General features: G+C 34.6%; 34 protein-coding genes, 2 long non-coding RNA genes and 1 other non-coding gene across 69 annotated transcripts; 16 read left to right on the top strand and 21 right to left on the bottom strand.

Moving 5' to 3' along the window:
• Positions 1 to 6994: 6994 nt before the first annotated feature.
• Positions 6995 to 46935, bottom strand: LOC145726289 (uncharacterized). The gene is made up of 3 exons (XR_014177557.1): positions 46786 to 46935; positions 29872 to 29933; positions 6995 to 7405 (listed from the first exon to the last, which is right to left on the bottom strand). It is a non-coding gene; the product is annotated as an uncharacterized LOC145726289 (long non-coding RNA).
• Positions 31436 to 31518, bottom strand: TRNAL-CAG (transfer RNA leucine (anticodon CAG)). Its single transcript has one exon. It is a non-coding gene; the product is annotated as a tRNA-Leu (tRNA).
• A 31741-nt stretch (positions 46936 to 78676) lies between the features above and the next one.
• LOC145727023 (uncharacterized) lies at positions 78677 to 84970 on the top strand. Of its 4 annotated transcripts, none has more exons than XM_081976403.1 (5): positions 78677 to 78904; positions 79005 to 79177; positions 84037 to 84174; positions 84518 to 84701; positions 84737 to 84970. In XM_081976403.1, the coding sequence occupies exons 1-5, from the start codon at positions 78763 to 78765 to the stop codon at positions 84832 to 84834; spliced, it is 735 nt and encodes a 244-aa protein (XP_081832529.1). In that variant the 5' UTR covers positions 78677 to 78762; the 3' UTR covers positions 84835 to 84970. The 4 variants fall into 4 exon arrangements, with proteins under 4 accessions (XP_081832529.1, XP_081832528.1, XP_081832527.1 ...); XM_081976402.1 differs by having other exon boundaries at positions 78981 to 79177; positions 84755 to 84970; XM_081976401.1 differs by having other exon boundaries at positions 78981 to 79177; positions 84743 to 84970.
• Positions 84971 to 92127: 7157 nt separating this feature from the next.
• LOC145726212 (prostatic acid phosphatase-like) lies at positions 92128 to 94724 on the bottom strand. 2 transcript variants are annotated; one of them, XM_081975201.1, is made up of 4 exons: positions 94456 to 94724; positions 94305 to 94406; positions 93899 to 94099; positions 92128 to 93006 (listed from the first exon to the last, which is right to left on the bottom strand). In XM_081975201.1, the coding sequence occupies exons 1-4, from the start codon at positions 94546 to 94548 to the stop codon at positions 92248 to 92250; spliced, it is 1155 nt and encodes a 384-aa protein (XP_081831327.1). In that variant the 5' UTR covers positions 94549 to 94724; the 3' UTR covers positions 92128 to 92247. The 2 variants fall into 2 exon arrangements, with proteins under 2 accessions (XP_081831327.1, XP_081831328.1); XM_081975202.1 differs by lacking the exon at positions 92128 to 93006 and adding an exon at positions 93047 to 93847 and having other exon boundaries at positions 94456 to 94668.
• Positions 94725 to 111567: 16843 nt separating this feature from the next.
• Positions 111568 to 112765, top strand: LOC145727021 (uncharacterized). Its single transcript, XM_081976398.1, has 3 exons — positions 111568 to 111840; positions 111904 to 112162; positions 112423 to 112765. The coding sequence occupies exons 1-3, from the start codon at positions 111611 to 111613 to the stop codon at positions 112714 to 112716; spliced, it is 783 nt and encodes a 260-aa protein (XP_081832524.1). The 5' UTR covers positions 111568 to 111610; the 3' UTR covers positions 112717 to 112765.
• A 76-nt stretch (positions 112766 to 112841) lies between these two features.
• LOC145727002 (polypeptide N-acetylgalactosaminyltransferase 1-like) lies at positions 112842 to 117111 on the bottom strand. The gene is made up of 8 exons (XM_081976377.1): positions 116665 to 117111; positions 116465 to 116609; positions 116247 to 116410; positions 116043 to 116192; positions 115662 to 115790; positions 115362 to 115609; positions 113225 to 113659; positions 112842 to 113175 (listed from the first exon to the last, which is right to left on the bottom strand). The coding sequence occupies exons 1-8, from the start codon at positions 116858 to 116860 to the stop codon at positions 112930 to 112932; spliced, it is 1713 nt and encodes a 570-aa protein (XP_081832503.1). The 5' UTR covers positions 116861 to 117111; the 3' UTR covers positions 112842 to 112929.
• A 341-nt stretch (positions 117112 to 117452) lies between these two features.
• LOC145727008 (uncharacterized) lies at positions 117453 to 119417 on the top strand. The gene is made up of 7 exons (XM_081976383.1): positions 117453 to 117634; positions 117691 to 117903; positions 117981 to 118195; positions 118247 to 118761; positions 118817 to 118938; positions 118990 to 119258; positions 119314 to 119417. Exons 1-7 carry the CDS (start codon positions 117582 to 117584, stop codon positions 119394 to 119396), a joined length of 1470 nt encoding a protein of 489 aa, XP_081832509.1. The 5' UTR covers positions 117453 to 117581; the 3' UTR covers positions 119397 to 119417.
• Positions 119418 to 119545: 128 nt separating this feature from the next.
• On the top strand, positions 119546 to 121221 carry pasi2 (Protein). Its single transcript, XM_081976399.1, has 5 exons — positions 119546 to 119876; positions 119934 to 120063; positions 120123 to 120217; positions 120277 to 120513; positions 120874 to 121221. The coding sequence occupies exons 1-5, from the start codon at positions 119667 to 119669 to the stop codon at positions 120973 to 120975; spliced, it is 774 nt and encodes a 257-aa protein (XP_081832525.1). The 5' UTR covers positions 119546 to 119666; the 3' UTR covers positions 120976 to 121221.
• A 2253-nt stretch (positions 121222 to 123474) lies between these two features.
• On the bottom strand, positions 123475 to 137464 carry nau (myogenic-determination protein nautilus). The gene is made up of 6 exons (XM_081976406.1): positions 136682 to 137464; positions 136528 to 136625; positions 135494 to 135615; positions 134722 to 134901; positions 125346 to 125418; positions 123475 to 123685 (listed from the first exon to the last, which is right to left on the bottom strand). Exons 1-6 carry the CDS (start codon positions 136816 to 136818, stop codon positions 123579 to 123581), a joined length of 717 nt encoding a protein of 238 aa, XP_081832532.1. The 5' UTR covers positions 136819 to 137464; the 3' UTR covers positions 123475 to 123578.
• A 3344-nt stretch (positions 137465 to 140808) lies between these two features.
• On the top strand, positions 140809 to 154299 carry LOC145727004 (43 kDa receptor-associated protein of the synapse homolog). 2 transcript variants are annotated; one of them, XM_081976380.1, is made up of 12 exons: positions 140809 to 141424; positions 142879 to 143134; positions 143600 to 143751; positions 144849 to 144971; positions 147500 to 147683; positions 147735 to 147862; positions 147930 to 148002; positions 148054 to 148152; positions 148208 to 148399; positions 151229 to 151428; positions 151481 to 151555; positions 151615 to 154299. In XM_081976380.1, exons 1-12 carry the CDS (start codon positions 141390 to 141392, stop codon positions 151628 to 151630), a joined length of 1533 nt encoding a protein of 510 aa, XP_081832506.1. In that variant the 5' UTR covers positions 140809 to 141389; the 3' UTR covers positions 151631 to 154299. The 2 variants fall into 2 exon arrangements, with proteins under 2 accessions (XP_081832506.1, XP_081832505.1); XM_081976379.1 differs by having other exon boundaries at positions 140811 to 141424; positions 151481 to 154299.
• Positions 144907 to 190261, bottom strand: Rev1 (Rev1 DNA directed polymerase). 3 transcript variants are annotated; one of them, XM_081976363.1, is made up of 16 exons: positions 190015 to 190261; positions 189729 to 189959; positions 189286 to 189676; positions 186409 to 186624; positions 186182 to 186354; positions 184409 to 184601; positions 184157 to 184353; positions 183968 to 184106; positions 183779 to 183921; positions 183520 to 183717; positions 183178 to 183364; positions 183029 to 183117; positions 182824 to 182971; positions 181592 to 181808; positions 181467 to 181539; positions 144907 to 144954 (listed from the first exon to the last, which is right to left on the bottom strand). In XM_081976363.1, the coding sequence occupies exons 1-16, from the start codon at positions 190084 to 190086 to the stop codon at positions 144922 to 144924; spliced, it is 2700 nt and encodes an 899-aa protein (XP_081832489.1). In that variant the 5' UTR covers positions 190087 to 190261; the 3' UTR covers positions 144907 to 144921. The 3 variants fall into 3 exon arrangements, with proteins under 3 accessions (XP_081832489.1, XP_081832490.1, XP_081832488.1); XM_081976364.1 differs by lacking the exon at positions 144907 to 144954 and adding an exon at positions 171711 to 172373 and having other exon boundaries at positions 190015 to 190260; XM_081976362.1 differs by lacking the exon at positions 144907 to 144954 and having other exon boundaries at positions 181280 to 181539; positions 190015 to 190260.
• Ahcy (adenosylhomocysteinase) lies at positions 156324 to 158436 on the bottom strand. Its single transcript, XM_081976390.1, has 2 exons — positions 158297 to 158436; positions 156324 to 158232 (listed from the first exon to the last, which is right to left on the bottom strand). Exon 2 carries the CDS (start codon positions 157754 to 157756, stop codon positions 156458 to 156460), a length of 1299 nt encoding a protein of 432 aa, XP_081832516.1. The 5' UTR covers positions 157757 to 158232; positions 158297 to 158436; the 3' UTR covers positions 156324 to 156457.
• On the top strand, positions 158437 to 164098 carry Ets97D (DNA-binding protein Ets97D). 3 transcript variants are annotated; one of them, XR_014177764.1, is made up of 10 exons: positions 158437 to 158655; positions 158762 to 158892; positions 158948 to 159159; positions 159324 to 159462; positions 159515 to 159695; positions 159745 to 159944; positions 160002 to 160060; positions 162215 to 162380; positions 162439 to 163165; positions 163735 to 164098. XR_014177764.1 is itself a non-coding variant. In XM_081976387.1 (9 exons), the coding sequence occupies exons 1-9, from the start codon at positions 158573 to 158575 to the stop codon at positions 162699 to 162701; spliced, it is 1434 nt and encodes a 477-aa protein (XP_081832513.1). In that variant the 5' UTR covers positions 158437 to 158572; the 3' UTR covers positions 162702 to 164098. The 3 variants fall into 3 exon arrangements, 1 of the variants encoding a protein (XP_081832513.1); XR_014177763.1 differs by having other exon boundaries at positions 162439 to 163271; positions 163443 to 164098; XM_081976387.1 differs by having other exon boundaries at positions 162439 to 164098.
• Positions 166712 to 181338, top strand: LOC145726991 (uncharacterized). Of its 8 annotated transcripts, none has more exons than XM_081976349.1 (26): positions 166712 to 166853; positions 166910 to 167334; positions 167390 to 167560; positions 167620 to 168096; positions 168163 to 168326; positions 168376 to 168565; positions 168615 to 169001; positions 169056 to 169823; positions 169869 to 170180; positions 170232 to 170342; positions 172638 to 172964; positions 173024 to 173152; positions 173205 to 173390; positions 173442 to 173825; positions 173878 to 174147; positions 174337 to 174660; positions 174746 to 176320; positions 177987 to 178204; positions 178258 to 178417; positions 178530 to 179189; positions 179245 to 179385; positions 179839 to 179988; positions 180089 to 180500; positions 180556 to 180830; positions 180887 to 181082; positions 181133 to 181338. In XM_081976349.1, the coding sequence occupies exons 2-26, from the start codon at positions 166923 to 166925 to the stop codon at positions 181278 to 181280; spliced, it is 8547 nt and encodes a 2848-aa protein (XP_081832475.1). In that variant the 5' UTR covers positions 166712 to 166853; positions 166910 to 166922; the 3' UTR covers positions 181281 to 181338. The 8 variants fall into 8 exon arrangements, with proteins under 8 accessions (XP_081832475.1, XP_081832474.1, XP_081832476.1 ...); XM_081976348.1 differs by having other exon boundaries at positions 168151 to 168326; positions 170238 to 170342; XM_081976350.1 differs by having other exon boundaries at positions 168151 to 168326; positions 178258 to 178330.
• LOC145727035 (uncharacterized) lies at positions 181844 to 182800 on the top strand. The gene is made up of 3 exons (XM_081976419.1): positions 181844 to 182235; positions 182310 to 182387; positions 182446 to 182800. Exons 1-3 carry the CDS (start codon positions 182205 to 182207, stop codon positions 182685 to 182687), a joined length of 351 nt encoding a protein of 116 aa, XP_081832545.1. The 5' UTR covers positions 181844 to 182204; the 3' UTR covers positions 182688 to 182800.
• On the top strand, positions 187633 to 189297 carry LOC145727015 (aspartate aminotransferase, cytoplasmic-like). Its single transcript, XM_081976391.1, has 7 exons — positions 187633 to 187793; positions 187848 to 188006; positions 188061 to 188231; positions 188288 to 188515; positions 188569 to 188800; positions 188852 to 189030; positions 189095 to 189297. The coding sequence occupies exons 1-7, from the start codon at positions 187676 to 187678 to the stop codon at positions 189265 to 189267; spliced, it is 1260 nt and encodes a 419-aa protein (XP_081832517.1). The 5' UTR covers positions 187633 to 187675; the 3' UTR covers positions 189268 to 189297.
• A 118-nt stretch (positions 190262 to 190379) lies between the features above and the next one.
• Tango5 (Transport and Golgi organization 5) lies at positions 190380 to 196072 on the top strand. 3 transcript variants are annotated; one of them, XM_081976384.1, is made up of 8 exons: positions 190393 to 190537; positions 191241 to 191496; positions 194000 to 194247; positions 194306 to 194451; positions 194507 to 194642; positions 194700 to 194855; positions 195000 to 195162; positions 195219 to 196072. In XM_081976384.1, the coding sequence occupies exons 2-8, from the start codon at positions 191311 to 191313 to the stop codon at positions 195642 to 195644; spliced, it is 1461 nt and encodes a 486-aa protein (XP_081832510.1). In that variant the 5' UTR covers positions 190393 to 190537; positions 191241 to 191310; the 3' UTR covers positions 195645 to 196072. The 3 variants fall into 3 exon arrangements, with proteins under 3 accessions (XP_081832512.1, XP_081832510.1, XP_081832511.1); XM_081976386.1 differs by lacking the exon at positions 191241 to 191496 and having other exon boundaries at positions 190380 to 190537; XM_081976385.1 differs by lacking the exons at positions 190393 to 190537; positions 191241 to 191496 and adding an exon at positions 193416 to 193624.
• A 93-nt stretch (positions 196073 to 196165) lies between these two features.
• Positions 196166 to 213174, bottom strand: LOC145726994 (polyamine-transporting ATPase 13A3-like). The gene is made up of 16 exons (XM_081976360.1): positions 212290 to 213174; positions 208142 to 208505; positions 206113 to 206336; positions 205866 to 206050; positions 205662 to 205808; positions 205401 to 205605; positions 202447 to 202684; positions 202218 to 202394; positions 202033 to 202160; positions 201775 to 201975; positions 201198 to 201528; positions 200898 to 201133; positions 200700 to 200841; positions 199331 to 199708; positions 199157 to 199234; positions 196166 to 198792 (listed from the first exon to the last, which is right to left on the bottom strand). Exons 2-16 carry the CDS (start codon positions 208230 to 208232, stop codon positions 197336 to 197338), a joined length of 4218 nt encoding a protein of 1405 aa, XP_081832486.1. The 5' UTR covers positions 208233 to 208505; positions 212290 to 213174; the 3' UTR covers positions 196166 to 197335.
• A 1330-nt stretch (positions 213175 to 214504) lies between these two features.
• Positions 214505 to 216899, top strand: LOC145727006 (vanin-like protein 3). The gene is made up of 8 exons (XM_081976381.1): positions 214505 to 214924; positions 214983 to 215114; positions 215161 to 215456; positions 215505 to 215716; positions 215770 to 215874; positions 215924 to 216106; positions 216167 to 216428; positions 216480 to 216899. Exons 1-8 carry the CDS (start codon positions 214865 to 214867, stop codon positions 216847 to 216849), a joined length of 1620 nt encoding a protein of 539 aa, XP_081832507.1. The 5' UTR covers positions 214505 to 214864; the 3' UTR covers positions 216850 to 216899.
• Positions 216900 to 217150: 251 nt separating this feature from the next.
• Positions 217151 to 222054, bottom strand: LOC145727024 (protein takeout-like). Its single transcript, XM_081976404.1, has 6 exons — positions 221997 to 222054; positions 218106 to 218175; positions 217960 to 218055; positions 217758 to 217902; positions 217573 to 217706; positions 217151 to 217521 (listed from the first exon to the last, which is right to left on the bottom strand). Exons 2-6 carry the CDS (start codon positions 218158 to 218160, stop codon positions 217220 to 217222), a joined length of 732 nt encoding a protein of 243 aa, XP_081832530.1. The 5' UTR covers positions 218161 to 218175; positions 221997 to 222054; the 3' UTR covers positions 217151 to 217219.
• Positions 219293 to 220451, top strand: LOC145727025 (protein takeout-like). The gene is made up of 5 exons (XM_081976405.1): positions 219293 to 219505; positions 219562 to 219645; positions 219699 to 219846; positions 219902 to 220035; positions 220094 to 220451. Exons 1-5 carry the CDS (start codon positions 219454 to 219456, stop codon positions 220393 to 220395), a joined length of 720 nt encoding a protein of 239 aa, XP_081832531.1. The 5' UTR covers positions 219293 to 219453; the 3' UTR covers positions 220396 to 220451.
• LOC145727016 (zinc finger Y-chromosomal protein-like) lies at positions 221736 to 223780 on the bottom strand. Of its 2 annotated transcripts, XM_081976392.1 has the most exons (8): positions 223625 to 223780; positions 223437 to 223567; positions 223147 to 223357; positions 222908 to 223093; positions 222660 to 222848; positions 222468 to 222604; positions 222228 to 222414; positions 221736 to 222174 (listed from the first exon to the last, which is right to left on the bottom strand). In XM_081976392.1, exons 1-8 carry the CDS (start codon positions 223663 to 223665, stop codon positions 222057 to 222059), a joined length of 1200 nt encoding a protein of 399 aa, XP_081832518.1. In that variant the 5' UTR covers positions 223666 to 223780; the 3' UTR covers positions 221736 to 222056. The 2 variants fall into 2 exon arrangements, with proteins under 2 accessions (XP_081832518.1, XP_081832519.1); XM_081976393.1 differs by lacking the exon at positions 223625 to 223780 and having other exon boundaries at positions 223147 to 223374.
• A 227-nt stretch (positions 223781 to 224007) lies between these two features.
• Positions 224008 to 232543, top strand: P5CDh1 (delta-1-Pyrroline-5-carboxylate dehydrogenase 1). The gene is made up of 11 exons (XM_081976378.1): positions 224008 to 224190; positions 226370 to 226577; positions 226719 to 226846; positions 226902 to 227042; positions 227098 to 227269; positions 227368 to 227555; positions 228884 to 229106; positions 229160 to 229338; positions 229391 to 229579; positions 229628 to 229746; positions 231847 to 232543. The coding sequence occupies exons 1-11, from the start codon at positions 224147 to 224149 to the stop codon at positions 231960 to 231962; spliced, it is 1707 nt and encodes a 568-aa protein (XP_081832504.1). The 5' UTR covers positions 224008 to 224146; the 3' UTR covers positions 231963 to 232543.
• Positions 230250 to 230605, bottom strand: LOC145727037 (uncharacterized). Its single transcript, XR_014177768.1, has 2 exons — positions 230469 to 230605; positions 230250 to 230415 (listed from the first exon to the last, which is right to left on the bottom strand). It is a non-coding gene; the product is annotated as an uncharacterized LOC145727037 (long non-coding RNA).
• A 61-nt stretch (positions 232544 to 232604) lies between the features above and the next one.
• On the bottom strand, positions 232605 to 234100 carry LOC145727032 (protein LSM12 homolog B-like). The gene is made up of 5 exons (XM_081976415.1): positions 233881 to 234100; positions 233544 to 233680; positions 233328 to 233489; positions 233187 to 233267; positions 232605 to 233127 (listed from the first exon to the last, which is right to left on the bottom strand). The coding sequence occupies exons 1-5, from the start codon at positions 233999 to 234001 to the stop codon at positions 233056 to 233058; spliced, it is 573 nt and encodes a 190-aa protein (XP_081832541.1). The 5' UTR covers positions 234002 to 234100; the 3' UTR covers positions 232605 to 233055.
• A 197-nt stretch (positions 234101 to 234297) lies between these two features.
• Positions 234298 to 235029, bottom strand: mRpL34 (mitochondrial ribosomal protein L34). Of its 2 annotated transcripts, XM_081976421.1 has the most exons (3): positions 234868 to 235029; positions 234545 to 234807; positions 234298 to 234468 (listed from the first exon to the last, which is right to left on the bottom strand). In XM_081976421.1, exons 1-2 carry the CDS (start codon positions 234918 to 234920, stop codon positions 234549 to 234551), a joined length of 312 nt encoding a protein of 103 aa, XP_081832547.1. In that variant the 5' UTR covers positions 234921 to 235029; the 3' UTR covers positions 234298 to 234468; positions 234545 to 234548. The 2 variants fall into 2 exon arrangements, with proteins under 2 accessions (XP_081832547.1, XP_081832546.1); XM_081976420.1 differs by lacking the exon at positions 234298 to 234468 and having other exon boundaries at positions 234507 to 234807.
• A 120-nt stretch (positions 235030 to 235149) lies between these two features.
• Rab35 (RAS oncogene family member Rab35) lies at positions 235150 to 236984 on the bottom strand. The gene is made up of 5 exons (XM_081976411.1): positions 236759 to 236984; positions 236397 to 236571; positions 236222 to 236346; positions 236013 to 236169; positions 235150 to 235961 (listed from the first exon to the last, which is right to left on the bottom strand). The coding sequence occupies exons 1-5, from the start codon at positions 236808 to 236810 to the stop codon at positions 235868 to 235870; spliced, it is 603 nt and encodes a 200-aa protein (XP_081832537.1). The 5' UTR covers positions 236811 to 236984; the 3' UTR covers positions 235150 to 235867.
• Positions 236985 to 237998: 1014 nt separating this feature from the next.
• Tes (testin LIM domain protein) lies at positions 237999 to 242904 on the bottom strand. Its single transcript, XM_081976365.1, has 5 exons — positions 242745 to 242904; positions 240791 to 241076; positions 240627 to 240737; positions 240381 to 240566; positions 237999 to 240330 (listed from the first exon to the last, which is right to left on the bottom strand). Exons 2-5 carry the CDS (start codon positions 241074 to 241076, stop codon positions 238235 to 238237), a joined length of 2679 nt encoding a protein of 892 aa, XP_081832491.1. The 5' UTR covers positions 242745 to 242904; the 3' UTR covers positions 237999 to 238234.
• Positions 241174 to 242665, bottom strand: AlkB (alpha-ketoglutarate-dependent dioxygenase AlkB). Of its 2 annotated transcripts, XM_081976397.1 has the most exons (3): positions 242531 to 242665; positions 242353 to 242473; positions 241174 to 242299 (listed from the first exon to the last, which is right to left on the bottom strand). In XM_081976397.1, exon 3 carries the CDS (start codon positions 242281 to 242283, stop codon positions 241330 to 241332), a length of 954 nt encoding a protein of 317 aa, XP_081832523.1. In that variant the 5' UTR covers positions 242284 to 242299; positions 242353 to 242473; positions 242531 to 242665; the 3' UTR covers positions 241174 to 241329. The 2 variants fall into 2 exon arrangements, with proteins under 2 accessions (XP_081832523.1, XP_081832522.1); XM_081976396.1 differs by having other exon boundaries at positions 242353 to 242640.
• Positions 242905 to 243074: 170 nt separating the features above from the next.
• Mybbp1A (MYB binding protein 1a) lies at positions 243075 to 249006 on the top strand. Its single transcript, XM_081976361.1, has 4 exons — positions 243075 to 243412; positions 243469 to 244056; positions 244117 to 244831; positions 246804 to 249006. The coding sequence occupies exons 1-4, from the start codon at positions 243227 to 243229 to the stop codon at positions 248966 to 248968; spliced, it is 3654 nt and encodes a 1217-aa protein (XP_081832487.1). The 5' UTR covers positions 243075 to 243226; the 3' UTR covers positions 248969 to 249006.
• Positions 248807 to 250056, bottom strand: LOC145727028 (transcription initiation factor TFIID subunit 7-like). Of its 3 annotated transcripts, none has more exons than XM_081976409.1 (6): positions 249884 to 250055; positions 249625 to 249828; positions 249367 to 249570; positions 249249 to 249309; positions 249139 to 249194; positions 248807 to 249072 (listed from the first exon to the last, which is right to left on the bottom strand). In XM_081976409.1, exons 1-6 carry the CDS (start codon positions 249944 to 249946, stop codon positions 249061 to 249063), a joined length of 600 nt encoding a protein of 199 aa, XP_081832535.1. In that variant the 5' UTR covers positions 249947 to 250055; the 3' UTR covers positions 248807 to 249060. The 3 variants fall into 3 exon arrangements, with proteins under 3 accessions (XP_081832535.1, XP_081832534.1, XP_081832533.1); XM_081976408.1 differs by having other exon boundaries at positions 248949 to 249084; positions 249884 to 250053; XM_081976407.1 differs by having other exon boundaries at positions 249027 to 249194; positions 249884 to 250056.
• A 236-nt stretch (positions 250057 to 250292) lies between these two features.
• LOC145727012 (uncharacterized) lies at positions 250293 to 252455 on the top strand. The gene is made up of 4 exons (XM_081976388.1): positions 250293 to 250543; positions 250963 to 251450; positions 251505 to 251970; positions 252027 to 252455. Exons 1-4 carry the CDS (start codon positions 250400 to 250402, stop codon positions 252348 to 252350), a joined length of 1422 nt encoding a protein of 473 aa, XP_081832514.1. The 5' UTR covers positions 250293 to 250399; the 3' UTR covers positions 252351 to 252455.
• Positions 252456 to 255502: 3047 nt separating this feature from the next.
• Eaf (ELL-associated factor) lies at positions 255503 to 257972 on the bottom strand. The gene is made up of 7 exons (XM_081976395.1): positions 257626 to 257972; positions 257432 to 257566; positions 257212 to 257304; positions 256508 to 256678; positions 256188 to 256455; positions 255945 to 256130; positions 255503 to 255890 (listed from the first exon to the last, which is right to left on the bottom strand). The coding sequence occupies exons 2-7, from the start codon at positions 257526 to 257528 to the stop codon at positions 255716 to 255718; spliced, it is 990 nt and encodes a 329-aa protein (XP_081832521.1). The 5' UTR covers positions 257529 to 257566; positions 257626 to 257972; the 3' UTR covers positions 255503 to 255715.
• A 101-nt stretch (positions 257973 to 258073) lies between these two features.
• Positions 258074 to 270766, top strand: dsh (Segment polarity protein dishevelled). 8 transcript variants are annotated; one of them, XM_081976375.1, is made up of 13 exons: positions 258075 to 258502; positions 259815 to 259884; positions 260341 to 260534; positions 260605 to 260767; positions 260821 to 260990; positions 261049 to 261177; positions 261233 to 261327; positions 261386 to 261517; positions 261627 to 261892; positions 264982 to 265189; positions 266932 to 267141; positions 269556 to 269614; positions 269786 to 270766. In XM_081976375.1, exons 1-12 carry the CDS (start codon positions 258342 to 258344, stop codon positions 269570 to 269572), a joined length of 1815 nt encoding a protein of 604 aa, XP_081832501.1. In that variant the 5' UTR covers positions 258075 to 258341; the 3' UTR covers positions 269573 to 269614; positions 269786 to 270766. The 8 variants fall into 8 exon arrangements, 7 of the variants coding, with proteins under 7 accessions (XP_081832498.1, XP_081832501.1, XP_081832497.1 ...); XM_081976374.1 differs by having other exon boundaries at positions 258076 to 258502; positions 269781 to 270766; XR_014177760.1 differs by lacking the exons at positions 269556 to 269614; positions 269786 to 270766 and adding an exon at positions 267611 to 269379 and having other exon boundaries at positions 266932 to 267548.
• On the bottom strand, positions 262668 to 264507 carry LOC145725881 (protein FAM200B-like). Its single transcript, XM_081974797.1, has 4 exons — positions 264372 to 264507; positions 264007 to 264207; positions 263638 to 263871; positions 262668 to 262912 (listed from the first exon to the last, which is right to left on the bottom strand). Exons 1-4 carry the CDS (start codon positions 264397 to 264399, stop codon positions 262668 to 262670), a joined length of 708 nt encoding a protein of 235 aa, XP_081830923.1. The 5' UTR covers positions 264400 to 264507.
• LOC145727033 (uncharacterized) lies at positions 270700 to 271491 on the bottom strand. 3 transcript variants are annotated; one of them, XM_081976417.1, is made up of 3 exons: positions 271247 to 271491; positions 271024 to 271199; positions 270700 to 270969 (listed from the first exon to the last, which is right to left on the bottom strand). In XM_081976417.1, exons 1-3 carry the CDS (start codon positions 271396 to 271398, stop codon positions 270794 to 270796), a joined length of 504 nt encoding a protein of 167 aa, XP_081832543.1. In that variant the 5' UTR covers positions 271399 to 271491; the 3' UTR covers positions 270700 to 270793. The 3 variants fall into 3 exon arrangements, with proteins under 3 accessions (XP_081832543.1, XP_081832544.1, XP_081832542.1); XM_081976418.1 differs by having other exon boundaries at positions 271018 to 271199; positions 271271 to 271489; XM_081976416.1 differs by having other exon boundaries at positions 271018 to 271199; positions 271247 to 271484.
• Positions 271492 to 271658: 167 nt separating this feature from the next.
• On the bottom strand, positions 271659 to 276215 carry LOC145727007 (putative sulfoacetate transporter SauU). The gene is made up of 9 exons (XM_081976382.1): positions 276040 to 276215; positions 274280 to 274432; positions 273991 to 274228; positions 273093 to 273313; positions 272744 to 272942; positions 272558 to 272685; positions 272292 to 272504; positions 272036 to 272233; positions 271659 to 271983 (listed from the first exon to the last, which is right to left on the bottom strand). The coding sequence occupies exons 2-9, from the start codon at positions 274422 to 274424 to the stop codon at positions 271796 to 271798; spliced, it is 1530 nt and encodes a 509-aa protein (XP_081832508.1). The 5' UTR covers positions 274425 to 274432; positions 276040 to 276215; the 3' UTR covers positions 271659 to 271795.
• Between the last annotated feature and the right edge of the window lie 2109 nt (positions 276216 to 278324).

The following is a 278324-nucleotide window of genomic DNA, read 5'->3' as shown; positions in this document are numbered from 1 at the left end:
AATAGTTTTAAATACAGGACATTGACATTAGATTCATAAAAATTGTCTTGAAAACTAACTTTTCGTATTTTTTACTTTGCTTTTCATTTTCTTAGAATTCTGGACTATTTTTAGTGCTTCAAAACTGCTTTCAGCTTGGAAAATCGAAGTTATTGACATAGCAAACTTAAAAAAACAATTTTTACATTCTCTATAGACTTAAAATATCATTCTAAGCTTTCTTACTATTAAATCGACTTCTAGACACCTCAGTGCTAAAAATTCAAGTATTTCTTAAAAATCTAGACTGTTTTTAGTGCTTTAAGATGCTTCAATACTATCTTTTGACTTATCAGGCCTAAAAGCCAGTTTGGACACTGTCCATAGTCTTGAAAATGTCATTTCAAGCTTAGCTTCTTTACTATTAAATTTCTACATTCATAGGTGCAATAAATTGTAGTATCTCTAAGAAATTCAGACTGTTTTTGGTGCTTTTTAAGACTGAAAAATCGAGTTTAAGACTATTTCCACAAAGAAGTTTCTTCCGTAATAAAAGTAAAAAAATTTTGGTACCAAATGCTACGATATTAGTCTTGAGAAGAAACATAGTCCGAAAATTTAATTTACTTCGAGTCTTGTTTCAGAAAATTGAGTTGTACACCAATTAAAGTCCTGAAAATAGACTTTTGGACTCTCTTTAGTCCTAGTAAAGTTAGTTCTAGCCTTAAAAATCAACTTTTAGATTATTTTTAGTAGCAAAAAATGAGTTTCATGTACAATACAATCTTTGTCATGATTTCCGGACTGTTTTTAGTTTTTACCAGGAAGGCAGTCTGAGAAAACGAATTATCAGACTATTCCTAGTAGTTAATAGCAAGTTTTTTGACTATTTAGTACAAATTTGGACTCTCACAAGGGTTGAATGTTCAGTTTTACACTATAAAACGATTTTTTAAATTGATATTTGGTGGGCTGTATCTTAGGAAACGTTTCTCAGGCCAAGTAGATAAAACAAAAACAAACATCATTTTAGTAAAATTAAATCAAACCAATTTTTAAACAGTAGAAAGTCTGATTTTCACTAAAATTTCTTCTTTTATGTTACAAATGGACGAGCACATGACAGACACAAAATACACATCTCCACAGTCGGTTTTTCTTCTTGATAAGCCAGGCATGAACCATGGTTCTGAACCCAACAGAGTGGAAACCTGTGGCACTCTTGTCAAGTAATTACTATACGGAAGATTAATTAAAAGGAATCACGCGTATTTTCCTTGTCGTTTTAAGTTGTTTGCGTCTTCACTTATAACCAGTGGGTTGACTAGATGCAAAGCTCTTCTTTGACACACCTGAAACTTTGCTCACCCAATATCGTAATCAAGGAAGGGCAAAATTTCAAGCTGGCCAAAAATTCGCTCAAACTGGTGAGCTGAAATTGAAAATACTTACGTTCTTGTCGTCCCTAGTCGGAATAAATCTGCAAAAGAAACTCCATCTGTTTAAGATGTTCATTTTTTTTGCGACTGTCGTCGAATGAAGTTAAAAGTCGAGGCAACTATGAAAAGAGGCGGAACTTCTTCCCGAAACTTTTCTGAACTTCTTCCGCATCGTCTGACGATAAGCAGTCCGTTATCAAGCACCCCTCGAAACGTTGCTTTATAAAAAGCGATATTTTTCCTCCTCATATTCGTATTCATGGTATCTCGAAGTGAGTGCATAAAAAAGCCATTTAAGGCACATATGCGACCGCCTTCGAGCGCCCGGTTATCAATCATCCGCGATGTAACCTTTTTTAAAAGCCGTTATAAAAGTGTGCTCAAGACTTAAATTTCCTTCTTTTGTAAGACAAATTGTGTTTCATACATCTTTTCTGGGGTTTTGAGACGTCTAATTTCCAGACATCTCAAATATCACGGATATCCTTTATGCGGGCATCTGCTTTACCGAAAGTAGGTACACACTTACCAAGAGAAAAAAGCCAAGCAGGAAGTCCATCTTTGCATAATTACCGCTCAACATCTAACCGTGTCGAATTACCAGTCCGAAACAAAAAAATCACCAGGACAAGTTGTCGTTTTTATATAGTAGCGACTAATCGCGTAACGACAAAATAATGAGCGTTAATTTGCGTTTTGTTTGCCGGACGAACTGCGAACATCAGTTTTTTTTTCTAAAAAGCGCGTTTTAGTTGTCCAAGCCCGGAAAATCACAGCTGAATCAAAACCTGCGGTACTGCACCAGACCTCGATGCGTCTAAATCCCACAAGTTGGTGCGCTTGGTACTAAACCATGAAACTCCATTTTAGTCGTTAAAACAGTGTGGGTGGTACCGAATCGACGTGATCTATCGTTCTCGCTCGTTCATCGACCCACAATAAACCATCTGCAATTTAGCACCAAACTATATCCATCAGCATAAACACAACAAGAAGAATTTCTCATACTCAATTTAGGCGGAAATTTATATCATTATTGTTTACTTTGTAGTAGTTTGAGGATGTATCCGATTAATGGTGTAATTCATCATTTTACTCGAGAATTGTAATTCGTGTTTAGTTGTGAGGAATAACTTGCCAATACGGATAATCATTCATTTCTAGTGAAAGTAACCAAAAACTGTATAAGCATCATCATATTTGGTAGCAAAGCAGATGAATTGGTTTGTTCTCATATAACATGTTAGATTCAAGTGACTAAAATTAATGGTAAATTTGATCATTGAAAGTGGTTACATCATAGTATGAGCGACCACTTTAATCAAAATTTGCTGAATTGATGTGTCTTCTCTTTTTGTTAAAAATTATAAAAATATTTTTTATTTTTCTGATTTGTACAGGGTGCTGCATTTTCGATGGTTTTACGGGGTACAGAGAAAACGGTAATAGATAGAAAAAAAGTAGCATACGTGTTCTGATCTCTTTTTCTGAGCTGAGATGACTGGCGAAAAATGGGCGGCGCAAACTTTTTTTGTTTCAAAGATACGGGGGGCTTTTGAAAATTGGTCATTTTGGAACCCTCTCTGTATTTCATTTGTTATTAAAGTTATCAAAAAAGGAAAAACGGTTTACGGTAGAAGTTTTGACGTAGAATCCAATGGCGTAGTCAGTTTTTTTCTATTACGTTTAATTTCTGACATAATTCTGATGATTTTTACTTTTTCAACGGTGTATTAAAACATATGTTTGTAAACGTTAATCTTGGTAATTAGAAAAAAAGCGTTTCCTTAATAAAAAAGTGCTAAATAATATGTATAAAAATGCCCACAGTCGAAGCAAAATTTGGCTATGTTCATATTAACATGTTACATGTCGTTTATAAACAGTTTTTTCAACTTTTACCTTAAAAATAGTAGAAAATAGAAATGGCCACTTTTCTTATTAAAGTGACGGTAGAACTGTTTGTAACTTATATTTTTAATAAGATTTATTAAAAATATTTAATTTTCTGATGTGTTTATTTTATTTCCGATTTTGTTTGGTATTTTAGATATTGGCCTTTTTTAGCTTAGCAAAGGTCTTTTTTTAAAATAACAGGATTAACCTCTACAAACTTAAATGTTGTAATACACCGTTGAAAAGGTAAAAATCAACAGAATTAAATGACGTAAAAATATATAGGATGTTCCATTAAAAAAAATGTAACTTAATGTCATATGTCAGAAACTAAACGGAATAGAAAAAACTGACTACGCCATTGGATTCTACATTAAAACTACTACCGGAAACCGTTCTTCCTTTTTTGATAACTTTAAGAGCAACTGAAATACAGAAGAGGTTCAAAAATGACCAATTTTCGAAAATCCCCCGTATCTTTGAAACAAAAGAAGTTTGCGCCGCCCACTTTTCGCCAGTCATCTCAGCTCAGAAAAAGAGATCAGAACACGTATGCTACTTTTTTTCTATCTATTACCGTTTTCTCTGTACCCCGTAAAACCATCGAAAATGCAGCACCCTGTACACTAAATAACAATGTCAGTCCTACACAGGATTTAAAATACAATTTAGTTTAAATAATATTGAAACAGACAAAACTCCCAGATAAACGTAACCGCCATTTGTCCTGATTTAAACTTTACTAGGAATATGGTATTATAATTTTAGTCATCCATTTCTATAGCTGAAACTCTTTTGACTATTCAATAGTACAAATGAAATTAAATTATGACAATATTTTAATTTATTATTAGGCAGTAATTAAAATTTTTCAGATTTGGGTTTTGTGAAATTCTAAGAGAGACAAAATTTCATTTTGCCAAGCTAAAACAATGGTAATGTTCTACTAATTCAATTCGAAGAACAATGAGAAAATTCGTTATTCATCGTTTTTTCTTAAGTACATAGAAGCTGGAATGGGAAAGTATTAATAAATTTAAATACTTAAAAAAGAAAATGCTTTTTAATTATTAGACCGGTTAGAATGTATCTAACACATACAATATTTCTTATACAAATTCGACAGTTTATTCATTCATTGACTTAAACAAGCCAAGCTCACATGACCAAAAAACGATTTTTCTGTTAAAGTTGCGAAATTTGAGCTGAATTTGGTTACAAGTTGGTCACGTGACCTGGACCAAATCGTGGCACTGGAAAGAACGAAAACTATGGAAAAGGATCACATGACATTAAGGATTTTCGTTTCGACTAAATAAACTATTAACCTCGAATTTTAAACTGAACATGCAAAACTCGGTGTGAGAACAAATAATTTTACTTGGACTACAATGGAGTTGGTCATGTGACTTTGACAAGAAGGGCTAGTGTTTGGTTTATTGTCGCAAAGTTTGTTTTTTTTCTAGATAATCCATTAGTATACAGGGTGTCCCACATTTGAGCAGCAAACCAAACTTATAATATCTTAAATGGGATGACCCATGTTTTATTTGATTTTTGGAAGCTACGTCAAATTCTCTCTACATCAAGTAGGCGATGTAAAATGTCTGTATCGATACTCAACTGTTTTTGCTCTAGCAGCCTTGATTGGCTGCTCCTCAGGAAATTCCTAATTTGAGCAAAATTTTCCTGCACTTTTCCAGAAAATTGTGAATAATTCGCTTATTTGAACCATCCTGTATATACGAGCCATATAAGAAAAGCTAATGAATGGTGCTCTCACGTGACGTTGAGCAAACAGGGCAAAGTTTCCCGGTTCGGCCGCTAAATGGCGTCAAATTTGATCTTGGTTTTTTGTAGTTTTTGAGAAATATTTCAGGAACTTTTCAAGTTAGAGGTCTGAAATTTAGTACCACAAACGCAGCTCTAGGGGATGCAACTTTTACCTTCTATGCGATTTTTTGGTACCAGGCACCGGTTGTTGTTACCTTGAAAAATTAAAAACAAAAATTGTCAAACCTTTGAATTTATTTAGAAAAAAAACACTGCCTAAATTCCATCAGGTTAATGATACAAAAATGACACATACAACCGTGACAGTTAGGGAAAAATGGATGTCAAGATGATACAAGGTGTCTCAAATAAGCGGCTGAGTACAGGGTGTCTCAACAAAGTGAAAAACAGGAATATTCTCAAAAACTGTGTTAAAAGCAAAATTGTCAAAAAACTTGAATTTGACGCCCTCTAGCGGTCAAACTATCACACCAATGACCTTTTTTGGATACACCGTTGAAAAGCCTTTGGCCTGGACTATATTTTACATTCAGTGACATTTTTGTCGTAACTATTAAAATAATTGAGTAATTTTAGGTTAAAGTAAAAGTGGTTAAATCACTTTAAAGGTTTGTGAAGCTTGACTTTGCCCTCTAGCGGCCAAACGGTGCCACCGATTATTTTAAATGAGCATATTTTTGGAAAGCTTACGGTCTGAGTTATTTTTAAATTTCAATCACTTTTGGTCGTCAACTGTCAAATAAGCTAGTTAAGGATAATTTTTGGAAAAGGTGCACAAAAATTTCGCTCAAATTAGGAATTTAATTTAATAATAAAATGAAAAATACCCACAACATTACGTAAAATCCATAAATGCAAGAAAAAATGGGGGTTCTCATTTGAAAATCTCAACACGAAGGTCATATCTCAATTTTGGGACACCCTGTACATAAAATTTTTTTCTAAAAAAATGCGCCTTTAAGAATAATAACATACGTGTCATGGATATTTACTAAAAACGACTCTTCAAGCACAAAATCTCCATTCAATTAATCATATTTCTGAAATTTGGAAAGATATCAAAAAACTCGATAAAAAGAAAGTTGTAGGAAATTTTATCCTCTACAACACTGCTTTAGTGCACTTTTTCCCAAGTAAGTAATGCCTGAGGGAGATATTTGTTAAAAACAACCCTTCAAGCCCAAAACTTGCATTCAACCAATCATATTTCTGATATTTGGACAGATATCATATCGTTCCGTGAATTTTAATCGAATTTATTCCATACTTTATGGACAAAAACAATTGTTCAATTGAACTAAACAGATACAACAGCAACTGATCTACGGTTTGTAGTCCTGCTACTTAGTTCACGTGATGTTTGCTTTGAAATGTCGACTATGTGAACCATGCATGAACAGTCCTTTTGGACTGAGCAAGCAATGAAATTTCACGGGTCAGAGACTCCCAGACTGTTAACATTGTTGTTTTTGGAAGCCGCGACCGATTTATCTTCGATAAATATCAACAATGTTGATAGAAACGCCACAACATCGATCTTTGCATATCGCTTCCAGCCTCCCCATTGACACTTACGTAAATTCGTCTTTGTAACACGACGCCCATATTGAAACTTATGGGAGTGTGAATAATTGCATTGTGCTGTTTATTGTTCGGGTCGGGTTGGCGGCAATGCACTTTCATTCACGTTTCGATGGCCCAAGATGAAAACTAATATTGGAGTCAATTCCGTTGGGTGCGAAACGAAAATTGCCTGATGGCGCTTTTCGTTCCTGCGGCGAATTAATTTCGAGAGCAAATGCCACTTTTAGCTTTATTCCGTTAACGATTTTTGTCGAGTATCAATACTCGAATGAAAAACAATCAATCAGCCTTTTCTTCTTTTGGGATTATTTGAAGACACATGGCCACAAAGTGGTCGTACAAGCACTATGAAGAAACAACTTAAAATTGTCTGGAAAATTATGAAAAAGAAACTCATACACATTTCTGAGTAAAAGAGATTGACAAATCTCTAAAATAGAGATTGAGCTTATCACGTGATGTTTCTTTAATAAAACCCAGCCATGATCATGTGCTAAACTATGCTTGTCAAATTAAATTTTTGTAGAAAATACTACAGTAGCAGCAAAATATACTTATTTTGGATATTAACGTTTCTAAAAATTGTATGTAGGTTGAAAAATAATTACGTATTTTAATACAAACTGTTAATTGAATTTACTTACCCAAATAAGCAACAGATGTTTTGCTTCTTAGAAGTTCTTTATCTAGATCGGACGTTCTTAGACGGTGCCCTGTAATTGAAAGAAAGTTGTGGGTGCAGACTCAAATTGCAACATAAACCAATACGAAGGTAGTCGCTTATTTGCCTTTTAATAATAAACGCCTTATGACGTATTTGGTCATATGTAATCACGGTAATAATACGTTAAGTGAATATTACTCCTAATAAAACAAATCGGTTCTTACAAGATTAAACACGCCGAGCCGCTTACACTTAAGTATAAAAATCGGTTGCACAATATTGACACTCCTTTTGTGCATCGCGTGTTGGTTAATTGATTGCCTTACGGAATTTATGTACTAAAACTGCACTGATCTACAAGACATTTCGGTATGAGAACAAGTTTTGTACAGATGTGAATTTATACAGATTACCACGAAACTACATATGATTGATTGATGACTTCGGAACCCCAATAGATAAATGGTTATCGATAACCACCTTTCAGGTTCACAAAATATTTGGATATGCAACTAGGACAAAATTATAACGGACGTGGATTTTTTGTATGGAAGGATATTGCGTTAACTGTTTTTATTACTTCCCTTCTCAGGCGTGTTGCCCAACACTTCCCAAGCTTTGAAATGCCACACATACATTAGCAAAATTTCGTAATAATACTGTAAAATAGTAATTACTCATAATGGTAAAAAAACAAGACGTTACCTCCTAGTAAAATCAGTCGTAAATCTATCGAATCATTCAGTTTTCCCGATCGTTCCGTTTCGGTAAAAATGAACAAAACGCGCGGGACCGACATCGAATTAAATTTATAGCCAGACCGGAAGTACTTTATTTTAAATCGGATTTGTCTATTATGGGCTTTTTATTGGGCGGATAGAAAGACATTACACCCGTTTTTCGATTTGTTCGAGGTTTAACCGTCATTATGCTTGAATGAAAGCGGATTAGTTCATTTAAATCGAGGTTTTCCAATGGGTCATAATCGAACGATAGTCGGAATGACAAAAACGCGAATGATTAAATAATGGAAAGAAATAATGTTAAAATTGATCAAAATCCAATAAGGTGACTTAATACAATTTGAAAACTGTTCCTATGTTATGATATTGCAGAAAGTTGGTAATTTGTGATTGGTCAAGAAAAAATCACAAACTACACACTGTGCTGAAATTTACGCAAATATGGCACATGCAATCATAGCATAAATATTTAGTTAGATTAAGTTAGGTTAGGCAATACAGCTTGATTTTAGTGAGTTTGGTTTAGTTTGTTCAAGTTCGTTATTCTTGTTTTAAAATAACAATTTTCTTCTTTAAGTTTGAGCTTAACTTTAGTATTTACATTTATTCAGTGTTGTTACCTAAGTATCCTAGTGCACCAATACCAATAGAATAGCTCTAGACCAAAAACAGTAAAGATGAGGTTTAATTTGAATTTAATATGGATGGCTTGACTTGCCCAGTTTTTTCCAAAAAACTTGCAAATGGGATTTAATCAGGTTTTAAACAATATTTCAACACTTTTGACTGTTTTATCCAGTTTCGTTACCCCCCACACAGTTTTCCATAAAACTTGTTTGTTTACCAGTATTCAAATGCTATATTTACATTACTCTGTATAATGAACAGCGTTTTTTAATTCCAGTCTAATATTAATTACTAATACTAATACTCTCAACATGGTCAGTTTTTCTCTTTCAGAATAATTTTTGTCACAAACTTGTCCTAATTTAAACTTGGAACTTTACCAGACAAAGCAAAATAAAAGAGAGACCGACTAGATAAAATCAAGCTGACTCTGTAAGTCCCTAAAAATAATATAAAACTGCCTGAGAACTCTTGGAGATGACACAAAGCTTTCCCATGGCCCTATCGCGATTAGAGGCCAAGACAGAACGAACGTTCGGCAGTATTTTTTTTAACGAATACGTATCATAATTCAGGGCACGTTCTCGTTTATTTTTTTATTATTATTAGTAAACACATTTTTTTTTATTTCACGGTTATGGTCTTACAGAAGCTGATTACAACAGAATCAGATCTGGCTGCTGCTTTGATCTTACCGAACCCGACAACTAGCGCCGTATAATTAATTAATAGCTCACGATTATCTGCTATTCAGTAGTTGTCGGCAACAGGGCAATATAACATGCTATGTTAAATACCATCAATCTTTTTGTTTTCGAGCCTGTTTAGTTTATAACCGCCTGTTGTCAGATTTTACTCGATTATCGTTATGTTTAACAGCGTTTTTAACTTATACACTCATAGGACGACAAAGTGTTCAATTAAAAGCGAACTAGAAATATGAGCAGCATTGAAAGCAGCAAGCTGAAAGCTGCTTTTTTTTACCAATCTCAAACTACCCACTGTCTAAATTGACGCAAATATTGCACATGTAAACTTAGAATTACTGAGGTAATTTACAAAAGTCAGCAGTCAAAATGACAGCAATTTTCCTCTTGTGTCTGTCATTCCGGGGACTCTAAATATAGTCTGTTAAAGTTTTTTCGTCTTTTGCACAATGTTGCCAGGTCTACCGTTAAAACGGTATATTTCCCTTCTCCTGTTTTTGTATAGAATCTACCGTTTTTAATTATGTTATCGCCATTATGTTGGTTGTGAAACTTTTTATATACTTTTTCAATTTATTGAATAGGAAATTTAATAAGAATTCTAAAAATGCGCTTAAAACAGTCATTTTCTTACTCCAAATTATTCTCTAAAACCACGTGATGTCTGTCACTATTGTTACAATTGTCAAAATTGTACTAGAATTTGCAAGAATTACATTTTAACACAGTTTTCGAAGCAAGACGATTTTCTGAGATTTAACAGTTATTTTGACAATTGTCACTTCATAGTGTAGCTAAATAGTCTTCTGAAATCACGTTACAACTGTCACTAACGTTAAAACTGTCAAATCATGCTCAAAAGTTGCAAAAATCGGGATTTAGACACGTTTTATTACAGTATTTGATATAAAAAGTGTTTTTGAAAATTATTTTGCCAATTTTCACGTGACCGTCTAGTTAAATAGTGTTCTACAATCACGTGACAACTGTCACTCACAAAACTGTCAAACTATGCTCTAAAGTTGCAAAAATCAGGATTTAGAAACGTTTTCTTGCAGTATTTGACATAAAACGTGTGTTTCTGAGAATTATGACAGTTACTTTAACAATTGTCAGTTCATAGTCTAGCTAAATAGTCTTCTTAAATCACGTTACAACAATTATGACAGTTATTTTGACAATTATCACGTGACGTCTAGCTAAATAGTGTTCTACAATCACGTGACAACTGTCACTAACGTCAAAACTGTTAAACCATGCTCAAAAGTTGCAAAAATCAGGGTTTAGAAACGTTTTCTTAAAACGTGTTTCTGAGATTTATGACAGTTATTTTGACAATTGTCACGTAATAGTCTAGCTAAATAGTCTTCTGAAACCACGTGACATCTGTCACTAACGTCAGAGCTGTCAAACCATGCTCAAAAGTTGCAAAAATCAGGATTTAGACACGTTTTCTTGGAGTATTCGATATAAAGAGTGTTTTTGAGATCATGATTTTTGACAATGGTCACGTGACTGTCGTGAATCAATGATTAAAATGTTTGACAACTATTAAAAGACACCCTGTATAATAATGTAAAATTAATGAATTTGTTTTGATCTACCGTTATCTACCGTTTTTTGACTGATTATTCTACCGCCATTAAATATTTTGACTTGGCAACACTGCTTTTGCATCCTGTCATTCTACAAACTGTATCTCAAATGTGTTTTTAAGAAATATTTTAAAGCAAAATTAACCTAATTTTAGGCCCATAGACCAACAAGAACCGTAAACGATGAGAACAAAGAGCCCCGTTCGAACTTGGTTGACCTAGTGACTTCTACTCGTCAGACCAATTGTATCGACCATCTCGATCTCGGTAACAATTGTCAGTTGTTATTCTAACTGTACCGTTTTTCCTTTGTTACCAAAATTCGAACAAAAAACACTATTTTGCTATTGAGGTTATTTCTTGCAGATGGCGCTTTCGTGTTTACGCGTTTTCGCACTCTGTCCCTTGGATTGTTCTATGGTATATGGTTTTCAGCTACAAATAAATGTACACTTAAAATCCTAAATTATATGTCGACCTTATTTTGTTTTAATTTTAGAGTACTAAATGTTAATTTTCTAATTTACTGTCTATATCACATATTAAAATGTAACGAAAATAAAACCAGAACAAGAGAAGACTTTTACGATCAGCTCAGTTGCCATATAATTTTCAAGAAAAAGTTATTTTTAAAGACCGTTTAATGACTAATGATTGTTGTCCAGTCATTCGTCAGTGTCACAGTGTTTAGTAGCGCATTGTTGCCAAATTTTAGAATAACTAAAATACAGAACACTAGACATAGAAAACATTAACCGTCATTATTACGTAATTAATGACCCACCCAAATCTTTAAAAAGATTTCTTATCCCTCGTTAAGCAGACCAAAAGTCACGTGACGCTACATTCTATATAATTAACCCAGTCACGTGACAACTGTCAATTTTTTTGCATCGTGAAAAAACTACAACTAATGAGGTTGATGACGTTGTGTGCACGGTGAGGAACTGTGTTCTTTGTACAACCTAAATTAGATCATTCTCGTGGACCACCAATCCCGAAAGTTATTGGTTACAATTTATAGTTCTTAATATACAGCCTTTAAATAATTGATTTGTAATTATTGTACACATTGATATGATTCAAACCAAAGCAAATGGCAGTTACGTCCTCACCTGAGTTTCTAGTTTTAGGGCATCAATGTTTAAATTAATTATGCAACCAGGCATACAGGACTGGTTTGATGTCCTTGTGAACAAGTTTATGTACTACTGTAATGCAACGAAATAACATTATTTTCTGGTCTAGCCTAGAAAGTAGGCCTGCTTTCGTTCTTTATAACAACTTATTGCATACAGGGTGTCTCTAAAAGGACTGTACAACATGCTATGACATATTCCTACCATCAAAATAAGCCGATTTAAAGCAACTTATCAGTACAAAATTCTTCCGTTTTCGTGATACTGGGTGGCAAAGTTAAAAAATTAAAACAGATTTTTTTTTTAAATTGTTGTACATTTGTAGCGGTTCTTAGCAGGAGTACCTTTTTTGCTTTAAAATATTTAGAACATCATTTTCTTAAAAAATAAATAAGAAAAGTACACCGAGAAAAAAGTTACAGACCTTTTAGAGACACCTTGAATTTTGACATAATAGTTAGGTTAGGACAGTTCAAGCGCTTCAAGAAAACCGATGACTTATTTACGAAGGACAACTCCCCTTTTATACTGCATTTTGCCACTAAAACAATCAACTACAACACAGAAAAAAGGCTTTGTGATTAATATTCTCACTTAAATTACACGTAATAATTATTTTTGTAATCAGAAAGCTTTAAAAATGAGCAAACAAGCCGCGATCCTAACCTAATTTTGTTATATTACCCAATTAAACAGCTAATGATGACTGATTTTTCAGTTCCTTCTTTATAACTTCTGCAGTTTTCGAGATATTTACCATGTCGTAGATTAATTACCTTCTCATGTTACGTAAACTTGTCGTAATGCAATCCGGTAACAAACCCAAGCTGATACAAAACGAGCAGTACATGAAATCAAAACTAATATGATTGCATATCGCTTCTATACGAACGACAGGCCTTTTGAACATGGACCGTTTTACACTCGGAAGGCAAACAGAAAGGGCAAATTAACTGGTGGAAGTTTGTGTGTGTCAAAAGGGCCCCCGATACGGAACTTCTTGTTATTATCCTATAACCGGGCTCCGGACGGAAAGATGAAATTAGAATCTTGTCAGGGATGAAATTTCCAAAGGGAAACTATACAAGCGACAGGCTTCAGACTTGCGAATTTGATTTAGTGCATATTATTACTACTTGAGTTTGTTCGTCTTAGTTTGATAAAACTGTGAGTCCTACAATGTAAAAAAATTGTAAAATAATAATAAATCTCGTCACAAATCCTGGGTTTTGTCAGCGAAACCCGCAAACATCTGTTCATTCTCAACCACCTATCTGACCTAAAAGATTTATAATGAAACTGGAGCTCTCGCAAATAACAGAGGATATTTTTAATTTTGAAACATTCCAATATTAATGGAACATCAGAAAATAAATTTGTTATTGTGACAAGTCGTGTTAAAAATGAAGGAAACCCTTCTAAAAGGTGGTAGCGTAGTGAAAATATGTCTTTTTAATGCTCAAGCATGTCTGCAGGACAATTCCTGCTAATCTCTTCTTTCAACTCGAACCGAGAAGGATTAGAAAGGAAGAGATAAATAAATGCGAAGAGATTAGGAGACAAAACGGGAATGGATTAATTTTATGCGGCAGTAAAGCTTTGCTGCAGTCAGCAACTCGGAAAAATGGAAACATGAATATTAATACGGTACGCTTGGTTATTTTTGCGTTTTCGTTTCGGTTCGCGTTCATTGTTGCACACTTTCTTGTAAACTTCCTACACGGAAACTTCATAAATAAATAAATAAACAACAAACTTCACCGATGGCGAAACACGAACGTTCTTAAAAAGGATCCCGAGCTGCGACATGCTCCCTCGGGATATCCGGATTACTCGATGTCAGAAGCTGATGTAGGATCATGTAGATTTTCTGGCTGTCCGGAGTCGACGGGGCCAGGAGATTAACGTTCCGAATTGATACAAAATACCCCGGACTGGGAGTCGGCAGTTTTACATTATGGAGTCTCCTAACTTTGTGATACAAAACTTTTGCCGCAGCTTTGTTTTTAGTCCGTCCGGTTTTATGTTCACAAAGAGAAAACCAAAAAAGTTGGTTTTAGTTGCGATTTTTGATGGTAATTTTGCCGTAGCAACTATCCGTACAGTATATTCCAATTAAAATGAGCCACATTACATTCAATTTCCTGTTTTTTTTTAAGTTAATTAAATCGTTTTATTTACAGTCTTTCTCCTTGTTTTAACCTGTTTTTCTAGTTTAGTTTTGTTTTCTTTATTTTGTCTTTCTTTTTTCCTAGAAATCTTTGTCATCTATCAACATTTATCCTGTTTTGCAGTCTCCAGTTTTCCCTTCTCCTTTTTGTCAATTTAGTGCAATATCATATTTCTATTTTATTTGCAGTTTTAAAAAGTCTTCATTTTTCAAGTTATTTTTTTATCTAACTACAATGGTTCCTTTCATTTATTTTGTCTCTTTTTTCATTATTTTGTTAATACGGTTTTAACTTTCTTTACCTGAGGTTTTCGGTCTTTGTGAGTTGAATCTGAACTGGAAATAAAACTTCACAGTTTTGCCGACGTTTCGCAAAATTTATTTTTCCATTCTCAGGGTAGGTTGTTATTTTGATGCCGTGTTTTTTCTATGAATGTTACTTCAACTAAATTTGGCTCAAACTGTGCTTGCAATTGATATGTATCAAACTTAAGTACAGGGCAAGCCACTGTAATTGGCATTTACATCATCGTGTGAGCCGCCATATTGAAATTTATTCATGTCGAGGACTACTTTATATTATTTTTTCTTATTGCCAAGTTAATATACTTTTGAGGTTAGGTAACGCTCTTTAGTTTGTATATTTTTTGTAGCCTCATGATCAGTAAAGTATAGAATTTTCCAACAAGACCTTAACCATTTGTGAGCACTTTGGCTGTCAAATTACGTCACATCCAGTTCGTCAGACTAGCATACAGGGTGTTTCAAATTCGAGGCATTAGCATTGCTATCTCAGAAACTATAGTTGATAGAGTTAAATGGAGGCAAAGTTGCGCATTTTATTTCTTAGTAATTTGGTAAAAAAAAAATTTATTACATCCGGAGATATCCGACAAAAACCGAAAAAATCTAATTTCTATTTTATTTTTTTACCGCTTTTTTATTTAATATTTAGGAAAATCAATTGCACCTTCTGAAGGCACTTTTTTATGCTCTTCAAGAAAATAGTTTTAGTTTTCAGATCCGACGTTTCGTTTTTAAATATCATCATTAACTTCAATTTTTCGAATACGGACCTAAACTTTTTATTTTATTTTTTAGTAGCTACCTCCTGAAACTAATGATGTGCCACACTTGTCAAAAAATTATACCTAGTGTAATTAGGTACTTGTTTTTTTTTTAAATATGCATTTGGAATTCATATGTGATCATAATGAGTAGATATGATTTAAGAATTAGGTTTTGCTCTTTTTAACACTAAAAATAAAGTTTAAGATGTTTCATCTAAACTCAACTTATATCTGAAAAATAATTAATTAACAAAAACATACTTTTTTAAATAAATGAAAAGTACTCTCTCTTTTTTTCGAAGGAGCCATGAACCTAATTATTAAATTATATCAAACTAAATTATCTACCCATTATGACAACATATCAGTTTCAATTGGTAAATTTATTTAAAAAACTTAAACTACCAAGTACGTAATACACTAGGTATATTTTTTTGACAAGTGTGACACATAATTAGTTTTGTAAGGTTTGTAGCTACTCAAAAACGAAATAAAAAGTTTAGGTCCGTATTTGAAAAATTGAAGTTGATGATGGTATCTAAAAAACAAAACGTCGGACCTGAAAACTAAAACTATTTTCTTGAAGAGCATAAAAAAGTGCCTCCAGAAGGTGCCATTGATTTTCCAAAATAATCACTAATGAAGTGGTAAAAAAATAAAATAGAAATTTGACTTTTTCGGTTTTGGTCGGATATCTCCGAATGTAATGAAAGTTTTTTGAATTTTTTTAAACCAATTTATTAAGCAATTAAATCCGCAACTTTGCGTCCATTTAACTAAAGCCTTATCAACTATAGTTTCTGAGATAGCAATGCTAATGCTTCGAATTTGTAACACCCTGTATATCACTTATGTATGGTTCTTTGTCAGCGTGATTAAGTGAAGTAACCAAATTTATGACTTCTTAAATTGGATCAATCTGTATTATTACTAAAATACGGATTATAATTTAAAAATAAATAAAATAACTCAGCAATGTGCCATTTTGACTATATTATGTATAACTGTACAGAGTGGTCCAATAATAGATTTAAGAGCCACCAATTAATACACTCTGCTAATTCGTTATTTTATACAAAGAAATAAAGGAGTCCATAGAGAAGAAGACAGGCAATTTAGCAGGAAACACTCGTTATAAAATTTCTTTCTTTCCTTCAACGATAATATCCTGTCATTAAAGTAGAAATTAAGATAGAGAAGGGTACAAACTTAATAGTTGTTGGTCACGCTTTGCCACAAAATATAAAAAATCTTTCTGTCACTGTAATCGAAACAGGCAGCTGTGCACCGAAAAATGTGGTAGTGACATTCCCATGGCCGAAAAAAATCTTAACCGAAGGCGGGCTATCTTTCCGTAATCTCGGCATCACGTCGACTTTTTTTTTAGCCAAAGTTATTACACATATTTACATTCCTATCCCGTGCCTCATCCCGTCATAAACAATTTCTTTGTTTCGGGCTCATTTATTAAAACTACACGCCCAAAAGATTCCGGGCGCACTCTACACAAAGACCCGTAACTTTTTCCGGCTCTGATTTATCGTCGTCCTTATTAAAAGCCTTTAATGCGCACATGTGCCTCGTTTTCGGCTTAAATTACACGTTACGTCACGTCACTTCATCAACTTGTCAATGGGCCCGTCGAAAAACCGCCGCCGTCCCTGTTTTCTCAGCCGGAAAATTGCCGCATCGCGCTTTCTTTGATCCGCGGCCTCTTCGTCAGTTTCTCGAGGAAATTAAAAATCTTTTGGCACCGATTTCGTGTTTGTTTATACGGCATTTTTAATAGAAAAATTCTCGCTTTGTACCTAGAAAAAATTTCCACATTAAATTTAAATTACATCCAGACCGGAAAGCGTTAAATTCGATCATGATGACTGCCAAAATCGTTCGCACCAAACCAAATGTTGCAAGTTGCGTAAGTGGAAACACCGACAGAGAAAGCCCGCCATCTTATTTTTGTTCTGTTGTTTTACTCATGGAACAAGCTTCTTCTGCTATGTTCACCGATTTTCATCAAGGACACTTACTCCCAAGCAAACTCTAAAACTCTGCAACTTTGTAGATTCCGAGCAAGTGCCATCGCAGTTTTTCAGGCTTTTATTAAAAGTTACGTCGAATAAACAGATTAAAAGTTGTGTCTAATTTAAAATTTCCTCGACGATGGCTTCATAACCTGGAGAAAATTATTTTTCTGGAAGACTGTACTATAGATAAGGTGCCTTAATGGTACACAAGGATGAGCGTGTATAAAAGTTAGCAGACTAAGCGGCTATTAATAATAAATTATTATGAATTTTTTACGTAACCGATCAATAAAACCACACCGATTTTCGTCGAGATTTCACCAATCCCACACGTACCGATATTTCTATTCTATCGCATTAATGATCTTACAAAGTATCGTAGATGGAATCTATAATATTACAACAAGTCACCCACTAGTTCCTGTATGAGATATGTATTATTATCATTCGAGCACAATGTTTGCTGTGGCGTGGGCATTTATTTCGTTTAGAGGTGTTAATTGTGGAAGCTCACACCCTGTAGTAATTTGACACTCTATAGAAAGCAAATAATGGTTGAGTAAGTTTCGAATGTGTTTTCCTATCAGTAGGTTAATAGGATATTGTCGTTACTTGTTACAGAATAAACCAATTGTTTTACATTCATTCATATTATTGGATATATTCAAGTTATGGAAAAAAGTATTAGTTACTCAACTTTATGACAACAAAACGAAAAGGGATTCAGGACTATAATGGGAAAACAAGAATACACCGAATTAGGAACACTGTCATTAGGGAACAATGTGGGGTGCAAGACATCGTAAGATGGGGGAGACAAAGAAAAAGATATAAAAAGAAGTACGTGAGAAGAATGGAAGACTGCCACGCATTGCACTTGAAGGGAAACCAATAGGGAAAAGAGCACCCGGAAGACCACCTAAGAGATGGAAGGACAGCTGGCAGTCCACCTCCCAGGAAGTGATCCAGAGGAACCTGCAAAACTAACAGATCGCGAGATCTTAAATATGAATAAGAAGAAGAAGAAGAACTTTATAACGTTATTTATCACTTATTTCTACTAAAATCCTTCTTTATAAACAAATACAAAAAATGCTTATAAACGAATGTATCTACTTCAATTCACGTGTCATCTCAAGATTGCTAATATTGACATTCGATTATCTTAACTTAGTGATGGAAAAGTCCAAAGAATCGTGTTTTCGTAAATACTTCAAACCTTGATTCCTATAATATTGTTCCTCGTGTTCAGTTGAAATGGAAATAAACAAGACAAAATTTATTGAGGTTTTTCTTGTTCTAGAAAGTTTTTCTAGCGTTATTCTCACAGATTTTTGTGCTTAAATATTGCCAAAAATAAAACACAAAACACTGCTTTGCACCCACAAATTACATAGACCTTTCTCTGATTTATATTTAAAAATAATTTCTACAACTTAGATAATTAATTTACCTTCATGGACATTCTTGGTAATGTTGCAACCTTGCAATACCTCTTTGCCAGAAGCTTCTAAAACTCATATGATGAGGCCTTCAAATACCTTGTACACCAAGCCAGAATTTAGTATAATTGCGAGATGCAAATAGAATCACATTAGAAATGTCATTTAAAATCATTAAATTGCCACACAAACTTATTTTCAAAATGGCCAATTTCTCTAGAACTTTAAAAACTTAGAAAGGCTATTATTAGTATTGAAAATTATAAAACCGCCATTCAGGGCATTAGCCAGCTCAACAGAATCTTTCGGTCTTCCTTTCTGATTCTGATGAATTTAATTCTTCCTTAAATTATGTTGGCTTTTGACATCGTTTAGTCTGTTTTCTGTCAACATTTCTGGATAATTAGACAGCTCAATCATTTGAATACATTATCCCCCTCCTATTTGCTGTCAATGATAGAGTTTAGTTCTTCTTTAAAATATTTTGGATTTTGACGTGCATCAACAAGAATCACCTCAACAAATTCTTCCGCTCTTTTTTGAAAACAAAAATTTGAGTTTTGCACGTAAATTTTTCCGCATTCCACACCTTGGATGGACAGGATTCTGATATAAATAACCGTTAAGCGATACAACTTTGACGACAAGCTATTAATTGCGCTATGAATGTTGACAATAGCTAGTATGTAATTAGCGTGATGCTCTTCCTAACACGTTCTTGTACCAAGTCGTTAAAATCTCGGTGGCCCGTATATCAATACCTGATGCACGTCGGTGTCAACACCTAAAAATATAAACGCACCCACTGACGACATGTTACACTCGCTAATTAACATCAATTATTGTTATTAACCCGGGGAATTTGTTAACAAGTTCTCGTCTGTCAACTGACGGTGAGAAGCCTGCTGCCAACATACTGAAAATAACTTTTTAAACCAAAATATACTTGTGTTTTTCCAGAAAATTGTGCTGACCTCTCTTACCTAATTACCGGCTAGTGTAAGAGAAACAATCAACGCGAATTAAACCGTAAATACAAATAATCAATACTGAAGGACGTTTGTATGTAAAATTAAACCAATGATCGAAAATAGGTTTGAGTCAATGATCGGAATCGTCTTAACCTGTTTGTGCGTACGCTCGATTTTCAGTTGCACCAGAGTTTTGCAAATCTAAACAATAAAATGACATTAAGTGATGATTCTATTCTTATTTTCTTAAAATTAATTACTTCTTTTATTCACTGCTTTCAAGTGACATAAATGGCATTATTGACAATTGTCACGTGATACTAGACCTTCATTCACTTAAACGGTCACGTGACAAATGTAAAAAATAACAACAAACGTATAAAACAAGCTCCAAATGAAATGGAACTAGTTTCAATTGATTTACTTCCACTTTACAGTTCTATGGTGCCTTTTTTAACATTCTTGACCGACAAAAAGCTTCTAATCTTGTCTTTAAAGTGTCAACTGTCAGAATTCACTACCATGAACCTATAAAACACTTAATTTCCAAAAAAATTGTTTAAAACCACTTGAAAACGACCGTTTGCTAGAATTTGTGTAGGACTAGTCCAATTTACTGCTTCCAAGCGATATAAATGACAGTTTTGACATTATTAACAGTGGTCACGTGATATTAGACCTTCATTCACTTAAACGGTCACGTGACAAATGAAAAAAATGACAACAAACGTATAAAACAAGCTCCAAATGGAATGGAACGAGTTTCAAATGATTTACTTCCACTTTACAGTTTTATGGTCGCTTTTTTAACATTCTCGACCGACAGAAAGGTTCTAATTTCGTCTTTAAAGTGTCAACTGTCAGAATTCAGTACCATGGACCTATAAAAACACTTAATTTCCAAAAAACAACTTGAAAAGGATCGTTTTTTAGAATTTGTGTAGAACTAGTCCAATTTACTGCTTTCAAGTGACATAAATGGCATTATTGACAGTTGTCACGTGATACTAGACCTTCATTCACTTAAACGGTCACGTGACAAATGTAAAAAAATTACAACAAACGTATAAAACAAGCTCGAAATGGAATGGCACGAGTTTCAAATGATTTACTTCCACTTTACAGTTTTATAGTCGCTTTTTTAACATTCTCGACCGACAAAAAGGTTTTAATTTTGTCTTTAAAGTGTCAACTGTAAGAATTCACTACCATAGACCTTAATTTCCAAAAAACCACTTGAAAAGGATCGTTTGTTAGAATTTGTGTAGAACTAGTCCAATTTACTGCTTTCAAGTGACATAAATGGCATTATTGACAGTTGTCACGTGATACTAGACCTTCATTCACTTAAACGGTCACGTGACAAATGTAAAAAAATTACAACAAACGTATAAAACAAGCTCGAAATGGAATGGCACGAGTTTCAAATGATTTACTTCCACTTTACAGTTTTATAGTCGCTTTTTTAACATTCTCGACCGACAAAAAGGTTTTAATTTTGTCTTTAAAGTGTCAACTGTAAGAATTCACTACCATAGACCTTAATTTCCAAAAAACCACTTGAAAAGGATCGTTTGTTAGAATTTGTGTAGAACTAGTCCAATTTACTGCTTTCAAGTGACATAAATGGCAGTTTTGACATTATTGACAGTGGTCACGTGATATTAGACCTTCATTTACTTAAACGGTCACGTGACAAATGTAAAAAAATGACAACAAACGTATAAAACAAGCTCGGAATGGAATGGCACGAGTGTCAAATGATTTACTTCCACTTTACAGTTTCATGGTCGCTTTTTTAACATTCTTGACCGACGAAAAGGTTCTAATTTCGTCTTTAAAGTGTCAACTGTCAGAATCTACTACCATGGACCTATAAAAACACTTAATTTCCAAAAAAAAACATTAAAAACCACTCGAAAATGACCGTTTTCTAGAATTTGTGTAGGACTAGTCCAATTTACTGCTTCCAAGCGACATAAATGACAGTTTTGACATTATTGACAGTGGTCACGTGATACTAGATTTTCATTCACTTAAACGGTCACGTGACAAATGTAAAAATGACAACAAACGTATAAAACAAGCTCAAATGTATGTAAAATTAAACCAATGATCGAAAATAGGTTTGAGTCAATGATCGGGATCGTCTTAACCTGTTTGTGCGTACGCTCGATTTTCAGTTACACCAGAGTTTTGCAAATCTAAACAATAAAATAACATTAAGTGATGATTCTATTTTTATTTTCTTAAAATTAATTAAATCAAGACAGTTTTTAGTGATTTTAAGAAACACATTTCTTGACAACAGTTTTACCCGCTGAAATCTCTCCTGTTCCTTGAACATTCACTCTTTTTGTTTCTGCCTACATTTCAGTTGGACTTTTTGTGATCAACTTCAATAGAACAATGGAAAAGTAGGATTTTTCAAATCTAGATTTTACAAAATATTAGAAACAGTGTACGCATAATTGCAACATTACCAGGATAGTTAATAATTTTTTCCAAACAAACAGTATATTAAGCAATTTCGCTTTTGAGTTAAAACTCAAATGGCAACACTGCATTGGCTACTGAATAATCTCATAAAACTCATCAACTAACTTTATTAAAAAAGTGTTGACAAAATATTTCGTGATGTGTTCATAGATTAACATCAGTGCCGGCCCGGACTAAATTGGAATCTATCGGACCCCCATTTTTGTATTTTAATTAGTTATACTGTATTTGTTCGCCAACATGCAACACATTATTTTGGCGTAGCCGACTATTATACTGTAATTTGTTCGATTTAGTTTCCGGGACGTTAATCCCGTACCAGTGCAATATTTATGCATGAGTATTCCAGATTTCAGGAGTTTTGTTATCTCTTGTTTGCCCTGTAGCGAGTTTAACGTAATTATTTATTGTCGGGTTTGTTTTCGTGTTGGTTTTGCCGCCAAAAATTGATTGGCATAATATTGTAGTCGAAAATTTTGACAATATGACAAGCATATTTTACTAAAATAAACGAGCAAACATTTGATTTTAAATGAAACTGATTTCATTAAATTGTCTGTATTTAGAGTAGTAAGAATTTAAAAATTGACGAAAAACAAGTTTTTGAGGGAATCATAACAAAAGATGGAGCAGACATTGCTGACAGTTGTTCTATTTTATATCTCATTTTTCACTAGTACTCATAAGTCTTGCTTCAACCTGTTTAGACGCTTATTCAACATGAATTCTTAACGCTTTGGCTAACAAAAATACAAATATTTTTCAGACAAAAGTGATGGAAATCACACTTTTTTTGTGGTAAAATAAACTAAGTAAGTGTTCTCTTAGCTTTAGGACAATATAAATAGTCTCCTTTTGGGACGTGGGCATTATAACATAAAACGGCTGTGAGAACGGTCACCTGCTGGTTTTTTTGTTGTTTTTTCACTTGTTCTGATATTTCTATATAATTGGAATAGTATATAAACTTAGAAAAAGGTATATGCTTGGCTTTATATATGATTGAAAAGTAGTATATGAACTTAACAAAGTATATACATATTCTTTGCTTGTATGTAGGAAAAACGAGTGCATTCGTTTGCACCGAATTACAATGCAGTTTGAGGTATTACAAGGTATTACGAGGCATTTTGAAGTATTTATAACACATTTCGTAGGATTTTGAGGCATTTACTATATATTTCAAAATGTTTTGCAATATTTTCATTAGAATTTTGAACGAAATAAAGCCTAAATAAAAAAAATTTTGCGATATTTTAAGGAATACATTGTAGTAGACCAAGCAGTAGACAGTATAGCGTATTAATACAAGAAAATTGACCGCACATGTAATTATTATGGTAAAATCTTTGTTACATGATATTAAGTTGAAACAATATTCATTACAAATTATTAAAATAATTTACCAAATTTTCAACATTTAAACTAAATTTTTAAGGTCACGTGACTGTTTTTAACAGGCGTCAACTGAACTTTACAGTGTTGCAAGCTCTAAAATTGCATAATTAAGGTCACGTGATGTGTATCTTACAATTTCAACTTTTAGAACTGTCTAAAATAGTCTAAATTTAATTTACAAAGTTTTTAAAGTTTAAACCATATTTTAACGGTCACGTGATTCATTTTGACAGATATCAACTGGCCTTTACAGTGTTGCAAGCTCAAAAATTGAATTATCCAAGTCACGTGACGTGTATTTTGCAATTTAAGTTTTTACAACTGTCCAAATTTTATTTAGCAATTTTCCAAAGTTGAAACTGCGTTTTGAAGGTCACGTGACCGTTTTTGACAATTTCAACTGGTCTTTACAGTGTTGCAAGCTCAAAAATTGAATTATCCAAGTCACGTGACATGTATTTTGCAATTTAAGTTTTTAGAACTGTCCAAATTTTATTTAGCAATTTTTCAAAGTTTAAACTGCGTTTTGAAGGTCACGTCACTGTTTTTGACAATTTCAACTGGTCTTTACAGTGTTGCAAGCTCAAAAATTGAATTATCCAAGTCACGTGACATGTATTTTGCAATTTAAGTTTTTAGAACTGTCCAAATTTTATTTAGCAATTTTCCAAAGTTGGAACTGCGTTTTGAAGGTCACGTGACCGTTTTTGACAATGTGAACTAGTCTTTACAGTGTTGCAAACTCAAAAATTGAATTATCAAAGTCACGTGACGTAGTTCTTACAATTTTACCACGGTCTAAATTTAAAATACTATATATTTAATTCTTCAACAGTTTCTTTTAAATGATAGATGTCTTAATTTGACACGTGCTAACTTGGTTACTATGACAGTTAGAAGATTCGTTTAAACGTCAAAATATAACCCGTAATTTCAGACAATCGTACAAAAAATATTTTTGTTGGTTAGAATTTGAAAAAACAGTCACCTGACCTTAGAAAATCAATTTTAAGCTTTCGGCACAAGGTCAAATCAAGTGTCAAAAATTTGGAAAAACCTTTACGTTCTCACCTAACCTAACCTAAAAACAGTCACGTGACTTTTAAAAAAATGAATTTAAAGCTTTTGAGTCTTCAAAATTTAGAAAAGCATCAGGTAACCTGAATAAGTCATTTTTTTTTGAATCATTAATCTTTATGACATTTTGACAAGGGTTAAAATGTCATGTACAAATTGTAAAAGCAGACATGCTACTTAATTAATCTGACATAAAAACGGCCACGTGACCAAAAAAAAAATTTCATCAAGGTTTATCATTGTCCCAATATCAGGGGCCTTATAACTAAATTTAAGAACGCCACAAATGTTTAGGTAAACATTTGAAGGCATTCTGAGGCAGTTTAAATAATTTAGAGGCATTTCGAGGTATTTCAAGGTAATATGAGGCATTTTGAGCAATAATGGAGCATTGTGTGGTATTTTAAAGGCATTTTGGCGTACAAAAAATTATTGGCGGTCTACCCCTCGGCTTTAGAGCACCAAACTATAAAACAAACTACAATGATAAACATTAGCTGAATTCTCAGAATTTTTTTATATTTTTAACTTCATGAATGTCTTATCTCTAATAGTAGGGTTTTCCAAGAAATTTATGAATATAAAAATAACATTATAGGAATAACACTTGGCTTCCAATTTTTGCCGTTAAATTTATTGCTAATGGAATTCTTTATCCTTGCGGTGTTTGAAAGATGGCGAAAAAAAAAAACCTAATTGCTCACAAAATGACTAACCGTCGTACATAATAATCAACGGTCTGTTATAAATATTTATGCGGCTGTTTTGTGTTTGTTAAATGAAAACATCTGTTTAAATATAACCTGAGTAATAAACCCGTACATTCTCGATACGTGAGTTAGATCATGAATTTTGAAGTATCCAGTACGTTATATACACTCGGAACTAAGCATTTAAATAACAATACGATTTCTTTTTAAATACAATATGTTGCGGCATTGTTGCGTTAACTTTTCATAGTAACAAAAAAAAAAACACACAAACAAGGCGTAAAAAATGAAAAACTACGTGTGTGTGAAAAGAGATGGTTCGCTCCGATAAACGTCACACACTGTTACCGAAATTTCGTTGATGACACGAGGCGATACCATTTACCGACATGTTTTTCATCAAGTTTGGTTATGTTTTGCCTAATTTCAACACAACGACAAAACCGAAAAAAAAATGGGGCCAAAATCGTGATGATCGGTTTCAACAACAAGAAATGCCGAGCGGCGCCCCTGGTCCATGGGAAACGAGGAAGTGAGCGGTGAATAGAGACAACGTAATTAATGATAGACGCAACTACATCAAGTGAAATTAAAGAAAATTGAGATAATTAACGACGCTCACTCGATGTAAATTGGTTCTGAAACGTTCTCTCCGACATCGGGGGATTTATTTTCGACGCAAATTGCCCTTGTAATAGACCCATACACCCTCAAACGCACCGGATTGATTTCTGATGTCAGTCCATTAAACTGTCGGGGGCTAAAGACGAATCGACGCATTATATTTGCCAACTAATCTTAATGTTTACTTGGTAAAACTACTCCAATAGTAGACAACTCTTATTTCTGGAAAAAAGTTTTATGAATAAGTCAGCAGTCAACAGGACAGGAACAAAACATTTTGTTGAAGTCACAGGGAATTTGGTTGGAAGATATTGTTTTATGACTGTACTTCAGGAATGGACAAAATAACATGAAGGCGTGATTAATATTAATTAATTACGTAATAGGTATCTTCAAAATCTTCTCTCAAATTTACGAAAAAGTCCAATGAGGCCTTTCTCTAGACGGAAATTTAGAATTTGCCATTTGTACCGAAGGGTAAACCGCTGAGTACATTTTTGTACACTAATTCCTTATAATGCCCAGTAATTCCTATAATATTTTCCAATAACTAATCTAAGAATACTCACTAATTTTCTGAATGACAACGACTGGAGAGTCTAAAAAACCCCTTTTTTAATTAAAAATAGTAAAATAAGAAAATATGCGTGCAACGATTTAGCCGGAAGTAGATATCAACTGCTGCATAGTTTAAATGGGACACATTGTATATTGCATTTTTGAACTCTACGTCAAATTGTAGACATAATTCGTGTATTAATGTCATACACTTATCTGTATCCGTTTCTGAGATATTTATTTTATGGCCGTTTGTGTTGTTAGGCTGCTTCGTTTTTCCGCCAGAGGGCTCCAAAGCTAACTAAACGTTTTCCTTGATTGTAACCACTCTATAATTTCTTTAAATCGGCCAGGTACGGCCCTGGTACAAACCGAGCACAATGAGAGTCAAATTTAAAGCCGTAGCAAAACTGTAGAAATAAAATTATTAAGGTCGATTTTCGCTCGCACTACGTGGCCAACTTAACGCAAAACCCATTAGGATAGTGGTAGTGTTTCAGGCAAATTTGACCCTTACAAAAATTGTCATTTCTAAAATCGGGTTTTCAAAAAATTTCCATGTTATTGAAAAATGTCCCGTGTTTTCCTAATTTTCTAGGGTCAAATTAGCCCTAACCAGTCAAAAAGTGTTTCTGGGCCATCCTGTCTGTAAACCGTAAATAACACGCGTATTTGCAACACTTTGTATAATATACTTTTATATGTCGATGGACAGCAAATTCCATTGACGTACAAAAGTCGGTTGGTTAATGGTACCGTTTAGCCACTAGAGGGCGTCAACTTTCACCAATTTTTTTGGTGTATTCTTTTGTTTAATATTCAAAAACCCGCTTAATTGCACTATTCTTGCTAGAGTTTTATACGTCAATGGATAGCCAATGAAATAAGCTTTTTAACAGTAGCCCAATTTGAATGGATAGGTTAGACGGTTTGGCCACTAGAGGGCGTCAAATTTGACTAATTTTTTCATGACTTTTTTTGTGCATTCTTTCGTTCAATCGTCAATAACTAGCTTATTTGCAACACTTTGTATAAACTTTTATATGCCAATGGATAGCCAGTGAAATAAGCTTTCTATTGACGTATAAAAGTTGATGGGTTAGTGATACCATTTTGCCGCTAGAGAGCTTCAAAATTTTTAAAAGTAAAATTAGATAAATCCAAATTTTTCATTGTTTTCCAACGGAATTCATTGAAATTACCCAACTTTATTTATGTTTAAATTTGAATGGTAGATGTATAGAAAAAAATATTTTATGACAAGTTTGTACACCATAATGCTCTAGCGGTTTACCCCTCGAGTTATACTTGATTCTAAATTTAATTTGCCCCCGGAAAATATAATTGGTTAGGTATTTAATGGCCTAGATAGTTTAGAAGCGCAATTTAAAATGTAAATTTGTTACTATTCTGATACTATAACTACCATGCTAACAAATTGTTGTAAAATTAGGTGTACCTACTGATAAAAGCGCTGCAGTGGGTATGGTCCTAACTATTATAACATTTTTCAGGGTGAATGAAAGTATAGTTTCTGTAGAGAAAATTGGCATTTTTCTATCTTTTTACAGATATTTGTACAACTTAAAATTATATAATCTCTAACTGTACAGAAATATTTATTTTTGTTGACTGCTTGCTACTAAATGTATGCTTTTAAAAAAGTAGAAACTTTGGGACACTCTATAATTACGTACTTCTTAACTCATATTTCTTATCACTCAACTGTTAAACTAATTATCTTAAAGGCTTTAGAAATTATCCGAAAAATGGACAAATTTAACAATAAAAACATTTTAAAGCGGTATTCCACGAATTAATACGTTTAATAGGAAAAAAACAGTGAATATTTAAATTTAACTTGACACTTGCAGTGGGTATGATCCTAACTAACCGGTTTGTTATATAGGAGTTTCACATACAATATTATAAGTGATCTGAAGTCAAAGTTAAAATTCAGTAAAACACCTAAAAAAATTTAATTTGAAACTGTCAAAGTGCAAATGTCAATAAAATTTAAAAACATTTTTTGTTTAAAAAATAGTCAAAACAGTTAAAACAATTGAAGGGTGCACGGGAAAAACAAGCTAAGTCAAATTTTGAAGTTTTTGAGTACAGCAGTTTTATCTCTAAAATCATTGTTAACTGGTCACCTATAGGCATTAGAAACATAAATATTTTTTTATATATAAAGCAGCATGCTTTTTTATTTAATATAATAATTACAGCCTGTTTTTCACCAGATTTATATTATAAATATTAAATTCGTCAAACTTAAGTAGCAAACAAGGTAATTCATAAATTAAAATGTATATCAAAAAATAATTAGTTAAAACCTTGTTTTTTTTTTTGTTGATAAAAAATTATTAAACTAATTAGTTACTAAAAAGGATGAAAGGTAAGTAGGTCATTCCCGTGTACGCCTTTCCTAAAATATCTTCTATTAGACGACGTAGCTCGTTTTTCTTCTGACTAAGTTTGGACCCTGTATAGCATCGCTATTGTCTATCGGGTGAAGCGGTTTTCTCAATTTGGCCAAAAATTGACTTAGCTTGTTTTTCCCGTGCACCCTTCAATTGGTGTTAAAAAATAGTTAAAATAGTAGTAACTGACACAAGCTGTAAACAAATAATATTTAAAAATCTCCTCATTTGACCGTTGACAATTGACATATGACTTCACCAGGTAAAAAAAACACCCAACGTTTTCACGACATACCTAACCATGAAATTAATTTGTTTTTTATGACGTTTCAAGATGAGATGTCTAGGACCTCTGGTGGAGAATTTTAGATTTCGTACAATTAACAACGTTTTTAATTTACTTGGTTAGATTGAAATGTGTACAACACATTTTTATTTCATTTTCCGATTGTTGCCATTAAAACAAACTCAAATTCTTTCAGTGATGAAATTTCGCTGAAGGATTAGCACGGCTTTTCCCCGAATACATTTCAATTTTTATTGCGCGTTTCTCTGGGATTTTATCAGTTAATTTAATTCTCGAACCGGCTAAAATGTTTTCCGAGTAAAAGGGAAAACCTTGTCAAATTTCCGTTTAAGCTTGGAAAGTTTTTCCACGTAACATAGACAATACAGACAAATTTTATTGGACGATTTGTTATCATTGAATGACTCAATAATGTTTAATTTACTTACCAAGAATAAATTTGGCAATGCTGGACATAGTGAAACAGCTTCAGTTTTGGTTTCAGTATTCACTGTAACAAAAATTACCATTAAGAATATGATTTACGTACTAAGGAAGAGTAATTGTACTTTTTATTTCAACAATGAGTATTTAGAGCTTTTGATTGAGAGTTCACATAAATTGGGTTTTCTAATTTTTCCACTGGCGTACAAATCAGGCAAATGGTTATATTTTTATATCCGTTCTTCTTTTCATCTTTATTTTGGTAATCCTACCAGTATATTGTATGCAAAGTGAATTTTGTTGTTTTTGAGTTGAGATTGTGTTTACATTCACATAACAGAAGCAATGTAGGGGTAATTTATTTGCTGTCTGAAAGTCCCTAAGAGCTAAAATGTCACACATCATACCAAGCATTTTGATTTTGTTTTGTCTTCAAACAACCCTAATTAATGGTATCAGACCCTGAAACGAAACAACTTATTCCTGAGCAAAGCAAAAACGTATATACTTTCTGCTATTGCTCCACTTTTTAAAATACAAATAGGTTTAGTAAACTCGTAATAACTATGTTCCTAGTTTATCGGTAAATACCTCAAAGTGGGAACCTAGCTAAATATTATTGCTTTTTTCCTTTCTTTTTTGTTTCCACCACAATGATAGTGCTATTATTCCGGTTAGTACAAATTTGGCCCCCCCTCAATGCAAATCGGATTGAAATCAGCGTATAAATTAAACCGTGAGCAGGACTCGGTTACGGAAATCAAAAATTCAATTAACCGCCCAGTACGGAGGCGATATTCAAACTATAAAGCTTTGGTTTTGCGCTATTTAATAGGCACTATTATGGCATATTTGCCAGCTAGTTTAACGCTTTATTCCAGGCTTTATTGGCTTTGCGATAGCATTATTGCAAACCAAGGCGGATCGATTAGTCACGAATTCGGAAACGCGTCAAAGAAACCCGGATTTACCTGAAAAACGGCGAAATTTTAAGTCAATGTTTGCCTAAATGACACTTTTTGCACCAATCGTTTATGTAGACTAAAATATGACAGAAACTAACGTACGAAATGAAAGAAAAATAATTTTGATTCTATTTCTACCTCTACTTACTAAAGTTTTAATTGAGAAATAAAAGTATTTTAAGGTCGTACTTTACACACCCTGTTTATACTGGCAGGGGGCCAATCGTTTCCCAGTAACGCCATGAATAAAGTAAATAAACCAAAAAATAAACACTTTCTTACCAGAAACAAATGATGTTTTAAAATTTCTATATTCATACACGTTTGTATATTGCTTCACATGAAGAAGTTTAACAATACACGCATTCCAATAACTGTGTTTTGTGTGTGATAAATAAAAAAAGTTTATAAATAATACTTAAATGTAATTTAGTGAAGACACTTTAATACAGCACAAAATATAACAATTTTTGTGATTTTACATTAAGTTAAGTTAATGCTTGTAAATTAATTCATTTCAAATTAGTGGACATTCATAAAACTTTAACAAATATATAAGCAAAAAAAAAAAATTGTAAATGAAAAAAAAAAATAAAAAAGCTTGTGTCAGAAGTGGGATTCGAACCCACGCCCACAGAGTGGACTGCGACCTGAACGCAGCGCCTTAGACCACTCGGCCATCCTGACTACGTTTAAACTTTGGATGAAGCTGGTATATAAACAAGGGTCTTCGTTTTAATATGGAAATAGTTATTTTTACATTTGTTTTGATATTAATCTACTGAATTTTGCCGTGAAATTGTAATATGTATGAAGAAAAGTTGCATTAAATAATACAATAAGCAAAATATCCTAAAAATTAGTTCGCAATTCCATTGTTGCCAAATCAGTATTATTTGTCGCACAAAGTTTATACTGTTTTTTAAGCTATTTTTGTACACGTTTCATTAGCTTAGGCAATTTTTGAATGTGATTAGTGGTTTTCGAGAAAATGACAGTTAAACATTGACATTTTGACAGTAGGCGTTTTAGGAAACTTATCTTAAATATAATTTTTTTTCAGGCGGTCTAAAATAAGCTTATTATTGATCTGTACTGCAGGCGTAGAAAAGCTACATTATGTTACTAGTACAAAAATGGATTTTCATTGTCCTAGGAGGTAAAAAAATGTCCAGAACTTGATTCAGACTAAACCGTTACATTTAGGAAAAAGCAGAATTAATGAACTTACACTTACTTTGCTTTGATTCTTTCTCATTCTCAGTTATTATTCTGAAATACAGTTTTTCTGAAGGTTCCAGAGCTAAATTTGTGATCAAAATTAACGTAAACAAACGGACATACAATGACAGACATGGCTAACACGATAACAGTTAACAGGAAGCCATTTCCAAAGTTGTCCAACAGAGGGCGCATCATGGTTGTCTAGCGTCATCTATCGCTTTCAATCGTAACTACGGTTATGCGTTCGGAATTTACTGTTTTTTTACTAATGATGTAAACATCTCATTTTTAAATATTTTTTAAAAAACATGAAAGATAACCACCATGAATCCTGGTATGTAGGCTTGTTTTTTACCGAAAAAGTTCCTTAAGAATGTTTGTGTTTCCCTTCAATATTTTCAAAAACAAAAAAGTTCTGATGAGTTTTTAAAATGGCCGAAGTTTGAAAAATGCCTTCTAGCTCCGCGGATTGACAAAATCTCAAGACAAGAGTTTTACCATTAAAATAATTTCCCAAAAATCGAGCTCTATATGTATGCTAGTTTTACCCTAACTGGTCGAGAAATAGGATTTTCTGGTCAAAACACACCTTGTATACATGCCGCTTGAAAAAAAAATAGTATATGCTACACGGACGTAGAATGCGATTATTGTGCTGAAAACAGCTAGTAACATAATATACTATTCAATACTTATTATTAAATAAAAAATCAATAATATGTTGTATAACTATTGCTTAATAATGTTGTCACTTGATTGATTATATTGGACTGAAAATGACCCTATTAAACTTTTCCCAATTTAGTTTCTATCGAGTTCGCATGTTCGGTTCGGTTCCTGAACGGTTATTTTTAACATCTAACTAACGGAATTTAATTAAAATTACTCCGCAAGCCGCGATTTTCGAAACACCTCGTAAATTTCAATTCGTTCAAATATCGAACTGTGACGCGTTTTTTGGCAAAGCCCCGATCCGTCTCAATAATTCATCGGAAATAATATTTTGTACAATAAATATACCAGGCGCGCATTAATAACAACGAATCGGCGAGGCATAGCGCAAACCTGTATTCAATGAGAAAAAATGGGTTATTTGATTTGCTTTGCATCATTTGGCAATAAATATTAACGTCGAATAAAACTGGAAAATTATTGTAAAAAAAATCTGTTAATTTCCCGCAATAAAATTCCCTGATCTGGCCGGAAGCTGAAAATGTTTAATTGAACATAAATGGAAATTAAACGTCATTTGGTGTACGAGAAACACGTTCGATATTTATCATTAGAGAGGGAAACGTGACTTTAGAGGGTAACGTAGTTACTCTACTAAACCAGGGCGAATATAAAGTCACGGAGCCCGTATTTTAACACCATGGGTCATTATTAATACAAATCAGTGGCCTAAACGTGGTAACGAATTTACGTTCCCTCAAAACTAATGGTGCACTTGGATGGAAAATTCAGTTTTACGACATCAGAGAACATTGGCACCACGAGACTGGATCGTGAAGCTATTTCGGGATTTAATACTTATTGAAGGTTTATGATTCATGACCCGTTTGCCACTTGCCAGGTCGTTTCGGCAGCTCGGATATTATCGCCACTATAATGCTTAAATTCAGTTGGTGCACAGAAGTTTCATCCGGGAATTTCGTATCAATCATAGAAGAAACCTCACAATATGATTGTTAGTTTAGTCATTTCACTCGTCAGGAATTTTAAAGCACTTGGCAACATTTTTTACTTATGTCAATGCGTACTAACTTTTGACCAGTTTGTTTGTATGGGAGATCAAATGTCACGTGTTTGCTTTCCACTGAAAATTTAAATAGTTATTTGTGCAACTAGGGAGGAAAGTGCAACTTTTGCTCTCGCGAACAATTTGAGAACCGACGCGAAGCGGAGGGTTACAAAACTCAAAGGTGCAAAAAGCAGTTTACTCCAGAATTGCGCATCTAATTTTTTTTAAGACCAATGCTATGTTTTATGAAAAAAAGCAGCATACAACTTAAATACCTGGCTGAAAAAGGTGTTGTTTTGTTATTAAAAATATGTTTGTCAATTTGTCAAGAAAGGCAAACTGTCTTTAGAAAGTGTGACTTTTAGATCGCCGAAGTATTTTGGTGTTCACACTCCAGGTATTATGAGGCACTTTGCCAGTATTACGAGTCATTTTGAGGTATTTTTAAGGTATTTATAAGGCATTTCATAGAATTTTGGCATTGACTGTATATTTCAAAATGTTTTGCGATATTTTCATTGGGATTTTGAGCGAAATAAAGGAAATTTTGCGATATTTTAAGAAATACATTGTAGTAGACCAAACACTGAAGCAGTAGACAATATAGTGTATCAATATACCAAAATTGACCGCACATGTAATTATTATGGTAAAATCTTTGTTACATGATATTAAGTTGAAACAATATTCATTACAAATTATTATAATAATTTACCAATTTTTCAACATTTGAACTACATTTTTAAGGTCACGTGACTGTTTTTGACAGGAGTCAACTGGACTTTACAGTGCTGCAAGCTCTAAAATTGCATAATCAAAGTCACGTGATGTGTCTCTTCCAATTTCAGCTTTTACAACTGTCTAAAATAGTCTAAATTTAATTTACCAAGTTTTTAAAGTTTAAACCACATTTTAACGGTCACGTGATTAATTTTGACAGATATCAACTAGCCTTTACAGTGGTGCAAGCCAGAATTGCATTATCAACGTCACGTGACGTGTACTTTGCAATTTAAGTTTTTACAACTGTCCAAATTTTATTTATCAATTTTCCAAAGTTAAACTGCGTTTTGGAGGTCACGTGACTGTTTTTGACAATGTCAACTGGTCTTTGCAGTGTTGCAAGCTCAAAAATTGAATTATCCAAGTCACGTGAGGTGTATTTTGCAATTTAAGTTTTTACAACTGTCCAAATTTTATTTATCAATTTTCCAAAGTTAAACTGCGTTTTGGAGGTCACGTGACTGTTTTTGACAATGTCAACTAATCTTTGCAGTGTTGCAAGCTCATAAATTGAATTATTAAAGTCACGTGACGTAGTTCTTACAATTTTACCACCGTCTAAATTTAAAATACTATATATTTAATTTTTCAACTGTTTCTTTTAAATGATAAGCGCTTTTGTTTGACACGTGCTAACTTGGTTACTATGACAGTTAGAAGATTCGTTTAAACGTCAAAATATCACCCGTAATTTCAGACAACCATACAAATAATATTTTTGTTTGTAAGAATTTGAAAAAACCGTCACCTGACCTTAGAAAATCAATTTTAAGCTTTCGGCACAAGGTTGAATCAAGTGTCAAAAATTTGGAAAAACGTTTACGTTGTCACCTAACCTAACCTAAAAACTGTCACGTGATTTAAAAAAAATGAATTTTAAGCTTTTGGGTCTTCAAAATTTGGAAAAACAATCAGGTAACCTGAGGAAGTCATTTTTTTATGAAATTTTGACAAGGGTCAAAATGTCATGTACAAATTGTAAAAGCAGACATGCTACCTAATTAATCAGACTTAAAAACTGCCACGTGACCAAAAAAAAATTTCAAGGGTGTATTTCAGCAAGGTTTATCAATGTCTCAATACCAGGGGCCTTATAACTAAATTTAAGAATGCCACAAATGTGTAGGTGTAAACATTTGAAGGCATTCTGAGGCAGTTTAAATAATTTAAAGGCATTTCGAGGTATTACAAGGTAATATGAGGCATTTTAGGCAGTTTTAAGGCATTATTACTATGAGAAATTTTGAGCAATAATGAAGCATTGTGAGCGACTTTAAAGGCATTTCAAGGTATTTTGTAAGCAAAAAGGCATTTTGGTGTACAAAAAATTATCGGCGGCCACCCCTCGCTTTTACTGGTGGCACTTTTCCTCCCATGGGGGGAAAATACTTTCAGTCCCTCCTGGTGGCACTTTCACTCCCTAGGTGGTGAAAGTGATACTTTCATCTCTTAAATTAGGGAGGAAAATGTTATTTTCCATAGGAGTCATAGAAAAAATAATGATAGGTTCACATGTGCAGCATTTGCGTAAATCCGTTAAAATGAAATCCGTGAAATTTTGTAAATTCCATTTTCAGTAACTAAAACTCGTTCGACTTTTCAAGCAATCAAGGTGGAATGATCGCAAAATATGAAAAATTCCATAAAATTAAGTATAGTATGTTTAGGTTTTGGTAAGGTTTTTATTTCTTCTGTTCAGAGAGTTGTTCAACAACCCTAGTCTTGCAACAATCTCTTACGATTTCGAAATCAATTTTAAATATGTTTCTCTTCAATATTATCACAGCTCCGCTGGTTCGATATCTATGCAGATATTCGATTTATAGGCATGTGAGTGTATTAGTGCGGTGCAGGCATCCATAATGATAAGCAAAAATAAAAGAAATTTGAGTGCGGGCAAACTGGTTTGACGGGAATCCCAGCACGAGCAGTACCGATACTGAATAAGTTGGAAACATACGGCACCGAGCTGAAAAGGGCAGTCTCGAATGTATATTTCGAGAGCGAATCCTCATCCACAACGAAAACTGTGGCAAACATATGGGAATATGGAATGTTTACGACTTGCTTTCAGGAAAATATTTGGTAAATTACGAGTTGGCATTTCCTTCACAGTCACACCAATTAAATTTGCTGCAAGCGGTAATCTCTCTTAAAAATACACGCTACATAGCCAACAATATCCTCTGTTTAGCTAATATTTGAACCTACTTTATGCCGTCGTAAAAATTAATTACGAAACACGCTTTATTCGTCCGCTGACTGGTACCTAGCGTAGTAAATATAACATTCCCGTCATAATTATTATTATTATTATTATTATTGTTTGGTGTCGCTAGAGCGTTACACACATACTTGGTCATGATTCCTATTTTTAGCATTATGTAATAAGTGCGTATGCTAGATCGCTATCAATTTATTATTTATTAACCATTGTACAGTCACAATAAGAATTAGTTCCAATGAACTGTGTGGTTAACTAGCCGATAACCTCTGACACCGCACTTAACCTCTTAATTACTACCGATATGTTTAATAAAATTCTAGACCTGTTACTCTCCTGCGTGTTTTAGTATTGAAAGCTAAGCTTTTCCGTTCTAGTTGCGAAAAAGCTGTCCTTAGCTGTCCGCTAGCATAGATTTAGAAGAAAGTCCATTAAAACAGTACTCTGCAGTTTGCAGTGTTTTGAACCTTCACAAACAACAGATTAAGGAATAAAGTATTTTCTAGTACCATCTAGCAAATATCCCAAAACCGTGTTGTATATGACCGGTTTTAAAACAAAATAAAAACTATGCTTACTGTCTTTACTCACTCTCCTTCTATTACTGTAGTTGTGTCAAGTTTTAGTGTTTTGATCTTTCCTGGAAGAAGTGATATTGGTTGAATCATTAAATGAGGAGGAATTGTATTCTAAAGCTTGATTTATACAGGGTGGTCCAGTTTTAAGTGTCAATAATTCGCCATTTGATAGCTAATCAAAAAATAAGTTGACTTGCATTATGTCATTTTTCTGAAAAACGTTTCCTAAGGAAGATACAGTCCTCCAAATTTCAATTTAAAAAATCGTTTTATAGTTTAAAACTGAACATCCAAGACTTGTGAAAGTCCAAATTTGTACTGAATAGTCTAAAAACTTTTTTACTACTAGGAATGGTCTTATGATTCGCTTTCTCAGACTGCCATCCTGGTTGAGTGTGAAACTGGCATTCAAGAACTAAAAAAGTCCGGAAATCAAGACAAAGATTGTATTGTGCATGAAACTCATTTTTTACTACTAAAAATAATATAAAAGTTGACTTTTAATGCTAGAACTGACTTTACTAGGACTAAAGAGAGTCCAAAAGTATATTTTCAAGACTTTAATTGGTGTACAACTCAATTTTCTGAACTGGACAACAAGTCTAGAAGTAAATTAAATTTTCGGACTATTTTATTTCTAAAAATTAGTTCCCAAGACTATTATTGTAGCATTTGGTACCAAAATTGTTTACTTTTATTACCTACTGAAGAAACTTGACTTTTGGAAATAGTCTTAAACTCGATTTTTCAGTCTTAAAAAGCACTAAATACAGTCTGAATTTCTTAGAGGTGCTACAATTTATTGCACCTATGAGTGTAGAAGTCAATTTAATAGTGAAGAAGCTTGAAATAACATTTTCAAGACTATGGTCAGTGGACAAACTGGCTTTTAGGCCTGATAAGTCAAAAACTTTGTAAAGATAGTCTTGAAACTCGATTTGAGGCACTGAAAATAGCCTTAAAACACTAAAAACAGTCTAGTTTATTAAGAAATACCTGAATTTTTAGCACTGAGGTGTCTAGAAGTCGATTTAATAGTGACAAAGCTTCAAATACCATTTTAAGTCTATGAAGAATGTAAAAATTGTTTTTTAAGTTTGCTATGTCAATAACTTGGTGAAGATAGTCTTGAAACTCGATTTTCCAAGCTGAAAGCATAATGGCAAAATAGTCCAGAATTCGAAGAAAATGAAAAGCAAAGTAAAAAGCACAAAAAGTTAGTTTTCAAGACAATTTTCATGAATCTAATGTCAATGTCCTGCCTCTAAGACTATTTTCAAGTCTAAAATATTGAAATTTGTCTTCAAATTATGAAAACTTACTTCAAATGCAAATTTTAAGCTTCTGATGTCACTTTTCATTAGTTCAGTCACATTTTGGGGTTCAAGTCAATTTTTAAGGTTTAAATGTATGAATTTGTAGTAACAAATTTTTGAAAAAGTAGTTTTTATGTCTACAAGTCAATTTTTAGTATTAAAGTCTCTCGATTTGCATGAAAACTGGTTACAAACACAATTTTTAAGCTTCCGAAATTTTTATCTTTTCTAATTCAATTTTCAAAACTAAAGTCTTTTAGTTTGTTTGGAAACTATGAAAACTGGCTAAAATAATATTTTTTAAACTTCTTAAGTGAATTTTCCGTTTCCAAGACAATTTTTAAGTTGGGTTGGGTTAGTTTTGGGTCTTTGACCGTAATAACGTGTAATAAAGTGCTTGTTCCAAATTTGATCAATATTGCTCCAACGGTCTGACAGTTATGATAAAAAAAACGATTTTTTAAACAGAAATTTGAAGGACTGTATTTTCCTTAGGAAGCACTTTTCAGGAAAATGACATAATGAATGTAAACTTATTTTTTAATTGGCTATGGATTGGTGAATTATTGACATTTAAAACTGGACCACCCTGTAGATTGACACAACACAACACTATAACAGCATAAGCATAGCGTTTTAAAACGTTAATTTATAGATTTTTTTGGTATAAAGCATATTCTTGTGTAGAAATTCTTCCGGTTAGAGTTATTCTCAATACAATGGTTGGAGTGGAGTAGAGTGGTAGAAGATTAAATTAGAAGACCTCCACAAATCAAAAATCACAAGTCAACAAAGGATCTGAAATCTGTGAAGTAAATTAATCAATAATTTATGTTGAATGACATTTGAATATAGTCAACAAAAAAGGATTTTTCTTTACCATACAAATAACTCTTTTTGATTGGTTAGACACAAGTAGGCATAGCATAAGCACAACACAAAAGTTGAAACTTTGAAACTTAAACGCTCATTTGTGCAATTTCAGTCAACATGCGATAAAGCAGCATTTTCTACACTTGTTGGTAGTATAACTAACGATTTTATTAAACAAGACAAAAGTTTTGATCAAAAAGTCACTAGAAAGATTTGCGGTCAAGGATAACATAAATCTGGCAAAGAAAACCCCCTTGTGGATTATAAAGGCCTACGCCTTTCCTCGTAAAAATGAAACACATTTCCCGGATAAAAAGCAACACGAACTAAATCACAAAGTGTCGGAGACTGAAAAGAGGCCCTCCGAGGAATATTCGAAGCCCGGATTCCGCTGATTTATTCATACGCAGTAAGAGAAAAATCTGGAAAAAATTAAATTCAGTCCTAGCTTTTCGACTGAAGTGGCTTAGAACTGTAAAGAAGGGTCAAGTTCTAAGGGCCAACTTTCGATACGGCTTCGGAGATTGAAACGTCGTAATTGAGTTGGTTTGCTTCTTATACCATCCCTAGGGAAATAATGATGTTTTTTACCACAACGAGTTTTATCTTAATAATAAGCAACATCAGTTTGGTGCTTTCCGAGCTTCAATAGCCCTTTGTCGATATTGCAGTATGTTAAACTTTGTTACTCTATCACTTTTGGCAAAGAGTTCTTTGATCATTCGGCAAACTTCCAGATATTCATAACGATTTTGCTTTTAGTAGTGGCCCCATTCTGTCTGAAGTTTTTTTTCCTAGTCTTGAATATACAATTGAAACAAGCCTAATCTGTCTCTAACTGAACGTTTTACTAATAAAACAGTAACATTTTACAGTTGTCATAATAATAAGTTTACGAAGGCGTAGAAGGGCCACAGACGTTATTTTTACTTCAAACTCAGAAATTAACTAAATTCCGACTTCAAACTCGGAATTTAGTTGCAATGTGGTCAAACTGACAAATTCTACTATTTTAGATCTACTAATTAAGATCAAAGAGTGTTTGCAATGTTGCCAAACTGACTAATTTTACTAATTTGGTTTGAAGAGTATATGCAATGTTATCAAACTGACAAATTCTACAATTTTGGTTTGAAGAGTGTTTCCAATCTGTCCAAACTGACAAGTTCAACTAATTTCTTTGAAGTGTGTTTGCTTGCAATGTTGCCAAATTAACAAACTCTCCTAATTTAGATCGAAGACTGTTTGAAATGTTGCCTAACTGACAAATTTCGGTAATTTGGTTCAAAAGTATCCTTGCAATGTTTTCAAACTAACAAATTCTACAATTTTGGTTCGAAGAGTGTTTGTAATGTAACCAAACTGACAAGTCCGACTAATTTCTTTGAAGTATGTTAGCAATGTTGCCAAAGTTAACAAATCTTACTAATTTGCTTCGAAGAATGTTTGCAATGTTGCCAAACTGAAAAATTTTGTCTAAATTGGTTTGAAGAGCTTTTGCAATATGACAATGTAAATTCCGAGTTTGAAGTCGAAATTTAAGAAAAATAACGTCTGTGGCCTTTCTACGCCTTCGTATAAGTTCAGTATTTTATTAAATATAATGTAGTTTGTGATAGGCCAAGAAAACAAACTACACAGAGTGCTGGGATTTACCCAACCACTGCATTGCAGTAGTTAATAGATGTCAAAACAGGAACTTTTTATAATAAATGGAAAAACATCAATAGATTTTCCTTAAAATGCATTTTCTCAGAAATCAGTATCGTATAATAAAACGATCTCACTTAGTTGAGGAAATACCAAACAATTAGAAGGAAACAGCCTGTTCAGAAAACCAAAACCCAGCGTAAACAGTTTATATTCTGTCGTCAGAGTATTTTTTTTTGCTCCGCATCAGTCGAACAAAGCGACACATCTTTGAATAATAAATTGCTCAGCTGTTTTACATAACACAAAAACCATTATAAGCCGTCAACCATTAAGATTAGCTTATCTCTGTTAAATGTACACCATAAATTACTGCCGCTATTGTCGTATACGAGTATTCTGTCGTTTTTAAATACATTGATACGCTTTAAAAGTACACCGATACTTATTGAACGACATCAGAATAGTCCCTGTCACTATTTGTGGTGTAATCGCCGATCACATGTGTAATAGCCACTGTTAACCACATTTCAAATGGTTTGCAACATAATGACTCTCTAGGAAACAGTCAAATGTGATTGACAGAGATAAAGATGATTTAAAAGGTCTAAAGTGACAGAATGAATTCAAGTCGACTTATATTTAATTTGTCATACTCAAAATATTTTTTTTTTACTTTTTTATTACCTTTTTACGTCATCCCATTTTATTTTGGTTGTTGCTATATTTTACGTCTGCGATGATTGATGAAGAAACAGTGTAAAAGTTTTTCCATTTAATTACAATCTAGAGTTCTCCTACCAGACTTTTACTGTAAGAAAAAACAAAGTAGATTAGTGCAACGTCTCAAATTTAAAAACTTTACGAACATTAATTTCCTTATTTGAGCAGTTCAAAATTTTTTCTAGTGCGCCACTGCAGTGTAATATTATCAAGTTTAAAGTTCAATTCTCTTTAAGTGAATTCATTTTAGAAACACCATATACAGTGTGTTTTACTTCTCATACAATAAAGCAGAATACAATCAGTCTGAAAATAGTCCTGTCACAGCCAAAAATCAACATAATTTACTTTGATCGCGTGTTATTTTTTTTTACAAAAAGGAAACAGTTTCATTATAAAATAGGATGCGATCATTACACTAATGTCAACTTACGTTACTTGAAATCTGGTAAAAACTGAAGAGAAGTTCGTAGTTCAAGATGTGTTTTATACGAAATATATTCTTGTTGTCACTCTGCCATAAATCATTTTTCGGAATTTATCGGTATCGGAATTTTTTTTATTTGATTTTGTGTTTAACTTAAAATCCGTACAAAAATTGTCCGGACGTTTATTTAACGAAATTACAACACAAATTTGTTTTCGCACCCATTTCCTTCCGATTACTAGAACCGTTATGCCATGTCGCTTATTGTGTGTAAACAACGGCTATGTCAATCCGCGTGTCTATTAGTTTACACGAATGACGGCAAAACTAACAATGGTCCGTCATTAACGCGGACAGAAACTGTCAATACGATGGATATCCGTACGTAAATCTAGGTTTCGCAAAAAACTGATACGAATCGATGAATCGGTGGAAAAATCGGGGGACTTTCTCCCATTTTCCCGACACCTGTCAATTATTTTCTAAGAGCCTCCGTGTTAGACAAGTGATTTGGGATTTATTTGGTAATGTGAAAGGGGGGAAGTAAAGAAACGAGGAATAACTTGAATATCGACTCTTTTTTGCTGTATAACTGGTAAACATCAATTTATTTGTATTGGTGTGGGTGCGAAAAAAGCGAGAAGGCTAAAAGAATTGGAAAAACAACAGCAAAACAAAACGGGTAACAATTATTATTCTTTTATAAGTATTCAACTTTGTGGGTGTATGCAACTGTATTTTCATTTATTTGGATTTTATTCATTACTCATGACTTTGAAGTGAAGAGGTTTCCTTTTAAAGAACAACATTAAGTGTGAAAATTAATTTAAAACACACAATCACAAGTTACTCTCACTCTTATAAATGAACTGAATTCTTTGCTGACGTTTTCAACAATTACGTTTGTGCCACGTCATCGCAATTTAACTTGATTTTTCGTATACAAAACTACTACCACTGACTGCCACTGACTTGAACTCCTTTTATTATAATCCTTTGAATATGTCACCGAAGTGACTCTCAAAGTAGTGGCTCAATATGATTTGCTGACGTGGAGAAAACGCCATATTAGTACAAGTCAGTGACACCTTGTCAAAATGTCATAAGGACTAATGATTCAATAAAACTGACATCCTCAGGTTACCTGATTGTTTTTCCAAATATTGAAGACCCAAAAGCTTAAAATTGATTTTTTTTTTAAATCACGTGACAGTTTTTAGATTAGGTTAGGTGACAACGTAAAGTTTTTTCCAAATTTTTGACACTTGATTTGACCTCGTGCCGAAAGCTTAAAATTGATTTTATAAGGTCAGGTGACTGTTTTTCCAATTTCTAACATAAAAAAACATTTTTTGTAGGGTTGTCTGAAATTACGGGTTATATTTTGACGTTTTAACGAATCTTCTAACTGTCATAGTAACCAAGTTAGCACGTGTCAAATAAAGACACCTATCATTTAAAAGAAACAGTTGAAAAATTAAATATATAAGTATTTTAAATTTAGATAGTGGTAAAATTGTAAGAACTAAGTCACGTGACTTTGATAATTCAATTTTTCATCTTGCAACACTGTAAAGACTAGTTGACATTGTCAAAAACAGTCACGTGACCTTCAAAACGCAGTTTCAACTTTGGAAAATTGATAAATAAAATTGAGACAGTTCTAAAAGCTTAAATTGCAAAGTACACGTCACGTGACGTTGATAAGCCAGTTCTGAGCTTGCACCACTGTAAAGGCCAGTTGACATCTGTCAAAATGAATCACGTGACCGTTAAAATGTGGTTTAAACTGTAAAAACTTGGTAAATTAAATTTAGACTGTTTTAGACAGTTGTAAAAGCTGAAATTGTAAGAGACACACATCACGTGACTTTGAATATGCAATTTTGGACGTCAGACTACACCTGTCAAAAAAAGTCACGTGACCTTAAAAATGTAATTTAAGTGTTGAAAAATTGGTAAATTATTATAATAATTTGTAATGAATTTTGTTTCAACTCAATATCATCTTACAAAGATTTTACCATAATAATTACATGTGCCTATACTGTTCTGTTCAATTTTCTTGTCTTGTCTTTTGCTAAATCGCAAAATTTCCTTTATTTAGGCTTTATTTCACTCAAAATTCCAATGAAAATATCTCAAAACATTTTGAAATATACGGACAATGTCTCAAGAAATAAAAATATTGTAATACCTCGAAATGCTTTGTAATAGTGGCAAACCAAAATACCTCGGCGATCTACTCTTCGGCTTTTTATTAGAAATAAATTGGAAAAAATGGTCTTACTCAAAATGTATGGAAGTCAAAAACAAAATGGAAACTCCTTAACACGTTAGTTTTTAAAATTTTTGTATTACGTGCCATATCACGTTTTAATTCTTTTTTTTCACTATTTTCACATACATAATTTTTCTTTTTCTATCACTAACCAGTAACAGAAGAACCGAAATCAGTTCTTTACAAATTGCACGCTGAGAGTGTAAAGTCACGTGCGTTGCCGCGTGTCCATTAAGAGTTGGTCACGTGACAGTTCTGTCTATCGGGTTTGATTCTGATTTTGTAACTTTTTTCTGTTTCTAAGGACTGATAATTTTGCAACCTCAAAATTGCAATTTGTTTTCAAACCGGGACTGAATTTTCGGTTGAGCACAAAACTTTGGCCAGAACGAGGCAAAGTTTCTCTTTGAGTTGCATAGCACATCAGACCCTTCGCAAACCAAGTTAGAAAGGTCAGTTAACATTTTCTTGAAAAAACAATCATTTGGAAGATAAATTTATATTATTCTTGTACTTCCAGTTAATTCATATACATAATTTTGACACATTCTCAAGTCTGGATGTTTTTTTGCTGCTTTTTGTCAGTCAGGACCCTTTCTGTAGTCTGTGACCATGGAACATCCACCTTCTGCATAAGCCAAATTCCACTTAATCAAATTTACGTTTAGAATTGATAGTTTGGATAGATTTCGTTATATTGAAACCCTTAATTTACCTTTTCTGAACTAGTTAACTCTTATTACTTTAATCGATTGACCAGCATTGTGGTAATTGTGGCTGATCAAGCCAATTTAATTAGTTTAATATATTATGTTGAATTTTACATTTAGCTGTTTTAGGTTACAGAATCCTAAATAAGTTAATTATCCCCATATAATTTACTCAATTTAATTTCTTAGCTGCATAAAGTGTAAAAATCAAGTTTTTGTGGATGATTACCTTTTTTCGTTATACTTTGCGTCAGAAAGGACTAAACCAAAGTTTTGCCTGTTAATTTGATTTACTATTTACTTTACACTTTCTTTTTTGAATATAATCTTAACTTTTACGTGTAACAAATTACACCCTTGTGTAATACTGATTAAATCATTCAGTCTTAAGTAAGTTAAAACAGTCAAAATTACTAAAGAACATGCTCTCTTTGATTATTTAGCTATTTGAGCAAAAGTGAGTGATGAATATCTTCAAGTTGACAGCCACCGCTCATTAAAATCCTTGAAATATTTGTCAAAATCAATGACCTGTGTGTTCAAAGTTGACCTAAATCCTATTCACGCATGCTTGCTAAACTGGCTATACGCAATGAATAAGTTATCCAAATATAGGTTCCTATAGAATATTTGATTATCAGGAACGCTTCTAATAAAGTCAATATTTGCAGACAGTGGTAAACGCAGCTTAAAGGTTTGAAAACTCACGGCACCGTGATAACTCCGGGTAAATTTACGGAACTATAGAGGATTAATTTGTTCGTCGACTGTGTTTGTCAAATAATAGGGAATATTTCGAGGGGAACTATTAAAGTCTGCTTAACAAGTTTAGCGGTCGTGAATGGTGAAACTTGTTGCGCCGCGTCTGTTTCCAAGTGATACTTCATTGTTTGACAAATACAAGTTGTTTGTGAATTGTTTCTTGTTTTATGCTGGATACACCGCAGCAAAAGTTAGATTAATTCCGTCTTTAGAAGTGAAAATGAAAATTATGTTGAAACTAATGGAGATACGCAACGTAAAGGAAGTGTCCTACAGGAAAATCGGAAAATGCTTAGAGGACTTTTCAAGGACGCAGCTTGTTGCTTGAGCGTCAGTTTTGCGCCGAATCTGTCCCTTTATAACTTGATTAAATCCCCCGAAAAAAAAAGACATTTAAAACAGGAAAAAACAATGAAACGTTGTTTTACGGTTGCCCGCTTTTTTCACTTCCCCTCGATCAGTCCAACTGAACAAGGTCCTTTGTTCTTGCAGGCCATATGTGCGTGGCCAAACATGAAAGAGTTCACAGCTTTTTCTAGTACGCTGACTTCATTTCCGTCTTGACTATTAAGCAACCAAAAAAAATGAAAGAGACTCATTGTTGTACTGTACAAACTGTTTGGTAATTTAATAATTTTTTTAAAAATATTTTTTTGTTTTACCTGCAATTATTTGGGAAGACATCAACAAAAATCCAACGAAAAAAAATCACAAAATTCGAACAAAAAAAAAATAAAAAAAAAAAACACTAAGAGCGTCATGTTGTAGTTGCGGACTCACGAACCGAAACACTGTTCCGACTATTCCGAACCGTTCACCGTTCAGCCAAAGACTAACCCCGACTCTCGATCAGATCCTCGCAATATAACTTGCCTCGTGAGTTCGTGCGCACTCGCTCTCTTCCGCTGTTACGTCAATAATAGTTCCGTCTCTGTCTTGCCGATTACCGAATCCACCCCCGCAATCGCGGAAGGCTTTTTCTGCACGTCGGCGACGCCGCGCCGTTGCCGGATCGTAAATGTCGCGGTGACATTCTTTTGTCTTTAATCGGGGTAGGTTTGATTTATGACGTGGCTATTTTTTTTTTTCGAGGGTGCAAGGGTGTTTCTTTCAGACTTTTATTAGTCATATGTCCTGTATGCTGAGGGTTATTTTAGGGTTTTTTACCTCCCAAAAATAATTTGACACAATTATGACTAAATTACGTTTTACTTACAAAATTATATCATTTTTTTTTATTGAATAAGAAAAATTAGTAGACAAAAATTAACTTATTATTCCAAAAAAAAAAAGTTTACATAACCCAACTTCTAACCTAAATGACAGTTGACAGACTAACTGGCAGTGACGTTTGACATTGAACTCGCACTGTTGCCTAAATATAATACGTTTCCAGCCAACTAAAACAAAATGAATGAAAAAATAAATAAATAAAAAAGCACAAATAACACAAAACTACTTTTATGCGTGTTTTTATATAAATAATTTTATCTTCTGTTACATTATGTGATTAAAATTGTACATTTTTAGTCAATAAATCATAAGAACTTTATTGCAATTTTTTCCCAAAAACTTTATTATTTCTATTAGTTGATATTAAATTTTATGGGCTTTTAAAGGCAACTGTCCAAAACACATTAAAATCTCTATTTCCGCATTTTATTAGTTGATTTATTAAGGTTTTTACTACAATTTATAAATAAATCTTGCCGGTTTCAAAATAGTATAAATCACTAAGATATCACATATCTATAAAATAAGTAGTATTATGTATTGAAAGTACCTTATGTATTATATGATTTTAACTGAATGTGATATCTCTGGATCGAGGTTTCATAACAATAATCGTAAATCAGTAGAATGAACAATTCAAAAAGCAAAGCGTCCAAAGTAAGAAATTTATTGTTTTATTATATTCATTGAATTAAAAACTTTAGTCCCTTTTGTACCAAATCTAAGATTAATTTTGTGGTAAAATTAAAATGTCAGATAAAATAATCAAACAAACGAAAAGGATAAGTTAAAAGAGCAAAAAACAAAAATGATATAAGAAGGTAACCTAACCTAACCTAACCTAAATAATTTAAAAATCTGGAAAATTTGTGGGCAGTTTGTGATTGGGCAAGAAAAGCAACTTTCAGTTTGCTGCTTTTTCTTGACCAATCATAAACTACGAACAGTGGACAACTTATCATAACAGCTCATTGGTTCAATGCCCACTCTTTATACAATTAAATATTTTTTGGTAGATTTTCAGTTTGACGTTTAACTGTAATGTATAAAAGTGGTCATTAAACCGTTTTTGTAGGAACCGAAAATGTAGGAATTTTTCTTTGAGCAAAATGTAGTCTGAGTCTGTCAGAAAAATGTTAAAAGTGGCAGTTTAAAACGTTTTTTTAAATAAATTGTCATAATATGTACTAATGTACTAAACTATATTTTTAGGTTATTTTGACAGTTCCAGGATGATTCCAACATATCAACTTTTAAGTCTTAAAAATCTATTTTTGGCCATTCTACAATCACCATTTACATCATGGAAATGGCATTCGTATTTTTTTGGCAACTCTGTAAACTGTGTGAAAATATCAACTGAGCTGTCAAATAAAGACAGTTTGTACTGACTTGAAGTCTCAATTCGATAGATTCCACTTTGACAGTCCATGTTTCGTTTGTTTTGACAGGGTGATTCGATATATCCATTTGTAACCTTTAAAATCATATTTTGACCATCCTTATTAATTCAGTATCAGATTTTATTTTTTAGTTTTAAATCAAGCTAGATATGAAGAAATCACAAGATACTAAAATGTTGTATTTTTGGCTGATTAATCTAAAAAAAAAAGGTTAGTGCCTTACAATTTTTCTCATTAATAACTAACTGTATTTTGATTGAATTTCAATCTAATTAGGACTAATTATTAACTACCATAAATGTTAAATGATATTTAACATAGAGGGTGGTCCAGTTTTAAGTGTCAATAACTCACCATTCTATAGCCAATCAAAAAATAAGGTCCGATAACGGTAAACAGTCCGAAGATGAAGACAAAGATTGTATTGTGCATGAAACTCATTTTTTACTTCTAAAAATAATCTAAAAGTTGACTTTTAAGGCTAGAACTGACTTTACTAGGACTAAAGAGAGTCCAAAAGTCTATTTTCAGGACTTTAATTGATGTACAACTCGAATTTCATTTCTAAAAATTAGTTCTCAAGACTAATATCTTATTTTGGGACCAACATTTTTTACTTTTATTACTGAAGAAACTTGACTTTTGGAAATAGCCTTAAACTCGATTTTGATGCTATAATTTATTGCATCTATGAGTGTAGAAGTCAATGTAATAGTGAAGAAGCTTGAAATAACATTTTCAAGACTATGGACAGTGTACAAACTGGCTTTTAGGCCTGATAAGTCAAAAACTTTGTAAAGATAGTCTTGAAACTCGATTTGAGGCACTGAAAACAGCCTTAAAGCACTAAAAACAGTCTAGATTTTTAAGAAATACTCGAGTTTTTAGAACTGAGGTGTCTAGAAGTTGATTTAATAGTGACAAAACTTGGAATGCCATTTTAAGTCTATGGAGAATGTAAAATTTATTTTTTAATTTTGCTATGTCAATAACTTAGTGAAGATAGTCTTGAACCTCGATTTTCCAAGCTGAAAGCAGTTTTGAAGCACACAAAGTAGGCCAGAATTCAAAGAAAAAGAAAAGCAAAGTAAAAATCACGAAAAGGTAGTTTTCAAGACAATTTTCATGAATCTACTGTCAATGTCCTGTATCTAAGACTATTTTCAAGACTAAAATATTGAAATTTGTCTTCAAATTATGAAAATTTACTTCAAATGCTTCTGATGTCACTTTTCATTAGTTCAGAGTCACTTCTTGGTGTTCAAGTCAATTTTTAAGGTTTAAATGTATGAATTTGTAGAAAAAAATTCTAGAAAAAGTAGTTTTTTATGTCTACAATTCCATTTTCAATATTAAAGTCTTTCGATAGGCATGAAAACTGGTTACAAACACAAGTTTTAAGCTTCTGAAATCAATTTTTATTTTTTCTAAGTAAATTTTCAAAACTAAAGTCTTTCAGTTTGTCTGGAAACTATGAAAACTGGCTACAATGAAATTTTTTAAGCTTCTTAAGTGAATTTTTCGTTTCCAAGACAATTTTTAAGTTGGGTTGGGTTAGTATTGGGTTTTTGAACGTATCAACTGAATTATCTCGTAAACGAAGTTTCAAATCAGAATTTTATAAGAGAATGAAGATGAAATTAAAAGAAACTGTAATTTTTGAAAGATATCTAGAGACGTAGAAAATAAGGCAAAAACATGAAAACCATCTTGCTGTATCTACGCTGCTGGAGAATTTTGGCAAACGTCATTCATAATGAGTATTAATTTCATAAGTGCTTGTTCCAAATTTGATCAAAATTGGTCCAACGGTCTGACAGTTATGACAAAAAACCGATTTTTTAAACAGAAATTTGAAGGACTCTATTTTCGTTAGCATTTTTCAGGAAAATGACATAATACATGTCAACTTATTTTTTAATTGGCTATGGATTGGTGAATTATTGACATTTAAAACTGGACCACCCCGTATATGGGGTGCGTCAGAATATTAAAAACTCTTCTCAAATATCTAATCAGGAGGAAATCCTCCATCTACCTATTTTAAACAATAGGCAACGCTGGTTTATACAACTCAATCTAAAACTGAGTGTGTGTGTAAAGTGTTGTCACTCTCGATTTACATGTAACAAACAAAGCAGATCAATGACGTGTACTGACCAATGCTCACGTGATGTAATTTTACATGCCAAGTGCAAAATGTATAGAAATTTCGACAGTTTGACATTTTTGTTTGTATGTAGTTTGGATAGGATTTTAGTAAAATGTTTCTGATGTTCCGTAGACAAAAATCGCGGCAACATCGCCGTGGTACAAGATGAAAGATATAATGTTACCGTAATGGTACCGCAGCAAATAACCGCGGTCGTTGCAGACCTGAAGAACCTGAGAAAGCCGGTGATAGGAACACGACCACGGCTGAATAACGCTGCCAACATAATTTCGTAATACGGCACCGGGCAGATGTTAACCAGAGTGGCTTGTGGTCTAATCCGGTTCTGGAACTTTTTTTTGGTTCCAATTTCTGTACAAATTACTCTATCGTACACGAAGCAAACAAAGGAAAATCGACACTTTAGCGTTTCCGATCGAGAAAACTAATCAAAGCTAATTTTCGGGACTCCGACCCTACGGAAAAGCATAAAACTCGATCAGCACACCATTAAGGCACCGTGAAATCAATTTAATTAAACTATATCGCCTCGACTCGTAAAAGACCGTACTCGCTCTTTTAATTGGTCGGTTTTATGAGGTACACGCCATAGAAATTGTGTCACTAATATTGCGGCTGACTCACAGTCATAAAGTTCCTTTATACTAAAATTCGGGTTTTCTTATGTCGGATCTTCGGACTGAGTCCACTTTCCTAGCAATTAGTTGTTCTTGCTAATTTAATTGAGTTAATACAAACTAATCCGAGGTAAATGGCGATAAAAGTCTCAATTAAGCCATAAACTTGTATACACTCTTTCGATAAAACAACCCTATACCTGGAATTCAGGTTACGACTAACAAACAATAGGAAATTGCTTGAGAAACTAATTTAATCGAATAAGGTGATTAAAGTTGTTTAGATGAACACTAAAACTAGGAAAAACTGTAAATATTGTGACTGCATAGACAAGAGTTTCAGGGAAAATCATAAAAAACAAAGATAAAAAACAAAATTAGTAGTAGCACTATGACGTTTAAGTTGAAATGTAAATTACATAAGAAATGTAGGTGTAGCGAGAATCAAACAAAATCAGGATAACGTCATTGCTGAAAAAATTTACATTATTGCCAATATAGAAATTTTCAAGTTTGTCTCTAAGACCTCAAAAAATATTGCATATCTTGTAGGATTATATCAAAATTAGCAGCATTTTCGAAAAATACTCGTTTACTGTTCACTTTTCAGTGCTGGATTTAACTGAAAAAAGTCTCACGTGACCTTTAAGGATTGTTTTAAACAATCTCTGTCAAATTCAAATAATATATGCCCAAAATTTTGATTTATTCTACTTTTCTTCGTCTCTAAAGCCAGAAGTACTTACGTATGCACATTTTTAGTAAGTGTAGTAAAATGCTTACTTTTGATTGCATATTTAATCCTTAATTAAGTGGTTAACCAAAATGGGCTTAAACTAGAATATATTTACGGAAACCAAAATAAACCATCCGATTAATATTGTCTAGATTCTCATTCAAACTAACAACTTATGCTCAATCGTTTTATATTACCTTTGAAAGGCACTCATAAATTTAATACTTTACGATATATTGCGCTTCACCTATTTAAAACATGAGTGGAATTTCCAAATATGTAAAGCAAGCATATTAATTTCCATATTTGTAATAAAAGGGTATATGGGCGGTTCAAGCTTTGGCCTAGATCAATAAATTATTATGGGATGGATTATTAATTTATCTTTTAAATGTAGCTGAGGTAGTCACGTTTTATTAGATATAATTATTATTTAAAATGATGAAATTTTTTTAGAAATAGTGATTACAACTCGATATAGGAAGTATCTTTTGTAATTGTCGAATCATGTTAATCCACAGAAATGAAATATTTAGGCCGTTCCTAATTAACATCTAATTAATGACATTGTACCTAATTTTTAGTTTTACTATTCTTTAATCTTTAAATGTCAATAATTCACCATTCGATAGCCCATCAAAAAATAAGTTGACATGCATTATGTCATTTTTGTAAAAAATGCTTCCTAAGAAAGATACAGTCCAAAATTTCAGTTCAAAAAAATCGGTTCTTTGTCATAACTGTCAGACCGTTGAAGCAATTTTGCCCAAATTTGGAACAAGTCTTAAATATAATTAATACTCATTACGTGATGTTATTGAAAAAAAAAATTGATCGGTTTTCACTTTCAATGGTCTGAGATTATAACAAAAAACAACGATTTTTCCGAATTTTAGAGGGCTGTATGTCTCTTAGTATGAGGTCTTTTATAAAATGACGAAAAAACATGTCAACTTATTTTTTGAAGGAGAATCCACTTCTGGCAGATTTATTTTTATAAAATGATATTTTGCTGCCCGGATATCCCTCTTTTCTTGGGTTTTAAAACGTAATAACTCAGTTATCTCGTAAAAAGAATTTTGAATCAAAATTTGACAGCAGATACATCTTTCTTTAAATTGAAGACGGAAATTAAAAAAACTGTAATTTTTGTGAAATATCCAGTCAGCGTAGAAAATAGAGTGGGAAAATGAACACCATCTCCCTGTATCTACGCCACTGAACAAATTTGACAAAACGTCATTCACATCACATAATGAGCATTTATTTCATAAGTACTTGATGAAAATTTAATCAAAATTGCTCCAACGATCTGACAGTTATAGCAAAAAAACGAATTTTTAAACTAAATTTTGGAGGACTGTATCTTCCTTAGGAAGCGTTTTTCAGCAAAATGTCATAATGTATGTCAACTTATTTTTTGATAGTGGATTATTGACATTTAAAACTGGACCACCCTGTATAAATCAGGAAAGAACACATCGATTAGCAATTTTCTTATGAATGCACTGAAATAAATCTATTAATAATCGAAAAAGCATTACTCATTTTGTCCATCGCATTTTAAATCCGATTTTTCGATTGCTAATCGATATGAACAAGTTACTGTCATTTTTGTTGCTGAAAGGACACTAATAACCTTAACACCTAAAGGAGAGTAATATTTTCAAATTTTTTAAACCAAAAATATTAATGAGGAGATACTGACAACCATAGATCCACAGACGGTAGAGGAAGCTAAGATGGATAACGCATGGGAAGAAATGGAGGCTGCCATGACCAATTTTGCGGAAGCAGAATTGGGACATAAACGAAAAGCACAAAAACACGATTGGATGACAGATGAGATACTGTTGTTGTTTGAGAAGAGAATGGTGATGACTACAAAAAAAATCCAGAAAGTCATTAGAACGAAGATAAGAACCGCTAAAAATGAGTGGCTGAAACAAAAGTGAAGAACTAGAACAACTACAAAGAATCCACGATGACTTTTACACAGAAAGATAAAAGAGACGGCAGGAGTATATAGAAAGAGTACATTCTCTAATGTAGAAAACGATCAGGGAGAATTAGCGCAAGATGATCAACAGCGTAAAATCATATGGGAAAACTATATTAGCAACCTTTTTGCCGATGAAAGACGTGCTGTTGAAAATGTAGACGACAAAGACCTCTCGGGACCACCCATCACAAAAGAGGAAATTATAAGAGCGATCAATACAGACTAATCAGCCTTATGAGTCACACACTGAAGATATTCCTTAAGATTATTCACTACAGAATATCAATAAAGTGTGAAAGAAACATCGGATCCACACAATTTGGATTCAGACAAGGTTTAGGCACGAGAGAAACATTAGTTGCGACTCAAGTACTGATTCAGAACTGCAACGATCAGAGAAAGGACATAATGCTGTGTTTCATCGATTATGAAAAGGCGTTCGACAGAGTCCAACATCATAAACTGATCCAAATTCTAAATAGATTGGACATAGACCAAAATACATCCGCTGCATTCAAAGCCTATACTGGAATCAAATGATGTAACGATCTCACAGAAGCAACACCAATTTGTAGAGGGGTCAGAAAGGGTGTGTTTTCTCCCCACTTCTCTTCAACTTATGGTTCTGAACCAATCTTTCAGGAAGCCCTAGAAGAACGCAATGTGGGCGTTAAGGTGAATGGTGTATGGGTCAACAAAATTCGTTATGCGGACGACACAGTTCTAATTGCAGATAACATGGAGGATTTGCGGGATATGCTTAGGACTGTCGGGGAATGCAGTAAGAACATGGTCCTCAATATCAACACCAAGAAAAGACTAAATTCATGATAATTACTCGAAAGTCACAAAAATTTCAAAACTCAAGCCTAACATATGAGAATCAACCAATAGAGCTAGTAAATAAATTTAAATATCTAGGAACGTGGCTGTGTGAAAACAATCAGACACAGAACAACATCAGACAATCAGAAATGCCGGATTGAAAATGTGTTCGGGAAATTCAAAAAAGTGCTCACCAATACTGATTTCGATCTTGGCTTGAGAATTAGATTTGTCATATGCTATTTCTGGACAGTGTTGCTTTATGGCATTTAGGGGTGTACACTGAAGGTGAGCTCTATGAACAAGCTGGAAGCATTCGAGATGTGGGTCTATAGGCGTGTACTGAGGATTCCATGGACTGCAAGAAGAACCAACGATGAGTTCTTGAGAATAATCAATAAAGACCGCGAACTGTTAGACACTATTAAACGTCGAAAAACAGCATAACCTAATGCCACGTAATACCCAACGAGAGATACCAATTCTTGCAATTGATAATTGAGGGGAAGATTGAGGGAAAGAGAGGAATCGACAGGAAAAATATGTCAAGGCTCCGCAACGTTAGGCAGTGGACAGCACTGAGGACAATGCAAGACCTAATGCATACCGTACGTAATAGGGAAGAGTGGACAAATGTGATCGCAAACATCCATTAATGGACACGCAACAGAAGAAGAAGACGTTTGTCATCTTCAAACAAAATTTAATATTGTTTCTGTTTTGCATTTTTCCTGTCATTTCAAGTTCCTCGTTTCGTTACGCACTTATATTTTATTTTTATGAGGTTCATTATCATATTTTCATCCCATAGAGCTAAATTGAATTGTTTTGTCAGATGCAGATTGTTTAGGATATTTGAAGTATGTTTCCTCCATATGCCATAGTGGTATACCATTTGAGAGTGTTTTTTTCCCCAGATAGTAAGTGATGAATTCACTTTGGTCCACTTTTTTTATATCCTTAACTTAGTAAAAAAAAACTTCCTCTCAGAGTTATACTTCCTGATGATAAGTCTGTTCGCAGAGGCAATCCCTGACTGGTTTCCAACTCAGAAACAGTAAATGTCAAGTTTCATTGGTTGAATGCTCACGTGATTATGACGTTTTCTGACTTGTGGCCAATGTATGTATCTATTTCTCTGATTACTAGTTGGAGATTCTCTCTGCGAACAGACCTGATATCACCTTTAGGTCTTTATGTCAAATTGTTGGTCATAAAGAAATTCTATTTCATTTTCAATTAAAATTACGTAGTAGCGAATTGAAATAAATGAACATGTCATAATATTATATGATGATCAACCCAAAGTCTTCACACCCACTTAAGTGATTGCTTATTCATCAGCAGGTGTATTTGAATAAATTAATTTCGAATTTCCAATTCACGAGAAACTTACAATATTAGATTATTGTCAACTGAATTTTTGGCCGAAACACGAAATATTCCAAACGCAATTTCGTGAATCGTAACAACATTATAACCAGCCAGACGTAAGTCACGGGCCAGCAATAAACTTAATAATAAAATGCATTTTTAACGAAGGTTTTTTTAATCGGGTTATGCAATCCAGTGCGGGAGCGTTGTCGTCCGTTTCTTCTAATTCCCCTCTTTGTGCTTTAAAACGCAATTAACTGTTTAGGTAATCTGTTAAGCTTCTTGTATTGTTTCGGTTTAGGCTGTCTGACGGAGGATTAAAACGCCACCGGTCGGAAAATCCTGCCCTGATTTTTAGAAAACCACATATATTCTCTGTTTTGTAATATGGTTAGAAAAAAACGTTTTACTACCCCAATTGAATAATAAGTGTGATCAAAATCACATAATATGGTTACAAGTTTGAACTTTTTATTTATAAAAAAAAACTGCTTCGCTGGTGGAATGTCGTTTTACTTTTCCGTTAATGCAAGGAATAATAAGTAGGTATGACTTATAGTACAGAACATTACACAAGGTGACTAACGTTTGTGAAAAAACTGGTCGCGGTGATCTCATTGGATGCACAAATGACAAGTAAATTATTATTTTTGTGTGTGGTTGGAAAAATTGTAGTTTTTTGTCATTATCATCGCATTAATAATAAAACTGCAGTAAAATAATAGCTATTTACGTAACAAGTAGGATATGAATGTTATTAACGCACGCATGTGAAAATTTTACACAGTGCGTTAATAACATATCCTACGTGTTACGTACAACATTTTATCTACAACGATTATTATTTTAATAATTAATTGAAAAAATAAAAATAAAAATATTTCTAGCAACTTGTTAGGCATGTCAACATCTGGCATTACTTTATCCAATTTCAAAGAGTTTACCATTAATATTTATCCTAATAATAATTGAGTTTTCATGTAATTGTATGGCATGTTTTTTAATTAAAAAATATCTAACTAAAAGTTACTTTTAATATTAATATTAACAAGAAGCAAGATAGTGGAGGCAACAGAACTCCAGATGTACAAACAAATTGTTCACCGATTATTAACGCACTAGTGCGGTAATAAAGGTCATTATGACACTGAAAATAGTGCGAAATTACGATATTATGTAACTGTTGTAGATAAAGAAGATTATGTGTAATAAAACAATACATTTTCAAAAGTACTAACTTTAATAGATACTATTTGTTAAAATTAAAGTAGTAGTACTATACCTTATAAAAATGAGCATTAGAACAACTAATAGTCACTGGAATAGTGGGTTCTCAGATACATAATTAATATTAGGGAGATGACAATATCCCAATATGTATTGTTAAATCAAGTATAATACAACTTCTGGATATATTCAGGTATCTTATTAACAACTCATTGTGTGCTGGCATCTTCCCTGACGAGCTGAAAATTGCCAACATAAAGCCTTTATTCAAAAATAAGGGACAAACAGAAGACCCTAACAACTACAGGCCGATATTTATACTTCCCAGTTTCTCCAAAATATTCGAAAAAGTAATGAGTACTAGGATTCTAAATTTCTTGAATTGCAATAGCTTGTTGGCAAACAATCAGCTTGGATATTTGACTGGCAGATCTACAAACACGGCTATCTTTCAATTTATCAAAACTGTTATGGACCACTTAGAGCACGGGGATATTGCTTTGGGTATTTTTCTGGATCTGAGCAAGGCATACGATTGTGTTAATCACGAGAATCTGCTAGTCAAATTATCAAAATATGGGATAAGGGGAAAAGCAAGTGAATGGATCAAATCATATTTGTCAAATAGGCCGCAAAGAGTGGTAATAAATTCGGCAAAATCCGAAATAGGTATAAGCAATACGGGGGTTGCTCAAGAAAGCATTTTGGGTCCAGTTCTTTTTGTTATTTATATTAATGACATGTACAATATGGGAGAAGAATTTATGTTAACGAGCTATGCAGATGACATCAACATTCTACTATCTGGCTCAGACGTGCCTGGCCTTGTGGTCAAGGCTCAGGATGCCTTACACCAAACCTCTAATTGGCTCAAACAGAATCAGCTAATACTGAACACCGAAAAAACAAAGTTAGCAATTTTTAAAACCAAAAATAAACCTCTAACTGTTAATACATGTAAATAATGAAACTTACAGACTAAACAGTAACGTGCAGTTTCTTGGAATTACACTTGATGAGTTTTTGTCATGGGAGAGACATGTTGAGCACTTGACCGTAAGGTTAGCCAGAATAGGTTACAGAATAAAGACAATCTCGCAATATGTAAGCTTGGACTGTGCAAAAATTATATATCATGCAAACTTCGAATCTGTATTGCGATACGGAATAATTTTTTGGGGAAGTGATTTTAGAATACAGAAGGTTTTTGTAATACAAAAAAGGGTTATTCGAATAATACGGAAAATGAGTCCAATAACTAACTGTAGAGGTGTTTTTAAAGAACTAAATGTGTTAACAACAATTGGTGTGTACATTTTTGAATGTTTAATGTTTGTATATAAGCATAAAGATAAGTTCAACATGACCCAAGTACGTCAATATAATACCAGATCTAATAGTGTGCCTCTACCAACTCACCGCCTGAAAAAAACTGAAAACGGTCCATATTATTCTTGTATTAAGTTATATAATAGTTTGCCAATGTCACTTAATAATCAAACCAACGTAATATTTTTTAAGAAAGAGCTAAAATCATTGTTAATTAAAATGGAGCCATATTGTACACAGGAATATTATAACAAACTACAAGGTAGAAATTTGATCTAAGTAAGTAATGAGTAACCCTTTCTTTTGGTTTATATTGGCATTGCGGATATTACAGTAAGATAGGTAAAACCAGCATCCACCTATTGATTTATTGACGCTATTTCATTTTATGTACTATAAATATGTAATTTGAAATACAGAAACATTATTATTATTATTAGAAGTTGCTGTCAACAATGACATTTGACTCACTTTTAATGCAACTATTGCTTGATTTTCACTATTACACTTTTACTAATTGGTTCCATACGTAGTTGTTATACATTTTGGCTTTTCGGTCTGTTTTTCTAGTAAAAATCGGATAAAACGTGACCCTAAACAAAACGACATTCAGTTTCTACTTAGTACAAAACGAGGGAGGACCGGGTGGTTTTGCCCCCTTTCGGGTGGCGCATTCCGGTAGAGCAACAGCGGCGTCCCACCTGTTGCCCTCCCCGTATGTATGGTAATCGTGTGCTCGGCCACGTGACCTCGTGCCCCTTTTGGATCGATGCGTCCCTGTTGCCGGGGCCTCACAAACTGTTCTGGCTCAATCGGCTCCGTTGTTACGTAAGAGCCGACCGAAGCCTCAGGCAGACCTTGCGGGCTCCAAACGTTGTTCAACACGAACGGATAATGAGAAATTACCACCTTGAGTTCGATATGTGTCGTCCCATTATTAACGCAAATAGGTTGGATGACTACTGAATTTCGGACGGCTTAAAAGCCTCCGAAAATCATTTCCGATACGGCCGATCGGTGTCACTTTTGACGGAGACGATAAGCGTTCCCCCGTTTGTTCCCGAAAATCGGGTGTCAATTTCCGCCGATTTCCACGCACAAAGAGACTTAATGGAGGGTTTGTGCCCCCTCCAATAGAAGGTGTGGGTTAACGTTAAAATTTAGCATACAATTCACGATATTTTTTTTCATTTGGTTGTGATGAAATTGTTAGTAAATTAAAAATAAATGAATGAAGATACATGTTCATTAGTTACTGGAATAGTGGGCACACATCAAAAAGTGTGTTTTTTTCATAGAAGTCGGCTCTCTGGAATTTCTGGAGTTATCTAAGATTAATTATTATAAAAAGAGTAGTCTCAGATTAACCTGCAATTTTTAAATTTCCGATTTTACTCTTTTTTTCCATTTTCAAAATTTTTCAAAATAATTAAAATTTTTAAAAAGTGTTTTTCATGGAAATCGATTTTCCGGAATTTCTAGAGTAATCTCAGATTAATCTGCAATTTTTAAATTTCAGATTTTACTCTTTATTTCCATTTTTAAAATTTTTCAAAATAATCAAAATTTTGAAAAAGCTAATTTTTTTTATGGAAATTCATTTTCTAGAATTTCTAGAGTAATCTCAGATTAATCTGCAATTTTTAAATTGTCATTTTTATTCTTTTTTCCATTTTTAAAATTTTTCAAAATAATCAAAATTTTCAAAAAGTTAATTTTTTTATGGAAATCTGTTTTCTGGAATTTCTAGAGTAATCTCAGATTTATTTGCAATTTTTACTCTTTTTTCCATTTTTAAAATCTTTTCAAAATAATTAACATTTTTAGAAGTGTATTTTTTCATGGAAATCGATTCTCTGGAATTTCTAGAGTAGTCTCAGATTAATCTGCAATTTTAAAATTTTCGATTTTACTCTTTTTTCCATTTTTAAAATTTTTCAAAAAACTCAAAATTTTGAAAAAGTTAATTTTTCCATGGAAATCCGTTTTCTGGAGTTTCTACAGTAATCTCAGATTTATCTGCAATTTTTACTCTTTTTTTCCATTTTTAAAATCTTTTCAAAATAATTAAAATTTTTAAAAATTGTATTTTTTCATGGAAATCGATTCTATAGAATTTCTAGAGTAGTCTCAGATTAATCTGGAATTTTTAAATTATCGATTTTACTCTTTTTTTCCATTTTTAAAATTTTTCAAAATAATCAAAATTTTGAATGAAAAAGTTAATTTTTTTCATGGAAATCCGTTTTCTGCAATTTCTAGAAAATCTCAGATTAATCTGCAATTTTTAAATTGTCATTTTTATTAGTTTTTCCATTTTTAAAATTTTCAAAAATAATCAAGATTTTGAAAAAGGGTATTTTTTTAATGGAAATCCGTTTTCTGGAATTTCTAGAGTAATCTCAGATTAATCTGCAATTTTTAAATTGTCATTTTTATTCTTTTTTCCATTTTTAAACTTTTTAAAAATAATCAAAATTTTGAAAAAGTTAATTATTTTCATGGAAATCCGTTTTCTGGAATTTCTAGAGTAATCTCAGATTAATCTGCAATTTTTAAATTGTAATTTTTATTCTTTTTTCCATTTTTAAAATTTTTAAAAATAATCAAGATTTTGAAAAAGGGTACTTTTTTCATGGAAATCCGTTTTCTCGAATTTCTACAGTAATCTCAGATTAATCTGCAATTTTTAAATTGTCATTTTTAGTCTTTTTTTCCATTTTTAAAATGAGCGAAATTGAGTATAAGATGTGTCATCTCTAGCATCTTCAATTATGTCAACCGTTTTTGTTTTAACTTACTCTGTTAAAACAAAAATGATAAGAAACAACTTTCTGCCGTCATTAAAACTGTCAACTAATTTAATGGATTGAGCATTGAGGGCATTTTCAACACCATTTTCTTGTATCTTTCTCTGTTAGCTTCTTTAGAAATTGTTCTTTGACTTCTTTAGCTTCAAGGTTTCATCTTCTCGTCTGTTCGTTAACTTCTTTCATCTTCTCACTTTTGAGATTTTAACAAATGTTGGATAACATTCTTTAGACTAAATATTAATGAGTTAATAGAAATATTACCGAAACTATTTAATTAGGTACAGACATGCTATAGAATACAGGGTAAACCTCCGGGAATTGCAAGAAAAAATTTTAAATTTAGAATGCCACCGATGGGGCTCGTTCATCTAAAACTTTTTCAAGATGGATGCACTTCCGGTTATCCCAAAAGTAGTCTAAAGAAGATAATAATGTACATCTACAAATAAAAGCGTATCGACTTACAGGATTTGAAGATGGTTTATTTGATATTGGAATGATAAAGATGTTCTAGCAAGCTGCTGTAATAATATAGACTTTTAAATTAAAAATGGTTTGTATGTCTAGCACAAACATTTAACTTAAACTTGTAAAAAATGCAATTTTAATGACACTTTAATAGTTTAATGGTGGAATTGTCAATGTGTCTGTCAACGGACAAAGTCAAAAATAATCCAGCCAAAAAAATGACGGTATTTATACAGACGCTTCTAGCCGCAACCGAACAAGCTCCACTTATATAAAAGTTTTATATGGATTGTTACCAAAGTCAATATTTAGATTATCTATTTTCGAAGCCCGACCAAAGTTCGTGGAACACTCCTCGATCTTGTTTAGCTTTTAGGAAAAAATAGCGAACGATAATTAAAACTCATTACGACCGCAACAATTCTTTTCGTACCAATCGTAAAAAGCTCTAGTTTGTTAGGCTCTAGTAACTTTGGTTTGACGGCAAACTCGTCTTGGTTTTTTTCTAAATGTAACCAGATTGTTTCCAATGCTTTTTGTCAAGCGCAACTTTCTCTGAAGGTTGAATTATGTTTGTGGTATTTTTTACTAATAATGACAAAATTTTATTGTACGTGTAATAAGGCACTCCAATAAAATGTCAAAAACAGCTGATGACTGAAACTTTTGGAAGGGCAAACACTGTCATTAAATACTGATAGAGTTTTAGCTTAAATTTACCGATTTTTTAAAGACTTTCAGTTGATATTTCATAAAATGCCGGCCAAATTCATAAGAAAGTGTGTTTTAATGACCGTGTTTGCCCTTCCAAAAGTATCAATCAGCTGTTTTTGACATTTTATTGGAGTGCCTAATAGTCGTTTGATCTTGGTGTGTTTGTGTTCAATAGCTTTGTGTAAACAAATTTCTAGTGATACACTAAAAATCAAACAAATTTAGTATAACGTCACAGATTTCAAACGTTTGTTCTAATTCTAACGTAATTAACAAGAAAAACTATTATTTCTATGAAAAAATGCGGACTTCTGCTTGATCTTCCTCTCTGTCTTCTTTCTGCTGCAGTTCACGTCATAATTATTTGCTTTGTCAGTAGCTTAAATGTCATTCTCTGGACATGGTACGGCCAACGAAATCAACTCAAATAAAAATTGATACACAAAAAGAGCAGCTATGAAGAAAACAAACAAAATTAGCACTATCGCCATTGAAATGATAAAACAAAGACGAGAGTTGAACGTAAGAAAAGTATTCCTTAACGTCAGAAATGTCAAATTTGTATTCATAGAGCTGTAAACACAACTTAAAGTGCAATTCTTCAAATAAACACATCTATTTGGCAGTTTATACTTTTAGGTCACTGGTGAGTGAGTTTTGACAGCTGTCATGTGGCGCAAGCAAAGTATTAAAGTGTTTCCTAACATAACAACTTTCAAATATGGCTCCATAGAGTTGTAAAGAAAACTTACAGTGTAATTCCTCAAAAAAACACACCTATTTGGCATTTCATACTTTCAGGTCACTGGTGAGTGAGTTTTGACAGTTATGACAGCTGTCACGTAACGCAAGCAAACTGTTAAAGTGTTATTTAACGTCTGAACCGTCAAATTAGGCTTCATGGAGTTTTAAACACAACTGCCAGTGTAACTCCGCAAATTAGCAACTATGGTTCTAATTTTACTGTTTCAGGTCACTGGTGAACGGGTTTCGACAGTTATGACAGTTGTCACGTGACGTAAGAAAAGTATTCCTTAACGTCAGAAATATCAAATTTCGATTCATAGTGCTGTAAACACATCTTAAAGTGCAATTCTTCAAATAAACACATCTATTTGGCAGTTTATACTCTTAGGTTACTGGTGAGTGAGTTTTGACAGTTATGACAGCTGTCATGTGGCGCAAGCAAACTATTAAAGTGTTTCCTAACGTAACAACTGTCAAATATGGCTCCATAGAGTTGTAAAGAAAACTTACAGTGTAATTCCTCAAAAAAACACACCTATTTGGCATTTCATACTTTCAAGTCACAGGTGAGTGACTTTTGACAGTTATGACAGCTGTCACGTAACGCAAGCAAACTGTTAAAGTGTTATTTAACGTCTGAACCGTCAAATTAGGCTTCATGGAGTTTTAAACACGACTTCCAGTGTAACTCTGCAAATTAGCAACTGTATTTCCAATTTTACTGTTTCAGGTCACTGGTGAACGGGTTTTGACAGTTATGACAGTTGTCACGTGACGTAAGAAAAGTATTCCTTAACGTCCGAAATATCAAATTTCGATTCATAGTGCTGTAAACACATCTTAAAGTGCAATTCTTCAAATAAACACATCTATTTGGCAGTTTATACTTTTAGGTCACTGGTGAGTGAGTTTTGACAGTTATGATAGCTGTCATGTGGCGCAAGCAAAGTATTAAAGTGTTTCCTAACGTAACAACTGTCAAATATGGCTCCATAGAGTTGTAAACAAAACTTACAGTGTAATTCCTCAAAAAAACACACCTATTTGGTATTTTATACTTTCAGGTCACTGGTGAGTGAGTTTTGACAGTTGTGACAGCTGTCACGTGACGCAATCAAACTATTAAAGTGTTATTTAACGTCTCAACCGTCAAATTAGGCTTAATGGAGTTTTAAACACAACTGCCAGTGTAACTCCGCAAATTAGCAACTATATTTCTAATTTTACTGTTTCAGGTCACTGGTGAACGGGTTTTGACAGTTATGACAGTTGTCACGTGACGTAAGAAAAGTATAAAAGTATTCCTTAATGTCAAAAATGTCAAATTTGGATTCATAGAGCTGTAAACACATCTTAAAGTGCAATTCTTCAAATAAACTCATCTATTTGGCAGCTTACACTTTTAGGTTACTGGTGAGTGAGTTTTGACAGATATGACATCTGTCACGTGACGCAAGCAAACTGTTAAATTGTTATTTAATGTCTCAACCATCAAATTAGGCTTCATGGAGTTTTAAACACAACTGCCAGTGTAACTCCGCAAATTAGCAACTATATTTCTAATTTAAGAGTGTCAGGTAGCTGGTGAACGGGTTTCGACAGTTATGACAGTTGTCACGTGACGTGAGAACAGTATAAAAGTATTCCTTAACGTCAGAAATGTCAAATTTGGATTCATACAGCTGTAAACACAATTCCAGAGTCCACGTCATTATTTGCTTTATCAGTCGCTCAAATGTCATTCTCTGCACATGGTACGGCCTTTGGTTGAGTTGGCCATTTGCGTAATTTTACAATTTGGCAATCCTGGCTGGTATAACTGCCTTTTACTAAAGTGACAAGTGTCACATGTGTTCTATTGTTTCGCCCACTTGTCACGTGAAGTTAAATATCTTTGTTACAGTGACAGGGATCTTTTGTGAGTGCTATCAAAATTCAAATAACATTTTTGGAAACAATTTTTATTCTACTAATTTAAGATAATTTTCAAAAATATTACTTAACTTTGTAAAACGGTGCCAGATTTGAAATGTTTGAGTTGTTTAAAGTTGCAACATTGTCACCTGTCAAACTGACGTATGTCAGTAGCGTGGCACCACATACTTCTAAAGTCTGTTACAGATAACGTTTTGGTTACGTCACCTTAAGAACACCAAACATACTAGATCAAATTTTCAGGTAAAGCATTATTTAGCCTAAAAGACGTTATTCACTACAAAGATGCATTTTCCTGACATTATGAAAATGACATTTAAAAGTCAATTACTAATAACCGGAATAAACGCGGATCTCCCCCTGATTCTTTTGTCGAAATAGGCTCTCCTCAAGCCGGGATTTTTTTATTAAGCAGGATAAAAGCCAGACAGAGCCGAAGCTAAATCGATTTCGTAAACACTTTCGATGTAAAAAGAGATTTGCATAGGACGATCGATACAGTTAACGTCTTAGTTCTTTTGTACCGTGTATAAGCCGGGTGCCAAAGGAAAAACGCCTGTCGAACGGGGAATTTTAAGCGGTTTTTTTTTTTGGAAAGGGAAAGGTGCAACTACAAACCGATCGGGCTATTCGTTTTACATTTTAATTTGTCGAAATGGAACCCATCATTAAGCTTAAATTGAAAATCGAGTCTTGAACAAAACAGCGGGATGCGTCCAGGATAAAGAAGCCAACCAAAATCTCCCCTTTGTTGAAATTGATCCGCGGAGCAATTATTTATTCTTTCCATCCGAGTCATCGAGAATATAATATGGCAATTATCGAAAATATCTACCCAGATAAGAAAGAACGTTTTCTTGAGAATAAGAAGACGAATTTTAGAAATATTGTGTATCATATTAAGTTTTGTTCAGTCTCTTAATAGTCTTTGCTCTCTGTGTGTCTTCTTTTTTAATGAAAACAATTACAAAGAGTAATACAAAATTTGAATAGTATTTTAATGAGAATGAATATTGCTAACCCATACCAATATGTAGGTTTGTATAGTATTTGACAGGAACTAATCAATCCACTCTTCAGACAAGACTCTATCCAGAAGCAGTTATAGTAAAATTGAATAAAGTGTCGTCATTATTAGTTTGACAGCTGTTACACGTCTATGTAATGTTGATAGGTTTGGTCTGATTAGTCACGTGACCTTTTATTAAATCAGTCTGCTCTTTTCAGCTTTACAGTGACAAAACGATTTGAACCTTTTTGACAGTTGCGAATATTTAAGCCCAATTCAGAGTTCCGTAACCGTATGAGGTAAGAGGTAACAATAAGGAAATTATTAAACAGTCGATATTGTATTGAAAATAAGGAATTTTTTTCAAGAAAATAATTTTTCTAATTTTGGCATATAAAGTGACACTTTTCAAAACTGATTAGAGTGACAAAACGTTTTACTTTTAGTAACTAGTTACATAAAGTGATACTTTATGAAAAGTTCATTTCATCACTCCCTGTTTTTATACATTTCCGTAGAAACATATGGGCGACATCCATCATAACATGTCGTTGTCACTGTTTATACAAGGTGCTATGAAAGTGAATATTTGTGTTAAATCACTTTAAAAGATGGTTTTTACCGCTTTTTGGTCAAAATTAGAAAAAATTATGTATGCAACACGTTTCGAAAATGTCTTATTGTGTAACATTCAAATTGTAGGACCTCGCTGCGCTCGCCCGACAAACATTCATTCGTTACACAAAATCGATCTTTTCGTAACTGGTTACATAAATAGCTATTATACACACCTACTACATAATTTCATAACTAGTTACATAAAGTGATACTTTATGTAACTAGTTACATAAAGTAAAACGTTTTGTCACTCTAATCAGTTTTGAAAAGTGTCACTTTATATGCCCAAATTGGAAAAATAGCTATTATTTAATTTATAGAAAAGGTACATTTTTGTAGGGATGTCAAGTGTTTACCATTATAGTTAGTTTTAGTAGGATTGTATGTAGTTATTAAGAAAGTTAACAGTATTACTTGATGAACTTCAAAGAAGGTGAAACAGGTGGTACGTGGAGGTAGAAGGTGGGAAAACGTTTTTTTTTTTTGTTTTTATGGTGGTGGATTGTCAGAGAAACTTTGAGAGAGCTAAAAAAAGTCAATTTTAAAAAAAAGAGAAATTCGAGCAAAAATCAGACTATTGAAGATCAGGGGATCTTAGAAAGCTTTTTCCTTCCGGAACGAAAGTTACTGGGTGTAATACCGAGTGCTACCAGCAATGGTACCGTCTAGTCCACGTTATGACATGGAGCAGATTGTGATAGAGGACCTATTCCAGAAGTGGTTAAATCGATAACCGAGGAGGCCTCCCGGCTGTTACCGAGGTACAGCCTTTGCAGTTAAAAATCCACCTCAACGGAAAAGAAGAAGATTGGTCAACTGACGGTTTATTTTGGACAATTTGGACTCTTTGACGAAGAGTATTAGTTGTAAGTAGTTTGTAATTTTTTGTATTAAAGACATTTGTAGTTTCAATGATATATTTAGAAGCAGGATTTTTAGGTAGAAAGTAAGTTAGATAGGTTTAGTTATTTACCTTAAAAATAACTTGGCATCCCTATTATAGAATTTGTATTCAAGCTTATTTATTTAAATTTTCTTTATTTACTAGATTATTAGAATGAATGGTCAGGGAGAATCTGATACCAGTTATGATGATATTATCATGCAACTAGGAGGTGAGGGAGATTTGAGTAAATCTCATCTTCAGGATGATAATAATCGTGACAATATGTCACACATCCATTTATAGTTTTCTGAAACTAAAACTATGAATGGATGTATGACATAACAAATGTTTAATTTTTTGCGGAACTCTGAATCGGCCTTAAAACTCGTACAGCTTTATCAGCTGTCATATGTCAGTTTATAGAAATCTTAAGGATGTGTACGCAAATTTCTACACTATATGGCAACTATGCAAATTAAACTAAAAATATAAAATCCCTTCTTTCAAAAATTGCGTGTTTTTACAGTGTTGTAGGTTTTAATAAGGATTTATTGTTGTTTTAGTGTTTGGTCGGTTTTTCCTTCTATTTATCGCTGCTATTAAAACAATCACGAGTCCGGCTACAAGATTGCTTTTAGTCAAATTAAAAGGGGGGTCCGATTAAATTAACTGGATTGAAGCAGACTGACTCTACCGAGGTGTGGATGCATTTCATTCTCCCCCTTTTGTCTGCCTACGTCATTGTTTTAAGTCGGTTCCGAAAAGAAATTAGGAAAGAGGGTAGTTTGGGTCAGGTAAACGAACCTACTTTACCACTAAAGTTGTATTATAGGCATAATAATCTGGTTATAGATAAATTGTGAAATCAAAGAAAGGACACAGCTGATTGGCGGCCTCGAAAAAACGAACAGACGATCGCGGGGGCCGGAAACGTGAACAGCTGAGTCGGGGCAGATGTGCACCAGGTCCTTACCAAGAGCACCTGCAGAACCGCGGCCCGTGCCGTCGCCGATGAGGCTTAACGAAGCCGCATGTTCTCGGGTATTTTCAAAGGACTTACGTCCCGAATTAAGTGCAGATAACGACAAAAAGACGATATTGCCCCTAAGTGACATAACTAATAGGATAGAATCTCCCACCCCAATCTCTCTACCATCCAAATGGCGACAATAAATCTCCATGGGGGGCGAGCTTGCAACTTTTAATGCGGCCAGCAAGCGACGTCGTGCTTGCACGAAATTTAATAACCAACCAGGATGCCGGCTGGCAATTGTTTTGGGAATAAGCTGGCTAGATAATTTCGGCGGCCGGTTAAACCGATTACCAACCCCGGAATTTACCCAATCTGATTCCCTAATGAACCGAAGCCAATGAAATTCTATCGTTTTTCTCCGAGGGATAGTTTTACATCTTGTAGTTTTAAGTCGGCAGTACAGCTAAGGAATCCTCAATAGAAATTGATTCTCATTCTTTTAGAAGCTAAGCTACCGGTAAAACAGTATTATTTGTCCTCCAGAGAGTTCTGGAAGGACAAACAACACAGTCTGTTTATCCTCCAGAAGCTTCTTCGAGAACAAACAACATTGAATGCTTGTTAATTTTAGTAGTATTAATAATTACGTTAATACTAATTCTAAAGAAGTGTGAAAAATTCATATATCGTTAATTATTTCTGACATTTTGAGACTCTCAAACGAAACTTAACTTCCAAAGAAACGCTCGCAAACAAAACAGCTTTGAACTGTAATTACCCACCTCGAGTGTGACTGTCATAAGCTTGGAGATTTCTCTTACAAATGTAGTGGATTACCACAGAGTGTTTATTTTTAAATAGAAATAAAGCGGGTAAAACGAAGAGGTAGATCGTCAAATTTGTGGCGCATACACCGTAGGCTATATCGGCGCAACGGAATCTTTTAATCCATTTAACAAGGCCATAAATTCGCGGAAATTATGGGCCCCGCTTCCGTACGCCATTATTCTTGTCAATTTATTTAAAGTTTTTAAAAGCCGAATTAGGAAAAGGCCTTTTCTTTACGGTGGGCGAAACGGAGAAACGAACAGAGACAGAAAGAATAAGTAGTGTGGTAGTCGGTGGTAGCGTGAGTCGATTTTTCATGGCTGCTTTAAAGTTAGTTTTCCTTGAAGTCGGTTAATTGTTTCGGTAGCTCATTTTTACGACCTCAAACACGTAAATTTGTCTTGAAACCTGCCCGAGTTTGTTCTAATCAGTTTACAGATTATGTACCATAAATATGGCGGTTCTGTGCTATTTTCTTTTCTATTTATAATGAACCGATCAGTTAGATTAAGGTTGAATAGAGTCGAATAGCAGTCTGGCGCCGTGTTGTTTGATTAAAACAAAAACGATGATCGGCGTTACACCCACCATTCTGCCAACCTATCACGATCAAGTAAATTGAATTAAGTCGCCGGTTATTAATTGGAACCAATCGGTTTTAGATTGCCACATAAAGCGCGGATTATGGCCAATGCCACCAATTAACTTTAATTAAGACCAGAAACTTGTTAGGACAGACGAGCATGACTAACGTGAATTACAGGCACAACGGAAGTTGCACCGTGGTGCCATTCTATCAAAATAATAACTACAATAGAACATCATGTTTCCATTGAAATTAAATGGATGTCGCAATCAATAATAACCTTTGCCAATCCGGTTTTGTTTCTATTTTACCCAGAGTAAAGATGGTGGTAAGTCACGTCACTGATATGTGTCCTCCAGCCGCCATTTTAACCAGTTCTAACCCCTATGCAACCAACTGTCAATTTTAATAATTAAAATCTCTTGGAGGACAGACAAACTGGATTGATTTTATTTTTATTTTGCCATACTTTGCTATGGCTGTAATTTTACCATAAATTTTACCAATATACAAGTAATGCCTAGGATGGGAATCTATGTTACTTGACTGGAGCCCCCCCGATTTCCTTCGTTTACCTCGAGAGCCACACCGCGAAAGAAAACGTGACAATTTTCGAGGTTGGGCTGTCCGGTCGCCTTTTATTGTTTTCTTAACGAATGCTCCCGTTTTCCATTAATTTCAAAGTTGCGTCCATCGCGTGTCCCGGAACCGCGCCCCTTGTCACCCCCGACATCCCGGGGGCCACACCCAGCGGCGCTCCCACGGCTTCCGCGGCCGCTCCTTCCATTAACTAATAATAATGCTCCGGGTGGGGCCCTCGAGGCTACGCGATGGGGCCCAGTGCCGTTCGCCAATAAATGGGTAAACAATAGCCAAGTAGACTCGATACGACTGCAAGGTTAATTGCTAAAATAGCAAAAATAGTTAAGAGAGACAGAATTTTTGGTTAAACTTAGCATCAGCACTTATATGCATTTTCGAAACTTGTAACGTCAAAATTCGAAAAAAAGTCGTCATCACTTTTGATTTGCCGTATAGATCCTCAGCATTGTACTTGCTGCTAGAAAAACTACTGCTAAAGAACTAATGTTTTTTTTTATGCTTAATTTATGAATTTAGTTTTACTTTTAAGTTTGTTAGACAAACATAATTTTGAAAAGTGTTTTGAATTCTAACTATTCCTTACTGTGACTATATCAACAATCAATAAGTGTTATTCTCAACTAATTCAAAGGAAGACAGTTCCAGATAGAGTCGGTTTTCATTAAAAGGGGAAACCGAGAGCCGCGATAGATTAGCTCGGTATAATGATCGAGCGAAACGGGAAGGAGCAACAGGACGAGGAAGATTCCCTTATTTGCATTCAGTCCGGAGATTGTCGAATTGCGGTTTATTGCCTGCCCCACAACCAAAAGCCAATCGTGGATATTCTTGAGTCTTGGAGGACAAACACCAAGCATTAATTTAATGTACAAATGCTTTCGCATCAGGCCACCAGTTCCATTTAAGGGACGCTTAATAAAAATTAAGAGCAACGTTTTTTTTTTAGGAAAAATACGCACGATTCACTTTTTGAACCGTTGTTTTGCGCCTTAATTACGCTTATAAAATTTTTCTCTCATCTGTCTTCCAATTTAGTAAAATTTTGAAGGGCAATCACTTATAGTAGCTCCCACGATGTTTATAGGCGATTAGCAAACTTAGTAGGGGTTAGAGCATATTATTCTATATTATTGTTGAGACCAAGGCGAGAAACTATCAGCTGAAAAAATTGAAAATAATTATTAAAGCGCAACAAAAACGTAAAGGAACTACAAATGAGTTTGGAACAAAAATAGTTTGATGTTAGTAACTGTTTACCTAAAGTTAGCTATAATTGTGTGCTATCAACCATTTGTGGTGGTTCTATGTTTTTGTGGCAAAATATTAACTAAAAAGTCCGTTTTGAAATCAAACTTGTCACGTGACAGTCTAAGTAAATAGTGTTGTAGTTATATGTGACATTTTGCCAAAAACGTCAAAACTATGAAACTTTGCACAGTCTGGGCATTAATCTGTAAAAATCACAATTTAAAACAGTTTTCTGGCAGTACTCGGAAAAAGACGTGATTTTAACCGTTGTCACGTGACAGTCTAAGTGAATAGTGTTCTAGTTCTATGTGACAGTTGCCAGAGACGTCAAAACTGTCAACCAACACAGTCTGGCCATGAATCTGCAAAAATCACAATTTAAAACAGTTTTCTGGTAGTATTCGTAAAAAGGCGTGATTTTCAGCTTCGTGGTCACTATTTTGACAGTTGTCACGTGACAGTCTAAGTAAATGGTGTCTTAGTTCTATGAGACAGATGTCAGAAACGTCAAACTATACCCAGTCTGGGCATTAATCTGCAAAAAATACAATATAAAACAGTTTTCTTGCAGTATTCGACCAGACGTGGTTTTCAGCCTTCTGGCCATTATTTTAACAGTTGTCACGTGACAGTCTAAGTAAATAGTGTCCTAGTTTACGTGACAATTGTCATAAATGTCAAACTTTACCTAGTCTGGACATGAATCTGCAAAATCACAATTTAAAACAGTTTTCTGGTAGTATTCGTAAAAAGGCGTGATTTTCAGCTTCGTGGCCACTTGACAGTTGTCACGTGACAGTCTAAGTAAATAGTGTTAGAGTTCTATGTGACAGTTGCCAGAAACGTCAAAACTGCCAACCTTTACACAGCATGGGCATGAATTCCATGTCTGCAAAAATCACAATACAAACAGTTTTCTTGCAGTATTCGACACCAGACGTGGTTTTCAGCCTTCTGTCCACTATTTTGACAGTTGTCTCGTGACAGACTAAGTAAATAGTGTCTTAGTTTACGTGACAATTGTCGTAAATATCAAACTTTATCTAGTCTGGACATGAATCTGCAAAATCACAATTTAAAACAGTTTTCTGGCAGTATTCGTAAAAAGGCGTGATTTTCAGCTTCGTGGCCACTATTTTGACAGTTGTCACGTGACAGTCTAAGTAAATAGTGTTCTAGTTCTATGTGACAGTTGCCAGAAATGTCAAAACTATCAAAATTGGCACAGTCTGGGAATGAATCTTCCAAAATCACAATTTAAAACAGTTTTCTGGCAGTATTCGTAAAAAGGCGTGATTTTCAGCTTCGTGGCCACTATTTTGACAGTTGTCACATGACAGTCTAAGTAAATAGTGTTCTAGTTCTATGTGACAGTTGCCAGAAATGTCAAAACTATCAAAATTGGCACAGTCTGGGAATGAATCTGCCAAAATCATAATGTAAAACAGTTTCTTGCAGTATTCGACACAAGAAGTGATTTTCGCCATTATTTTAATAGTAATCACGTGACAGTCTAAGTAAATCGTGTCTTAGTTCTATGTGACGGATATCAGAAACGTCAAAACTGTCACACTATACCCAGCCTGGGCATAAATCTGTAAAAATCACAATGTAAATGTCAAACAGTTTTCTTGCTCTTGCAATATTCGAGACAAGACGTGAGCTTTGTTGGGGTTTATGATTCGAAACAGTTCCCGCACTGATTTGCTCCATCTGCATCGATGGGATAGGTATTCTGAGTACTGACTTACGAGACTATATACCAAATATTGTATAAATGGTCTAAACCCATATTCAAAAAAAAAAAACAATTCAGAATCAAAAACCTAAACAAAGCTGTGGTTTTCAGTCCTTAATTTTCACAGTAGTCACGTGACTATATTTATTAATTATCAATAAGTAATTCTAAATTATTAATAAAATCAGTGTCAAATCATCCAGCTTCTAAACAAAGTTTGCTCTCTCTCTCTCTCCCTCTCTTCCAATTGAGAAATACACAGTGACAAGGCAAATCCCCAATTTTTTGAAATAGCTCTGAGTATAGTGACCTCATATTTTAAAACCCACTCTGTTCATTAAGATTTCCTTTATATAGTTGATCTAAATGAACACTAAACAAACATGAGCGAAACGGGAAGGAGCAACAGGACGAGAGATTGTCGAATTGCGGTTTATTGCCTGCCCCACAACCAAAAGCCAATCGTGGATATTAGTCTTGGAGGACAAACACCAAGCATTAATTTAATGTACAAATGCCTCAAAAATGACCTGAATAACTATAAAGTTTTTGTGGAACGCTCTAGCACTTGGCAATAAGTTCCAGGCGAATAAAATTGAATTAAAACCTCATTTTACGTGCACTAAACTCGCAGTTTAGACTTGAGGCCGAATATCAGATTCACACAAAATGACGCTAATGAAACGGTTATTTACATTCATTTAGTCGTAGCGGAAAAATAATTTTCTCTTAGGTTACGCTGGCTGTTGAGGTTAAACAATTTAAAGTTTAAACGTGTGCTTTGCCAAAAGTTCATTAAAATCAAAGCCTGTTCCGGGAGGCAAGAACTCATTTCGAAGCGATTACGTAATGCCTGAGCTGGATGAAACTAATTTGGTTTGCGAAGGGCCGAACTGAGTAAACTCTGTCCTTTACGGTGCATCGTAAATATTAAAATTATCTTGATGTACGGATTTTTTGGAAATTACTTCAAAACTATGCTCAAAAATGGAATTAGAAATACTCTATTAAAATGTGCCAAAGTTTAACAATTTCAGGGAGAAAAGTCTCAAAAGGTTATTATTACACCTCGACCGTATCTAAATGCAAATTACCTTATTCGCTCTGCTAATTTGGTGTAAAAAAGTAATTTTCATACCATTATTTGATAGCTAGTTTGAAATGAACTAGAACAGCCTGAACTGGGTTCTACAAACTGAGCTATATTAATATGGGATGGCTTCTCGGGGTTCGTTAGCTACTATTTACTTAAAATGAGCGTTAATAGTCTGGACCATAAATGTAATTAACTTTATCGTTTTTGAAATTTAAACGGACAAAGCAAATTACCAACTAAAAAAATTTAAATAAGATGCGGTCTGAAACTTTTGGGGAAAAACTCATGTATCATATACTGGCAAAAACAAAGATAAAATGCCCATATACAACCTTATACAAAAACTATAGCAGCTAAACTGCATGGGGATTAGTTGAAGTGCCATGTAGAGATGAGCAATATTTTATTGGAGATATGTTCTATATGTTTGTTGAGACGAGTTACTCATTTTTTCTTTGTTTATTGGGTCTTCTGTCTCACGCAAAAAAACGAGCAAAAAAGGTTTGTTGGGAAAATGGAATTTCGCACTATTTTCAACTAAGTTGAAAATAACATTAACCTAGTCGTCCCAACACAAGACTACTGACTTAGGCTCGGTTTTGATACCTAAAAACGCTGACGTTTCGGTGGAAAATCTACCACCGTCTTCAGAGAATCTAAAAAGGAACACAACTGCAGAACACAGAAAACAACAACTTAATAAATATTAAACTTGATATTGTTCAATTTGGAACTCCGAGAAGGGTTTTGTCAATGAAAATTGACAAAAATTTTGACTTTTTGTCATTCCAATAGGATAGGTTATTTATTGTTGTAGTGAAAGGTGGGTTTTATAATGAAAACAAAATTACAAGAAATTTCAGTTTCGTTTGATACGACCAAGTGTTATCTCCTTCTCTAGAATATTTAACCAAGTTTGGTCAATATTAATAGAGGATCTCGCAACACAGGAGTCATGGTTTAATCTAATATATACACTTTCTTTTATTTTACGTCTTTTTGAAAAAGTTTCTTTGTCTATGATACTACATTCATTCCATTTGACTCTATGATCATTATCAAACGCGTGTTGGCATACCTATATTAGAATTTTATATATCACGTTTCTTGTAGATTCATTTTCATTGTGAGGTTTTGTTTTAGTTAAGTGTGATCTTAATGTGTTTTGAGTTCTAAATATTGTCCTGAGGTTATATTTTTAGCTATTCGTTTGATTTTGTCAGAAATACCTGGAGTGTAAGGAATAAAAAGGTTAGTAAAAGGTAAAATTTGATTTTGATTTCCAGATTGTTTTGGATGTTCTAAGTCCCTAAAACATTTATTAATAAATGTTTCAGAACATTCTTTTAGAACATTTTTAATAAACAATTTTTCTTTATTAAATTGTTCATTATTGCAAATAATTTTGGCTCTTTCAAATAAACTTTTTACAATACGTTTTTTTACCAATATTGGATGATTGGATTTGTAGTTTAAATATCTATTTGTGTGGGTTGGTTTTCTGTATACTTTTGTTTCAAATTTGTTTATGTCTTTTTTGATTAGAATGTCTAAGAATGGAAGTTCGTTATTTTGTTCAGTTTCTTTTGTAAATTTGATTGTGGGTTCTATTGAGTTTATGTGAGTTAGAAATTGGTTGAGATGATCATTACCGAATGGATATATTGAGAAAACATCATCAATATATCTCCACCAGATTGTTGGTTTATAATTAAAATTATTAATGTTATTTTCTTCGAAATGTTCCATAAAAATATTACTTAATATTGGAGACAATGGAGAACCCATTGCCATTCCTGAATTTTGTTGGTAATAATCATCTCCATATTGGAAGAATGTTATTTTAACACAAATTGTTAAAAGTTCTAAAATTGTGTTTACGCTTAAGCTTGTACGTTCCCCAAGACTTGAATCATTTTGCAATTTAGATCTAACAAAGAGTTTTGTCAACTGGGACGTTCGTGAATAAACTTACAACATCAAAACTTACCAGAATATGATTTGGATTAATGTCGATATGTTTAAGTTTTCAAGAAAGTGAGGAGAGAGAGTTTTTTATGTAAGAATCTGTGTTACCTACTAAAGGATTTAAAATGTTTAGCAAGAAGCGAGCTAATGAGTGAGTAGGCGAATTTATACTACTCACAATTGGCCTTAATGGCATGTTATTTTTATGAATTTTGGGAACACCATAAAAATGTGGTGTTTTGCTATTATGTGGCGTAAGATTACGCCTCTCAAGATCAGAAAATTGATCTCGATGTTTTTTTAAAGTAGTGTAAATTTGCCTTTCAATTTTTTCTGTCGGGTTTTTATTTAGTTTTGTGTAATTGTTTTCATTTAAAAGAGTCATGACTTTGTTGTGGTATGTAATAGAGTCCATTATGACTGTTACGTTACCTTTGTCTGCTGGAAGTATTTTTATGTTGTTGTCTTTTTTGAGAGAGTATAATGCTTGTTGTTCAGGTTTGGATAGGTTTTGTGTTGTTTTTCTAAGATAAGTTTTGATCTTATTTTAAATTCTTGTTGATGTTCTTCTGGTAAATTTTGAGTTGTCTCTTCAATTGCAGAAATAATATCAAGTTTGGGAATGTGTTGTGGTGTAATGGCAAAGTTTAAACCTTTTGAAAGAACAAGTTTTTCGCTATCAGATAAATTTTAATATTTTATTGTTGACTTAAAGCAACATTTTGAGAGAAAATTCTTATTTTGGCGCAACACAACACAAATCTGTGGTTTAACCCATTAGAATGAGGGACAAATGTTATTCCAAGGAAATAAACCATTTTGATTGATTGGTTAGACTCATAGATCATGCTTGTGCAGTATTCATTGCATGCAATAGCAGTAGCAAATAGCAGTATGATTGAAAAATAATTGCAGTATTGCTCTTCCTTAGCAGCCTGCCAATTCAGATCAAAAAAGAGGTTCAAATAATTATTTTTTTTAACACGCCTAAAGTAACATAAATTGACAGTTGTTCACGAGTAGTGTATTAGATGTTCGGGTAAAGTGGTCATATGACTAATCGTATTCGCAACCAACCCCAACCGAAGAGATATTTTTGTTATGCAGCCCTCGTCTTAAAGAGTCTTAAAAACCTATTCCATTAATAAGAAAAGATCAAAACTGATCGTTGTTAAATGACTCCTTTGTTTTCAACTAATTATTACAAATAGTTTGTCGTAAATATGAAAAAATTGTCGGTTACTGTCAATTATTCAGATGAGTTTCCTTTTACGTTCCGACAGCGACCTCGAACGTTAAATTGATAAACTACCTAGGTAGCTCTAACAAGCTAATAATAAAATATGATACAATATAAGTAATCACATAATTACCCATCGTTTTAGTAGACAATAAACTATAGAACTGAAATTAGCGATAAATTATCGAAAATTGATTGGCGTAGGCTGATTTTAGTTGGGCGCGGATCACATCTCCTATAAAAGCATCAAATGGACCTGGTAGTTTCGCAGTCTTGTAAACTATGCAATTTTCCGGGGTGTATTATGTCGATTATGCTGTCTGATATCATGGGGGGTGAAAACGACGACGATAACAGTGATCTTAGCGAACACACCAGGTTTTTATGCAAAGGTAAGTCGAGTTTCTACTTTAAGCTCTTAAATGTAAATTTTATAGAACAGGGTGAAAACTGCCCCGCTGTTAACAGCTAACAGTTATATACCCGTTTTAGGGGCTTTTCTGCTCACACCCTCGCACGATCTAAGCTTAGACAAAGCTGCCAACATTTGCGACAAGCTGAACTTCAGGGGAAGCTTCAGCCTCACTAAAACTGCCACCGGGATATTGTTCAAGTTTTCGGACACGGACGACTATCAGCAGGTCTTCCGTAAAGGATTTCATAAGGTGATTATTTGTTTTTTATTCCGTTATCTGTTAAGTTCTACCAAACAATAAATCCAAACCTGACGTACGATGAACTTGAGGTCTTAAATAAATCACGAGACTTGAAAACCGACCAATCTCTGGCACCGAATCCAATATCTCTCGTGACAATAGTCGAAACTTCCCGGAAGCGCGCATTCAGAAAACTTGGAAGCAATATCGAACTTTCGGTAATTTTCCGCGTCTAAAACACGGAAAACCACCTTCGGAAACTTCGCCGCGAAGTCTCCAAGTTGAAAGTTTAAACAATATCTCGATGCAATTTCTTGCAAATCGCCCCCGGGCCGGATGAATTTGATTTGTAGTAGTTCGGGGAGTTGGGCTTAAGGGGGGGCAGTGCAGATAGGGTTTATCTTTTTTTGGAGAGGAAAGTTTCTCGAAGTGTAGTTCCGTTTAGATTGTTTTCACAGATTTAATTAATCCCCGAATCCTTTCTGGTTTAAACGTCTAATCAGCTCTCTATTGATGGTTTTTGGTTTTTTTCTATTATTGGCTAAAGGATTTCACAATTTGCTTTTTTTATTATAACTTCAATTCAATGGGCCTATCCCACATATCATAAATTTTTGTTTTAATGACTGGAATCGAAAGAATAGGATCAAAAAACTAATTTTTCATATTCTTGAAGAAAAAATTATGGTCGTAAATGTTCCTACATTAGTTTGAATTTGTCCATTGAATTTAAAAGATCTGTTTTGGCGCGCATGTGACGTACGTAATTCTGGGCGATTTTATTGGCTGTTGCACGCCATCTGTTTCACTTCTTGTCGCTGATTGGTTGATAGTGTAGTACGTCACCGGCGGCGGGCGTTTTAAACATGAGATTAATGTAGTTTTTATCATCATTTTTTTTCTATTTATACTTAATATTTTTGAAAACACAAAAATACGGGTATAATATTTTCAATCCGTCTTTGTAGTTATGATATAAAAAAAAATTGTTGGACAGGCCCATTGATGCTCTTCATTTCCATTTTACCAGAATACCAGAAAGAATTAAACAAAAAATAAACATAAGTCTCGTCAAAGTTTTGTTTTTTCTCAAATTTTTGTTTAGTATCAAATTAACATTTAACATGTTATCACAAGTATTAGATTTTCTAAATATCTTTGATACTGAAAAGATTATCAACAATTGTCACATTTGTTTTATCCAACTTATTTTTGCTTTCTTTACAAACTTGTGTTAACGGTTTACTCAGAAATTACAGGGTGTTATATTGCTTCTTTGTTGTTCATTTTCAAACATTACTTAGATTTTTTACTTCAGTGCTCCCAATCTCACGATTATTTTTCCTATATTTTTTGTTAATGATTTTTATGAAGAAACATACATACAAAAAACCGTTTTTCGGTTTTAAAAATGTCAACATTTCCAATCGAACTATCTTAATCTGAATTCGGTAATTCAATCAATCTCACCGAGTATGTTTCTGTCTTGTTTTAAGTTTACAAAAACACGTTAAACTAAAGTAGTATGAGAAAATAAAACAATGCACTTGATTGTGACCAACAAATAAGAAAAGGTCACGTTCAAAACATTTTTTTATTACATTGTGGTGTACAATATCTACGAATTGCAAAATAAAATTAGAAATAATTTTTCGAGGTTGTCGATGTCAATTTCTTGTTGCCTTTAAAATGTCAAAGTGATCAATAGTTTTCCTACTATCTTAGAATGGGAAAACGATGTTAGAAACAGCCTTCCTATGTTACAGTCTTGCCAAATAGAGAGACTGGGAACAGATTGACTAAATAAGTGAAGAGGGGAAGTGATAGAAATAGGAGACGTCGAAAGAACATGTCTGCTAAAATACAATTACTTTTGTTCATTGTAAAATAAATAGAAAAAGTGTGAAAAAGAGAACACAAGCGAATGGAGAAAAAAAGAGTAAAATACCTTCAGAAGAGAGAAAATTGGGTTAGACAAAAATTACTAAAAACTGTCACTGATCTCGACATAATCTGAAAATTGGTCACATGATCACCGTCAGAACAACTGATTGATATTTTGTGACCAACTGTCAAAATATCTCACATCCGCTCCGGCTGACACATGTCACATACAAAGTTTTTTGCCATCTTTATTTAACCCATTTGTTTGGCAACGGTTCTCTTTTCTTACCGTTGATTTCCTATAGATACTTTTCATAGTTGTAGAGAAATGACAAGTACAAATAGAAAGTAGAGTTAAAAAATAAGAGAGAAGATGAAGGAAAGCTAAAGTTGATTTTATGTTTATCGAAATATTAAACAATTTTTCAGAAAGTAGTTTTATACGCAAATGCCGTGGGGTGGAAAGAGTAAGTAATAATGCACAAAATTTCTCATTTACCAAAAAAATACGGTTTTTTTCGTTACATTTTGAAACTTCTTAGTAACCAGTTTTCGAAGACCAAAATAGTACGAATTAAAGATTTTATTGTAAGAAATTACGTAAGCCAGAATGAGAAAAGTAGGAAGATAAAATATACAGAGAAAAGAAGTGAAGAATTAAAGTAAAATGAAAGACATAAAAAAGAATTGATGACAACGTAAAGGATTATAATATACAGGGTGATTCCAAAGTTGGGGCTTTTCATTCACCTGCGAATAGGACTTCAAAAAATAAGGTTCAAGGTTAAATACAATTTTTTCGAAATGTGAACAATAACGAAGATACAGGGTGTCAAAGTTTTACTGAAAAAACGAAAGTAAAAAAATAAGTTTAACTTAATTTTAACTAACTGACAGGTTATTTCCTATCAACACACATTAACAAATTTTTTTTTTTTTCTAACTTTTTCAGTTTTTGAGAAATTTCAATTCGAAAATTGTGTCACTTTTTGTGAGTTTGCAGCGTTGTTGCTAGGTTTGAAGCCTTGTGAAGCTGTAATTTGCACTCCAATCTAGATTTTTTAAATATCATTAGAAAGAGGATAAAAAATGTTACAAAATGTCGGTTGAGCGAATTTTCTAACTTTTTCAGTTTTTGAGAAATTTCAATTCGAAAATTGTATCACTTTTTGTGAGTTTGCAGCGTTGTTGCTAGGTTTGAAGCCTTGTGAAGCTGTAATTTGCACTTCAATCTAGATTTTTAAATATCATTAGAAAGAGGATAAAAAATGTTACAAAATGTCGGTTGAGCGAATTTTCTAACTTTTTCAGTTTTTGAGAAATTTCAATTCGAAAATTGTGTCACTTTTTGTGAGTTTGCAGCGTTGTTGCTAAGTTTGACGCCTTGTGAAGCTGTAATTTGCACTCAAATCTAGATTTTTTAAATATCATTAGAAAGAGGATAAAAAATTTTACAAAATGTCGGTTGAGCGAATTTTTTAACTTTTTCAGTTTTTGAGAAATTTCAATTCGAAAGTTGTGTCACTTTTTGTGAGTTTGCAGCGTTGTTGCTAAGTTTGAAGCCTTGTGAAGCTGTAATTTGCACTCGAATCTAGATTTTTTAAATATCATTAGAAAGGGGATAAAAAATGTTACAAAATGTCGGTTGAGCGAATTTTCTAACTTTTTCAGTTTTTGAGAAATTTCAATTCGAAAATTGTGTCACTTTTTGTGAGTTTGCAGCGTTGTTGCTAAGTTTGAAGCCTTGTGAAGCTGTAATTTGCACTCCAATCTACATTTTCTATATGTCATTGGGAAGAAGATAGAAAATGTCAAAATATGGCGTTTGAACAAACTGTCTAACTTTTTCAGTTTTTGAGATATTTTAATTTAAAAATTGTGTCACTTCTTGTGAGTTGAAAGTGGCGTTGCCAGGATTAAACCTTTGTGACGCTGTAATTTGCACTGTGTCACTTTTTGTTTGAGTTTGCAGCGATGTTGCCAGGTTTAAAGCCTTGTGACCCTGTAATTTGAAGGGTGCACGGGAAAAACAAGCTAAGTCAATTTTTGGCCAAATTGAGAAAACAGCTTCACCTGATAGACAATAGCGATGCTATACAGGGTCCAAACTTAGTCAGAAGAAAATCGAGCTACGTCGTCTAATAGAACATATTTTAGGATAGGCGTACACGGGAATGACCTACTTACCTTTCAATCTTTTTAGTAACTAATTAGTTTAATAATTTTTTATCAATAAAAAACAAACAAGTTTTCAACTAATTATTTTTTGACATACATTTTAATTTATGAATTACCTTGTTTGCTACTTAAGCTTGATGAATTTAATATTTATAATATAAATCTGGTGAAAAACAGGCTAAGTCAAGACCTATTTTTGTATCTTCTTCAACAAAAACCTTGTAATTATTATATTAAATAAAAAAGCATGCTGCTTTATATATAAAAAAATATTTATGTTTCTAATGCCTATAGGTGACCAGTTAACAACGATTTTAGAGATAAAACTGCTGTACTCAAAAACTTCAAAATTTGACTTAGCTTGTTTTTCCCGTGCACCCTTTATTTGTTCTCCAATCTGGAATTTCTATATATCGTTGAAAAGATGATTAAAAATGCTATAAAATGTCGATAGTATACACCCTGTATCTTCGTTATTGTTCATATTTCAAAAAAGCGTCAAACGAAAAAAACCCTATTTTTTGAAGCCCTATTTGCAGGTGAAAGGAAAGCCCCAACTTTGGAATCACCCTGCAGATGATAAAGAAAGAGTTAAAGAGTGTTTTTATTTTAAAAGGTAAATAATTTAACTACATTTTGTAACATTTTTCAAAAACCAGTTTCATGATCAAGTAAGCTCTTAGTGATGTCTTATAACAAAAACGACCCAACAAAGTTTAAAAAAGTTCAGTTTGAATACTGTATTCATCAAAAATGCTTAAATTCAAAATGTGCTGGACCACTTTTGATATCCCCACATTTTTCAGGTGACTGGAGGTAGATTGTACAGAAAAGTGGCTATTCCGTGTCGTCCGCAGAAAACCTACTCTCTATTAGTGCACGAGGTACCCTTGGATCTTCCCGAAGATGACATAAGGGCCAGCCTGTATCGGTTTTCCTCGGTGGTGAGTGTTCCCTTGTAAGCACCCTCACATTGATTGAATCAAACGCACCACGCTATATTTTATTGAAGAGGAAATCGAATCAGAATAACAGTGAAAACGTGGTTAAGTCGAATGGCACGTGCCAGCGATATGGATTTTTACATATCGAATCCGATTTACCGTTCCAACTCTCTTAAGAACCTAAACGTAGACTCGTAAGTGTGTTTCGTATTTGGCGCGTGTTTCGATTATTAAACAGTGCCTTTTGTGTACGAAACGTCTTGATTACATTCAAATGATGTTTTTAATGTGACACACCTGCGAGTAACGTGGTCTTTGAGCAAAAAGTGCACGATTTATGCAGGTGGAGGTGTCCAGACTGCAATCCCGCATCGATCAACCACCAGGTGCTCCTAATCCTATTAGGGTAACGGTGGCGTCCTTGGACGAGTACAACACTCTTTTGCAACAAGGCCTGGACTTTTATGGGGCGACCTATTTTCCTACCGAACCGTTTAAGAAAGATTTGCTGAAAGGCAGCAGAGAAGGTATCTGGTTGGGAAATTGCAATTTTATTGTGTAGTTTTAGAGTTTTCGGTAGGTTTGTTGCCAGTATTCGATGCCGCCGGATTTTCTAGAATTCCTCCACCACCTAGCCGTACTTTGAAGCCCAGAACTTAAAAAGTTGTTATTCACTTCACATCCAGAAACAGTTCATTATGGAATGGCAGAGCATATTGAAAACTTATTATTATTGTTACACTCAATTTGAAGCACTTTTTTAAAAAACAATTCACAAATCATGTTATTATTGCAAGCATTGTTTTTTTTTAATAACACCTGAAACCTACACACCACTGGATTTGGTTGTCATTTCCTTTATGTTCTACCATGCGGTAGAATAATCAGTCAAAAAACGGTAGATCAAAACAAATTCATTCATTAAACATTATTATACAGGGTGTCTTTTAATAGTTGTCAAGATCAAGTTGCCTTGCTATAAAAACCGTACTTCAAAAATACAGATTTTTAATTTTTTTTGATAATTGTTTTTTAAGTTTTGACATTAGTGACAGATATCACGTGGTTTTAAAAGATAATTTAGCTAGGCAGTCACGTGACCATTGTCAAAAATCATAAATTTTAAAAACTTTATATCGAATACTGCAAGAAAACGTTTCTAAAGCTAAAGTCCCATGCGGCCGTGATCCGATGACACGAATGCACGAAACTCTTGTAATTGGTTAAAAATGCTACATTCTTATTGGTTCAAATAAAATATAATTTTTGATTCCCATGTGACCGATATACGACGAAACGAATGCCCAAAACGTATTTTATTGGTCAAAATTTATTGTCCGTTTATTTTCGTTTGCGTTCACCATTTTAGACCACTTTATCAAAAATTTATTGTTAACTGAAAGCATAAAAAGGTCCATAAACAAAACAACAGAATACAGAATTGTTTTTGCTACTCAGAGTCGTAGAGTGAGGTTAAAAACGACACAATATCGGACAAAAAAAACAAAATTCTACTTCATCCGATGTCGTACGAAATTTAAAAATCATCGGATAAAGTATCCCGCCAAAACATTATGACCAATCAGGAAATTGTCTGATCATCGTGTCGTCGGATAACGAACTTTTGAGCATGGTTTGACAGTTTTGACGTTAGTGACAGTTGTCACGTGATTGTAGAACACTATTTAGCTAAACGGTCACGTGACAATTGGCAAAATAACTGTCATACTTCTCAGAAACACGTTTTATATCAAATACTGCAAGAAAACATTTTTAAATCCTGTTTTTTGCAACTTTTCAGCATGGTTTGACAGTTTTGACAGTGACAGTTGTCACGTGATTGTAGAACACTATTTGGTTAGACGGTCACGTGACAATTGGCAAAATGACTGTCATAAATCTCAGAAACACGTTTTATATCAAATACTGCAAGAAAACGTTTCTAAACCCTGATTATTGAAACTTTTGAGCATGGTTTGACAGTTTTGACGTTAGTGACAGTTGTCACGTGATTGTAGAACACTATTTAGCTAAACGGTCACGTGACTATTGGCAAAATAACTGTCATACTTCTCAGAAACACGTTTTATATCAAATACTGCAAGAAAATGTTCCTAAACCCTGATTATTGCAAGTTTAGAGCATGGTTTGACAGTTTTGACGTTATTGACAGTGGTCACGTGATTTCAGAAGACTATTTAGCTACACTATGAAGTGACAATTGTCAAAATAACTATTAAATCTCAGAAAATCGTCTTGTTTCGAAAACTGTGCTAAAATGTAATTCTTGCAAATTCTAGTAAAATTTTGACAACTCTGACAATAGTGACAGCCATCACGTGGTTGTAGAGAATAATTTGGAGTAAGAAAATGACTGTTTTAAGCGCATTTTTCAATCAATAAACTGAAAAAGTATATGATTTTCACTGGTTCGTGATTGATCAAGCAAGCTGAAATTTTTGACCAATTACAAACAGATTTATACAAATGCTGCAAATGTGAACTTACCATATTAGTTACGTTGAATATAATATTACAAAAAATTTGGTTTGTGGCACTGTTAAATCTTACAAGTTTTACAATGATTGAAATCGAACGTTATTTGCGATTATTGTTCGTTAACAACTACTGTATAAAGCAAAAGAAGGCGTTTAATTTCCTTCTAATTTGTTCGCGCTTCGGGCCCCAGAATACGCTACGTGTAACAGCTCGGTAGCAGCAATAAATAATATCGTTCTCAACACTTTTCCCTCCTTAACTCGGTAATTTTTTTCTTTGGCGCAAAGCTGAAAATTAAAAATAACGAGGTCGTAACTAATGAGAATTTTCCAAGAAATAAACTCCTGAGGGCCTGAATGCCAGTAGCGCCCCTCTATTCATCAAGGTATCAAACACTATTTAAATCAAACTGGACTTAAGCAATGTTTGAGTTATTATTAATTAACATTAAAAAATAACAAAACTAAAACAAAGAAGAAATTGAAAAGTGTAGCACTCTGTATGTAAGAAAGCTTTGACATGTTGATTGTTTGACGCTTTGAGAAATGATTGAGCAATTGCCAAAAATCGTATAAAATAGACATAAAAAAGAAAGTAAGTAAGTGATAACGTACAAAACTTCACATTTACTAATAATTTGAATAAACTTTGAAATGTCCTGATAAGTAAAGTGAAATGTGAAAAAGAGTCTAAACATAGGACAAAACCAAACAAAAAAGTAGAAAAGTTGAATTGATGAAAACGACTAAAAAGTAGAAAAACAATAATAATTCTATAAAGGAATAAGCAAAAAAAAAGTAAAAAATGGGACAAAATAATGAAGAAAGTTAATTTTTCAAAAACCAGTTTAATGATTATTGGTAAATTGATTGAGCTAACTGGATCCAAAATGTTCAAAAATAGAATAAAATTTTCAAGAAAAGATTTGTAGATTGGAGCGCTTTGGTGCTGACAATTAGCCAATTTACAGTGGTCGCCTATCGTTAAGATGACATTTAAGTGTCACGTGGTAAATGTCAAAAGTATGAGCGCGTATATGCTGACAGTCCATCTTTGTCGATTCCGTAAAGTTGTCTTGCTTCGACCTTCTTATCCTACACTTCCTTTTTATCAATATTTTTCACTCTGATGAGGATCTGGTTTGTATGTGGCTACCCCATTTGATATTTTCCTTATTAAAATGTTTTTTTTACGTAGGTAAATAAATTGCTTGTCGAGTATTGATAGAATGGCAACAATATCTAACAAAGCAGAATATCCTAACAATATACTCGTAGATAATGGATCACAACTTGTTTTGTCCCATTTATATTTGCTCAAATGGCGAACAAACTCAGGCATAATATTTCTAGAATGATAAATCAACTTTGACTAGTGAATAAGTTGTTTTTCTGCAGTGGCATGAGGTGTCGTATGGTCGTTAGCTCGTTAACGCCGTTCGTTGTAACGCATAACAAGACAGCAATGGAAAGTAAACAATAAGATATTAAATGTGGTTGTATTTGTGCCATCCGCGATGGATATTCGAGTGGGTCGGTTTCCTTTCCAGGTTTGGCCATCCATCAAAAAAAAAATGAAGAAAAAATTAAGGCTTTGTTAGCAGGGACGCGGAACCGGAGAACAAACGATATAATATGTCTCTGTCGGGTCGTGTTTTTCCAAGAACAAATATTAAAGCCGAGCTTATTAGCCTTAGGAGGAAAAACTTGTAGGAAAACCGACTCCACTGGGTGTGTACACTTTTCGAAACTTGCGTAATAAGTAGGCTTCATCTTGGGCATGCTACAGTAAACAGTAAAGGAAACTAGTTTAATGTAGAGACCTTTTAAATTTCAATATGTGTAGTAATTATTACTTGCGGAAATTCATATACAGAGTGGTCCAGTTTTAAATGTCAATAATTCACCAATCGATAGCCAATCAAAAAATAAGTTGACGTTATGTCATTTTCCTGAAGAACGCTTCCTAAGGAAGACACAAACCTTCAAAATGGTTTAAATGCGTCGATATAGGGGGATAGTCTTTATTTTCTACTCTCACTGGATATTATTCAAAATTGACAAAAATGTCTACTTGGGTTGTTGTATTTTTTACTTTAAAATGGTTCAAAAGGATTCAAATTTGGTCATCTGTGAGGTTTACGAGTTAACTTTTGACACTGAAAATAGTCAAAAATCAAGATTTTTTTTATTCAATTAAACACTGGTAACAGTCCGAATTTTTGGACTAATTTAATTCTAAAAATTAGTGTTTAAGACTAATAACGTAGCATTTAATGCCAAAATTGTTTACTTTCATCAATGAAGAGTCTGAAACATAACTTTTACTAGAAAAAATTGTTTAAAATTCGATTTTTCAGTCTTAAAGCAAAGTGAAGCGTCTAGAAGTCAATTTAATACTGACAAAGTGTGAAATGGCATGTTTAAACCTATGGAAAATGAAAAATAGTTTTTTAAGGCTCCTATGTCAAAAACTTGGTGAAGGTAACCCTAAAACTCGATTTTCCTAGCTGAAAGCAGTTTCAAAGCCCTAAAAATAGTCCAGAGTTCTAAGAAAATAAAAAGGAAAGGAAACAAACCTGAAAAGTTAGTCTTCAAGTAAATTTTTATCAATCTAATGTCAATATCCTGTATTTAAGACTATTTTCAAGACTAAAATATTGAAATGTATTTTCAAATTATGAAAACTTACTTCAAATGGAAATTTTAAGCTTTTGATGTCACTTTTCATTGGTTTAGAGTTACTTTTTGGTGACCAAGTCCATTTTCAAGGTTGAAATGTGTGAATTTGTAGTAAAAAATTGTAGATAAAGTAGTTTTTCATGACTACAACCTAATTTTCACTACTAAAGTTTTTCAACTTATCTGAAAACTATAACGACTGACTACAAAGACAGTTTTTAAGCCTTTCAAGACAATTTTCACAGTTTCCAAGTCAATTGCCAAGGCTAAAATCTTTCAATTTGTAAAAACTGGTCAAAAGACAATTTTTAAGCCTCTCAAGTCAATTTTCACCGTTTCAAAGTAAATTTACTGGGTTTCTGTCAATTTTCAAAACTAAAGTCTTTCAATTTGTCTGGAAACTGTGAAAATTGGCTACAAAGACATTTTTTAAGCTTCTTAAGTAAATTTTCACCGTTTTCAAGACCATTTTTAAGTTAAGTTGGGTTGATTTTGGGTCTCTGAACGTAATAACTCAATTATCTCGTAAACGAAGCTTCAAATCAGAATTTTATAAGAGGTACTTATTTTGTCAAATTGGACAAGTAAAGTAAAAAAAATTAAATTTTTTAAAAATATCCAGTGACGTAAAGAATCAGGCAGAAAAATGAAATCCATCTTCCTGTATCTACGCTACTGGAGAATTTTGGCAAACATCATTCATAATAAGTAATAATTTCTTAAGTGCTTGTTCCAAATTTGATCAAAATGACTACAACGGTCTGACAGTTATGACAAAAAACCGATTTTTTAAATTGAAATTTGAAGGACTGTATTTTTCTTAGGAAGCATTTTTCAGGAAAATGACATAATGCATGTCAACTTACTTTTTACTGGGCTATGGAATGGTGAATTATTGACATTTAAAACTGGACCACCCTGTATAAACCAAGCACCGAAAACAGACCCTTCGGCAACTCCCTTTCTACCTCCGTATCAGGTGAAATGTTAATGGTAACACCCGTTATTATACCTTAGTGTAATAGCTACAGTGGCGTCCTCAGACACATATTACTAACCAGAAATATTACACCCTCTGTAACCCTACAATTATTTAGGAATTGTCACGTAAATTTCTCTGCTTAATTAGAGAGTTAATATCAGGACGATTACTGGAATAAAACAGTTTTTAGTAATAAAATAGCTTTAATGGACGCTCCTGCAACAATTACTCAATAGCGTAAATACACGCGCACCATAAACGAACTACAAATCGAACCCGAATGGTACCGGAGAGCCTGTTTGTTGGCAATTACGGTGAGAATTCTCACACATTAATCGAACTGAAAATATGTTCTATTCCGTTTGACGGCAAGGTGGATACGTGATGAAAAAACCCCCAAGGGGGCCAACACGACTCACTTGAACGGGCCCCCTCTGGCTGACTTCGAATGTGATGTGCTTGCACGAAAGTTTTCTACTGAAATGTTGCTCATACAAATTCAGTTTCAGCATAAATTTATTTGCGGGTAAATGTACTATAATTACATGTACTGAACACGAGTACCATTTGCTTTATGGGTATAATATCGAGGGGGAGCAGGTAGGGGCAGCTGCCCCCCTCTACCATAGAAATTTAAATGTATCGTTGTGTTACTTTTTTCAGCTTAATTCCTTACTTGGCAACACTGTACAGGCAAGGTGACACTGACCAAAAATACGTCACGTAATCCTCAAAGTTTTGATTTTTGAAATGTCTACATCGTTCAAATTAAAACGGTTGCAAACGCTGAAAGTTTAAAATACGTGGAAAACTTTGAGAATTAAATGTGAAAGCTGGCAACAGTGTAAAGGTAAGGTAACAACAGTGAAAAACCGTCACATGACCATAAATAAGAGACGAATTTTTGTGTTAGCGTTTACTAGAGGGGTAGTTCGAACCTCATTAAAATTAAAATCAGAATTAGACACTAGTGGTAAATACATGTCTCCTGACATTGATAATTACATTTTGGCAGCACTATACACTCACTAAAAATAGTCACGTGACCCTCAAAATGTAGTTATGACTTTTTAAAAATCGACACTAGTCAAAAACGATCACGTGGTTATCAAAAGGAAGCTCGAATTAAGAAAATTTGCTAAATGAAATTTAGAGACTGGTAAATGCTAAAATTGTAAAATACACGTCACGTGACTTTAAGAATGCAATCTTTGAGCTGGCAACGCTGTACTGGCAAGATAACACCAAAAACAGTCACTCGACTCTATAAACTAGGCAGTTTGAATTATGACACTTCGCTCAATCGAATTTATAAATTGGTAAAAGCTAAAATTGCAAAATATACATACGTCACGTGGCCATAAAACGTTAATTTGAACGAGGAAAATTTGCTGTATCAAATTTAGAGAGTGGCTAAAGCTGAAATTGGAAAATATACATCACGTGACTTTGACAATGCCAGTTTTGGGCTGGCAACACCGTAAGGCAAGGTAACGCGAAAAACAGTCATGTAACCATAAAAAGGTAGTTTGAATTATAAAAAGTCGCAAAATCAAATTTAGAGACTGGTAAAAGCTAAAATTGCAAAATATACATACGTCACGTGACTTTGAGATTACAATCTTTGAGCTGGCAACACTGTACAGTCAACAAAAACAGTCACGTGGCCATAAAACGTTAATTTGAACGAGGAAAATTTGCAGGATCAAATTCAGAGAGTGGCTAAAGCTGAAATTGGAAAATATACGTCATTTGACACGGAAGCTATTTTTAAGCTGGCAACACTGTAAAGGCAAGGTGACACTAGTCAAAAGAACGGTCACGTGATTTAATTCAAACAGTGATAAAAGCAAGTAGAGACTTTCATATTCAATTACTTATTTTATTTTCATGCATTCTTTGGAGCTCAGCTCACTCATTACACTCAGTGGCCCAGTCAACACCATTCAAAGTGATTGGTTCCAAAAGATTTTGGTAATCCTCCAGCAAACAATTAAAATCGCATTCCGGTAAAGACACTTCATTAAAATCGGTACTATTTTTATGGTACATATTAATGTAGTACCCGCTGCTGCCCTCTTTCAACTCCCATATAAATGTTGATCCAAATTCTGGCACGGCACCTGGATAAACTCCCATGGCGTTGGTTCGGTCAGCTAATGTGCTGTCATGTGCGCTCAACATTAAAAATTTGGGAGCTGGATTTTTCGGAATGTTGGTCAAGTTAGCACTCAGAAAACGAGGTCCTTTCAGGTGGGTGTGTTCGAGTAGTGTTTGGGATTTAATGGAATTGAAATATTCGAATAGATAGTCAAAGAATGGCCCCGTTCTTAGTCTGGCCATTTGTTCAGTGTAGGTGGACCATTGAAACTTTCTGGCCGCCCATGACTTGATTAATGGCCAGTAGGATTCGGTCCATTCGGGAAGATTGAGATTCAAACCTCTGTAGATTGTTATCGTACTGAAGAGACCAGAAAAAGTGCTTACATCCATGGTGGTGTATCCGGCTAATTCGCGTATCTCCTGAAAGACCTCTTGGAGATCCTCATTCCAGCTCTGGTATAGTTCTGACTCCTTAAATTCTTGCACTAATTGTGTGTATTTGGGACATGGAACCTCACCAGTCAGAACGTAGTCTTCATCTTCAGGGCTAGTATGGATCGGAACTGGCTGAAAGAGAGAAGGATTCACACTAAATAATAACCTAGAATAAATGCTTATAAATTTATTAGTATGGATTAGAACAATAAAGGGGTGTGTTTTAGACTATGCATTCTTCAGTCCAGGTACTTAAAGGTGCAGTAATGGGTTCTAGGATAGTAACAAAGTCGTCAAAAGCGCAGTTAAAACTGCATCCAGGGAGGGTCAACTCTTCAAAATGGGTGCTATTCTTGAAGTAAAGATTGACGTAATGCCCTGATTCACCTTCTCTCACTTCCCAAATCACTGTTGAACTGAATTCAGGAGCAGCATCGTTGTACAATCCCATTGCATTCAAACGGTCCGCCACAGTGCTATCGTGGGCACTTAACATTAAAAACTTCTCAGCTGCAGCAGATTGAAGAGCAGTGGTTTGATAACGAGGACCTCTAATATTTTTAGCAGCGAGCAGCTCATTGGTTTTGATAGATTTCAAATGACTGATGAGATAATCGAAAAATGGACCGACTTTCAACCTCGCTAATTCCGCGGTGTAAGTGTAAAGCTGGAAATCCAACGCGGCTAATCTGGTTATTTCTTCAAAGTAAGTATCAGTCCATTCAGGCAGCGACCAATTAAATCCCCTGTATATGACTATAGAGGAATGCAACTCAGCAAAAGTACCGATTTCCACAGAGGAATATCCAGCCAATTCGGCAATCGTGCTGAAAAACTCTGACAGTTCAGCTCTCAACTGCTGCAACTCTTCCGAATTTTCCAGTTCACTGATAAGTTGCGAATGTTTGGCACAAGGCACGGTAGTGGCCAAAATGGCATCGTTGCTTTCAGGGATAGTGTGAATGGAAACCGGCTGAAAGGGAACGATGTACGAAGAAGGAAAGGAGGAGAAAATTCCACTCACCTGCCACAGAAGGTTTTCGTTCCAAATTTGGTCTTCAATTGGAGGATAAAGTCCGGCCAAATTTGCGGCTGCAGATTGTAGAGTCCTGTCAACGTCTGTAGATTGGACGTAGATGTCGTTGCGGTTATAACGACTAGGCAGAAAATTGCCGTAACGTTCGCGGAACCATTGACCAAGCTTGTAATGACGTTCTTTACCCAGCTAAAAAATTTTAATGTAATGGTGTTGACGGCAACAGTGATAGTATCTGATATCATTTACGTATCCGGAAAGCATTGATAATTAATTTTTGAGTGTTTTAATGGTTCTTCTGCTAACAAAGGATGCCATCAATCACTTGTTAGAAATTGATACAGAGTGATTCTGCATAATATGTTGCCACATTTCTTAACTAAGCTACACTTACATTATTAAGTTGTCCATAACCATCAGGCCATAAACTAGAATTTCCAAAGTACACATCATTAGGCCAGGAACTTAAAGGTGATCTATCCCCATGTCTAAACAGCTAACAGCTCAATTAATAAATGCTGACTTGTAAGCACTTGAAAACTTACCACAACTACAGCCTTAAGCTCGTCACTATCATCTGCGGCAGCACAATGCACCAAACCTACAGCCAGAACGAGCAAAAGCTTTAAAACCACCATGGTTGCACTGCGGTAACACTACAGAAATGTGTGCAAATGCGGTTTGATAGCTGCTTTATAAAATACACTTAAAAAGCCTAACATGATAAGATAAATCGGAATAAATTAAGTGTATTGTGTTTTTTCAAGTGGATTTAGAAATAAGCTATAGATAGTGAAGGATTTTTGCAAATCCATTATGTGCTGTGAATGTTGCCATTGGTGGCAAATATGACGTGATATGTCACTTGAAAACCCTCAAGTGTCACGTTTTTTTCTTTGTGATAACGTGTCTATAACGTGATGATGATTAGTTTACGTAAAATCTTAACAATAAATTGTAAACACAAATCTACTAGTCAAGTAGATTTGATAAAAAAAAAGTTGAAAAGGAGTAACATTAGTTGTTTGAACTCATGGGTACATAAAGTCTAGGAATAAACGAAATTAACTAATGACTGGTTGCATAATTGTGAGTGACAACTTTCAGTAGTTATAGCGTTTTCAATGTAACTGCTCTAAATTGTGTTGGTTTTGATAGAAATATCACAATATGTCAGAAAAGGACGGAAGGTTTAAAGCAGCAATTTTTCACTCTCATTTCGGTTAAAACAGCTTAAGTGAAAACGTAAGTAGACGAGGCAAAATGCTTTTTTCTACTCCTACAGGGATATTGGTCCATTCCTTAACAGTTTAGAGAACGGATAAGTAGGCAATTGCCAACGGTTGAACGAATACAGAATCCTAGACTTTCCGCAACTGTGCGATATGAAATAGACCAATCGGAGGCAATATGGACAATTCGCCCGAGTTTTACAAGCTATTTTTTCTACGACTAATTGGAATTACCTACCAAAACTTACCAAACCAAAACAGCTGATTAACTTCGTCTTTTAAGTTGAGGTGTTGAATGGATTTGATTCATTGTCAATTGTAAGTTTGTATCATTTGCTTTATCATATAATAGAGTAGATATTCTCTAATTGAACACTAACTGAAACTTGAACGGCTTTTTTATTGCTTCAAAACATACAGTGAGGATGACAATCAGAAGAATTATTTTGTTTACGTTCAAGATTAGCTGTTAGACTATTTCATATCGCACGCTGAAGATTGTCTGTGATTGGCCTATTTAATATCGCACGCTGAAAATTGCCTGTGATTGGTCCATTTCATATCGCACAGTTGTGGGAAATCTAGGATTCTGTATTCGATCAACCGTTGGCAAATTGCCTACTTATCCGTTCTCTAAACTGTTAAGGAATGAACCAATATCTCGAAAATATACTATGACAGTTGTGTAACATCTGTACTCCACTCAATGAGTTAGAAAATACAAATGGTTTCCCCAATATGAGGAAGATGGTGATTAAGGCCACTTTGATAAACTGAATTGATGTACACACTGTATAACATTACATGTGGTTTACAAAATACGCAGTTGAGGTGATACTTCCTAAAATTGACGAAAGATATGGAAGACTAAAAATAAAACCAATTAACCATAAACCTTTTTATTGTTGTCTGTGCAAGTTTAGTGTCAAATTTACCGTTTTGAGGGTAGTAAAACCGTAATGACACGGTGAAGACAATGTCGTTTACGGTCTTCAATATGCGGTTTTTGGGTGGAAATTTGGTCCGCTCTGCTATTTCGACGTTATTAGTTAACATTTTAGTCAACAAACGACAATTATCATTATCGGAACGTTGGAGTTTATGAAATACGAGTTTTAAATGCGTATTAAAGCTCAAATTTGTCGAAAATTATGTCGGGTAAAGTGTTCAAAAACGCGCGAAAATTAATTAACAAAAACAGCAGTCAACGTTGTACATAATGAAGCGACCGAACTGTGTGTTAAAATATCAGACAAAATGGACAAAAGTGCTTCTTTCTATATATTCAGATGAAATAGTATTGTGTTCGTTATTTACAGAGAAGTCTGAGAAAAAAATTGCATTAGAAAATCTATTTTCATTTTCTCCATAATTTTACAAAAATTGCCAACTGCTTATAATCTACGCAGGGGTCAGGTGGATCAATCTGTATATTTATGATTTATAATGATTTAAAAAATTATGTATTTTTACTTGACAGCTTAATAATAAGCGTAAACAGAATACAGCTTTTGGCTGTTTTGTTGGCAAATTTAGCTCACTATAGACGTTCATTTGAAAGGGGAATACGGGCGTAAAAACATAAAAAAAGACCAAAATTGAAAATTTACAGTTTGCCCTATTAAAACTCATTAAGCGACGAAACAGCAACATAAAACGTAGTATATGATTAAAACGCGTTTTATCTGCGGCTTTATTTTTGGAAGCTTTGTGTTTATACGGTTTTTTACCAAAAGCACCGAAAATACGACGCTGTTTTTTTGACATCCATCGTTGTCGTTAAAGGGAATTAATCCCCGCCGATAAAATGGAGAAAGAGGAACGTCAGATGCAACGCGATATAGCCGATGACACCCCATCAATTCGCCAGACCTATATTATATCGATTGGTAGTAATAAAATGCCGGACCCGGCCCTAATCAGCCCTTTTGGGTGTGACGTAACACGATCTGAACAGAATACAATTACTCACTGAAACATTTTCTGTCATACATGTAATCCACATTTATTAAATTTCACAAGGGAATTTGGAAAAGATTTCTGCTCGTCCATACGGTCCCAGTTATCAATGAGGAATAATTGACACAATTTCCTGCCGATTAATATTGGCAATGTTTGTTTTATATCGCATTTTATTAACCAGGGGACGACACGCGCTGAATCGATAATTTTTCGAATGCGGTTTTCGAATGATAATTGTCGCATTACGGCACATGAAATGTCCGCCGTTTTGTTTTCGCGCCTCCCATAAGGTCAATAATGCACTATTCGTTTGTTGGCAGCGTGTTAATCACCGCATTTGTAAAGTCACAATTTAGAATTAAAAAATAAAATTATTGAATCTAAAATGATGTGCCATGCCTTTGAGCAAGCAACCAAAACACGTGACCTATTTCTTTTCTATGGAGTAGGTCCCAAAGATGATATTCTCTACTTTACACCGTTGGGTAGGGATGTCGATTTTTAGTATCGATTCAAATCGTACTTTTAAATATCGATTTCCCAAAAAAAATTCCTCAAATCAACCTGTTATTTTGATTTTTTAGCCAGCTCTATTAAGCAACTTTTAAAAGCCCACTTTCGGAGTCTTCAGTCGGAACTTAACTAATCAATTCTCGATTCGATTTAGCCTTCAATAGATCGATATTTGAATCGATACCACATGTGAAATATCGACGGATGAGATCGATTTTTTCCGGAAAATAATCGATTTTCGGAAAGTTTGATCTGGCATCGACATCCCTACATATGTTGATGATATGTTTGCTTCATGATCGTTTATCCCGCAAGCCCGAATCGTCTAGCCCTTCTTAATAAATTGTTTATGCAACAAGCAATTTGCCTAACACTAAATTAAATATCGAATGAAGATATACCCCTACAACTACTTGGAGATGCAATACGATATAGAAGAATTTGGGTGAAACAAAGAAATTAAGACCATCGGGATAGAATTGTTATGGAAGCATGTGCACTGGATTGAAGATTTCAGAATGTCAAAAACCACTTTCTGGCGCTGCCATCTTAACTTGAAACACCAAATATCTTCCATTATTAATATAGTAGTTTTCCTATTCAGTGTGCAAAGTTATGTTTTCCCACACGCGAAAGCAGTTAGACGAACGACGCGATAAGCGGATAAGCTTCAAGTGCGGGAAAACTACTTTGCACACGTGTTAGGAACAATATTTTTTCTACGAATGAAATATCTATACATTTAGTTTTTAATTTTTATTGATATTAAAAACAACAACTTATAACTATTTATTGTTATTAACAACATTAATGTTAAATGTACAGTTGGTGGCGTTTTTTAAATTGATCGCAGATTGAGCAACTGAAGGTAAAATACTGGTACTTGGAACTGCTTCACTTTCTTTAGGATTGAAGGTCAGAATTTTGTTACTTAATCCTTTTTTATAACTTGTGGATTCATCAATGTATTCTTCAGCTACCGTAGTCGATTTCCAACCCCCCAAGCGTTTTATGTCAGTGATTCCTTCTCCAGAATCGGCCAGGAACGTTGCCGATGATCGACGATAACTGTGCCCTGTGTAGAGTTCTGGATTTGGCAACTTCAAAAAAATAGCTATTTCAGAAGGCATTTTTCCAAAACTGTTTACTCCAACACTTTGCGAAAAACATTTACCCTTTCTGTAAACTAGGAAAAAACGATTGTTTGACTTTTTTGGACGTAGGCCGGTGTATCTTCTGTACAGTTGCAGGTAGGTTCCGTTATGAACTTCCTCTGATATTATAAAGTTTCTTGCTGTATGATTTTTGGAATCCCTAATTTTAACAATTATGAGGTTTCCTTTGTCTTCAATATCTGTAGTGGTTAAATTGGCTAGCTCTTCCCTTCGACATGCAACAGCAAGTCCGAATATAGTGGCAACTTTAATTAACAGGTAAATTTCATCTGGTGCGGAGTTCATAAAACTGAATTTTTCTTCTTTTGTAAAAATTTTCGCCTTTTTAGGTTTAAAACCAACATTCTGCTTTTTCAGAAATGCAGTGAGCCTATAAAATTCACCGATATCGATGTCTCTTTTTATTTTTATTACATTTTTGAGCATTGAATACTTTGACCACATTGTGTTAGGTTTGAATTCTTTGCTTAAAGTAACAAAATACGCTAAAAGTACCTCTTCCTTTAAGGTTTTTATCCTCTTTTGTTCGCACCATTGGGTAAACAACTCGTACTGTTTCTCGTATTTTTCTCGCGATTTGAGAGGCAGCAATTGCAAACTGGCCATGTTGGCGGCTTTTAGAACATCTTCCGGAAGTTCATCTTCAGTGATATCCATTATTAAAATAGTTTGTTTAACTTAAATAAGTAAGAATAAACACTGTTGTAGACTTTAAATTGCATATAAATGCGTTGTTTGACAATGAACTTTGGTTTCTAAGGAAACAAGCGTCATTTTCAAAGACAGAGACAAGGTGGTTTATTTACCTAAACTGTACGGAAGAATAATGTGAAAAAAGTCGTGTTTTTTATATGAAACCCCTGAATATTATTACATTTTTGAATTCTACGCAAAATTCTAAGCAGATTTTATGTATAATAGTCTATATAAAACCACTGTTGCAAGGTATAATCAACATTTTAAAAAGTGTGCGGGAAAAAATTTTTCCCGCATAGTGTGCGGGAAAGTGCCACTTTACACACACTTTTACGTATGCAAAGTAGCTTATTTGCAAACATTCGTAGAAAAAACAATTTTCAAATTTGTGGTATGATTTTCATTTTTTGTTGGAAAGCCATGGGTGGGTTTCACAAACTGGTTTGACGTCTATACCCTAGTTTTTGACATAAGTACCTTACAGTATGGATTGTGTAAAGCAAAGTCCTGTTCAGAGCTTATGATTGGTCAAAAAATCTGCTTTTAACTTGCTGCGTTTTCTTGACCAATCACAAACCATGAACAGTGCTGCCACACGCAGAAATGCTGCACTTGTAGACTTACCAAGGATGAGATTTTGAAAATACCAACTGCATATTATTGTACAATGTATTATTTTACTATATTATTGTATGTATGTGAAAGGTCAGGTTAGCCTAGAAAAAAAATCATATTTTTGGCTATTCCAATTCTCAAACAGAACCGAACTTCCTTGATGGTATGCCAACACTGGTAGCCAGCTCCTTAATATTTTGACAGTTTTGACATTTTGTATAAGAAATTTTGTCTACGAATAGAGCTAGAAATTTCCCATCCTTGGTATGGTCTTGTGGTTTTACCGTATACTTTAGGCGTATTTTGGCGTCAGTAGTGTTTACAGTTAACCTGAGACGTTAACACTTTCGCCAAAATACACCTTTTGATAATGCTCTAACTATAGCCAATTGATAGAGTAAACAAGACATCCACTTTTCAGATGTTAACTAAACTTATACTGTTTTTCTGATGAATGACTAAAAATTGATAGACGATCATAGAAGAATCAGAATTTCTTAAATTATTTCCATCGTAATTATTCCTTAAAGTAACATTTCAGCACTTTATTACTCAAGCCTAACTGAAAATCAATTACACGGTTATTTCCAAGTACAATCAAGAACGAATCTGCACTAGAGGGGTGACCCTTTTAGATAATATTCAAAACCCTTCGCGTGCAGACGTCCCGCGTGGTTTATCCATTAGCTAATAAGGTCGAACGGTACAGAACACGCCGTCTTGTATTTTTCTGTCCCCCTGTGTCTATTACGTCTATTTGAAAGGTGGCTCAGTCTTAATTTATCCACGACCTGGAAGTCGTTTTAATAAAATTGCAACGTTATCAGCTCCGCTGACCTGGATGTGGTCGGTTGAACTTTACGACCCTTTTTTTTGCAGGTGGACAAATGTCAGCGATTCCGCTCCTGATTCCGTTGAACATTAGGAAATTTACGAACCGTATATGACAGGATGGCATTTACCCCTGATGGCAATCGTGAACTTTTAAGTTTTATACACTTGCATCGATCATTATTCACCGCTCGCCTCCCCAGGGTATTCCATATTCGCGCGTCTAAATTTAATCAAGAAACGCCGGGCTGACCTTAAGGGCGTCTAATAAATTTCTCGGCCTTTTAGACAAAAACAAAGAGGGCCACTGTCCCTTTGTATTCGTCCGGGTCGACTTACTAAATTAATATAAAAGTTTTGGCCGCTCGGGTCCGATACACCCGCCGTTTTCACGGGGCCCTAACTTACGAGGAGTTTCTCCAAGAAGCGGCCGCCGTTTGTTTTCTCGCCTGTTTTATGGAACGTCGACTTTCAGTTTTTGGGGGCTGGAATAAAGATCGGCTTGACTTTGGGGGATTTCCAAAACTACAAGATACACAACAATTTATTTTCGATTTTAAAAACAGCCTATCTCTTATATATTAATTGGCATGACAAATTGCATAAGAAAATTTATTGAAAAAGTGTATAACATGAGAGGAAATGGCAAGGAAAACTTACCTTTAAAATTGAACTTACAATCCTTCAAATTTCAATTTAAAAAATCGTTTTATAGTGTAAAACTGATCATTCAAGACTTGTGAGAGTCCAAATTTGCACCGAATAGTCTAAAAACTTGCTATTTACTACTAGAAATAGTCTTATAATTTGTTTTCTCAAACTGCCATCCTGGTCGAGTGTCTGAAACTGGATTTCAAGAACTAAAAACAGTCCGGAAATCAAGACAAAGATTGTATTGTGCATGAAACTCATTTTTTACTTCTAAAGATAATCTAAAAGTTAACTTTTAAAGCTAGAACTGACTTTACTAGGACTAAAGAGAGTCCAAAAGTCTATTTTCAGGACTTCAATTGGTGTACAACTCAATTTTCTGGACTGGAACAAGTCTATAAGTAAATTAAATTTTCGAACTATTTCATTTCTAAAAATTAGTTCTCAAGACTAATATCGTAGCATTTGATACCAAAATTGTTTACTTTTATTACTGAAGAAACTTGACTTTTCGAAATAGTCTTAAACTCGATTTTTCAGTCTTTAAAAGCACTAAAAACAGTCTGAATTTCTTAAAGATGCTACAATTTATTGCACCTATGATGAGTGTAGAAGTCAATTTAATACTGAAGAAGCTTGAAATAACATTTTCAAGACTGTGGACAGTGTACAAATTGGCTTTTAGACCTGATAAGTGAAAAACTTTGTAAAGATAGTCTTGAAACTCGATTTGAGGTACTGAAAACAATTTAGTTTTTTAAGAAATACTCGAATTTTTAGCACTGAGGTGTCTAGAAGTCGATTGAATAGTGACAAAGCTTGGAATGCCATTTTAAGTTTATGAAGAATGTGAAAATTGTTTTTAAGTTTGCTGTGTCAATAACTTGGTAAAGATAGTCTTAAAACTCGATTTTCCAAGCTGAAAGCAGTTTTGAAACACTAAAAATAGTCCAGAATTCTGACAAAATTAAAAGCAAAGTTAAAAGCAAGAAAAGTTAGTTTTCAAGACAATTTTCATGAATCTAATGTCAATGTCCTCTATCTAAGACTATTCTCAAAACTAAAATATTGAAATTTGTCTTAAAATTATGAAAACTTACTTCAAATGCAAATTTTAAGCTTTTGATGTTACTTTTCATTAGTTCATAGTCACTTTTTGGTTGAAGTCAATTTTTAAGGTTTAAAAGTATGAATTTGTAGTAAAAAATTCTAGAAAAAGTAGTTATTTATGTCTACAAGTACAAATCAATTTTCAATATTAAAGTCTCTCAATTTGCATGAAAACTAGTTACAAACACAATTTTTAAGTTTCTGAAATCAATTTTTATCTTTTCTCAGTCAATTTTCAAAACTAAAGTCTTTCAGTTTTTCTGGAAACTATGAAAACTAGCTACAATTAAATTTTTTAAGCTTCTTAAGTAAATTTTCTGTTTCCAAGACAATTTTTAAGTTGGGTTGAGTTAGTTTTGGGTCTTTGAACTTCTCGTACAGGAAGTTTCAAATCAGAATTTTATAAGAGATAATTTCTTTTTCATCGTAAACAATGAAATTTAAAAAAAACACGTAATTTTTTAAAAATATCTAGAGACGTAGAAGATAAGGCAAAAACATTAAAACCATCTTCCTGTATCTAGGCTACTAGAGAATTTTGGCAAAGGTCATTCATAATGAGTATTAATTTCATAATGCGTGTTCCAAATTTGATCAAAATTGTTCCAACAGTTTGACAGTTATGACAAAAAAACGATTTTTTAAACAGAAATTTGAAGGACTGCATTTTCCTTATTTTTCAGGAAAATTACATAATGCATGTCAACTTATTTTTTAATTGGCTATGGATTGGTGAATTAATGACATTTAAAACTGGACCATCCTGTATACAAGGTGTATTTCGTATACAGATATATTTCGTATAAGTTTACGAGCCACCATGGGGATCTCGGTTATTTGAAGAGATACAAGAAAGTTTAAACTGGGGCAAAATTGAGCAATTAGGAGTCGTTTGAAAATGTCAATGATGTCACGTGAAGAAGTGTCAAGTGACTTAACAGGGAATTGTTGAGCTGTTATTTTCAATAATCAGAGGAATATGATATGATGATAGCCCATTTCAAAAATGTAAAAATCAATTATGAATAACCGAAACGTCGGAACTGAAATTTGATATTGTCTAGTTTTTTTAAGTTATTTAGACCAACCCACTCCCACCTTGAAAACGGTGTGTGTGAAAACTATTCGTTTTAGATGAACAATCTAGACAATTTATTCATTTTACGTACCGCGCTCACAAATTATTATACTCTCAGCCCCCGACTGCAATAACCGGATTTACATTAGAAATCAGAGGTATGAAACCGCATTTCTATATCCTAGGGCCGTGCAAAATGACCAATTCGTTGCCGAACCGCAACACCCTAAACATAATTCCTAATCCGATCGTGGACCAGAAACCACACAAGCGCCATTTCATGTCCGGTCCTCTGCTTCGGTCCCCATGTATTTCACATTCTGTGCCAATACTAAATACGTCAACGTTTTATCAGCCCAAGAGGATTATTAAGTTTGAAGTGTAGCAGTTTTGTCCTTTACCGGGACACCTCACCTTTTGCCAGGTTCACCCTAATGCCGGCCTTATAATGAAAGGATGATAGAAAGGCTGCGAACTTTACTGGCTGGCTTTTAACATTTCGTCGGCAACCTGACCTTTTAATCGGATTGACCCTTTAAGGGCAGTCAACGTCTTTAGTAAGTAATAAGATGTTTTGGGTTGGGTTTTTGGGGTCAATAGTTTGCAGAAATGATCACTAGATTTCGTTTGTGTGGGTAGGAATAATTTAACAAATAAGTATACAGTGTGACAAAATGAAGAAAAAGTAACAAAAATATAAGGTCACATGTGCAGTAGTTGCGTAAATTACAGCACTGTTCGTAGTTTGTGATTGGTCAAGAAAAAGCAGCATGCTGAAATCTGCTTTCTCGACCAATCACAAACTACGAACAGTCCTGTGATTTACGCAACTACACGCACATGTGGATTATCAAATACCAAAGAATGTTAGTGCAGAAGTTATGAAGAACAAGATGATTTTTGCAATAATATGATTAACAATAATTGTGACCAGAAATCAGTTTGGAAGAATTCAGGAGCGCACTTTGACAGAACTTTTGGGGTCTTCTTTTATCGGTTTGTCTTTTGAATTGTGTTGTTTGACTTTTTTTGAATTTATCAACCATTTTAACACATTTTTTTGCTCTTCTTTTATCAGTTAGCTCTCGTTTGAAATGTGTGAGCAATTAGCCAATTCAATCATCTTATTTCTTCTCTTATTCCTCTACTCTTCTTTTGAAAATTTTGGGCAATTAACAAACAAAATCATTTTCTCACATTCTTCTACTTTTCTCTTTACTTTCTTTTTTTTACTTTTTAAAAGAAATATCTTGAAAACGTAAAGAGCTAGAAAAATCAGTCAACCAGCTTTTAAAGGTCAGTTCAAATGCTGAACAGATGAAAAAGTAAAAATAAGGACGATACATTTAAAAATTGAAAAATTGAGATTTTGTCAAATTTGCCATTTTTCAATTTTTTAAAGATCTTAAAAACATGAAAATTATCAAGAGTGTTTTTGAAGCAGAAATTGTAAAAACACGACACGTGATCGTGACAATTTAAATTTGCAGGTGCCAACAGCAGTCATGTGACCAGGAAGATGTCATTTTTAACATTGAAAAGTCTGTAAATTACATTTAAATAGTTGGAAAATCCAAAACTGTAAAAACACATCAGGTGATTGTGACAATAAAAATTTGCAGCTGCCAACATTGTTATGTCAACAGCAGTCATGTGACCAGGAAGATGTCATCTTTAAGCTTGAAAAGTCTGTAAATTACATTTAAATCGTTGGAAAAGCTAAAATTGTAAAAACACATCATGTAATCGTGACAATTTAAATTTGCAACTGGCAGCATTGTTTAGTTGAATTAACAGCCTTCTCTTGAAAATTTTGGGCAATTAGGCAGCACGACAGTCTTTTCAACACATTCTTCTACTCTTCTCTGTACTTTCTTTTTTACATTTTAATGGAAATAACTCAAAAACGCAAAGAGCTAGAAAACTCAGTTCATCAGGTTTAATGGTGTTTTCGAACGCTGAACAACCGAAATAGATTATAGTGCAAATAAGGACGATACTTTTAAAAATTGGAAAATTCAATAAGAACAAAGGAATATGAGAAGTCTTGTAAGAGGCAGTCGATTGGTTGGGTCCTCACGTGACCAAATTAAAGCCTAAAATACATAATAAGGTGTTAAAGATACTAGATAGGTGTTACTAGATATTAAATTGGAAATACTTACTACACACCCTACATAGTAACTACTTTAAAATTTATTGATTAGATACAAGCTTTCAGCCGATAACCGTATCTTCAAAGTTGAAAATTCTATTACCTACTTACATAGATGACATTGCATGGAAAGCGGCGATTTTATTCGGCACCGAATAGAAAATGATTTATCGAATTGGCCCTTTTCGCCGTGGCGAAATCCTCGAGACGTTCACTACATAGTAAGAGGTTGAAAGCGCCTCGTAAAGGTTAGGAATAAGGGTTTTACTATGTCTTTTTAAAGTATTACCGGTGGCGCTTTATAGCGCCCGCTGCACTGTCGGATATTTTATTCATTATTTGTACCCGAAGGCATGAGACACGAAAGGAAGATTAAGATCCGTGATTTGTACAGATCAGGATCCGGGAATTTTGCTCCAATTCTTTTTCTCCCGGTTTGGACGTCATCCAAAAGTGCATGCTTCTGTTTGATGTATCGGATGTCTTGTTAACAGAGAATGTCGGATGTGCCTCTTAAACTACCAAAAATGTTGCTTGTAGAAAATAGCATTTTAGATAACAATACAAAAACTTTGCTGTAGTAAAGGTTTATCATAACTGAATAAGGTATGATTCACATTTCCTCTTAAACTAGTTGATTAGCTTAGTAGGACAAGCTTTATAAACGACGGCGCATTAGCCGCAATGCAACAGGCGATCGATAAGCTTGGAGCGTCGCGACGCCGCCGATAAACAGCGGACGAGTCCCACAAAAAATCGAATAAAATGCACTTTTTCCTTACAACGCCTTACATGAACATGTAACCTAATTTTTCCTCATCTAATCTTTGAAAAACCAAAATAGGTCCCACTACAACCTCCTGAAGGCTTAAAGTGGAACTACAAAGAAGTCTAAAAGACTTGAACGAGTTTGATTGGAATATCAAACCGTAGGGTTATGTCGGCAGGCCGACAGGCTCCTACTTCCTAATACAAAGTTTTGCAATATGCTTTTGTACTGCCATCTCTTATACGAGGCAACGTTTTCCAAGTATTGCGTTACGTATCTAAATAAACTTGAAATTTCTGCAGTAGATTTTTTTTGTCAGCAGCTGCTCTCTCCTTCCTAATAGCATCAAAGCATTATATTCCCAAGAGCAATTCAGTTGTCCAATTTGGAAATCCATAATTTTTGTTCGAAAATACCTTTTAAGCAAAAAGTTTCTGACTTTAGGGCTTAGTAGCCATTAGTAATTTAAAAACAAATACGAAGCACTAATTGCATTTGTTCTCTACAGAAATTACTACTACAGAACATTCTTTTTATATTGCCAGTGATGCCTCTAGAACAATTTTAGAAATGTTACACGCCTTCTTATAGAGTTATTATGGGGTTACCAAAGATCCTTAAAGCAATTTTCAAATTGCCAAAATTCTGTAATAGTAGTTTTCCTATTCAGTGTGCAAAGTTATGTTTTCCCACATGCGAAAGCAGTTAGACGGCAGTTAGGATAAGCTTCAAGTGCGGGAAAACTACTTTGCACACGTGTTAGGAACAATATTTTTTCTACGAATGAAATATCTATACATTTTGTTTTTAATTTTTATTGATATTAAAAACAACAACTTATAACTATTTATTGTTATTAACAACATTAATGTTAAATGTACAGTTGGTCGCGTTTTTTAAATTGATCGCAGATTGAGCAACTGAAGGTAAAATACTGGTACTTGGAACTGCTTCACTTTCTTTAGGATTGAAGGTCAGAATTTTGTTACTTAATCCTTTTTTATAACTTGTGGATTCATCAATGTATTCTTCAGCTACCGTAGTCGATTTCCAACCCCCCAAGCGTTTTATGTCAGTGATTCCTTCTCCAGAATCGGCCAGGAACGTTGCCGATGATCGACGATAACTGTGCCCTGTGTAGAGTTCTGGATTTGGCAACTTCAAAAAAATAGCTATTTCAGAAGGCATTTTTCCAAAACTGTTTACTCCAACACTTTGCGAAAAACATTTACCCTTTCTGTAAACTAGGAAAAAACGATTGTTTGACTTTTTTGGACGTAGGCCGGTGTATCTTCTGTACAGTTGCAGGTAGGTTCCGTTATGAACTTCTTCTGATATTATAAAGTTTCTTGCTGTATGATTTTTGGAATCCCTAATTTTAACAATTATGAGGTTTCCTTTGTCTTCAATATGTGTAGTGGTTAAATTGGCTAGCTCTTCCCTTCGACATGCACCAGCAAGTCCGAATATAGTGGCAACTTTAATTAACAGGTAAATTTCATCTGGTGCGGAGTTCATAAAACTGAATATTTCTTCTTTTGTAAAAATTTTCGCCTTTTTAGGTTTAAAACCAACATTCTGCTTTTTCAGAAATGCAGTGAGCTTATAAAATTCACCGATATCGATGTCTCTTTTTATTTTTATTACATTTTTGAGCATTGAATACTTTGACCACATTGTGTTAGGTTTGAATTCTTTGCTTAAAGTAACAAAATACGCTAAAAGTACCTCTTCCTTTAAGATTTTTATCCCCTTTTGTTCGCACCATTGGGTAAACAACTCGTACTGTTTCTCGTATTTTTCTCGCGATTTGAGAGGCAGCAATTGCAAACTAGCCATGTTGGCGGCTTTTAGAACATCTTCCGGAAGTTCATCTTCAGTGATATCCATTATTAAAATAGTTTTTTTAACTTAAATAAGTAACAATAAACACTGTTGTAGACTTTAAATTGCATATAAATGCGTTGTTTGACAATGAGCTTTGGTTTCTAAGGAAACAAGCCTCATTTTCAAAGACAGAGACAAGGTGGTTTATTTACCTAAACTGTACGGAAGAATAATGTGAAAAAAGTCGTGTTTTTTATATGAAACCCCTGAATATTATTACATTTTTGAATTCTACGCAAAATTCTAAGCAGATTTTATGTATAATAGTCTATATAAAACCACTGTTGCAAGGTATAATCAGCATTTTAAAAAGTGTGCGGGAAAAAATTTTTCCCGCATAGTGTGCGGGAAAGTGCCACTTTGCACACACTTTTACGTATGCAAAGTAGCTTATTTGCAAACATTCGTAGAAAAAATCATTTTAAAACTGGCAAAAGTCTCACAAGTTTTCTAGAATTTTGTGGTATTGCCAGATGTTCCTGGAATCATTTTAAAATTACCAGAAACTAAATACCTTGTAAAACTCACTCAAGAATTTATTATAAATGCCAATAAAGCTTCATAAAGTTGGCAGAGTCTTCTAAACCTATCTGGTATTGCTAATTCCTCTATAATAGCTTTAGAAATGCCACAGGCTTCCATATAGAATTATTATAATTCGAAAACCGTCAGAAATCTCTTGAATTAATTTTAAAGTTGCCAGAAGCCTCTAAAACTCTTCGAACTTCCAAGAATCTTTTGATTTTGCCACCTTTGATAATGCCAGAGGCCTCTAAACTCTAAAATACCAAACGTCAAATCAACTTTTTTGTCTTTTGTTGTTTGTCTATTATGTTTTCATGCACATTGATATTTGTGACGCGTCGCTCTAATTTAGTTTGATTTTTCTTATATACTTTAGAAATATTTATGATATACTTCTGTAAGGCACAGTGTAAACACTCTTAATATATTGAAACTTTAATTAAGTGCCACTTTTACCATATCCTAGCGGAACACTCAATAGTAACATTTAAAGCCTTCGAAAACGATTAATATCAATTTGGCTACGAAATAAACTAATGGGTTTCGTGGAAAAAACCCTATCACGTGTCTTCTCTTGGGATGATTTTTCACTTTTTCTGTGCACCAGCTGGACGTCAGCAGCGAAACGTTCCTTTTTCCCCTTTTTTTTTTCATTTTGGGCTCTTCAATTATTGAACGATATCATAATTTGTCTTTATTCCCTTTTTTTTTTGGCAAACCGCTAATCAATTGCACACTTGTCCAGTTAACAAACAAGAAATTCTAAAAATTAAACAAAGAACAGAGTAATCAATTTGAGAATAATTTCAGTAAAGTAAGTTTTCTGACTGACTTTTTAATTTATAATGTCAACTTTACTGAGATGCTATTTTTAAGTTTAATGTTAATCCAGAATGAAATTAAATTAAAATTTATCTTTATTTCTGCTTTTCCCTCGTCATTGTTGCAAGATGATACTTATGTTTTCACGTGATGTTTAAACGTGATAAAGGTTGGAAGGGAGGTTTCACATTATTGTTCCGTCGATGAAGTGAAACAATACCGTCCCTTTGCCACCATTGAAACTTTCTCTAGATGAGTTTCCGCCCTCCATTATAATCAAAAACCCCTTCAGGTAGCAAAACTGGATATGGTAATTTGTGTTTTGTACAGTATCGTTGGAGGTTTCAACTTAACAAAATCGGAAAGACAAAATTAGATTACCCATCAGTTACTGAATGATGCACTAAGCAACTTTGAATGGTGATGGCAAATTGGACCATTGGAAAATTAAAGGGACGCAAAGAATGAGAGAAAAAGAGGGGCCCGCGCTGTTGATTCTGTCATTAAGGCAGTGTTTGCGGAATTAATGGCGTCGGGACGCCGACTGACGCCACTGGGCCAGACGCATCTCCGGCGCCTCGACGCAAAACTGGGCCACGTACACGATTTTCTTTCTGGACGCGATTTAAAAGGACGATTATGTATTTCGATTTAGGAACGAAAAAATTAATGTTCTCAACGTTCCAAGCATGGTTGGGTGAGTTAAGGGTAAAAACGTTGTGTTGAAATTTTGATTAACGCGATTAATAGTATGATTAATCGCATTATCATTGTTGCATTGTAAAATGTTAAAAACTAGTTTTGCTATGATTTTATTCTGATTTTTAGACATTTTCTAAACTTATAAGTGAATTTGTACGGTCACGTGACTAACATTTGACGTTTTGTAAGCTTACTTTATTAAAATGTTCACTCAAAATTTAGTTTTAGATATTTTTTATGATATCATCAATGACAGCCCATGGTCACGTTAACGTGTCTCGTTAATCAATTTTTAGGTAAAACTTTAACTGGAAATCAGAATTACACAGTATTTTCATAGCCACGTGACCAGTTTCGGTCAACTGTCACTTTCAGATGATGATGATTATTGATCTTATTGATTATTCACTGAAAATTCAGAGGTTTAGCTATAGTTATTTTCTAGATGATCTTTTGTTCAAAAATATACACTTTTTTTGAATAACATGATCGTGTGGGTACTCCACTGACTTAGAGACAAACAAAAACTGACTCGCCCCTGTGTGTAAATGGCATACGTAAACAAAATTAAATTAGACGTTACGTAAAAAGGGTCGTGACATCGGGGCGCACCTTTTCCATTCGGTACAATATAATTTGTTAATTGTATTTAACTTGTCGCTCCAATTAAACGGATCGATCATTGTTCTTAATTGGCTGGCCATACTGAAAGTCGATTGACTGTTTTTTGAGTCTTTAGACCATACGACAAGAATTTGTCTGTAAAATTGCCATAGTAAAACCTGCATAGAATATTTCAACATGTTTTTTCTTGCTTTCAAACAATTAGTTTTCAAAGTAACTTTATTAAATTCGCCAGTGGCGTACCTAGTACTAACTCTTAAAAATAACACCACCTTTTAATGAAAGAACCTGTTACTCTAACCAAATGTGACAATTTCACTTTCTTTACACGTCAGACACTTTTTGTACACTATATGTACACTATTCTACACATTTTTTTTACATTTATGTACCAGTATGGATGTGAAACACCTAGTCAGGACTTTTCCCTGGCTTCAACTCAAACAGCCAGCTCCTACACTGGCTGCTCTTCGGAGTGTTCTGAGATATTCCGTATAAGACTCCTCATTTGCGTAAAAATGTTTATTGCCGTCCTTACCATGCTGGGCGGGGCCATTCTGGCCTTATGCATTAACGTATGGTGGTAAGTACCACATGATTAACTCATTCCTTAAGAATGTCAGAAAATAACTAATTATTCGGGAAGGATGGGTAAAGTCAAAGGCCCTTCGGTCACGTGTGAGCCACCTGCAGTCATTCATTTCTTTGGAGATGGATCGTCGTACTATCAAGTGAAGAATAAAGAGACGGGGCTTTGTTTAGATGATCATATTATGAAGGACAAATGGAAGTTTGACGGATTTAAAGACAAATCTAACAGGTTGTATTTAAGACCATGCGACAGTAAGAAAAAGGAGTACTCGCAGTATTTTAAATTTGATAAAAAGAGCGGCAATCTAGGAAAGGTACAAATCAGTATTTAAAGGACGTTTTTGTAGGTACTTTTAAATATTAAAACCACATTAAGTACAAAATAAACTAATTAAATTGCTACATGTTCCATATCAACTTTTAAAGAAATGTGGATCATAGTATCTTAAATTATGTTATATTGCCTTTCTTAAATTCTTCAAAGAAGACTTGAATGGTGGCAGTAACACCCGCAATACTGTAAAAATTAGAATAGTAACCGATATAGGTTATACAAAATTGCTCAATATTTTAGGGAAAATACTGTATCGAGCTCAAACCGTTAACGCAAATGAGGAGTGAGGACAGCAGGAGCTTTGAATGGTGGCTTGAAACTTGCAATCCCAAAGAACCAAAACAAACCCTAGGGCATTCTAAAGCCTTAAAGCAGCTCTATTTAACTGAACACGATATCAAGTATTGCATGACAGCTGAAAAATCGGATGACGCAAAAATATTGTACGTACAGCATTGTTCCGAAACTATGAACCCTCTTCAAGCTTGGGAGTTTGAGGGACCATTAGACACCCCTGAACCTGATATAGCATAACTAAATTGTTATACAACTTTTTCTACAAATATACAAAAAAACACTCTTATTGAACTATTTTTAATGGTATGTGCCGTCTTTGGGGTTATTATGACTAAAATGGATATCAGAATAAAACTCTTGGGAAAAAAAGAATAATCAGCCTTATATTTCAAAACAGCGCTTCGACAGAGAAAAAACTGAGTATATCAAGATAAATCTGAACCCAAAAGACTAATGGTCACGAATAGCGGTGCTATTAACGTGAGTAAAAGTCCACTTTTGAAAGACCCCACCCTTACAAGGTTCCACTATAACGCCCTTTCCATTATCAACGCCGTTACTGCTCAGACATTTTTTCGATTCAGGATTGTACAACGTTCCATTTTCGTACAACTCCCAGTACTGTTCCCGTTTATGGCCGTGGCATTCAGTCAATTGGACTTCGTGTTCGTTGAAAACTTCAGCACAAAAATTTTCCTAGAACAGTACCTTTAAACCTATCCTAGCTTTTGCTGTTTGTAGTTACCTTGCGTAATTCCCCATTTCTACTCAGTGAAAAGTATTGAGAAACGGCAAAAAACTGATGACACTGGTACAGTCCCAGTGGTCCAACTTTGTCTTCAGGCAACTGTAAATCATCCAGACACATCTCAAAGTCGGTTTTAACTTGTCCATAACCAAAAACATTCTCGTCTGGGATGAATTTTTCTGGATAGACGTTATCTAAGTACCATTTGAAGCTTTTACAGCGTAATTTTTGACGTAGCTGCTTCCGGTGCGTTAAATCTCCAATAATTGGGTTGTTTTCCAAAGCGGGTTGGTACATAAAAAACAGTCGCTTGTACTCGTCCATCCAGACGTGTGCTAGCCTTGCTGTGTTGATTCCATGGGTGTCTTTGTTGTCTGGGAATGAGTAGGGATGAAAATCTCTAAAAATATGGCCAACTCGAGAGCAAGGCACCTGAAATACTTGAATTTAGACGCGGTAAATGATCATACAGGGTGGTCCAATAAGTAAGTTACTTTTGACAGAATATAGACCAAGTAAATTTTCACTGAGTCTATAAAGTGCATCTCCAGATTTCAGTCCTGCTAACCTGCTGTAGTTACCTTTAATTGATAATAGACCACCCTATACAAGATGTTCAATGTTGCAGTAATAGCATAGCAAATACCACAATTTTTCACATGTTTTAGAGACGCTCTGTACATAGTAGACACACTAAAATTACAGTTTCATAAACTTACTTGCACTACTGATTGAGGTTAAAGAAATCGAGTCGTATATAAATACATTTTGTTTGCTCTTCAATAAAGTGCTTTTTTCTTACAAAGTAGTGACAACTTAATTTTGCATTTGTGATGGCTGAAAATAGTGGCGGTTCCAAAGACACTGACAAAAAAATGATCAAATTTGGTGAAAAATTTCCACGGAAAAACCGATCCAATTCAATGGGTTCAACGTTTTCAAAGTCAGAAATAAATAAAATTATTTACAGGTACGAGGAAAAAACAGCAGCCGAGCTGATAAGGACACAGTCAACTAAACAAACCTTCCAATATAAAGATAACATTGGTATTCCAATGTTATATTCTTCCAATATCGAATTCCAGAATCGACATTTAGCTTCCAATATCGAAGATAATACTAATAGCAGACAAATACCGGAGATTCTCAATAAGTTAAATGATGTAAGATGATGTCTCAGACCCAAGAGAAGCAATGTGTCAACTTAAAAAAGAAATTGAAAGATCTGGGATAGAAGGAGGATTCAAAAATATCAAGCATTTGAAAGATGGGGCCATAGTTTTTAAAAGCCGGAACGAAGCGCAACAAAAGATATTAAAAAACACACTGGAAAAGAAGGACAACATAAAAATTAAAGAAAGTGGGATAATAAATCCAATGTTTATGATAACTGGCATTCTAAAGGGCTACTCAGAAACCGAATTTATTGAAAAATTGATCAGAATGAACGACACCATCGAAACCGATCTGAATATTTCAAACCTAAAGATGGAAATCAAAGTAATAGCTAAAAAACAGTGTCCTAATCTCACCAAAGAAAATTGGATTCTACAAGCTCAACCAGCAATAGCTAAGTGGTTTTTAAAAGCCGAAACCGTCAATTTTGATATGATGAAAGTGTACGTCCAAGAACATGTTAACCTAGCCTTATGTTTCAAATGTTGCGGTTTTGGACATGTTGGAAAATACTGCAAGGAAAGGCTGTGTTGCCATAAATGCGGAGAATACGAGCATTCAGGCAGTAATTGCCAGTCAATACAATTAAAATGCATTAACTGTATTAAAATGAAATACAAAGCAGAAGAAAGCCAACATTCAGCATGTGACATTAACTGCCCAGTGTACCAAAGGAGGCTGAAAAACTACGGGAGTCAGATAAATTATTCAGATAATTTTTTATAACCAATAATAATAGCAATGGAACCAACAGATCTGAAAACAGAATTCTTCCCAAGACTTTTTTTTTATTATTAATATGGTTTTAACAATGTATATATAGCTAGTGTAACATTTTGTACAAACACGTAAAATATCTTGTATGTGGCCTGTTATGGGCCTATTGACGAAGTTTCTTTTTGTTATCTCTTTATGTAACAAATATGAAATATATTGCCTAACTAACTAACTAACTTACAGTTTCCAATCGACCGCCACACTGCCATATCCGAAACGACATTTCCAAATTTTCACCTCCCCATCCATCCATTTGTTCATCATAAGAACCCACATCCCAGAAAAACCGCCTATCAATAGCAAACAGTCCGCCAGCCATTGTTGGCGATTTTACGGGTGTCACCTTTCCTTTATCATTCTCATCTTGAATATCAATCCAAGTGAAATGACCCGACCAAGAAAACCCTCCAACTTGAAAGCTTGAATCCCCTAAAAAAACAATCCTAACCACTTATGATATTTCCTATAAGAACCCAAGTACCATTAGTGGAATAACCCATATTGCTTGCTTCAATTACATCAATTATAGGCACTAAAACAGCAGTATGATCTTCTTCAATCCGCGAAAGTAAAGGCTCAATCCAGTCTTTTGTAGCTTCACAATGCGCATCTGACAATTTAAGGAAAATAAAGTGAATCAAACCCTGCATGCTCAGATTGTGTTATAGGGATTTACATTGTTAACTAAATGAGAAAAGTCTTTGTTGTTCTTTGGAAAACTGCAAAATATGGGTAAATTCCATTTTAAGCATTTTTGCTTATTACAGTTTTCCACAATAACATTTTTTAAATCAAATATCTTAAAAAAATCTACTAATATTCAGTATAAGTTCTATGAGACTAAGTTGATACAGACACTCACCTAAAAATATAAGTACATCTCCTTGAGCCTCACGAGCTCCTTGTAGTCTAGCCCTAATAAGTCCCATCCTATGTTTTAGCCTTATCAACTTAATATTGTGATTCCTTAATCTAGTTTCTATATAATAGTCAAGTACACCTTTTAAGTTTTCTAAAAAATTAACAGCTTGAGACACTCTTTACAAATATTAGACAGTAAAGTTACCATCAGTGCTACAGTCATCCACTAAAATAATTTCTTGCAGTAGATGACTGGGTGTTTGTAAAAGAACACTCCATACAGTCCGCAGCACAACAGATAACAATTCATTATAAAATATCACAATAACTGATGCTTTTATTGAAGGTGAATATTGCAGTTCTTTGCATCTAAAATAGAATGTAGTGCAACTTAACTTGCAAAAACTGAGTTGAAAACATTACTTGCTACTTCTTGGATCCCTTAGTTTACGATCTAAAGGCATTCTATCACTTAACACTGTGTTCAAAGCATACTTTTTCAATGCTTTTTCTCCAGCTATTGCATCACTTCCATCCAGGAAAGCTGGATCACCATTGTCACCTAGACCTACAAAACTTACTTTATCTTAGACTATTCACATTTAATAATGCCTGATACTCACCAGGTATGATTTTTGACTCCCATTGTCTAAGTTTTGCTTCAAAAGGCTCTGACAAAACCAGTTTGTCATGAACCCCAATTACATTACTTAAGTTGCTAATATGCCTCAAGTAAAGTAGTGTTATTGTAATCACAATAATTACACAAATAACTAATTTTACGTAGATTTTCTTTATTCGACAGCATGTTACTAACATTTTAGTGTTTAGAAGTTATTTTACTAACATTCTTTTAAAAATAACTATAACAGTGCTTTGCTCCAAATGTTGAGCTTTATCGTGGAAGTGAGCATCGAATTCATGAAGCTAGAGCGTAGAATGTCGCTAATTGCTATTTGATTACACAGTAAGTGGTTTTAAAGCATAATATAAAAAGTAAAAACACATTTTTAACTTGTTGATCACCTCTGAAAAATGGACCTTTAAAGTTGGGTTAGGAAATTTGTTTACGTCATTTTTTCGGTGTGCAATGCTGCCGGATGGAAACAGTTAGGGTTGTCTTATTTAATTTCATTTATTGCAAGAATCAGACTTGAGCACCCAAACGTGCAAATTTTTTATGTTATTGAATGCATTTTAAAAAAGTTTGCGGATATTTTTAATAGTTTTCATATTCTCATATTCATATTCGTGAGAGTGGGGTCGGTTTGGCAACATGCTTAGTTTGACTAGACCTAACCTCAAATCTCAAACTTTCATTCTCCTCGAAGCATCACGATGTCACACACGTGACAATATTATAGGTATCTTTACGTTGTAACACGTGATTACCTAAAAGTGTTGAAAAACTTAACCACAAAAATAAATAACCAACCGGTCAATTTTTTTCAAATAAACATGCTTTTAGTTTAGTTTTATGGAAAAATATTTTTTAACATCAATTTAGTGCTAATTACTAGTGAAATTAAATAAAACTACAATGTCCTTGTCACAAAAATTTTCAGGTCTGGTATTAGTGCCATGGTTCAACAAGTAAGATCCTAAATTTTAGTTTGGATTTTAAATTAAAACCATTTCATATTTTTAAGGGTGGAATGGGATTTTGTGTATGAGTGTGCCTACTCCAAAGACAGGGACAAACAAAGCAAAGCTTTGAGTATTTTAAAACAATGGAAATTGAGAACTCCCATTCTTTCTACAGGAGTTGAAGGCACTATGATTTTACTTGAAGCTTTACTGCTCAACACTGAAAATTTATCACAAGAGCATGTAGCTCATTTGTATGCTATTGCCTTGATGAGGTAATGTATAAACTCACATATTGTTAGGATCTTTTGTATGAAATAACCAGTTAAATGTTATTGTAAATTTTTACTAGGTTTCTAAATTTGTCTGCTGCGAACAGTGACAAACAAGGCACATTTACACAAACTTCAGCAAAAAATGAACTACCCAAGTGGTTGATTAATTTAAGACATGATATTGCTCATGGTCATCAAATTCCCTCATTGTATAACTTGAAAATGGGGTTAGACTTTGGATTTCAATGGCTATGTGATAAGTATTGGGAGCCTCAGAGTACTATTATTAAGGGTAGGCCTGTTGATTTCTCTATTTTTGAGTCATTAATGAACAACATTGTAGATTATGACACTAGTGAGACTCCCTTAAATCAAGACATTTTATACTGTTTTGATGGAGTTGTGGATATAATTGTGGCATTACTTGAAAACCAACAATTGGAAAGTGTTTATATGAACAATCTTAGCAGTTTGGTATATGATAAGCTTGAAGAGTCCACATCTGAACCATCTGCTTTAATAAAACTCTTACTTAAAATACTTGAGGAAAGGCTTAAAGAAGCTTCTGCACCAGAGGGTTGCTTCAATAAATTAGTATCTAACCAAGCACTGTTAAAACCTGAATTTCTTGAATTGATTGAAGATGAGGACACAACACCAACATTTAGAATCCAAACTAATTTTAAAGGTGCTTGGACAGATTTACTGAACGTCCTACATCAATGTGGATTGCTGTTTAGTCTGATAGAGAAGCTGGTTGATGTTTTGGTGGATATAAGCATAGGTAAAGAGAGCCAGAAAATGGCTGCATTATGGACACAAGAGTTGTTTTGTGCTCTATTACATTTGAAGGGAAATGTATGTGTTTTTTTTAATTTCTAGTACTGTGGAACTCATTATTAGTGTATTACAGGAGGTCCAAGAGGACACTATACAGTTAGAAGAATCTGAACATTGCTATAAAGATAAATTGGAACATTTTGGGAAAACAATTATTTCCCATCCAAATCCTTTTATATCCTATTTTTTGGATAGGTAAATGCTTGAGTAACTTTAAAAACACCTTAATTACACCCAGTCTTGCAGCTTTCTGGCCTATTCTGACCTGAGTATAGAAAGTAGAAATAACATTCAAGATTTACTTAAGGCTAATGTGCAAGTAGACACTTTGCATCATGCAGTTAATGTAATTCATTTAAGTGATGATTTGCCAGTATCTGCATCTATTACTGTGGATAATGAGGAGGAAATTATGGAAAGTGATGATGTCAGTTTAAATACTACTAATATCAATGGCAACTATGGCAAGTCTTTAGAGTACCTTTTCAGTACTAGCAAATGGCAAAGAATTAAAGGTAGGAAGATCAGGTGTGGATTACACTGGATTTTTAATAATTTAGTATTTTGTAGATACTTCAGCATTTCTGAATTGTCCTTTTGGAGTGCTACCTCATCAAATTGAACTGCAGCATCCATTTATACAGTCGTTTTAAAAATAAAAGTTTTTTTGTTTATTATAGAAGTTTTAATGTCTCCATTCATTAAAAAATCTTATTTACTAAGCTGTCCTCCAGTATCCATTTTGTATCTGAACGTTCAAAGAATGAAATCCTGTCAAATGAGGGTCGGTCATAGATGATTTGACAACTGACAGCCACGCCTAGAGATTGTTTACTTTTTTTCAATGTTTATTTGCAAGATATTTTTAACTTTGGCTTAAATAATTATTTATAATAAATACAATCCGGTTGACTGGGACTCAAATGTACAAAAAGCACGACATGCCTGGCACCAGATCCATTACCGGAACGCCTAGTGTATATTCACATGTCACCACTAGGAGTAGTGCTAATTTACGAAGCACTAGGAGTCTGAGATCGTTAAAAACGCCCTGGTATCGAAAGCCTTTGGTGCAAGATGCGTTTTTTCTGGACGTACAAAGAGCCTCTATGATTGCTGCCGTTTTCTCTTTAGTAAGTTTATTCACCAATTCAGTTTATACTTTATAATAAGTTACTTTATGTTTTCAGTTACTCTCTATTTTTACCATTATTTCTTCCTTCTTTGACTTGTACTGTTATGCTATGGCAGCTCCTGGAAGCACTCACTATGGTTACTATGTAATTTCATATGAGTTTGTGTATGTAGGCTCAAGACATGGTAAAAGTTCTTTTAGACGTCCTATAGTCTTATGTCTAGTGTACATTTTTTTGTTGCAGTGAGAAATGCCTTAGTTATGTTTGCTGTGTTTTCAATACTGCTTGCTGTAGGTGTGTTTGTTACAAGTATAATGCTAATAATATCATTACGAAAGGTAATAGAATTCCATTTATTACAGCTGAACTTTTTGAGTTAGTGTGATATTTTTTTCAGGAATATGAGAAAAAAATGCTTCCATGGGTGTATGTTTTTGGAGTGTTTACAATATTCAGATTCTTGGCATTTTTGTTTTTCTCAATTGTGAATGACATGATTTTTGCCTATAATGTTTTAATGTGCCTTTTGTGGACCATTTTCTTAATATGTTCAGTATATGGTTGGGTTTTAGTTTACTCCCTTTACATTGAGCTATCAGATCTGACTAAACTGGAAGATTTGGCTCATTTAAGGGTAAGTGTGAGGTGTCATCTCTTCTATTATTTAGATTTCAATAATTGATTAATAAACGTTTTTAATATGCTATTACTATGATGAAGCTACAAAGAAGTATGTAATCTAGAAATTCACTAGTAAATATGCTCTTATCAGTAGGCTGCTCATAGTAGGCATAATCATTTCCAATTTTACTTTACTTTTTAACTTTAAAACACACTTTTTGCTTCATTAGCCACTTGGAACTCATCATTCTGGTAAGGCAATCATTTTACACAAATGCACATGTATTTAAGACTTTTATCACACATTTAACCAAAATTAGTAGCATTATATTACAGTTTGGGCATATAATTATTTAATATGAGCTATTGATAGATGGGCACCATGCAATCACTGAACGCATCCACAGTACCATCTCTAGCGGGCTCCCGGCCTACAACACCTCACAGTACGGTGTCGACAATGCCAGTAGGATAAGTGTGACAACTAAATCAAGTGTGCCGGTCACCATGGGTGAAGGTCCCAGCCAGTCTTGTTCTTTTGTTTCTGAACTACCCAGCAGTGTAAGTAAGTATACCATGTCCAGTATATTAAAACAGAGTTCTCTAGAGTCTGGATCTGATAGTAAAGCCACTAGATCTGAGCTAGAAACTATGTAATTGAATGTATTTTGCTTTTGTAAGACTGTATATTTGTAATTAGTGTTTTGTGTCATTTATGTTAAAGGTACTGTAGCACAAAAAAACATCAGTTTTATAAAGTTTATTGTACTTTACAAAACAATTATCCGTCCATTATATACACACACACACTTATTTTTATATGTTATAGTGTAATGTTTGTGTCCAAAAACTATGTTAAAGTTTTAATAATACAACTTGAAATACAGAATGCAGTTTAAAGTGTTTATCCCACTTCCTCATACTCCACAATTTCAAAAAACCCACCCACTTTCATGGCAACACCCTTTTCAGATCTAATCTCATTTGGCATAGCAGCAACCTCTTCTGATAAAGGGTAAAACTCCTCATCAGCTGCAAACTGCTGTTCCATAATAAAGTCTTCATCTTTCTCACCCATCAACAGCTTTTTACGATCACTTAACTGTGAGGTAGCCAACTGGGCTTTTTCCAGAACGCTTCTTTGCTCCAAAATTTGAGATTCTAGATCTTTGATGGTTTGATCTTGGGTTTTTAATACATGATATGAAGTTGGATGGGTTTTTTTGGTTACTAAATATTCGCCGGTATGCACAATACTTCCGGGCATGTACAATCGCTTGCATAAAGGTATCAGTGAGGTACGTTCCGGTTGTTGGCTCAGTTCAACAATGTTTTGGCAAGATTTTTCTAGAGACTGGATGTTGTCCTCTATTTGTGAGAGCAGCGACTGGTTTCGGCCGATATCTTGGTCGAGCAGTGACAGAAACTGAGTTCTTTTACTTATAAAATCGTCTATTTCTTTACTCATTGTGTTTTCTGGCTGAATATTGAACACGTTTGGGTTTGTTTTGGATTGGAGTTTATTGATTAAATATTATGTAAGGTTATGTAAAGTGAAACCGCGTAACATCAAATTTTCAACCGACAGATGACAGTTGACGGATTTTTTCCATTGTATGGTTTCTGCCAAAAAATTTTCATCAGTTGGCTGTGGAAGCATTTGATTGGTCGTGACAGCACTGTTTTTTAGGGATTTTTTGTTGGTAGTTAGATGGTTTACAATTTTTGAAATTCAAAATGGTGGTTAAGTGTTTGATTTTTTTCCGCGTTGAAAAGTGAAGAAATTCGATTCTGTAAGAAAAAGAGTGTGGTAAATGAAGATTACGAAGTCTGCTACCGTTTTGGTTGTTTTAGGTAAATGAATTAGTGTTTTAGTTTTAGGTTTTAGTATACTCAATTACTCAAGAGTTGAAACAGCATCCATGTTTCTATGTTCTTTTTGTAAAAATTTTCCAGGGATTTTAAGTTTATTTTAATATTTTTTGATACTTTTGAATATTACAATGACCGCAGTTTTATCAACCCCTTTTGCCTTATAAAAGTCTGTTTGTATGGGGTTTCCTATTCAGAGTCGTAGCACTGCTTACTGCATTGTTTCGTATCTTTTGTCTCAACAGTTGTTATTATAATGTTCTTATTGTTTTTAGTGCTATTTTACAGTTTTTATGTAGGTAAAGATTATCATGGTAAAGGTTCGTATAGAGTGTATGCAATTTGACAGGGTGATTCAAATTGATTGTAGGATAATTCAAGAGTGGAAAGTAGGTACATTAAAAATAAACTCTAAAGTGTCATATAAACTGTAGTTGAAAAGTGCCCCCTAGCGGAGTTAAAGGTGAGCCACTAAAATCGTTTTTTTATTTTTAATTCCTAGACGAAAAAAGTTGTATGTCAAATTTTAATTTAGAGTTTTATTTTAGTTTATTAATTAAGATAATTTTCTTTTTCTTGGGGCATATACTTAGGGCCCGCTAGTTCCGAAAGGGGGCACTGTTCAATCATAATTTATATGACACTTTGGCGTTTATTTTTTATGTACATTCTACCCTTCAAGTACTTATCCTACAATCAATTTGGACCACCCTGTATACGTATGAGTGCTACAAATATCTTCCATTTCCATTTTGAATCCAACAGGTATTTGGCTGTTTCAAGGTTTCAAGAATTGGTGTATTATTTGTGCATTGTTTTAATGTACAAATTCCAGAAAACAACACAAGGCAGAAGATTTCTTCCTGATGGGTGCGTATTCTTGAAACGAGGGAAAGGAATTATCAAGAGAAAGACCTGTAGAATGTGACAGGAACCCGTCATTGTCAGCTCTTTCTGTCACATTCTCTTGAGAATTCCGTTCCCTGTTTCCAAGAATTAGCAGGCCCCTGGATAGAGTGTGATTGTTAATTAAAAAAATGAATACCTAGTTTATTACAGGTAAAGGAACTTTTACCTTTGAAAATATTTAAAATAGACCCAATAGGGAACAACTTTTTATTATTAACTAATAATACACTTAGAAAATAGTATTAATTCGGATTTCAGATGGTAAACAGTTTGAGTATAAAAAGATTGAGCAAAGATTCAGGTTCTCGGAAATTCATTTTCTGTCCTAGTCCTTTTTGAGGCAATGTTTTGCACTATAAGGTTCAGACAATCCAGACTTGAGGTGGTGCTTTGCGTTTCGTATCCTGCAACATAAAAACCACTAAAATAAGATAAACCATCCGATATTTTAACTAAAAAAAAGTTTTCGGTAATATAAGAGCGTGGAATAACTGGAAGCAACATAAAACGTCGTATGCCTCGTCGGAAACGTTTTATTGCCGAAATTGAAATTTGGTACGTAAAGTAAAAGACGGCGGAGTCATTTTATTTATTGACTATCCAACGAAATTTTAAGATCCTTCGTTTGAGACTAGAATAGATTTTATTACCGTAATATCAAACCTTCACCATAAAGTGTGCATCTAAACGACCAGTTAAAAGTATAAACAAGGAAATGACATTCGAGTAACGGGTATAAGGAAAAGTTTTAGAGAGTGGAAAATCGACAGATTTTGACAGGCAATATAATCAACATAAAGATTACACAAAGTCCACCGCCGTTATTTATAACCATTTAAACAGGGATTTTGCTGTTTTGATATCGTTTATTTTCGGAGATGCGACATTTATTTTGCCTTTTGCACCAGACGAAAGAAATAAACAAAACTGACGGTAATAAATAAAGCGACCCGCTTTATAGTGCACGGCCCATACGGGAATGCCAGGAATAGAGCGCGACCCCTTATGGATAATTTGTCGTTCGTTTCATTTCGGCCTCATTTACTTAATTACCAAAAAAAAAGTCGTTTTTTTCACACTTTGATGTATCAAAAAAAGTGAAACCCCACCTAAAACGATTATTTCCAGCTTGCATCAATATTGGAAGCACACACTCATAACTTTAAATCCCAAGAAAACACAATCGAGGAAGACGCATAACGGTTTTAAAATAAAAAGCGGAAAGACCTAAGCCCGGGGTTTACTAAAGACTCACGATCTGCCTGTAATCGCTTTTGAGGGGACTTTCAGATCACTTTTCGGTTGAAAAACACGTCACTCTACCTACGTGATAGGTTTAGGAAATTTATGTTCCAGATGTTGAACAAAACTATTCTGATCACATCTCCAATCAGCCCTAAACTAACGCAAATTAGAGAACATGCTGCGGTATTTAAATTTTATTGCCGCTGTTTAGTATAAAAGCTAAATGGCCGTTGACAGGCCACTTAAAAGAACCGAAAAGCGGAAAGCACCTCTTGAAAAGCGTGTACACCACTTTCAAAGTGGATGAGGAACGAAAAGTCAAAATATGGGGTGGAGTTGGGATTTTTATTGCATCCGGTACACGAGATAAAACCTTCGATGCCAAGGCCTAACCGAAACGGTACCACCATAAAGCACTTCAAAGTGCCAACGGTATTCCGGCTCTTCTGGGTCTCTAGTAGGCTTCGGATGCCATTTAAAAAGACTCTTTAGTTTGTTAAAAGATCTTTATGTTTGAAAATAGAGTGTCACCGAGCTACTGAAATTAATGGTGTTTATAGACTGGTTATCGTGAAATATTTTGACAGATCGACAAAACAACATTTTTGCCGGAGCCATGTGTGATTGCCTAGGGTTGTATATTTTTGGCGGTTTAATATTCTAAAAATATTTAGTTGAGTCGTTAGGGTGAATGATTTTACTCTTCTGCAATCACTGAATTATTTACTGTATAATACATATAAAAAATTACATGTTTAAAACTACTACTACTTTAAAAGGTACTAGGAAAACTAATAAATCTCTGAAGAAGGTACTTACCATTATGGGGACTATACTTTGGTTCACTTAGCTGCTGAAGTCTTTCGCACAGGTACTGACTAGTGGACATGTCCTGCAAAAAATACATTTAAATCTTTAGAAACCTCAAACTGCTTTATTTATCTTAATTCAGAAAAAGTTGATTAGAGTAAGCAGTGTTTGGAACTATAAAGCTCATATTCCAAACAAAGCGTTCTAGATGATATAGTCTTGTCGTTAGATATTTGGAGCTTTGTCTTTTGTTAACATTTTATACAGTGTGTGCCTCTGGGATTAGGGCATCAAATTAACGACATGACAAAATTTATTATCCCAAAGACTGAGAAATCCACCAACCAATCAACAATAGATAAAAGATAAAAATAAGGAAGAATTTCTTAAGTCATTTTCACCATTTTTCAGTGTATGTAAGAATGTCCTAAGCACTAGCTGAATTTAGCTCCAAAATATCGTTATTTTTGAGGTTATTAAAGAGAGCGTTTTTAGAGCAATGTTTAGAAGCAAGTCAAACGTTAGTTCTCTCTCTCTAGTCGTTAGCTTCATGTATGAATCGTCATGATCCTATGTTAGTCTCATGTTGTGTTTTTAGCAGTTTTCCTCCATTCCTCTCTATCTGACGTGTTTCTAATGCTGTCTTGTAAAGATTTTCCTTTAAACTGCTTCACCTGGTCCAGCCATCGTTTTGGAGAACGTCCTTTAGGTCGTGTTCCTTCTACCTTCCCTTGGATCATAAGTTTTTCGAGATTGTCATCTTTCCTCCTGCTGACATATCCAAAATACTTGGACAATCAGTTGTTTTGATTTTAGTTGACAATCTGACTTGGATGTTAAGTTCTTCGAGTATGGATACGTTAGTTCTGCGGTCTGCCCAGGGAATCCTCAGTAGTCTTCTCCAGACCCACATCTCAAACGCATCCAACTTGGCAATGTCTGTGGCTTTTAAGGTCCAGGATTCTGTTGCGTATAGCGCAATTGGAAAAACGAGGGTGTTTGCTAATTTGCATTTTGTTGTGGTTGTTATATGCCGATCATTTCAAATTTTGTTGAGTTTGGTCATAGCCGATTTGGCAAGAGCTATCCTTCTTCTAATTTCTTGACTTGATCCGCCATTTCTGCTGATGTGAGCACCTAGATAAGTTATTTCCTCCACGTTCTCGACATCTTTAATATTAGGCATTTCTTCCATGCTGTGTGTGCGATCTATTTACATAAGTTTCGTTTTCTGACGGTTCAGTTGTAGACCGAACTTCAAGCTCACTCTCTCTACTCTCTCAACAAGACTCGACATTTCTCATCCTTCTGCCACCTATGACAACTCCTCCTTCCCAGCCGTCCAAGGCTTTCCTTATGATATATTCTCCATATAGGTACGTTAAACAATAAGGGTGACAGAACACAACCCTGCCGTACACCACGTTCCTCATTGAAAGGTTTAGAGGTTCTCTTGTTCTCTCTAAACGTTAGTTAAGAGAGCACAAATAAAAGAATTACTTACACAATTAGACAAATAAGTGGAGCGAATCGATACTGAAATTAAATATGACAAAAAAAAAACAGTTGCATCAAGATCAGGTTAATATGACGGTTGTTTAACAATGGACGATGTTGCTTTATGTCATAGCCACTAGACACCATTGTTGTTTTTCTGCCAAACTTCTTGTACAAAAATTTCGTTTCATTTGACGTACGTTTATGGTTTTAGTCGAGCATACCAAGAAGATTAATTATTATTTAAAATAAACATCAATACAGTGGATCTCCAAAACAGTCAGGAAAAGAAATGTTGACAATTTTTAAATTTGAGCTGTTTAAAGATCACGTGTTTGTCTTTTATTATAATAAACATATTGACCTTCCTACTCAGTTTGGCTAACGAGAAGCTAAAACAAACTTTATTGACATTTAATTATTTATTTTGAATAAATAGAGAAAGCGCAATAACATAATATGCCAATGTCTCTTGTTATAAACCATCAAAATGTCAGTTATCCTAAACTTTAGCCTACTTTTGAGTCTTATCATTATTCTTTATTATAGGAAATTCCATTACCGAAGGAATGGGTTGTAAACGAATTTCGATCATAATACCGTTTCAATTTCTTCTCTAAAAAAGTTTGAGTAAAATTTTATTAAATATTCTACGCCACTGTAATTCTTTTATTATTAACCGTATGTCAGTAAGGCAAATTTCGACATTCCCCCTTTGTAGTTATGTAAATAAGGTCTATTTTTTTTATCGTTAGTTTTTATTATAAAAAATTCCATTGTCGCTACTGGATTTGGGCTTATTCACTTTTTTATTTCTAAAATAAATTTATTAAAAGCTTATACAGGATTTTTCACTAAAAATGCTTTATAAGGTTTGATAGTGCATCAGAAGATAACTCAAGTTTGCTAGAGTCAAAATTTAAAACTCAAAATTTTGCTTTGTTACGGACATACAGAATGTTATAGTATACAGGGTGTCCCACGACGAAAGACATCGATTGATATTGGAAAAAGTATAAATAGGAGAGTTTTGAAAATTTGGTATGATACTGATGTCGGCATGCCCAATCTAACTAAAATATTTTCAAGATGGTTGCATTTCCGTTTATACCGGAAGTCGATCACAACTTTCTTATTTTAAATAAAACACCCTATATATTATTACATATTTGTAATGCCCAATTTGTAATACTAATGTAGCTATCTGTAGCTGTTTTCGAAATATTTGATGTTTTTCCAAAAAAGTGACAGTTGCAACGCTCAACATATTTTTGTACTCTGTCAAAACCGTATTTCATTTTACAATGAAACTTTGGGTTATTGTAAATAAAGGATCGTTTTATTAAACTGAGGGTGCGTAATGACTCATTTGTATACAGGGTCGTCAAAAAAAAATCATAAACTTGCTACTAAAAATATGAAAATTTCAAGTTTTTTAAATAGAAACCCACATTTTTTATGACGGAATCATTTTGAGCATTAAAAATTACTATACGTTTCAATTTACTTGCCTATACCTAAATCCAACCCATTTCGTTTTATTTGAGAATAAACGGCTTTTTCATTGCCTCAAAACATAAGCCAAAATGCAATGTTTTGATGCCAACTGTCAGTGAGGATGACAATCAGAAGAATTATTTTGTTTACGTTCAAGATTAGCTGTAATTGGTCTATTTCTTTACGCACGCTGAAGATTGTCTAGGATTCTGTTCAACCGTTGGCAATTGCCTACTTATCCGTTCTCTAAACTGTTAAGAAATGAACCAATATCCCTGGAGGAGTAGAAAATAGCTATTTATGTAACCAGTTACGAAAAGATCGATTTTGTGTAACGAATGAATGTTTGTAGGGCGAGCGCAGCGAGGTCCTACAATTTGAATGAGTTACACAATAAGACATTTTCGAAACGTGTTGCATACATAATTTTTTCTAATTTTGACCAAAAAGCGGTAAAAACCATCTTTTAAAGTAATTTAACACAAATATTCACTTTCATAGCACCTTGTATAAACAGTGACAACGACATGTTATGATGGATGTCGCCCATATGTTTCTACGGAAATGCATAAAAACAGGGAGTGATGAAATGAACTTTTCATAACTAGTTACATAAAGTAAAACGTTTTGTCACTCTAATCAGTTTTGAAAAGTGTCACTTTATATGCCAAAATTAGAAAAATAATTTTAATATAAATATCGCAATTTTTTTAAAACTCCAAAACTTCTGGACATGTTTGGACGTAACTTTGTAGGAGGAAACTGTCAAACTGCATCAAAGCGGCACGTTTACCAGTGGCGTCCATACAGTCATTCCTGTTGTTACTTTTTGCTAAAGCGTTTTCGAATAAAATTTGTTTATTATTCGACAAAATGTTTAATAAAAAAAAAACAATACGACACTGTTTCCTGCAATTTAAAAATAATGTTGGTCTATTCTTTTTTCTTAGCCATCAAAAATCTAGAATTTTGTTCGAAATAACTTTTGACCATATTTTATATAGCAAACTTGGTTTATTTTTTGATGCACCATCAAGCCCTGAAATATGACGCATTTATCAAGGACCACACTGTATATTGATAATTATAAATATTACCATACCAAATGCGATGAATTTACAGATTTTCTAATATACATAGAACACCCTGTGTTTTCTTTGAAAGAGATTATACAAAAATTTTAATTTATCATTGTCAATATCTTTCATCATTTTTAAATTACCTTTCTAATAATTTAGGATTCCTGGATAATAATTAAAGCAAATCTCATTTGAAGCAGTTACCCACAATGCACTTTTTATTATCCCAATTTGTTATTATGAAAGTGGGAAAATTTTCATTTTCTGTGTCACATAATCCAATTTTTTCTAAATTCCGGATGTTCAAGTAAAAATAGAATTTTGTGGTGCAAATAGACAATACGACGAACAAAACGCCAGTGTTGATTCAACAAATAATTAACGGTCTGGAGAAAATTGCTGGTTTACACGACGCTTTCCCGGCGTTGACACAACGCGTTAGCACAACCAATGAATATTCCTGAAAACTGTTTAGTTCCGTTGCGACAAATTGGGTCGTAAATAACAAATTCGATTTCTTAACCTTTCCGTCCTTAGGGAAATTTGTTATTCAAGGATCTTTCCAGACCTTTTACTTTAATTCAAAATTGATAAAATCTCTACGTGCATTTGTGTAGCGAAACAAAACGAGGGCTAAACGCTGAATGAACTAGTAATAAGCTGACTCGTTAAGTGAATTCAGTTGAAACAAAAACCGGCCCGAGAGTATCGTCAAGAAGAACAAAAGGTCTCAAACTAACAATCAACATTGTTTCAAAGTGAATAGTAAATAAGTGCAACATCATTCTGGCTAGGGGCCAACCAGGCACCCTGGATTAATCTAAAGTCGCAAAACCCACCAGCTTCTTAAATTAAATTCCGCAACTCTCTAGATTTATATGAGTATTAATAGCCGAGAAATTTATGTCGGCTTGCCTACTATTTCTTGTATCCTCGGTTTAGCCCCGTGTTATTACGTTTATTTCTTTATTTGTTTAAATGTCGCGCGCGCTGTAGGTACACTCTTGCAGATGGCCCGCTCTGATAAATCACCTTTCGTAGGTGCTTTTTCCTGGTTAATGCCGCAGACTCCGCTTTTCCCTAATTAAACATCTATAATATCACCTGCTTTCAATTTCAGTTATGTAATTAACGAAAACGCTGATTATCCTCGAAATGAACATACCACACACAAACTTGATTTTTTTTTGTGCTCGATGACTTATCACTCCATTAGTGTCTAGGGGAATTAATCATAAAATCTCGACGTTTTTGGCTTGATACTGGAAACGACATCCACAGATGGGTTGCATGTGTTTGTTTGATAGTGGCAATTGTATTCATTTTAACTGTACTTGAAAGAGTTGCAGAGTAACGATATACTGGATGGTTAACTTGTAATTTAAACAATCTAGTGAAGAAATTAGTTCTTTTGGTTTTATCATACCCTAAAATTTAACTTTATAAAATAAATATTCCTCAAAATAGTAATTGATTTTGCTATGGATATTAGTAACTGCCTATACCTGAAAGTGCAAAGTTAATGATGTACAAATTAATTTAAAATACAGTGTGTCCCAATGTATTAGGATGTCGGTAACCGTAAGAGCTACAGAGTCGGTTAAATGGGGAAAGTTTTAGAAAATTTTATGTGAAACTTATTTCCCGTTTCCAAATTAAATTATCTTTCTCCGTTTTCCGGAAAATTAGGAAAACGTCAGAGGCTGCATTTTAAACAATTGCTTAGAGTTCTTTAACAAAACCAAAGAAAGTTTTGAAACAGAGAGAGACAGAGACAGAGAGACATTAAGGCCCTTTTTCCCTAGAATTCAATGACATATACAGGGTGGTCCAGTTTTAAATGTCAATAATTCACCAATCGATAGCCCCACATTATGGCATTTTCCTGAAGAACGCTTCTTAAGGAAGACACAGACCTCCAAAATTCAGTTTTAAAATCGTAAATAATTTTTTTTTGCTACAATTATCAGACCGTTGGATCAATTTTGATCAATTTGGGAACAAGTACACTGAAAATAGTCAAAAAACAGGATTTTTTGACTAATGTTTACTGGCGTTCAATTTTTTAGACTATAGGTAGTGTAAAATTGATTATTCAATTCAAACTTTTTTTTTATTCAATTACACTGGTAACAGTCCGAATTTTCGGACTAATTTAATTCTAAAAATTAGTGTTTAAGACTTGATATCGTAGCATTTAATGTCAAAATTGTTTACTTTCATTAATGAAGAGTCTGAAACTTAATTTTTACTATAGAAAACAGTTTAAAATTCGATTTTTCAGTCTTAAAGCACAGTGGAGCGTCTAGAAGTCAATTTAATAGTGACAAAGCTTGAAATGGCATGTTAAAGGCTATGGAAAATGTTAACATAGTTTTTTAATTCTGCTATGTCAAAAACTTGGTGAAGATAACCCTAAAACTCGATTTTGCAAGCTGAAAGCAGTTTTAAAGCCCTAAAAATAGTCCAGAATTCTAAGAAAATGAAAAGCAAAGTAAAAAAACCTGAAAAGTTAGTTTTCAAGTCAATTTTCATGAATCTAATGTCAATATCCTGTATTTAAGACTATTTTCAATACTAAAATATTGAAATGTATTTTCAAATTATGAACACTTAATGATATAAAATAATGCAAAATTTAAGTTTCTGATGTCACTTTTCATTGGTTCAGAGTCACTTTTTGGTGTCCAAGTCAATTTTCAAGGTTGAAATGTGTGATGATTTGTAGTCAAAAATTCTAGATAAAGTAGTTTTTCATGCTACAAATCAATTTTCCCTACTAAAGTTTTTCAACTTATCTGAAAACTATAACGACTGACTACAAAGACAGTTTTTAAGCCTCTTAAGTCAATTTTCACAGTTTTCAAGTCAATTGTGAAGGCTAAAGTCTTTCAATTTGTCTGAAAACTGTGAAAACTGGTTACAAAGACAATTTTTAAGCCTCTCAAGTCAATTTTCACCGTTACAAAGTAAATTCCCTGGTTTCTAAGTCAATTTTCAAAACTAAAGTCTTTCAATTTGTCTGGAATCTATGAAAACTGGCTACAAAGACATTTTTTAAGCTTCTTAAGTAAATTTTCACCGTTTTCAAGACAATTTTTAAGTTGGGTTGGGTTGGTTTTGGGTCTTTGAACGTAATAACTCAATTATTTCGTAAACGAAGTTTCAAATCAGAATTTTATAAGAGATACTTATTTTGTCAAATTGAACAAGTAAAGTAAAAAAAATGAAATTTTTGAAAAATATCCATTGACGTAGAGAATAAGGCAGAAAAATGAAAACCATCTTTCCACTACCACTGGACAGTTTTGACAAACGTCATTAACATCACATAATGAGAATTAATTACATTAACTCTAGATATAAGTACTGTATTATTGAAATTGTACATACATATAGATAGCTTATAAATAGTGTATATTATTAATCTCTAAATGATGTTATTACTATGGGCAGAAAGGCCACTAGGGCCGATAGCCTTTTCTTTTGGAGAATAAAGATTGTATATATATATATATATGAGAATTAATTTCTTATGTATTTGTTCTAAATTGGATTAAAATTGCTCCAGCGGTCTGACAGTTATGACAAGAAACCGATTTTTTAAACTGAACATGTATTTGGCAAACATTATACAAAAAACAATTTTTTTTAAGCGCTTTTCAAAAATACAAACATTTAAGATGGCGCCATCATCCATATCTCGGAAACCAATGACGATGGATTTTTTCTAATTACGTCATCGTGTTCTACGTAAAAAAGTGCCTTAGTAATGACTTAGTTTCAAAACTCTCTTTGGCTTTCTTAAAGACTTTCTCAACACTCTCAAATATTTTTTGTTTGGTGATCTCTCGGGTTAGGTTAGGCTAGGTTAGGTAATTTTTCTTAGAAATTACTGGGGGGTTTTTGAAAACCATGCGTTTCTTTATATGATACCTTTAGAATAGAAATGTTTTATTTTGATTTTAATGGAACTTTAGAGAACAATCAAAATTCTCGTAATACAATGCAACGTACCAGCACAGTTTTGGTAAACTTTCCGTAACTTTTATTAGGTTAATAGATAGAACACCAAATAAAAATGTTTTATTATTTTATGATTTCTTCTTTCTATGTCAAAACAATCAAACCCATCATATGACAAACAGATGTTCTGAAATTTTCCTAGTTATCAAATGCACTAGGGAATGCAACCGGTTTGCAGTGCATTTTTTCTTACGTTGTACATACATGCACGCAAAAAGAACTTCTACTGAAAGTCACTAACAAACCTAATTCTACAGGGTGTCCCGCGAAGTAAGGGACAAAATTTCACTACGTGTTCTTTAGGTGAATTCGAGTTCTGAAATTTAATAGTGATATTGTGCCAAAAACTACAATGGCTATCATCCACATCATTAAAAGGGCTAGACTATGCTTACAGTGGGAAAATGGACAATTTGAACAATTATTATAAACAGTTATTTTCCAAGTAGTATTAATTTTTTTTGTAAAAAAAATATTTTTGTTAGGTTATTGTTGTTTTCAACACAATAACACTATTAAATAAAAAAAACATATCTTGTTAAGGAAGCATTTGCAGACCCCTGTTCATAGAACATTTTCGACTGGAATTTACCTAATTTTGTCCCTTACCTCGCGGGACACCCTGTATAAGAAACGCTCTTTCAACCTATTTTTTGTTCATTAAATATGGTGAATCGTTGAAAATGACCAAACATTTTGCTGCTTTGTTATTTTTTAATAATATTTATAAAAGTAAGTGACTCTGAAATCCTATACAGCATTGGATACTTTAATAAGTCTTTGTCAGCGATTTTATATAATTTTTTCCAAATTTTCGGAGTATTATAAAGTGACATTCTCAAAACTAACCTTAAAACGGATGATTGTACCATTTTATTTTTTAGATAGAAGAATTCCAAAATGGTAGTAAATACAGGATGTTCCATTTGAAGTTGGTAGATTTCGGCAATATCATAAAATCGAGAATAATTTAGTTTGGTGCTAAGGCAAAAAATTATTCAGCTGTTCTCTAGATAGTCTAATGTTCGCTCAATTTAAAAACTGAAAATCCACGATCAAATTGAAAGTCTCATATTCCACAGCAAGTTATATTTCTCATTTTGATATAACCGGAAACTTGCCCGTGGGGATTCCGGGTTAGACGCGTTTTTTCCTCGCTTTTCTGCTTTCGAAAATTGCGAACTCTCATTTCGAGCGTTCGCAAAGTGAATCGTAATGGGAATAAAACTATCAAAGTTGGCAACAAAAGTAATCGCAAGAACGGTCACGAATTTTTCCGTACTTACCATATATTCGGTAGCGGCGTTGAAGCCGCCCCTTCGGTCCGGGGTGGTTTTGGCTCCTTGGAGGATTTCTTCCAGGTATTCGATGTACTCGATCGCGCTTCTCAGGATTTCTACTTTGGGCAGTCGTTGACTGGGGTTGTTGCACGTTCGACGTTTCAGAAGTTCAAAGGCTTCGTTCACCTAACCAAAAATTCCCATTCTTAGCCAATTTCTTTCAAAAATCCGTAAATCTTGTTAGCTGAAAAGACTTTTACGGCGAAGCCACTTTGCCTAATTCAATTTTCTATATTCAAGGCCCAATATATTAAATGGTAATGGGACGTGATATATCATCTAAAGGGCCATTTTTATTCCAGAAATTCTGATATAAAATTTGTAAAATTTAAAATTGCTTGCCAAATTGGATTTATTTAAACATTATACGATTGTTTTCCTGACAGAAAGTTTACTGATTAGTAATATTGGATATTAAATATGCGTATTACAAAACGTGTTAACTTTGCAAAATATCTTGTCTTATTATCAATCTTATTTTCTTTTATCTTCCAGTAATAGATTTTCTCAGTCTTTCTGTGGATTTAAATTAGAAATCGGTTGATTAAGTTACAGTGTAAGCTTGGTCACTCTCAAGCAGGTTATCTATTATAAGTTAGTCTACCATGGAAACTTAGAATGCTACATTTACTTAGTGACAGTTTAATCGTGTTACTGACTTCTTTTGTCCATTTTTGTGGGTGTTTTACGATTCTCAAGTTGATGTTTCCTAACTTACCTTTCGTAATCTTCTTCGTTCTCTTAATGTAGCAGCTTTCCGCCGATCAATTGCAACTGACTTCTTTTTGCACGCTTTACAGGCCCATGCCAAGCATTTTCTTGGTCCATTAATTGTACATCCTAAACCAAGAAAAAGTCTTGAAGTCAAGAAAAATGTTCTGTAAAATTGTTACTATTGGCTGTTAAAAATTAATCGTTTTATCGATATTTAGAAAGCACAAAGTATTACACATTCCTACTAGTTGGATACATATTCCTAAAAAGTGTTAGTCGACTTTTTCAATAACTATAAAAAATTTTACGTAAATATTTTTCAAATTTTAATTTTTAGTACTACACCCTCTGTCTCATAGTGTTACTTTACAGGAATGTTTAAAATTGTCTCAACAATTTTTTGGTTTTTGATCAATATTTTAGGTCAGGTTTTTAATTTGCAATTTCTAGTGATTTCTTAATTGTTTTTTCTATTTTTTAATAAATAAATACTAACTTTTTCGTTGTTTGGAAACTTCTGATATTTTAAGCACAGCTTTTCAGTCATTTTAAAAATTGTGCCAAACTAGTACAATAATAGTTATTGTTTTAATTTCAGTGAATCACAAAATGTTTACAGATTCTTCAAACTGTCTTATCATGGTCAAAAGTGAAGTTGTAAGGTTCTTATTTTAGACTTGACGAATTATCACATTATACAAATTATCAAACCTTATATTCGGTCTGTCATAATTAATACATAATGTATTTGTTCATTCTACAATATAACCAGCACAGATCAACACGTGCATTTGCTAATATACAAAGAGTCCTTCTTCGATTTTGCTTTCATTTTACAGGGTTTCAAAGTTGTAATGTAAATTTAAAAAACACTTTTTGTAGTTTTTGAATTAAAAAAATATGCAAAAGACTTAACAACAAACATTTCCATTTTGTTCTAATAAAACTTTCTTACTCTGTAGGTACCTCAAAATAAAGTATTAATCTTCATGGGAAGGTTTTTAGTTAAAACTTGGGACATCACATAGAATCATTTACCTGCATGTTGTGGTTCCAAGATATGATTCAACTCCTTTTCATCATCACTCTCTATCGAACTTTCGGCGCTGACATACCCAGTGTCACCTGCTAAAGACCTGCAAATACTACTGTATCGCATACCTTCTTTTTGGCACTTTTCTTTTAAACTCACCCTGTATTTTTCACTTCGTCACCCAACACTTTTTTATCACTATCACTTGCGCACTTATTGTAACTACTTGCATCCTTGTATTCGAACTCTTTCTTAAACTCACACCCGTGATAAAAATTATTAAAATAATGGTTCATTGTTAACAATTAGCTAAAAATTGGGAGTTTAACTAAAGTTGTCCCATAGCATTCGACCGGTTCGAAAACGCTACTGATATTATTTAGCGATCCTTTGATTAAAGGAAGAGCGTGTTCCCGTTTCTATCCTTGTCTATTTCGGATTTGGGACGTCTTTAATCGAGCAATGGGCGTGGTTAAATTTAGCGTTTTTGAAAGCGCTCGGAAGTTGACTTAAGTGCTTTTACTTGTCCTGCCCGACTTAAGGGTGAAACGTGCTTGAAGAGGGTGTCAGCCACTGTAGCAAGAAAAATGTCTTCCTTTTTTTAGGATCATGTCCAACGTTACTATTTTCAGGAAAGCAATATTAAAAGACAAGTCTCAGTGGTGTTGACAGTTGAACAAATTTCAATCAAACCTCCACCCAATTACCATAATTTACTTGACCTGTCAATTTTAGTAATTTATCGAAAAGTATACAATATTTCAGGAGGAGAGTGTTTGGCTTTGACTATAAATCTGGCTAGGATAGATGTGGGAGTAGGTAGGTGGAGTTAAAAGCACGTTTAAATCATCGAGACCGGAGTTTTTACCGTCATAAATTGATATAAACTGAGATGTTAGCGTAACGCTTTCACGATGAAAATTAAAACACATAAATCGTTCATTTTGTTGTGGTTAATATCCAATTTGATGACGAGGAAATAATACGTTCTTTCTGTCTACTTTAATTTTTGCTGCTATATCAGTTAGTTTGAATGAAACATACTGCTAAATCCATTAATACAAATTACCTCTTATTTTCTCAGTTTATAACTAACTTTTTATTATTCTGTCTGGTCAATAGCTAATTAATGGATAGGTTGAAGAAAAGTCAGAAAGTTTCAAACAAAAAAGTTACACCACGCTTTTTTTAGCACTTAGAATAATTTCAGTTGCTAAAAGAACAAGTTGGGTCTTAATGATTTTTCTTAAAAATGTAATAAAATAATTCATTAAGAAAAGAAATTTTAATTGTAAAGTGATGATTTTTTAAAAAAATTTTAAAGTAGGACAATTTGGTTTGCGATCAATTTTTTGGCTAGGTACATGTGTTTTGACAGAATTTTAACAACATTTGATTAAATTATTGGTCAATTTGTACGAGAAGTTTTTTGGTTTATTATATTTTTCGATCAAATATTCATTTGGCTACTTGCGGATTTCAATCATAAAAGTGTTATGCAGTCAAAAAATTTTGAGAAAGCTTTTGGGCTAAAACCAACCCTTTTCAGTTATCGAATTCAAATTTGCTGAATATTGTTAATCTGAGAAAAACGACTAGTAGCGGCCCAAAAATATTTTTTAAGGCTAGAATGATGGTAAAAACATACTGTATTTTCTGTCAATCGGTTGGTGTAATTAGATTCTAAATAGTTATAGTAAATTTGAGAAAAATATGTCGACTGAGAAATATAAAAAACAAACTCGAATACCCTATGTGGGAAACGAGAAGGTTAGGTTAAGTTAGGATACCTGTTAGATAGGAAACTGAAAAAGGGTTAACCAACTAATAGTGGTTATAGAATTATTTAATCGAAACTATATAGACAAATTGGCTGTCATTATCCAAGGGTACCAGGTTTTATATAAATAAATCTGAATTATATTCCAAAAAAAATTGTATTTAATGGCCTCATGACAGATACAAATTGTAAAAGATTAACATATCAACCTGGCAATGTGTGATAGTTAAAAACTGAGGAAACATGCTAAAGTAAAGGATTTGAGTAAATTCCAATATGGTAACGCACACACGATGACGTAACCGACATATACAGTGGATTGCTCTGTACCTTCATATAAGAACACTAAAACAAGTAATTTGATATGCCACATTCATTATATAAAAAAAAATCAAACAAAAACAGGATGACGTAACAATGAAACCTGCTGTAAATGATTTGAATTTGACGTTTGCTTTTTTAGTTGACACATGGTTACGTCATCTTGTTTTTGTTTATCCTCCATACAACTAAAACTCAACACAATTGAAACTGCAGAAAACGGTATTTTTACATTATTATTAAACAGGTTTTATGACTGTAAAACTCGCGATTTAGAAACGCCCTGTAGAGTCTATTGTAAACTGTTGAAAACAGAACAAAAATAGTTTTTTTCTTCATATACAGGGTGGTTCAACTGATCAAGCCATTAAAAGTTATGGGTAGACAAAAGTTACATCTCGAGACAGTGTTGTCAAATTTTGTTTGATTTCGAAAATATTGGTACAAAAATCTAAAAAACATTTTTTCGTTCTTTCTTACCTTAAAAAGTCAAAGAAAAGAGTGTTCTAAAATCGTCCTGAAAATCCAAAATAAGTAATCACTGGTTAGTGTGATGTTGCCAAACTGACTATTTTTTTAGAAACTAAGTAAAATGTTACTAAAGCGAACATTGTAGTTTTTGGGTCTAAATTGTTATTTTTTCAATTTGTAGAGCAATTTTTAAATTTTTTTTTAGCTTAAAAAACGATAGAAGCTTTATAAATCTCAAAGTTTTGAGTATTTTTCATCTTCAGTACTTTTTTGAGGTGATCAAATAAGCGAGTTATTAGGGGTCCGAACAAAGTATAAAACAGAGCAAAAAACTTTTCAAACTTGGCAAAAAAGACTTGGAAACTTGGAAAGTAAAAATACAAAACATTACATATTTCAACAAAAAACAAATTATTTTATTTTCAACCAGGTATGCAATAACGTTATTTCTTATGTGTAAACCAGGTGGAAAGATGAAAATTACCTGCTTTTACTTTCCACCCGTGTGGAAAGTACTCACTTTCCACCCGGGTGAATGTAAATATGCGTTTTGTGATATCTGGGCTTACTTTTTATAGTTAAAAGACTGTGCCGACACCTCTGCAACAGTTTGTAGCTCAGGTGATGGTGAGTAACATCTGCGTCTTCAGGAATCTCCAGGTTAAAAGCACTTTAAGAAAACGTTTTAGCTCAAAATATTAAAGACAGAATAGCACAATAATGACATTGTCAAGACTGTAAACAAATCACCAGTCGTTTATTGTGGTTGAAATCATAACTACTCGTACCTATACTACCTTATTGTTAGAGACTATTAGCAATCAATATTTCAACTGAATGATTTCTGAAGTTCGATGAGATTTTGATAAATGGTTGAAAATAAAATAGTATACAAACCACGGTAGAAAGTTTAATTTCTTTCTCGAGATAAAGTTATATAACTACCTAATTTCTCGACAGAAATCAAACACTTTCCACCTGAGTATGTAATATACTATTACCGCTCTTAACTTTCAGACTTATCCTGGAATTTTCAACATGGATATAAACGTCCAGACACCATAACTCTCTAGTTCCGTCAATTCAAGAGTTAAATTTATTTGATGATTCATTTTGAATTGAACATACTACACTTTAGGTGTAATAATTTATTTGAACTGCTAGATTTAATACCAACTACCAGTTCGGTGGCCAAAAACCGAAATTTATGTCTTTTCTGTCGACGTTTTGAGCTCCGTCAACTTCCCATTACCAGTAAACCCGAACTATTGGGTGCTATTTTAAAATTAGGGCGGAGTTAAACCTATATTAGATGGCTTTGAATTTGGTAATTCAATTACCCCTGACCAGGTTGCAAAACGGCTATTTAAGAGTGAGGTGTTATTAGGGTAAAGGCAATTTATTGCGACAAAACAGAGAAAACCTATTCAAACGCGAGTTGAATAAAGAACCGGAAGTTTACATCACTCTTAAAGAAGATTCCAATAAAGAGTCCATAAAAGTTCAATCAGTTCCACGAGAAGTCGCATCGGTAATGTGTTGGAAAGGGATAAACATTAACCCTATCCTGACCCGCTTTTTAACATTTTACATTCCCATGACACACTTTCTAAGAGTGGAGGAAACGGGTAGGGTAGATTCATCCCTGTTATATTTCAAGGCTTCTATTTTAACAAGTTTTTCTAATTATTATCGGTTGAAAATCAATTGGAAAAACTGTTTGATGTTCAACAAAACGGCTGGTTGTAAAAGTGTGGTTTCCTATGGTAATACAATAAAAAAAACAAACATTACCGAAAGCAGGCTTTTAAGCTAACAGGCTTTTACACAGCATCCCCTAAAATCCTGCAAAACTCAACCCCCGAAGTTTCCTTCGGGCGTAGTCGTTTTCAGGACCGATCAGTTCCGAACCAGTGTTCCCGTTTGCTCCGGTCCAGATGAAATATGTAGGGATAGGATTCTGGATATTGGACAAAAGGGGTGTGTGTGTGTTCCAGTAGTGATTCTCGGAAAAACAGCGAATGAACCCTTAGTGCTGTTGAAAAATTCACCCCAAAATGGTGGTACGGTGGTTCGCCGAGCTCTGGATTGGTTCTCTGGCTTTGTGCCGAGCTTATCGCGATTTTTTCGTGAAAAAAGTGCCCTGTTATGATGGAACCGTCTGTTGAATGCCACTTGTGCTTTAAGTGGGCCAGTAACGTTATGTGTACAGTGGCCGATTAGGGGTGGAAAAATGATTGGTTGCTCCACTTACCGATCTAGGATTAAGGAAGGAAGCTAGTGTCTTTGAGAAGGATGTCTTGGGAGTCGCTCAACTCCAGGGAGTTTAGGTTGGTAATTACATAATGAGTGTCTAGCATGAATAATCCATTTTAGTTGTCTGAAAAAATAGTCTGGTAATTATCAAACCCTCTGAACCATCCAAAAACAACCATTAACACGAATCTGGATTCATTAGAACGCTTTAGAATCTCTGACTGCGCCAACAATGGGTAGATTTCAAATGCAAAATGCATTATAATTGGGGATGATTTTACAGTGGGAGTGGAGGCGGATTTCCAGAGTGCTGAGGGCGTAATTAAGTGTGCCAACTTCCTGGCTATCAGTCCGGTTTCCTTTCCAAGCGTTTAACTAGAGTTTCCTAAAAATAGTTTAACTTTATGTTTTTTGAGCCCTATTTTGTCAAGAATTCCTTTCACAAGAGTAAGTTCGTATATTGACAGTATTTGCGTAAATCACAGCTGTTTTGGAATTTTCTCGAATGTTGCACATGTGGACTGTTGGTGTAGCTGGTGATTGGTTAAAAAAAAATTAATAAGCAGCATTTTTGACCATTTACAAACCACTAACAGTGCCGTGACTTCTTCCAATGTTGGCACATTTTGATTTATTTTATCCTTTACTCTTCTCGTCTTTTTTCTATATTCCTTTATATTTAACAATCATGTGTTCATTACTATACCTTCAAATAAGGTACTCGTAAGTAGTGGTTTAGGAGGAGGGAATTTTTTTGGGATTCTCTGTATAAACAGAAACACAGTGGTTGAAGAAATTGAATAAAAATTGAAAATAGTTTTTTGCAACACCCAATGAACTTTTTATGTTTTTTGGGTAAACCAAAAATAAAAGTAAACCTAAATGGTTGAAGATTACCGTAGATAAAAAACCATGCGGGAGAGAGGTCAGATAATCAGCTGAAATACGGTGTATTCTGCAAAGTCTCAAGTTGAATTGATTTTCTCAGTTAAACTTTTGCTGCAATTAGAAAAAAACAATCCAAGAAACGCGGATAATTTTTTAGCACTGACATCGTAAATAAATCCTGACAAATCCGGGCAGAAATAACGATTTAGCGCGGAAACGGAGATCAAGCAAATCTTAATTTATGTTGGAGCAAATCCGAACAATTTGGTCGGGGACACAGTTCCGGATATTGGAGGATCCGTTCATTTAATATTGCGACAATCCAAATTTGCTCCATTTCACGTTTAAACAAACTAACACCAAGAATGAAATCCCAAATTTTGATCACTCTTGATGATCAATTGATTTATTGTATAAGTTCTGGAAAATGTAAAGTAAATGAGTTTACGGTGCTAGGCTAGGTTAGTAAGGAACTTTTACCGTAAAATCTCACATACATTGCTCCACTTTTGTATCTGATAAAAAGAAACGTCACTTTTAATTTACCCTCAAAGACAAATGGCCAGAAAACTAAAAATCATGCAGTTTGCTAAACGGAAATATTTTACAAAATCTGACAATCATCTAATTTGTTTTTCAGCAACTTCAACAACATCTACCACACATCGGGCGCAGGAGTTAGTCATCAACTTTCTGCCACGAGACTTCTGTCTTCCCCAGATGGATCGAGGCATCCTCTGGACGGTTTGGACCACGTCTGGCCCTGGAACGACTCGTATTCCAGCCTGCACCGAGATACTTACACAGAAGTGCGAACTCCCAGGACTCCTGTTTGCACGTTTGGATGTTTTTACGCTTGCCGGGCCAAGTTTAGACACAGTATCGCAAAACGAAAGGTACGATGACCAGTAGAAAAAGTTATTATGCTCTAATTAGTTAAATTTTTGGTTTTCCTATCATTTTATCAAACTGGAAGTGTCATAGACCCCTATGATCACCTACGATTTAAAGACAGCCATACACACGAAAAAACAAATTACTTAGGAACTAGACCTGAAAGGGATCCTATTTTTTCTTTCAGCGGTGACAGTTAACGTGTTAAACAAATGACCGAGCACTCCTCAAACGTAATAGCCGAAAAAGCATCCCCGAAAGAGGAATAAAAATACATTCTGTTGATTTTTTTAAAGAGGTTTTCCCTCATTTTTCTTATTTTCAGCGCGTTCATTTTTCATCCGGGGTTACCTACCTGAAAGGGTTTCTGATATTTTTAGCGGCCGGTCCGAATAGCATTCGTCTGTCGCATTGAATTCACTGCCTTTTTAACGTTCAACGTGAATAATTTAATTTTATATTTTCAGGTAGAACAGGGCCTGAAGCTGTATAACCAGCACAAACAGCAGCAGGCGGTGCGAAAATGGAAAAGCTCCATCAAAGCCCTAAGGAAACGAGAAGACAAGTTTAGCGTCCTGGGTTATTTGTATCAGGCCTATATGGATTGGGGTAAATATAGGTGAGTATTTGCACGTCTCGTGTCCTACTTTAAGAAGCTAATAAAATTCCGGTAAGCTACATTGAATTTAAAAAAGAAAAGGAAGATTTACAATGGACGCATTATATCCACGTATAGGAAGATAATTTTCTCTAATGCGTTAGGGACTTTTTTGAAATGAAAATTCCCCGTACCGAATTTTAAAAAGGATGGCGAGAGAACCGGGTTTTTCCTCCAGGATAACTTAGAATCGAGCCGTGGGTTGGCGTTGTCGACACTGCCTTTATCCATTTAATTTTCCTTAAAGGCCCGTCAGACGTTCATTTTATTCCACGCTTTCTGGGTTGTAAGTAAATGGCAACTGAATTAATGCCCTAAACTGAAGAGATCGTTTACGTGCTAAACGGAAATTATGGTGGGGGAGGGAAAGTATGGAAATAATTCACTTCCCTAACCAAACGATCCCGAATAGGACTACGGGCACCATTCGTTTAAAACTGGGGCTTGATGAAATGCATATTCCCTGATTCCCTTAATGTTGCAAGTTTTAATAGATCTACAACGTTTCGAATTAGCACTGGCTTAATTTGAATTTCGAACGGCCGCCAGGAAAACCAGGAGTAGTTGCCAGTGCCTGGACCGGAACGTATGTAAAGTGTTTTGATTAGTTTCATTTTTTTGAAAAAATATTTTTGACATTACTCAAATTGCTACACTATTATTCCAAATCCCAAGAAGGAGTTTCTAAGAAGACAAAATAAATGAAAAATACAAAAGAAACAAAAAATATCAGGCTAACGATTATCAAGAGATGTTGGTCATTTACAAGTTATTAAGTTTGTGATAAGTCACAGTTTAAATTCAGTATTAATCAACAAAAGGAAGTGCATGATTGTAGTTCTGGAGTTTGCTTTTGGCATTAAAGTTTTTAATTAGGTCGCTGTGGACACATACGTATTGTCCCGTAGTTTCGTAGTTTTCACAGAAATTGTTTTATCCATATTTTATACCGTACCGTTGGCGAGAATACTTTTTTAAATTATAGGTCCATAAAAAATTCCGGATAACAGCTAAGTTGTCTTTATTTAACATTTCTAAAACGTTATTTACTATTGTAGGGACGCTTTAGAGTACGCCCACCGTCAACTGTTCATATCGGAGGAACTGGACAGTCCAAACATGCGGGCTGAATCATATCTGAATCTGGCCAGGGCGCATCAAAGACTAGGAGGTTTAGAAAGGTTAGTTTTTTATGATTCCTTTTAAAAATACTAGATTTAAGAATCGAAACAGTTTAACGTTAATAAAATTGAGATTACTAATCGCTCATTAATATATTGATGAAATTGAAAAATCATCCATTAATGGGCCTCATTAATAAACAATTTTGCATTCGTTATCATACATTAAAAAAAATTGTTATTAATACAGGGTCCATGGAAAACTATCTATACAGGGTGTCCGGAAAATACGTGTACAACGTTTGACGACAGACTCCTGACGTCAAAATATGTCGATCTAAGCCGACTTAGTTATATCCAAAATTGTCTCGTTTAGCCGGTAGAGGGCGTCAAAAATTTGTAAAAATATTGGTTTTTTACTAAATTACGTGATAACCTGCTAATGGATTTTAATGAATTTTAGTATGTAGACTAATACTATAAAATGACGTTTTCTAGTAGTATAGTCACCGGCTGTAAATAAGTGGAAGTGTTATAAAAGTGATATAATACGTCAACATTTCTCCTCATTTTTTATATGAACGGCGTTATGACAACCCAGATATTTTTGTCGAGTGACCGGAAGTATTTTGAAGCTATTTTACCTCTTTAATATTTCCCGGTGGATGAGCTGTTTCGCCAGAAAAAAAAAATTTACAATTACCTGCATACATCAAAGTAGGTATAATAAAGTTGAAATTATTTATTGTAAGAAACTAAGTAAACCAAAAACATTACTTAAGCAAATGTGTAAAATGACCGCCATCTTGCTGAATACACTTATCAATACTCTTTAAGAAATGAAATTGTACCCAATATTTTTACAAATTTTTGACGCCCTCTACCGGCTAAACGAGACAATTTTGGATATAACTAAGTCGGCTTAGATCGACATATTTTGACGTCAGGAGTCTGTCGTCAAACGTTGTACACGTATTTTCCGGACACCCTGTATATAAGCTTTTGATTTATGTAAAAGTTTCTACTCAAAACTGTAGTTATGATAACAATGATAAGAATTGTCAAAATAAATATGTACAATCATTCGTCACAAGTCAGAAAACGTCATAGTCACGTGATCATTCAACCAATAAAAAAACCGATATTTATCTGATTTTCAGTTGAAAACCAGGACTAAGGTATCACCAGAGTATCATCAAATGTAAAATTAATGGCGTTTTTGATTGACATGTTTAGTGCTTGGCGTCAGTGTTTACTAGAGTGTTTACAATATCTATGGATCTGGATTACTGCCATCTCCGTTACGGCATAGCTTTCTGGGGAGTTTGTTCTCGAAGCCGCTTCAATTCTGTGTTTCTCCTGCAGAAGCGAGCATGTGTCGTATTGGATACAGGGCCTCATGTATCTCTCTTCATTGAACATGGTATCTTCACCTTGTGCTGCATTTTCATCTTAGAGACAAGCAAGTTTGGGGGTTAGTTGTCCGAGGGCTCCGGCTCGGTGACTCGCAGTGGATTCGTTTTGAGGCTTCCCATTCCTCACACGGAGAAGATTAAGTCGTCGCTTATTTACAGTGGCAAGAGACTTTTCAATAACCTCCCTCTTCACGTGAGAGGCCAGCCATCTGCGCATGGATTTAGGCGTGAGGCTGAGAGGTTTTTGCTTGACGGGGCGTACTATTCTCTGGACGAATTCTGCTCCAGTTCTTAAGGCGCTTTGTTCTGCCATAAATTGACCAAGCAGCACTGTTTGTGTTTTTGATCCTCTTTCTCCTCTCTTATACAGGGTAACTGCCTTTTTGTTTTGTTTTTTTTTAATAATTGTAAGGTGTAATTATGTGTGATTCATATTGTATGTGTAGTGTAATAATTATGTATGTTCTTTTTTTGCTGTTTTTGTATGTGTTTTCAGGGCTTTGTCAATGACTTTAAGTTTCCGACAATAAAGCTAATTTTTTGATTGATTGATTGATTATCTCATTTTAACTCATTCTGATAAAACAAGATGGCCCCTGTTATACAGCTTAAAACTCAGGTTAATACTTCCGCCAAAATAAGGTCTTTCCTGAAACAAACAATTAATTTACTGTTTTTTTGGGCCCTGAGATGGTTTTTTTTAGAGGGATTATTTATTTCTTACTAACATATATTCAAAAATTCACTGAGAAGTGTTATGTTAGCAGGGTCGTAATTGCGCAAAACGAGGAATGCTAATTCCTTCATCTACATTTTAAAGTCATTTGTTCGGAAATTACTGAAAAAGGAATTACCATTTTATCCAAATTACTAGCTCTAACTATTGTCTTAAGTGCAGAAAGTTTCACTTTCAAACCGAAGCGTACATTAAACAGCACAAAACCAAACATTTCTGTGAATAGACCTTTAGCAGAAGCACACAAAATTGTTGACCATTATCAAGTTCTACGAAAAAAGTGCCATAAAAATGTATGGCTTGGGCTAGAAACTGTAGGTTAATTAATCTCTAAGATGAAGTGTTGTACAATTTCCCATTTTCTCGGTAAATTTGGTTGATGTTGATCACCTTTGACATATAATTCTGTAAAACTTGTAATGATATTTTAAAAACAGAGCCCTGGCCTACGCAAGACATTCACTGTACAACGAATGCGAATTGTGTGCAACAGCCGGCCACGTTCACCTAACAGTCGGTTCGGTTTATCTGGAACTTGCGGGATTCAACAAAGCTTTGGACAGCTTTCAACACGCTCACCGTATAGCTCAAGCTGTCCATGATCCAGCCCTTGAACTGCAAGTAAGTCAAAATTAGATGTCCTTACAAAAGCACTTTTATCACTTTGTGAAGGTGTACGTGGGACTGTCCGAACTGTTTAGCAGATTGCAAGACGCGGATAAAAGTGCTAAATATGCGTCCAAGGCGTACGACTTGTCCAGGTCATTGCAACTCGGTGATTTGAATTCTAGACATCATAGGTAAATGTATAAACTATTTTATTTCAAAATAATCTCTCTCTATAGATTGTTTATATTGTCAATTTAGGGCTGCGTTGCTTCAAATGGCTTCCGCCTTACGCAAACAAGGAGAACTGGGAGACGCTCACGATTACTGCTCAGTAAGTTTCTTTTTCAACCAGTTTCGTAAACGAATCAGAAAATATTTATAGGAAGCCACCAGATTGGCCTTAGTATCCGGAGATCAAGCTACGTACGCAAAAAGCATCCGAATAATGGGCGATATCTACCGCAAAAAAGCTGACATAAACGTAATAAGGCTGCATTTGTACAAGTCAGATGATTCAGGTTATTGAGGGGTTTCAGAAAGCGTTTCGACAGTACGAAGCTGCAATGGGGTCGGCAGCCGCCATGGGAGATCGAGTCATACAGATGGAGTCCATGGATGGAGCTGCGAGGTGTTTGGAAGCCTTGAGGCTTCAGCATAAAATTTGCAATTGCAGACCTTTGGAGTTTAATACTCGATTGCTGGAGGTTGCCAGTTCTATTGGGGCCAAGGTAAGAATAACATTTTTAGTCAAATTAAATGAAAAAAAATGTAGACTTTTATATGGGCAAGATATAGAGTTAACTGCTTTGACCTCTTGTAAAACTTCTCGTGTGTAATAAAGATAACTCTAGATTATCTTAAATAAAAATTGGTTTCTAAATTAAGAAAAACAATAAAATTTCAACACAATGACAAGCATATTTTACTGAATGTTGCCTTATCAACAAGTGTTACATATTCGTTTGAAATTTTGTGGTATACAGTGTGTCCAGGATAAGGAGGGCCACTATGGGAATCTTGGAAACTGTTATAGATACAGATTTGGTTAAACGGGAGAAAAGTTGCGTAATCATGGATTTTTTGATTTTACATTTTATTTTTTGGTGACGTTAATATTGAAACGTTCGTCTTTGCGGAACCATCACCAGTTTATTTTTTTTAATATCGGATTCTGAAAGCTCTTTTTATTCAATTCAAACACTTTATGATTTAAATGCGTTTTACTAAATTTTTTCAAATTAAAAATTGCCTATGCCCATAAATTGTTCAGGTTATTTCGATGATTATTATTAATTTAAACTTCAAAAGAAGACAAGAAAAAAAAGTTCTGTCCAAATCCAAAACTGAAAAAAGTAAAATAAAAAAAAAAGTTTAGTTTCATACATTATTGAATTCGGGATAAAAAGGGCTTTCAGAATCTAACATAAAAACATCGGGACTGGATTTAAAAAAATTAAGTTGACGATGATTCCGCAAAAACGAAACGTCGGAATGAAAATCTGATGATGCCACTTATTAAAAGAGCCTTAAAAGTTGCTGTGGACAAGTGTAAGTAGTTTTGGTCTAGGTCCAATATTCACAAAAAAATAAAACGTATTAACAACTGAGAAAAATTTTGTTACTAAAATTACTAACTACAATAAAATCATTTAAATATACAGGGTGGTCCAGTTTTAAATGTCAATAATTCACCAATCGATAGTCCATCAAAAAATAAGTTGACATGCATTATGTCATTTTCCTGAAGAACGCTTCCTAAGGAAGACACAGACCTCCAAAGTTGAGTTTAAAAAATCGTTTTTTTGCCACAACTGTCAGACCGTTGGACCAATTTTGATCAAATTTGGAACAAGTAATTAGGAAATGAGTACTCGTTATGTGATGTGAATGACATTCTTCAAAATTGTTTATAGGGGGATAGTATTTATTTTCTACGTTCACTGGATATTATTCAAAATTGACAAAAATGTTTACGTGGATTATTGTATTTCTTACTTTACAATGGTTCAAAAGGATTCAAATCTGGTCATCTGTGAGGTTTACGAGTTAATTTTTGACCCTGAAAATAGTCAAAAATCAGGATTTTTGGATTAATGTTTACTGGCGTTCAATTTTTTAGACTATAGGTAATGTAAAACTGATCATTCAATTCAAATTTTTTTTTTTTTACTCAATTAAACACTGGTAACTGTCCAGTCTAATTGTAAAAATTAGTGTTCGAGACTAATATCGTAGCATTTAATGCCAAAATTATTTAATTTCATCAATGAAGAGTCTGAAACTTAACTTTTACTATAAAAAATAGTTTAAAATTCGATTTTTTAGTCTTAAAGCCCAGTGAAGCGTCTAGAAGTCATAAATTGACTGACAAAGCGTAAAATGGCATGTTTAAGCCTATGGAAAATGTAAAAATAGTTTTTCAAGTCTGCTATGTCAAAAACTTGGTGAAGATAACCCTAAAACCCGATTTTCCAAGCTGAAAGCAGTTTTAAAGCCCTACAATTAGTCTAAGTAAAGTTCTAAGAAAATGAAAAGCAAAGTAAAAAAACTTGAAAAGTTAGTCTTCAAGTCAATTTCAATATCCTACATTTAAGAATATTTTCAAGACTAAAATATTGAAATGCATTTTCAAATTATGAAAACTGACTTCAAAGGCAAATACTAAGCTTTTGATGTCACTTTTTATTGGTTCAGAGTCACTTTTTGATGTCCAAGTCAATTTTCAAAGTTGAAATGTGTGAATTTGTAGTCAAAAATTCTAGATAAAGTAGTTTTTAAATTTTCACTACTAAAGTTTTTCAACTTACCTGAAAATTATAACGACCGACTACAAAGATAATTTTTAAGCCTCTCAAGTCAATTTTCAAGGCTAAAGTCTTTCAATTTGTCTAGAAACTATGATAACTGGCTACAAATACATTTTTTAAGCTTCTTAAGTCAATTTTCACCGTTTTCAAGACAATTTTTAAGTTGGGTTGGGTTGTTTTTGGGTCTTTGAACGTATTAACTCAATTAACTGGTAAACAAAGGTTTAAATCAGAATTTTATAAGAGATACTTATTTTGTCAAATTGAACAAGTAAAGTAAAAAAAACTGAAACTTTTGAAAAATATCCAGTGACGTAGAGAATAAGGCAGAAAAATTAAAACCATCTTTCTGTATTTAGACCACTGGACAGTTTCGACAAACGTCATTAACATCACATAATGAGTATTAATTTCATATGTATTTGTTCTAAATTTGATTAAAATTGCTCCAGCGCCCTAACGGTTATGATAAGAAACCGATTTTTTATGAACTGTATTTTCCTTGAGAAACATTTTTCAGGAAAATGACATAATGTATGTTAACTTATTTTTTGATGGGCTATCGAATGGTGCATTATTGACATTTAAAACTGGACCACCCTGTATTTTAGACGTTTTTGCGCACTTGCTAGTAAATATACTTGACTGGTTTTAGCACTTTTGGTTTTTGTATACTGAAAAACAATCTGTAGTTCAGTTTGTAGTTTTGTCCAGACAATCAAAGTAAAATTACTAAGTTTTAACTTCCAGTTGCTAGTAAGAGCTGTCCGATTGAGACTATCACGTATCTACCATTCATTGGGGGATGAAAACAACAAACTACACCACGAACGGGTGGCTACAAGACTGCAAAACGATTTGGACCTAAATTGTGCCGGTTGCGGCTCTCCCTACGGTTTGGAGGCGGATTCTTTGGAAGCTTTACCTTGTGCCCATATCCTACATGCCCGGTAATCCTACGTAACGACAAAACAAGCATTGTTTGTATTTTTTCAATTTTAGGTGTGCTTATGACTTGTTCCGACGCAACAAAAAGAAAAAACGCTCTTGCCCAGAATGCGACCGCACCAGTTCCAGGTTGTATTTAAACTGCAATGATTACAATGCAATGCAATATAGTCCGGTACCATTATCAGTTTGCTCGTCGGATAGTCACTGTACTTCGCATCAGGCCACCAGTTCCGTTTAAGGGACGCTTAATAAAAATCAAGAGCAACGTTTTTTTTTTAGGAAAAATACGCACGATTCACTTTTTGAACCGTTGTTTTGCGCCTTAATTACGCTTATAAAAGTTTTCTCTCATCTGTCTTCCAATTTAGTAAAATTTTGAAGGGCAATCACTTATAGTAGCTCCCACGATGTTTATAGGCGATTAGCAAACTTAGTAGGGGTTAGAGCATATTATTCTATATTATTGTTGAGACCAAGGCGAGAAACTATCAGCTGAAAAAATTGAAAATAAGCGCAACAAAAACGTAAAGGAACCACAAATGAGTTTAGAACAAAAATAGTTTGATGTCAGTAACTGTTTACCTAAAGTTAGCTATAATTGTGTGCTATCAAACATTTGTGGTGGTTCTATGTTTTTGTGGCAAAATGTTAACTAAAGTAGTCCGTTTTAAAATCAAACTTGTCACGTGACAGTCTAAGTAAATAGTGTTGTAGTTATATGTGACATTTTGCCAAAAACGTCAAAACTATGAAACTTTGCACAGTCTGGGCATTAATCTGTAAAAATCACAATTTAAAACAGTTTTCTGGCAGTACTCGGAAAAGGGGTGATTTTGACAGTTGTTACGTGACAGTCTAAGTAAATAGTGTTCTAGTTCTATGTGACAGTTGCCAGAGACGTCAAAACTGTCAACCAACACAATCTGGCCATGAATCTGCAAAAATCACAGTATTAAACAGTTTTCCTGCAGTATTCGACACGAGACATAGTTTTCAGCTTCTTTGTCACTATTTTGCTAGTTGTCACGTGACAGTCTAAGTAAATAGTGTCCTAATTTACTTGACAATTGTCATAAATGTCAAACTTTACCTAGTCTGGGCATGAATCTGCAAAAATCACAATATAAAACAGTTTTCTTGCAGTATTCGACCAGACGTGGTTTTCAGCCTTCTGGCCACTATTTTGACAGTTGTCACGTGACAGTTTAAGTAAATAGTGTTCTAGTTTACGTGACAATTGTCATAAATATCAAACTTTACCTAGTCTGGGCATTAATCTGCAAAAATCACAATTTAAAACAGTTTTCTGGCAGTATTCGTAAAAAGGCGTGATTTTCAGCTTCGTGGCCACTTGACAGTTGTCACGTGACAGTCTAAGTAAATAGTGTTCTAGTTCTATGTGACAGTTGCCAGAAACGTCAAAATTGCCAACCTTTACACAGCATGGGCATGAATTCCATGTCTGCAAAAATCACAATACTAAACAGTTTTCTTGCAGTATTCGACCAGACGTGGTTTTCAGCCTTCTGTCCACTATTTTGACAGTTGTCTCGTGACAGACTAAGTAAATAGTGTCTTAGTTTACGTGACAATTGTCGTAAATATCAAACTTTATCTAGTCTGGACGTGAATCTGCAAAAATCACAATTTAAAACAGTTTTCTGGCAGTATTCGTAAAATAGCGTGATTTTCAGTTTTGTGGCCACTATTTTGACAGTTGTCACGTGACAGTCTAAGTAAATAGTGTTCTAGTTCTATGTGACAGTTGCCAGAAATGTCAAAACTATCAAAATTGGCACAGTCTGAGAATGAATCTGCCAAAATCACAATTTAAAACAGTTTTCTGGCAGTATTCGTAAAAAGGCGTGATTTTCAGCTTCGTGGCCACTATTTTGACAGTTGTCACGTGACAGTCTAAGTAAATAGTGTTCTAGTTCTATGTGACAGTTGCCAGAAATGTCAAAACTATCAAAATTGGCACAGTACTTAATTTTTACAGTAGTCACGTGACTATATTTATTAATTATCAGTAAATAATTCTAAATTATTACTAAAATCTGTGTCAAATCATCCAGCTTCTAAACAAAGTTTGCTCTCTGGCCGCATTCCTTTTCAAGCTCCATGGAGCGTTTTTGACGTCACAGTGACGTAATTTGACAGTTGGTTAAATTATGTTTTTGCTAAATTACGTCATGGTGACGTCAAAAACGCGCTTCTCGCTCGATGGAGCTCGAAAACGAATGCGCGGCCTCTCTCTCTTGCAATTGAGAAATACACAGTGACAAGGCAAACCTCTAATTTTTTGAAGTAGATGAGCATAGTGACCTCATATTTTAAAACCCCCTCTGTTCATTAAAATTTCCTTGATATAGTTGATGTAAATGAACACTAAACAAACATCTTTAGAGGAGTGTGGGGATTCAAATATACCATATAATACCACATAAATAAAACAGATTTGAGAAAAATTACCAATAAATAATAAAAAGTCGTAGTTGATCATAAAATTGTTAAAACGTTACTAAATGCACTTCCAAATGCGCACCAATACGGGTACTATATAGAATATAGGTTATTCTTAGTAGGGTTCCGTTTTCTAGAGTTTAAATTGTTGAAAGAGGCTCTCTTGTTAAGTTTTTCGAAATCGTTTTTGTACATACTAGTTAGATTTAATGTGTACAATATTACGCCGTATTGTTACCATATAATTAATATAAAGGGACAGGTACAACACACTTCAACTAAAAAAAATTATAGCATTTAGGTACAAATCATTATATTTATAGGTAAGTATGCAAGATTTGCAATTTTTAAGTATCATGGGTGTGGATTTATTACAGGAAAAACGTATCGCATACTTTTCCAGAAGAGACAACTTATCAAAGGATATTTAAATTAATTTTGTACATAAATCTCAAGTATGGGATACGTTTAGTTTAAAATATTATAAGGGGGAGCACTTTTTTGCATTACAATGAACTTTGGTAATAATTGAGTAAACTATTTTTCAGTGGTCCATAAATTGGAAAGTTTGCTCGGTTTACAGTGTCAATTTCAAAGTGGTAAAATCGTTTGCAACGACTACATTATTCTTTTCTGAAAATCGTACAACTAAAATCAATTCGCAAACAATCAGCAATTATTAAGGAAAATAAATCTCTAATAATAAGAAACGTTATATTCGGTAAAGCTATTAAAGTCAAACATAAAAAAACTTTATTAAAATATATGAATAATATACATTTCTGAAACTACTCTAAATGAAAGTGTTATTATAATTAATTTTCAAGTACACATTTTGAACGTCAAGGGTTTTATTACAGTAGTTTACCCAGTAGTAGTTAGTTTCTAAAAAAAAAGCAAATGTTTTGAATGTAACTGGACATCTTATTTGTCACATTCAAAACATTTACTTTTGTAGGAAAGGTAAGGAATAACACGCAGTCGTCTCCACAATACTTTATTTCAACCTTCAAAGAATAAGGCCTGCTCAACTAGTTTCGGACATATAAATGACAATCTTCAGGAGTTCAAAGCGCCGGCTGTCTTTTTACAAGGGGAGAGACAGTGAGGCCGATGTTATTTAGAATGAGGTTTAGGGGGGTAATAATAATATAGTTTCATATCTCTCCCCCATAGGGGCATCCCCAGCCACAACAAAATGGGTTAAGACTAAATTTAATTAAATTATAGTGTTCTTAAGTTTATACGTAGTGTTAAGCCTGGTTTATAAAACAAAATTTAACTTTAGCATTAACTTTAGTATTAGCATTAAGAATAGAACTAGTGGTTTTAAATTGTGATGTTCATAAACAAAATTTAACTTTAACTGTAAATTTAGCTGTAACTGCTGACCTTGGTTTTACATAAAATTCTAAATTTTCTTACAGCTAATACTAAAGTTAAATCTGCAATGTTTATAACTTCCTCTTAAGATTGAATTTTTGCTTTATTTATGAAATTTCTAAACAGAAATTCAAAGAATATCTTTTTGCTAGTGATTTAGCGCAGTAATGTGGCATTAGGCAGCAAAACATGAAAAAAATAACATTAAAGTTAGGTTACTTTTCAAAAAACTGTATGGTTAAATTAGGGGTTTTATAAACACCCTTCTTTTTTAGGGTTAATACTAAATTTATTACTAATGCTAAAGTTACAGCTAAAGTTAAAATTCCTTTTATAAACTAGGCTTTAGTGTTTTTTTCTCCATAATGAGCTTTGTTACCCCCTTTAAACCTTTTTTTAAATTCACTCATTCTAATAAATAACATGGGTCTCACTGTCTCTCCCCTTGTAAAAAGACAGCCCGCGCTTTAAGCTTCTGAAGATGGTCATTTATATATCAGAAACTAGTTGAGCAGGCCTTATCCTTTGAAGGTTGAAATAAAGTATTGTGGAGACGACTGCGTGTTATTCCTTACCTTTCGTACTCATACAACTCCACTGAAAGAATATGGACTACTACTTCTTTTATTTACTTTTGTATTACATTGTTACATTATCCAATTTTACTTTGATTTTTGCTCTATATAAAAAAGTAATTGTATTTGACAAAATTTGGTTACTTTATATGGTTGAATTTTAACATTTAAATTAGTATGAGCAACTATAATAGCCAAGACAAACAAAAATACCAGTTTTATTTTCTCTGAGTAGTTCACTGATAACCCACACACAGGTCAAGTTGTTGATTCTTTAGTAATACTGCCACAGATTGTAGAGTAATAGGAAAAAGTGAATAATTCATTTCAGATAAAAATCAACTTTCATCACAATTCAGTAGCATGACACTGCAAAATCAAAGGTCACATTAGATAACTTGAGGATGACTAGCAAAAATTATCCAATTAAAGCCAATTTTAGACCTGGTAGAGAAAAAATAATGCAGCAAAAATTGGTTAAATGGTGTTTCCTTCAAATAAAACCATAATTAAATACAAAAAAATTAGTACTTATAACTATTGAGCTAACATTGAACCAAACAAAATATTGAGTTACAATAACTAGGTTTTCTCCTTAATCATAAAATTAGTACCGGTAATGATCAGGCTTATAAGGTCCATTAACAGGTACTCCAATATATTTAGCTTGCTCTGATGAAAGTTTAGTAAGTTTTACTCCTAAATGGTCCAAATGCAGTCTAGCAACCTCCTCATCCAAAACCTTTGGCAAAGTGTGAACTCCCACCTTATACTCTCCAGGTTTAGTCCAAAGCTCAATTTGAGCCAGACATTGATTTGTAAAACTATTGGACATCACAAAAGATGAATGTCCAGTTGCGCAACCCAAGTTGACTAGCCTGCCTTCTGCAAGAACTATAATGTGATTTCCATTCGCTAATTCATATCTGTCCACTTGAGGCTTAATGTTCACTTTAGACTTGTGGTTTTTCTCCAGCCAGGCCACATCTACCTCACAATCAAAGTGTCCAATATTACACACTATAGAGTCATTGCGCATGTTGAGTAAATGTTCTCCTTTGATGATGTCTTTGTCTCCAGTAGTAGTTACAAAAATCTGACCTTCTTTACTGGCCTCTTCCATTGTAGTTACTTCATAGCCCTCCATAGCAGCTTGCAGAGCGTTAATAGGGTCAATTTCTGTTATTAGAACTCTAGCTCCAAATGCTCTAAGAGACTGTGCACTACCCTTGCCTACATCTCCATAACCAGCAACCACACACACTTTCCCTGCAATCATTACATCTGTGGCTCTTTTAATTCCATCAATTAATGATTCACGGCATCCATAAAGGTTATCAAATTTACTTTTAGTAACTGAGTCATTAACATTAATAGCTGGAACTTTCAAAACTCCTTCGCGCAGCATTTTATACAAATTATGCACTCCAGTGGTGGTTTCTTCACTAAGCCCTTTACACCCCTTCAAATATTGAGGATATTTCTGGTGCACTAAATTAGTTAAATCACCCCCATCATCAAGAATGAGATTAAAAGGCTCTCCATCAGGAAATACTAAGGTCTGCTCAATACACCAAATAAACTCCTCATCAGTCTCACCTTTCCATGCATAAACAGCAATACCTTTTTTGGCCAAAGCTGCCGCGGCATGATCTTGGGTACTAAAAATGTTTGAACTGGCCCACTGCACTTCAGCACCCAATTCTATCAAAGTCTCAATCAACACAGCAGTTTGGATGGTCATGTGCAAACAGCCGGTGATTTTGGCCCCCTTCAGTATTTTAGTGGGTCCGTACTTTTTTCGAAGGGCCATCAATCCTGGCATTTCGTTTTCGGACAAGCTGATATCTTTGCGTCCCCATTCTGCTAATTTTAAATCGGCCACTTTGAACGGAACTTTCGACATGATGTTTAATTATTGGAGGTTCACTAAGGACTAGTAGTTTAAATAGTTAAAGTACCGGTTTTAAATAAATGGTTTTGGAAATTTAAAATTGGAAATAAATTACCCCTACCGGCACGCGGACGCGATTTTAAGTGAAAAAAAGTGTGGTTAGGTTAGGAACTTAAAGAAAATTTGAGGTTATGAGGTTATCTTTCAGTTATCAGTTTGTTATGTTAAGTGTAAGGAATTATTCTGACTGCGTTTACGAGGGTTTATTCATATTTAAATAAAAAATAACTGCCCGTTAAGTCAATTAGCATAAACTATAATAAGTTTTTATATTTTATTTAAATTTTAACTATTTTTGTGTATTTTACAGTTTTTTACTAGGGCTGCCATCTAGGTCTCAGTGAAAAACTACAAATTTCTTTGTCTATAATGATCACCTACTCCTATACGAGATTCCCAGATATTTATATGGCATTTTTTACAGAAACCTACACATCAATGATTCTGTAAACTTATTGTTTTAACACGTAAAAAATAAATAAACAGACTTACCCAAGGCCTTAGGCCTTACGGCTTTAAGGATTACGGTGCGTATGGCTGGTTGCCATAAATTCGAACATGACAGTTTCTACACACAACCCAACAAAACTACTGTCAGTTGTCATACTTTTGTCAACAACAGTGGAATTTCAGGTTAGAATTCTTTGTTTATATTTTGGCAGAAATTTTAGATTTTGTATGATTGCAGTTTTGGTTTTTTTTTCTTTATGTAACTCTTTTCAAAGGTAAAAACGCCACATTTCACACCCTAAAAAGGCAACAACAATAATGAATACCGTTGAAACTTACACTCTGACCGTTAATGATTTTGGTCAAAAAGTTTGTGTATCACAGAGTGACCCTAACAAAAGGTATGTATTTCAAGTACTTTGTATTATTGTGTTTTAATATTATCATACATCTCTGAAAACATCGGATTTGAAATTCGTCAATGAAATTTGCGGCTTTTTATTGCAGGTTTATACTAGATAACAATGCACTTGTTCGAGAGTTAAATACAACTTCATCTTCCCCAACAGTTCAGGCGGACAACAATATTTCACCTATCATGATACAGGGTTCAAACTTACTCGAACCCGCTCAGTTAGGTTGATAACACAACCATGTATTTTAATGGATTTAGCATGAATCATATGGTTTCAGAAATGATTTCCCTGGACAACACCCAAGATTTTGAAGACCAACTCATTCATGAGTTGGACAGCGACATGCTTAGTGCATCTGACCCTGACTCTCACTTTGAAATGTTACACATGGACATTAGGGAGCCTCTTTCTAAACTAAAAAAGTTGCTAAAACAAAAACTAAATATGAAACTGACTGATTTTGTGTTTACTCTTCAAGATACTCAAACTGTAAGTAATAACTAATGTTTTAGTAGTAAAGCATTGTAGAGATAAAAGTGGGTTGCTTATTTATGGTGGAAGTGATAATTCCTCTGTATACTTTTTTGTCATTTTATAAAAAATGATACTTAATCCAAAATGGCATGCTAACAACATAGATATCTTTTTTTCAGTTGGAAGATCATAAAAACTTAGTGGATCAATGTGTTCAAGGAGAAGGCATTGTACAAGTGAATGTGCAAGTGCAGTTCTTAGCTAAGAAAATTGATATTGTTGATGTTCTCAAGCCTGCTAAGGATTACATTCATAATGGTAACACATATTAAATAGCTAATCTACAATCAGTCATGTAATTTTTTTTAAGATACCATAACACAGGATGTACAAAGTTATGAAGATGAAGTCACTGACTCACTAAGCAGAGACAAAGATGAAACAGAGGAATTATGTAGTGGGGACCACCAAAATATAGTACAGTGGCAGGTTGACTTGCAATACAAAAAGGAGCAAGAGCGCCTGAAAATACCCCTGGATCCAGAGGATTGGTTGGTGTTTTTGTCTAAAAAAATCAAAGTCTACATTTATCATATTTAGGTCAGTTTTGCATGTTAGACATTGGCTACAATGGGCAGTGAGACAGTTCAGTTTGTCCAACATTAAACTGACAGACTGGAATATGACGGGGAAAGAATTGTTTAAGGTGACTATGAAAGATTTTCAGAAACTGGTGCCTAATGATCCAGAGGATATATTTTGGACCCACTTGGAATTGCTGAGGAAAATGAAATTAATTGGTATAGAGTGAATAGGTGGTTGTGTGAGTGATTTACTGATTAAAATGCTTGTTACAGCTACTTTGAGACATGATCCTCAAAAAGTGGCACAAAGGAAAGAGCTGCACAAACCTCAGGTAGGAATCATCATGTTCGTCTTAATATTTAAAAGAGCAAAACTGGGAACTTGTCTATAAAATACCAAAGAATGAAGTAAACATGCAGTGGTGCACCTTTTTAAATGATTTTATCAGAATATTTAATTTCTGTTTTCCTTTAAAATTAGTAAATACCAATCAAAAATATAAAATCAAACACAAGAATCCCAGAATCAGTGAATTTAAAAATAGATTGGACTTACAGTTGTCTTTGTCCAGAGTTAATAATGATTTTAAAGAGAGCTACAACAAAACTAAAAAAGAATATGACCAAATATTAAAAGCAGTGCGGTCTGAGGAATATGAACATAAGCTAAGATTATCAGACAACAAGAATAAATGTATGTGGAGGATTTGCAGAGAGATAACTGGACAGAATAATAATTTTCCTAAAACTGCAATTAAGGGCGATCCGGAAGATATTCCCAACGAATATAATAACTACTTGCTTTCAATTGTTCCAGATATTTTAAAATAAAAAATAAGCATAGTAGTGGGATTGACGACCTACCTACTAGCATCATCAAACCAGCTATTCCGGTTGTTAAAGATGTGCTTTGCCATATAATTAATAATTCCTTCAAACATGGTATATTTCCAGAGCAATTAAAGATAGCGTTGATTAAGCCTTTATTTAAAAAAGGAAATGCGGATTTGATGGAAAACTACAGGCCTATTAGTTTGTTACCGGCTTTTTCAAAAATTTTTGAATTATGTATGTGTAAACGGTTGATTTTTTCAAGCATTGTAATTTATTGAGCTTAAATCAGCATGGTTATGTGCCTGGAAGGTCCACGCAGACTGCAGTATTTAACTTTACAAAACGGATATTAGAAAGTATGGAAAAAGGTAACCTGGCGATTGGCATCTTCTTGGACCTGTCAAGGGCGTACGACTGTGTTGACCCAGATATGTTGCTTAGAAAACTTAAGGCTTACGGTGTACGAGGTCAAACATTACATTTGTTTTCATCATATTTAACTAATAGGCAACAAAAAGTTAAAATATTAAAAAATGGACAAAATTATTTCTCAAGTCTGAAGGAAAATAAAATTGGAATTGCACAGGGAAGCATATTGGGACCTATTTTATTCATTGTATTTCTTAATGACCTGAGCAACATTCTGCTTTCAGAAAATGAGCATGTGACGTGTTATGCCGATGATACGAATTTATTGACAGGGGGAAGAAATGTAGAAAGCCTAGCACTATCGGGAGAGAACTTATTTTGCAGAGCACAAGATTGGTTTAAAAGTAACAGATTATTACTTAATAATAATAAAAGAAAGGTTCTACTCTTTAGAACAAAACAATTCAAAATTGAAAAACCTGGAACACTAACTTTTGGACAATCAAATACAGAGCTCGTAGAACATACCAAATTTCTTGGAATTCACTTGGATGAATTCCTAAACTGGTCAAATCATATTTTAGAGTTAAACAAAAAGCTTAGTTCAGTTTGCTATGGCATACGAGTCACTGCGAAATACATGAATGAAAGAACATTAAAAATCCTATATTACGCAAACTTTGAATCTGTGCTCAAGTATGGGATAATATTTTGGGGTTCTAATAGCTTAATAGAAAAAATTTTTGTTTTACAAAAACGAGCACTTAGAATAGACAAGAAAATGGGATACAGGGAGAGCTGCAGGGGGGTTTTCAAAGCTAATGGCATTCTGACGGTGTGGGGACTATATATTTATGAATGTATAGTTTTCTTTTTCAAAAACCAAAGTATGTTTGATCTGGAGGTACATCATAGTTATAACACTCGAAGCGTAAATGTAAATTATCCGATACACAGATTAACTATAACCGAAAAAAATCCATATTATGCCTGTTTGAAGCTTTTTAATACATTACAAAATGATTTAAAATTAGAAAGAAATGAGAAACTTTTTAAAAGAAAGGTAAAACAGATGTTAATTAATTTAGAGCCATATTGTATCAGGGATTATGTAAGAGACTATTAGGTGTACGCTCATCTTAAAATGACGCTGTTTCTTTTTGTGTTTTCATGTATGTTTTTTGTAGTTACGGGAAATGTATTGTGACCATAATTAGAAATAAAGAAGACTAACTAACTAACTAACTAATTTATGATTTGTGACATAAAAGTTGTCTTTGCAGTTGAAAATCATTCCCAACTATGGATCTACATTAAAAAGCTACAATAGCCCCTACATTCAATCAAGTTCAGGTAATAAAACGGGCAATAACGGTCAAATCCAATTGTGGCAATTCCTCCTTGAATTGCTGACTACTAGAGCCCATACTTCAGTAATTCAATGGACAGGTAAGGACCGAATTAACCATTTTCTTTCTTTAAATTGTTTATAATGAATGGTTTCCAGGTAGAGACGGGGAATTCAAGTTGACCAATCCTGAGGTCGTTGCTTATTTATGGGGCGAACGTAAAAACAAACCGACCATGAACTACGAAAAGTTGTCGAGAGCTTTACGATACTATTACGACGGCGATATGATATCAAAAGTGCACGGCAAAAGGTTCGTTTACAAATTCGTATGCGACTTGAAACATCTGTTGGGATATAGTGCGCGAGAGCTGGCTAATTTGGTGAAATACGGCAATCCCATGATCGAGATCAAAGACTGATTTTTTTCTCATTTGCTGCAGTTTGTTTTTTGGTTCCAGCCCAATCAAGCCAATTCTTCAAGTATATTTAAGGGTACGATAAGCTAAATCATGCAAAAATTGCATTTTTTTTTGGATTAGTAATTGCAATCTTTATACAGGGTGTCAAAGTTTTTAGTGAGTATTCCAAAAGCAGTTAGTATTTTTTTTTCACGGCACCCTGTATATGTGTTATATGTAATATGTGTGTTAAAGAAACTGAGATAGCCATTTGATTAGTTAAGTTAGTTTAAAAAGTTGAATCAAAAAATTAGTACCAAAATATTCCTATCCTTCAAATAGAAGAGCTACAGCCAAAAATGGTGTTTTTCGTCTAATGGATCACCCGGTATATTTAACTATTTTCGAAATGTGCTAGAAATTCTGCATATATTTTTACAAAAAAAAAATTATAATTTTTCGAAATTTGTTTTTTGACAAACCTTGTATAGTCAAAATTTTACCCTTTGAGAATGACGTCAAGCAGGTGAAAAAACACGCATGTCTGGAATTAGATCACAAATTTTAACCTAGAAATGCTTTGAAAAATGAGTGATCATGAGAGTTTCAGTTGACATCTGGGTGCGTATTCTTGAAACGAGGGAAGGGAATTATCAAGAGAAAGACCTGTAGAATGTGACATGAACCCGCCATTGTCAGCTTCTTCTGTCACATTCTATCAACACTTCTCTTGAGAATTCCGTTCCCTACTTTCAAGAATAGGCCTGGAAACTGTTTCTTTTCGTACTCGAAAAAAAGCAGCAAATTTAGAATTAGCATTTGGGCCTTCTCATTGTAGCGCACCATTTTTATACCTTTGATATTCGTTTAAATCAAAGTGACAGTAAATGTCAACGTTTTTAATTTGACAGGACGACAAAATTAACAACGTGCCTTTTTTGCTAAAATTGTTTATTTCACATGTTTGATATGCGAGAAACAAAGATGTAAAAAGATGACATCATTCTCAAAAGGTAAAAATCCAACTATATATTGATTAAAAAAAATGATAGAGAGGACCATTCATTAATGATTATAACTCTGGAATCATAGCCATAAACAAATGAGGGTAGAATATAAGACATGTTGTACAATTTTACAACAAACTAAAATAAAATATTAAGAAATAAAAGAAATTAAAATTTTGTGGTCATTTTTGGATTCAACTTTTTAAACTACATTCAATGGTTATTTCAGTTTTTTTAATTACATACAGGAAAGTCAGAAAAAGGGGGTTGGTCAGCCCCCAGTGAAAGACCCTGTACATGAAAAAAAGTGAACTTAATTTCCCTAGTAGAATCAATATACAAGTCTGTGATACAAAATAGCTCGATCTTGGGTATTTATGTAAAGTTTGAAAATAAATAATTGTTGCTTGAGACAGTTTTTTTACGGTATCATGTATCAGAACTTCCAATTTTCAATCCAAAATTGAATTTTCTATCAGGAGTACAGAAGTAGCAGAAAGTAAATTTATATTTTAACAATTGGCGTCCAAATAGTCCGATACCAATTCAAATCCGCCTGTAGAATAAAGGGACACTAATTTCAGTACTCTTGTATATACCAGGTGTCCAAGAGCACCCTGGACATAGGAGATTAACATGGGACAACGGTTTTGATTTTTTTGCGCCTGTACGGTTGATTTGATTGAAAAATCGTATTAATGTAAGTTGTAGTACCTATCACGGACTAGTTTTCTGTATTTTTTTCAGATCTCTAGCTTGAGCCCTTTCGTCGTAAAACACGAACAAAAATGAGAAAATTTAAACTTTTGGCCTGCACTGGATGGGCAGTTGTCGAGCAACGGGTAAACAGGTCATTGTTGCTGGTACGGTTGCTCGACAACCGCTTATACAGTGCAGGTAAAAAGTTAAAATTTTCGCATTTTTGTTCGTGTTTTACGACAAAACGGTTCAAGTTAGAGATCTGAAAAAATTCAGAAAACTAGTCCGTGATAGGTACTACAACTTACATTAATACGATTTTTCAATCAAATCAACCGTACAGGCGCAAAAAAATCAAAACCGTTTTCCCATGTTAATCTCCTATGTCCAGGGTGCTCTTGGACACCTGGTATAAACATCTATAACTGTGTTGATTTGTCTAAACTGACGTTTCTATCAAGTTGTCATTAGTTTTTTGCGTTCATTTTCAAAAAGCGGGGGCCAAATTTATCGCAACCATGAACTACCTAAAAAATTGTTACCCGTTTAAACTATTTACCAGTATATTCCGCGTAGCGGCCCGAAACGACGCTACTCATCAAATTTCAAGCGACTTAAAACGCAACAAGAGTGATTCGGTGCTGACATCAGTCCAGAAAACCAGCCTGGAAAGATTGAAACTGAAAAAGAACCCTTCTTTACCTAATAACAAGCAGCCGCTTGAGCTTAGTAACCGGTCGTCTGGACACCAACTAACCCCTAAAGAAAGCTCTAGTTCTTTACCGTGCAGCAAAACATCTTCAGAGCACAGTCTCGGCAGCCTGAATAAGGAGCTGAATTTGAAACTGAAGCAACTTCAAAACTCCCTGTCTAAACCTAAAGGTACTTTGCTGCATTCACCTGAACGAAATAAACCAAACAATAAACGAGCTTATCCATGGCAAAATTTCAACCTTACAAAAACATCACAAGTTAACTTGGAGCTAAAAATCAGCAACCTTACCAAAACACCATCCGACCAATCAATGATTAGCCAATCATCGTCAAACCAATCGTTAAGGTCGTTTAATAGTTCCAGTTTGACGTCGTTGCAAGACAAACCATGCAGAAAAGACAGTCTGGAAGCGGTTAGAAATCAAATGCCACTTCTTAAATCAATATTGAAGCAGCCAAAGTCGAGGAAAAAAATCGAAAAAGTCGTTAAGTTCAACAGCATTTCCACGATTTACGGTTCGTCTGAATGTGGTTCGGTAAAAACAGACGAAAGAATGCATAGCATTCTGTATCCAACAGTAGAAAAGCGTCCTACGACAGTTCTGCAGAACCAACTGGACGATGAACCAAATAGGGGTCGGTGTCAACCTCTTAAAGAGGAACATAGTTTTTTGTATTTGTATACGGGCAAAAAACCAAAAATGGCTTAAAATATATTGACAATTTTATTACTTGAGGTGTAGTATATTTTCGGTGGTTTTGGTTTGAAGTAATTATAAAATAATGCACAGCAGGTGTTCAAACAAACAACTTGGTGCGCAAAACGTTGCCACCATGCGTTCCATGATTAATTTGGTATCATTGCCTGCGTATGTCGCGTTGACGTATCATCATGATTTTTAGTCCATTCGGTCAAAATTAAAGTGAAAAATTAAAGAAAATGTATAAATTGATATGTGCCAATATCACCAAATCGCGACTCAACTTTACCGACTCATACAAGAAACTAGCACAAACAAAAAAATTACATCTGAATGGCGGTAGGTCTCAACCGGTTCTCGGCAAAGATTTAGTTGAGGACGAACTGCAAGAATGTATAGAAGACGACAACGGGTGAGTTCAAATAAGGTTTTGTGAGCACTGTTTGAGTGAAAGTTTGTAGAATTGCGGAAACATCAAAAACCACAAGTTCTCCGACAGTAGGGCAAAAGCGTCCCAGTTCGAGCAAACTAACCAGTTTTAAAACTCCCCAAACTTCACCGTGGAAGTTTCGAGAATACCCGAGATTCTATACAGGTTAATTTAATTCAAGGTGTGTAAATGTTTACCAAAAAAATAGTTCATTTAGGCAATGTTGTGATACCAGAACCACCCATCCCTAGTATTTCCAAAAAATATTATCATCTGTATTCGATAACAACGCCCAGCTTTAGCAAACGACCATTTTCCGACTCAAAACTTACATCTAATGAAAGAAATTACATCGAGGCGATTGAGGACATTGCCGACATTGAAACCCAGAAACGGAGAAATGAGTTCCAGTTTAAACCCATGGTGATTTAGTTGGTTTTAAATTTTGCCTCATTTAGTAGACTTTTTCTAGGATTTAACCCGTTTTCCTTCGGTGAGTGTTAACAACACTAAAGTGTCTAAAAAAGGGAAAAAAAATCGAAATCAGTTATCCAACGCATACAGTGAAGCACAACTTGACTTTGTCGAAACGATTTCGGATTCGTCAAGGATCAGCAGACGGGTAAACCCTCAATCTGCCTGTTCACTTTTACTTAACTCAACTAAATTTTCCAATAGAAAATTACAAGAAATGGAAGCAAAACTGAAAAAGCGCAAGTTACAGCACAAAATGGCTTGGAAAGGCATGGCACCCAAAACAATCACCTACCCCAAACTGATGGAGAACGTGAAGAAAACTAGAAGCAACCCCCTTGACAATCCACCAAACGAACAGGAGAATCCAAAAGAAGAAGCAGCAAAAGTTTTAGCAACCAATCAGCTTAGTGTCGATCAGGACTTTGAATCCTTGGTGAAAAGCCATCCCACCATAGAAAAAGCCAGCAATGAAGCCAAAATGCGGCTCAAGACAAAGTTTATCCAGTTACTGCTTAAATCTTCTAAGAGTGCCAATCCCGAGCCAGTTAATAAAGAACCTGAGCAGATTAATGTGATTCCAGAGAACAGCCAAAAGGATCCGGAATGTGTTAATATGGAAGAAGATGGTAATTTTTTGATTCTGTTTCTTTATAAAAGATTTAACTGAATTATTCTATGCAGTATCCAAAAATGTCAAGTCTCACCCAACTGCGCCATCCGATATTGAGACTTCAAAGTCAAGTTACGCTCGATGTCGTTACCCAAAACGAGTGTGGATAGATAACCTCAACATAAGCGGTTTAAACTTAGAGGAAGTCTGTATTAAAGATTCGGTCACTAAAACTGGTTCCGGTAATTACTCCTTTTATATAACCAGAAATAATACAACTAATTTCGATCAAACTCACAAGGACTGATTACCAGAAATTACGGTAAAGAGACCCCAAAACCAAATTATGAAAAAGTTGAACAGGAAGCCAAACAACTGTCCGGATTCGTTGAGAAGGCTAGAAGAGGCAAAAAACTTAAACCCAACCCGAAGTCAGAGGACGCAACTTTAAGCGGGCTGAAACAGGAAAAGTTGGAGCTGATTAAAGAATTGGATAAATTGGACGTAAAATTTGCAGAACTTCAGGGCGGTAAAGACCAAGTTGATAACCAGTCTACGTCCAATAAAGTGAGAAAGATTCTTACTGGACAAATGGGACATGAAGTACCTCCCAAGCAACCAGTAGATTTGGAGTTTGAAGATGATTTGAAGTGTGAAAAAGGCACAGTGAGAGGCTCTAAAGAGGCTACTAGTCCTAAGCTAATGTTAAAGCACAATCAACAAGGAAACAAAGTTTTGGAAGGTCCTAAAGCTTCTTTATATCATACAGATAAAAAAGGTGAGTTGTAAACGAGAAACTTGGTTTTACAAGTAAAATGTGATATTCAAATAGTCCGAAAAACAGACGGGATATTAGACTTTAAAAGAAAACCCAAAAAATGTAGCTCAGAGTCTTTGGAACCGGAAACTTTAGGCGGACGACACAATATAGATGGCAAGCCCACCGATCCAAACATCAGTCAGAGTGTACGCCCTTCTAGAAGCAACAAACTGGAAGAACCCACCAAGGTGAAACATCTAAAGTATTTTACGTAAAATGTTATGTTAATGAGTTTAGGTGGAGGAACTCAACGAGCAAGCCAACGAAAAAACCAAAACCTACAAGAAAAAACGGAAACTCCAAAAAGCCAGGCGCGAGTTTGAAGAATTACAAAGCCAAATCGAATCCTTGCCCTCCATGAAAATCAACAATATCACACCGAGGATTGACAAAACTCAGGATCGCATGGAAGAAAAAGTTGAAATAGGTTTGAACTCGCTCAAACTACCCAGCAAGCATTAACCTTTCATTTACAGCTGAGAAAACGAAAGAAGTGATTGAAGACATTAAACGTGAAGCTTCAGCAGCAGTTCCGAGAAAGAAAGTTGTGGTCAAGAATAAGATTATGACAGCCAAAGCAGTTTCTAGTAGCAAACCAAACATCCGGCCACGAATAAAAAGAACCGTTGAAGCTGTTAGCATGTCCATGGAACCGTCACAGGAAATGCCTAAATTGAAGGCGGAAATACCTAAAGTTCAAGAAATTGACGTGCATGTGAAGAATGCCCAAAAGGCCAAGAAGAACCTGAATGAATTCGGCGAGAGGAAGAAGAAGGAATGGAGCGAAATGCTAGCGCAAGTCTTTGTTGGATCCCGTGAGAGAGAAATCAAGGATAAAGAAGAACTTTCTGCCCCAGTTGAAAGTGAGTTGAATTAAGTGTAATCTTGTACAGGTTGATTATTTTTTTTGTTTTAAGGCACTGTAAAAGATCCCTCACTTGGAAAACAAACCGAACTCAACTACCCACCAACTGAACCGGACGCTAAAACTAACACTTGCAAAAAAATTGAACCAAAGGAGACAGACAACCAGAAGATTAAAGAACAACCAGTGTCTGGGGAGTCGAACTTCAAAAATAAAAGTGATGGAGGAAGTTTTTCTTACAGCGCCAATCACGCTGACTGTTTCAAAAAAGCAAAAATTGTCTTCCATAACGTGGAAGCTGTAATACCAATCGCTCAAGAATCCCCCATGCAACTGAATCCAAGACAAAATGATGTAACCCTCAAAGTTGAGGAACTTGTCACCACCATGCCTCCAGTTAGGCAAAGTCTAGCAGACTTAAACTCGCCACAAACAGTTGAATGGTTGAGCGTAACGAAAATTGTAAACTCAGCAAAAACAACTGAACAAAATATGGTACCTAAAGTGGTTTACGACAAAGATATACAAGCAAAACAGAGTAACAAAGAAGCGAAAAAGATGGCTTTACAGTGTCAAAGTGAATACAACACTAAAGAAATATCTTCTTCGAATAATTTACGGACTTTATCACCCAAAGAGGCGTTAAAGTTGTTCAGGGAGCAAGTTTTAGACAAGTATTTTGACACCATAGTATATCCAACTGTAGATCAGACAGTTTACACGCCCAAAGAACGCCTTATTGTGAATGATATAAAAGAAGTTGAAAAAAGCGAAAAGGATCACTGTAAAGAAATGGTGCAGAATTTCAATGATGAGTCTGGTAAGTGAGAGTATTATAGAGCAATTATTTCTTACATCAAAACAGATTCTGCAGTCATTCGACCGGGAGATGAAATCGTTTTCGTCCGTCAGGACCTTGAAAACCATGAAACCACTGATGCAACTCTTAAAGAACCATCAAACAACTTGCTGGAAGACATAAATCAAAACTCAAATGTTGCAAACCAATTAGCTGTAATGGAGAGTAGCATTCTAACTGAAACAAAAAAACAGATAGACGAAATTATGAAGAAAATTAACAATCTTGAAACGATGTTCAAAGAACAACAATTAAGCCTGGGAGAGAAGATTTCAGGTAACAAAGTGAGAATTCCACCACCACCAAAACCTCCAACAGGTAGTTTAACATGATTTGCTAACATTGTATAACGTATGTATTTACTGGAAGTTCTAGCAAAAGATCCAAAGGACATAAAAAAGGAGAAACCTAAAGGTCCTAATGATATAGTGTTACCTCCCAAAGTGCACGGGCCTGTGCCTGACAAATCTCCTTCACAAGGTTTGTATTAATTTATCATATTGAAAATTTTGACTGTATATTCACAATACATTTATCAATGTCTCTTACATGTTAAAAATTATAAAAATTCATACAACACACACGAAAGCATCCATTACCATCATACGAGAGCCAAAGGGAATATACAGGGTGGTCCAGTTTTAAATGTCAATAATTCACCAATCCATAGCCAATTAAAAAATAAGCTGACATTCATTATGTCATTTTCCTGAAAAGTGCTTCCTAAGGAAAATAAAATACAGTCCTTCAAATTTCTGTTTAAAAAATCGTTTTTTTTTTTGTCATAACTGTCAGACCATTGGAGCAATATTGATCAAATTTGGAACCAGCACTTTAAGTCAAAGACCCAAAACTAACCCAACCCAACTTAAAAATTGTCTTGGAAACGGAAAATTCACTTAAGAAGTTTAAAAAATATTATTGTAGCCAGTTTTCATAGTTTCCAGACAAACTAAAAGACTTTAGTTTTGAAAATTGAATTAGAAAAGATAAAAATTTCAGAAGCTTGAAAGTTGTGTTTGTAACCAGTTTTCATGCAAATCGAGAGACTTTAATACTAAAAATTGACTTGTAGACATAAAAACTACTTTTTCAAGAATTTGTTACAACAAATTCATACATTTAAACCTTAAAAATTGACTTGAACACCAAAAAATGACTCTGAACTAATGAAAAGTGACATCAGAAGCTTAAAATTTGCATTTGAAGTAAGTTTTCATAATTTGAAGACAAATTTCAATATTTTAGTCTTGAAAATAGTCTTAGATGCAGGACATTGACATTAGATTCATGAAAATTGTCTTGAAAACGAACTTTTCGTGCTTTTTACTTTGATTTTCATTTTCTTTCGAATTCTGGACTATTTTTAGTGCTTCAAAACTGCTTTCAGCTTGGAAAATTGAGTTTCAAGACTATCTTCACCAAGTTATTGACATAGCAAACTTAAAAAACAATTTTTACATTCCTCATAGACTTAAAATGACATTCCAAGCTTTGTCACTATTAAATCGACTTCTAGACACCTCAGTGCTAAAAATTCGGGTATTTCTTAATAAACTAGACTGGTTTTTAGTGTTTTAAGGCTGTTTTTAGTGCCTCAAATTAAGTTTCAAGACTTTTACAAAGTTTTTGACTTATCAGGCCTAAAAGCCAGTGTGTCCACTGACCATAGTCTTGAAAATGTTATTTCAAGCTTCTTCACTATTAAATTGACTTCTACACTCATAAGTGCAATAAATTGTAACATCTCTAAGAAATTCAGACTGTTTTTAATGCTTTTTAAGACTGAAAAATCGAGTTTAAGACTATTTCCAAAAGTCAAGTTTCTTCAGTAATAAAAGTAAAAAATTTTGGTACCAAATGCTACAATAATAGTCTTGCGAACTAATTTTTAGAAATAAAATAGTCCGAAAATTTTATTTACTTCTAGACTTGTTGTCCAGTCCAGAAAATTGAGTTGTACACCAATTAAAGTCTTGAAAATATACTTTTGGACTCTCTTTAATCCTAGTAAAGTCAGTTCTAGCATTAAAAGTCAACTTTTATATTATTTTTAGAAGTAAAAAATGAGTTTCATGCACAATACAATCTTTGTCTTGATTTCCGGACTTTTTTTAGTTCTTGAATGCCAGTTTCAGACACTCAACCAGGATGGCAGTCTGAGAAAGCGAATCATAAGACCATTCCTAGTAGTAAAAAAGTTTTTAGATTATTCAGTACAAATTTGGACTTTCACAAGTCTTGGATGTTCAGTTTTAAACTATAAAACGATTTTTTAAATTGAAATTTGGAGGACTGTATCTTCCTTAGGAAACGTTTTTCAGAAAAATGATATAATGCAAGTCAACTTATTTTTTGATTAGCTATCAAATGGTGAATTATTGACACTTAAAACTGGACCACCCTGTATATACGGACTTTTGTAGAATTCATAAATTGAAAACTGGGATATCTTATTACGGTCCTAAATTCTTCAATCTGTTGCCATCTCACATAAAATTGTTACCTTTTCTGAAATTTAAAACAAAAATTAAAGAATATTTGATTGTTAAATCATTCTATTCTATCAATGAATTTCTTATTAATGACTTTTCTGATTTTTCCCATTAATGACTTTAAGTATTCACATAAATGAAGCATTATATAGATTTAATATTTTTATATTATCAAATTCATTGACTATGACGTGTGTAAACCTTTTGTGTAAGCACGAATAAATTTTGTTTGTTTGTTTGTATCCCAAAAACATTTAAGCAAAATCTGTAATTTTTTTAGATTTGCTACAATCCAACACAAAACCTGCAACTGAATATAAGTCCTACGTGCTACAAGACGGTGAGCAGGACGCAATTTCCGATGAGCAACACAGAGAAAAAGTGAGAAAGTATTTTGTAAAGAAGTTTGGGCTGACTAGTGGCTCCAAAATCGCGAAAAAGGGAGGATCTGCGAGCACTCCCGCTTTGCAAATTGACGGCAAGTGTGCAACGAATGAGAGTGTTGCTAAAACGTCCAAGGTGCACAAGAGCACATGCAGTATTAACGAATCAGCAACGAAATTTCATGATGAAAATGGAAGCGTCAATTTGGAGAATTTAGAAAGCGGTATGTCTTTCTAACAAGTTAAATGTTTGTGATTCTTGCAACACACTTTTACTTCCCAGGTAAATTAACTTATTGGTCAGAGAATAGACCAATCAGCTGTCCGCCAGTTCAGCACAAACCTAGTAAGACCAAGGCGTCATTAAGATCTAGCAGCATAGACACTTTGGCTCAAAAATCACGTCGAAATGGTGTTTACCAATTCTATCTATTAATAAACCACAAATAATAGTCAACTTTTAGATTTAAGCAAAAACTACCTTAAGGCAAAATACTCTACTTTGTCGGGGCCCAACCGGTTCAGCCAAATCTCAGCCCTTCCAAAAGTAATGAAAAACATACCATTAGTAGTTGAAACTAATATGAATAAGCTCAACTGGAGGACAACTAAGAGATCAGCATCTGATGACAGTCGAGGAGAATCCAAAGGTGATTATCATAGATTTTCGGTGATGATTAATTTATTTGGAGTTATTCCAGATAGAGTTAAGTTAAAGTCGAAAAAGAGTTCAGAGCAAAAGCTTGAAGACAAACCCGAAACTACAAAGTCAGACGAAGACCGGGTGAGCTGGTCGAAAATTCTAAAGTCCAATAGTTCAATGGCTGTGAATAAAAAGAGACATTTGGCTAAAAACAAATCTGAAGTGATTGAATTGGCTTCAACTCTTCAGTCAAAGGAACTTTGTGCAGCCGACGCTAATCTTCAACAAAACGACCCAATTGCAGTGTTAAATGTGCGCTTAACACCAAACGGAAACCAAATCAAAGTCACTAAATGCAGTGCTGAAAAGCAGTTATTATCCGCAAAACGTGCTTCGAGTTTGACAGCTTCTAAAGCTGACTTGGAGAGAAACTCTGTAGCTGGTAATATAAAACTTCTTTCATCCCTTTATGTGTTAAAATAATGAAATTCTAGGTATTTCCACTACGTCCACACTGAACAAGTCGAGCGATAAAAAGCCTAGAAGTGTAAACCAGGAGACCGAGCAGAAAAACAAATCCGGTCCAGTAAAGAAAAAGGAAAAAATTGCTATTTTCCGACTGCAACCGGACGGTGAGGTGATGATAATAAAGAAGGCAGAAGACGTGGAAAAACTGCGAGAGAAGAAACCTAAACAGGAGAATAAGAAGTATATTGTCTACTTGACTGAATCACAAGAAAATATCCCTGAAAAGAAAAACCAAAGTAAGTGTGTTAATGGCAAATTGATATTTTAAAATCTCTTTGACTGTTATTATATGGGGACACAACAAAGAAACTAAAAGTCACATTTATCATCATCATAAGGTGTTTGACTACTTAGAAAAAAGAAGACATGAAAATGTACTGTATTCAGTACACACAAAACTATAGTGACTTTCTTCTTTTTTCTAGGTTGTCAATCTACGACAGTGCTGTTGGCCAAAGTCGAAGAAATCCTAGTTAAAAAACCGACAAAGAAACCCAAAGCGAAATCTTTTCCGACAAACGCGATTTGTGACGATCTTAACGAATTTTTCAAAACTGAAACGCCTCGCATAACTGCCAAAATTGAAACCATTTATGACAAACAGTCTTCCGTTAAAATTAGGGAAAGTAACAGGTTGAAGCAGTTTAGCTCTGGCCAGGAAATACAAAGAAAACCGCGTGCGTGGAAATCTCTATTTGGGGATGTAAATAGTTCAAATTTTGGGAAAGTTAAGGATGACTTTTTTCAACGTAAGCAAATTACTGTCAAATTCAGTGACAATAGTTTAGTTTAACGTTAAAAACTTTCCTTCTGAACTAGTTGTTTTTTTTTCAGAATTACCTAGTGAAACATTTATAGAACCGCAAAAGGTAGGTCGATTAAAACCAACTATAAAGCAGCCCCACAACATTGAAGGGTTACCAAGTACAGACACATTAACATCGGCAGAACCAGCAGAAAGCCTGGAACGTCTCAACATGAAGTACGCTGTTATGCTGAGAAACATCGAAAAACGCTTGGCCGAACGACGGAGAAGACTGGAAATTAACAAAGAGCAAATAGAACAAATCAATAAGATACTCAGTCTGGAGCCTGAGTGTGAAGAACCACCATTAACAGAGCCACTACTTCAAAAGGAGGAACCAATTGCAAAACCACCGACATTCACTAATCTACTGAGGAAAGCTACCAAGCCCAAAATCAGCCATAATGTTCAGAAGGATTCTGACAAGATTTCAGTAAAGAAGGAAATTGTTAAAACTAAGAGCAACCAAAATCCTCTTAACCTAGACAACCTCAAACCTAGGAAAATTGAACGTAATAGTGTAGCAGTTGAAGAAAACAAGGTATTTAGTAAGAAAAACTTGATTGAAGAGACAATTCTAGAAGTGGGCAGTCCCAGGAAAAATAAAGAAGTGACAAAACCTTTAAACGAAGTAAAGCCAAAAATTTACAAAACTGGAAGTGTCAATTACCTAAACAAGCCTAAGGAAAGAGATAACTTGTACAAGTTAGATGTTCCACAAACTGAAAACAACTTCAATCGAAATTCGCAATACAATTATTTAAGGGCACCGGAATTGAAAAACGTGGATATTGAAGAAAGTAAACTATTTGCCAAAAAAATGTTGATTTACGATACAATCCTGGAAGTGGGGAAAAGTTCTGCTAAGAATATAGGAAATAACTTCACAACATTAAAGGAGTTACAAAAGGGTGAAGTAGTAGCTGCACCAAAAATACCACTAGTCAATGAAATAGTAGTGCAGAAAAATCACACCCAACTTTTGAATAGTTTCAAGAGTGAAGCAGACACTGCTAAAGCTGTTGAGATGCCTCAGCCAGATATTTTGGATAGTGTTATGAAAGAAATGTCTAGAACAACCGTTAATCAACCCAAAATGATGGGTAACTCATACAAGTTAAAAGAACTGGCAACCCAACCTAAGTTAAACACCACTCAAGCGTTTGATTACATTTTAAAAGTTGGCGAACCCAGTAAAGCTAACTGGAAAAGTGTTAAAGTTGAAGAAAACCAAGTATTTGCCAAGAAAAGTTTAATTGATGATACAGTTCTCGCTGAGAAAAGTCTCGGAAATCAATCAAAAACATTGAAAGACTCCCGGAAGGGTGAAACAATTACACCAAAAATCACTTCAGTCAGTGAGGTTCTAGTGCAGCAAAAACAGACAAAACTTTTGGGAGCTCAAAGTGTTAAAACCCAAAAAGTACTTCTGAATGGAGGCAAGGAAGAAGCACTCAAAACTAAAAGCGCTAAAGGGGTTGATGTCAAAGTTTCTAAATTATCTTTGCCTATGGAGATTTCGCAACGGCTGACAAAGAAATATGAACTGGAAAAAGATGAGCAGTTTATGTCTGTTCAGAAGACGAAAATGAAGTCCTCACAAGGTAAGAGTGGATTTTAAAAAGGTGACAACTGTCACTAACGTCAAATCTATTAAAAATTTTCCTAGAGCCTACAAAAATGACGGTTTAACCCAGTTTTTGAAACAAGACGTGTTTCTGAGTTTTTGACAATTGTCACTAACGTCAAAACTGTTAAAGTTTGCCTAGAATTTGCAAAAATTACAGTTTGACACAGTTTTTGAAACAAGTACTTTTGAGATTTATGACAGTTGTCACGTAACTGTCTAGCTACATCCTGTTCTTAAACGACGTGGCAACTGTCAGTAACGTCAAAACTGTTAAAATTTGTTTTGAACCTACAAGAATTATAGTTTAACACAGTTTTCGAAACACGATGTGTTTCTGAGATTTATGAGTTATTTTGACAGTTTTCTCGTAACTGTCTAGCTAAATAGTGCCTTAGGACCACGTGACAACTGTCACTAACGTCAAAACTATTAAAATTTTCCTAGAGCCTACAAAAAATACAGTTTAATCCAGTTTTTGAACCAAGACGTGTTTCTGAGTTTTTACAGTTATTTTGACATTTGTCACGTAACTGTCTAGCTGAATCATGTTCTACAGGGTGGTCTAAATTGATTGTAGGATACTTAAAGGGTGGAGAGTACATAAAAAATAAACTTGAAAGTGTCATATAAACTATGGTCAAAAAGCGTCCCCTAGCAGAGCTAGCAAACACTAAAATATGTTCCTCAAAAAACAGCTTTTTTTATTTTAATTTCTAATCAATAACAACTAAAATAAAATTTGGTAAATTTGTCCCCATTTTGAAGTGAAAATTTGTAAATTTGTATTTTATTTTTTTAATATTCCGGACAGAAGAGATTTTTTTATTTACGCACAAGTGTTGGAAAATGACTGTATCTAAAAAACTATGCAAAATGAAAAGAAATGTCAAGACAAACATTTCTCAGGAGTATGGGCTATCACATGTGCCACATCAGAATGCCCAAAAATTATAGCTTATAGAAATTTGAAGCTGTCAAACTTTTTGAACGGCTCTTGTAGCTGTTCAGATTATTTTCAAAATTTGGAAAAATTTCCAAATAAACACTTCAACATAGAAAACATGCATACCAAATTGTATTTGAGTAACTTTTTTCGTTTAGGAATTAAAATTTAAAAAATCGTCTTCTTGCCTCATTTTTACAGTTCGCTAGCTCCGCTAGAGAACACTTTTTGACTAGAGTGTATATGACACTTTGGATTTTATTTTTTATGTACTTTTCATTATTGAATTATCCTACAATCAATTTGGACCACCCTGTAGAACCACGTTACAATTGTCACTAACGTTAAAACTATTAAAATTTTCCTAGAGCCTACAAAAAATACAGTTTAACCCAGTTTTTGAAACAAAATGTGTTGCTGAGTTTTTACAGTTATTTTGACATTTGTCACACAACTGTCTAGCTGAATCATGTTCTAGAACCACGTTACAATTGTCACTAACGTCAAAACTGTTAAAATTTGCTTAGAACTTACAAGAATTACAGTTTGATACAGTTTTCGAAACACGACATGTTTCTGAGTTTTTGACAGTTGTCACGTAACTGTCTAGCTAGCAAATTTTTTTGTTGCTGAATTTGGCATTATTTGATTTTGTTTAAACTGCTCACCATCTCAATAGGGAAATTGACTTTTTTAGTTAACAAAACAGATTCAGTTGTGAATGTCAAAGGGTTGAAAAACCCACCTCCCGGTAATAGTCACATCGATATTAATCAATGGAAACGACCCACTACAGTGATCACTCCAACTGAACTGGAGCAGCAAGCTAGAAGAGAAAAGCTACAACGAAGTACTAGAAAAGGTCGCGCAGAACAAAATGCTTTACGTCAAAAAATTAAATCTAGAAAGGACATTGTAAGTTCTTCACCGTTTAAACTAAAATTGACTAACATGATCGTTGGGTAAAGGTTGACGAAATTAACACGACAGCTGAGGAATTGAGAAAAAAACAGTATCGTAAGCCCTACGAAACGTTTAAAGGTACTCGCAGGCAGGAAATGTACAGACACGATGCCAAAGTGATACAGCCTAGCGTTGGAAGCTGTGTCTGGGGCAACAAGTTAAAAAGTTCAGTGATATAACATTTTAATAGTAGTTAAAGAAAAATCGCTAGGCTTTCTCACTCTGCATAACAAACACTAAACAAGGCTACACTTAAATTAGCTTAATTTTGTTATAGATTTAACACACAGTGACGAAAGTAAAAAGGAGTTTCACTGCAGTGCCACAAAAAACAACTCTGACTTCAACCGATTAATGTCAAAAGCAGAATTTTTGGAACTAAAAAGAAGGGCTAAAAACCAAAGCACTATCAGCTTACAAGAGCAAGAAATGCTTTACAACATTAGAGAAATACAGAAAAATTTGACTCATGATTTTAAAGAAGATGAAACCCCTAAACAAGATTTAATTAGAGACCAAAAAAACCTGGAACAATCTAAGAGTGAATTCCATACCAACACATTAAATGAAGACCACAGAGACTATTCTCTAGTACCTAAACAAACTTTCAGTGAGGAGATTTACAGGTGTCTGAGTGCAAAGCTGCGGACCACAGACAATATAGGACAACCTGAAGATTCTGCAGAAAAAGCCCATTCAGAAATGGTGGTTCCTAAACAACTCATAGGAGACGAGATTTACAACTATTTAAATACACAACCGCATACTCCAAAGAGACTTGAAAAACCACCCAGTAAAATGCAGTTGACCGAACGTATAGAAAATGAACTGAAAACCATTAACAAACCAATGAGGCAACTGACGGACGACGAGCTGCGGTTCAAAGTGACCCAAATGGCGATTTCAGCAGCCAAGAACGTGAAACTGGACACCCAAGGTTGAATTGTTAGGTTTTCTGTTAGCAATGTATTAACGGATGGTTTGATACGTAGATGTGAATATACAGCCTAAACCGGTTGAAGACGTGTGGTTAAATACGTTAGGTTCTGGAAGGACAAAGCTGGAAGATATTGCTAAAAATGAAAAGAGTTTTGAAGCATCATCTTCAAAAGTCAAGTTTGAGTTGGCATCAGGTGAGTTTTTTTTGTTTGTTTTTTGATTTGGATACTGAAACCTGTTTTAAAGAAGTCATCAGTTATGAAAATGTAAGTCCAAATCGTAGCGGGTTTTTCATGCATTGTTTTGTTTGAACCTCAGAAACTGCTTTATTTGACTGACAATTTAGGACTTTTATATGTCGATGGATAGCTAATGAAATGGGCTTTCTACCTATTTTAAGGATTGGTTGATGAGTTAAATAGTTTGGCCGCTAGAAGGCTTCAAACTTGACCAAAATTTCTTGTTCACTGTTTTTCATGCATTGTTTGGTTTGAACCTGAGAAACTGCCTTATTTGACTGACAATGTAGGACTTTTATATGTCGATGGATAGCTAATGAAATGGACTTTCTAAATGGCAGTTGCATCATCGACTGTGTTCACTGACTTTTCCATATAATACAATTGTTGTTGATTCTTGTTCTTTAGTTGACGAATCAATACTGAACCCAAAAACGGCAGCAGAAAAAATGGCCGACTTGAAACGTAGAAACAAATTAGCAAGACGTTCTCAATCTCAAGATTTAAAAAATATATCGACTCCAGACACTACCAAGCCTGAAAATCCAGAAACATCAGGTGAATAATATCTTTGAAAACCACAGAAACTTTGCATTAGACGTATTAAAACAACGAATAATCTTGAAATGAGCAGAACAAGTCTCTAATGTAGTTAAAGGTCCTGGTTCTACTTGTTTTAAGCCCCTTCAACGCTCCAACGAAAAAAATAAACCAAACAACATCCGCACTCCGGTCAGTTGCAGTAAACTTGTATTGGCAATGAAAACGCCTCAGTGTGCACTTAGAGATTGCTGCGAGTCTCTGGATACCACTTTACACGTGACTGCAAAAAGTACCCGCTTGGTCAGTTTGGAAACTTTGAAAATGCTGAAAATCGAAAATAAAGAGCGTACTGAAAATGAGCGGAAAGTTACGGATCGATTAGCCCGGTATCGACACCTTAAAATCTCGTACATGACGGTGGCCAGGCCGAGACGAAACAAAAACGAAAAGTTTTTGCCCGAAGTAGTAGAAAATTTCGAAGGCAGTAAGGTTACTGAAAAAGAAAAAGAGAAAATTTTGACCTACAGGTGTGTATCAACTTATAAGTAATCTAATAACAACTCAAAAACCCGCACTTTTTAGATTCGACCTATTAAAGCGCCTCAACAACGAATTTCAACAGCAATTAAACCAACAATTAACTACCAAATCACCACCACACTGTGACAGTTCGGCAGCAAGTCAAAGTGACATGAATCCAACAAAACCAGCTTTAAAAAGCGACGTTTACGACGCCTTGTTTAGTATCCTTAAAGCCAAGTGCACGAAAAACAAACCTCCTCCAAAAGATGGTAAAAAAGGCCCAGGCGGTTCCACAAGGCGGTACTGCACAGATTCAACAAAGTGTCCGGGGGATGGTACAGCCCTTAAAGCCCGTTTAGATTTAGTTGCATAATTTGTTTTTGTATCGCAGAGCAGGAAGAACAAATCAAAGTAAACGTGTGCAATACGGTAGTGGAGAATACTAAAGTGGAAACCAGTGACGCTAAAGAAGAGCAACTAACACCGCCTCCAAAATGTGGTTTTGACATTACAGAAGCCCTTCCTAAAGCTTTTGAAAATGCCAGCCCTAAACTAATAAAATCAGAGCAAAGTAACTTGTACTATAGGTAAATTAAGGCTAGTTTATTAGATAATAGCACTGAAAGTCGTAATTTAGGTATCATAAAATGTCTTTCGCTGATATACACGAGTCCTTAGCTGATAAGCGCACTTTTGCCGTTGAAGCTGCGCAAACAAAGAAACAAGAGGAGTGCGAAAAGCAAATGAAAACAGTGTCAAGTCCTAAAAGTGAAACCGAAAGCTAGATGTATATTGTTTTTTTAATGTTTTGGTTATTAAAAAATATTTTGTTGTCTATATAAAGTTGCTTACTGGAACAACATCACAGCCATTTTTGTCACAAAATATATAATTCAACAACAAAACTAATGCATAGAACAACACTTAAAAGAAAGATTATTAATATGTAAAGTTTTTCCATATCTGCTTACCATTCCTTGCTGGATTGCATTGACTATTGTAAAATAGGCCCGATGCCAGTTGCAGTCCAAGTCTGAGTAAGTTCTACAAAGTTACAAGTTAACCAACAAATATACTGACCAACTACTAAACTGACCTATGCAGAAAATTGCAGGCAGCACCTAATATTTCAATTCGTCTGTCCAAAGCTAATTGTCTTAGATAGGCGGCTAACATTTCTACATCAACATCACCAGGTTCTCGTTCGGTTCGTATCCAACTTTTTATACTTTCTTTTACCTGTTCCCAGGACTGGTTGGCAAAAGGTGAGCGTGTTTCAGTTTGGGTTGTTATTGGTTTGGATTGTGTAGTAACTGCCACATTAAAAATGTCAATTACTTCTATGTGATCATATTAAGAAAACTGGAGAGAACATAATATTAAAGCGGCTCAAACCATAAAAGTTTTGTGTGTAAATTACAACGAAATTAAAAAGTTTAATTAAATAATTGTTTGTCCTCCAGAAGTTTGTTTACAAGGCTTTCAAGAATGCCAACTTGATGTTTTGATGACACTATTGACATGCATTTTGCTGACCTAACCTCAAATGCTTAAGTTTAAAAATTTAAAGTTTGTTTTGTTTATTTTGAAAACCAGAGTTTCTTTAAAGAATTTTTTAAGTAAATTTCACACTTCTTATAAAAACAGTCAATAAAGGAAGTGCCAAACAACCATACTAAATCGCTTTATACTAAAGTCACGTGAAGAAAATGGTTCGTTCTGGTGCTAGAGGATTTAGAAGTAAGTACTTACAAATTACTCAGTTAATATGATAAAACTAAAGAAAACAATATTACTGTTCAATCTAATTTTAGTTGGCAGTGGTCGAAGTTCTACAAAGAAAGTTGGTGGATCCTCAGTTTCAGTTAGTTTAACTCCCAAAAAGTCTGGAGGTATTAACTAGTTTTGACTCGATCAATAGCAAATTTTATAAAATCCACTAAATTTCAGGCAGTTCATCGACAAGACTACCACCCATACCCTATCAGGAAACACCGTCTTGGCAGAAACCAATTACAAATTTTTTTACCAAGTCCAACAGTCCCATAAAAGGTGACAACTCCAGTGATGATGAAAATAATGATTTACACAAGGAAACTACTGGAAAGCAAAGTGAATCACATGTGACTAAAAAAATGAAGCTGGATGATGAAAGTGAAGAAATAATTGAAGAATCTGTGAATAGTGCATAAAAAACTAAGAAACTAAAAATGTTATTGTTCAGTGTTTGGTAACCAGATTTTAAACATTCCACATAGTTCCTGTAATTTTTTAAATTTTGCAATAAAATACATAAATAAATCAAGTATTTTTTTATTATTTACTTACCAGGAACTGCTTCTTTGCTATGTTCTCTATTAGTACTTAAACCTGTGTTTATTAATTGTTTGTCCACTTGATACTCTTTCATAACCTCCTCTCGAATATCTGGTGGAAGCTCATTTAAAATGTTAATATCTATTTGTTGTTTGGAACTCTAAAAAATAATTATTATTAGCTGTGCAAAATTGCTATTAAAAGGAACATTAAGTACAGTATTTTTCAAACTGGAAGTGCTTTTAGCTTGTTTCAAAAATGCAGTCATGGTTTGGTTTCCTCCAGTTTTTCTAGACAAATTCAGCACTAAAATTTAACAATTACTCTTACACATGCACACATAGTGTATGTCTTTATTTGCGTTACCTTTAGACCCTCGTCCTCTACCTCTACCCCGTGATTTACTCAGAGGTTTTGTATCTTTAATTGGGGACATATTGACTTTTTTAGGAGATTTTCTCATGTCTGTACTGTTTAGAGTAGGTTTTTCTTGATTGTCAGAGACAGTACAGGGTTTAGCCAAGGTGTTCCCTTTTAAAAAATTACTCAAAGCCTGCAAAAAACAAAATAAAATTGCATTTTGTTTATATGTTCTAAAGTCGCAATTTAGATTAAGTAATCTAGATTAGATTAGATATATGCACTTAATTAATTTTATAAATTCCTGAATATGATTCAAGTCTTCTCTTTTTATTAAATTTTAGTTACCGTATGTATAGGTGCGTCTTTTTCTAATTTAGTTAATTGAATTCCCACTCCACGTAATTCCTCAAAGGGTACATTCAATTTATCATAAACGACTTTAGCTTCTTTATAAATCTGTTCCGAATTGCACAAAATTACATTAGAACCGCTGCTTTTGGTAATTGAATCGCACACCCCGTGTCCCAAAAACTTTGCTGTTTCCTATACACAGAACATTTTGTTTTACAGTATTTGAGTTGTGAGATTTAATAGGACTGATTACCACAGGAGCCCCTTCGGCGCGTACCAGCAATTTTAGCGTTAACCCTCTTGCCTTCATATTGACTTCACTCAATCGGTTAAACACTTCATTGGCCAAGCTTTGCAGAAAATTGTAGCACTCTTCTTTAGTTTTAAACCTGATCCCTAAACAAGTTTGTAAATTAACTGTTTTCGCAAAATTCCCACTCACCATAATTAATTTCTGCCGAAACGGACTTTCTTTCATGGTTGAAATCAAGTGGTTTGCTGTCCTGACCGTGGCATTGTTCCCAGAGTCTTTCCCCCAATTTAGTCCCTAACTCGGACTGCAGTAATCGTAACGTTCCTCTCTGAAACCTTCAATAAACCACTAGAAACAATCAAACAACTTCAGACAAACCTCCTGAACATCACCACAAGTGTTAAAATTCAAATTAGTGTGCAATTTGGCTAAAGTGGCTCTACCAACTCCAGGCAAATCAGCCAATGATATTTCAGACATATAACTTTCAACATTCTGAGGTTCTAAGTAATACTGACCGGCCGGTTTCGCTTTACGAGTTGCCAATCTGGCTTGTAGCCTATTCGCTCCAAATCCTGTTACAAAAAATTCAAATGTACATGCCCAAACTAACTATTCAAATGTACATGCCTGTTGAACAAGGACAGCCAGTGGCGTCCATAATTTCCTTTCGAATATGGCTGGCCCATTCGTGGACGGTCATACCAGTGTCCACTAGAATTTGTTTAACATCAACGTACATTTCGTCACAACTGACAGCCTCAATGTCTAAAGTGTAGGACGCCACTGTATTGTATAATGTGTTGGACACTTCTTTATATCCCTACAAGGATTATAATACTGTTAGTGTGTAAGAAAATTACTGTGTAAAGTTTAAGCTATTACAGTGGCTACAATTGTTTTGTTATACATTAATTGGACTTTACATCAGAGTTTCTGCTTAGTTTATTGTATGATTCTTAATTTTCAAAAGTTTAATGACCGATTGCACCAATATTAACTTGCTAACCACATGTTTTCTTTGATGAGACGCCCTCAATATTTTATTGCAGTTTTTCTATTGATAGTTATTTTTTGGTCTACTGCAGTCCTGAATTCAGTGCAAATATTAACGTTTCGAAAATTATTTTCAGTTAGTACGTCACTTCTGTTTAACATCTGATTAAGTTGATTGAGGCAAAACTGAGCAAAATGTTATATGTAATATGACCTAGTAAAAAATAAAATAAATCTTGAATGTCCATGTGATATAGTTTTCATAAATTAGAGTTTTAAATAGAATATTTACTAGCCTAAAACAACTCTGTTTTAAGTAGAATTTTGTACACAATGAACACATTTTTCTCTTAAAGCGGTCATCCAAATTACTTTTAAGTATTTAGGTACCCTCCGGCTTCCAGGTAGGTATTTGAATTAGGTACAGTTTGAAACCCTTATAAAGAAAACGTGTTTACCTAAAAAAAAATAAATTGAATTAATAACTTCTTAAGAAAGTTGAATAAATTGTCAAGCAAAATACCGCATCTAACTGTTGTTCTTGACAATTCAATTTTCTTGATTTTTAGATACAACGCCCTACTTTACGGTGACCCTAAAGATTTTATTATTTATTTTCTTTCATTCCTACACCGAGTCATAAAGCTGGAAGGGACCAACCTAGCAGACCTGTCATCCCTTTTCTCGCAAAGATTTCTTCGAAATTGGTTTTACACAAAAGATTTTAGTATTCGTTCGACATCACTAAAAGGTGGTTCTTCCTTGGTTTAAAAGTATTCTAAACTAGTTCAACATGTATCGTCGCAATTCAGACTACAATTCGTGTTCAGTCAGGCTTTTACAGTTACGCTTAGATCCGGAAACTGGTGAACGAGGGTGGTATTGCAGGTATCCGAACGACAAGGAACTTTGTAAGCACGACAAATTGCACGGCCGAATAGGTCTCAATTTGGAAACAAAGTGGAAAATAATCGAAGTTGCTTATAATGCAATGGTAAGAGGTCGTAACTTTTTACACCAGGTTGGGGAAGTATGTGGAGTTCCCGATCGCATAACCCTTTATGTATTAAATCAGGCTGTCAAGTATGAAGAGTTGTATAACGCTAATAGTGATGAAAATGTTTCGCGTTATCCGTTGATGGAAGCATTAGCCAAGGCTCAAACCCTCCAATGGAAGAGAATGAGAGAGCTAATTATCAGTCATCTCCAAAAATATTAGTTCAAAAACTGTTCTTATAATAAATTACTGTAATTAGTTTTTTAACAAACTGTAACTTAATTTTAATCATTGTTTTAGTAGATAGTGAATATAAACTTGCGTAATAAGAGGAATTTGTAAGGAAGTGAACAAAAGAATGTCACGTGTTTTCATTCATAAAACATCCTTGTGGCGTATTATATTCTTACCTCAAAGTCGTATTGTAAAGTTTTCAAATCAGGACAAAGTTTAACGGCCTGGCCCAAAAACATTCCGTTTTTAATTCCAAACTTTCGGGCTTCGTAACTGCAACTAGCGATTTCCGACATGGACGCCAAACCGTCGATTTGTTCTTTAATATCTACGACTCTAGAGACTTTTCCTAAAACCAGAGGCTCAGGTTTAAGGGCCCTAATAAACCATAATGATTGACAACCTTCAGGAAGTCGCTCTTCGTACAAAGCGAACTCCTGGTCCCTTAAAGCTTGTCTGGTGGGATCGCTAGAGTTTATTACTCCACTGCGAGCGTGAGTTATCGCTACCGGCCGCCCTTTTAGTTCTGGATGGTTTCTTAGACCCACCGACACGAAGAAACAATCCATATCGATGTGCATTATCACGGAAGTGGGGACTTGCTGGTTAGATTTTCCTACTAAAAGAAAAAACGAACCTTTTTAGTTTATTCTTGTATACCGGGTGTAACATTTAACTTGGGACATCTCAATATCTCAAAAAATAAGCACTTTTCGAAAAAAAATTTAGTATCAAAGTTGTATTATTCCGCGGCGGAAATACATTGATGACAAAATTTGTATTCCTCTGCCCCTCTATGTGGGGGGGAAGGGGGGTAATTTTCATTTTTTAAATGGCACCCCCAATTTTTTATTGCAGATTCAGATTCTGCGGTTAAAAACACGTGGAATTTGTTTAAAACATTTTTTACAAAAAAAAAACTTTTTTATTTATTTTTTTCAATTTTTTTTTTCTTTTTTTTTTGTTATTTATTACACCTATGTATCCCTAGCAACGACGGTTTTTTAAGCAGATTTTACCAAACATTCCGGTAAGCCATAAGCGAAAAAAAAACAAATTTAATTAAAAAATGTAAATTAAATTTTGTCGTTTTTAGCGCCATCTATCGTTAATACAAAAAAATGTTTTAAACAAATTCCACGTGTTTTTAAAAAATCAAAGTTACCCCCCTTCCCCCCCACATGGAGGGGCAGAGGAACACAAATTTTGTCATCAATGTATTTCCCCCGCGGAATAATACAACTTTGATACTAAACATTTTTTCGAAAAGTGCTTATTTTTCGAGATATTGAGATGTCTCAAGTTAAATGTTACACCCGGTAGTTTAAAAAAATGAAGAAAACTGTCTATCCACATGTGCAGTATTTGTGAAAGTCACTGTTCGTAGTTTCTTTGATCAATCACAAACTATTGCATTACTGCACAGGTGGACTTAACGTTAGACTAATGTAATACTAAAATTTGAGTTTTGCCACAGTTAATAATAATCGAATTTTTACGGTTTTTAAACCTATTGAACAATGTGCAATCTCCAACAAACCTACAGTTTTTATTCTACATCCCTGCAACCTGCAAATCAATCATGATAATTTACGTGGTGTTCAAAAGTTCAAAGTTGACATTTACTTTCGGTTAACGCTGTCGCTTATGGCATTTGTAAAAACTTGAAAATGTCTCAATGTTTAGATTTTTCATGGTTTGCAAGTGTAGATGAACTACACCCCCGGGAAATTTTTGCCCTAGAGAGACAATTTAAAGAAGATGATTGTGGCCATAAAATCAACTTAGGTAACGGACATTCTCATATTTATAGTCCACATTAAACAAATTATCGACAAGTAGCATTCCCTTGCTACCGGGACGAGTACGGAATGCCTTGGACGTTGTCCGAAGTACAAATAGCTGAAACTGTAATATCCAACGATTGGTCCATAACCAGGGAATACCTACACCCTTTCGGGTACGAAAACTTTAACAAAAATGCTGTGGCAATTCTTATGGGTAGGTTTGCTTGAAAGTAAATTTTAACTGGAGGCACATAATGCTCGATTAAAGGGGAACAAAGCTCAGCTCGAATTGAAAACCGGGCTTTCGCCATCCAAACCCTTTCAGCAACCGGAGCTATTCGGATAGGAGCTGAATTTCTGACTGAATCTTTAGGATTCAAAACTGTGTATTGTAGTCAACAGGCTGAGAAGAATATTAAGGAAGTTTTCTTGAGAGCTGGTAAACACTCTGACACCAAAAAAACACCTACAAAAATTACTAGTGCAGTTTTAAAGGTTTTCAAGAGTACAAAGAAATTCGTTACTTTGATCAATACACTTTAAGCTTGGACGTGCAAGGGATGTTGGGGGATTTAAGTAGGGCAGATGAAGGATCTGTAGTTTTTTTGCAAGTTAGCGGGCATAATCCTACGGGATACGATCCTAGTCCTGCAGTTTGGCAAAACATAGCCGATATTGTGACTGAAAGAAGATTGTTTCCGTTTTTTATCTCAGTTTTTCAAGGTATATTGTAAAATGAAACAAAACAGTTTCTGGCAACTTTGTACAAAAAATAGGTTTTGTAAGTGGGGACACCGATCAAGACGTGGAACCACTACGCATGTTTGAGGCTCGTGGCCTAGAATTTATGTGCGCACAATCTTTCGCCTGGACTTTTGGGTTATATAACGAACGATCCGGTTGCCTGGCTGTATTGGTTAATAACGTAGCCAAAGTTAATGCCATTAAGACGCATTTTTTGCATATTGCAAGCTCATTGTATTCGACACCGCCCAATCACGGCGCGAGGTACTTTTTCAAGCATTTTATTGTCATCAACCCCGTAAATGTCCTATTTAGAATAGTAGCATACATACTGGGTGACCAAATGATGACCGATAGATGGAAAGACGCACTTAAGTCTATTGCAAAGAGACTGAAACAAATGAGAATGTATCTTCGAGAAGAATTAGAAAGACTTGACACCTTTGGTAGTTGGGTTCACATAACTAACCAATGTGGACTATTTTGTTTCACTGGTAATAATTTTCACTGTCAATATATGATACAATTTCACATTGTTTAATATGTATCATCATAAAGGTTTAAATGATATACAAGTGGAACACCTTAAGAAGCAGTATCACATCTATCTGATGAGCAATGGAAGGCTTAATATAAGCGGCCTAAACTTGGAAAATGTCCAGTATATTGCCAGAGCAATTTACGAAACAATATTGGTCATTCCCCTTAGTTTTACATTAACTAACACATAATTTATTAAAGTCCCTTACCACATTGTGAAATTAGTTTATTTCTGCCCATAAACTCGCCATTAGATTTTTCTCTTAGTTGCCCTATGAGTTGTTTAAACTCTGCACCAAGAGTTGATATGAGATGCAATCTGGAGTTGCTGTAAAACTCCTCTAAAAACCTTGGATCAGATGCAGTTTTAGTAACTTTGCTGTTGTTTTGATTGACAGAGCTGTGATCTTCACTGCACACACTGTTGAGATCATCATTTGAGTCTGAAGACTTATTTACCACCGGAAAATTCAAGGCTGGTTGCAACCTTGACTGATTGGTGTACAACAAATATCTCCGGTAATCAAGTAACTTATTCAAAGCTATACTTTCTGTGATCCAAGCTGGTTTCACTATGGGCACAGCCCCAAGATGCTTTACCTACACAAATATGTATCTCACATCAGTTGTGATAGGAGAAAATAACACCTACTTTAACATTGGGTAAATTTGATGCAATAATATGGGTTGTGTGAGATGTTTGGTACATGTGGTATTCACCACCATGAGCTGCCATGAGGTTTTTCAGTTCAGACGCTGGTGGATGAGTTAAGCCATTAACTAAGATATGAACGCCAGAAAAGGTGTTTGAGACTTTTTCCACTGTTTCATCACTGTGAAATTGGTCAAGCAGTTTAGCTTGTTTAGCTGCCATGTACCCACCCTGAAGTTAATACAGTCTTTGCCTTCTGATTAGAGTGGAAGTAAGGTAATCTTACCCAGGAATCAAAGCCATCGTCCAGTTCTTTGCCGTTTTTGTCTTTGAATTTCCTTCTGCCTCGTCCACACATTTGGTGTTAAGAACTTGAATTAACCGAGAAGAGAAAGAAATATTGAATAACAGTGGCAGAAACACGTAATAAAGTCTAAAAACTGCTGTTGGAGTGTTTGAAACAAATTATAGCGCCAAGTACTTCAAGAAAAAATCAAAACAAAAACAATACAACATTGCACTTTGACAGCAGGAAAAGATATGGCAACGAAGCATTGTGTCAACTGTCAAAATTCAGGTTGCATAACAGCACAAATTTCCTGTCTCTACTTAATAGCCTGGTGCAAACAAAGATAACAACAGAATACTTTAGACTGACGTGTCTTTGATGAGAGGCGCCATCTGATATTGACAGTTGATTTAAATGAGATGATCTGTCTCTGTTAATATTTAATTTATTTATTAATTATTGTTGGTCATGAGTGTTGCAAGTGTGGCTTTCCGGAATTTTTGATTAAAATTCGATAAAGGTGAGTGAAAACGATACATTTGAACTACGTTTCAGCTTATTTGCCGACTTAATTAAGTAGGGTTGCATTGTTACAAGCAGGTCTTTTAAGGGTTACCCTTTCGTCCACTTTCACAGTGGAGTTTTTCCGATATTTTTGCGCTTTTTCCATATTTTGTTGTTCAGATCCTAAACGCAGTTTACCTAACGTTTTTCTCTATTGTTTGCAGCGTTTGTGGGCAGAATTTCAATTTAATTTGGCTTTAACTTTTTTTGGAAATTTCAGGTGAAACTACTGCACTGATTTTCATTACCAACAAAGGGATTTGTCTCAAATTTTATGATCGTGTTACCTTTGTTCTTATGTCTCTGTACTAACTTTAGTTTTGCAATCAATTACATTGGAGGTTGTTACCAATAGAGTACTTGAGGGATTTAAAGCTATATCATTACACTAAGCAGTTTTTCAAGGTATTTTTGTTGTTTACATTGTCTTATCAATTTTAATTACATATATTATTTATAAATAAATCTAGCTTTAAATTGATTTTAAATGGTTTTGGGGTAATCAGCTATTATATTTACTAAGGCAGACAATATAGTTAGATTACATAGTTGAGTTCAGGAGCATGATGCCATTTAAATAAAACCAGGAAAAATGTGCTCTTATATTTGTTTCACACACTTATTAATGAAATTAAACTAACATTTTCTGATTTTTGTAGATGCATAGTTACTAATAATACAAAACGTAATTTGTTTGAAATAAGCAAGTGACAAGTTTTGCGCAAAAACATGCCAGGTAAAAACCGCACCCGTTCGAAAAGTAAAACGTTGCCCGATTTGGTACCCCGCATGCCGAAAGACACTGCGGTACAAAAGTCGAAGAGCGTAGACGAATTGCTCTGTCTGACCAAAGAACAGCTTAAAGCCGAGTGTCGGAAAAGGGGCCAAAAATGTAGCGGCAACAAACAGGAACTGGTAGGGGGTAGTTTGAAGTATTTTAGAGCTTTTTAGCTGTGAGCTTTTTGCTTTATTTTGATTTTCACTTGCTTTGCCTTTGTCTTAGACATTCAGAGTTGTTTTTACTAATTTCAGTACTAAAAAAATGTCAGGTTCAGGTAAGAAATGTCCTAAAACAAAAACGTTTATTTGCAAGTTTATCACATTTTTAAGTTTTTGAGAACTAGTAATTGAACTAAGCAGTGACAGTGTTAAAGTTGTCACATGTTCAGAGTTATTACCTGTTTAATTCCAACACCATTACTAAAAGTAAGTTATACCAAGTAATTGGCTTTTTTTAATTTACAATGAATTTTTTATGATGTAAATATGGGACTTTGACTGTATTATGTAATAATTTGCTTTTCAATAATATGTGATTGTATACCATTATACCAATTGTCTTGAACTTAAATATGTGTTGTACATGTTTTTTTGAAATAGTAATCTTTATGTTCTTACTACAAAATATAGTAATATTACTTCAGTCCAGGTGAAATGGTCACGTTTTCTTGTGTTAATAGTTAAAATATCATTGACCTTGTCAATTAATTGCCTGCCTTTTAATGCATTTACTGGTTTTTCTTAGGAGGTCAAGTTTAATTCAGCATACTTGTATAGGTAATATAGTAATATCAAAATTATACACAGGAACTCAATGATGAAGAGAGACAACCAATGTTCTCCCTTGTTTATTATATTCCTCAAAAATAATGGCAGTTTGCTATTTAATACTCAGAATTTTAGGTTAGAGGTTATTTCACAAGGGGTTATTCCTAGACAGAGCCCAGAATGTTATTTGAAATCACAAATAATTTTAAGTATTTAAATACTATTATATCATTCTTTATTCTAAAAACAACAAATTTTCACTGTTCTTGATAGTTTTGTAGTATTTTAAATTAAAGATTATAACAACAACAATTGTATTCTACTCACCTTTAAGAGCTATAAGGGTCATATTAATAATCATTCCTTGAAACTTAAGGATGCTATCCAAATGCAGTACTCTCCACTACACTACTAAATAATCAAATTTTTTGAATCAATAATCACTGCATACTCAATATTACTGATTTCATTACAGTAAATTTTAATCTTTAATTAGCGCCTTACTTTGTCAGACATTTTGAAAAAAGACATATTTTAAATTCACAGCCTACCTAAAAAAAATTTTGTGTATTATTATTGGGCATTATTTGAAAACAAAAGAAGTGCGATTCTAAACGACCAATCCGCGCATTAGCCGTTGACGTATGTCAGTGGTCAGTGGAACAGGACAGTGATAAGTACCTCTAATACTACTACATAGAGGTGACACGAATTTGATTATGCTAAATTTCAAAATCAGATGCCGATTGCACCCAGGTATTTAAATACATTGTGCTAGTATTTTGCTCAGCTCTTTCATTATTGCAATATTGAAATAACTACGTACTACTGCGTGAAACTTCGTAATATATTTGAAATTACATTTATTAGCTTTATCTAACATTAACAATAAACTATCCGTAACGCATATTTTCTGTGATAATGAATTGTTACGTCAACTAGGCACAGTTTCATTTTTAACGTAACCATTGTAACTTTCAAGGTTATCCAAAATTTCACTTCCGCATTTAATAAAAATATTTATTCCACCTCTGGGTGTGCAATCGGAATGCTTTTACTATGAAAGAAAGTGCGAGTACACGTCAAGATCGAATGATCTTTAGTGGGTGCTTGGTGTATTGAACCGTATAGAACCCTGTCCTTGTCAATGGCACGTTCAACTAAATTCTGGGATTAAAAAAAAAAAATTCCTTGACGCTTCCCATGGCAGACTAAAGATTGCCATCACCTGATTGTGGACGCGGTTATAATTAGAATATTTTAAAATTTGCTATATTCTATACACTTGGGATAGTCGTTGTTCGCACTTGTCCGTACTTGCTACTTTCCTGTTTCATACATACTTAACAGAATTGTATACAAGTTAGTACGTTGTGCACATCGAGTCAGTTACACGTTGTTAACTCCCACTGTGTTATAACTGTGAACCGCAATTATTATTATTAATTGCGCCACCATGAGTGAGGAAGCTGAATATTATAATTCCGTTAAATTTGTAAGTTACATAAGTCCACATAGTATAGATAATTTATGTTTAAACTACTCATTCACAATCATCTTATTACCACATGATTTGAAACTATTATCAAAGAATTGGGGCCAAATTTCAGTATCACAATCCAAGTTAATTGGCTACATCCCAGTGTTTGAACTATCCCCAACTATGTGACGTACATACTTTAAATTGGCCCCTGATCTATCCCAACAACAACGTTTTTGCAAAAAGAAATTCAATTAATTGCTATTGCCAATCAGTAATAATTTAGCGTTTTAACTACGCCTTTTATAATTTTTTGTGTGTTTATGTGAGTGTGTTTGTTCATACTTAATAACTGAATTAGATCGGTTAATACATTTGCGCCTGTTACAGCTGCAAAGACTGGGCTATAAAATGGCCAGCAAACGGAAAGAAGCAAAGAACAGTCCAGACACCAACGGCAGCGTAGTACAAAACAATGTAAATAACAAACCTAAGAACGTTACCAATGAAGTCCAGCAGAGGCAGAGGGAAAAGGAAAGATCGGAAAGAGAAAGTATAGTTTTATGGAAACAACCAGTTCTAACTCTAGAGTATTTTTTCAAAGAGTGTATCGAACTGGTCACCCATTATGGTAGAAAGTAAGTTGGGTCTTTGAGTAGTCCATCTGAGTAACTAATCAATTTTTTTTTAAATTAGTTTTTTAGGAAATAGAAAACTAGTCGCGCTCCTAGGGATCTCAGTATTATCATTTTATTTATTAGTCAATTTGCAGGGACCACACCATGCCATGGTCCAAGGTGTATATAAAAAGGTTCTTTGGTGTTTATACTGGACTGGTTTAGGTAATTACACACACTCCTACAAATCTTATCCAATGCTAACCGATTATTTCGATAGGAATACTATCATCAGTAGGATTAGGTACAGGCCTCCACACGTTCCTGTTATATTTGGGGCCTCACATTGCCGCCGTTACTTTAGCCGGCTACGAATGTGGTAGTTTAAATTTTCCAGAACCTCCTTATCCAGAAGAGTAAGTTACTTACCACCTTTAAATTATTTGATTTTTTCAAGCTATCGATTGTTGTAGTATTGTATGTCCAGCTGAAGGGGAGGAGAGTATCATCCCCGTGACTATATTAAGTATAATGTCAAAAGTGAGGTTGGAGGCCATGTGCTGGGGAGCGGGAACCGCTCTAGGAGAGTTGCCACCTTACTTTATGGCCAGAGCCTCTCGATTATCTGGGTGAGTATTCATTAAAATGAATAAAGAAAATACGAAATTTTGATGTGTTTCAATCTAATAAAAAATCAGTATAAAAATGACTATACTCTACTACTTGTATAAAAAAAAAACATATAACTCATAAACATTATGCTCATATTACAGAATAAGTCCTGACGATGACGATGACGAGGACTTAAAAGAATTTGAGGAACTTCAAAAGAAGCAACAAAACAGAGAAAAACTTTCAATAATAGAGAAAGGCAAACTGTTTGTAGAGGAACTAGTTCAAAAAGTAGGCTTCTTTGGTATTCTAGCCTGCGCAAGCGTACGTTACTTTTTACAAGCATTCCAACACAGTTTTAACCCATAAATTGGTTACAGATCCCTAATCCTTTATTCGACCTAGCTGGAATTACCTGCGGACACTTTCTAGTCCCGTTCTGGACCTTTTTCGGAGCAACTTTGATTGGAAAAGCTGTGATTAAGATGCACATCCAGAAACTTTTTGTTATAATTGCCTTTAACGAGACACTGATAGAGACGGCGTTGAACTACTTGGTGTTGGTGCCGGTTGTGGGAAAAATGCTGCAAACGCCCTTCAAGGCTTTCTTGGACGGTCAAAAGGATAAGTTGCACAAAAAAGCGAGCAAAACGGTGAAGGAAAGTGGCGGCAATATTTTAGCGTGGGTGTTCGAGAAGATTGTGATAGCAATGATTGTGTACTTTGTGATATCCATCGTAAATTCGTTCGCGCAGAGCTACCACAAGAGAATACAAAAAAGGAAGAATAGCAAGGTTAAGGACTGATAGAGTGCGTTTTGATATATTGAATAAGGTACAAACGTTTTCAATATTTATGCTCTTGTCCTTTTTCTTAAAGTCGTTTGTAGTCACTATAATGAGGGTTGACTGACTTAAAAGTTAATCCTCTCAATTTCCGTGCGTCTTTTTGTACGTATTTAAGTAGGTAATTAAAGAGAGATCCTAAGTCATTCCTTTGTCCTTTTTTTTTGATTGCCCAATCAAGTTATTTTGTATATCAAGAGTAGTGCTGTAGACAATTTATGTATTATCCATTTTGAAATGGGTAGTGTGCGTGTGTTTTTGTTTTTAATTCAGAGAAACTGTGGTTATTCTTGAATATTGTAATATGTGATATTTCGTTTTGTAAAGGCCAATTTGTGATTAGCTTGTATAACAGTTGGGAATAAACATTTAGAAAGAGTGGGAATAAAGTGTTCTTTTGATAAACCTACCCTAGTAGAGAGGGGAAACCTATACAATAAAACAGTAAAATTTTTCTTGCATGTAAATGAAATGCACCTCACTTCAGTAAAGTGTATAATTAATTTATAAAGAGAAAAAAATAATATATTATAAATCTAAGCATAAATTAAGTATAATATTGGCCTAGCTCTAACATTTAACTATTATAATACTTGATTAAGTCAATATAATCACGTTAGTAAAATACAATTTAAGCGCAACACCCGTTTTTTACACTAATCCCCCTAACAAACTACCTCTGCAACTATTAAAAATATAAAATTACATAAACTTTCAACAATAAAGGGCCTGTAAATTTTATAATCACAATATTATACATTAGTAATACTATAAAGAAGCAATTTTTTACTCACTAATCAAGCCTAAACAACGCTACGGCCCCAAAGGGCTATCTAATATATTTTCTAATAAGTTTTATGGTTACAATTTTTTTAATTTTATGGAAAGTGGTGAATACAGAGTCCTGGCCCTTGTTGCGTTAAGTTGACCCAAAAATTGAGAAGTTGGGCTCTTGATATTGTGCTAATTATGGTACTCTGGTTGGAGGCAAGTAATTAAATTAAACCAGATTATTATCGACAATGACTAATTTTAAAACTTGCTAAGAGGCAGTGTTATTTTTAAGTACGTTTTCGTGGAACGTCGAAGAACTCCGTATATCACCTATTATAAACTATAAAAAGTAGAAGAAAAATGTTACTAGAAAAAGGTTTTTTTTAGACTTAATATAATCGCCTTTCAAAATAGGCGACAAAGTTTAGAGATTTTCAGTTCAATCTGTGTAAATTTAGGTAACTGAACTTGGTAACTCTACCCATAAGGTATTCCAAATTACATGAAATGTGCGTTTCATTTCATTTAGTTACTTATTTGCAAAACATGATTTTATACAGTAATGTTCAACTCGCTCGTATTCACTCACTGTTGGAACAATTATGTATTACCCTCTCTGGTTAACAAATAGCATGCAAGGTACAAATAATTATTGAACCCCGTTACATGGTCCTAAAACATCTCTAAACTTTGTGGTCAATATTACTTAAATTAGAACCCGCTCGTGAACCAAATCAGTGGCAAATTTTCATATGGCAACACCCAAAGCAGCGGAAACCTTCACAGAACTTTCTGAGAACTTCTATGAACGTTCCCGATACTTTCCAACTCAAAATCTAATTAAAAAAACAAACAACCCTAAACAAACCCCTATTGTATCACCTATTTATATCAAAATTATTCAATTCTAATCTTAAATTCTCCTCGTTTCGACTTTCGGGAGGACTCTTGCTGATACCGAACGCGTTAAAGTGCGAGTAATTGTTTGGTGGGGAATTTCCTGACAAATCCGCTTCCACCTCCTCATTCACTGATATGTTGATGGCATTTTTCGTTGGAGTCATCGAGACTACTTCATCGAACGGTATTTCCGGAATATCTAGTTGGGAACTGGCCATATCGTAACTGCTCATATTGTTGCTGACCGATTTAAACGTTTCACTTTTGCTAGGACTAGAAAAATTGTGGTCTGAACGCAGACTGGAGTAGTCTAAATATTCGGCGGCAGCCTTATGGTCCGGAGTGGTGTATTCGTGATTGGGAGTGGTGAAAGCGGAGTTGCCATTAGACACGTCATTTCCATTGTCGAATAGTTTGTTGAGTATGTGGTTCTTGTCAAATTTGTTCTCTTTTTCCACCACAATTTCAGCGTGACATTCTGGTGCTGGAGTTAACGGACTGGCTGCACTTCTAAAATCTGATGTTAACACCGGCCATCTGGTGTCTCTATTCAGTTGACGTTCCACAGCCAGATACTTCTTCTTTGACTTGTCCACGTTGTGGAACTTAAATCTGAGATGCTTGAAAAGCAGCTTTTCAATAAAGAAGTGTTCCACCAGCATGCTGACAACAAAATTAACTGCAGCGTAACCGAGCATGTATAAACGGAAATCCATACTTTCCGGTACTTGCAGTTCAAACTTATCTCTAATAAAGTCTGACGGCCATAAAGCTAAGTACACAGAAATGGCTGTAACCGCTATAGAGGAGATGATAAAGCCATAATTCGAGAACATAGACTTTCTATAAGGATACCCCTTGGAGAACACTATAGCCAAAATAATGTACTGGAAACTGGACACGGTGTAGATGGCATAATTCTCATAACAAGCAATTGTCTCCCCGTCACTTGAATTAAACGGCACATACCACGGTTCCGACTTCAAGTGTTCGAAAGCGGCCACTTGAAACACGGTGACTAGGATCATGTGCACGACCAACGATAACACCGGCGACAAACTGATCAAACTGCTTAACGGCGTCTGTTTGTGCAACTTACCCGGGTAAGCCTCGGTTTTGCCGAAAAAGAACGCGAATATCGAGATAATGAACAAGTCAATGTACAAGTACTCCATATCGGTCAAATTGGTTTGAAGGGAGTAGAGAATCAACACGGACACGAACTGACACAACGAGTACCCAGCCATGTATTTAAAAATACCAAAACTGGTTACCAGAGCGGCGCGTCCTTCTCTGATCACGTCCAGAACGCAGGTTATGTTGGGATTTTTCGAAGTGAATGGAGAAGCCACGCTGGATTCGGCTTCCGATAGAGAAATGCCAGTGTGGGCTGCTTTGAGAGCGCCACAATCGTTTGCACCATCACCACACATAGCTGAAAGAATATTATAACTTTCAGATGTATGTATCGTATAATTTGCCTTGAAACACCACGTCACAGTTACATATTTATTAAAGTTTGTTAATTTTTGTATTTTATTATGTGTGTGTGACTTTATGGTTTGATCTGAAGATGCCTTAGGAGAAAACGCGCGACACCACAAACTTTAATAAATCTGAAACACATTGACCACCACCAGCACTACGAAAAACTTTTACTTTTAAGTTGATTAACACATGGCTCAGAAATGTACTCCAGAGTTTAATAACACTAAATATTATAGGGTCGATTTACTTCAGATCACTTAATCTGGTTCAACTGCCATAAATACTTTGAGCAAAAATAATGCGGTACTTACCGACATAATAACCAAGAGCCTGCAGTTCCTGGACAAGCTGTTGCTTCTGTTCTGGAGACATTCGCGCAAATATTGTTCCTGAAATGCAAAACAATCAAGCTTTAATTCCACAACAAACTACAACAGTTTTCCTAACTACACCCAAATTGGTTTAAATTGCATATTAAATCCTACCTCTAGTGCAAATCTTCGGCAACAAATCCGGATAATACTCCTTCAGTACACCCCAAGTACGACCATTCATGGCAAATCGATAATTGTTCAACAGCCCGGACGGTCTGGTCAAGCCGTTTCCTGTTGGATCACGTTCTCGGACCGTGCTAATCGAGGTTGTGTGCAACTGGCTTTCCAGCGTTTCGAGGCTGACTGCGCTGATGGAATTAGACACCACCGAAGTGTCTTTAATGGCTTTCGTGCGGTCTTTGGTCGTAGTCAACGTGTAATATAAGTTAGGAGGATTGCTGTTGTCAGTGTTGACTGTAATGATGCTTTGCGAAGGAAGTACGATGTCGCAGTCTTTTGCCACCGAAATTGCCGTGAGAATGTTGTCTCCTTTAAGCAGAAATAATATAATTATAATGTGTATAATATAATACATGGCGGGAGGTGAATTGGATATGATGGAGAAAACTGTTAATAGTGACTTGGACAGTTTATTGAACTGGCTCTGTAAAAACGGGCTCAGTGTAAATGCGTCAAAGTCAAAATTTTGTTTGTTTGGGAAGAAACACAGTTTAAAATCTGTACATTTTCAAAGTCTGAATATAGTTATTAACAACCAAAAAATAATCCATGAAAATGAAATAAAATATTTGGGTGTCATTTTTGATCAGAGTTTAACATTCTACGCACATGCTGATTATATAACAAGAAGTCAGTTATCAACAAGTACTAAATTGCTATTATACAGCAGCATTGCCCTTCCACATCTCGAGTTTTGTTCCACCCTCTTATACAGTCTACCTGCTTTCAAGATCGATCAAATTCAGATTGTCCAAAATCACTATTTACACCCCTGTCGCACCATGCTTAATGTTTTGAATATGTTGTGTATTAAACGGATGATCCTGTTTGCCACTTATGTGTTTGTTTTTAAAATAAAGCACGAACTTTTACCGCCTTATATTTGCAGATAAAGTTTTTTAGGGATGTCCATAGTTACAACACGAGAAACGGTTTCGATTTTATTTTGAGTGAGAGATGTAAAACTAGTCAGATGCACAATTCTGTGTTGTATAAAGGTTTGTATGATTTTAACATGCTGCCTAACTATGTGAAAAACTGCAACACTCTTACCGATTTTAGGAAATCTTTAAGAAAACATATTCTTTTAATGTAATGTTAATTTCTAATTTTAAAATTTTCTGTTTTGTTTGTAGATTTAAGTTCATATTGTTTTTATTTGAGTGTCATTAATTCCTGTTTTTTATTCGCTTGACCATGTAAATGTTTATATTTATAGCTTTTTTTTATGCTAAATAAACGCCATTATTATTGTACACCATCAGACAAACAGTAAAAACACAAATCTATGACAATTTACCTGTGACCATTATAACTCTAATGTTGGCATCATTCAGAGCTTGAATACACGGAAAAGTTTCTGGTTTCAGCCTGTTCTCCAACACTATAAGCCCCAAAAAGTCCAAATCCTTCTCAATCACTTCCCTTTGAACTTTTTGAACCTATAAACAACTGTCTGTTAACCTACTAATTTAACTAATTGGAAAATTGGTCAAACCTTAGTATAGCTTAGGCGTAACTCTTTGTGAGCCATCGCAATCACTCTGTAACCCTCCTGAGTGTAGCTTTCTAAGATATCGTGGAAATCCGCTGGAATAGTCTCCTTCTTAACGAAATTGAGGATCATTTCCGGCGATCCTTTGCAGTAGTACTCAAAGTTACTACCGTTCAGCAACCGGACAATAACTCCCATACGTTGTGAACTGCTCGAGAACGGAAACTCCCTCAGAATACCTGTTTTAGTTGCAAAACTCAAACTTATATCACAGTTAAACAGTAAGACAAAGTAAAAACTAACCAATTTGGGGTTCTTCACTTAGATTTTGGTTCAAAGAGGCGCGGTTTTTAGGCGGTTTCAATACCGTGGGAAATAACATATTGAATCGGTTGTTATCGGCCACATCGTTCATTTCTTCCATCACCCATTTAGTGGATTCGAACATTTTTAGATCCAAGGGATCGCCCACTATTTGATTGTCGATGATTGTAAGCGAATGACAGCACACTAGACCATAGAGAAACGTGTCATAGGGCATATTCTCCACGGTTTCGATTGGTGACTTGAAAGATTTAGTTGCGGCCGGCACAACACACAGTAAATCCAAACCGTCTTCTGTTAACGTCCCCGTCTAGAAAAACACAAAAATTTGGTAGTTAAGTCTGTTGAACTCCTTAAGAGAAATGTTAACTCATCAAAGTGGTTATAAAGCTTGATTACCAAGAAACAAAAGTTTTATTTTAGGATTGCAACTGAATCACAAACAAGATAGTTGTTGTGCTACATTATGACATTTTAGATATATCTACGTCACTACCATTTTGTTTGGATTGTTTTCTACATAATTTTAGTCATACTAATAACAACACTTACTTACCTTGTCAAAACAGACACAGTTGATACTTCCCGATACATTAATAGTTCTGGGAGAAATGCAAAAGATCTTTTTGTCTTTTAAACGTATTTGAGCGTTCAGACGGCCAACAGTCATGGCGGCTGGCAGAGCCGGCGGTACTACAATCGTAATCAAATCTAAAGCTTGCAAGACAATCTCTCTAGCCGGAACGTGATTCAATATCTGCACAATAATTATACACTTAAATACAAGATCGTGCAATCAGATTAATGCAATTACCTTGGTTACCAGGGTATACAAAAACCCGATGGCTGCAATGACTGACAGGAAAGCCACAAATTTGTAACTGTCTTTTTCGAAGCGGAAATCAACTGGAGGTGGGTACAAAATGCTGCGCACAAGACTACCTGTAATAAGCCGTCCACCAATATTAAACTGAAAATAACCAGAAAAACAGAACTAACCCTTAGAGGTGGAAAAACCAGTTCTGATAACCACAGCCAAAACTTTTTCATTACCAAAATAGCGAGTTTGGATCACCTGAGTGCCGCAAAACAGCGTGTGCCTCGCGTGCTCCTTAGGATCGTAGATGATGTTGGGAAAGTTCGGTAGAGCAGTCTTGGTTACAGGCACACTCTCACCTAATATCCTCATTTAAGATTGTTCCAATTGAAACCCAAAGAAAGCACTCACCAGTCAACATAGCTTCGTTCAAAATGCAATTTCCGGTAAGCAGAATGGCATCGCAGTGCATAACGCACCCGTGCGACGGTACTTCCATTATGTCACCAGGTACCAGCAAGTCGGTTGAAATTATTTCGGTGGTGTAGCCGTGATCGTTCAGTTCATCGTAATCTGACCCTTTAGGAGAACGACGCAAAACGGTGCATACGTCACTAGAGTGAACTGTTGACTTCAAGTTTCTCTGATTCTGGTGAATTAAAGTATTAATCAATCGCAAATAGTGCAAAATGCATGGTGAGGATTGTAAGTTTCCAAAAAACTATACATTTGAAAAACCGCTAACTGAAAGGATTTTAATAAAACTGCAACCAAAGAATAACTATTTAACAAGAAAAGATAGTTGAAAAGAGAAAGCGAATTAGAGAGACTCTTCCTATCAAAGTTAAAGAGACAATCGACTGATATCGGCTTTGATCATTGAATATCAGGAGTTTCATTGGTCGGTCATTCAGGTTGTTGAAAAACGTTGCCATATCTCAAACAACATCAAATATTTGTTTTAAAACGTCAGTTTAAAGTTAATAATAGTTAATAAGGATTGATGTCTTCCAATCATTAAAAGGCGAACTTAAAACACTTTGACTCAAGAGAAGTAAACAATGATTATAAGAAATTAGTTTATATTTGACTGAAGAAATTGGATGCAATTTTTATTTCAAAATGAAATAAAATAATCAAAGGCAAACCGAGGTCAGCCAAAAACATCATCCCAACGTCAAAGGAATTATGCCGTTTGTCCCTAAATAGCTGTTCTTCGCTTCTTCGCGTTCTTCGGGTGGTCCAGTTTTAAATGTCAATAATTCACCAAGCCAATTAAAAAATAAGTTGACATGCATTATGTAATTTTCCTGAAAAATGATTTTTTGTCATAACTGTCAGAACGTTGGAGCAATTTTGATCAAATTTGGAACAAGCAGCTTATGAAATTAATACTCATTATGAATGACGTTTGCCAAAATTCTCCAGTAGCAGCGTAGATACAGGAAGATGGTTTTCATGTTTTTGCCTTATTTTCTACGTCTCTAGATATTTTAAAGAACATCATAGTTATTTCATCATTATTTAAAAAACATCATTTTAATTTCATTGTTCATGATGAAAAAGAAATAATCTCTTATAAAATTCTGATTTGAAACTTTGATTACGAGATAATTCAGTTATTACGTTCAAAGATCCAAAACTAAACCAACCCAACTTAAAAATTGTCTTGGAAACGGAAAATTTACTTAAGAAGCTTAAAAATGTCATTGTAGCCAGTTTTCATAGTTTCCAGACAAACTGAACGACTTCAGTTTTAAAAATTTACTTAGAAAAGATAAAAATTGATTTCAGAAGCTTAAAAATTGTGGTTGTAACCAATTTTCCTGCAAATTGAGAGACAATATTGAAAATTGACTTGTAGACATAAAAAACTACTTTTTCTAGAATTACTACTACAAATTTTCTAGACAAACAAATTCATACATTTAAACCTTAAAAATTGACTTGAACACCAAAAAATTACTCTGAACTAATGAAAAGTGACATCAGAAGCTTAAAATTTGCATTTGAAGTAAGTTTTCATAATTTGAAGACACATTTTAATATTTTAGTCTAGAAAATAGTCTTAGACACAGGACATTGACATTAGATTCATGAAAATTGTCTTAAAAACTAACTTTTCGTGCTTTTTACTTTGCTCAGCAGAATTCTGGACTATTTTTAGCGCTTCAAAACTGCTTTTAGCTTGGAAAATTGAGTTTCAAGACTATCTTCACCAAGTTATTTACATAGCAAACTTAATAAACAAATTTTACATTCTTCATAGACTTAAAATGGCATTCCAAGCTTTGTCACTATTAAATCGAGTTCTAGAAATTGAAATTCTAATTTTAAATTCTCTTCTACCTCAGTGCTAAAAATTCGAGTATTTCTTAAAAATAGACTAGACTGTTTTTAGTGCTTTAAGGCGGTTTTCAGTGCCTCAAATTGAGCATCAAGACTATCTTTACAAAGTTTTTGACTTATCAGGCCTAAAAGCCAGTTTGTACACTGTCCATAGTCTTGAGAATGTTTGTTTAAGACTATTGCCAAAAGTCAAGTTTCTTCAGTAATAAAAGTAAAAAAATTTGGTACCAAATGCTACGATATTTGAGAACTAATTTTTAGAAATGAAATAGTCCGAAAATTTTATTTACTTGTAGACTTGTTCCAGTCCAGAAAATCGAGTTGTACACCAATTAAAGTCCTGAAAATAGACTTTTGGACTCTCTTTAGTCCTAGTAAAGTCAGTTCAACTTTTAGATTATTTTTAGTAGTAAAAAATGAGTTTCATGCACAATACAATCTTTGTCTTGATTTCCGGAGATAACTAACTGTTTTTAGTTCTTGAAATCCAGTTTCAGACAGGATGGCAGTCTGAGAAAACGAATTATAAGACTATTCCTTGTAGTAAATAGCAAGTTTTTAGACTATTCAGTACAAATTTGGACTCTCACAAGTCTTGAATGTTTAGTTTTACCATTTGAAATTTGGAGGACTGTCTCTTCCTTAGGGAACGTTTTTCAGAAAAGTGACATAATGCAGGTCAACTTATTTTTTGATTGGCTATAGAATGGTGAATTATTAACACTTAAAACTGGACCACCCTGTATAATAACTGTTTTATGATTATACATGTCATTCTTATTGTTAACCACTTTGAATGAATAATCCTCAGATTAATCTGATTACGACAATCAAAATTTCTACTTTCTATCTGGTATTATGATATGATTGACAGTTTTTTTTTTTTCAAGTAGACTGTGTCTGGAGGAACAAACATTATCAATCAAAAAGTTTCAATAACAGCTTAATCTGACTATTCAAATGAGCAAACCACTTTAATTAGTGTTTAGGAAATTAAAAAAGCCATTTATTCTTACCTTTCTGGTTTGTCTGACCGACATGGTAATCCCAAAGACAGACATTAGCATAATAGCGGCAGCGTAGTAGTAATACTCATCGCTGAACCACAAAATGAAGCTAAACAACTGGAAGATGTAGAAAGGGTTCAGAACCTCAAGGAATAGTAGCGTGACAATAGACGATTCTTTCACTAAAATCAGATTAGCCCCATATACTAGCCTCCTGCAATAATAACCTCGTTTTAAATTCCTGCAAGCTTTGGGCTGTAAAGAACAAACCTCATAAAGTTCTCGCCCGCTGTTAGAGCTTTGTACTGATGGAAAACCTCACAGGGCACTCCATTATCCAAGCCGGCCAACTTGACAAACTGTTGCTTGGTGGTGTCGTATAAGTACGTAATTTTTTTCACGCTAAACATCATTAACCTACAAAATTTTCGCATGTAAAAACAACGTTTCTGGACAGTTGGGCATGCAACCTACTTGTCAACTTCGCGAAACTCTCCCTGTTCGTAATGCACGGACAAAGCTTGGGGTACTGGAATATCCTGAACATTGTTCTGATGATGGAGAACGTCGTCTTCGTGTTTCATTTCGGCGACGGATTCAGGCGTCAGCACTTTTAGCGGTTTTACGTGGTAGATTTTGTGTTTTCCATTGTAGAGTTCCTGCAACGAAAAATTAGGGATTGGCAACCGCCATTTGACAAACACTTGTAAAAAACCCATACCACAATTAAAATTTTTTCCGCCTCGTTTATTCTGCAGTTCACACAGGTGGAATACAAATATAGGTGAGGTTCCCAGTGGTAGATGAGTCGAAGCAAACCGCAGGTCAGTATGAAACCTACGTAAGTCAAGGCGGTTTTGACCTGACTGGGTTTGTAGTAATATATCTCCATTTGGTCATCTTGACCTTTGTTGATAAGCATTTTAAAGTCATTGGGCTGGTTTCCTGCAAAGAGAGACATTTCAATTTGAAATTTACCTTCAGGGATAATCACACCAGTTATCATGATTCATAACTTCCAATAAAAGTAATAGTGTAAACAAAACTAAAACGGGATAAAGTGCAACACTAATAAAGTCCGCAATCAGAATGTGTTGAAGGATTATGATAACTAAGGAGATAACTAACTGTCTAGAGGTTGAATACACTTGTTCTCCAAGATAAGACACCTATAAACTCAGATTTCAGATCATTTATCTGATTAAAGTCCTTCTTTTGAAAAGCTTTGACCTTATTAGTGTTTGATACTGATTTTTTTTTCAGATATTAAAAAACGTTACTTTTTCTGAACAACTTTAAAACTAGTTAAAGAGAGTTGTATGTAGTAATTAATATAAAATGCAAGAGTAGTTGCTTAAGATGGTAATTAAATGTTGATTAGTGATATTGGCTGAATTGAGGATACTCTAAAGGCGAGTTAAGTGAGATACTACATAAATCAGTTATCAATTATGACTTAACTGGAGCCTAATATAAGTCTAAGGTAGCAGCATTTAATAGGAAGTCAAGGTAATAGCATTTGGCCCAGTTTCAAAAATTGTTCCTATTAATATGTGAGAAAGCTTCTAGAGAAATCAATACTTGTTTATTTATATGGCAAAATATTTCAGATCGGGATATCAAATAATAACTGTAATTTGAAAAAATATTTGAAATTTAGAGACATAATAAGAGAAAATTTCTTATTTTTCTTGAAGTAAGGAAAACCACCAAAAAGTTTGAGCAAAGTTGAAACATTCACTGTGGTTCACAGCTCAAACTTAATTATTATAAGACTTAAAGACACTATCCATCACAATAATGGTGCAGTGTCATCACAATAATGTGTGCAAGTAATAACTTTCATAAACAATAAACAATACATTATTAATTTTAATAATTTAATTAATAAAATTAATAACTTTTGATCGACTTTTTATTATTAGACAGAAAACGTGAATTTTTAGGATGATGTCACAGGATTAATGGTACGTCTACAGTAGACAGTTTTTACGCAAATACTGCACAAGTGGACTTACTATAGATCATAAAGTCTTTTGACGTTAATAAACGTCATTATTATACCAACCACAGCTTATGGAGAATTTAATGGTTGAAATGTGTACTAAAACATTGTTGACTACTGCAAATTGCTAATTTATGATTAATCATCATTTTCAAGTGGACTAAAATGACAAAAATTTAAACAAATCTGTAGGTGAGAAGTTTGTTGACCTTCATACACTATTAATGGTAAACTACTCCTCATCTAATGATCCAAGGACAGCCCAATGCAAAACAAGTGGAAAAAACCAGGGAAACCCCCACTAATTACAATACAATTGACAATAGACTAGAGGTTTTCCTAACCTGACCATAACAAATCAACTACAGCATAACTAAATGGTTTCTGGTTGCCCATTCCAAGAAATACATTAATAACTGCTTAAGCTAGCATTATCAATCATAATAAAAGTGGAGTTAAATTATTTAGAATTAGACAATATACACATGTGGGTTATTGTATTTGTAATATAAATAAGGGTTTGGAGAGTTATGTACGTTATTGGTATGTTACTGCCAAATAGCGCAAGTCCAATGTGGATCAAAGGTTAAATAATATCATGTTAGGTTTTCAATGTTTGATTAAATAATGCTGTTTCTGGCTGCAAATATGTTTAAGCTTTTGCTAAGAATAACAAAGTAAGTAACACAAAAAAAGTAAACCAAACAGTATAGGTATTTCTCCTGAAATTAGTCTTGTTACAAACCTCCTAACAGGCCCTCGATTTGCTCCAAAGTCCTCAGATTATTGCTTTTCTTCTTCTTGAAGAACATGGAAAATATGTTATCGCTCCCCATTTTACCGTTTAAACAAAAATAACACTTAAATACCGGATTCACTTAGATTAAACACCCGCACGCTTTTTGCGTTCTTGTATCAGTTGAGTCTCCCAAAGTGCAGCTTAGCACAGTCTATGCTGTAAAGTCCACAAACGCTTTTTTTCCTTAAGACACTATTCGATATCTTCCGGCAAAAACTTCTCCACTTTTCGGCGTACTCTCGACCACATATTCTAGGATCTCACACAAATGACACTGAGATAAGTGGATTTATTCCTTAGTATGGAGGATCTGAAATTCAAAAAAAAAAAAAACATTTTGGTAAATACATGATAAACGGGTAAATGTTATTAGCACATTTAGCTTGCTTGGACTGAATCTTATCTCAGTTTGCCTTCAATTGGAATTTTACAACAATTTATTTTACATTACTCTCTCAGTTGTGCTGGTAGAATCACAAAATTTTAATCAAATCTCAAGTACAATTTTCAACAATTTGTCAAGATATTCTAGCTCACACAAATCTTTATTAGACAAGACAAATTTTCTAGAAATAAACAGGTGAGTAAACAGGTTTATGAGCTAATAAGTAATTTCCAGTTAAATCACTTAAGTTGTAAAAGAAATAATTAAATCTCATGGTTTATGATTGAACTTATCAACAACACTTTTCATTAAAACCCTTGCATAGGAAACTCAGGTATGTAGGTATTTCGGTTTTAACTGTTATCATTCTAGACAAAAATTATCTAAATTATGGCTTGGATTTTTTGCTGACTTGCTTGACATTACCTGGGAATTAATGAAGCACGTTATAATTAACTGGATAAGAGTTCAGTTTACCTGAGTAATAAGAGTTGATATTGAACAGGCAAATTACTAAGAAAAGTATATAAAAAGGGCAATCATACAAAAATTAAAGATATCACCATACTTGACTTTCAACTTTTTCTATCCTACTTAAAAACAATGCAAATTATAGATAGACTTAATTAATAAACTTGAGTGGAACTATTTGACTGTAAAATATACTATTTTTGAAATCCTCATTAAATTTCCTATCCAGTAACATGAAAAAAAACACTACAAAATTTGGTACAGTCAGGGTGAAAAGTGGTGTTAAAGTTTGAACTGCCAGAACCATCATTTGAAAGGACAGTCAGACAAAATAGCTTGTAAAACCTACTTAGAGTGAAAAAATTACTGTTTTAAGGACATTTTTGAAATCTTTATTAAACCTCCTATCCAATAACATCAAAAACAATACAAAATTTGGTACAGTCAGGTAGAAAAGTTGTGTTGAAGTTTGAACTGACAGAAACACAGTTTGAAAGGACAGTCAGGGACAAAATTACCTGTAAAACACACTTGTAGTGAGAAAATGACTGTTTTAACCTTCGTAACACTGAGTGACTGAGACCCCCTTCAACTACTAACTGGGGTAATTTTGTACCCCATGTTATTTTTGTTTCTATCTTCGGAAAAAAAAGTGCAGACATGTTTTTTTACACAACTAATTTATTAAGATACATTTTTATTAACAAGAAAAACGTATGTATTTTAAACTACTGCAAAAAAACGTCAGTTTAAATTCAAAAGTCATGAGTTTAAAATATAACCTGTGGATTACTTTTCACACTGTGTACAAATGACTTTTTTCTTACTATGTTCCACACATACAAACTTTGCACACACCTCGCATTTATTTCGGGTCTTTCTGTCATTTTTTCTTGGCCAAATGTAACACCGACCAGACCATCTCTGCGCGATTGGATTTATTTGGCGGTCACATTCAGGAACCACAGTCAGCATGTGATCACGGATTGGTTGTTGTAATCTATCCTTATTTTTATATCTTCTAATTGTGTGATTCTTTACAAGTTCCTTTCCCAGACATAGCAGAAATGTACGCCTGGCATCCAAATAAGAATCTTTCCAAACGGGATATTTTATTTTCCATAAAATGAAAGAGTTTAGCGCTGCGGTATCAATAATATGTCCAAAAATCACCATAGGATTAAAGATTTTGTACGTTATATTGGCTGTTTATACCAAACAGTGCCATCTTTACTAACAAAAGTAGGCATCGAACTAGAGTCTTCACTAGAATCCTCATTGTCGGTTTGATCAGCAACTTGTCCTTCAATCTCGTCGGGCTCGGAGTCAATTTTGTCCACATAGTCCTCTTCGTCGCTGAGTGACTCCTCAAATAGAGGTAAATCTTCCCCTAGATCGAGGTTTCCGTCGTGATACATTTGTATCTCCTGTTCCGTCAGTTTTGTTGTGCGGTTTGACAAGAATAAACAGGAAAAATCTCGCCGAAAGCAGTTTGCCGCTGACAAGTATAGACTGGCTCAACGCACTGACTGGGGTATTTTTGCACCCCAGGCTACAAAAACCGCTGTAAAAAAATAGTAGATTTTTTTTTCAAATATTCCTACATGGCTTTATATAGCAAAATACCTCTCTTTAGCATACCTAAAGAAACTTTAATTTCCTGTATGACAAAAAGATAATATTACAGTATTTAGAAAAAAAAATTTAATTGGGGTACAGAATTACCCCAGTCAGTATTACGAAGGTTAAGAATATTTTTCAAATCCTCATTAAATTTCCTCTCCAATAACTTGAAAAAACACTACAAATTTGGTACAGACAGATACAAAAACCAGTGTCAAAGTTTGAAATGTCAGAAACAGTGTTTGAAAGGACAGTCAGAGGCAAAAATAGCTTTTAGAGGGAGAAAATGACTGTTTTAAGGACATTTTTGAAATCTTTATTAAATTCCCTATCCAATAACCTCAAAAACACTACAAAATTTGGTACAGTCAGGTAGAAAAGTTGTGTTAAAGTTTGAACTGACAGAAACACAGTTTGAAAGGACAGTCAGAGGCAAAAATAGCTTTTAGAGGGAGAAAATTACTGTTTTAAGGACATTTTTGAAATCTTTATTAAATTCCCTATCCAATAACCTCAAAAACACTACAAATGTTGGTACAGTCAGGAAGAAAAGTTGTGTTGAAGTTTGAACTGACAGAAACACAGTTTGAAAGGACAGTCAGGGACAAAATTGCCTGTAAAACACACTTGGAGTAAGAAAATGACTGTTTTAAGAACATTTTTCAAATCCTCATTAAATTCCCTATCCAATAACTTGAAAAAACACATACAAATTTGGTACAGACAGGTAAAAAAGCAGTGTCAAAGTTTGAAATGCCAGAAACAGTGTTTGAAAGGACAGTCAGAGACAAAAATAGCTTTTAGAGGGAGAAAATGACTGTTTTAAGAACATTTTTGAAATCTTTATTAAATTCCCTATCCAAGAACCTCAAAAACCGAGTCAAAAACACTACAAAGCTTGGTACAGTCAGGAAGAAAAGTTGTGTTAAAGTGTGAACTGACAGAAACACAGTTTGAAAGGACAGTCAGGGACAAAATTGCCTGTAAAGCACACTTGGAGTAACAAATTTCAATAACTTGAAAAAACACATACAAATTTGGTACAGACAGGTAGAAAAGCCGTGTCAAAATGTGAATTGAAAGACAAAGTATTTGTAATTTACCCGTGCTAAAAAACTAGTAAGTAGTGTGAATACTTTCTAGTTTTTCTTTGCAAATAACTAGAAAACAGTGATTAAATGTTGAAAAAGGTAAATCCATAATTTTTTGAGGAAATTTTAGTTATTACCAAGGTTATTACTAACAAATAACAGCATTAGCTATCATGAAATGACTGAAGCAATTACATCAGAGTACTTTTCCAACTAATGGGATGGTTGAAAGCTGTCAGATTATGAATCTGTTTGTTTGGCGTTTCATGGAAGGTGCAGAGCAATTTGACATCACAATGGCATACTCTGACCACCAAATTATTGTTCTGTTAAATGACATCACCTTGACCTCAAATTTGCTTTACATGCTCCATGGGAGGCCAAAACAAAGAGGGCCTGATAGGTAAATAAAATCCTATAGGAATAAAACTTTTTCAGACAGGACAAAATTGTCCTACATTTCTTTTGAGGAAATAACCATAAAAGCTAAAAATGTATACAATACATATAAAAAAAATACTTACCATTATGTATAACTGCAATGAATCATTAGAAGACATCAAATACGTGTCAAATAAGCATAATATGATGCTCCAAGTAGCCTCTGTCAATCCCCAGGATCGTTCTTCGCTCTGTATGCAGCCTCAGTAGTAAAGAAGGAGCATTCAATCTGGTGCATCTTGTTTGCGGAAATTTCGCAAATCCTATCCAAGTATTTCCCACAAACAACCTTAATATATTTGTTATAATCACTAGAATACATAATAGACAAGGGCTTATGGAAAGGCATAAAAAAATCGAGCGGAATTCGAATAAAATCGTCCCAAAACCGGCAGTTTTGGGTATACGCGCAATCGCTGGGTAAGTGTCCACGAAACTTGGTTTAGTCTCTAGTAGATTAAACAGTTTTTGGCTGAAAAACAACCAAATTTGCCCCTGATGAGCAACTAGTTACGTCACGAATTCCTGAAATCACACGTCAGTCCTAACCTCACTTTCAAACACCCGAAACCCTTATAATGAAATACTGCACTGTAAAACAGTCATGGAGCTTCTAATAATTTGGTTTAATATTAAAAGTTTATAAATCTTCATTTTCATCCTCAAATCACGTGGGGATTATTCCGAAAAACAGACGTTTCAAAAGTTGCACCACAGTCTGGTAAGGCCTTGGATTTCCAGATATATTTAGGTGTTAGCCGGTTCGCGTTGGAATGCCAAATTTCCAGCATTCAATGGGGTTACGACGATTAACCACTTTTTGATTATCTACGGACAAATTCGATAACAAATCACTTCAAAACCTTTTACACAAGAAAACGTGTAACACGACACCAACCGATAACACTAGGCCCAACTCCACTTTGCTCAAGAGCTTGTCTGCGATTGTGCGAATTGCCAATTTTTCGGGGTTGCCAATCTTTTGTATAAATAGGACAAAAGCAGTTGCGACATCTACAGGGTATAAGCGAAAAATATATTTGACACAGCACATCTACGCTCATTGGTTTGAATTGTCCAATTAAGACAGAGGCAACGAATAGTTAAACCACGATGCCAAAGCGTTGTCTTTTCCTGAATTTGCAACCTTTTTTTTGTTTAGGTTAAGGATTTGACAGAAAAAGACGTTAAATCTGGTAGATCCTTTTTTATTAGTACGTCAACGATGTAAATATGTCAATAACATTAATGTTGTATTTTGTATTCTTAAATTAACAATATTGTTTTAACCAAAAACGCTAGAACTAATCCATTTACATATATCCACCAATACCTGATAAACATTTCAGAGTATTTAAAAGGGCAAAATAGGTGCATTTTATTACTGTTCAATAACTATGGCAACCGCGCTTTGAGAAATCAATCAATAGTTGTTGAACTTTATAGGGGAGGGTCACACATCGATTTTTATCATCGTTATCGATAGTGCTAATAATGGGCGACATATCGATATGTTCAAAAAAGAACGAAAAACATTAACGGAACAAGATTCTTTGTGTATTTAACTTTTTTTAATCATCTTATTAAACTGAACACGCTTTGTATACGTGTATGACAAATATCTTAACATTACATTGGTAAAATTCAAGAAAAGCAACACTTACATGATAATCTAGACGACTTAGGGCATACGATGGTATTTCGTAAAGGCAATCACACGCAAATACGCATATAGGCATCTATTTAGGCGCAAACTGAGAACGAATAGAAAGTTGTGCCGAATTCAACCCACTGCAGCTGCTAATAACTTTGCAATGCACTCGATTTAACAAAAAAAAAAGACGCGTCGAGATGGTACCAAACCGACAAATTCTGTCCGAACACACAAAAGGAAAATTACAAAATAATAATCAGTTATGCAATCCACGCTTAACTTGTTAAACTAGACGGAAAATGTCGGTTATGCATACATTATATCAATAATATACACTCACTATTTATGTTTAATATAGTTATGAAATCTCTGTATAGGAATAAATTAATAGATGCTGGAAGCATTCTCTGATACCAGATTAATGATATATGTAAATTTGGACCTTGACATACGACTCTGCTATTTCTGATGCGTTTAAGTACTATACTGTTGTCAATTATTATAATGAGGTACATCACAAAGTTAACTATAATGATAAAGTAGCAATTTTTTTACCTAGAAACCCAATTAAAATTAATAGTCACATGTACAGAATTTATTTATTTTTTAGTGTCAAAAATACAAATTTTTGGTGGTGTCTTTTAAGGTAGGAAGCAGCATTCAAACGTTCACCATAATAGGAAATAGTAATCTGCATCAAGTAGAATTTTCAATAAAATCCTGGATCCACTCCTGCTGCTGTCTGCGTAAATCACTCAATTATAACCAGCAGCAGGTAAACCCTGTTTGTTAATTTATGGTAGTACCTTCCTTTTTTATACTGCAAAAAGCTAAGCATAGTAACTATTTTGGTTGTTTTAAAAAGTGTGTTTATTATCTTTATAGACCAGCTTAACAAAAACGTATATTATCTTGTGGCAGTAGTACTTTGATCTTAAGTGATGACTTGCTGTAACCAAGTTTAGATTTCATATCACAAACTGATATTTCTTAAAGTCTCAAACATGAAGCGCTACAATCAACTATTTCTGGTTAGTGCCATTTTCCTACTGCAAATTTTCCTGGTAAGGTGTTTCATATTAATAACTATATTAGTGTTTAAAGCTAAACCTGTACATTCAGGTGAAGGGTTATACGGTTGCTGTAATGGAATTTGCCATAAATCGTAACATCTCCCAATCCTCTGCGGAAGTTCTAGAAGAAAACACCAGAAACTTCATCGACATGATAGAACAGGCAAAAACGAGTGTTCAGGTGCTTTAATAATAATTTTTCAACATAATAATATGTAAATATAAAGCATGTTGATCTAGTGGTTTTCCCCGAATCCACTTTAACACCCTACTTTAACGCAATCGCCAACGCCGCGCAATTACCACCAATCAGTGACGTGGCCCTGTGCAATTCCACCAATGACATCTACCCTGACTTTTTGCGCAACCTCTCCTGCGCTGCTATTCGTTACAACACCACCATTGTTATTAACTTAACAGAAAAAGAAAAGTGCTACCCTGGTGAAGATGACTGTCCAGAGAGTGGTTTGGTCTACTATAACACCAATCTGGTTTTTGGACCTGGAGGAAATCCAATCGCCAGGTGGGTGTTAAATAAATTGCAAAAAGGTAATAAAAAGCTCTAGAGTAGGTACCGGAAGTGGAACTTGTTTGGAGAAGTCTCCAAGAGCAAACCAAAAGTGTTGGATATGCCCGTTCTGGAAATTGCTAATACCACTTTTGGTATAATGACTTGTTTTGATATACAGTTCGGAATTCCGGCGTTTAATCTGACCAGGGAGAGGAAAGTGGCAAACGTGATTTTTCCGTTGAATTGGATCTCTGAACTTCCTTATTTAACAGGTCAGTCCTAATATAAAAAATGCTCAAACTTTACATATAGTCAAATTCTGTAGCTATACAAATTGAGCAAATGTGGGCTCAAGAAATGAATGTGGTTTTATTGGCCTCTGGTGCCAGTTTACCTCAAGCAGGAGCCGGTGGTTCTGGTATTTTTTTGGGTAACTTTACTAAAACACCATTTGACGTGTAATAATAAGAAAATTGCAGCTTCTCACGGTCCTATTGAGTACGAAATGTTACCGGAAAGCGGGACCAAACTGCTCGTACACGAAGTGCCAACCAACCAAGAAGATTTCAACGTTCCTCCTCAGGAAATCGACACTGATACCATAGACAGCTTAGCCCAATCAATGGATGGGTTTTACATGTTGGTGGATCCATCTCTGAAAGGTTTGTTTATTGTTTAATCAACTAACAGTATGACATTTTGAATTACCTGTAAATTTGCAGAACACAACTCGCTGGTGATAAACACTACCGTTACTTCCAGCTTGGAGGCTGTAGTGTGTCATGGTGATGCAGAGAATACGCTTTGTTGCAATTTCAACGTTTCCTTCGCAGTGAACGATAGCTTGAATGGCTCTAATTCTTACGTTTATCAACTGGTGGCGTTTAATGGCGTCAGAACATATTCGGGAGTTTACTACGGAGGTGTGGAAACCTGCGGGGTAGTAGCCTGTTTAAACCAGTCTGTAAGTTCATGTGGACAACGGTAAGTGTGTGATTTATAATTAAATAAATTACGTTTAAAAGTTTGTTACAGTTTTCAGAACTATTCGACCATAAGTTGGCCAGTGACGTTCAACACTATTAACGTCACCGGGAACTTTACCCAATCGGACACTCGTTTCCAGTTGCCCACTACTTTGTTAAGTTCAATCAGACCGTTGCAGGTGAGCCAATATTCGTGGAGTAGCCGTTTGGACAATTCTGCAACTCTATGGAGGAATGTAGAGTTGCTTGAACCACAAAATCGGTTGTTGACGTTCGGTATTTTTGGGAGGGACTTTGAGCGTGATTGGGATCCTTTGAGAAACTCAACCAATGGAGGTGTGGCTGGAACTACACTTGGTCCTTCCATTATAACCGCAGTAACATTCTTAATCAGTTGCCTCCTATTATTATTATTATAAATAAAGGGCAAGGATTAAAATTAATCAATAAATTTAGCAAAATATACAAAGTGATTTTTTGACTATAACTGTAGTTTAGCCCAGTTGCTCAGTAGAAAATTGCAACACTAAAAATGTTTTCATTCAAGCTTGTGCTTCAGGTCCAAAATGTCACAATCTGAGCATAGTCAAGTGGGTAATTTATTGACCAATCACGAACTGCAAACACTGCAGTTTGTAGACTTGACTATACAAACAAAATAACCCACTAAAATAGTAACTCAAGTAAAAGTTCTTGTGATACAAATACATAAAACGTTGATTGTCTACATCTACATAAATGATCATTTATTATTTACACTAATTGTTACAATAGTTGTCAATTATTATGCTAATTCAGAAATATTTTATTTGCGGGTACTTTATCAAAAAACTTTTGAGCATAATCCTTAAACACCCTGGCGTAGTTCTTGTCAATTGACGGTTTGACGTCGTTGTACAAGGTTTGCCATTCGTCGTTGATCAAATTGATCATGTTGTCGCCCAACAGTTTGTTGCCATCGAATAAGTTCTCATAACTGACTGTCATTTTTTTGGTTTTAATATCGACGTCAAAAGTAACGATTTTCAGAAAAGTTTCATTGTTTCTGGTCACTTCTTTAAACTGAATTTTACAGTTTATTACGTTGTTATCTAGAACATGCTAGAATTATTTGGGTGTTTAGATTCTGGTTTAAAACCTACCTAATTGAAGGGTAGAGGCTCCGTTTCCGTGAAACGGTAAGGAGAGTAGAGCCCCATTCAAAACGTAATGTCCAGCCTGGATGGATTTAGGAAAAAGCGCGGTAATCGTAAGGATTTTCTTCTTTGCATCATAGCTGTAAAGGTTTAAAAGTTTCGGTTGGAACTACAAAATAAGCTTAACTTACTGAGCTTTTTCAACTTTGACTTCACTGAATCCGGAAACTAGCACGTTGGTGTAGTATTGTACCAATTGGATGGATTTTCCAGCGTCTATTGTTATAGCCTCCACCGCAATTGGGTCCAGTGGTGGCAGTTCATACTCAGAATTACCTTATAAGAAGGAATATCAATAAATTACACACAGATACATTTATAGTAAACCATTACCACTTTTTAACGATCGCATTGCTGTTTCAATGTTTTTAGACAAACATTCGTCCGAATTAGCTTCTGAGGACTGGCAAAAATTGAAACTTGCTCCATCTAAAACGTTCTGTTAACGTATTTGGTCATTTAATTCACATGGAACTTACCGCATCCAAAGAAAAGTGAAACAATCAACAAACTAGCTGAGGAGAGACGCATCATATTTACCGGATATTACTAAACACAAATAGTTTAAAAATCTATGCAGTTTCTTTATTTAAAGCATGATAATTTGGACCTTTGAGTTTAGTTATAATTGTCGACGCGAAAGTTACTTATGTTTTCGTAATTATTATAGTTAAGAACATAAATACTTCCAAGTATATGGTACTATTGTTTTGACCATTAGTTGGCATTTTAGTTTTAGTAAATATAGTTTGTTTTATCAAATGGAATTATGCAAGTCCAAATGTGCAGCATTTGCGTAAATTGTAGCACTGATGGTAGTATATTGTGATTGGCCAAGTGAAAGCAGCAAGCTGAAAGCTGCTTTTATTGACCAATCACAATTATTTATACCCACTGTGCTGAGATTGACGCAAACGCCTTACCATCAATGATTCTCACAAAGTGTAATATCTCAACTTAACAAATTGTGGCTTTGGACTTGTATGATTAATTAATTTCAAAGTCAAATTATTACTCTGTGACCGGCTCAAATTTTATCATCATGAAATGTATATGTTAAGATCACCAGTGCACTAATTTGTAGTAATTGGGGAGTCTCATTATTTCATTAAACAAATATAATAATTTTAATTCTGGTTACTAAAGTGGTAAAGGTAATGCAGTAATACTAGACCTTTATTATTAAGGATGTAATTAATTGCACACTACTTGTATACAAAAAGAGTATAGAGAAATAAATAACTCAATGCTGTTTTTTTTTTACTTAAACCACGTGCGGACAATTTGGATTTAATATCTAAATTATCTAAAACAATAATTGATCTATACAGGGTGCCCCAAGGAAGTACAGAGTTAGATAAATTGGGACAAACTTATTTGATTAATTCTGAGGTTAATTTAATGACAAAGTAATTATAAGTTACTGTTTTCCAAATCTCGTACACACGTTTTTCTGCTTTGCTGTACTGATATACTCACTTTATAGTTTAAACTTCCATTTTTAAATAAGAAATGACACTTTGCAGATCATAATTATTAATTTTATAAAAACTCTTACAAAGATCAAACTTTCTTATTTTATTTTTATATTGATTCCAGCAGACCATCCTGTATTGACATCACTAATGACCACTCTGTCCCTGCAAGTACAGTTAGCAAATTATCAATATTATACTTTTTTTCATAATGACAATTTAGAAGCATTTAATTAACAACAAATTTGCGCTCGTGCTAGGGTATATAAAAGCTAACATCTTAAATACAGGTTATTAACGTGAAAAGTAATTCATTCACCTTTTTACTAGTCCAAGAATTAATCAGTTTAAAATGTTCATCACTACAGTTCTTGTGTTAGTTGTTTTGAGCCATCAAACTTTTGGTAAAACTTCCACAAAACCTAAAACACCTTAATTTGACTGTACAACTTTATTGTAGGAATTGAATTCAAAGCGTGCAAAGTTAAAGACGATCAGTGTTTGAAAGAAGCCATTCAGGACGCATTTCAACAACTGAAAACTGGTAAGTTATTGCAGTCTCCCACATAAGAAATATTCATTAATTTAGGACTGTAGGGGATCCCAAATCTAATATACCCTCAATCGATCCTGTGATCGTTCCCGAATCTACTATAGGAGCCGGAACTGGAGTGGTGCATTTAGTCCAACACTACTCGAACTTAAGTTTGACTGGATTTTCTAAAATGCAGGTGGAAAAGGCACAGTAAGTAATCGAGCGAGTTATTAGTGGAAAAATTACGATTTGTCTGGTGTTTTAGTATGGATTTCGACCAAATGGTCTTGACTTTTGACGGCAAAGTGCCTGAAGTATCGATTAAGGGCATTTACGACATGGAAGGTAGAATTCTTATAATACCCGTCAAAGGAACAGGGCCTTGCAGTATGATAAGTAGTAAGTAAATAAAAAAAAATAAAATAAGCATCAACTGATTATCTTTTAAAACTTTCAGCCAACATAGCAGTACATAATCGTATAAAGTTCGAAAAGAAAGACAAAAACGGAGACGCTTACTATATTCCGAAAAGCTACGATATCCGCATGATTCCTGCCAGTATAGCGTTCAATTACGAAAACCTGTTTGATGGCAACAAACTTTTGGGAGACAACGTCAACAAAGTGTTGAACGAGGAATGGGAAGCCGTCTATAAAGACGTGGGGCGCAATTATGAAACCAATTTCGCCCGGTTCTGCCTTCTGGTGACCAAGGCAGTGTTTTCGAATGTTCCGGCTAAAAAGTTGTTTTTACAGTAGTCCAGTTGTTATACTGTTTTTATTTACGTGAAAATAAATGCATTTTAGAATCGTTATTGGTCTGTTTTGAATGTTGACTGAAATATGACAAACCTTTGAACCCTACAAAATGTTCTCAATCGTTATCAAACGTTATCAACCAATTGGTTGGCACCAATAATGCAGAGATTTTAACGAAAAATGACTTTCCTTGATAGGGAAAACAACTGTCAAAGTTGTCATTTTTATTGTCAAACTTATCATGCATTCTAATGATATAATTTAAGACATCTAAAATGATTAAAAATACATTAAACTTTATTTAAATTTATCCCTTCTGGGCAACACATTCCCGGTATAAAAGCGTTAATCTTTCGGTAGCGTGACAATTCTACTATATATGGTATACAGGGTGATCAAAAGACAATTTCAAGGGCTACAAATTGGTATATTGAAGCACCCTGTAACTGTCAAAATAACAGATTTACGGGCTGTCACAGTGAAATCTGTCAAAATCAAACAACTCAGTTTTAACCGTAAATAACTCACTTATTCGACGTTTTAGGTAAAAACGCTATACAGGATGGTCCAAAGAGAATTTCAAGAGCTACAAAGTGGTATATTGAACCACCCTACAATTGTCAAAATAACTGAGTTATTGACAATACAATGGAATAGTTTACAGGGTGATTCAATTAATTTTTAACATCCTTGCTTAATTTTCATTTTATAAAAAAATACCAAATATGAATCTTGTAAATATTTGCATATAACTACTTTATTCCTAGATAATCCATCAGTATACAGGGTGTCCCAAATTTGAGCAACCAACCAAACTTATAATTTTTTATTCGATTTTTGGAATGTACGTCAAATTCTAGGCCTACTTGATGTAAAACGTTTGTATCGATATTCAATTGTTTTTGTTCTAGCAGCGCTCAAATTGGGAATTTTGGTGCACTTTTTCATTTGCATTTCTGCTTTCGAGGACCACCCTCCTCGAAAGCAGAAATTCCCAATTTGAGCGAAATTTTGGTGCACTTTTTCAGAAAATCATCCATAACTCGCTTATTTGAAACACCCTGTATAAAACCACCGTATAACAAAAGAAAGCTAATGAACAGGGCTATCAGGTGAATTTATTTCAGACTTGTTGTTTTTTTTTATTAATTCCCAATTAGCCAGAACAAATATGAAATTTACTGCACTTTTTCTCCTGCAATAAGGACAATATTACTCTTGTCATTTTAAAGAAAAATTGCATTTTACTTACATTATATTTTATACATTGCAATTATGATGACCTCTGGGGCTTGTGGATAATTACTATGTTTACACTGAACCCTCAAAACGCCAGGTAATTAGGAGACACTATTTATTTATTTTTGATTGCTAATTGACCAATTTTAGTCGCTAAAAATTACCACTAATAACACGTGAGCACCAGACATTATTTATATAATTAGTGATTATTTTGAAAATGTTGTTTATTTAGTTATTAAAAATTGACTTTTGACGGTCAGTAAAGTAGTAAAATTAAAGTGACTTTAGCAAAACATCCATCAGTCTGGTTCTAGATCCAGTCAATTCTGATAGAACCACTTGATACACCTCATGCTTACCGCCAAATAAATTGCCCCATAAAACTGTAGTCAATCACAGACAAAACAATAAATCAAACATCAATGGAGCCTTTTGATATGGTCTTTGTAAGCGCCGCTGTGCCTGGTTTTATAAGAACACTCCACACATTGAAACATTTTAATTTCGTTCTCCTTTTTATGCAGCTTCATGTGAATCCTACATTTTCACAGTGCAAATAAACTCCATTAAAAGAAAATCAACAAGATTACCTTAAAGTGTAGATATTTGCCGACTGTTTATGGCATTCGGGACATGTGACCGGGTCCGTGTTAATATGGGCGGTTTCCACGTGTCGTTTTAGACAGGAATTAAACTTGGATTTAAACTCGCAATGTTCGCATTTAAATTGCGGCGCTTCCTCGGAATGCATCTCTTTGATATGTCTTTTCAGTCTGGCTATAGAAAATAGTTATTTGTTATTATATTGTAAACATAGAAAATAAACATACAGTTTTCTAAAGTTTTGAAAGAACAGTCAGGACATTGTTTGTAGTTGACATCCTTTTTGTTGGAATGCATTATCTTCAAATGGCGACTCATGTTTCCAAAATATTGTGTGCCATAATTGCAATGTTTGCATTTGTACCTAGAGAATAGTTAACAAAAATGTGGAAGTTGTAGTACAAAGCAAATTTACTTACTTTTTCTTTACATCATCACTCTGGTGACTCTTTAAATGAACAGGCATTCCTCTTTGAGAGATCATTTTCTGACACACAGGACAGGGAACACTACTTAAGTGGGTTTTCATGTGATTGGGCAGGAACAGTTTATTTTTAGTTTCATAGGAGCACTCAGGGCATTTGTACATAGGAACTTCACCTGGCTTTCTGCAGAATACAATCAATATTTAGTTTTTTACTGTATTATTGTTAACTCAAGCACAAACCTATGAGTTAGAATGTGACTTTTTAGTGACAATTTGTGGTGGGTAGTAAAATCACATTCAAGACACTGAAACTTTTCTATCAGGTCTTTATTGTGAATACATAGAATGTGACTATTCATTGAGCTTTGATGTTTGGTTACAAAGTTGCACTGTGAACATTTATAGTGTTCCACCTCCTCCAGTTTCCTAAAATCTCACCCATTTGCCAATAGGAAATTATTATTACAATTTAAATTAACTTGTGAGTTAGTTGATGTCGCTTAAAGCTACTTTTATCCTTGGTTTCAAATGCACATTTATCACAACTATGCAGCAAAAGTTTATTGCCTGATGGTCTGTGTGTAGCTACATGTTTGGAAAGGTTTTGCTTGAATTTGGTTGTAAAGTTGCAGTAACCACACTTGTAATTGTCTGTAGTGCTGGGTTGTGCCTTGAGCTTTTCCATGGTACCTAAATTATAGCCTAAACTTTAGTATTCAAATTATTAAGTAAGTAAAAAAAATTAATTATGGTAGGCAGTTGAACTTACCTTCATCACTGAGATTCAAAGTTGTCTCATGGCTTTTGGCATGTCGCCCCAAATTACTTTTGAGCTCAGTTTTATAGGGGCAAACTGGACAAGTGTAGTCACCCTGATAGTGACAGGATATAATTTTATGCCTGAATAAAACCCTTTAAATTTTAGTTTTGGTCTGAAAACAAATAACTGTTGCTTACCCTTTAGCTCCTAACAAGGAATTGATCTCTTCAGCCATCATGTGAAATTAAATTAAAACTTAAAACTTGTAATAATTTGTAAACACATCAAAAATATCAATAAAAACAATACCCTGGCTGGAGATTCCTTGTCAATTGTCAAAATTAATGGTGATTATGGCACGTGATGCCATGCTCATTGTTGTTAACTAAGTCACGTGATAATTGTCACCTAACGGTTAATCCATCCCTTAATTATAAAAATTCTTAACAGCCAACTAAAAAACATAAAAACTAATAAAACAGCAGGGTTTTAATATTATAAAATAAATAAATTAGCAAAAATTGACTGGAGTGACGTAACACTGCTAAACCACGCCCCCTCAGTCGTTACGTCACCGGTCGAGCCACGAAGTGCAACTGTCAAAAATAATGTTGTGCTTGTGCATTCGAAAAAAAATAATCGACTGAATTTCGTAATCGAAGTGTGTGTATCCTCTTGAACAGTTTTTATCAAGAAGTCAAGAGGTTTCTTATGTAAACATGTTATCGGTGTGTAAACAGAACCTTTCCCAATCTCTTCAAAGGTCAGTATATCAATTGACATGCAATCCAATTGAAGAAACTCCTTATCGAAATTACTCACACATTAATTCAATTTGATGAGTGGAATTAACCCCCTTCACCTTTTAAATGAGTGATTTTTGTTAAATTTTATTAATAGAACTTATAGGAGTTTTACCATGTAGTGAATGACCCCCCCATTAAAATTGTGCATTTGAGATTGCAAGCTGAATGGAAATTTCCACTTGCTTCAAAAATCAATACTACTGCTCCACTATCACTTTATTTATCTTTATAGTTTTATATCACAAGCCTATTTTACTACTATTACTATATTTTCAATTTAACTTAATTAATTAACCAGTTAAAAAATGCCTTTTTGCCATAACATTCTTTCTTGTAAAATGGTAAGGTGTGTGTGTGTGGGGATGTCTCTTATCGAATTTCCTTTCTTTCCAATCAGTTTAATTACCATCAGAGACACAATAATTATAGATATGCCACTCTGCCAAATATTTGTTTGTTGACCAAGGTCATACCCATTTATTTTTGAAATCCTCTTATGTATCTGTATGCATTATATTTAAAAATAGCTTTATTTCTAGGGGACAAGTGCATTAATGCATACTGGATCAGTGTCTGGTGTAGGACAGTTTAATTGCCTCTCTCTCTTTTGCTTTTCAAGTCAAATTCAAGTGTGACATTTTTTTTCACACCTGCACTGTTTGGTGTGAAGTGATTTGAAAATTAAACTTCTTTTAAATGTAAATAACACTGTGTCAGGTGTAATTTAGGTTTAATCTCTTATAATCAGTTTGAAGTAGGTTCATAAAACTGGAAATCTTTGGGTCCTAATCCCCTAATAAATTTAATTGGTCCCCATATCAAAGTAAAAATAGAAATGTCAGGTCAAATGGTATTGTCAAGGTTATGTAAGGATGTGCAGCTGTAGCAGTGGCTGTAGTCACTATTATTTGGCCCATTAGGTACCATGTGATAAGTGTGAATGAATAGAATTCTATTATATTAAATATACTATTATATCTAATAAATTTAAAAAATCTAAATTTTATTCCTTTCTTTTAATGCATGTAGAATGTAGATAAGGTTAACTGAAGCTAAAAATTTCCATTACATAGGAGTATATAGTACAGCACCAAGTCAAAATGAAAGAGGCGTTTTTCTGTTCAACTGTAACATCCTCAGGTTACTGTCAAATGTCGACTTTGTTCATTAATGGCAGGGGGAGTTTTTGAGTTTTTAAGTTCAGTGAGTTAAGTTGGAATTTAAATGTAATACTTTAGGTGCAAAATGTCACAGTCACATAAAACAAAGCTGCTAGCTTAAAATTACCTTGAAAGGATCCTCATTACTTCAGCTTTCAATTTGCAATAACAGATGGCGCCTGTGTTTTCAAAAAAGGCACTGTACAGGGTGTCCCAATAAGCCGTGCACGCGGCTGTTTCTCGAAAACTGTACATAGTATGGCTAGGAACAATTTTTTTAGTACTAAATGAAAAATGCTGGAAATAATTTTCAGCTTTCTATATCCACCGCTAGGGGGCGTTTCGATACCACTAAGATGAAAAATGTTCAAAAACTCTATATGGCTATGGTATAGCATCCTATTATCATTGCATTTGATTTTTTCGAGATATCTAAGATGAAAGTGCAATTTTTGTAAAAACGCCTTCTATCGAAAAGACCGAAAACTAAATGGAACATTGTTTTGGGACACTCTATATACAGGACAGAAAATGCCGCAAAAACAAAGTTTCCACGATTAGCCGTTTTCGAGATATTTCATTTCTTTCAAAGCAAACTTCGGACTACTCCCACCACTTTATTTGAAGAAATAGAAAAAATAGTTAAATATCAAAATTCTTCCTAGAGAATAGGGGATTACTTTTATGAGATTTGACTATACCTTTCCATTTAAATTTTTGTTGTTGAGTTTTTGGACATTTTTCATTTTAGTGGTATCGAAACGTGCAAACAAACAGTAAAGCATTTACTAATAAAAAAAATGTCAGTTACCGAGGAACAGCGGCGTGCACGGCTTATTGGGACACCCTGTACAAAAAAGCATGTATGGCAAACATAATCATAACATTTTGGTAAATGAATTCACTCTACCTATTGTGATTATTTTAATTAAATTTACTAAACTTAAATGTATCAAATTTTATAAAATATTTCCAGAACTGGTATAAGATGTCTAGGCTCAGTGCTACCGGAAGTCAGACTGAGCGATTTTCCCGCCAAAAACGAACCCGTGTTGGAGTACCTGAAAGGTTCTCCCGAAAGGGCAGAGCTGGAAAAGGCATTGAATGAAATTTCGAATAAAACAGAAGAAGTGCCAATTGTGATTGGGGATAAGGAGTTCAAAACGAACGATGTTCGTTACCAGGTGAGCAGGTTGAAATTTAATTAGAAAAACATGTTTAGGTGACTTTTTATAGAGCTATTAGGTTATTTAAAAACTTATTAGTCCAGTTATTTGCTAATTTTTAAAATGCAGAGGATTAGCTTATTTTTATTTGGTTTATAGGTGATGCCACACAATCACAAAAAGAAGGTGGCAAAATTCTACTACGCCGATACGAAACTGGTGAATCAGGCAATACAAACTGCTACAGAAACCCAAAAAAAATGGGACCGAACCCCTTTGTCAGAAAGGTTATCTTTAATTGGCTTTTAGTGTAAAAATTAGTAGTAACCCTAGGTTTTTTAGGTTAAAGATTTGGGATAAGGCCGCCGACTTGATGGCCGGAAAATACCGGGCAAAATTGAACGCCGCTACTATGCTAGGCCAGGCCAAAACGGTGATCCAAGCCGAAATCGACTCTGCCGCCGAACTTATCGACTTTTTCAGGTTATTTACACCCTTTCCACAATGATTTCAATAACAAAAACCTGTCAACTTATAGATTAAACGCCTATTTTGTCAAAGAGGCTTCAAAATACCAACCCATATCCGAAAACCCAAAAGTCACGAAAAACTCCATGAGGTATCGTGGAATCGACGGTTTCATAGCCGCAGTGTCGCCCTTTAACTTCACCGCTATTGGTGGTAACTTGGCGTACACCCCAGCATTGATGGTGAGTATTAGATCCAAGAAACTCCGACACTTACAGCACTGTTACTAGATGGCATCTCGTCTCACTAATGATAATCAGTTCATCTAGGCTTGTTGTAGGGGAACGCAGTGTTGTGGAAGCCTAGCGACACTGCGTTGTTGTCAAACTGGGTCAATTTCAACATTTGCTTAGAGGCCGGAGTTCCACCGGGCGTGGTTAACTTTGTTCCTGCTGATGGGCCCGTGTTTGGTGACGCCATCACTGCTTCACCACATCTGGCTGGTATTAATTTCACCGGAAGTGTACCGTAAGTTGTTTAAATGCTTATATTCTAAACAAGGGTTGAGATAACAGTGTTGCCAAAACATGCGTGGCAGTATCTTTTTGAACAGGCTCAAATAGTAAAGATATGTAAAAATTCTCAAAGTTGTAATTCAAAAAGATTATATAATGATCATGGCATAGCCCAGGGTAGTATATTGGGACCGCTCCTGTTTGTAAGTTTTATCAATGACATCTGTTCTCTGATACAAAGTCCTAAGCAAGAAATAATTAATTATGCAGATGATACTAGTCTGTTACTTACGAACGGCAATTTTTGTCAACTCTTAACAGACACCAATCACCTTATGGAGACACTAAGTAAATGGTTTGCCAAAAATCGTCTAATCATAAACGTTCAAAAGACTAATGTACTACTATTTCGAAACAGACAGTCCACATTGGAAAAAACCAATTATGTAAAAATAGGAAGTGACAGCTTTCCTGTAACAGAGAATACAAAAAGTTCTTGGGTCTGTGGGTGGATCAGCATTTGGATTGGTCTTTTCACGTGAATAAATTAATTAAAAAATTCTCCGTCTGTTATGGCATTAGAGTGATTAGCAAGTATATGGGTGAGAAAAGTATGAAAATATTGTATTTTGCAAATTACGAATCCATATTAAAATATGGAATAATTTTTTGGGGTAAAAGTGCAGGTATTCAGGATTGTTTTATTGCTCAGAAGAGGGTTATTAGGATAGTTAAAAAAATGGACTTTAACCAATCATGTAGAAATGTTTTCAGGCAATTGGGAATTCTGACAGTGTATGCATTATATATTTTTGAATGCCTCATGTTTCTGTATAGAAACAAACATCTTTTGCAACAATTAAGTTCGCATCAAAACTACAACACAAGATCTGAATATTTTTGTTACCCTAGGCACAGACTGAACCTGAGCGAAAAAAGTCCAGAATATATGTGCGTAAAATTGTTTAACAAGTTACCTCGACAAGTTAGTCAACAAAAAAGCATATCAGTATTTAAAAAAAAATTAAAAAATTGCTTATTAACCTAGAGCCATATACTCTGGATGACTACATGAATATGTAAAAATACCTATAGTTAACTTTAGAACTTTTTTTTTTATTATTAATATGATTTTAACAATGTATATACCAGCTAGTGTAACATTTTGTACAAACACGTAAAACATCTTGTATGTGGCCTGTTATGGGCCTATTGACAAAGTTTCTTTTTGTTATCTCTTTATGTAACAAATATGAAATATATTGCCTAACTAACTAACTAACATGAAGTAAACATTTTAAAAACAACGTTAATATGTGTAACTGTTAATATTTTTTCTAGAACATTTACTCGCTTATGGAAGCAGGTAGGTCAAAACATCGGCACTTACAAAAACTTCCCTCGATTGATTGGTGAGTGTGGTGGTAAAAATTATCATTTTGTCCATCCGTCCGCCGACGTGGACACGGTGGTAAACGGCACCATTCGAAGCGCTTTTGAGTTTTGCGGACAGAAATGCAGCGCCTGCAGCCGAATGTACGTTCCTGAATCTTTGTGGTCTCAAGTAAGTAGAATAAAATTAAAATTGAGTCAGTTGTGGTAACATTGTTTGAGTAGATCAAAGAAAAATTACTGGCTAAAAGAGCTGCGCTGAAAATCGGCGATCCTACCGACTACACCAGCTTTACGTCAGCGGTTATCGACGATAAAGCATTTAAAAGGATTTCCGGGTATATTGAACACGCCAAAAAGTCGTCTAACTTGGAAATTATAGGTGGAGGAAAATACGATGACAGGTAATCACTTCCGCTAGTTGTCATTGACATTATTCAACTGTTGTAATTATAGCACTGGCTACTTCATTGAACCTACAATCGTTCAAACGAAAGATCCCAGGGACAAGATAATGACAGAAGAAATATTTGGGCCTGTACTATCCATCTACGTGTATCCAGACGCTCAACTGAAACAAACGTTGGATTTGGTTGGTAGCACGACGGAATTTGCACTAACCGGTGCAGTTTTCGCCAAAGACGAGTGAGTTTTTTGACATAAATAACAGTGTAAACATTAACATGGTTGTAGAGCATTCCTTAAGGCCGCAGTAGAAGACTTAAAAATGACAGCGGGTAACTTCTACGTCAACGACAAGTCGACTGGCAGTGTCGTGGGTCAACAACCGTTTGGTGGTGCCAGAATGTCAGGTGAGTTCAGTTAATCACCTGGTTTTTTTTGTTTTTAAAAATATTCTAAATGCTCTTCAACTAGTCTGATGGAAGCTTTCAAACTATTTCAAAACAGTCTAAAGTCTATTCCAGGGTGTGACGTAATAATTGTCGTTCCTTGTCTATTAGTTGTAAACTGATGGAGACGGACTTTTGACGTCATTAACGTAATCGTTAAAGTTAATGGCAGCGTTAGCGATTTTTGTTTTGTCCACAAACCTATGCAGATGGTTTGTGGACACAATTTTAGTTAAAACCCTTTGTCCTGGAAAGTACAACAAACTAATGTGAAAACTGCTCAATCAAAGAAAATTTGGAAATCCTTGAAGTTAGGTAAGCAAAACTGGCTTAGTTTACTGAATGAGAAAGCACTTATTGTACTTACCACTGAGTATTGTGTTGGGAGTAAAATCATTCCAGTTCCAAGCTTTCAACCACTGTTGGGTTCGAGCAGGGTCTTTTGGAAAGTAAAAGACTGACACTTTTGGGCCTTTTACTAAATTGCTTTTACAATTTGGCAAACAACAAGTGGACGGCATATTGTAGAGGCAATAGAATTTAAAGTAAAAAACCAACAACAAATTATAGAACAATGAAGGAACAATCACAACAATAACAATAGTGATATCACAATAAAATAAACACAAACTACACTTTCACTAGAACAATAAACATATGAACCACAATAAATAATAGCAAACAACAAATCACTTTGGCAAGTAATCCCAAGTCTTGACTGTAAACCTTAAAAATTAATTTAATTATCAAAAAACTCAATTTCCACAATATAAACAAATGCAAACTGTCAACCACTGTTTCGGCCATATTGGAATTTTTGACATGCACCTTCTTGGCTTTCTTGTAAAGAGGGCGGTGCCCAACGCCATTTAAAATTCATAATTTTGGTTGTTTGGCGTTTGTTGACAGTTTCTTCAAACTTGGCCCATTGCAACTGAAATTTATCGATTCGGTTATTATTTTGTCTGAGTTATATTTGTGTTTTTCATATTTTGATATTTTCCTTAACCGAAAATGTCTTAATAATTCAATGATGAGCGAACAGTGGCTGATTTTGCGGCTGATAGATATTTCATGTGACATACAGAGAGTTGTTGCTGTTGCTTACCTTACTTTGCAGGTTTACTTACCATCAAGAAAATAACACACACAGTCCAGAATCATTACCAACACCAGCCTGCACAATTCAAATAAAGTAATTTTACGAGTAAACTAACGATACTGATTTAATTTTTCCGCTCTTGTTTATATATTGCTTTTTACCAGCTTAACCTCACTCTTGTGAGTCTTGTCAATCAATATGGTTCTGTCCTTTGCTATCATTAAAAACACACTGATGCCATGTTGCCAAATGCTTTCGTGAAAAAGGAATTGATAGACAAAACAATTTTCTTGCACTGATAGATCTATCAGGTAGCAAAAAACGAAAATAGTTTTTTTAAAAATGCTCTATATCCAAACTTTCAATATGTCTGGCCTAACGAAAACAAAAAAAAATTTAAATCACCGAGAATCTGGAATGCTCAATCTGACAACCGCGAAATATCAATAAAAACCGCCATAAGAAATGAGTGAATTTCAATCTGACGTAACTGCTGCTGGCTCTGGGATAGACCTTAACAGCTTCCGTATGTTTCTAGAGCAGTTGAAAGCTTTCAGAATGATGTAAAAGCTTCCAAAAGACTGTAGAAACTGTAAAATGCTTGTAAAGTAGACAAAAAGCCTTCTAAAACAGTCTAGAAGCTTGCAAAAGCCTTTAGAACCGTCTAAAAGATTCCAAATGTTCTTCAACTAGTCAAAGAAGCTTTCAAAGAATTTCAAAACACTCTAAACGCTTTTCTGTGCTTCTAGAGCAGTCAAAAGACTCTTTATCAGTCCAAATGCTGTTCAATTAATCTAGAAGCATTCATAAGATTGTATTATTTCTTATTTCCCCAAAAAAAGTATTATATTAGTATTATTATTATATTTTTTTGTTGCAACCCTTCTTCACAAGAAACAATAAATTTAATAAAGTGAAGCAATCACATTCCTACTATTTCAATCTCTGTTTGATTTTAGGTACTAACGATAAAGCAGGCGGTCCTCACTACGCCCTCAGATGGGGCAATCCTCAAGCCGTAAAGGAAACTTTCGTTCCCTTATCAGAAATCGACTATCCTTACATGCGACAATAAATCAATTGTATAAAATCACATGCACTGTATAGGAACTTCTTCAATTTATATACTCTTACATAATATCGGTTACATACTTTATATAGCGGGTAGACAACGCGGATTGATCGCCCGTAAAAATGATGATTGAGTTGTTTTGTGATAGTTGTACAATTTCGTGATGCAAATAACTAAAAAGTTTTCTTAATTAATGTAGTTAAAACATGTTAACGGGTGGGCATAAGTGTCGTTTCGCAAGAAAGTGTTTTCTCTTTCTTTCTAGCTAAGGGTAAATTAATGAAATGAGAAGTAATAATGACAATATTAAGGGTTAAAGTTATCAGTGTTGCATGTATCTGTTAGGTGGTTTTTTAGGTTTATAAACCTAAATTATTATATTTAAACGATGACATATCTCTGTGTAGATGCGTCGTTAAAAATCAATTATATTTTAGTCTTTTAATAACAAATTTGTTTCAGAATCTTACTGTGCTCACAATTATGTCACTTAATTTATTTTTTTGTTAGATTTGATTATGATCAATTTAATGTTTAAGTATTATGTGAAATTTTATGTAGCAATAAATTTTGCTTTCTTGTTATTCTAGTTTTATTATTTACAGCAAAGACTAGGGGCACCATCAGGAGCAGTAAAATACAAAATGGAAATATTAAATTTTTATATTTCTTTTATAAATTAAATACAATAGAAGGGGCCTATAACAAAACTTTAAAAAATAACAGTTCTTAAAATGTCAATATTGTGATTATTGTAACTATTCAATCAATTTAAAAAATAAATATACCCAAATAAAATTCAAGCTAAATTGCAATAAATTATACAGCAGATCTTGAGCAGTAAATGAATTGAAAAATTATTGATACCTCAATTACCTTCTTACACTTTAGCAGTGGTACCAATCATAATACTGAAGAAATTTCCTAAAAGGGATGGGCATTTGGTAACTCTAAACTAAAAATATAATCAAAAAATCTAGGCCCTTTAGGTTTGTCCAGAATCAAACTGTGATTTAAATTTATCTACACCAAAACACACTTAATGGAAATTCCAACAAGTGCAGATTTTACATTGTTTATTCTACACCCTAAGAGCTTACTGAGATGACCTGTTGTTTTGTGTTGCACTTTGAGTATTCAAGGACAAGTCCTGCAGATGCTTTTCTACCTGCACATACACAGAACAATGTTCAATACAAATTAGCAACAAATAGTAAAATTACTCACAAGTTTTAAAATATATTTTAGTCCACTGCTGTTTGTGTTGCTTTTGACATTGTCCAATCCATATGGAGGGCTAATCACAACCTATAAGTTTGTTCATTAAGGTAGTTAAAAATTGGGCAAAAGTCACTATTCAGGCAGTACCTCTTGATCCCATATAATGATTTCAGAATTCCTCCATCTCACTTCATTGATCATTTTAGAGAGAGCTAGGAAAAGGCTTTGTCCTTCAGTGGATACATTTGCAGATATTGCCTGGAACATTCGTCGTTTCTCCTCCACTTGGTTTCTCACTCTTGTGTTTAACTGTAAAAACAATGAAGTTTAGTAGATTGAATGCCACAATGTGGATGTACTTACCCTGTGTAAGTTGAGGCTTTGAGGTGCTTCATAAGTATATGAATTGCCTTCTTTCTTTACCTGTAATTCACTAACCAAAGACAAATTGATAAACTGTATGTCATTCAGTTTAGGGTTTCCATTTGTGGCTCCACATTCTAAATATTAATTAAGGAACTTATTACAAAGTATTGTGCAGAGGACTGCCTGTCCTTCCTCTTGTTATTACAAAGGGTCTAGTTGGATGTAAGTGAACTTTAGGAGCAATTTGACTTCTAGGTAAAGGGAAGGAATATAAAAAATAGTAGAGCCAACAAGGGTAACTACTTCTAGCTAAAATAACAAAGAAAAAGGATACTTAAGATCAAGATCTTGTTTTGGGGCTCAAAGGCTAAAACTTCTCCTTCAATTTCAGTGTCGTAGCATGTGCGGCACCATACAATACTACCCAACGAAAAAATTTCCGAAACGGCAGCCATTATTTTGGTTCACTTTACAAAACAATAAAAAAACCCAAAATTTGCTGCTTTTTTGAGAATGAGGATTTACAGAACGTCAAACAATTAACAAAGCAAGCAAAATGAAATGCTTTATTATGTCAGTTAAATGCGAATTTGACATTATATTGATAGATGTTGTCAGCACGTTACCTTTACCACGTGGACGTGTTGTTTGAAATCGATGTAGTGTCACGTGACACTGGTTTAACTGGTGTTACCACAATTTTATATCTTGAATTTTGGATTGGGAATAAATTTTTGTAATTACACATTGCAACTTTTTTTACTTTTATTTTACTATCAATATACTGAGTTTAATGTAATTAAAAAGCATACAAGCATTTTTAAAACTTTACAGTTAGAAGAAAGAACATTTTATCACTGACTTTTTGCCTGCACCCAACACATAATTAGAAAATTGAATGCTGACTGTATATTCTGCATATCTACAAATTTAGGATATAAAACAAATAAAAAACTGCACTTAAATAGAAACTATATTAATACAATAAATTTGCAAACCTAGTTAATGAGACAGTACCCATCTGCCTTTCAGTATACGATTCATAAGTATTCTGCGTCCGGTTCGGGTACTCATTCTGGTTTTAAAACCATGCTTTTTAACACGCATTCTTTCCGAAGGTCTGGGAAAATGACATCGGATTATTGACCTGGTAATTGAGCCAAATAGGGGACCCAGGCGGGCTGAGGTGGGTACGTTGGATGCAGAGGTGGCCACTGAGTGGAGTTTTGCAGGGTTTTGGGCCAAAAGTGTCGGCAGTTTACTATAACAATAAATATACAAACTTGTGTCGTTAGTATTACCAGTTACCAAGAAATGTTACCTTGAGACACTCAGAAACGTCGGCAAAAAACGTCCGAAGAGAGACATACTCATAAATGCTGATTGTTTTAAATTAAATATTATAATTACATAAGCCCTAACCCTAAGAGGTAAGGTAAACAAAGTTAAGAAAGGTAGGTTAGGTTTTCAATTATGCTCTTCTTTTTCTTCCCTACCGGCAGTTCTTGGATGATTAACTTTAGCTAAAGTGTTGCCACATTAGGCAAACAGTTACACATTTGTATTATGGTACCATTTTATTCAATCAATAAAACTACAGAACAAATATACAATTATTTATTTTGGTAAGAAACCAATGCAAGATCTCTTATTATGTATCATCAGGTTATATATACACTCTCAAATTATTACAAAAATAAAACTATATAAATAATAAATGCACCTTTAAAATACACTTACAGTTTACTGGCTGTATGTAAATGTCATAATTGGCATAAATAAATTCTATAGTTTTGACGATATGCCTGTATTGCAGCCGACACTTACAAAATATAAAAATTGAGAGCAATTTTTCCAATAAAAGAACATACATTTAGATGGAACATGTCCAACTAACTAGATTAATTGACAACTAATCAGATTTTAAAAATATACACACTTGGGTATGTGTTTAAAAAGATTCACATCAATAAAGCTTATGTTACAGTTAATACAAATAAGCCATAACATATTTATTTACACTGGTTATGTGTGGTGTATAAATTATTCAGTTGGACCACATTTCTTTAAAGACCATATATGAAGCTTGATTTTTGTTTTTAATGGGATCAAACTTAACCATAATAAACTGTAGTTGTTTTTTTTACAGCCAATAAATTAAAACCAAATGATGCAGTACAGTTTTTGAGGAATCACACATATTTTGGCTACATTTTGCAAACAGTATTAATACCTCAATGGAAGAGAATTTGTTAATAGGACTTAGGGCCATCCTTTCTGTACACTAAAGCATCAATCATGCACTCAAACACACTGTTCTGCTAACAACACTTACTACTCTTCTTTTTCTTTTTATCTCTTAAATTTACTATATCTTTCTGATCATTTTGCCGCTCGCGCATCTCTAATTTGGACCTAAAAATCAAGAGTTAGATACACTCCACCAATAAGTAACTCAAACATTACCTAAGCACTAGCCTGGTTATAGACATAAACATTTCCTCCACATTAATGTTGTCTTTAGCTGAAGTCTCAAACAGCTGTATATTCATTGTATCAGCAAATCTTTGAGCATCTTCAGTTAGAACTACTTTGCGGTCTGGAGTATCATTTTTGTTACCCACTAACAAGAAAACATTAAAACTAAACTAAAATGTATTAGCAGATAAACATACCCAAAACTCTATTCACAACCTCACAGTTCTGATCAATTTCATGCAACCACCTTTTAACATTGGCAAAAGTTTCCCCATTTGTTACATCATACACTATAACAACCCCATGAGTGCCTCTGTAGTACCTGAAAAGCTACCTTAACATACAGTTAACAGTGGATTTGTGCCAACTTACGTGCTGGTTATGGTTCGAAACCTCTCCTGACCAGCAGTATCCCAGATTTGTAATTTCACTCTTTGTCCCTCAATATTTACAGTTTTAATTTTAAAATCCACTCCTATAGTGGTAATATAACTCCCTGTGAAAGTGTTATCCGAAAAACGCAGCAGTAAAGAGCTTTTTCCTACACCTAAATAATAAAAAAATTGCCACACTTCAGTCAAGACAAACAGTAAACAGACATTCAATTTAGTCAACTAAACGGATGTGAACTAATGATGCGATAAGTAAACCAGATAGTTCCTTCAATTTTATAAGAATTTTTATATAATTTCCTTTCAAACCCCGCCCCGAGGGATCTCACGCCAAATACTCACCGCTGTCTCCGATAATTAACAATTTGAATAAATGATCGTAGTCCCTAGCCATTCTGCACTGATTTAAGTAACAGCTAAACACCACTTTAACATAAATATGTACAGTTTTTAACTTGTTGTTTTTTTCCTTAACTGGGAAAGCGAATTTATTTTAATAATTTGCTGAATTATTTTAACCAAAGAACCAAAGAGGTGGAGATGAATAATCTCCTTTGACACTACTGACAGTTGACATTTGATTATAAAAAAATTGAGAATGTGTCAGCTGCAGCTAAGGTCGTTAAACGACAGCGTAGTAGTAATATGTCAGCTGATCAAAAGCCTCTGGAGGACAACCTGTAAAACTATACTCATTTATTTAAATGCCAGTGAATTTTTAAACATTTCTTGGTTATTCGTCTTGGTACTGTCTGTAATAAAAATAACTTTTAGCAAACAGGTTTTAGAAGTGAAATAAACAAATATAATAGTATTTTTACTATTTTATAAAGTAGATATAAAACTATATAAACTAGGTATATAATTGGTAAATATACCAGGTGTCCAAGAGCACCCTGGACATAGGAGATTAACATGGGAAAACGGTTTTGATTTTTTTGCGCCTGTACGGTTGATTTGATTGAAAAATCGTATTAATGAAAGTTGTAGTACCTATCACGGACTAGTTTTCTGTATTTTTTTCGGATCTCTAACTTGAGCCCTTTCGTCATAAAACATGAACAAAAATCAGAAAATTTAAACTTTTGGCCTGCACTGTATAGGCGGTTGTCGGGCAACGGGTAAACATTTCATTGTTGCTGGTACGGTTGCTCGACAACCGCCTATACAGTGCAGGTAAAAAGTTTAAATTTTCGCATTTTTGTTTGTGTTTTACGACGAAAGGGCTCAAGTAAGAGATCTGAAAAAAAAACAGAAAACTAGTCCGTGATAGGTACTACAACTTTCATTAATACGATTTTTCAATCAAATCAACCGTACAGGCGCAAAAAAATCAAAACCGTTTTCCCATGTTAATCTCCTATGTCCAGGGTGCTCTTGGACACCTGGTATGTAAAGATTAAATAGGTATAATAGGCACTTTATAGGAAATTGGCGTTTCTTAGCTTTTTTCTTTAAATGCAAATATAGAATATAGTCGAATAATGGCCACATTATCACAAAATGTTATTAAATGCACAGTACACTTACATATAAACATTTTTACCAAAATATTGTGTAAAACACATAATTTTGTGTAATAATTAACAAAAAAATTAGCAAGTATAGGTTTCTTCTAAAATTATTAAATTTCCATTTAAGCAATATTTTGTAGTTCTGACAGTTTAAACACCTAGCAACAATAGCATGTTTAAAATAATATATTTTTTTCAAGTTAGCAATGGCTTTCTTTTTTTACTATCATTGATTTTGATTGGATAATTTTGAACCCGTTAAGATGAGAGACAATATTCTAAAATTTGTGTATTAGAATATTAATTATTGACTTCTCCCATTAAAACAGTCATGAGAACAAAACAGCTTTTCATTCCGCAGCAGCAACTTTTTCCCCATAAGAGGTGTGCGACACACTATACACCGGAAACAACCATCATCAGCGTGAAAATGGATTCCTTTCAGCTGGCAGCCAGGCTCGTCCGGTTTAATAATTGTCTCGCAAGTACTACACTTGGCCGCCTTGGAACTTTCGAAACAAGGCAAACAGTACGGTTTGTTATCTTCGGACGTGTAATCCTGTCCAGCTAAAGGAGTATCGCACAAGAAACAACAGAAATGTTTCAAATGATAAGTGGAATTTTCAGCCAGACAGTACTCTTTAGTGAAAATCAGTTCGTCACAAGCGGCACATCGAGGATACCCTTTGATTTTGGCGTAGTCCCGACCGCAGTACACGTTATCGGTTTCCTTGTGATAGAAGTAAATGTTGTCGGCCAAACATTGATTGCATCCGGCGCATTTAAAACATTTGGCATGGAACAGAACGCTGGCGCGATCAATTGTGACAGCAAACTCGTTTTCTTCAAACGGTTTTTTGCAGTAGTGACAGTCGGGCAGTTTGATGTTGTTGATAATTTCTCTAATACTGTCCGGGCTATACTCGTCTGGTTGGCCGCTGGTGTAACCAGGGTTTGGTTGCGTAGTGGCCATCCTAATGTCAGGGTTTATATCTTGGATTGATCCAACGTTGACAAACTCAGGTTCCAAACGGTCTTCAGGCACTGTCAATTGTTCTGGTTCGAGTGATTTTAACGGTTTGCGGTATTTCGATAATCCCGTTGGATTGTGTTTAAATGTATTCAATGTCAAATTGTCACCAGGGTTGTAGTTCAGTGAACTGTCACTATTCCTAACTTGATTGTTAACGTCTTGCGGTATAGGGCCTTTACTAGGGTCATAAGTGCTGTACATCAAGTCTTTAACACTTTTCGGTGATTGATTATGGCTAAACAAAGGATTCTCAAATCCGTACTGATTTTTAACTCCTGGATAACCAGACTTGTTTAAGAATTGCCTTGGAGTCAAACTGGGATTAAATCCAGTTCCGTGCAACAACTCATCTATACTATACTCGTCCTGAGGTTTAGGGATTTCTCCTGAATATTGCGGAGTTAACGCACCAGTTCCTGGGTTTGAAGTGACATAACTTTGTGGAGTAATTTCTCCTGAATATTGCGGATTCAACCCACCCTTTGCTGGACTTGAAGTGACGTAACTTTGTGGAATAATATCTCCAGAATATTGCGGAGTTAACGCACCCGCTCCTGGACTTGAAGTGACGTAACTTTGTGGAGTAATCTCTCCTGAATATTGCGGATTCAACCCACCCGTTGCTGGACTTGAAGTGACGTAACTTTGTGGAATAATATCTCCAGAATATTGCGGAGTTAACGCACCCGCTCCTGGACTTGAAGTGACGTAATTTTGTGGAGTAATATCTCCTGAATATTGTGGATTCAACCCACCCTTTGCCGGGCTAGAAGTGACGTAACTTTGTGGAGTAATTTCTCCTGAATATTGTGGATTCAACCCACCCTTTGCTGGGCTAGAAGTGACGTAATTTTGTGGAGTAATATCTCCTGAATATTGTGGATTCAACCCACCCTTTGCTGCGCTAGAAGTGACGTAACTTTGTGGAGTAATATCTCCTGAATATTGTGGATTCAACCCACCCTTTGCTGCGCTAGAAGTGACGTAACTTTGTGGAGTAATATCTCCTGAATATTGTGGATTCAACCCACCCTTTGCCGGGCTAGAAGTGACGTAACTTTGTGGAGTAATTTCTCCTGAATATTGTGGTTTCAACCCACCCGTTATTGGGCTAGAAGTGACATAACCCTGCGGTGTGACGTCTTTAAATTTGTAGGCTTGTGCGGTATTCTGTGCGTTGTATTCTCCGGGGTTTATTTTAGATGGGTGCATTACTGGCAAATTGGGTTTTTTCCCTAAATGTAAAGCTTGCAGATTCTTGGCTATATTCGGAGACTGTAAATTGACGATTTCGTTGAACGGAATTGAAGTGGAGTACTTGCTGGCAATTATATGAGCTTCATGAGGACTAATATTGTGCAAATTAGCTGGAAAAAAAAACAATATTTCTAACCTTCAAAATACTAATAAAAATTACCTTTAATAACATTGGATAAGTTGACAATCTGGCCAACTCCCACCGAGCTGTTTTTAATATGTGCAATATATTCCTCCATCCTTGTCACTTCTTCTTCGTTCAACTCGTGACATAAAGCTGGATCAATGTCGTGAATAGGGAGTTGCTTTTGAAGTAGTTGTTTTCGTTCTTGAGCTGCCTGGGAACCTATTTCAAACAATAAACCCGTAAAATTATCGATTACCTGTAGTTAATAGTGTACTCTACCTTTAACTGGAAGAGTTTCAGGTGGTAAAGTCTTCAAATACTTGTCGATAGTCTCTTTGTGGCCTTTTGGAGCCCACTCAAGCTCCACTTCATCTTTTTTACCTGGCAAAACTATACACAAACCAGTTACAACTTACTACCACAATGAGTGAATAAAAACGTACCAATTTTAGTTTTGATTTTGTTCGGTTTGCTACCCAAAAGTTGAAACTGCGCCCAGCCGTAAATGTCGTCATCGTGGACGTCGTGTTCCTCCTTAGGACAACGACAGATTTTACATGCTTTCCTCCAAAAGTGTAAGTCCAAACCTGGACATTTGTCCTCGCATTTTAAACAGGGGGCGCCAGCTCCGGCTTCGTGTCCCAGTCGGACTTTCAGTTTTTGCTCTCTCTTTGCCTCCAAATCGTTCAACCAGTTGGGAGTCTCAGGAACCTCAATTTCCCCACTCATCTGATGGTTTTTAATAAAAAAATGTTATAAGTATAAATTTCCTTTTGGCTTAAGGAAAAAGATGAAGAGTGTTTATTTAGAAATCAAACTCTACCTATAAGAATAATATTTTTCTTTAATTAAAAAACAACTACATCATAGACATTTATTTAAAGTTATATAATTAAAAAATTACTCAGGTATCATAATGTATATATTTTTAGAGTTTATAACTTCTAACATAAGAGGTAACTTTTAAATCAGTCATAGTAGTTTATTGCAACTCTTTTTCCCCATCAAACAAAACTTGTCTAACATTAATATTAATCCTTGAGTGAGTCAAATAATCCCCAAAGGGCTTCCACAAATTGTCATCCAAACAAATTTTGACAGTGTCCTGGTAACTGTTATTCACATGACACTTGCTCTCATCTTCATTATCCAGTGTGTCCCATCTTTGAGAGTCAACTTGAAGAATCTTTGGCACTCCATGATAGCACAACCTGGACGATTTACTCATCACCACAATGTCGCCGCTGCGCAAAAATAGTGGCGTTGCCAAATCGTCTATTGTTTCGCCCCCAATTAGGAATACGGCAGTCTGTCCAAAACTCATAGAAAACAATGGCGCCGTTAAGTTTCTTTCTGAATGATCTGTGTGTCCAGACAAAGTTGAGTCCATATGATAGTAATTTACTATTGCAGCCTGAGCATCAAAACTGCCGTAACCCAATAATCGGGCCAGGAATGCTGTCATATCCTTCAAGTCATCAGGAAACTTTGTCTTGTTGGTTTCTGAGTAAACTTTAGTGTCCCAGTTGTGATGGTAGCCTAGTGTAACCCATCTCAATTTGTTCAGTAACAGTTTGTTGTTAGCCTGGCTCTCCACCCACCAATCTTTGTTATCTGGCAATACATTGAATGGATCCAAGTTTGATTTGTTGGGTCTTTTTGAATAGTCTTTCAGACATCTAACAGTCCAATACCTTTGGCCAAGTGTTGTAAAAGGATTTCTGATAAACAACAACCCAGGCCGGTCACACACTTCATATATTTCCCAAGTGTCAATGGGTTTTAAACCAAAAAATTTAGAAGGTTCCAAGAAAAGTGGGTGGACCGGTTGGACCTTGGTTTGAAATTGTGTAGAAGCTACATCAAAGTCAAGAACCTTTCCCAAAGCTGGTGGGGGGTTTTTAGACTTGTAGTACTTGAAACTATCTTTGAACATTAGTCCAAGGAAGCAACTAGTAGAAGATTGAGGTTAGAAATGGTTATTCACATTTTTTTTAAAACTTACCTATCAGGTTTTTTGGATTTGTTTAACGTAATTAATTACGTTAATGCACTAAACGAGAGAGTGGTTTTGTCAACTTTGCAATTTCAGTGGGTTTCTTATCAGTTTATTTATTTAGAATAACCTACATTAAAATGAATAAGCAAATAAAAATTTAAAACTACTAATCAATAAACGTTACTTGACTGGATTATTTAAAACTGAGTATAATACAATATACAATTTAAATAACAATAATTAATAAACAAAAAAACAGAAACAGCACCAGCTGCTTGCAAACCTATAAACATAAAACTCTCTGTCTCTCTTTAATCTGAGCCTAACCCTAATGAGTCAAAAAAAGACAGAACAACTAACCATTTTATTTAAGTGCTGTAATTTCATTTAATTCTTACCTTAGTTTTATTTACTGTGTCTTTATCACTCGCGAACAATTTTCCTATTTTAATTCATCATTTCAACTTTTTTACTTTGCCTTTTAATAAATAATTACTTTACATTCAACAAGTAGTTGAGTGACGTAGTCATGTGATGACAAATTTGTGATTCATCCTAAAAAGTAAACAAACGTGAAGATAGCAAACTTGAGATATTAGGTTTTAGGTTATGTTGTTGATATTTATAATAAAATAAATACTTGTTATTTATTAATTTATTTTATTATTTTGTTATTATTTTAGTGTATTGCTGTGGTGAACGTGTGTTTCAACACTCTTTAACTTTCTAGTGTAAATGGGTAAAGTAAATTAACAATCACGTTGTAGAGAGAAGAAGAAGAAGAGAACTGTTTTAACCTCACTATAACCTCAGTTCAATTCGGTTTAGTGTCTTACACATTTAAATTTGTTTTGGTTTTCAATTTTCTCTGTGAAACCACATGGTCAACATGGAAATGGAACTCGAGAGCGTAGCTACGCCGGAAAATGCTGAACAGTCGAAACGAAAAGTGGATAAAACCATTTTGGACAATTTTTCCAAACTGGTAAACCCTCATGACCATGTTAGAGTGAAAAGTGGTGCCAATATAGTGAAATATCTGTTTGAAAATAGTGAAACTGGTTCGGTAAGTTTGAGATTAAATTCTTTCACTATATCACTTTTTTCATGTGGATTTTTTAGGACTCCAGTGAACTAAAATATGCACTGAAAAGGTTGATCAGAGGTCTGGGTTCTCAGAGCTTTGCAGCTCGAGCTGGCTACTACAGCACCTTGTTGGCTTTGCTCAATCTAAAACTTGATTTAACTGTGACTGATATGTTAGAGTTGGTTAAAACTGAGCTTCATAGATCCGGGAAGAACAGTGATGGTGAAAATGCAGATATCTGTGCTGGTCATATCTTAACTTGTGGGGCTATAATCCATGCCAATTTGTGGCCATCAGAGGATGAAGAGTGTGAAAAGGAGTTGTTGCAGCTTTTGATAAATGCCTGCAAAGAGCGCACATATCTAGGGCTGTTAGGATACTCATTTTTAGTTGATTTGCTTCATAAGGTGCCTAAAGTTTTAAAACAGGCGAGTTTAATGGAATTGATTAATGGAGAAGTGGCAAAACCTTGGACAGAGCAGACGTTAGATACATTATATTTGTTGTTCAGTCTTAAATCCATAAGTCCTAAAAGTTGTAACAAAAAGTTTCTCAAATCATTTCTGGGAACCTCTGAAATTGTATGTGAAGAAAACTTAGAACATCTGGGTAATATTTTAATGGTAAGTTTTGGCTTTATAGCTTGTATAAATAAATCTTACAGATTATTTTTTTGTCACTAGGGTTTATCTAGAATTTCTCTACTCAAACACCCCATATACATTATGACACCCTCAATAATTAGTCCAGAATTACTTAGCAGTTTTTTTAATGAACTGGACAAACATTTAAAAACTCCGAACCGTAATCGGTTGTTAGTTTTTCTAACAATACTCACCAACACTCTAATAAACATCTCAGAGAATAACAAACCCCTGGACAATATTGAGAGTTTGTTAACTGGAAACTTAATAACCCAAATATTGGGTTACTTTCGGACTTTCAAAGGAAAACAACGCGATAAAGAGTATCACGATGCAGTGCAAAAGTTGTTTGAAACATTGCTGGCACTATTTAGAAAGGAAACCGCAAAATCAGATGTAAAAATTGGAGTTATCAAAAAGCTCCTGTTTGATCCCGGCACCTTTGTGTTTGAAAAAGTAACAAAAAGCAAAATTGTACAACAAATAACGTCCACACTGGATGTGGAGGGAGTGAAAAATTTAGGGTTGGTTTATAGGAGGGTGACTGAAGGAAGTGAGAAGATTAATACAGAAAATGAGAGTGAAACTTGGTTGAACAATGACAGGCTGTACAGTGCTCATTTATTGATCAAATTGCTAAGTTTGCCAGTAATGAAGGGGGAAAATGACTGGAAGGCTGAACAACTGGAATTTCTGTTGAGAATTTCGTTGTTTCGTGATGCGGAAACGGCCAATGTTGGACGAGAATTAGCTGGTGAGTAAATTAATTTTACAGGGTAAAATTTTCGGTTTGAACCTTGTCATTAAAGTAAATGTAGTTTTGGATTTTTTGAGATTTCATTAAGTCAAAAAATATACTTTTTGGTCCCGTTTGTTTTGTTGCTCTATGGAGCGTCCAGAACGAATTTGACGTAATTTGACAGTTCTGACGAATTCGGCCTGTGTCTGTAGAAAATTAACTCATATTTAGAGGTTAAGTTAAAACAAGTTGATTTAACTTAACTGTTGTACAGTTCTCCGGGACTGAGTTTTCCTGTGCGTCATCCCCCTGTGATTTAGAAGTAGACATGCATTATTGACTTCATCCTTGTCTATTGTTCACTTTCAGAAAGTGTGAATGTCTTCCAAAAAAAACATTTACTGATTAGGGCTTCTATTTCATTGTCATGTGTCATTGTCAGTTTGAAAACCATCGAAATTTATTTGTTTTGTTACTATTAATTCTTTTCCGTTTCTTTGTGTTGTTAATCATTTATAAAGTTTTCATTTACCACACCACCACAGTTCTTTTAAGAGCTATTGTTTCTACGCTTTTAACATTCTTTAAGTACTTTCATAATATTATTATTAATTAATATTTTTATGTTTTTTATGTGGCTGTCAGGATCTAACCAAAATTGGCACAATAACTAACCTGTTTTGAAAAAAAAAACTTGTGAGTGTCCCAAAAACTTTGGTTTTTCCTAAATTCGGAATTACTTACTATTACAGTATTTTTTTTTGAAAATGCCTGGAAAAATTCTCCACAAACAAGCCCAGCAGTTAATTCTTAACCTTTGTGAATATTTTGAATTGGAAAAAACCAATGGAGGACCTTTAGAAGCTTTATCATCTGTTCAGGAAAAAAATAATAAATTTTAAGACCTTACATATTCTTACTGATGTATTTTTTTTGATACTAAAAAAGGTTGCAGCTGCTTTGAAAATTTCCCGCAAAACTGTTTATTCGATTCGGAAAAAGCAAGCAAGTAATCTTATGATTTCTTCACCTAGAAAATGTAAATCGAGACGTTATCGACGGGCCAAGACCACTGATTTATCTGAAAGCATTAAAATGGATGTTCGAAATACATTATATGATATGTACAACGATAGTATGTTAATAATAGTAAAATATATCTACTTTTGTAAGAAACATCTATTAACATTTCATTGTTTTCTGAGACTGAGATTTTTGGGTTGCATTATAGATTTTTCATAAAAATTTCTTCAAACATATTAATAATAAAGCCATAGAAAAAATAAAATAAGCGTCTAAAATGTTTTCCAGCGGGTTTAAAATTAAATAAGTGGATTGCAACCTGAAAATGAGATATGAGATACTACAGCATCACTCAGAAAGTCTTATTGAATTTTTAATTTGTTGTATTTATTTTAGAGAAACATGTAACCATCCAGAACCTAAATCAAGAGCTTAAAGTTAAAGAAATACTACATATTGGTGATACATCTCTGAGAATTTTGGTAAATAAATTAGGTTTCAAATTTAGACGAAATTCTATGATCCAATCGGAGACTTCTCATAAATAAAAAATGTTATTTCGGTCAAGATATTTTTGATTTGCTTTGGTATAAGGTTGTTTTAGTGCAAATTTGCAGCCAAAGATCTCTACTTTGTGACTGACAATACACGCAAAATTTTAAACGTGACGAAGATTTAGACACGCCCTTTTCTATAATATGAACACAACCGGTTTGTTGACGAAAACTTGAGTTGATTCATATGATTATAAATGACGTAGCCTTCGTGACGCACGGGTAAACTCACTCCGCGAGAACAGTATGTAAGTCTACATGTGCTGCATTTGCGTAAATCCCAGCACTTGTGACCAATCCCAAATTACAAACCAACTGTGATTGATGCAAATACTGCACATGCAGACTTACTATTATTCCCTCTTCAGATCACTATTTGCCTATTTTACCCTACATTTATATGCTTTCAGAATCATTGAAAGGTGCCTTTTACGGAGCATTGGATTTGAAATTATCCAAACTGGACGAACTTCAGTTAATCCTTACCAAGCTGGTTGAATTTGTTGACTCTTCCATAACACCCAACGACTCTAATAATTTAAGTTTGAGGAATCCATTGACAGAAGAATTGACTGCCCTCTGGCAGAAAACTGTTCAAACCATACACAAAATACAAAAGAAATCCAAAAAGAGCGGTGTAACTTCTGTGTTTTTGACGTTGTTCCTACACATGGGTTTGCAACTGTTTAACGATCAAAAACTGGCCGCAGATTCGTTAAACGAACTATTCAGTTGTTATGAAAGAGTGAGAAAGGATAAAAAAGCCAAAAAGGTCATAGATCTTACCATCGATGCAGAGGACACAATCGCCGATAGCGAAAGTGACCCACATTGGTTGGAAGTGGTGATTGATTTGTTCCTAAATTTGTTGTCACACAACTCGCACTTATTGCGTAGCATCATTAAAAGTGTGTTTCCCCATTTGTGTCAGTTTATGAGTTCTACTACAATCCACCAGATTCTTGGTGTGCTCCAGAATGACGAAAATCCTTTGTCAAAAGATGAAAATGATGATGAGAGCAGCTCTGATGAGGATGAAGATTCAGAAAATGAAGAATCTGAGAGTGGAAGTGAGGAAGAAGATAATGAGCAAGAAAGTAGCAATGATAAATTGCGGATGGCTTTACACCAGGTGCTTTCAAATGGAGGAACACAGTCTGACGAGGAAAGTGTAGATTTGGACCAGATGAGTGATACAGAGGGAGAAAAACTGGATGCAGCCCTTGCAGAAGCTTTCAAACAGTTCAAACCCAATCATGGTAGGAGGAAAAAGCAGACCAAAGACCAGGAAACCCTAACCCATTTTAGGGTAAGAGTTTTGGACTTAGTGGAGATTTACTTGGAGTCCAATCCTTCCATGCTGCTAACCCTTGAAGTTATGCTGCCTTTACTGCAAGCTGTCGAGTTTAGCATCAGAGACGAGCATCAGAAACCATTAAACGACCGACTGAAGAGCCTACTGAAAAAGTTACTAGGCTTGAAGAAGTTCTCGAGCATCGACGATGTAACCGATACTATTTTGATTGATCTACTGAAAAGCTTGCTAGACAAAAGCGGAAAGAGTACGTTGTTAGTGCAGGAAATGGGGGAACAAATATCCGACTGTTGTATTTTTCTGGTAAAATGCTCTGAAATGTTGCGAGGGTCCGAAACGGCCACTTCCAAAATGAAACGGCACATCAAGGCCGGTTTGTTGGAGGTGCTGAGTGGGGAGTTAATGCAGTTCTGCATTAAAAGAGACAGTCTTACGCCTTACGTTCTTTTTAAAAACTTAATGCAGTTATCCTGGGAAGGCAACATTGGTTTGGCTATAAGTTTACTAGACCTGTTGTTCAACACAGAAATTCGACCGTTTAAGAAAAATCAGATAGCGGAGTTGTTGAAAATATTCTACAGCAACCAGAGGTTTTTCAGCCAATTCAAAAGCAAAGTGGACAAAAAAATGTCTGAAGCTCATTCAAGCTTCTCTAGCAAAGTAGTACAGTTTTTCCAAGAGCTTTGCCAGGACCCTGAACGTAAAGACATCAAGGAAAGATTTGTCTGTCACATGTTCAACCTATTAAGCGCCATTAAACACTCTCCAATCGACCAGAGTTATTTTGCTTGGTCTGATATGGGCGTGGCTATTCGAGAGTATCGCAGTTACAAAACCTTCTCGAAAGACGCCAAAATAGCTTTTAACCAATTGTGCAAAGCACTGGGTGTGTCCAATATCGTTCAAATGAAGCAAAAAGTCACTAAACTACCCCCCTTGATGAGCAACGGCGACGAAGGACAGGACAAACAAACAAAGGAGACACACAAAAAGCGAAAACGCAAAAGTAACGAAACATTAAAACTGAAGAAGGAGGCGAAACAGTTGAGGCTGCAAAGCCTCAGCGATGGTCTTGCTAAAATTGGCTTTGATGAAGAGTTAGCACTTAATTCAGAAGAAAATATGACGGAAGATGAAGAACCCGCTAACAAAATGGAAACGACCGAAAACGACTCCACAACAGAAAAGGAATTAGTTAACGGTTTTGGCACTAAAAACAAAGTAAAAAAATTGAAGAAAAAACGTAATAAGTTAGTTTAATTTTTACATTGTTAATTAATAAAAATAATGTAAAGTTGTGTTAGTTTTTCTATGCATCATGCATCCAAACCCAGTTTCCATGCACAGACAGTTCAGTCTACAACCTAAAATTTTAACTTAAATTGAATTTATTACTTGGTAAGATTAAGTAGATTGTGGTCTAAACTTACAATTTCAGCATCAGAGCCAGAATCGCTGGACAAAACTTGTCCAAACAACATTTTTTCTAGAAAAAAAGAAAAATCTTATAAAAAAATAACAACTAAATGTGTCTCCAAACCGAATTCACCACCGGTTACACTGCACCGCTCACTTTCAATAAGTTCAAAACGTGTAGAAGCCTGCAAAATTCACCCAAATTCAACAAGTTTACCGACACCACAAAAAAAAATTAATACAGCTTGTAGATCAGTACTCAACAAGTAGTACAACTCTTTGGTGATCATTTCCGTAGTTTCAGCCATCTCCAAGTTGACTAAAGTTTTTCTGAAGCGTTTCCTTTTGACGTTTTTCAATGGGGCGCTGTAACCGTGCGGCAAATCCTGCTTGACGTTCACCAATGGATCTTTGAAACATTCCAGTATATGAACTACATCAGCTGTCTATAGCAAAAATTAAATGAAAAGGGGTACTTATTAGGATTAGTTTTAAGTTGCCTTGAACATGTTTGATTTGTCGCCCGCCAAGTTGGTTTTGTACGACTCAATTATTGTAGGAAACTTTCTCAGGTAGGCGTTCAATTTGGTTTTGCCCAAGGAAACTGTTCCTGTCGCTTTGCTCACGTCCAGGTCGATTTTTAGGTGTTTTTTCACTTTTTCTGGTTTGGTGTTCAAAAGTTTCCGCAGCTGGTTAGCTTCAGCCTGTGTCAGTTTGAAAAACCGTTTTTGTCTGATATAACGTTACGTGCCTACTTACCTCTGGAAGTCTTAAAATAAATTGCTCCTCTAATTCCACTTCTTCAGGACAGGTTTGATCCATTTTGTTAATAATTTGTTTTTAGGCGCCCTTTGTATTTGAGACTAGACTTTTAAAAAATAAAGGGTTAGATCAACATATCGCTCTCTCTTTGTTTAGTTAGTCAAAAGAAAGAGAGAAACAATCAATTAATAGTGACAGTAGTTCATTCGTTTTTACCTCCTTTACAACGTAAAGCATTTTTGAAGGCATTTTTTGTGTAATACTTGTATATTTTTAATATTTTCAATTAACGGTAACAGACAGTTGGTTTTCAATAGAAGACTGAAGAAGAAAAAGAAATTATTATAAATAAAATACAGCTTTGACCACAAGCTGGCAACGTTGCATAATTTATGCTCCTACATCTGTCAAACTAGCATTGTTGTTACTTAACCTCAATTTAATTGTTGTTAATTTTTTTTGTGACCCCTTTGGAATTGTTTTATTTTTTTATAATATTATGCTAATTAGTTAATGAAATGTGAAATGCCCAGACGGGGAACCCAAATGACTTGTTGCGTGTGCCTGGGGTCGAGGTTGAAATTGGAAAGTCTTTCCAAGGTGGATGGGAACCAGGTCACTTTATGTACCAAGTTGAAAGTTTGTGTATCTGAAGTAGTAAGTTGCGTTTAAATTGTTTTAAATAAAATTAAATTGGTAGTAGTAACAGTAGGGTATTAGGTATATTATTCTTTAACATGAGTATCATAGTTTAAATAAAATCATAAAAATTATACAACATTACATTGCTTGCTCCTTGAATGGTATTGGTAAGCTAAAAAGAATGGTTGGGTTTGGTGGTCAATGCCTTAAGGGATTGAATACTGCCAGTATTGGCATTGACTAATAATTTGGCAACAGTGCCTTTTTAGTTATTTTTCAATAATAGTACAGCTTTTTTCTTGAACAAAAATGATTAAATAATACAAAAAGTCAATAATTTAAGAAGGTTCACCTGAACCACTGTCTTTATTTTAATATGGGACAGTAAATTGGTTTTTATCAGACTGTTTTTGACCTAAAGTCATCTGTTGTAGAAGTGGTTCATATCATACAAAATCTGCGAACAATGCACCAAACTCTTAGACATTTCCTACACATTCAGAGACACGTGTCTAAGGTCGGAACTGATCCGACAAAAAAATAGTTGTGTTTCTGATATTCTGGATGTCAAAGAGGAAATTGAGAAAGCGGAACCTTACCACATTTTTACCGACAGTGTGCCAAAGAAAGAGGAGACTGACAACAGCAGTAATGAGTATATCAAAAATGAAAGTTCTGAGGATGAAGAACGATTGGAGCAAGACTCTGAAGACAACAAATGCAGTAGCGAAAATGAAGAAAAACCTTCAGAAAAACCTGAAGATATGCTGTACAATCCTAAAAGACGACGAAAACGAAAGAAATCTGATTTTGCCTGTGAAAAGTGTGATAATACCTACAATTCTAGTATAAAGTTGATTGGTCATTGTGTGAGGGAGCATGGGATGAATAAATTGGATGTCAGACCTTTTGTTTGTGATCGGTAAGGTTTAATATAGTCAATTTAGGGCAAACAGAGAGTTTAATTATGTTCTAGGTGTCCTAGTAGGTTTTGCAACTCATCTAACCTGCTGCAGCACATAAAATACCACGACGCAGTAAGATCTAATATGTGCACCTATTGTGGTAAAGGCTTCATCACAAAAACGGACCTAAACATCCATGAAAAGCAACACCTAAACAAACGCGAATATCCCTGCGACGAGTGCGGTAAATGCTTCAACACCCACAAGGATATCAGATCGCATAAATTAGTGGTACACACCGACTCAAATCGTTGGAAATATTGTTGCGAGATTTGCAATAAACCATTTCCAATCAAATCTAACTATGACAGTCACATGAGACGGCATACTGGCGATAAAAAGTTCGAATGTCATTTGTGTCAAAGGAAGTTTACTGATAAATGCGTTCTGCAAAGGCACATGAGGACTCACTCAAACGTGAGAGAGTATGACTGTCCCCATTGTGAGAGGGAGTATAAAGACCCCAGGGTATTAAAGGTTGGGTTACTGGTTGAGTAATTTCTAATTATTAACCAAGTGACGAATTTTGTTAGGTACATATGGCCAAAGTGCACGGAATCGGCGTGGGACAAATTAAAATACCGGCTCGGGAAAAAAAGTACATCTGTCACATTTGTCCCAAGTCGTACTACGCGAAAAACAAACTGACCAGACATCTGTACACGCATTCGGGTGAAAAACCATTCGAATGTCCGATTTGCGGTAAGAAATTCAACGATAAATCGTACGTGAAACAGCATTTACGGAAAACCCACAATTTGATGGAGGAGGATGTGAAACATGAGAGCAACAGTGAAGTATTGACAATAAACGGCGTATTGTGTGGACAGAATAATATTAATGTAGTTAATTTCTGAATTGTGTCCATGTTTAAATTCTAGTCTGTTCAGTGACTTATGACTGTTCAGGTTCACAATCACCCAGAAAAAAATTTATGTTGGTGATTAAAAATGTGATATGGATTGATTGTCAAAATGATTATAGTTTTAGGTTATAACTTAAGACAGGGGCTGCATTAAATTACATGTATATGACCAGTCAATGCTTCTCGCAATTTTTAGGTTTTCAGTCGTATTTAGCGGCCTCTGGCACTTTTTAGAAGGTTGTCAGTAGCAGTTAGAGGCCACTGTCACTCTCTTAATGGATCTAGAAGCTTTTGACAATTTAAAAAACAAGTCTGGGAAAGTTTAAGACACTTGTAGAAGCTTCTGAGACCTATTAGAAGGTTTGCAGTATTATTAAGAGCTCTGGCACTTTCAAAATGGTTGTAGAGGCATCTGACAATTTAAAACATGTCCGCGAAGGTTTAACACACTTGTAGAGACCTCTGGCACCTTTGAGAAGGTTGTCAATAGCAGTTAGAGGTCGATGGAACTTTCAAAATGGTCCTAGAGGTCTCTGGCAAATTAAAACAGTCCTGGGAAAGTTCAAGAGCTCTGGAACGTTTCAGAAAGTTCTCAGTAGCATTTAAAGATCTTTGACGCATTCAGAACAGCCCTAGAGGCTTTTAACAATTTAAAAAACAAGTCTGGGAAAGTTTAAGACACTTGTAGAAGCTTCTGAGACCTATTAGAAGGTTTGCAGTATTATTAAGAGCTCTGGCACTTTTAAAAATGGTTGTAGAGGCATTTAACAATTTAAAACATGTCTGCGAAGGTTTAACACACTTGTAGAGACCTCTGGCACCTTTTAGAAGGTTGTCAATAGCAGTTAAAGGTCGATGGAACCTTCAAAATGGTCCTAGAGGTCTCTGGCAAATTAAAACAGTCCTGGGAAAGTTCAAGAGCTCTGGAACGTTTCAGAAAGTTCTCAGTAGCATTTAAAGATCTTTGACGCATTCAGAACAGCCCTAGAGGCTTCTAACAATTTAAAAAACAAGTCTGGGAAAGTTTAAGACACTTGTAGAAGCTTCTGGGACCTTTTAGAAGGTTTGCAGTATTATTAAGAGCTCTGGTACTTCCAAAATGGTTGTAGAGGCATCTGACAATTTAAAACATGTCTGCGAAGGTTTAACACACTTATAGAGACCTCTGGCACCTTTTAGAAGGTTGTCAATAGCAGTTAGAGGTCGATGGAACTTTCAAAATGGTCCCAGAGGCCTCTGGCAAATTAAAACAGTCCTGGGAAAGTTCAAGAGCTCTGGAACGTTTCAGAAAGTTCTCAGTAGTATTTAGAGGTCTTTGGCGCATTCAGAACAGCCCTAGAGGCTTCTAACAATTTAAAAAACAAGTCTGGGAAAGTTTAAGACACTTGTAGAAGCTTCTGAGACCTATTAGAAGGTTTGCAGTATTATTAAGAGCTCTGGCACTTTTAAAAATGGTTGTAGAGGCATTTAACAATTTAAAACATGTCTGCGAAGGTTTAACACACTTGTAGAGACCTCTGGCACCTTTTAGAAGGTTGTCAATAGCAGTTAAAGGTCGATGGAACCTTCAAAATGGTCCTAGAGGTCTCTGGCAAATTAAAACAGTCCTGGGAAAGTTCAAGAGCTCTGGAACGTTTCAGAAAGTTCTCAGTAGCATTTAAAGATCTTTGACGCATTCAGAACAGCCCTAGAGGCTTCTAACAATTTAAAAAACAAGTCTGGGAAAGTTTAAGACACTTGTAGAAGCTTCTGGGACCTTTTAGAAGGTTTGCAGTATTATTAAGAGCTCTGGCACTTTCAAAATGGTTGTAGAGGCATCTGACAATTTAAAACATGTCCGCGAAGGTTTAACACACTTGTAGAGACCTCTGGCACCTTTGAGAAGGTTGTCAATAGCAGTTAGAGGTCGATGGAACTTTCAAAATGGTCCTAGAGGTCTCTGGCAAATTAAAACAGTCCTGGGAAAGTTCAAGAGCTCTGGAACGTTTCAGAAAGTTCTCAGTAGCATTTAAAGATCTTTGACGCATTCAGAACAGCCCTAGAGGCTTTTAACAATTTAAAAAACAAGTCTGGGAAAGTTTAAGACACTTGTAGAAGCTTCTGAGACCTATTAGAAGGTTTGCAGTATTATTAAGAGCTCTGGCACTTTCAAAATGGTTGTAGAGGCATTTAACAGTGTAAAACATGTCTGCGAAGGTTTAACACACTTGTAGAGACCTCTGGCACCTTTTAGAAGGTTGTCAATAGCAGTTAGAGGTCGATGGAACTTTCAAAATGGTCCTAGAGGTCTATGGCAAATTAAAACAGTCCTGTGAAAGTTCAAGAGCTCTGGAACGTTTCAGAAAGTTCTCAGTAGCATTTAAAACTCTTTGACGCATTCAGAACAGCCCTAGAGGCTTTTAACAATTTAAAAAAGAAGTCTGGGAAAGTTTAAGACACTTGTAGAAGCTTCTGAGACCTATTAGAAGGTTTGCAGTATTATTAAGAGCTCTGGCACTTTTAAAAATGGTTGTAGAGGCATTTAACAATTTAAAACATGTCTGCGAAGGTTTAACACACTTGTAGAGACCTCTGGCACCTTTTAGAAGGTTGTCAATAGCAGTTAAAGGTCGATGGAACCTTCAAAATGGTCCTAGAGGCCTCTGACAAATTAAAACAGTCCTGGGAAAGTTTGAGAGCTCTGGAACGTTTCAGAAAGTTCTCAGTAGCATTTAGAGGACTTTGACGCATTCAGAACAGCCCTAGAGGCTTCTAACAATTTAAAAAACAAGTCTGGGAAAGTTTAAGACACTTGTAGAAGTTTCTGGGACCTTTTAGAAGGTTTGCAGTATTATTAAGAGCTCTGGCACTTCCAAAATGGTTGTAGAGGCATCTGACAATTTAAAACATGTTTGCGAAGGCTTAACACACTTGTAGAGACCTCTGGCACCTTTTAGAAGGTTGTTAGTAGCATTAAAAACGCATTTTTATTCGATGTTTGGCTAATGAACTGATATAAGGGATGTGACACAAAACTCAGAAGTCGCTGAACGAAGACCAACTGTTAAGTATGAGATTATTAGGACCATCTTTGAAAGGCAATTTACTGGGAAAAAAACAATGATTTTTGTGCAAGTAGTTCAGCCTTTAAAGTGAATGCTGCCATTGTGTTTTTTAGAATTCAGATTTATTTCTGGAAAATAATGTACAATAACTCCATGTAATATATTATAGCAAAAAATTACTCTAGGTTGTTCCTACCGATACGTGCGATATATGCACATACCGATACTGATGTTTTGTCCGCGAATACAACATTTAACACGTACAAGAGAATATTATTTTTATCGATCCCATAAATCACGTTGTTGAAACTGACTAATCCGAATCAGACCCCGATTCTGACAGGCACAGATCCTCATCCAAAGTGGCCAAATCGTTTCGGTTCACTTTGGTAGCGGCGACAGGAGATGGCACGTTTGCGTGTCCGTTCTTTATTTTGACGTTATCAGGCGAATCGCTATCTGAGTCGCTATCGCTACTTGAGCTGGAGCTGCAGGACCCACATTCATTAATAATCTCCCAAATAACACCCATTCAAACTTACCTATCGCTCATAGTTCCTACTTGATTTTCATTGTCACTATGATCAGACAACGGAGATAGACTTTTGCCGTTAGTAGCGGGAGGAGGTGGAGCCGCCAATCGACTAGGGGGTGGCGCTGGATCGGTAAAATCATCCATTCCAATCATAGGAAGGCTGGCAAGTGTACTACTATTGGAATTATGCGACCTGAACAAAAATGTATCATGGTTTACACTGTTTAGTTTCTCAATGAAATTCACTCACTCATTGGATGCAGTAAACATTTCTCTAGATCTCCCAGGGCTTCTTTGATTATTAATACCCCCACTGGGCGAGGGATGGCTGGGACTGACTCTCAATGGTGAATGTTTGGGCATTAACTGGGTAATAGGCCGATCCGGACGGCGACTGCTTGTGGTGACGCGCGTTTTACTAGAAACACGATGCGCCACCACATTAGGTACAGGAGAAGTGCCCGACCGTTGTGCATTACTTCCACCATTTCCGCTTCTCTCATTGGCTGACCCTCTTTCTGCAAACCTCCCATCTTAACCAATTGCCTCAAAATTTAAACTATAGCTTACCTTGTGATAAAGCAGCCTTGTTAATTTCACTCCTGGTTTTTTTCACTTGAATATTACAGGCTAATTTCTCCAGAGTAATTTCGCCAGTTACCCGGTCAATGATCAAAACACACTCTTTAGTGTAAGGTCTTTGGGACCCTTTGAATACTGTTTGAGTTGTGCCAGCACCATCTACAAACATTGACATATTTCAGTAAAACATTTGTATTTTTATTCATTGTAATTTAATAAGGTCTTTTAAGCTAAATTGTGATTTGACTGTGACAGGTCAGGTGCTCAGTCATCACAGTCAAAACTTAACTACATGTGCAAAGTAAAAGTACAGTAGGTAGTTCGTGATTTCTCAAAAAAACAGCTTTTAGTTTGCTGCTTTTTCTTAACCAAAATCTACACTACTAAACAGTTTTTATAGCTTTTAACAGTAAAATTTGAGAAGGTTTTTACACCATTTGTTCTAAATTTAACTGAACATATTACAAACAGTATTAGACTAAATTTTTTGTTTTTTAGAGAACCACTATAGTGAGCAAAATTACCATCTCTAGTAGCTCAGAATGTGATGTGGTGTTAATTGTTAGAAACTACAAGTTTTTATGAGAATTGCTACAATAAATCTTGGAAATCATTAATGATTACTGAGATTAGAGATTACTTTAATTGGTACAAATATTATGTTAGACAAGTACTTTAAAATTATCACATACCTAAATGAGGAACTGTAACAGTTACTTGGTGATTGTCTCCTACATCGAGGGTGGCTTTCTTATTTGTATCCACAGATGCTGGCTTAAAATCATCTAAAATAAAATTGAACTCTTAACTGGCGCACATAAACTGCATGAACTTCTGGACAAAGTCCAATAAAATATGGGTTTTAAATGAAATTTCTTAAAATACTAGAAATCTAGGACAGTGTGTACTTACACCTGACTGTGTGAAAAGCTTTCGACTTTGGATTAGTAAAGCTCTGTCCTATTTTTAATACCCTTTCTTCAGTTCCTAACCGCAGTCGCTCTGCCATATTTTTGCCAATTATTGCATTCCTTTATGGTTTAGGGGCTGCAATGAAAGGGTTCTGTGATGTACTAGAAGCACTTAACCTTAAAAGTTGGTATTACCTTGCAGTTGCGATAAGCTTTGGGCAAATTCGATTTTTTCCACTCAAAAATCACTTACATCCTGCCAGCCATAGGAATTAAACTCATACAAATCAAAAAAATTTCAGAAATATTTTTGTGTCCCACTTTTTGACGTTTGGCGGACTGGTGAGTATTTGAACTACTCAGGGTCGTCGTTACCAAATTTTATTACAAGAATTGCACACTTTCTGAGCTAACGCTTCTAATTTCACTGCAGCACCAACAAAAAAGTGTAAAAAATACAGTTTTAAAACTTTTCAGTGTTTTTTGTTCGCTAGAACTGTTCAACTGCTAGATTCAACACTGACTGTAATCTGTGACACTGACAGTACTGACACAACACACTACACTACGCCTATGACTAAACTGAAATGATGTTACCGGTATTACAGTGATCTGTACATTATAAATTAAAAAATCCACACCATAGTATTTTTCTAAAAACCAATCTATGCTAAAAATTTTGCCAGTAAAAACTTGTCTTTAGCTAATTTTTGGTAACAACCCTTAAAAGACTGGAGCCCACAAAACCAAACAAAAAGTACAATTACAATGGGAGCATTGAACCACAATGGCGGCCCTAGAAGGGTGGGGATGAAGAAAAGGAAAATTTAAAGCAAAATGGCCGCCGTGTTATGGGAAAGTGTATTGTTCGACTTTCAGTGATGGTTTTTTAGATGATTTAAGCCCGAAAAATGGAAGAAACAAAAGTAATTTATCACATCGACGACGAGGAGACTCCCTACTTAGTGAAAATACCCATTTCGCCCGATAAAGTGACTCTAGCGGACTTTAAAAATGTGCTCAATAGACCTAATTATAAGTTTTTCTTCAAGTCAATGGACGACGATTTTGGGTGAGTATCTTGTTCTAGTTTTACGTTTAATCTAATGAGCTATTGATTAAAGTCCTTCCGTAATTACCCAGAACTAGTTTTCCTAAATTTGGAGGCAGTAGTCTGTGCAACAGAGTGCAATGTAAAAATGTAAACATCATGAGCATTCTTCTTGACAGTACACTGAGTAGAAATGTATACTTTTATCTGATATTTCAGGGCTATGCTTTTTAACTTTAGTTTCAGATTTTTGATGTTTTTCAAGTAGTTTGTTTAGTTTTCACTAAAGTGATATGAATATAATCTAGCCGACCTGTCTCTGATACTCACTAATCACTATTTCTCTTGCTGTTAATTTTGACATTTCACCCAGACCTTTTTGTATCCAAAATTGTAGTCATAAAAGGCTCAATAATCAATATTTTAGGGGTCATTTGATTTTTATTGAGTATTGAATAAGATCACATTGATTTTAAACCACCTGAATTTGTTCTGTTTAGGCATATTTTCTTTATTTACTTGTTTGTATTAAGAAAAGTTAAGACAAAAAGAGAACTGTTGCAAATCAAATGATTTAAGCAAAGATGGAACTAAATTTGTTAAGTGACATGTGTCAGTGGGTCAAAATGATGTCATTTAACAATTGGTCACATGACCACTTTATGTCAAATGAGGACACAGGTGATATGTATGTGTATTTTGGGTCACTAATTTCTATGTATAATTCTAAGTTTTTATACTTTTTTTTATAATAGGGGGTTTGCTTTTCCATCTGTTTACCTGTGTTGGCAAAGCTTAGGAAATACCCAAAAGGTAGAAAAACCTAGAAGAAGCTTAACTTTGGGCTTAACATTAGATTAGATTACTAAAGGTTTGCAGGATTATCACTTTATTTTATTTTCATTGCTAAATTTTGGTACCCATTAGTCTTAAAAATAGGTGTTTAATTGTCAACAATTTCTCTAAAATCCAAACTTTACAAATTAAATTTGTGTAATAAAAATTCTTCAAAAACACCTTTAACAAAAGAATTAAGAAATTAAATTATTAAAGATTTTTCAAAGTAATATAGTACTGTAGTGGTGTAAATCTGGCTTCTTTGTAAATTTATAATATAGAATGAATCCAAAGAAATTCCTTGATGCATATTACCAACTGACTGATTATAACACTACAATTCAGTAATCAGACATACCTATAGAAAAACTGACTAAAACTTGATTTATGTATTTACTTAATATTTGTGTTTCCCTAAAACAAAAAACAACCATAGTACCTATTCTTCTATTTTTTTTATTTAGTAAATTTGAACTAGGTATTATTATTATTGCAGAGTTGTCAAAGAAGAAATTGTTGAAGACACTGCCCATCTTCCATGTTTCAATGGCAGAGTAGTAAGTTGGGTAAGTAGCTGTTCTAGCATTCCAATAAATTTTGGAATAAAAAACTTTACCCCTTGTTTAACAATGTGCAAAAAAACTAAATTAAATTAAAGGCAAAACCTGATGTTGAAGGAAAGAATCAATAAACTTACTATATGCAATATTTTTATTTATCAGTGAATTTGGGTTTAGAATCTCCTTGGATAACCTGCTAGTAAGGTTATCAGGGTATGTAATTTAAATATTGGTTATTTACATTTCTATCTGTTGACATTGGCCCTGATGTACTTTAGCTTAGTGAGTATTATTAACAAATGCCACACAAAATTTTGTTCATTATAAGATTTCATAGATATAATTTCAAATCTTTTCTTAATTTTGAAATCTTATTAGTTTTATATAATGCAAGATTAGTTGCCTTAGCCTTACAGCAGGTAAAACTCATAGAAAGAAACTTTATTTGTCTACTTTGGGTAGCTTGTGTCTGCTGAAGGCTCAAATCAATCCGATGGGGGCTCACAATGCACGGACAGCGTATCTCATGTGGGTGAATCCCGTTTGCCTCCGCAAGCCGCCGAATCTGTTTGTACGGACACAGAGTCCATTATCAGTTCTAGACAGGGTAGAAGACACCATAAATACTCTTCCAGAATTAATGGTCATTTACCAAGGTAAGTTTGGAAACAAATTAAATAAAACTATGTATTTGTCGGTATTTAACCATAAGATAACATTATTTAGGGTGTATGAAACTGCTTCCATAGTGAGTTCAGACATAGAAACCACCAGTTTTCAGTCAGAAACGACCGGACGTCATACGGCTCTATCAGAATGTTCTAGCGTAAGCCGGTTGCACGTGGCCGGTCGTAAAAGGCCACAAAGACGGCGAAAGCAACGAATCCAAGTAAATATTTCAGTTTGCTCCATTCGAATGGAAAAGAGAGTCTTATTTTTCAGGCAATGTCTCGCACAAGTTCGTATTCCAGCATAACTGACTCTACCATGTCTTTGAACATAATCACTGTAACTTTGAATATGGACACTGTCAACTTTCTGGGCATATCAATAGTGGGACAGAGCAATAAGGGTGGGGACGGTGGGATTTACGTTGGGTCCATAATGAAAGGGTAGGGAGTTTGTCTTAGTCATTTTTTGTTTGGTAATATATTTGTGTGCGGTATTTAGGGGGGCGGTAGCTTTAGATGGCCGAATAGAACCTGGTGATATGATTTTACAAGTGAATGATGTTAATTTCGAAAACATGTCCAATGATGAGGCTGTTAAAGTGTTGAGAGAGGTAGTGCAAAAGCCTGGGTAAGAAGAGTTAACTAACAAGAAAGTAGACCAAACTGAAATTTTACTGATTTAGACCAATTAAACTTGTGGTGGCCAAATGTTGGGATCCAAATCCAAAGGGGTACTTTACAATCCCTAGAACTGAGCCAGTGCGGCCTATAGACCCTGGTAAATACGTTTTTTTATTCAGTGAAAAGGTTTTTACTAGTTTTTTTGTAAATGTAAGGTGCCTGGGTGGCTCACACGGCAGCAGTCCGTGGCGATCCAGTAGCCAGACCTCCAAGCAGCTCCACAGTTTCCAGCACTTCTATAGCGAGCACGATTCCAGCCAATGAACGTGAGTGTCTTCTCGGTTCCGGTAGGTATTATGCACCGCAGCTTCCAGTTTAGCACTTTTTGTTTTAACCTTTATGGCTTCTTTTTTCAATGGTAGTTAGATTTCAGTTACTTTACTGAAAGTGTTTTAGATTTAGCCGAACCGCTAACGATAAACTCGCCGATGTCGGAAATAGTGCAGGCGATGCAACGGCCCGACAGCGGCCTGGAGATTCGCGATCGAATGTGGCTGAAAATCACCATTCCCAATGCTTTCATTGGGACTGATATGATTGACTGGTTATTGGCACACGTGGAGGGTTTCCAGGAGAGGAGAGATGCGCGAAAGTACGCCTCTAATCTGTTGAAAGCCGGTTTTATTCGACACACCGTTAACAAGATAACATTTTCCGAACAGGTCAGTTTACAACGTCATTACAAAAATTTTTTAAATTGAGTTTGGCCGCTAAATGGCGTTAAAGTCAAACAAAATTTTTGGCTTTTTTGAGCCACCCTGAAGTTTCAGTGGAAATTTGTCGGTTTAAAGCTCGAATTCAGTTTTTTTTACCTTTTCCATCCATTACTTAACTAAATTTTCTTGCATTCCTACCATTTAGGCTAAAATAATGAGTTAGTTCTATTCAGTCATATATTGGTATTTTATGTTACAAATTCCATGTGCAACATCAATAAAACAATATTATTTGTATGAAAATTAAGTTGGTGGCAATAAGAGATGTTCCCAATGATAAGAAGATGCATTAGAAATCAATGGTCTAGACCAGAGGTTCCCAAATTAATTGGTCAATTAATTAATTGATTTTGTGCTGTGAGTGGAACAAAAGTATAGTTTACTTTTTGACATGTACTCACAGTTAGCAGCAGTTAACGAATTAATTCTTACTTACTTTATTCAGAAAACTCCCGTAGGAGTGGTAAAAATAAAAAGAAAAAAATTGTGTATTTTCTTGTGTTGTATTTATTCTATTAATAAAAATAAAAACATAACGTAACTTTTACATCTGCAATGGCAAACACAAAATAGTCATCAAGTTTAATGGGAGGGATGTACTTGATGGATTGAAAGCAAATTATCAATGTTTGGCTTCAGTTTTGTTAGGACTAACCGCAAATCTCCCCGTTCTGTGATATTCAGTCTGCTTCTTTTTTTTGTTAAAAGGTTTGTAACGACACTAAAACTTTTTTCGACTAGATATGACGAGGGAAACGCCACCAAAAGCTTTCTCGCAATTCCCCACGGTCCAGGATATTTTTCGGGTATCCTGCAGCCAAAATGTTTGATACCCTCTTTTAAATTTCACCTTCAGCTCCTCATTAGTGCTAAGATCGAGTAGCTCCTCTTGTAATATCACATTCCCCACTTCAGTTTCATCAAATGGATTTATGATCCATGGTGGTATTTCCATAGCCAAAATATCTTCAAATCTGATTTTAAAGTCATCATGCAGCGCAATTAAATGTTGGACCTATGTCTGAATATTCTCATCAAGGCATTCTACCTGTGACAAATTTGAAAACTGGGAAAATTCTCGCCGACTAATATTTTGCCTCATAAATTTCAATTTTCCAAGAAAAGCTGAAATTACACTCTTGGTTTTTATTAAATTGAGGTTGTCCCCTTGTCAACAAACTAACTTGTGGAACAAATCTGTCAAATATGCGATGTCTGGTTTTAAATTGATCAGTTTCTTTTTTAAATCGTGATCTTCTAAAACTGATTCAAAAAGTGCGTAAAATCTTGTTAAACATGCACCTTTCGCAACCAGTTGGGCAAATAAACGCGTATTCAATGCATTGCTTTTTATTTTGTTAATTGCATTAATCACAAATTAAAGCGATTGATGCAATCTATCACTCAAATTTTTAGCTACTAGGTGTTGTCGGTGGATGACACAGTGAATTGCAGTTACTTCTTGTAAGATAACTTACAAACCCACGATATTGCCTGACCATGGCAGGAGTCTGTTGCCACCGACATAACGTTTGTGATTGGAATCGACTTTTCTTAAAAAAAATCACTCAGGACATTAATTATTGATTCACCTTTAGTGTCCGTCTTCAAAGTTTTTGCAAATAGTAGCTTTTCGTGAATTTCTTCGTTCATAACAAATCGAACATATGTCAATAATAATGCTTCATTACCAGGTAAAGTTGACTCGTCCAGTTGAATAGAAAAATGAGTTTTTTGTAGATAAGTACACAAGAAACGTTCAATATCAGAGCTCATTTCATCAATACGTCTTTGTACAGTGTTGTTACTCAAAGGAATTCTTTTGAGTATGTCAAATGAAGATTTGTGCAGAACAGTTTTTAAAACCTCTTCAACAGCGGGTAAAATTAACTGTTCTCCAATGGTGTGTGGTTTTCCAGATTTTGCTATAAGTAATGAGATATTGTAAGATGCCCGCAAGTCATCATCGTTACTTTCAGACGTTGAAGCGAACATACTCTGGAGGGTTGATTTCTTTTCATATTTTTCCTTCAATGTTTGAAAATGTTTCAAATCTCTACCTATTTTATCAGGATGACACCTTCTTAGATGATCTTCGAGCTTCGATGGTTTCATAGAGTCATTGCTCAAAACTTTGTTGCATAAAAGGCATATGGGCACTCGCTTGTCTGTTTTTGATGGAAGGAAACCAAATTTTAAATAATCGACACTGTACTGTCGACATTTTTTCTTAGATTCAGCCATGTTTCGTATCAGTTTACCTGTAAATAAAAAAAAATATGTAAAGACAAGTAGAATTTATGAAAATAGTAACTGATCCCGACAAACTGTACAAAATCAAGTACCTACTTAACCTACCTAAAAATTGTAAAATAAATGAACAATCCATAAAATTTAAATTATAACAAATAGGCAAAGAACTTACTTTTCTCGACACCGGCAAACACTAACATCAATTCAACTCCAGAAACAAATGAGTAACGTTTATCTTCGTTATTCGTACTTATATTGGTGAAGAATCAAACAAGTTCATGCGAGATTGCAAGCACACACAAGTCGTATTTCGTTCCCTTGCACGCCTGAGCAAGCGTTGCGGACCGCCACCTACAAATTGTGAACCCCCATGTTTTTGTTACGCTAACGTAGACCCCCTTTGGGTCTGCCGTGGACCCTTGGGGTTCCACCTGGACCACTTTGGTAACCTCTGAATTAGGCGGACTGACAGATGTCACTTTGTTTGTCACCATCTTTCTCTGGTCCATTGAATTCTCATGGTTTTCTCTTCCTTTCATTGATTTCCTATATTTTTTTCATTACCACACGATGTTGTTGACGTCAAACTTTGTTTTTAGTGGCTTCTGGCAATTTTAAAACCTTGGAAGATTTAAGGTACTTGTTGAAGCTTTTGGCAATGTTTGGAAGGTTTTCAGTAGCATTTAACGGCTTCTGGCAATTTTCCCAGCTGGCTAAAGTCTCTTTGTTGGAGGAACTTCTCTCACAATTTACTTGATTTGATAATTTGAACAATTTTTCAGTGTTACTACATATTTGGCGATCTGTGCTCCGCCATGAGCAACCTGAAACTGCAAGGCGACACAGACAGTGTCGGTCCTCTGCCCAACGTGACCAACTACATGCCCTACAGCGGCACCTACAACCCGTTGGAGTACATGCCGATGCCCTTCTACAGCGAAAACACAGTGTACGGGTACAATAAGGAGGAAAGCGTGCTCAGCGGAAGCGGTAAGTTCGATGTGCTTCTGTAGACCATATGTAGTAACTACTCTGGACTTTATTTCGTGTTGTATAGCGTCGCAATTTATTTATTTTTATTAAATTAGGTTTTTGTTGCCATATGTTTCAGAATACGGAAATTGTGATTTTCTAACCTTTAGGGATTTATTAATAATAATTAGGTGTTGCATTTGGCATGTCATTGTAATTTATCCGCTTGTCGTATCTAGTTTATCCCGGTATGGTGAAATCCTTCCTATCATTTTAAACGTAAAATCAGTGGTAAACGTAGTTAAAAAAATCCATAAGTGCTACACAAAGCGACCTTTACAAACCGAAAAACACAATAGTAGAAAAATTAGGTATGTAGATCAAAGTCACGACGATAAATCAGAATAGGTAACTCTGTTTGTTTCAGATGTCCTTCTCATACAATCGTCTTAAAGCGAGAGATTCGGGATGGGCGTTATCTAACCGTTTAACTACAACATGTAGTATAGTACTGAACTGGTGATTAAAATGGTTCCTATAACACACAACTTGTGCGCACCAGAAATAGCAATTACCATAATACTCGCAACTGTTACTGTTTGTTTCTTTAATTAATTTAAAAGTTAAGTTGAGATATGTTTAGGCCGAATCGGTTACTAAAGTTCGGCTATAAGTAGTAAAGTTCCTCTCCAGTAAATTGACCTACACTAAACCTAAAAAGACTCGCTTGTAGTGCCATTGTTTATTTTATTTTTTTAAATTACTATTATGTTAAATGTCTCCTTTAGTTTTTAGGTTTTGTTAAGTTGATTTTGCATGCATTTCACTTATTTTCTTTTTTTTGCCAACGGTTGTAAATAAAACTTTGTTCTGTATGGTTGTTTTTGTTTTAGTTCCTTTTTTTGTGCATTTTGTGTTACAAAGCTTATTAGTAAGGTTAATTGTTTATTTGTGTACTCTTGTTCTTATTTTTTTACATATTTCTATCTGTTCCAGACTGTTTTATTGTGAAATATCATCCTGTGTAATTTTGTTGTACTTTTGCATTGTTATGAGCCTTGATTAATTAGCTTATTGCTGATGTACAAAATCTTGTCTGAACTGTATTATGATTCCCACACCAGCAATAAGCCAATACATCAGGTTTTATAATTGTGTAAACCGTATCAATTTTTTTTCTTCAAAATATCGTTTGGTTGACGTAACGAGCAGTTTAGATTTCAATTCTCAAAAAGTCTCTCTTCTCGCTTTCCTCTAAGTTTAAAATCCACCACTTTTCATGGCTATTTTTAGGCCAAGTCTACATGTGCAGCATTAGCGTACATACAAAATAGTGGATGATTGGTCAAAACAAGCAGCTTTCAGCTTGCTGCTTTTTCTTGACCAATCCCAAACCACGAATAGATGCTGCACATGAGGACTTCTTTTGCATCTGTTACAGTGAAGACAGTCAATCGTAACAAAGGCAAAATTAACAAATTTTTAGTGTCGATCTGCTACAACTAGACATGCATAACAAATGTCAATAAGATTTCATTGGGAAGGACAACTATGACAAAGCATCAGTACATAATATGTATGCAGGTGATTTTCCCCTGCTGTGTAGTCAAATTTCCATTTAAACTGACAAAGAAATAGAGATAGATAGCAGACATTCATGTTTTGTGGGGAACACTATTTTGCATTGCAATATTGAATTACTATTTATATAAACATACGTCACAATCCTGAGTGAAGAAAACTTTTATTTGATCTTATAGGGGGCAGTTCAAACGGCTCTGATCCCTTGAAAGATAACGGAGCGGGACATAGCAGCGCTAGCGACTCGGATCTGACGTCGTTGGGCCCGAGATCGGGACAACCGAATCACGGAGGCGGCACTAGCGGCAACGGAAACGGCAGCAGCAACGGCTCGGAACGAAGCAGCGGCACCCAAGTGGCGGCCGGGGGCGGCACTAAAGATATAGCCGGTAGTAGACAGTCTTTTAAAATCGCTATGGGCAACCCGTGTGAGATGTTTGTCGATGTGATGTAGTTCAGGTTTTAGTTGTTGCCGTTAGTAGTTTTTGAGGTCCGGAGGCGGTTCAGCTGGTTGATAATTGACTGGACTGTCTCTGTTGATTGCTTTTGCTTTAAATTTTGTTTTGCAGAAGTATTCACAAATTAAAAATAGCTTTAAATATGTTTTTTTTTTTTAAATAATGCATGACGAGCAGGATAACCAAAATTTGGTCTTTTTATCAAGATGTGTGAATTTATTTAAAATTATATAATCGACATTTTATTTCATCGATTTCTTCTAATAAGGACAGCTCCACCGTTATACTATTAAATTGCAATATTTTAAATTAAAAGACAAAAACTTTACGCCAAATCCGTTTTAAAAAGTAAATTGTGCATAGACTTTTACGTCACTAAATTTTGAATGATAGTTCAAAGTTATATAGAATTTGCTCTACTATAAAGTTCCAAAGCAAACAGGGAGTTATACAGCGCGTTCCTGCACCAAGAACTGTCATGTTTAAATATTTTATCGTATCATTGAAGATTAAAACGATTTTATATGAAATCTTTATTAATAATTATCAACATCATAAATGTACTAATTCCTTCATAAAACGACTTTTCATGAATATTCAAAAGAATGTTTTGACAGTTTTCACATACTCCACTGCCTTTGGAGTCCACGATCATATTTATGTCTTCTGAAGGCTGATTAATCATCCGATTCCCTAGGGCTTAATCCACTGCCGGAGACATCGCCGATTTGAATTTTGCGAACAATGGAAACTTTCTTGGACACACTTTCTTCTAGATACCCTCTAGCAACCTTTGTTGATTCCCATCCACCAAGTTCTTGTAAATCCAATATATCCCCTCCAGCATTAACAAGAAAATTTGCCGAAGATCTTCTAACGCAGTGACCAGTATACATATTAGGATTTTTAAGTGAAAGATACTCAGCTATTTTTTTAGGTAGTTTAGCGAAGAAATTAATGCCGCAGGGCTGTACTGTACATTTTCCTTTTCTATATGATAAAAACAATCTTCGGTGAGTAACGTAGCCTGGCCTTAACATTGCATACTTTTTAAATAAAAGCACAGGATTGACTTGCCCTCAGATACTATCGCGAACGTACGTTTCTTGTGGGTTTTGGAGTCGGGAATAGTAACAATCAACTTGTCCTCTAAAACGTCAACATCTTCCGTGGTCATCTTGATTAATTGGTTAGGCAGGCTCCTTCAATTCCAATTAGAAAGGCCACTTTAACATCAAAAACTCCTTGTCTGGAGCAGAACGTACAAATTCGTTGATTTGTTCTCTTGTAAATACCTTTGATTTTTTTGCTCTATATCAGACGTCTTTCTTCTTGATAAAACGCATTAAAGCGCCGTATTTGTCGATTTCCACTCTTTCCTTCAATTCTAAGGTCGCTCGAAACATGGAATATTTTGGCCATAAGGACGAAGCAGAATATTCTGCAGCGAGTTTTGCAAAATATGCTAGCAACACCGTTTCTTCTGCACCTCGAACTTGTACTTGGTTTTGCCACACAAAAACTGTTCATATTCTTCCTCATACTGGACTTTCAATTTTTCCGGAAGCAAGTTCAACTTTATAGTGTTGGCTACAACCAATATATTATCAGGAATATCTAAATTTTGCATGATTTTAATGCGGATAACAAAAATTAAATGACATACAATTTGGTTGATTTTGTTTTCGCATCGCCGTTGCCAATGATACGATAAAGCTTTGAATGTAACTCGATTATTAGCGATGTAACACCGTTTCGGACATGTCCACGACTATTATAAATCGCATAATAATCCAGTTACATTAATAGCTATAAAAATAGGTTATGCAGGTTTTTGTACACTTCTTGAATACGTCAGGATGGTACGTTTTAATTAGAATGCACTGTATCATAACGATTATGATAATTAGTAATTTTTGGTCCTTGCAAATTCAAAACTCCAAAAGTGCAATTCATAAGTTCTACTTATCAAAACAAAAATGTTGGTTTAACCAAGCTTTAAGAGATAAATTCTTAAAATCAACAAAAATTGTAATTTGTATATATCGTTTTGTAAGTTATATCTTTGATTGCTTTACCCTTATATAGACGAAAATATACCGTAAGATTTTTAGTAAGAGAACTGTGCATGGAGCATGTATATTAATAAATCATATTATTGAAGCTTTATATTTTTTTTGCATATTTTAGTTTAGCCGTAACATATTTACAGAGCGTCACACACACATTTTTATGACTTGCGTTTGTTATAACCATGTAACGGTTAAATTTTGTGTTTGTTTTTTTTGTGATTAATTTGGGTTTTTCCTAATTTTGTTCGTCACTAATTTGAATTTTTATTGCAGTTTTAAGTTACCTCTAAGCGCAATTTTCCCCTTTGACACTATATTTGCTTGTTTTCAAGGTAAGTGCTGTAGTACTTTGATTTTTTTGGTTCCTTAAACACAGTCTCATTGTCAAAGGATAGTGCATGTTTTGGTTGCTTTTAGTGATTGTCAGTCAAAATGGCATCACTAATTGCATCCATTTATTTTGCTATACACCTAATGCACATAGTACCTTATTTGTAGATCAGATGGGACTCGTGAGCTACCAGTTTACTCAAACGTAAGAAGGAACTGTAGCGGATTGAAATAAGCGAAGTCACGAAGATCGATTCAAGTATACCATAAAAAGAAAAAAAAAACATTTTTTAGAAAACACTTTTATATTGGCTTTATAGGGTGTATATTATTTTAAACACGTTATATGTACAGGTTCGCTAATGTAGGCGACATACCGATCATAGGGTAGCAATTCTTTATTACTATAAATTATTAATATTAATAGTGTCATTGATTCTACATTGTTTTTTTTTTCAAGTTTGGTTGGACTATATTTCGACAAAAGGCTTTAAAACGGTTTTAAGGGTTTTTTGATACTACCACTGCCAATCATAAAATCTAGGTGCTTCTTTTTAAAGTTTTCCCTAAATTAACTCGTTAGCTTTATTATTAGACGCGTATACAGGGGGAATAGTTAGCTATCCTGTATATGTGGCACATTAGCTTATAATTCTTATTTTGTGATAGTTCAGTTGCAATTTTCTTCAGACTACTTAGCTAGAGCCGTACTGTATATATTTATGTCTTTTAGGTCAGGTTTTTCACTAGTTGATAAACCATGTTTCCCTTCTACTAAGATGGACGCAAGTATTATTTAAAGCATTTATTAGAGCATGTTAACTAAAGGTAGAGATACAAATTAATGCTAAGAACAGGGTATATTTTTATTTCGATTGCAGCAACCGTGCAAATTTGTTGACAATTTTTGGGAGTGTGTTTACGCATCGATTGAATATAGACACCCCCTAAGAAATTTGAATAATAATTTCCCTTGAAACACTCGGCCTGGTCGTTAAAATGAATCCAGAGCTAGTCGTCAGCGTAATTATTATATTATAATGTTTCGTGGAAAATACAGGGAATCAATGTAACCAAAAATAATATGTTGTGTGACTGAAATAATTTTTATGTTAAATTATACAGAAAGTACTCAAAATATAAGTTAAAACGTCCGAATTTTGTTTTTTTTTTCCCTGTGGTCACAATTTCACAATTGCCTCGTCGTAACTGGGAATGCTGTCAATTTCAAAAACAGTGATGGCAACACTGCTTTGACTAGGTCCGGGCATGTGCAAAGCCTCATCGTAGGTGGGTGGAGACGCTTCAACTTTAGTGTGATCCAAATTCTGGATAAGGTCAGTTTGATTCGTCAAGCCTATAATTTTTTATTAATAATGTTTTTTTGAAAACATTTGCAACTAACGGCTACGATAGTTGAGAATCAATGCTTCCAACAAACGATCCACTCCTCCAGCAGTACGCGAAGGTAAAACTTCATTGCCTCTATTGCGTAAATCAACCCTCCTGTTTTGCCGGTTTTTTTCCAGTTTTTTACAGTACCAACATAACAAATAGCAAGCCAGTACCACCCCAAACACGAAAATCCTATCCACCGAATTTTGTAAGATTGCTTCGATTGTAACTCTACCTACCAGAAACCCCAAGTCTCGTAGTACCTGGCAGTACGAAGGGGGCAGCACCCATTATCATTTTCACAACACACCTCGTTTTCGTCACAGATGTACGTTTTCAATGTTGTCACGTTGCCTTTGGATTTGTACACGGCACAGGATTTTATTTCCATTATATGTTTTTTGTATAATGAGGCCGAGATTGTTGCACATCCTGGGATTGTCTAAAAAAGTCCATTGTGACGTTTAGCTTAGGTTGACAATGGACATTAATCAAAATAGTTGACCTATATGACGTCATTTTGACAGTTACGTCTGTAAATAACAACAGTGGCAACTTTACAAGTTGTTCAATGATGTCAATTGGTATAGGGATGTAGTATTTTATATGCCCTTTCGAATAGTGAATGGATTATTAAAGAATAAATTCAAACGAAGATTAATATTTCTATATTTTTAACAATACAAAAACTTTTAGACTTATAACCAGTCTAAATTACAAAAGAAACTTGTATGTACAAGTGTAAATTATATACAATCACTATATCGTAACGTCCAAAAGATTTATGTTTACAGTCTGCTGTTCTCAGTGTCAGTGCGTTTGTTATTCCTCACTAGTGACGTAATAGTGGGTAAGGCATGTTCATCGCGAGTGGTAAACATTGAATTGTCTACTCCAGTTAATTCTTTTGCAGGTTGTGAAGCTGCTTCTGGACTACCCGGCATTAGAAATACGGTAAACAAGAACATGATTGAGCCTGTAAATTGCACCGTTTAGTATGTCACTATTGCGTGATAGAGATTTATTACTTATTAGGTAAAAGGCCACATAAAATATGTATAGACTCTCCCTGTAGCCTATGGATTTGGATACGGGCTCCACTGCAATAGGAAGATTTCCCCCGATATTGTTCATGACGAACAGAAAAATGCCTACAGTCGTGGAGCGCACGTGCAACGGTACAATTTCCACTAAAATGGCGAACAAAATCCCAAACCACATTTCAGCTGTAAAATCAAATTTCCAGTTTTTTTCACGATGAAAGAGAAATACTAAATAACCGACCGAAAAAATAGGAGAACCCTAAACTGACCATAGCACCAACTGGTTCGCAGTAGACGCTGCCAAAAGCGAAGGGGGTGGCGATGATTTGGCTTAATGCCAGAATGATCACTCTTGATCTGACACCCATTTTGGCTACAAACTTGTCCGATACTACTCCACCTGCTACCACTCCAATACTACCAATCACAATGGTCACAGCAAACAACCACCAACCTAAAACGTTTTCCTACTGGTTAATCAAAATGGCTGTGACATCAGCTACCAACCTAAATCATAATCAGGAAAATACAGTTGATAATACAAATCGCAGTTGTAGGCAAAACACATTCCTCCGCAGTGTCTTACGGAGGCGGCGAGGCACAACATTATGATTCTTGGTTCTTTCATTACGGTCCTTACGCAAATTAGATCTTGGGTCATTTTAAACGCACCATTGAAAAGCAAATATTTACCAGATGGTGACTTTTTTTGCGTCGGGGTTTGATTGGGCCGCATCCTCGCCAATCGATTGACGTTCTGGTTCTTTCAGCGTAAAGTAAGTCAAAAACGCAAAAATCAGGGCTATAATACCAGCGGCGTAGTAACAAACGCGCCAGCCTAAACCCCAAGCGTTCAGTGGTGGCACATACCTTCCAACTGGAAACGCGATACCTAAAAAAAAGCTTGTTGAAAACTCTCCAGTACTATATCAACTCAGTTCATTGTTTTAACTATTGTAATTGACAGATGACTGTTACAAATTCTTCTGTCAAACTTCCAGAAAAACAAAATGGCGTATGGCGTTTAACAAAAGTGTTTTACCGTAACCACCGTAGATGCCCCAATTGAAAACGGACATCACCAAAGCTCGTTTCTCTTCAGGAAATATATCGGACAGTATCCCGGTGCTCAGGGGGTTGCAAGCCGACTCTCCCGCCGCCATTACCATTCTGAGCACCACCAGGTGCCAGTACTCTTTGACGCTGCCGCTCAGAATAATGGCCACCGAGAACACGACAGTCGCAACGGCCAACATTCGCACCCTATTGTAAGTTAATACAAAAATTAGCAATTTATCCACTTGCCAATGGAAAACAGCAAGTTATGGCTGCATTCGTTTTGCCGCTCCATCTGGAGCGAATGTGACGTCACGATGACGCAATTTTCAAAATTATAATTTAACCAACTGTCAAATTACGTCATTGTGAAGTTTCATTAGTCATCTAACCAAATGTCAGATGACGTCGTAAAAACGTACGCTCTGCTAGGGCACGTGGACAGGGTCGTACTCATAATTATTTAATAAATGTCTTTAAATTATTCTTGCGGAACAAAACATTCTGAAATAAATCGCGTTCCTGCGTTAATCAGCTGTAAATTTTTGAACCGCATTCAGCTTGAATTAAATCGATGAAACGAAGCGAATGTAACGCAATTTGACAGTTGATTACAAAAGAATCAATCGTTCGTATTGTTATTCACGTGCGTCTTATAGGTCTGTTAGTAGAGGCAATTTCAAACTGGTTTCCAACTAAAAAATCGGAAATTGTTGGCTTTTATTGGTTGAATGCTCACGTGACATTGACATTTTAAGGGTAATGGCCAATAGCTGGACATATTTCTCTGATTATTAGTTGGAGATTCGTTCTGCGAACACACCTTATAATTTGCTGTTTTTATCCGGAACAAGACTGATTTTAGCAACTTTCCGTATACTAACCTGTTGAATTTATCTGCCAGGAAACCCATAACGACTCCGACGACCGTGAACACGGCAATAAAGCTGGGCCCCGCCAGTATTTGATAGTCCAGCCCTAAACCGTTGTAGGTCCACTCGCAATATGGTTCCCCGTCAATATTCAGGGACGTACAAGTGTCAGAATTGTTCGCGTCAGAACAAACCACCGGTAAGTCGCTTAAATACAGTTCGCTATTATTGAGTTGACAAGTGATGTCTCCTGGAAAAATGTCTTCAGTAGTAGCTATGTTTACATGTAAATAAGTCTTACCGTAATGTAAGTCGGTAGCAATGGCTTTGCTAGTAACTCCAATCAGGTAATGTCCCAATTCACCCAGGACGTAACCTATGGACACTATGGCCAAAACGTAGGTGGGGTACAAAAAGGCCAATTTTTTACGTAGTTCCAACATCATAATTTTTGCTGTTATAATAGAGAAAAAGTCACATCATGAAACGAACAAACCTCATCAGAACTGTCAAATGACGCCACATCCGGCAAACTCTGACACATGACAAATGTGTATGAAGTAACTTTGTCGGTATATTAGGTCTGTTCGCAGAGAGAATCTCCAACTAGTAATCAGAGAAATAGACACATCCATTGGCCACAAGTTAGAAAACGTCATAGTCACGTGAGCTTTCAAACAATGAGACTTGACATTTACTGTTTCTGAGTTGGAAACCAGTCAGGGATTGCCTCTGCGAACAGACCTATTAATAGGACACCCTGTACATGACCGCCAAATGTATTTTTCCTGTCATTTTTCACGCAAAAACTTAGGATAATATTAAGGCTGACATTCTCGCACATGTTTTTCCATTCACATTCAGTCATTAAAATCTACACAGTCATTGCTCTGTTACACCTATATATGCATTATTTTTTCTGCTTTTGCTAATTATAGCGTAACTTATAAAGCGATTAATGTATTTTCCGCTTTTAACCAAAATCATTTGCGGTTAGATTTTTTACCGGGTACTGGCACTTCTTTAAATGAGACATTGGAAATTCTCACATATCAAATAAGAACTGTTAAATAATCTGCATTGTTGTGCTTTGATTGATTGATTACGTGATTGGCGAACATTAATCCGGTAATAATAATTGAGTAAGTCAAGTTCACGATCGTTTACATAAAATTAATTTACTTTCGATAGTCAACCAAATTTGTTTAATCTAGCACCTAATTAATGTAATTCAGTTGTATTACTTTTATATTTTATCAAAGCGGATATTAAATTAGAAGTGAGTGGTCATTAAATGACCTGTTGACATTGAAATCTACTCTACATGCTATTATGTAGATTTGTAAAGTTATGAAGAGTTATTTTATTGCATGCTGAAGCAAAATCTTGCATATTATTATGCCTACACCAGTCAGAGTAATTTAGTACAATATTCAGAAAAACTGAAAGTTTAAATGTATGCAGAGATGCGGTTATTGTAGAATATAATTAAAAACTAGTTTTTTTCGATAGTTTCAAAGGCGGAAAATGACTGTAAAAAATTATTTTTAGTCCTGTCCAGATATGGTTTAATGTTGCGTTACTTAACTGGATAATCCCAAAGGAAAATGCATGCTAGATCAAAAAATGTCCAATCTTATTGATTAGTAAATTATTGAAAACTGGGCTTCTGTTATCTACCTTAACCTATCAAAGATCTAACTTTAAATAAATCGTTTTTATATGATATTGTTAGAGATAAAAAGTGGGACCAAAAAACTGATTGTAGGCTGTTTTTTGCTGTGTTGACATTTAATGACACAAAAGACTTACCTATATACAGAGTGAAAGTTAAATAATCTGTTATTTTTCCAACTGGAAAGTACTAAAATCAATAAGTTTTAAAATTTGTAAGACAAACACACTCTGTGCAGCAAAGTTTTAACAATTTTTATTTTTTGTAGTAGGCGAAAAAATGTTACAATTTTTGATATTTATACAGAGTGCAACCAGCACTTATTATTTTAACTTTGAATGTTAAAGCTACTAAAATAACCATAAGACAAAAAAAAAACAACTTACCTTAATTTTTTTCCTTCTTTATTTTTTAAATGTGTCACTGAATTTTGCCAAAACAAAATGCAAGGAACCCACCCTGAAATCACCCGGAAACCGCCAAAAAAAAGCGCGTCTCTCGTGTCTACTTCAGAACGAAAACGGGTTCCCGGCACCATTTACCAAGAACCAGAACTCAATTATTAGATCTTGGATTTTGTTCGGGCAGGTCGGCCTGTCCCCCCACCCCACAATTGAAAAAAGGAATACCGGGTGAACCTTGAAAAATTGGCCGATTGTTAAATATTACTATTGTTCTACAAAATGCGTTTTTTTAAGCGATTGGACTATATCCACTGTCAAGGAAATAGGTCGAAAGTTGCTCTAAGAAAATGGTTCATTTTTTGGTACTACGGGTACCGCTAATGATCTGTAGATAATAAAACAATGTGATGAGTGATTTTCAAGGAAAGGAAACACGGTAGTAATTTGAACAGAAAATATTTAATATGACGATAAGTACCATCTTAATTTACTTAATTGCATTACAACGTCTTGGTTGCATTAATTAAATTCAGGGTCGTGATAATTTACCAGGAAATTGTCCTGTATTCGTGACGTCATTTGACAGTAGGATTAGGTCGGATGTCGGAATCACGTGACTCATTGTTCGGTTGAATGATAAGGTCACATGTGCAGCATTTGCGCAAATCACAGCACTGTCTAAGGTTTGTGATTGGTCAAAAAAGAGTAGCAACTGAAAGCTGCTTTTTTGACCAATCATGAACTACCCACTGTGTTGGCATTTACAACAAAGATGCTAAATCCGTACTTATGACGTTTTTAAGAGCAAAACAACCATTTTCAGGGTCGCAATAACTGGTCCATGAAGACCAAACAACTTACTATATAAAATTATACAATAATTAGTATTTTGTCACCGACGAATTCTACAGAATTCATTGTGTGGTCGTTTTGCGGTTAAAGTGGTTTTACCCCACCTTAAAGGTGAAAGAAAAGTGCGTATCACGACTAAACGGATGCGCAGTTTTAGTTATTTTAGGAAATTTTGCTTAATAAAATAATAACAAAAATTTTATACGTCAAAACTATATTAATAACAGGTGGTTTCGGTGGTAGCAAGATATAAAATGCGCAGTCACGCTAGATCAAAGAGGCTGATAACGATTTAATAACAAAACAAACTTCCGAATTGGTTTCTTGTCTGCTACCGCCACTAATCATGATTGATTAACTTATATGTTTTTAATAGATTTACAAATTTATAAATATAAAACTAGCCTTGAATAGTCCATTCTGTATCACACGTGACTTTGACACAGGCTGCCAAAGCTAGAGATTGTACTTGACAGATGGTGATCAGATGACACCTCTACCAGACAACGAGGGTAAAAATATGACAGTTGGTCACTAGAAGATGAGCCTCAAAACGAGCAGTATATTACATATTTTTCTTACAAAATGTCAACTGTAGGTCGTTTGACAATAGTTTGTATTATTGTCGGTAAGAAAAACCTTAGTTATGTAATTATTGTAGTTTATGTAAAAACCTTCTCTTTATATGTTTATAATATTTATGTAGTCGAATTTACATGTTGGCAAGATAATCCTGTAATTAAATTACTACTGTTTGGAAAAATTAAAATATCCTGAAAGCTTTGAAAGTCAAAGGGTGAACTTGACAATTTCTTGCTCTCCATAAAAAATTAACGTTTATGAATTATGAAAGCAATCAAACCTTTTTTTACTCCCTATATCTTAATAGGTGTGAGACAGCCGATCAAATTTCATATATTGCCTTCTAAATTAGTGTTTAGCAAATTTGATAATCCGTTATATAACAATAAATAAGCGAAAAAAGTCAACCTTGGCTTTTTTCCACTCCTTAAAAGACGTTACTGTATTAATTTATACATATTATTGTAATTTAATGGAAAAATATCGACCACGCATTGTTAATTAGCCTCTCTAATCTTTGTAAGACAAGTGTAGAGGTGATGAGCGTTTGCTAAAACATACAAGGACATGAACCCATTCATCTGTGCAGAAAACACTTTTAATATGCATGTAACGAAAACAATTACTCGATGGAATTTCAAGACGACAAAAAAATCACGTTTGACTGTGGTTAGGTATGGCAAATATACAATTAATTGTATTCGTGGTAATTAATGTATGAAAAAAATAAGCATTTATGTTACAGAAAAAGCTGCACTGTTGCCAGTTTACAACAAAATGTCAAATGTCACTTTTTAAATCGCAGTAATAGACTTTCATTTGTAAAAAAATAG

This window comes from Ips typographus, linkage group LG3, assembly GCF_016097725.1.
Source record: "Ips typographus isolate SLU linkage group LG3, UJ_Ityp_2.0, whole genome shotgun sequence".
Classification (NCBI taxonomy): Eukaryota; Metazoa; Arthropoda; class Insecta; order Coleoptera; family Curculionidae; genus Ips; species Ips typographus.
The sequence above is the reverse complement of the archived record's forward strand: the minus strand, read 5'-3'. Positions and strand labels throughout refer to the sequence as shown.

Coding starts and splice junctions, on each gene's coding strand:
- LOC145727023 (XM_081976400.1), top strand. CDS start 78,763: ATGGACCTGGTAGTTTCGCAGTCTTGTAAACTATGCAATTTTCCGGGG. Junction 78,905..78,980: donor CACCAGGTTTTTATGCAAAG/GTAAGTCGAGTT, acceptor CGCTGTTAACAG/CTAACAGTTATATACCCGTT. Junction 84,175..84,517: donor TGTATCGGTTTTCCTCGGTG/GTGAGTGTTCCC, acceptor CGATTTATGCAG/GTGGAGGTGTCCAGACTGCA.
- LOC145726212 (XM_081975201.1), bottom strand. CDS start 94,548: ATGGTGGTTTTAAAGCTTTTGCTCGTTCTGGCTGTAGGTTTGGTGCAT. Junction 94,407..94,455: donor AGCTTAAGGCTGTAGTTGTG/GTAAGTTTTCAA, acceptor TTGAGCTGTTAG/CTGTTTAGACATGGGGATAG. Junction 94,100..94,304: donor GTTATGGACAACTTAATAAT/GTAAGTGTAGCT, acceptor AAAATTTTTTAG/CTGGGTAAAGAACGTCATTA.
- LOC145727021 (XM_081976398.1), top strand. CDS start 111,611: ATGTACACTATTCTACACATTTTTTTTACATTTATGTACCAGTATGGA. Junction 111,841..111,903: donor TTATGCATTAACGTATGGTG/GTAAGTACCACA, acceptor TTATTCGGGAAG/GATGGGTAAAGTCAAAGGCC. Junction 112,163..112,422: donor AGAGCGGCAATCTAGGAAAG/GTACAAATCAGT, acceptor TCAATATTTTAG/GGAAAATACTGTATCGAGCT.
- LOC145727002 (XM_081976377.1), bottom strand. CDS start 116,860: ATGTTAGTAACATGCTGTCGAATAAAGAAAATCTACGTAAAATTAGTT. Junction 115,791..116,042: donor AGATGTACTTATATTTTTAG/GTGAGTGTCTGT, acceptor TTAAATTGTCAG/ATGCGCATTGTGAAGCTACA. Junction 115,610..115,661: donor TATGGGTTATTCCACTAATG/GTACTTGGGTTC, acceptor TTGTTTTTTTAG/GGGATTCAAGCTTTCAAGTT.
- LOC145727008 (XM_081976383.1), top strand. CDS start 117,582: ATGTCCTTGTCACAAAAATTTTCAGGTCTGGTATTAGTGCCATGGTTC. Junction 117,904..117,980: donor TATGCTATTGCCTTGATGAG/GTAATGTATAAA, acceptor AATTTTTACTAG/GTTTCTAAATTTGTCTGCTG. Junction 118,762..118,816: donor TATTACATTTGAAGGGAAAT/GTATGTGTTTTT, acceptor AGTGTATTACAG/GAGGTCCAAGAGGACACTAT.
- pasi2 (XM_081976399.1), top strand. CDS start 119,667: ATGTACAAAAAGCACGACATGCCTGGCACCAGATCCATTACCGGAACG. Junction 119,877..119,933: donor TTGCTGCCGTTTTCTCTTTA/GTAAGTTTATTC, acceptor TTATGTTTTCAG/TTACTCTCTATTTTTACCAT. Junction 120,218..120,276: donor TAATAATATCATTACGAAAG/GTAATAGAATTC, acceptor TATTTTTTTCAG/GAATATGAGAAAAAAATGCT.
- nau (XM_081976406.1), bottom strand. CDS start 136,818: ATGAACCATTATTTTAATAATTTTTATCACGGGTGTGAGTTTAAGAAA. Junction 136,626..136,681: donor GACGAAGTGAAAAATACAGG/GTGAGTTTAAAA, acceptor TAGTATTTGCAG/GTCTTTAGCAGGTGACACTG. Junction 123,686..125,345: donor AAAGTATAGTCCCCATAATG/GTAAGTACCTTC, acceptor TTTATGTTGCAG/GATACGAAACGCAAAGCACC.
- LOC145727004 (XM_081976379.1), top strand. CDS start 141,390: ATGTCTTGGGAGTCGCTCAACTCCAGGGAGTTTAG. Junction 141,425..142,878: donor CTCAACTCCAGGGAGTTTAG/GTTGGTAATTAC, acceptor TTTGTTTTTCAG/CAACTTCAACAACATCTACC. Junction 143,752..144,848: donor ATGGATTGGGGTAAATATAG/GTGAGTATTTGC, acceptor TTACTATTGTAG/GGACGCTTTAGAGTACGCCC.
- Ahcy (XM_081976390.1), bottom strand. CDS start 157,756: ATGTCGAAAGTTCCGTTCAAAGTGGCCGATTTAAAATTAGCAGAATGG.
- Ets97D (XM_081976387.1), top strand. CDS start 158,573: ATGAATACCGTTGAAACTTACACTCTGACCGTTAATGATTTTGGTCAA. Junction 158,656..158,761: donor CAGAGTGACCCTAACAAAAG/GTATGTATTTCA, acceptor TTTTTATTGCAG/GTTTATACTAGATAACAATG. Junction 158,893..158,947: donor ACTCGAACCCGCTCAGTTAG/GTTGATAACACA, acceptor ATATGGTTTCAG/AAATGATTTCCCTGGACAAC.
- LOC145726991 (XM_081976347.1), top strand. CDS start 166,923: ATGGAAGCAAAACTGAAAAAGCGCAAGTTACAGCACAAAATGGCTTGG. Junction 172,965..173,023: donor TTTGGAGAATTTAGAAAGCG/GTATGTCTTTCT, acceptor TTTACTTCCCAG/GTAAATTAACTTATTGGTCA. Junction 178,418..178,529: donor CTGGGGCAACAAGTTAAAAA/GTTCAGTGATAT, acceptor ATTTTGTTATAG/ATTTAACACACAGTGACGAA.
- LOC145727035 (XM_081976419.1), top strand. CDS start 182,205: ATGGTTCGTTCTGGTGCTAGAGGATTTAGAA. Junction 182,236..182,309: donor TGGTGCTAGAGGATTTAGAA/GTAAGTACTTAC, acceptor ATCTAATTTTAG/TTGGCAGTGGTCGAAGTTCT. Junction 182,388..182,445: donor AACTCCCAAAAAGTCTGGAG/GTATTAACTAGT, acceptor ACTAAATTTCAG/GCAGTTCATCGACAAGACTA.
- LOC145727015 (XM_081976391.1), top strand. CDS start 187,676: ATGTCTCAATGTTTAGATTTTTCATGGTTTGCAAGTGTAGATGAACTA. Junction 187,794..187,847: donor TGGCCATAAAATCAACTTAG/GTAACGGACATT, acceptor ATCGACAAGTAG/CATTCCCTTGCTACCGGGAC. Junction 189,031..189,094: donor TGGACTATTTTGTTTCACTG/GTAATAATTTTC, acceptor ATCATCATAAAG/GTTTAAATGATATACAAGTG.
- Rev1 (XM_081976362.1), bottom strand. CDS start 190,086: ATGTGTGGACGAGGCAGAAGGAAATTCAAAGACAAAAACGGCAAAGAA. Junction 183,922..183,967: donor TTCGGCAGAAATTAATTATG/GTGAGTGGGAAT, acceptor AAACTTGTTTAG/GGATCAGGTTTAAAACTAAA. Junction 183,118..183,177: donor TAGAGGACGAGGGTCTAAAG/GTAACGCAAATA, acceptor GTTAAATTTTAG/TGCTGAATTTGTCTAGAAAA.
- Tango5 (XM_081976384.1), top strand. CDS start 191,311: ATGCCAGGTAAAAACCGCACCCGTTCGAAAAGTAAAACGTTGCCCGAT. Junction 194,452..194,506: donor TTTATACTGGACTGGTTTAG/GTAATTACACAC, acceptor TTATTTCGATAG/GAATACTATCATCAGTAGGA. Junction 195,163..195,218: donor GTATTCTAGCCTGCGCAAGC/GTACGTTACTTT, acceptor AATTGGTTACAG/ATCCCTAATCCTTTATTCGA.
- LOC145726994 (XM_081976360.1), bottom strand. CDS start 208,232: ATGGGGAGCGATAACATATTTTCCATGTTCTTCAAGAAGAAGAAAAGC. Junction 206,337..208,141: donor AATCGAGGGCCTGTTAGGAG/GTTTGTAACAAG, acceptor CTCTCTTTGCAG/GAAACCAGCCCAATGACTTT. Junction 206,051..206,112: donor CGGAAAAAATTTTAATTGTG/GTATGGGTTTTT, acceptor TTTTCGTTGCAG/GAACTCTACAATGGAAAACA.
- LOC145727006 (XM_081976381.1), top strand. CDS start 214,865: ATGAAGCGCTACAATCAACTATTTCTGGTTAGTGCCATTTTCCTACTG. Junction 215,457..215,504: donor GGAGGAAATCCAATCGCCAG/GTGGGTGTTAAA, acceptor GCTCTAGAGTAG/GTACCGGAAGTGGAACTTGT. Junction 215,875..215,923: donor TGGTTCTGGTATTTTTTTGG/GTAACTTTACTA, acceptor AGAAAATTGCAG/CTTCTCACGGTCCTATTGAG.
- LOC145727024 (XM_081976404.1), bottom strand. CDS start 218,160: ATGATGCGTCTCTCCTCAGCTAGTTTGTTGATTGTTTCACTTTTCTTT. Junction 217,707..217,757: donor GTCAAAGTTGAAAAAGCTCA/GTAAGTTAAGCT, acceptor AAACCTTTACAG/CTATGATGCAAAGAAGAAAA. Junction 217,522..217,572: donor AGCCTCTACCCTTCAATTAG/GTAGGTTTTAAA, acceptor AGCATGTTCTAG/ATAACAACGTAATAAACTGT.
- LOC145727025 (XM_081976405.1), top strand. CDS start 219,454: ATGTTCATCACTACAGTTCTTGTGTTAGTTGTTTTGAGCCATCAAACT. Junction 219,646..219,698: donor ATTTCAACAACTGAAAACTG/GTAAGTTATTGC, acceptor TTAGGACTGTAG/GGGATCCCAAATCTAATATA. Junction 220,036..220,093: donor GCCTTGCAGTATGATAAGTA/GTAAGTAAATAA, acceptor TAAAACTTTCAG/CCAACATAGCAGTACATAAT.
- LOC145727016 (XM_081976392.1), bottom strand. CDS start 223,665: ATGATGGCTGAAGAGATCAATTCCTTGTTAGGAGCTAAAGG. Junction 223,094..223,146: donor CGACATCAACTAACTCACAA/GTTAATTTAAAT, acceptor GTGAGATTTTAG/GAAACTGGAGGAGGTGGAAC. Junction 222,175..222,227: donor GCAAATATCTACACTTTAAG/GTAATCTTGTTG, acceptor GTGAAAATGTAG/GATTCACATGAAGCTGCATA.
- P5CDh1 (XM_081976378.1), top strand. CDS start 224,147: ATGTTATCGGTGTGTAAACAGAACCTTTCCCAATCTCTTCAAAG. Junction 226,578..226,718: donor CGAACGATGTTCGTTACCAG/GTGAGCAGGTTG, acceptor TTTGGTTTATAG/GTGATGCCACACAATCACAA. Junction 229,747..231,846: donor TGGTGGTGCCAGAATGTCAG/GTGAGTTCAGTT, acceptor GTTTGATTTTAG/GTACTAACGATAAAGCAGGC.
- LOC145727032 (XM_081976415.1), bottom strand. CDS start 234,001: ATGGCTGCCGTTTCGGAAATTTTTTCGTTGGGTAGTATTGTATGGTGC. Junction 233,490..233,543: donor AAAGCCTCAACTTACACAGG/GTAAGTACATCC, acceptor TTGTTTTTACAG/TTAAACACAAGAGTGAGAAA. Junction 233,268..233,327: donor TCATTATATGGGATCAAGAG/GTACTGCCTGAA, acceptor ACAAACTTATAG/GTTGTGATTAGCCCTCCATA.
- mRpL34 (XM_081976421.1), bottom strand. CDS start 234,920: ATGAGTATGTCTCTCTTCGGACGTTTTTTGCCGACGTTTCTGAGTGTC. Junction 234,808..234,867: donor ACGTTTCTGAGTGTCTCAAG/GTAACATTTCTT, acceptor TTATTGTTATAG/TAAACTGCCGACACTTTTGG.
- Rab35 (XM_081976411.1), bottom strand. CDS start 236,810: ATGGCTAGGGACTACGATCATTTATTCAAATTGTTAATTATCGGAGAC. Junction 236,347..236,396: donor TTTCGAACCATAACCAGCAC/GTAAGTTGGCAC, acceptor GTAGCTTTTCAG/GTACTACAGAGGCACTCATG. Junction 235,962..236,012: donor ATAACCAGGCTAGTGCTTAG/GTAATGTTTGAG, acceptor CTTGATTTTTAG/GTCCAAATTAGAGATGCGCG.
- Tes (XM_081976365.1), bottom strand. CDS start 241,076: ATGAGTGGGGAAATTGAGGTTCCTGAGACTCCCAACTGGTTGAACGAT. Junction 240,567..240,626: donor TGAAACTCTTCCAGTTAAAG/GTAGAGTACACT, acceptor TGTTTGAAATAG/GTTCCCAGGCAGCTCAAGAA. Junction 240,331..240,380: donor CTTATCCAATGTTATTAAAG/GTAATTTTTATT, acceptor TTTTTTTTCCAG/CTAATTTGCACAATATTAGT.
- AlkB (XM_081976397.1), bottom strand. CDS start 242,283: ATGTTCAAAGATAGTTTCAAGTACTACAAGTCTAAAAACCCCCCACCA.
- Mybbp1A (XM_081976361.1), top strand. CDS start 243,227: ATGGTCAACATGGAAATGGAACTCGAGAGCGTAGCTACGCCGGAAAAT. Junction 244,057..244,116: donor ATCTGGGTAATATTTTAATG/GTAAGTTTTGGC, acceptor TTTTGTCACTAG/GGTTTATCTAGAATTTCTCT. Junction 244,832..246,803: donor TGTTGGACGAGAATTAGCTG/GTGAGTAAATTA, acceptor ATATGCTTTCAG/AATCATTGAAAGGTGCCTTT.
- LOC145727028 (XM_081976407.1), bottom strand. CDS start 249,946: ATGGATCAAACCTGTCCTGAAGAAGTGGAATTAGAGGAGCAATTTATT. Junction 249,571..249,624: donor ACAAATCAAACATGTTCAAG/GCAACTTAAAAC, acceptor TTTTTGCTATAG/ACAGCTGATGTAGTTCATAT. Junction 249,310..249,366: donor TGAGTACTGATCTACAAGCT/GTATTAATTTTT, acceptor TGAATTTTGCAG/GCTTCTACACGTTTTGAACT.
- LOC145727012 (XM_081976388.1), top strand. CDS start 250,400: ATGAAATGTGAAATGCCCAGACGGGGAACCCAAATGACTTGTTGCGTG. Junction 251,451..251,504: donor AGACCTTTTGTTTGTGATCG/GTAAGGTTTAAT, acceptor ATTATGTTCTAG/GTGTCCTAGTAGGTTTTGCA. Junction 251,971..252,026: donor AAGACCCCAGGGTATTAAAG/GTTGGGTTACTG, acceptor GAATTTTGTTAG/GTACATATGGCCAAAGTGCA.
- Eaf (XM_081976395.1), bottom strand. CDS start 257,528: ATGGCAGAGCGACTGCGGTTAGGAACTGAAGAAAGGGTATTAAAAATA. Junction 257,305..257,431: donor AGCTTTTCACACAGTCAGGT/GTAAGTACACAC, acceptor ATTTTATTTTAG/ATGATTTTAAGCCAGCATCT. Junction 256,679..257,211: donor TGTTACAGTTCCTCATTTAG/GTATGTGATAAT, acceptor CAATGTTTGTAG/ATGGTGCTGGCACAACTCAA.
- dsh (XM_081976370.1), top strand. CDS start 258,342: ATGGAAGAAACAAAAGTAATTTATCACATCGACGACGAGGAGACTCCC. Junction 261,518..261,626: donor TGAGTGTCTTCTCGGTTCCG/GTAGGTATTATG, acceptor AAAGTGTTTTAG/ATTTAGCCGAACCGCTAACG. Junction 265,190..266,931: donor AAGCGTGCTCAGCGGAAGCG/GTAAGTTCGATG, acceptor TTGATCTTATAG/GGGGCAGTTCAAACGGCTCT.
- LOC145725881 (XM_081974797.1), bottom strand. CDS start 264,399: ATGTTAGTGTTTGCCGGTGTCGAGAAAA. Junction 264,208..264,371: donor GTTTGCCGGTGTCGAGAAAA/GTAAGTTCTTTG, acceptor TTTTATTTACAG/GTAAACTGATACGAAACATG. Junction 262,913..263,637: donor GGACGAGTCAACTTTACCTG/GTAATGAAGCAT, acceptor TCAGATTTGAAG/ATATTTTGGCTATGGAAATA.
- LOC145727033 (XM_081976416.1), bottom strand. CDS start 271,398: ATGGAAATAAAATCCTGTGCCGTGTACAAATCCAAAGGCAACGTGACA. Junction 271,200..271,246: donor TACGAGACTTGGGGTTTCTG/GTAGGTAGAGTT, acceptor TTCGGTGGATAG/GATTTTCGTGTTTGGGGTGG. Junction 270,970..271,017: donor GATTCTCAACTATCGTAGCC/GTTAGTTGCAAA, acceptor AAAAAATTATAG/GCTTGACGAATCAAACTGAC.
- LOC145727007 (XM_081976382.1), bottom strand. CDS start 274,424: ATGATGTTGGAACTACGTAAAAAATTGGCCTTTTTGTACCCCACCTAC. Junction 272,686..272,743: donor GCAAAAAAAGTCACCATCTG/GTAAATATTTGC, acceptor AATTTGCGTAAG/GACCGTAATGAAAGAACCAA. Junction 271,984..272,035: donor TGTGGCCTTTTACCTAATAA/GTAATAAATCTC, acceptor TGCAATTTACAG/GCTCAATCATGTTCTTGTTT.